Source organism: Netta rufina (genome assembly GCF_964035555.1).
Source record: "Netta rufina genome assembly, chromosome: 4".
Taxonomy (NCBI): domain Eukaryota; kingdom Metazoa; phylum Chordata; class Aves; order Anseriformes; family Anatidae; genus Netta; species Netta rufina.
In genome coordinates this window covers 6,086,742-6,375,099 of record NC_140127.1, presented here as the reverse complement: position 1 = coordinate 6,375,099, position 288,358 = coordinate 6,086,742, and the positions used below count along the sequence as shown (strand labels likewise).

At 40.8% G+C, this 288,358-nt stretch overlaps 5 protein-coding genes and 1 long non-coding RNA gene across 6 annotated transcripts; 3 read left to right on the top strand and 3 right to left on the bottom strand.

The window, feature by feature from the left end:
• Positions 1-22,391: 22,391 nt before the first annotated feature.
• Positions 22,392-57,341, bottom strand: PPA2 (inorganic pyrophosphatase 2). Its single transcript, XM_084285562.1, has 12 exons — positions 57,062-57,341; positions 55,277-55,341; positions 53,552-53,596; positions 45,716-45,769; positions 43,344-43,463; positions 40,897-40,983; positions 39,512-39,638; positions 31,890-32,017; positions 29,997-30,082; positions 28,551-28,620; positions 23,608-23,647; positions 22,392-22,562 (listed from the first exon to the last, which is right to left on the bottom strand). The coding sequence occupies exons 1-12, from the start codon at positions 57,204-57,206 to the stop codon at positions 22,534-22,536; spliced, it is 996 nt and encodes a 331-aa protein (XP_084141688.1). The 5' UTR covers positions 57,207-57,341; the 3' UTR covers positions 22,392-22,533.
• An 8,701-nt stretch (positions 57,342-66,042) lies between these two features.
• ARHGEF38 (Rho guanine nucleotide exchange factor 38) lies at positions 66,043-99,591 on the top strand (the record flags this gene model as incomplete). Its single annotated transcript, XM_084286247.1, has 14 exons — positions 66,043-66,220; positions 74,708-74,895; positions 77,507-77,630; positions 81,355-81,502; positions 84,536-84,553; positions 88,310-88,509; positions 89,019-89,152; positions 90,788-90,892; positions 92,096-92,218; positions 94,667-94,987; positions 96,635-96,775; positions 97,912-98,110; positions 98,288-98,544; positions 99,406-99,591. 14 exons carry the CDS (start codon positions 66,043-66,045, stop codon positions 99,589-99,591), a joined length of 2,322 nt encoding a protein of 773 aa, XP_084142373.1.
• An 8,586-nt stretch (positions 99,592-108,177) lies between these two features.
• On the bottom strand, positions 108,178-123,678 carry INTS12 (integrator complex subunit 12). The gene is made up of 7 exons (XM_084285746.1): positions 123,536-123,678; positions 117,316-117,479; positions 115,158-115,310; positions 114,497-114,684; positions 110,881-111,040; positions 110,060-110,212; positions 108,178-109,137 (listed from the first exon to the last, which is right to left on the bottom strand). Exons 2-7 carry the CDS (start codon positions 117,469-117,471, stop codon positions 108,556-108,558), a joined length of 1,392 nt encoding a protein of 463 aa, XP_084141872.1. The 5' UTR covers positions 117,472-117,479; positions 123,536-123,678; the 3' UTR covers positions 108,178-108,555.
• A 100-nt stretch (positions 123,679-123,778) lies between these two features.
• Positions 123,779-193,220, top strand: GSTCD (glutathione S-transferase C-terminal domain containing). The gene is made up of 13 exons (XM_084285716.1): positions 123,779-123,824; positions 124,399-124,533; positions 130,891-131,322; positions 133,639-134,097; positions 138,256-138,510; positions 139,193-139,286; positions 177,659-177,774; positions 178,410-178,454; positions 180,140-180,268; positions 183,712-183,845; positions 185,673-185,703; positions 189,803-189,872; positions 192,130-193,220. The coding sequence occupies exons 3-13, from the start codon at positions 130,912-130,914 to the stop codon at positions 192,264-192,266; spliced, it is 1,881 nt and encodes a 626-aa protein (XP_084141842.1). The 5' UTR covers positions 123,779-123,824; positions 124,399-124,533; positions 130,891-130,911; the 3' UTR covers positions 192,267-193,220.
• Positions 193,221-211,996: 18,776 nt separating this feature from the next.
• Positions 211,997-259,309, top strand: NPNT (nephronectin; the record flags this gene model as incomplete). The annotated part of the gene is made up of 13 exons (XM_084286867.1): positions 211,997-212,067; positions 213,029-213,129; positions 220,729-220,779; positions 228,049-228,141; positions 235,178-235,297; positions 235,959-236,078; positions 240,826-240,960; positions 241,973-242,095; positions 243,953-244,351; positions 252,125-252,220; positions 252,617-252,715; positions 255,776-256,032; positions 259,147-259,309. 13 exons carry the CDS (start codon positions 211,997-211,999, stop codon positions 259,240-259,242), a joined length of 1,761 nt encoding a protein of 586 aa, XP_084142993.1. The 3' UTR covers positions 259,243-259,309.
• On the bottom strand, positions 258,640-260,212 carry LOC311209492. Its single transcript, XR_014618421.1, has 3 exons — positions 259,898-260,212; positions 259,088-259,315; positions 258,640-258,941 (listed from the first exon to the last, which is right to left on the bottom strand). It is a non-coding gene; the product is annotated as an uncharacterized lncRNA (long non-coding RNA).
• Positions 260,213-288,358: the final 28,146 nt, after the last annotated feature.

Here is a 288,358-nt window from a genome sequence, read left to right as displayed (position 1 = left end):
GCTGTACTTAGACCCCCTCCCAAAATAAAGAAGAAAATCTTACAGAACCTTGCTGGAGAACTGTGTTAGAAAGGTCTAAAGGAGACCTGAGAAGTTTGCATGCCCAACAAATATTTCTATGTGCTCTCTATCCGTGCATTTATAGTACGATGCTGTAGAACTACTTAAATAGATAACTAAGTACCCACATAGCCAGGTACAGCCGGTCTTAGTAGCTGGGGACATCGGAGCTGTTTTCTTCCAGAGAGGAGTTCACTGCCAGGTGATAGTCCCCAACGGCGCGTTGCTGTTAGATTTCCCTGGAGGTAGACCTTTGCAGCATAATTTTGGAAAAAATTCACACTATCACACGATTATGCTATTATGCAGCACAATATCAGGCTAGGAAAGCCACCGCCCTCTTTTAGAAGGGCTTAAGCATTACATCTCGTGCCGATAAAAACAAACCAAAGAGCTTTGCTGCCTTTTGCTGCCTGCCTCCTTGCTGCTGGAGCACGGGCTAAGCAGTGCCCAGACACTGTCTGATGCGTGGAGGGGCTTCCTGCTCGCGGCTGTTCCCAAAGGGCCCCTGCTGAAGGGCAGACAAAGTCCCTGCTTGTTCAGGTAACTCTGATCAACCAATTGCAGTTAAGAAGAGAGATTTTAAGTTACACGTGACCTCTTGTCACAGAAGCTGGAAAGCCATCTCTTGCCCACCAAACAGGCAGATGTTTTCCAAAAACGCAGCCGGGTTCCTCTTAAGAAGCACAGTCACCACCTTTAAACTACTGCCCTAAGAGATTGAGGCCTTTGGTACAGGGGGTACGGAGGGAGCAAGAGGGTCCAACACGTCCCTGTCCTCGAGGAATGAGTTGCTCCTGACGCTCAGCCTAAATTATAATCGGGTAGTTGCTGGGCCAGAGGGAGAGAACTACGCCTAAGGGGAAGCATGACTTTGTGGTGTGGGAACGGAGAGCTCTGCTGCCTGTTCTCATTTCTGCACGTGGATGTGATCTTCATGCTAACCGGCACACTGAGGGACTCAGCGACAGCGCGTGACCCCAGCTTGACTTCACCAAGAAGCGCCTTCCCCACTAGGCCCCCTCCTTCCTTTTCCAGCTATACTTTAAAATTGGCCAAAACAGAGAAATGATGCTCATCAGAAGCTCAGCTGCCCTGAAAAACCAGCAGGTTTTGGTCAGACCTTGGGCAGAGGAACGCTGTGTTTTGGGGTCAGGGCACGCTTCTATAGGAGCTACGCAGTGGGACTCCAAATCTGAGCAGTCCCGGGTGATACAAAGACAAAATCCAGCTGTCTGCAGATGCAGCACCTCCAGAGGTAGCTGAAGAGGGAACTCACCGACTGCAGGAATGGATTTCAGCACCTCAACTGCGCTCAGAACCACCTTGAGGCACCTGATGTCATTACTGGGTTTCTAGGTCACAGTTTCCTTGCAAGAGATTCTGCTCCAAGCCACGCAGCAACATTACAGCAAGAAACACATCAACAATTCAGGTGTTCAGATGCCACGGTCACAGGGCCTATCCTTCCTTGAGCTGTGAGCGCCCAGCTGCTGTTTTCTGCTTCTGTTAACATTCTTCTTTCCTGCTTTAAGCTTCCACCCTCTAAGAGATGAGCCCTGTTAAAACACTTGGCTTTTCCACTTCTTTCCCTTAAAAACTACCTCCTTTAGAGACTTGCTCCATTGTCAATCTGCAGCTTATAAAAAAAAATAAAAATAAAAAAAGGGGGGGGGGAGGTCGCAGGAGCAGAAGCGAAAGAAAGAAGAGAGCTTTCTATAAAATCTTCCAGTTCATCTAGCCCATCTCAAAGCAGGTACAGACAAGAATAGCTGCTCAGCGTGCGTGGAAAATTGTTTTACTAAATGTGGAAGGAAAAGCATTGATTCAATCTCATGGACACGAGAAGTCAAAATGCACCGAGTTGCCATTAGTGCTCTTGCCGCTGTGAAATCTGAAAGGAGTGGAACGGCCACTCATCCACAGGCCAACATAAAGGCAATGAAGGAAGCCAAAATTACTCTTCTGAATTTCCTCTCGCTGCTGCTATAATTGGGCACCCCAAGGTATTCTCTTCTCAGCCACAATGGTGAGCAGTCAAACCTGTCACTGTGGATATCGTAGGCAGCACAGAACTGACAGCCAGGGCAACTTTTCCCATTGATTTTTCATAATATGATCGATAAAATATTTCATTACGACCCATAAAATCCTATTTGCATCATCAAGAGACGGGAAAGATGCTGTCATGTCTGGAAAAAAATTTCTAAAAAATAAAATCCCCCGAGATGCAGATCTGCTGACTACTTTATTTTACCGGTAGAAATCCATACAAAATGATTTCTTTCCTGATTCTAATCATACCGCATCAAGAACTGGCTAGGTGAGAAAAGAGGAAAAAAAAAAAAAAAAGAAAAACAGAGGGCAGAATCAACTCTCAGCTACAGATGTGATGCATGGCTCAACAAGGATGCTTCTGGATGCCTCCGAGTGATGTAAAAGGACCACGGGCACATTTTATTGCCGTGGTCAGAAATAACCACACAGTGCTGAACAAAACAGCTCGCTGGACAAACCCTGTCCGAGCCTTCTTCAGCAAACTGCCCGACTGTAAAGCTTCAGGCACATCTGCGTGCTGTGTTACAGAAGGGCAGCCCCCTGCCTAACCAGCGCTGAGCTCTGCAGGGCTGCTGGGAACCGCAAATGGCACTAGGGCAAGGAGAATTTGCTACTCCAATGCACTCTCTAGGGGTGAAGTAATTTGAAACAAAGACACTCAATTTCCCTTCCTTTGGTTTAACTCTATATACGTGGAAAGCAAACACACACACACTTATCACTTTCCCTTATCACCAGGGTCTGAGGGAAGGAACGAAGCAACATCTTGAAGCCTATAGAAAGGACGTGGCCAAATATGCTACAAGCTCTTGGAGCCTTCTGAGTTTTTCAGAGTGCACAGCTTGAAACCTTTTAAAGCCACCTGATGATGAGAATATAGGCAGGCACTTCAGCTTCTTTTTAATGTCTCACATTACCCATCCAACGCTCAGCTAGCCACTTTGAAAAGCACGAGTGCAGACCAACTGTAGATCACCCTACATAAACACCTATTTCAATACTTATTAAAATACCTTTCTTTTTTTTTTTTTTTCCCTCCTGTAATTACAGATTTACAGAAGGCAGATCTTGTTTACACAGTTTTTGAATGCTCCTGAAATAGTCTCTGCTACGTGGCACAACCTGGGATATGAGCAGTAGAGATGCAGGCAGACAGTTTAGGAAACGCATGGTTTCCCCTATAAACAGGGCCTTGCTTACAGGGCTGAGCTCAGCCTACAACAGCTACTGAGAACAGTGCTGTGCCGAGCCTCTCACCCTTTGGAGATGCCAGAAACCCTCACAGCAGCTTGCTTCTTCAAAGGTCCTTCCCAAAAGGCACTGTGTAAAGTTTCAGAGCACTAATTACAATGGATACAGGACGTTGGCTTGTGGGAAAGCTCGAGACCACACGGGTGTTCTGCAGAGCACAGAACAGCTGTGAAGGTACAAGAAATGACCCCAAACTGACTGAACTGCTTTCACTCTCACCTATTTGTTAGGAGCAATGCAGCCATCAAGCAGTTTTTGCTGACTTCCCACCAGGCCAAACACACTTTTTACTCCAAGATGCACACAAGTGACATCGAACAGGAGGCACCAGCTTGTAGCTGCTACCAGTTAAAGGCAGACATGGACTGGGAAGTTCTGGACGTGTCACATGTAATGGAGAACTGGCTTGAGAGTGAGAGAGGAGCAAGCTTTGTCTCGTTCAGCTTCCTCCTTAAAAGAAAAAAAAAAAAAAAAACAGAAATAGTGAAAATCAGCACAATCCTGGCATGATAGAGAAGGGGGAAAGAGGGGAAGGACAGTGAGGAGAGAGATTGCAACACTTCCTTGCTGTGGATGCGATTTTACAGCCGCCTGTTGCAATGCTGCAGGAAGCCAGGCCAAGCCAGAGGGGATCGTTTATGAAGTGAAGGTAAGGTGCTAAGTGCCAGGCTTCTCGATTGTACCAGAGGCCTCCATCTGCAAGGCTCCACAAGCAGGCACCTGGATTTAAATGCTACGACAGAACATGCCCAGGAACAGTGCACAAGGAGCTGGGGGCAAAGTGAACCCCCAGGAACAGCAGAGAAATCAAGCTGGGGCAGCCCAAATGCAGCTTTCAGAGCTGGCACCACAAAGAGACCACAATGACAACCATGAGGGGCCTCTTTGGAGCCACGCCAGTTGCTGCAGTTTCCAAATTCCTGCAGGGATCTGGAGATTTGCATCTCCACGTCCATTTTCAGGTGCGGAAGGGATGTAACAACGTGTCAGAAACAGAATCGCCCTAACAGAGAAGGTAACTGGGGTCTTCAGCGAGCACCACCACCCAGGTTGTTACCTGTTGGGGATGCCCAGACTCTTCTTTCTGCTGTGAAATCATCCCTCAGCAATCCGAGCGCTTTAAACCTCACCACGTGCTGACTGCAGCTTTCCAGTAGCCACCGTGCCCCCTTCGAGCTCTCCACTCTCCTAACAGGCTCGCCACCCCAACTGACTCAAAGCCATCAGCTGGCAAAGGAATCTTTGGGGAAAAAGGGAAAGGTATCGCCAGAATTTTTAGGAGACCTCTGCTTATCACTGCTATTTCTGTTCAAAGAAAATGTCATTCAGTTATTTTAAAATTATTTCTAACTCGTAAAGGCACTATTAGAAAGGATTTTGCACAAAGCGGCTGGGAATTGGAACGCCCCTTTTGCCTGCTTGATTTTAAAAGAAGCCTCAAAAAAGGAACATCAAGGACCTTCGCTTTTGGTACTTGCAAAGGAAAGTTGGTGAGCAACAATCAGCCCCACCACCTGCAAGTACTCACCCAGGGGAGCCACACCCCAGCCGCAGGGCTTCACATCTGATTTTAAGGCACCTTGGAAATGAGAAAGGAAGAAAGGAGCTGGGGATGACTAATTCCCTGGGGCTGGAGGGTGGCGCGATGACTGGATCACTAAGAAAAACAAATTACAGTCAGAAAGTCTAGGAAAAAAAACAAAAACCTACACTTGAAGGAGAGGAAGGTGGGCAGTCCCGAGCCTCCACCCAGCCCAGCTCACCTTGGGAGCCCTGATTTACTCGGGATGGCTACCCCCTGACACAGCTCGCTCCTTATCAGCTGCAGGGAGAGGTTTCACGTGGCAAAGTAAGGCTGGCAAGCTCCACAGGAGGAAAACGAGAGCTGTGATTTCTTGCTTTAATGCACAGAAAGCATTAGCAACATAAATAAACAGAGAGAAAGGTCACCAACAGCCAGCTAATGAACCAATTCACACTTCCTAGCTGGAGCTCGGTCTCTTAAAATTCGTAAAACCTAGCTGAAGCCTGAAGTGTTTCCAGATGCAGGCAGTTTCTCCTCTGCTTAAAATCTCAAATTTCTCTTTGGTAACCCAGGATCGGGCAGGATCATTCCACTTGACGAGAAATTTTACCCATTTCCTCGGGCCTCGAGCCACTATCCTAGTTTAGCCATACAAGCTCTTGTGCTTAATTACCTCCAAAACGTGTTAATTACTATGCTAACACTACAGTCCCATCAATGGCATATTAAAAACTCAATCACTAGCTGCGAGAACATTTACTCATAGCCCAAAAAGCAGGCAGAGCAGGAATGGACTCCTCCAAGCATCGGGGCACTTCTCTTGTGGTTCCCCTGACACCACAGAAGCCTTTTTCTTTCTCCCAGCACGTCCCAAGAGCCCTGCTCGCAGCCTTACGCTCATTCCCCCGCCACATAAAAGCACTGCACGCCCCACATCACATCTCACCTCATCTCGTCTCTGGTTCTGCTTGAGGAGCACCTTCAGGCTGGGAGGCAGGGATGTAGGGTTACAGGCACCCTGGGTATTTTCCCACTCATGGGGCACAGAAAATGGGTATTCACACCGTGGGATGCAGCAGCACCACCCCGAGTGCTTTTTCCATTTTTAACTGGGTTATTTTTTCATTTCAGGATTTATTTTGAAGTCACACAGTGCAAACAAATGAGACAACCAGGTACCTCAAGGAGAGGTGCAGGGACACGAGACACAGCCCAGGCCTCCTGGCAGATAGCTCCTACAGCTTGCCCCAGGCCTTCAGGAGCTTATTAAGCCCTGGTTAATGAAGCACATCCTCAGGCTAAGAACAAGCACCCCCAGTCCTACTCTCAGAGCAGGAGTCGCTTCCTTCAGCCCACAAATAGGGAGGCATTTAGCTGAAAGGTGGTAGATTAGGCCTGAAATCTCCTTCCTTTCTGGAGTCAATCCAAAATGTACCATTCTTAGTTCCCAAGAAAGCATCCTCAGGCTTGAGCTAACAGCACCCCCGAGCCTGGGCTTTCTCCTCTTCCAAGGGCTGCTCATGTGTTTATCACGAGGTGGGCAAGAACACGAAACCCTAAAGCTTTGCTTTCTGCTTCAGATACTGGGACTACAACTCCAACTCTCCCAGGCTGTAAGATTAAGCCAGTGGGATGGATTGAAACTGCTTCCACCTCCCTGGGAGAGTCCTTTGCAAGGCGTGAGGTGGGGAATCCAAGCCCCCAGCACAAGGAAGAGCTTGGAGTTGCTGCACCCTCACCCTTACCTTGTACCACAATCCCCTTTCTCCTATTAAATTTTGCATGTTGGTCCTGCTGGGAACTGCCTAGGTACAGCTGGCCTTTCAGGAGAGGAATCACACTGCCAGAGCACCACAGCACCCATCTGTGAGCAGGCCAGGAGGAACTACAGCCCTGCTAAATCCCACGTGCCCAGTTGCACTACAAGCCGATGCAGCACCCACTCTGAGTTGCAAACACGTGGGAAGGGCAGGAGGCAACACAGACAGCTGTTAGCCTCCCCAAATGCACACTTCAACTCCTGCACGTTGGGATTTCTGGCCAGTTAAGCCTCTTAACGCTTTCCAGGCACACTCATAGTTCAGCCTCCCCCTTTTTAAAGCAAGCTTTAAGCTTGCCTCAGCTGAGATCTGTAGGAACCCGGTGTTACATTCAAACACGCTGAAGCTTCATCAAAGCCCGATGCAAAACCCAACTCACCTCATTAACTGGTTCCTCCCTACAGGCTGCTAAGATCTACCTTCAAAAGCGTCCTCTCCCCTCTTTGTCTCTGTTTTGGAACCTGCCATCAGAGGCAGCTGGCCTCTGCTGCAGCACCCTGGGAAGGGAATGCCCCACAGCTGTGGAGAGCAGGGAAGCAACCAGCCCCCGAAGCCAGCCCCGCTGCCAGAGCCGCCCACTGGGCTCAGCTGGGAGCTCCCAGCCAGCACAGGGAGCAGAGAGCAGGCCCTGGTGTGAGCACATTGCTGCAGAGCTGCACCGCCCTGCCAGACCCTCAGCAGCTTCACCGGGGTGCTCTCCTCCCCGGCACTGCCTGGGTTTTCCACCTCCGAACTCGAAATCCTGCTCCCTGAAAAAAAGTTCTGTCTCGTAGGCACGCCAATTTGTCTTAAAAAAGTGGAAATGCCAGAAGCTGCTTTTGTGTTCCTCCTGGTTAATTGGATTTAGCTGGGCGGGGAGGAAGGGAGCTCTCACCGCTGGTTTGGCTGCCTGCTTTGCGAGGCTGTAATTCCCATTTTCTCTGGCACTACCCAACCCGGCCACCCCCTGCCCAGCAGCCATCTCCCGTTCCTGCAGTCCAGACTGCTGCTGTGGCTCCACGGCAGGCTGGCTGAGCTTTCTGTCTGGGACACAGAAGCATAATTATACTAATTATGAGAGAGAAAAGATAATAGATACAGAAGTTCTTTTCCCTAATCAGCTCTAGGTCAAAGCTCTACCTGCAGCTAACGAGGAAATAATCTATTAATGAGCCCACATCAGGAACCAGCACAGCCACAGCAGCGCAAACATGGAAAGCCATAATTTGTGGTAAATGGGTTAGAGATACATTGAAAAAATGGTAGGGTCTTGGGTTTATTTAACTAAAGGCATTATTATCTTGAAACTGAATCGCCTCAGTGCTTGGTCTTAGCTTAGAAAGAAAGTAGGCACCCATCCAGAGCAGGGAATGTGAAATATACCCAGAAACTTCCCAGTTTGGGGCTGCCAGCTGTTGAGCAGGTGCTGCAGGCCCAGAGCTACCTAAGAAAATGCCAAGGTGTTATCCCAGCCACTGGGAGAGCTGCTCTCTCCTTACTTCTCTTGCTCAGCATGCTGCTTGCTCGAGAGAAAGGTGCCATCGGTTCTGGAAGGACAGCAAGGTGTAGGGCACCAGGACTGCAGGTGTCAGACCACCCCCGGCACCTCAGAGCACTCCAGATGAACTGGCCTGGTTATTCCTGCACCAATATTTCTTTGAATTGCTTTACCTGCGAGTGGACACTGAGAAATCAAATGTTAGGCCCAAGGAAACATCAGTGTGGGCTTTGTACATGCTGGATTTTTACCTAAAGCCACCCTTTATGAAAGATTTCATTTCCAAAGCTAATGGGGAGCAGCTATCCCAAAGCAAGACAAGGCAGCAGCCCTTGTCTTCTATGAAGGAAAGCCTGACAACCTCACGGCAAAGACAGAGGTCATGGCTGTTTTGTTCACCACCACAGTTAAGAGCTGGGAGACAAAGAAGGAAAGCATTCACCCTAATGAAATCGGTAGGTTGAGTTGCGGGAAGAGGGAGAAGCAGCTTACACCCCAAACAGGATAAACCAGCTCGTGCTGGCTTACATGAAACACCCGCAACAACAATGCCAACACTGTGTGTCAGAGCACTGAGCCAGCAGAGCGTGAGATCAAATTGCTGGTGGGTAATCGAGCAGCCCTCCGGGACAGACCGTGCTTGTCTTCAGGGAGCTGGGAGTCGCCGACTGATTCTTCAAGTTGTCTCACCCCTACAGCACAGTTTTCTTTATAAAAACTTCCAACGCCAGAAGGAGGGTAAGGGACAAGCATGACAGCGAATCCCATCTCTTTTTAAAAAAATGCATCTTTTTTGGCTATGGCTATCGTACTCCTCTCAATGTGTAGAAGCTGGTGCAAGGCAGCACTCTCCTCCTGAGACCCTTCCTCCTGACCCTGCTGCCTCCACTTCTGTCATCTTCCAGACGCCCATCGCATGCTGAAATGGCCTTGGCTGCTGCACGTGTGAGAGCAGAGACCCCACCCGGGAATGACTTGCTGCTGTTGCACACAGAATTTGAACAGGTTTGCAGTGCACCTGGTCCGGCTAGATCTGGCACTTCCACTTCGCACCGGCCCCGTGCTTGTATTTCTGTAACGCAGCAACAATTCACCCACGGTTCCAATCTCAAACAGGATTCTTGCCTAGACGCAGCAGAAGTCCACTTTTATTTATCTGATCAGTTACAGAGCACAGCTGCCTGCTGCTCAGCTGTTGGGGAGGTTTGAAAGGCACCGAAAACCAAGGTACAGGCAGAGCTAGGGTTTTGATTTGAAAGCAGGAGGAGCAGGGAAAGTGATTGTTAGCCTTAAAAACCTGAACACGAAAGCCGAGTGTTCTCTTTCAAGTAATGTGTGTTATTTCCTGCCTTTTTATTTGTGATTAGAATTATTTTTGTGTTGATAATGTTGGAGTCAGAAGGCTTTCAATGATGCTGACCATGCAAAGCAGATTTTCATCTGAACAAGACGCAGATTCACGCCAGAAAAAGACATATGAGCCTCCAAGTAAAGGAAGCCTACAGGATATTCTCAGAGTCAAATGTTTCAGGATTGGTTCCACTGATCCTGCAAACAGCCCCTTTACTGACCACGGCAAAAAAAAACAAATTAAACCATAGCAATTATAACCAGGGTTTCTGAAGAAGTCCTAACACTTACACAGGCCATGGTTTTTGGCTTCTTAGAGTGACAGTTAAGCAGAGGACACAAAAAAGTATCCGCGCCCACTTCCCCCATTGCATCACTGCATTTCCCCTGCCCTGTTTATTGAAGTTGCAATCTTCTTTGTCCCTGTCTGAGCTTCTTTGACACTCTCTGGCCTCCTGTGAGCAGCTCTGATCCTCTCCGACGTTCTCTGGCACACTCTGAACTTCTCTTCCTTTGTCTTCCCAGACATTTTTTCTAACCTCAGCGAAGGTCAGACAAGAGAAAGCCCGACAAGGTCAGAGAAGAGATGGTCACAGCTGGTCAGAAGAGGGTGTAAGAGAAGGTGAGATTAAAAAAAGAAGCCACCAGAAAAGACAAAAGACATCATCATAGGTCAGAGAAGGTCAGATAACACGGGGAAAAAGGTCACGGGGCAGAGGGGAGAAGGTCAGCGAGTAAGAATTTTATTTGCATACTTCAATAAATATTTTTCAGTGTTATTAGTCACAAAAAAAAAAAAGGAAAACACTACAATTTAAGGCGGTGTTATTAAGCAGTCACTTGCATTGAAATGGGGAAAAAAAGATGTAGCATTTTTGAAAAAGGAAAAATATCTTCTAAATAGGTCACTTCCGAACACCCATTCATTCCCGACAGCAACTTACTGTAGCTCCCATAATCTGTGAATGCCAAGGATGCACTTAGACTTCTGCAATTTCATTATTTCGGTTTTTGATATTCTTAGCTTACAACCCTGACGAGCCACTGTGCAGCTAACAAGTCGAAAAGTTGAGGATTACAGTTGCAGGACAAGCAATGAGCCCAGCTGTTCAACACGTCCAAGAAAGGCTGTGACAGGTCACGACGGAGGATTTTCCTGCTGTTGTCTAATACCTGCAACAGCTGAAAACCCAGCTGCTCAGTATGAACATTTCAAAATTCCCCCATGGAAAAGTTTTTGCTTGTTTTAAGAAGAAAAAGCTGCAAGGCTCACAACCAACTTGTCCAGGATCTCTCCGATGCACATAATCCCACTCCTCTTCTACCAAAACATAGGGTTCTGTGAAAATAGTCGAGTAGGCATGTTGTAACAGCCCCCAGACATAATCAAAGCTGTTTTAAGTCTATTCAACACAAGGTACTGACGCCTTGGAGCATTTCCAGAGCAGCAGAGAAATACCATAGCTGGTAGTGAAGAAGAGCTTCTCCTTCTGCCCTGCCACAGAAGCAGCCAAGGCCACCCTGAAGTGGTGGGGCAGCAGCTCCCTGCCCGACTGCCAGCCCAGCCCTGCCAGCCCTTTAGGATAGCTTTTGCCTGATAAAACACAGACTTGACTGTAGCTGGGGTTTGACTTCCTACACTCGTTTCCTCCTTCTCTGTCATCAAGTGAAACAAGGCTCACGTCCCAACGACTCCAAGGCTTTCAGATTCACACTTTCTCCAGGAGTTGCTTCACCACATCCAGCCACAAGCACCTCTCCCGTCCTTCTCTGATGTGTTCAGAGGAGCCAAAACAGCAGCAGAACTCCATCAGTCACCCCCCTGCCTGCTTCTCCCTCCTCTGCCTGTTTTTTTCCATTGTGTTGGATTAAGTTTTGAGAAAGCAAAATACTGGGTCTGCTTCAGAAGTGCTGCTGGTTATCAGATAAGTACCACCACCACCAATTTGCTGCACGCTCCCAGCAATGGCTCCTTTTAGAAGCAGCATCCACTTTGGGCACAGTAGTTTCGATCAGGCTTGAGAGCAGTCCCTACATCTAGGTCAGGACTTCCCAAACTGTGGTGTGCACGCCTTACGTGAGGTGCAAAGCGAGTTCAAAGCGATAGGTGATAAAACCAGGCCCGCCTACAGTCGTTTCTCCGGAGGAAATGGAGACAAGTAAATACTGCCCATGCAGCTGAACGTCTCTTCCTGTGACTGCCAGCAGCCCTACACCTGCCACCACGTCCTTTCGTGTAAGAAAGAGAATGCTGAAGGTGGAAACTAGCAACCCTTGAGCCCTTGCTCGTTTGCACAAGGCTTCTTCGTGCTTTGCCCTGCAAGCCTGGGTTTTCAGGGAGGGTGCTTTGTGGCACATGAAGGGATTTCACTGTTTCCAGTGTCTTCTGAATGTCACAACATTCAACCAAGCGTCCTGCAGCAGGGCAAGAAAGGCAATGCCGCAACTGCCACGTGCACGCACACATCCCTAGGAAGCAGCACGCTTCCAGGAAGGCAGCCCTCTGAGCTGCCGCGCTGCCCCACTTCCCCTTTCCCGTCCCTGTCTCCGTGCACGCAGGGAGAAGCTCTGTGGTTGCTCTTCTGCAAGGCAAGAAGCGAGGAAAGGGAAGGAGGAGGACTGCCAGAGAAGGCAGCTGCTGAGCTGCCCCTGCTGATGGCAGACAACAGCGTGGGGCGGCCGTCTCGGCCCCTCTGCGTGGGTCTCGGCCCCGCCGAAGCGCGGCGCCGGGAAGCCGTGGCAGTTTCTCACTGCAGATCGAGCTTCTGATGTAGGTGTTCAGCCCAGAGTCACCCAAAGGTCACCAAATGACTCAGTCTGCAATAAAAGTTGAAAGTCCTCATGCTGTAAATCTGTCACTTGCCATAACCCCTGAATCACGTATAGAAATCAACATCCGTAATAAGTCTCAGGAATCGGGTTTCATAAAGCAGGGCCGCACTTCCAGCTTGGAACCTGCAATGCAAGAGACAAGTTTCCAACTACTTCAAGAGGAAAAAAAATCAACTTAGACTTAAGCCCACTGTTTGCTTTGGATAACACTTTCATTTCAACTTAATCTTTATGTTTTGGGGGAGGGGGGAGACATATTTCAAGGTTTAAACTTATTTCCACGTGCCTGCATCACTGAGCCATGCTTTCCAGAAGACTTTCAGATGTAATCACCTTAATGAAGAAAACATTGTCTGTTCTCACTCATTACAAGAAATTGGACCAAGTCACTAACTACAGGCCAAAAGGAGAAAAGAAAAATCGGAAAACCGTGGTAACTGCATTACCAAACGTTACAACTCCTGCAAATGTGGAAGTCCTCCTTCCGCCCCTCCTGACGCTTCCAACTACCGCTTTCCTCCTTGGGTCAGCGCCTGCATCAGACAGGATCTTCTCCTGAGAAGACGCTAACGAGGAAAATAAGACAAGATGACTTGAGGGCTTGATGGCCTGAGAAGTAAATCAATCAACTCCTCCCCCTCACCTTGTCCTCTTTTCAGGAGCGGCTGGTGCCTACAGGATCTGCCGAGGAACTGCAGCATGTTCCACCTCCCCTCGCTCTGTGTGCCCAGACAAGCCCAGCCCCAACGCCCCCTCCAACAAATCTGTGTGCTCCAGAAATGAGCGTGCGAGTCCTCACGTTGTCTGAATGGTCACTGTCCCCAGCCTCAAAGACAAAGCCGTCTGCAGTCTCTATTTCTGCCTCATGCCACGTGGCAGATTCATCTTCCCTCTCTGCAAGTTCCTCAGCTTTTCACTCCTCATTACGTGCCCCATCCATCGCCTTCTTGTCTCAACAGAGGCAGAACTCCCCCGAGGGCAGGCCATATTGAGTAAACATGCATATGGGATGCAGAAGCTCCATCTTCTGTAGAAATCACTTGTGTTTGGATCATAGCACGACGTTAACTCTCTGTCATTCCTTTCCAAGATCATCTAGAGTGGGCCTAACTAGAAATAACAAGTTTGGAAGGGAGACAGGGCGGGGAGGAAGAAAAATGGCCAAGTGGTTGCCAGCAAACCATAAAAGAGTTGGTTGAACTTCTCCTTTCTGTGCTCCTCAGATGGTTCTCTTTTTCAGATGGAAAGGGGAACTATAAAAAGACAGACTCTTCTCATCCTCTTTCCAAACTGGCATCAAAGACTTTTTAGATGGAGATCCAGGGTTTGAGATTGCTGTGAGGGCATTTCTGTTTTTGAAGGCTGAACGCTTACGCAAAGTCTGAGCTTCGTGGCCAGAGCCTGGCAGCAGTTAGCTGTGACTCACTGGAGAGGCAACCACCTGCTCGCTGGTGTTTAACACAAAGCAGAGAGATTTTAGCCCCGCTTTACAGCCCCGGTTCTGGCGCTGCCTACAAACAGGCCATTTCCCCCGGCTGCAGCACTGCAGAGGAGATGTCCACCCCTACCCGCTCGCACCCCGCCTCGCTGTGACCACTTCCTCAAACTTACTGACCCGAAACGCCTGCTTATCTGTCCAGCAGCCATTTCCATCCGAACGTCCTCGGCCCACTTACGCAATCAAAATATCAAATCTTCACAAGCCTGATCTGAGAGGCAGAAACCTCACGAGGCGTTGGCTATAGGCAGGCACGGCACCCATAGCCCTTTTGGGGATAGTCCACTCAAGCGCTTCAGCCTCACCTGTAAAACCTCTCTTCCAGGACTGCTGCTTAATGTAACACAGCTAAATAGTGCCCTGTTGAAAGAAAGCATGGAACATTTCCTCACTCCCCTGACACAAGGCAGGGAGTATGGAATGAAACCCTGGATATGCTTATCTTCCTGTCCCTCCCTTTCCAGAGTTTCGGGTCCAGCTGGAACGCCTCTTGGAACCCCCTACCCTGCTGCACGAGGACCTAAGACAGGAATTAGAGCACAACTTCCAACAAGGGCAGACCGGCCTGAGTTTGTTTGGAAAAAAAAGAGGAAAAAAAAAAAAAGCAAGAGATCATTCAATTGATTATCGCAGCTGCTTTTTGCTGATAATACTATAATCCAGTTAATAAAGCTGCAATCAAGTCTAACTTGGCTCCACATCTTTCAGTGTAAATATTCTGCTGCTGCCGGCATTAAATGTGTTAACATTCCGGCATATGGTCCAAACGCCACACTTTTACTGAAACATCGTCAGCTTCAACGAAGAGCCAAACGCAGAGACAGCAGCATACATACCAGAATCCCTAATAAATGGGAAGCTGCTAAGAAACGTGGCTGGTTGTTGTGACCGTATGAGGAGCTCGACTAAAATGGCTATGGTCTTTCACCTCCTACTCACGGCACCAGGTGTAAGGTGACAGCTCTCTGCCAACAGTGTGAAAGTGTGAAAGTGTTTTACAGCAACGCGGGGTCGGTCAGTCATCTCCAAATGCCAGCTCAAACTATTTGCAAAAACAACCAAGGGATAGTAGCTGAACTCACAGAGGGCAGTAACTCTTCCCAGCTTGGCTGCACATCAGAGAAATGTATCTTGGCTGCTCTCATTCATGGGAGCTCTAGGATTCAGCTGGCAGAAGGACACAATGGGTAATTTTCAGCCCGGGGAAAAGTCCTTCCCCAAGGTGAGTCACACTCCGGGTACTTTTATCTCCCTTGTGAATACAAGGCTTCGCTTTCTGGGCCTCAGCAACATGTGGTGTGCACACAAGTGAGAGGTTAACAAACAGCAGCGTGGATGTAAAGTCCCAATATCCTACATCTGTACTATTTAAGGCATGCTAAATTCATCAACTTTAGTCCTTCTTAACTAACTGTCTCGTGTTGCAGACAGCCACCAGTGCTCCACACAAGTCTGTCAAACAGTAATACCACGCTATTACGCAGCACAGGTTGAGGAGTCAGGGTGTCCCAGTAAGCTTCACCGCCCTCGCTGTCCCGGGGTAACGCACACAAGTTCCCTCAAGAGCAGAGCAGGAACAGCATTTAGCTCTTCTCCTACCTTTCATCTGTAGCCTCCACTCAGAGCATTTGCTCTTTGAGGGGCTATGTATATATGAAGTACCTACTCCAATGGTCTCTGGTCGTGATGACAAGTCCCAATAGATACAGAAGATGCAGCTGCAAAATTATTTTTTTTGTTGTTGTTATTCGTATTCTGAAAAATGGTGTCTTTAAAAATCAGGAAAAATAGCTTCCTCCTTGTTATAGGGAATTTTTCTGGGTATTCTCTCTCTTTTGGTGGATGAGAAGACTGCAGTGCAACGTTGACTCAGAATGAAAATTTTTAAAATGTGAATTTTTAAATAGGAAAAGTTACAATTTGAAAATTACATGGAAAATTCAGAGAGCAATAACCAATTCTATTGAAGACAACTGAAAATGAGTCAGCTACTTCTATTCACTTCACAACTAACCATCAGAAACAATTTTGCTGAACTTGTTTTTAATAAATCTATATTTAGAAAGGAATTAAGCTTTTAAGTTAAAAGAAAAAAACACGTAAGCTTTAAGCACCGGTATGCACATATCCATTAACTGCTGCGTTTAGCTTGGTTCCTTCCTGGTAAAGAGCACTTCCCCCCTTCCCCTCCCCTTCACTTTTCTCCCTTCTCTCAAAACCCCACTTCAGTTTTTACATGAGATCACAAGATCGTTTGGTGACAAACACCCCATGCGATGCGACTTGCAGGCATTACACTTTCAGGCAGCCCATGCGCATATTGGTATGATTCAGATTAGCTACACGACACCCAGAATGAGGAGCTCGCATGTCACAGAAACATCATTATGGTATTTTCAAGAATTGTGTCACCTCTTCCAAGAAGTGCGAATCGAAGAGAGACATCTAAGGCTCATTTGCATTTCAGTTAGAGGTCCCACAAACTATTCCAGCTCGAGATAGAGAGCTGAGTGAATCAGAACGCTACTTTTAGAAAGCAGAGTATCAAAACTGAGGAGAAACAACTGTAGGTAACCAAAACAATTTGTAGGTAACCGACCAGGACGTTCAGATGACACTTGGGTTCCACAGAAACACGAAGCCCCGAGCTTTTCTAGTATTATGACAGGAGGTGACATTTCCTTCCCCCCATTTGGGTCCCCTCACGCTGTCCTTGCTCTCCCAGCTTCCCTACCAGCTACTGCTTTCTTTTCACGTGCACTTGACAAGGAACCTTGCTCAGCTGCCCTGCTCTTACCCTGACTCCTTTTCTCCTGCAGGACTTCCCTTCCACACACACTCAGCTACAGAAACTTGCTTTGACGCGATTCCAAGACTCCTCATCTGCAAGCTTAGAGGCTTTACGCCGCCAACCTATGGGGTCAGAGAGACATCTGTTAGTAATAAGCCTTCCTTGATGTTTGAAGTTTTCACGCAATTAATGCCCACAACATTACTGTAACATAAATGGACACTGTCCCATTTGTAAACACAGGAGAGAGAGAGGTTTCTGTGATTTGTCTGAGCCACAAAACTGTCCAAGAGCTAACAATTCCTAAATTCTTGGTTCCCAAATTATCACATACAAGGAACAAATCCAGTTAAAGGACAGCAGTAACGAGAGGCAAGAAGTTAAGTTTCATTGGACAGCTCTGCCAGGGGAACTCTGTCCTAACCTGGCCATGCCTTCCCTCTCACCTCAGCTCTCCAGGGACTGCAGGCTGCCAAATGCCACTCTGCTGGACGTGACTTACACACAGCGCACACCAGCAGGATATTTTCACTTTGACTCCTAAACCAGCTTTGCTCCCAGGCCTCCTACGATTTAGAGTTAAAATGCCCAGAACTCCCAGGTGGTCATGCGTTACACTTCCAAATTGGTTTTCCTGCACTCCAGACACACGGCGCGCAGGCCATTAGGGGACTTAAAGACCAGCTTAAGAATTGCATCTCGTCTCCTACAGAATTTGCAGGACCAAGATGCCAATTTACACCTTGAACTTTCACCACCATCGATGCTCCCCTCGCACTTAAGATAATTACGCCATCAGCCAGCCCTCGGGCAGATCAGCCTGACTAGCAAAAAACACATCTTCAGCCAGGTCCTTCGGAAAGCATGTCAGCTTAGCTAATCTTTCTGCAGTAAACAAAGCTGAACGTGCCCTACAGTTTCCTAGACACTGATAAGAATTCTTCTCAATATTGGAGACGTGTCAGGTCTGTGTTTGGTAAAAAAAAAAAAAAAAAAAAAAAAAAAAAAAAACAAGACCAGAAACTTTTCTGTTTCATGGACAGCATAAAGATTATGCGGTCTGCCTGAACCCACAAGACACACGGAAGAAAAGCAGAACTTGTGTGCAAGCCCACAAGAGACACTGAAGAAAAGCAGTATGCCAACCCAGGCTTCTGACAACAGATAGATGTTTACTCTCCAGCATATTTAAAATGTGAAATAAAAAATGCTTTGAAAAGAACACACACACAAACTGCAGACAGCAGCAGCAGGTAGCAGTCAGATGCACAGAGCAGACAAATCAGTTTCTTAATGTTTCAGCATCCCTGGTTCTAATATATGCACCAAAAATGAGCATAAAGCTGGTAAGTTACAGAACGCAGCCATTGCAATGACTGTACTTACTCTCTTCACCCTGAAACAGAAGCTGGAGAGAGCACCCAGTAATCTATCAGCACTGAACATTGCACGCTAACCTAAGGTTCTCAGGTGTGAACATATTTTCATCTCTGGACAGAAAAAAAAGAATTATTTCCAGGCAAACATACTAAAAATACAGGAGCAAACGACCAGAAGGAATGCAACTGAACATGCAAATTTGTGTATGTGCTGCAATAGCTGGGTAGTGCACAAGTACATATTCTTCCAAAGACAATAAACAAAAAAGTTACTATTAAACTCGGTGACATCTGTAAAGAATCTACAAGTCTTTTGAGGATGTTCTGGGGGAAAAAGCTAAGAGGCTTTATTCAGGCTGTATTCTGGCACACAAGGCATATTCTTCATGCACAAAGTAGCACAATCCTTTTTGGCTTCTACATCTTCCCCTTACAAAAAGAACCCCCCTTTTGACCCATGAAATAGCCAAAATTACCAAAAATCTTTCTTCTGACTTGGCATAATGAATTGCTGCTAAGATTGATCCAGTTATAACACATCATATCAAGAATGAGGGAAAACATGCAGCACCATCTCAGTTCAGCCTCCAGCTCTACAACACCTAAAAGCTTTTGCCACAAGAATTACCTGCGGATTACTAAAGCAGAAAAGAAAACAGGCGATGATGAAGTGGCAATCCACTGCAGTGAAGGTGGCTTTTCATGGTCTACCCTCTAGATGCCACCTGCAGATTCAGGAAGAGCACTGCATACACCCAGCACCCTGCTGCACAGAAACGTCAGCTGTGAGGAACTGGAGACTGTGTGTGCATTAGTCAGTCAACCTTTACTAAGCACCCAGGTCATCTCTGCATGACCCAAGAGAAAGTCACTTCAACAATAATTGCAATTGTTGCCTTCTATTGTTTTTCCCCACCCAGGGAACCAAAGATTAAATTCTGACTTCCAGGCGCTTCAGGGAAGCAATTCCAACTTCTGTGCTGGAGGTCGATGTCCGTCTTCCTTGGCATACACATCCTACCGACCCCTCCAGCCACATGAAATCAGCCCTGTTACGTACTGCTGCAGTATTTAGGCATAATTGTTTTAGAGCATTTCATTTCAGTCACTCATCTTCAGTGCTTTAGTCACTACTTGCATTTGTCTGAGCTTTCCAGGTCCGGCTTTCACTTCTGTTCTCCTCCAGCTAATTTTTCCCCTTTGTTCTCTATATCTCTGACCTCTTATCCTCAGGGGGTAGGACCCAAGTTATCAAATCCGGTAAGAAATCACCTTAAACTTTACGGCAAAGGCAGAAAAAAAAAATCTAGCTTCTACTGACTCGATATTGCTTTTGCCTTGGAACTCAACTAAAATTGGAAATACAACCCGCTAAAAAGATTCATTCTCAGCAAAAGGAAAGGGAAGCATGAAATAGTGCTTTGATTAGTTTAGGAAAGCTTCATGCCTAACTCTCAGGCGTTAATACAAATAGCAACCACAGACACGTTACGGTAAGGCACTGCCCTCACACAGCCTCTATGAGCAGGTCTCCTAAACGCACCTCGCAATTACTTTCTGCTCTTTTGTGGATTTTCAGAAGCTGGCTGTTGTTCCTAACAGCATGAAAATAACAGCAGCAGTGACAACAGCATCCCGTTTTCACAATCCTATTATTTTCCCACTTTAAAGAGTAATGTCCACTACCTTCCACACAGGTAAAACTCAAGCCCCACTCTTGACTGGGGGCTCCATGTCAGTAAAAGACACTACTTCGAGCGGCAGCTAATGATTTACCTATGTAAGAAGAACCTTCATGGCAGTGAGAAAAAAAGAGGAAAAAAAAAAAAAGTGACCTTTTATTTCTCTCCAAATCTGAAAGAAGAGGAAATTGAGATGCACAGTTGTCCTTGAAATGGTTATATACACGTGTATTACACATTCAGAACAGAAAATCCAGGCAGGCAATATTTATTTCCTGGGGAAAAGGTTTCTCTTCAAGGCATCTTTCCAGGAGATGCTAGTATCAGATATGAACAAGTTCTTTTCATAAAACTAGTGAGAAGTGGACACTGCTATGCTAAGCTTCCCACTACAATGCAACTACTTTTAAATACAATATATTGGCATATAAATATGAACAAACAGAAGACCTAGCCTGTTAAAAAGCCAGTACAAGAGTTATTGCACAGTCTTTTTTCCTAAAGAGATCTGAAAAATATACTTGTGTTTCTCTGTCCCAGCCCAAAATCATCTTATTAGCAGACATTTTCTCTACTTAATTACGCTTCATTTCTGAAACCCAAGTCAGTAACATTCAGTACATTTTAGCAGCAAGGTTACACGTAAGCGTACAACTTTTATTCCACTTGGGAAAAATCTTTAGAAAATGTACATAAGCAGATGTTGAAAGCAGTGTGAAGACAAGATGGTCATCTGTTTATATACTCTGTGAAAAGAAATATTTTTGAAGTTTTCCAATTTATCGTAGTACTGAACATTTCAGTTAACTTTCCGAAGTGCTCTGTATTGCTATTTTCTTGCACAAAGTCTAATCTGATCTGGACACTTATTTCTGCTTAATTCCTAACCACATGCCATCAGTACAATTAGACATTAAAAACACTGCTAAGATTATTTGAATTAAAACGTGAAGTAACTTCTGATCTACTTTTATAGTTCAGCATGGGTGTGTTTGTAATCAATACCCATTTTTCACACGTACAGCTTTTCATTCTACATCTCAAAAATCAAAAATCAACAAGTAGTACAGCAGAGACCAATGTATAGGGAATTTAATTTGATTTAACACAGTGCCCTTCGTTGCCCAGCTGTCCCTAAGCACTTCACAGAACAACAAGCCTTCTAGATGTACCACCATAGACAAACACCGCAGCTGCTCTGCATTCTGAGAAGAGCTTACCTGTAACCAGATTCATTTCACACTGAGAGGCTGCACATGAACCCAAGACAGGGAAATGTTTACTTTATTAAAAAAAAAAAAAAAAAAAAAAGGACACTGTATCTGTAGGTATAATGTAGCACGGTACCTTAGAATTCTAAAGTACACAAATAGTACTGTAAATGTAACTGTAAAAAAGGAAAAATTCTAAGTATCTAAGGTTTATGCTGCATTTCTTGATACCACAGCTTGTACCTAAGCCATGTGTATAAAACAGTGCCAACCTCTATGCAGATGGGAGAAATCCACCTATGCACAAATGCTGAGGCACAAACTGAGATTCTGAGATTTCCCAAGTGAATGGTGTTTACACACTGGACAACATTCTACAGCAAGTTCTCTAATCCAAGAAAATGATCTCCTAAAAATCAAAGAGATATTCCCAAAAGTGAAGGTTTCCTTACTAGTAACTTATTCTTTGTAAATAAAAAAGTTAGCCCTCTATGGTAAGCCACAGACTATGTTTTTCAGCTCTCTATCTTGCAGTTTCATCACGTCAGCAACATTAACGTTTTGTTTCAGTCATTGTTCAAGTCAGACAATGCTCACCTTTGGTCTCAGTAACAAGCTGGATAAAGCTGTCTGTCTATATTATCATTTCCTTTCTTTCTACTTAACAGTTGGCTTTTTGTTTTTGTGGTTGTTGTTGTATTTTTTAAAGAACACCGTGGATACAGACTGGTCAGATTTAACCCTGCAGTAAAAAACATGGCAGATATTTTTAACATGAAAACACAAAGCTCAGTTCTATACAATTTATTAATCTTGTCCCACTGAATGAGGAATTATCAAAAGCCTTCAGGCATACACAATTCTAAAAATGGCAGTTTTCCATAAGGAAAGTCCTTCCTGTGTGATGAAACACACAACTTATCAAAACAGGATGCGGTACACAGAGCACATGTGCATCCTTACTTCAATTGTTACAGCATTAGCCCTGCCTAGTTGAATTACTCTTTGGAGTGCAGTTGTATTTGTTTTGGTGTTTTTTTCTCAAAGCAAACACGCTTTGTCCATAACTGTGTGAAGCAAGCAGAGACAACTGGTCACAGAAACGAATACAACTCAGGAAATCGTGCACGGTTGCATGTTAAAGAACACGGTAAACCGCTAAGCCTATTACATAAAGATTATTGTCTACTTGAAAAGGATTACAGTCAGGGTGGCCAGACAAGCCCTGAGATACCATTTAACACAGTCTTTTATGCACCTGATGACTGGATTATCCCAAAACCTGGAGAGCAAGGTTGAAGACACCTTATCTCCCATCTCCTTCGATACTACGCTCCGTGAGTGGCTCAGAGCAATCCTGGAGGTCTGAGATTCAGAAACAAACAAGCAAGCAAACCCTCCGCTTCCCCTTGCTCCACCCTACACAAAGACAGACATAGAAAGAAAGGAAACATTAATTTATAATGCCAATGTTTATTTACATGAGAAAAGGTTTACACAATTCGAAAAGTTGTCTCAGCCAACAATTAGTGCATTTGCCTGTCTTCAAAAACAGGATGACTTAAGATTTGGAGACGTGGCTTCAGAACGCTTCAATGATCACTTGGGGAAAAAGTACCAGGAATCAACTAAAACAAAAAAATACACATTGAGATGACATTAATTCTGTACAACCAGCCAGTCACAAACTCTTCAACAAGCAACATGCTGCCCTTTCAACCATCTCCCCTCCTAACAATACTTCTGAGTGAGCTCTCTCCCCAGCCTATAGAAAGCATGTCCTCACAGTAACTTTAAGAGTCTGCTGAAACAACTTTGCAACAAGTTTCAACGCTGACTGAACCATCCCTGGAAAAAAATCAAAGACTTGTTCAGTTGTTTGTCAAAGGTCTGAGATGCAATACTTCAGTAAATAAATGCTATTTATTGACAAGCCATATAAGGGCAAATGGAATGCAACTTGCTTTCCCATGACATGGACTACACAGATGTTACTTTGCAAACAATTTGGAACTCGACTCACAACTAAGTTTCTCTTAGTGTTTCCAAAACTCCTTCCATCTCAAAAAGTGCATATGTCTTCTCTATAGTTCCTGCCAGTGGAGAAATCTCTTTTCTTTCTTTCTTCTTTTTTTTTTTAAAAAGTAGTTAACAAAAATGAAATTCTAGGATGCATTCTTATTTCTTGAGTGAAAACACATGTTCTATTAAAATGAAAACTGGTCATAAAAGTAAAAAGAATCTTGTATTTAAAAATCACATTTGAGAGCTGTGGTTATGTCACTTGTAGGAAAAGGGGCTGCTTACCTGATTAGCTGGCTAGTGTGAAGAGCAACAAAAGTAAGACAAAGCAACCTTTCTCCTTTAGAGAGAATAAATGTCACACATCTACCTTCCATGATCAAAGTGATGAAAGAAATATTTAGTCTTCTCATCTCTTTATGTGAACTACACTTTCACTTATCCTTAAAATCAACCTCCTCCCACAAGGTTGTTTGTGGGAGGAACTTCTGTCCATGTAATATTTAACAGAGGACAGGCATCACAGTGACAAACCACTATCACCATGCTTACGTGCATAAAAACACCCTTTTCAACAGTACGGTTTCTATGTTAATTTCTATAACAAATGATTAGAGGAGTCAAATGGCATTTGGGGAAAAAAGAATATACCTTCTGGGGAAACAGGATCTCCATTCACAGGCACTGGTGCCTACAAAACAAACAAGAAACATCATCAGTGTTTTGTTTCACTGGTAGCACCCAAACCCAAAGGTATTTTACTGCTGAAGCTAAGAGGTACCAATAAAAACAGATCTTTCTGTTGCCCTCACAGGAGAACTTTCTACTTTACAAACTTCTTTTTTTTTTTATAGGTACTGTACAAATGTATTTGTTGCTCATAACTGACAGAATAATAGTGAGTGGCAGATTAACACCTTATGTAACATAAAGGGGGCATTCCTACCGCATTGTTTTTGAGGATAATAGGATTTTCTGTTTACATATTGAAGAGTAAAGAAAATGCCTTTCCAATTATGTTACCCTATGTTTCATTATAAGGTACACATAAGAGAATACACACACAATTTACATTACATGCACACAAGCATTTTAAATCAATAGTTATACTCTTTTACAACTACATTTCAGCAGAGGAAGAGTCAGTTCCGTGGAGAGCAACAAACTGCTTTAAAATGTAAGTCTGTCACTCTCACTCCAGGTGCATTTTAAAGCAGGACACACCACTACTCAGTAACAGTACTACACAGCACAGCCTGTCCTACTACCTATAGGACAAGATTAAAGGCAGCTTTAACACCAGCTGGAGGCATGTTCCACACAACAAGGCTGTAGCTGCTCTTACAGTAACCATCCTCCACTACCCATCCCTCAGCTCCTCACAAACAGGCAAATTCTCCAACTAACTGATGGAGAAGAAAGAGCATCTGGGCACCAGGAACACCACAACACTCACCCACACAAATGAAATGAAAAACCAGGAGGATGTTGGCTTTTTCCATGACAGAAACCCACCCAAATTCAGCTCACCCAAGCACACAACCCCTGGACTAGTCACTCGGACGAGCCACGCAACACGGAGTGCCACAGCAGTGTGTGCAAAGCTTCAGGAGAACAAAGCTGCAAAGCCAACACACCTTCTCTGCTGAAAAGCAGAAATTCCTGCCTTGACTAAGAGCACAAGAAAGAGTTGGGGAGCACTTTGCAGGATTTTAGAGGACCCACAAGCTGGGCACAGTTTCGCACTCACACCACGCTGAGGCGAAGTCTTGCAGGCCTGGCTGCCCCCAAGCAGGCGCAGGGCCCGCTCTGCCGAGCAGCAAGTCAAACCCTCTGAGGAGAAAAGGGAACCTACAGCGTTCTTTTTCTGCCTTTACCCAGGGCAATTGTGTGCACAGACAGGTTACAGGGCCTGGTGTGACAGGATGTGTCCATATGACAAATTAACCCAGGATTTCCAGCAGACCACCCCACCTCTTCCCAGCAAAAACCAAAGCTTTATCTCAGGAGAACCAGCAGGAGCTTGCCACTTCTGGGAGAACTGCTCAGAAAGCTTGAGATAAGGACTCAGCACCTTCCCACCAAGAACAGCTCAAAGCTTCACCCGACTGAACCAGGAGCCTCTTCATGACAGAACGCTTCCATCTGGGACACTGCTGGAGGATCCCACCCCCCCCGTTCATCTGTTTCACAACTTGGCACCGAACAGAAAATTCTGCTTCTACTAAATCCCAAATGGAAAAGCCCTCAAAGGACAAAAAAAAAAAAAAAACGTAGGGAGAAAGGCAGTTAACAGACTTCCCTGCTTAGATCTGAATTATTCTAAACACACTAGTAAACACACATGTTCAAATTCTGCTGGAGATTTTTTAAATTACCAGGAAAAGCCAAATATTTTCCCTTGCAAGACATTTTTCTGCATTTCATCAAGAGAGATCTCATCGAGCAAAGCTTTCCTAGTTCCTTTTCTTTCCAGTATTATAAGGGAAGAATTATGTGATAAGTCTGAGAACCAGCGCGCTACTAGCTATATATAGATTGTCTTGGAGATTTTCCAATTTAAAGAGTCCTCAGCGGCTTCTTCACAGAGCAAGGGAGCAAGCGGTTCTCGGGATTAATGTTAAACAAAGGTTTGGCTGTCCTGGTCAGTTTTACAGATGGCAACACTTAAAAGTCTGAAATAAACAGTCCATCTTAGCACTAACACATGCAGCTACAAAGCTCTGTTCCTCCTGGGTTTAGTTTTCAACACGTACTAACAGCAAAGCTGAGAAAAGATGAAACAATTTTCAGATGCAAGGGAACACCAGAAATTTTCATCACCTAAAGTGTTACTACTCGATGGGTTTGTAGTTACAGGGGGCTGGTATAATTCTGGCTGGCTCAAATGTTCTTAATGTGTTTCCACATGCACGGATCATCTTCTGATCTCTCTGGGATTGACTAGACACAGCAACTTCAGCAGCCGCAGAATTATTCCTAGTTTGCCACCAATGCAGATGACAGCACACATGCCCCCTGTCTGCAAACTGAGTCGGTGGAGTGGAAATTCCCCAAAGCCAAACCATTCTAGTCCCACACCTGTAAAAATAATGAAAGGTCAAATAACAGCAAAATAAACCCTATTGGTTTGAACAGGGCTACCTCGGAAACTGCCCCATCAAAAATATCTGATATTCTGAATAGAGCACTGATCCTTCCCACGGTAAGCACTTGGTACGGATTTGTTTTCTATTTGGTTCTGAGTTCGAGTTCCCTTGCTCACCATAAAAAGTGGTTTACAACAATACTTTCTGCTTTTTGTTGTTGTTTTAAAATTCAATATACCTGATTTGGGGCAATTATCACCCACACAAAAAATGTCGTAATAGCGTGACCCAGGAAACAGAAGTGTAGGGAACCAGCCCTCGCTGCACAAGTAACTCAGAAATTTTGCAGTAGGCAAAGTATCTTTCTCACTGTAATTGCATACAAAATCTCTACCTCTGCTTTCATCTAGAAGTTAATAAATGGACTCAAATTAGAAGGAAAATGTATCTGCTTTTAGTTTCAAAACAAAACAAACAACAACAAACAAAAAACCCACAACCAAAAAAAACCCAGACACAGGCAGCTTTCATTTAAAATTACCACAGCCATTAAAATTCTGCAGCCAACGCTCACGTACTTTCACTTGTGTTTGAAAGACATGAGTGCCTGACAACCAAAGTGGGCAGGGTAGTGTACCAGACAAAAGGGTATCTGCTTAAAATGTGCAAGTCAACTTCCCCGCTTGTACTTAGAGCTTGACTGTCCACCATTCATGTTTCAAGAGCATTTTACTTTTCTTAGTTACCAGAGATTGGAAGCTGCGTGTAGTAACACCAGTATTTAAACCAGCATTGCAGCTTTTTTTTCCCTGTCTGAGAAGTACCAAGAGACAGTAGCCTAAAAAGAAAAAAAAAAAAAAGAAAAAAAAAACAACTTAGAAGAAACTGAAATGGAATGATGGAAAGGAGTATGTGGTGACTTCAAAAACCAGTATCACTTCAAGAAAAACAATGCTGAGGCACAAAAAGGCAGGAAGTGATAACATTTGATAAAAAGCCAAGCATTCAAAATAAATAAGACATTAAAGTTTGATGTAGAGTACTTATTTTATAAACTGGTTTTACTATCCCCATCCTCCCAAAAAGGAAAAATATTTATTTTTAATTAAGAGACAGAATAATGGATACTGCTAATTTGAACAGATAATTATTTACCTACATGCCTCAAAAGTACAAACAGCACAGAAATCAAACAAAAATATTCCTTTGAAAGGTTGTCACCATCCAAACTAAAAGTACATTTGCACTTGAAATTTCAGCTGCATTTCAAACACGCATGAAACATTGTGGTAAATTTTGATATAAGAGGCAAGTATTTGCTTACAGCTGTGACAGACATGTCTAAAAACAGGTTTCAATTCCAAAATCAATTTTTCTTTCATTGAAAGCTTACAGTCCCATTATTCAACATGGGTCCAAACACATTTACAAGTACAAGTGCATAAATGTACTTTTAAAGAAATGCTGAAAGCAAGTGAGCTGAGCAGAAGTTAGGTCTGACACTTCTTTATGACTCAAACTGACTTTTCTGCAGCTGATTTTTTTTTTTTTTGCAGTCTTATTTGTGGCAGAATCCCACTTGAGACAACATCCTTACTAGAAGTTTTTTTGTTGGAACTTTACCTGCACAGAAAGATGCCGTCTCTAATATCTGAACTTCCCCTATCAGTGTGATTACCAAGGCAAAATACTGACCGTGTACAGCCCTCATCAGTTAGCTACCCAGGCAGATAAGCACATGTGCACAGTATTTGCCATGCTGACGGGGTCATGAGCACAGACAGAATCACAGTATATGTTAAAAAAGAAAAGAAAAATAAAAGAAAAGTAGTACTTGGGGGTACTTCTCTCCATGTAATTTCTGGTAACTCTGTTTAAATTCCATCATCCAAAACAGTAAATTTTAAAGTGGAAGAAATTCTTCCCCACAACATTTGCACATGAAAGCATCAGATCTGCAGGACATTTTTCTCGCCTGAACAGAAAACCTGCATGTTTTAATTTTATGTTAATTTGCAAAATATGACAGGCATTCTTTAAGAAGCATTCAAAAAAAGCACCCCCCCTCTTTTACAGCAATGCATTTAATTATGCAAGTAGACAAACAAAGGATCCCTTTAGTGATTAGGGACTACAGTCAGCTAGTCAATGAGTTCTAACACTGGGTGGTAACTCATGGCAACAGGGGAGACAGAGAAGACAGCAGGCTAGATACAAATAGCAGTCCATCTTGCTATTCAGGATCAGAAGAAACAGTGCTGCAGAGAAAAAAAAAAAACACACCAGAACGGTAATGAACCTGCCAGAAAATACAATTGGACCACTGCAATAGAAGGTTTATATTATAATGCTTACACTTCCCTCACAACCTTTGTGCTTTTCCTTTTACTTTATAGCTTACATTTTTACTTAATTAAAGAGCATTTCAGTTGTGGAGCTCTGAGTCTTCTTTCCTTTTTATCACTTTTGAAAAAGGGTGGAAAAAAACGTAAGTATTATCCTTACCGACTGCACGATTGATCGGGCATCCTCCTCACTGCAACAAAACGGGCTGCCACTCACCAGAACATTCGTGCTGAAAAATAAAATTAAAAAACATTTTATCCATCAGTGGAAAGCAGCAGCACACAATTAGTACCTATGGAAAAAAAAAACACCTTCACATACAGAGCTCAGATATGGATCTCTGTCATGAAACAAGTAAAAGACGCAAAGTAACAAGTAATGCTGGAAGGGAATGAGTGTTTGGAGTGCTGTTCTTTGTTTCTTTGGGTTTGGGGTGGATTTTAGGCTATAAATTCTGTGCTAATGTAAGCAGTACTCACAGTTACTTCTGGCAGCTCACTTGGGTACAGTTCAGAGGACCACAGTTAATAAACTAAATCCCCTCAAAAAGTCAACAGCAAAATTAACATTTGTAGGAGTTGAACACCACCTAGATGGCTAGCAGGAATGGCATGAATATCCCCTTGTCTCTTGTGCTTTAAAGGATGGCTAGATTCTACAGCAAGCCCGTAACTTGTGTTACAGTAACCCGCCTGCAGCATTTAGCGAGAAAAATAAACAAACAAGCTAAAAAAAACACAGAGGGAACTCCAGGACTAAACACTTCACAGGTAAGTTTCCCTACAGACTATGGGTATGCATCCTTTCACACCAAAAGTGAGTTTGGTCATGAGCTTTTAGGGTTCTACACAATAAATGGCATGAAGTTCAGTTTCTCAAAGCAAGTTTTTAATTATTTTTAAATTGCATCAACATAAAGCTCCAAGTACCCCTGAAACAATCAGGACCCAAGTTTGAGTACTATCCTGCAGTATTCCTGCAGTGCTGCAGCAGAACTACCAACCTCTGCAACTGTTCAGGTGTTCCAACACTTGCAAGTCACATTTTTCCAGCACAGTAGAAGAGGAAAGTGACTATCTGAACACAGCCTTCCCCACAGCCTTTGCCCTCTGGCTTAGCCAATGGCAATCCACACCCCTTGGAAAGCACCACGCAGACACCTGCCCACTCTTCAGGGCCTCTGGTGCCAGAAATGCTGATGCAAGCCCCTCCAGAGAGCTTCATGAAGCCCACTTTCATGTAGATGAGGCCAAAAGCTGGTAACGAGCACCGATGTGGCATTCCCGAAAACAATCAAATCACAGTGACAAGGTTTGCACTGGATTCTGAGATACCCCCCAAATAGTACCAAACAAACTGGGAAGTTTAAGTAATCTGTGTCACTTTTATATAACCAATATATTTTCTGAACTGCTTACCAGTATATCATCATCATACAAGGTATAATTACTCAGTGACACTCAATTATTAATAAATTATCAATTAAACACATGAGTATTCCTGTTACCTCAAAGTAAAACCAAAGCAGCTCATGCACAGCTGCCACGTGTTGAATACCAACAGTCTAGCACAACACAAAGAGGAAAGATGTGCCTGGACACTTACCATTTAATGGTGCCTCCATCAGCTTTTTTATGAAGCAAAGCTTTCCAGTATTCATGAGTGGATTTAATAATTTCAACAGCAAAATCCTAGTTTACATCAAGGAAAAAAAATATGATTTAAAAGGTTATTAAACAGAAAAAAGAGACAGACCTAGTTTATTAACACATGCTGTTTCATGTGTTACTTTAAGGTGCCTCCTTCGAGGCCTCATTAAATTTCTGGAAAATCTAACACCTTTTTTTTTTTTTTATGAAAAGAAACGAACTTCACTATCTGTCAAATACACTGGCAACACATTCAGGACTTTTCCTCAGTGTGCAGCCAGAAAACAGGAAGCCTGCATGAAAAAATGAAGCCAGCACTCGACGCTAAACAGACACCTACAGCTGTAGAAAACTGTACCACGTCTGAAATGGGACAAAGTGTGAGCTGTGCTCTTCTGTTACATGTGCACATCAGGGTCAGAGTTAAGGTTTCCCCTCTAGTGGCAAGATCTGCATTTACTTCATTAATTGCCCAATCATATACTTAAGCATTTGCAACAACATAACATGTCAGCTGCTTAATAGCTTTTGCTTCCTTAAAAACAAAAGTAATGGGGGGACAACAACAGAAAAGCTTTAAAAAATAAAAATAAAAAAGAGCCCTCAGTGTCCAGATGATGGTATCTAGACTGGCTTGCAAAAAGCTGCCAGCAGAACACTCACATTTCCTAACAAGGAGTGACTTGGCAAAGCGCCCCTGGAACATTGTGAACTTCACCAGAGCTGCTGGAGCACAGCCACAGCCTCCTCACCACATCCTGGGTCTCCAGAAACACTTGGGAATTATTCAAGTGCTCCCAACCAGCTATGTCGGGGCATTTAGTGCCTCCAGCCTGAATGGGATATACCCTGTTAAAGCTGTCACTACAGCAGAATTACAGAGCAGGAAAATTTGAAAGAGTAGTTCCTGGGAGAACAAGGGAGAGATCAGGTTAGCCATCCTTAGAGCTTTGTGTTTGATTGATTTAATAGACAGCTTTAGTGCAGAGGGGAGTCGGGGCATCTCTTTAACCAGACAAAACATGCAAAGTTGTCTGTGCTGGTTAGAAGGCATTTTACAACTTTGATAGCACGCCGCAAGCTGAACTAGCTGACACATGAACATCAGTCATTAGGAACCTGTGATTCTTCGCCAAAAAAAAAAAAAAAAAAAGCCTACAGTGTACAATACATGATTTGCAAAGCATTTTGACACAGATCACACACAATTTCCTCTGAAAAAATCCTGACATTTTCCTCAGCAAGGTCTATCCCCAGGCCCACTTTCAAACACTGGCCATTTTTCCTGTAGGATGTTTAAAAAGCCATTCATTTTTTCTAAAAAAAAAGGTTAAAATATGTTTTAGCCTTCAAGCCAAAAGCAGCTCAAGTGGTCTTAAACAGAATTACCAGGAAAAACTATACCTTGAACAAATACCAAATATGAAAAGATCTGCAGCCTATTGTCTATCTTGAACTGCATAGCCTTGAAAAACGTCCAGAGAATTTATCAATCAAGACTCAAAAAAAGTATCTGAAAAGACTATCTGTTCATTCCTCTGACAGGAAGAATGAAAATGCTGTGACAAGCACTACAAACCTACAGATGCACATGGAAGTCTTGTCAGGACTGGGGCTGCATGTTTGTCTGTTTTTTTACTGACTTGGCTTGACCATATGTATTTTCCCTGATAAAGTGAAAGATAGCACACATTATTTATTCCTATCCGAACACGTTGTATTAAAAGATGCTTCATTTAAAAATTCTTTTTGTTCAAGGTTCTCCTCCTTTCCAGATCCAAGAACCCTACAATGTATCAAAGAGGCCATAGGACAGAAAGACGCGTCTTTAATTTTGAATTATCTTCACCTTGCCTTTAAATTCTCCATTGAAAGCAAACCCATTTTCTGGTTTACCATCAGGAACTTTATATAACCGGAACCACTCGATCGTAGCCTCAAGGTAACCCGGCTTGTGCTTCCTGACATCATCAATATCTGCAGGTTTGAAAAAACAAAACAACAACAAAAAGGTCATTTTTACTCTCAGTTTCTGTGACATTAATTTTTCAAAGTCTCATAAAGGATTTGCAAGCAATTTGGTTTCACTGAGTACTTTCAAAGTCATTGGGGAACTCCACTTTATTACATTAGCTGCCCATAGCTGATATTTTATGATTTTACCACCACACTAACCAGGTAAACCAGTTGCCTCCTGCTCTTCATTAATTAAAACCCAAAGGGACAATGAATAAAAGGGCCATAGTTACGGCAGGAAAAGGAAGAAAGTTCCATATTTATAGACTTTCATCTCAATAGCTACCTCTTGCAATACTTAAGATTATTTCATAAGATTTTTTTTTCCCCAGCTACTGTAGGGTCTACAGGCATTTTTTGATAATGGAAGAACAGCAGAGAAAAACAATTTCAACACACGGATTTTAAACCAGTATCTCAAAACTAAATACAGGCTCGACTTCTCAAAGTTGTATTAAAGGCATACCTCTGCTCTTTAATTCCAAATTCAGCCCATTAGATACACGGAAGTTAAGTGCCAAGAGCGTTAAGCACTAAGTTTGCTGATAACCCTGTGGTATCTGCATCCGTGCACAGTGATAAGCGAGCTCTGCCTTTGCCTCCACAGTTCTCCTGTGCAAAGATGGAAGAGGAGACCAAGAGGAACTCAGGCCATGTCGGGGGCACCCCTGGGGGTGCAAGATTAAAAGCTCAGGGTAACACCACTCAAGGGCTGTATTTTTTTGAGGCAAACGTGCACTCTGTGATCTCAAACATTTCCTTCTGCTGCACATATCCCATGTTACTTGGTCGTCCTGTGAGGAGCCTACCACCACTCCTGGCACCTGCAGTAAGGTGGTCCTCGACTGTCTGAGTATCAGCCCCCTGGCAAATGAATCCTCTGGCACTGGGCTTTTCCATGTAACCATGAGTGCAATCTTACCTGATTCTGCTACAATAAAGCATTTTGCCCTATCTAGAAGCCAAGTACTTTCTGCAGCTGGTGTAACCCTTCTCTCTGCACTTATTTCCCTCTAACAGTCATTTCTGACAGAAATGGGAGCTTTTTATTGCTGTGCTTTGTATGCGGTCCTCCGTTTATTTTATAACCTCACTCTGCTCAGGCCACCTTCTATAGTGCTCTTCTCCTTCTCCTTCTCTAGTGTTCTGCAAGTTACTTGCTCATTTCTCCCTTCCTGTTTTCCTAGCATCTCACCCTCTCTTGGCACACTGCTCGCCTGTTTCATGCTATTCTCCAGTAGACAAGCCTTGCTCACTGACAGCTCCTGGTTGCCAGCGTGACTGCCGATAGATGGTCTTCTGTCTACCCAGCTCCCTTCACTGCTAGAGATTTTCCAAAGGTGCTCAATCCGTGGGATTAACACCCACCTGTGCCCTTTCCATCTTCAGGTGCCTAAATGCCTCCTTAAAATCTAGTCTGAGCCCAAACAAGGATATTCAAGTATTTCTAGAGACCAGCACAAGACTTTTTACCTTCCCTTACTACACACCGCTCAACTCTGTAGAGGCTGCTGAGGGAGATGACTTGTGGACTTAACTGTGAGACCAAACATCCACAAGAAGACAGGCTGAGCACACTCACACATCTTGTAGATGCCACTCCCGAATTCCACTGGATCATACATTACCCACAGAATAAAGCAGAAAACCTTGAAGAACCCTACGTAAATTTTTGCTTCTGCACACACTTAATAGAGCTACGTGTTTATGGACTCGGAGTAAAACACAGTTTGAACTTGGCTGCTGGCCATCTGCCTGTAGAAGATTAGGGAGTTGCACTGGCAGAATCCCAGAAAAAAAAAAAAAAGCAAGGGCACATAAGGCTGTGCTGGAGGCAGGTCTTTTAGCTGGAATGCAGATTTAAGAGTACAAGAAGCCTTTCACAGAGGTCGGTAGAGGAGACCAACAAAGAAGGAATGACTTCGAAAAGGGTGGTCTTGGTCGGAGCCAGGATGCTTCTTTTGGACCCTAATAAAACTACAGCTCCAATTCCCATCAGTTGCAGGGCTCCAGTGCATCATCCAGTTCTCTCCAAGCAAGGGAACTGCCCTCCTCCCATCGAGCCCTCGTGATCTCCTTCTCTTGTGAGGTTTGAACTCACGATTTCAAGTACTTGCTGAAGAGACAGTATCTCCTCAAGTCTGCAAAGCAAAGCAGGCTGCCGCAGCAATTTCCTTGACTCCCAGTGGTGGATGAACTCCAGGTTTCTGTCTCCGGTCACTGCTTAAATTCAAGCATACTTTCTCAGACTGCTGCTCTTTTTTTCTGGTTCCTGTTCCAATAAACCTCTCACCTAACTCTGCTTCTCCATTCCTTTGGCTTGGCTATTTGCCTCCCATTCCCATAAAAAATTGTTCATCAAAAGTGCTTGACTGTCTTCTAAGTGACATTTGAGCCCCTCCCCATCTGGCATTCCTTATTTACAGGCTTTGTTTATCATTGTTAAAAGGACCCAACTAACAGAATAAGGCTTCAGGACAGGCTTTCATTACCTCCTTCAGACAGGGACAATCACCTCCAGGGTCAGAATGATCTCTGAATTTCACGTTCTCACTACTGAAAATATAGGTCTGATTCAGTTTACCTAAGTCAGGCATAGTGCTGTAGCATTATATGGCCCCTGAACTACTGACTGCTGTATATTCTGAGGGCCTAAGAAGGACAGTGGTTGCTTATGTTTCCCTGGTTCCTTGCAAGCTGTTCTCCTTCACCCGCCATGCTTCACTTCGCTTTTCCTTATTATGATGGCCAGCTACAGGACACCAAATGAAGCTTAAGCTGCTGACAAAACAAAAAAAAAAGAAACTGCATTATAATGGGAGCTGGTGAGCAAGCAGCAGGAAAAAGCACAACCAAAAAAAAAAAAAAAATCAATCCTGTTGCTGTGGAGTCAGCACACAGCACAAAATACACGGAAAACAGCAGCTCTGCCATCACTCAACAGCTAGCTCTTCAGTTTATTAAAAGGCACCATAGAAAAGCTTAGAAGACAGCTTGAAAGACACTTTCTTTGAAAGCCAAAAAGCATCTTAGGGGCATCAAGTGGAAGAAGAGAAAAATATCTGAAGATAACAGAACAAGCAAAGAAAGGTAGAAGAAAATATAATGATAAGCAGTATAGTAATATACCGCACTGCTACCTATAGAAGCAGTTGTGCATTATGAGGAGGAAGAAACAAGTCGGAGTTAGATGTCCTCTCCACAGCACACACTGACCCTGACTGCTCGCCCTTCCTCAGAGCTTGTGCTCCCACTGATGCAAAGGAGGCTAAGCGTGCATGGAAGCAGCAAGCACGTAGCTAGTGTAGTACGGTTTCATCTCTGCAGGCAAGCCCTCAGAGTGGCAGAGACCAGCAAGGTCAGGCTCCTGCAGGTCCATTTTCAACGTGTATCCGCCAGCTCTGTGTGGCGATTCCTTTCAATTGCCTACATACAACCACAGATCCCATTTTTCCGGGCACCAAAGTTAAGCAACAAGGGTTAAAAAGAATTGGCTAGTCACTTGAAGGGTTGCAGTTGAGGCTCAATAAGGAAAATCTCAAGAGGCTGGCACGAACAACTGCTGCTAGCTCTCTGTCAAGGGAGCGAGCCAATGCAAACGCGGCTCCCAGTTCTATCAGGCTTTACAAAAGGGAGCGACAAAAGCATTTGTACAAAACTACCATTTTTAGTACAACAGATGCTGCTTCTTGCAAGCAAAGCTAAAACAACATGCTTGCAGCAAGCTTTCTAAACAAGGTCTGTGGGAAGGGAGGACATATGTTTTTAATAACATCTTATAAACATTTACAGGAAGCAGCAGCTACATTCCATATAAAGGCATTTGGTGTATTTTGTGCAGCGTGGTGTGAGGGAGTAGGAGGGGAGCCCCAGCACAGATAATTAATTCCTTTATATTTAATGCTTACACAAATCCACAACAAAGGTTTTCAGGGCCTCTGCTGCTGCTCTGCATATAAATACACTAATATGCAAGGCTATATAACAATATACGGGACAAAGCGTGCAAGAGACTTCTTCCCCCATTGAGGGTTTGATCACGTAAACTCAAAAAGCCAATCTGGAGTTGGACACTGGCAAAGAAGCACAGTAACAGAGCACAGTTAACTATAGCAGAGCTGGCAGAAATCACCAACTGCTGCTGAACATATTCGGGGTTCTTCCCAGTGAGCAGTGGTGGAAAATGGTTGCTCAAATCCCAGGCAGGTAAATCACCTCAGAAATGCCATCCAGCATTCGGGATTTGTCTGATTCACCTCAGGCAGGTAAAACGACCTTTTGAGAGTCAGACCTTCCAGTCTTCAGTCTTTCTGCTTCAACTGCGGGTCACCTGCAAAACCTCTTGTCCGACACGAAGATGCTGCACTCATTTAGACCAAATTACAGCACCAAAATATTGCTCGCCCTTCCTGAGCCCAATCTTGCGAAGCGCATCAGACATGTATGCGAATTTCAATGCCTTAAATTCAATCCAAATTATGAGATAAGCAGACAGGCAGCCTTTCCAGTCCAAGAATCTGTTTTTTCTCTTGGCCAGTATGCTACATTAAAAAAAAAAAAAAAAGCCAGGTCTATTACACTGCCAAGATTTAGTGTTTCAGTGTGCTGGGAGCTTTTAGGCCCTCTCCCAGACCCTGGTCTGAAGTTACTTTGCTGGCCATCTGACTAGCAACTGCCTGAGCAGAAAGACAGCGCAGTGGTTTTCAGGCAGATACAAAGGCAGATCTTATTGAAACAGATAAATCTGAACATGTCCAGGTATCGGTCTAAAAGGAGGTTTCTCATCCAGACACCTGCACCTCATGCACAGCTTGTATCTGGAGATTGTCCCTGCACCCAGCCACATTAAGTGCTCTAACAAAAAGCAGGTTACCTTCCAAAAGTCAGCCCAAAGACACCAAGTCTCTGCTATTCCCACCGACGACACCGTTCCCACTCGAGGAGGTGCTGAGCACTGCCTATCATTCCTCCGGGTTGTCACTATAAACCAGAGTTTTTCATTGCTCTGCGTGAAAGAGGGAGTTCTAGGCAGGGTTTCCAATTTAAAACAGTATTTATCAATAAATGCCTGCAGGACACAGTGCAGCGGAGTGCGATGAATAAACAATGAGGGCTGCTCAGAAGTTGGGACTGCTCAGTTTTTAGTTCTGTGAAGTCTCAGAAAAATCAATTGCACTTACGAGAACGATCACAATCCCAGAAGGAGAATATACAGAGTACCTGGGGTGTGCTTAAAGCAGCAAGAGGAGTTAACACACTGCGCGGGCTCAGGATGGGGTTTGCAAGTAATCACCACTCTGCTGCCTCGGAATTATCTTTTCCAAATGTTCACTGGGGGCTGTGCACATACTGAGCTGAAAGCAAATGTGAGGATTCTCAGTCTGATTCAAAATGTTTAGCAAATGATATAAAAACGAGTGGACAGACAGTAGGCGACACTTAGCCTCATCTTTCCCTAGGAGGCCACTACCGTAACATAGCAGCACATCAATTACTGACGGAGATAGCGGTTTCATCCGTCGCTGCTGTCTGTCCCTTCTTGCTGAAATAATTAACATCTTTGGGAAGGGGGGAAAAACAAGTATAAAGGGACATATTGTACTGCCTACTTCAACAGATTTGTTTGTTTAACTGCTGTTAAACACTAAGCTAGTCATGTTTTGGGAGAGCAGATGAGGGGGGCTTTTTTTTTTTTTTTTAAAAAAACAACTCCAACCCTTCAGGGAAATCGTTTTAAACTGGATAAATATTTCTCCCATGTTCTGAAGCTCGTGAGGGCAGCTCTTTTCTTCAGGTTTTGCGTCTATTCTTTGATAAGAAAGGATGCATACAACAACCACAGGAAAGGGTTTCATTAAAAAAAAATAATAATAATAATAATAACAAGACTGTTACTCCCTTCCCAAACAAACCAAAGCTGTATCATAGCTAACACATCAGTCGTTACCTTAAGAAAAAAAAAAAAAAAAAAAAGAAAAAGCATACACAAACCAGGGCTTTCAAATGAAGTTACTTAACCCAGCGATAGAAACTGTCTCAGTTTTACCTCTACTTACTTGACTCCTTTTCCTTTTAAATTCTCTAATCCAGTTTTCTGATAAAACTCTCACAAATTATTAAGGAAAAATAGGTTAAGAGTAAGCAGAACACCACGCAGAAATAGGATGCTAACTGCTTATCTTTAAACCACTAATGCTTATACCACATTATAGAGATTTAAATTGAAACTAACATTAGCAGCAAACTATTACTATTTCCTTAAGCTGAACTTATTAATTTCTGCCAAATTAAAGAATCATAAACATTATATTTTAATCAGCATCAACCCAAGAGTTTCTTTTTCCTCACTGCTTTTTCTCCCCTTCCCTCCCCACAACTCAAGTATTCCTCGTGTCAAAGCCACCTGCAAGAAAACTGCATGAAGGGCCACCAGCCCAGTGATATGCTTTATGTTCAGAAACCAGGAAAAAGTTCCACTGGCTGAGAAACATAATTCCTCAAAAAACTACAGGATACCCCTCCTGCTAAGGAAAGGCCGTTCTGTGCCTTGGAGACACCTGCCAACAAAGAACAGGCTCTGACCATACACACCTAATGCTATATATGAGATTTTTGGTCTCATAACAATCATTAACTCTCAGACAAAGCTCACTTCATTATCGTGATTCCCAGTATGACTGTATTTGAGAAAGTGAACCTCTGTTTATCCAGAAAAGAGTTGCGTTTTACCTGTGCTGTAAAAACCTAACTCCCTCCAGGTTTACCATAATTGTATCTTTTTCTTAAAAAATATATATACCTCCCACTCTATTCACACTACTGCACATAAGCATTCTACTTCTTGAATTCCATTTGGATATCAGAAGCAAGGTCACAGGGAGGACTGCACACGGTATTTCACCCTGCAAAGCTGGTCATCATCAGGGCCGATACTAGGGTGATCTGCTTCAGCAGCTTACGCTGCAAATTTCCAAGCTAAAAGGTGAAACCTAATCGCTCTTATTAGGCAACAATCCCTGGAAGTAACCCAGTTACAAATGACAAAATGTTGAAAATGTACAGCCCTTCTCAGAATGCAATACAACGCCCACAAATACAAAAGGAAAAAAACACTTTCAGCAAGGAAAACAGTGTAGTACGTCATCTGAGTGAGTAAATATGTACTACTACAAAGGAAGTAAGGCTAATTTTAAGAGGTCACTTTCTAAGGGAATTGTGTTTATGAAGTCAAAAGACTTTCTGCCTGACACGCCCTCTTGAAAATCCCAGTGAACCGTTAGAATGAAAACACACATGCCCTTTGCGAAGGAAATACCTGAATTTAAACAATGAAAAAAAATAAAAGTTTTTGCTTCTTGCCTATCTACCTTTTCTTTTCCTCCGTGGCCCAAATTCAGGTACAATTGTTGCAGTTGCTGACACAACTTGCTCTAAGATAGGTGGAACTACACTTACCGTGGATATTCTGGGCTTCCGGGTCATCCACACCGATGGCAATTATCTTCCAATCTGTCTCTCCTTCATCAACCATACCTAAAACACCCAACACCTTCACTTTAACAATCTCACCAGAAGAACGAACCTGCAAAAAGAACATAATTTCAAAAAGGTTTGGAAAATGCTACACGGAATTCGTCTTTTATGTTGCAGACAACATGGCTTGCTACCTGTTCAGCCAGCAGCTACCAGAATTACAAGATCAATCTGTAAACATGATACACATCACCTTCATGTTAGCAGCCTTTCTCCTACCTTTTCTATTCTTAAACCTTCTCTTCTCCCATCAGCATTTAGTTAAGGAGACAACGCAAGCTACAATATTTTTCCTTCTCTTCTACCCTACGTCCCCACACACTTTCTTGATCATCGCCCCACTCTGCAAGTCAGAAACACCTCTTATTCGTTTTCTAGCTCTTTCATGCCTGTTGATTCTCTGCTTTCTCAACTCTTGGTCATCATCTGTCTCTTGGACACACACACACACAGGCACCCACCCACCCCCAAAACATGAGCACAACTCTTTTTTGCATTCTCCTGGGGACCTTTTTCACACCAGGTACTACTTCCTTTCAACTCTTTCTGGCTCCTCTCAAATTCAGCTTTAGGTTCCTTCACTCAAGTGAAGCCACCTTTGCTAAGGTCACCAGTTAAATTTCTTTTTCCCTTACATAGTTCAAGAGATCCCTCATCCAAACTCATTCATTTCATTTACCCTATCTTTGGTACCGCAGAGGATTCTTTGCTGCCTCCAGATACATGCAAGTTTCTTTCAGTGAGCTAAACCTTTCCTTTACACCTATTATTGGTGTTTGCTGTGCCTCTTTTTCATCCACCCACTCCTTATCTCTTAACTGCAACAGGTTCCTCTTCTCCTCTAAAGAGGGATCTGTTTCTTTTTGCACCCATGGGAGAACTCAAACCTACCCCCTATGCAGATTTGACCTTACAATCTTACGTGCATGACACTGACTATTTCTTCATCTTTCAGAATGCCAGTCTTATCTCTAGTACTGCTAGTAGGGGAAAAAGAAGTCTTTTTTTTTCCTTCCTCCAAATCTTAACCCTCTCGTCCTCCATCCAAAACACACTGTCCAGCTATACAACTTCAGAGTGTCCATCTCCAGATTTCTCTTTTATCCAGCACCCAGACTTTACAAGATCCTTTTTTTTTTTTTTTTACTGTTGTTTTTAAATCACCATTTTCTTATCTATTCTTAGACCCTCTGCTCATATTGTAGTCACCCCAAGACTGACTACTGCCACCTTTTCTTGTTTCCCACCTGCCGTTCTCTTTCAAAAGCTATTACCAAATCATTAAATTAATCTTGATAAAAACCAACCTTTGAACCGATCTCACAAACATCAATAGGATCATTATCCCCACAACATCCTGTAATGTCATCTTTATGGTTTGGATCTTCCCAGGTCTGTCAAAGGAAAGAGAACTACGAGTTACCAACTGCTCTGCAGTTACAATTCACCTAACCACTAAATTACTGAGATTAATAAAAACACCAACAAAAATGTCAACTTGCTGAGAATGGACTTGCTCAACAAAAAAAAAACAAAAAAAAAAAGAAAAAGAAAAAGAAACAGACTCCAAACAAACCATGGACTGTAACAAATGGATCAACTGCATCAAAGACACAGAAGACACTTTATGATATTGCAGTGATCAAGTCAGAGGAGTCAGAACATGTATTTTTCTAATTACCAACACTTGTGGGATTAAATTAGGATATTCTACAACGACATTTTTACTATACTCTTTAGATATACCCACACTAACTTAAGTTGCTTTCGAAATCATCTAGACTTTGAGCTTACCAAGCTCCTGGGTATGGAATTGTCAGTATCCAACTGACTTTATGAAGTTCTGAATTTAGGTCTGAAACTTTTCCGAGTGTTTTTGCATACAAAGATGCACACAAGCCCAAGAACTGCCAGCAGCTTGAGACCAAACAAGGTTCCCTGAGATATAAGTTCAAATCCCTGCTCTAAGCTCCATATGAGCAAGGAATCACAGCCAGCTTAGTATAACTTTATAAAAAGGCCAGTACATGTTTTGTCTCTTACTTGCTTGGAACGAAAGACATCATTCTACAGTTGAGAAGTTTTTCTGGTAAGAATTTTAAGACCATTGAGGTTTTGTGGAAAAGATGTTAGAAAACCATCTACAAGGAGCTATACTGCTAGCTCCAGCTGTCCACGGTCAAGCCTCCAACTCATACTCTTGTTCTTGAGAACTTGACTGATGCTACAACTGTGAAAAGCAAATGGTCAGGTATTTAGATAGCAGCATCATTACCAGAAAAAAATGACAGAAGTGGAGTCAAGAGAGAATTTCAGCCTAAAACTTATTTTTCCAATATTCTTCCAAAGCACTCATTTAAGGCTTCATTCTATCAGTGCCATTCTCTAGCCCAGCTGCACCTCTCCACCTGTAGTTTCTGTAAGAATGGAAGGGAAGCTAGCTAGCAATGGTAGTGTTATCTAGACAGCACAGCAATTCCTGCAACAATTACACTCCTAGAGTAATTTTTCTTCTCTGTTCCAGAACATAGAACAGCCGCCACAAATATGTATCAGCCCTAGCATATAGCTAAAAGAATTTCTGGCAACTGCTGACCCTGATGAAAAGTCCTCTTGAGATAGTGGAGACCCAGAACTGGATCAGGCCCAGGGTTTGTGATAGTAGCTAGTAAGAATCTGGAGTATTGTTTAGACTTGGACAAGTATAATGATCCAAGTGACCTTTTAAAGTCATTACAGGAAAAAAAAAAAAAGGAAAGACAATTATCTCCAGCTGCATGACTGACAAGGTAGTAAAGGGAGCTGAATGTATCTCTTGGGGAATGTGTCATCAGTCCAAAATAACGCCCTTTGTGCAGGAAGATATTTAAGTGTTCAATTTTGGCTTTGTACGAAGGCACAAACAAATTTCAAAATATTAAATGGAACTCTTGGTTCCCAACAATGCCTACTTGGAAACTCAGACTACTCAGACTGCTGACTGGATCAAGACTTCACTGTCCTCCTCCACCACCTACCTGGTATCTCCTCTTCAGGGAGGAAATATGGAAGCAGATTTTCAGGAGTAAACTTTCAGTGCTCATGCATTTAAGTGTAAAGAAATATTTTTTTTAGTTTCATCTTGATCATAAATACTACTTTCAATCCAATGTGTTATTCAGAGTAATGAAAAAAAAGTTTTAAAACTTTAATTATGTTAAAAATTTCAGACATTAATTGTTTTTTTCTCCAAGACTCAAAGTTTTGAAAGTGCCGTGATCAGTAAAGTCTCCAAATTCAGAGCAAAGTTAACTAAGGCAGTTGAGGTTTAATCTAAAGAAAAAGTCCTTGTGTTCCTCTTTCTTAAAGATATTAAGAAATAGTATCAATTAACATTCGTGCTGCAATACACGAAGATCCTAACTGAGTTTAAAAATGTCTTCCTTAAACAGGAAGGGGCTACTTGAACAAATATTCTGAATGCCAGACCACAACAGTTTATTTTTTACTATGGTATATGGATGCAGGCTAAAGACTCAAGATTTCTTGATCATTTAACTCCTTCCTGAAACTGAGCTTGTATTTATACCCACACCCAAATTCTGATCCAAATTTACAGACGAAATAAAGCTTTAGATAAAAAAAATCCTAATTTACAAATTATCAAAGAGAACCATCTCTCTTGCAACTGATTTGCATTCCGGCAGTACTCAAGATTTACAAGGCAATTTCCACAGAAGACAGAAAACTTTCACCATTATAACAAAAATGTTACCTGAGGGAGGGCACCGTAATTCCATATATAACCCTTGTGAGGAAAGATATTTGCCACGTATCGGAGCTTGCCTTTCTTTGTATCTTGCTTAATGGGATTCAACGGCTCCTCGGTGGCAATCTAAACAGATCGTGAAAGACAGAGAGAAAGGAAGAAGTGTCAGATGGAAAGCAATTCATTCCGTACCCAACCAGTTAGCTCCATCTGGGAGCACGTGCTTGTTGTTCGAGGAGCATTAAAAGCATGATGGCCTCGCTCTAAGTCACGAGAGCCATGTTCAAAAAGCTGCTTATTAAGGTTTTAAATAATGCTGTGAAATATGCAAGAAAAATGGATCCAGAAGGGAAAGTCATAAATTTCTGAGGAGACTGTCCCAGTCAAACAGAAATGCTGAAAGAAACCTAAGTCAGAGGCTCCTGCGCCTGAACTTTGGTACAAATTCAACAAAGATACAAATGGTGAAAGTTCTTCAGACAACAGGGGCTTTGACAGCAGCAGGGGAATTGTTTCAGCGTCATCTCACCCACCCCCCATTCATTGCTCTCCTACTGCATACACCCCTTCTCTCCATCACCTCTCAGCAAACAAACACTTTTTTAGTGGGGACAAAAAAAGCTTGCTGGCTTGGACCAAGTTCAATTAGCATTAGAAGGTGTTTTTACTCCTGCAGTAGTGCTTCCAGAAGGACTGAGCTAATTATTGCAAAGCAGCTTATTACTGTCATCATCCCCACAAAACTTCAAATACCAACCCGCTGCCATGAGTTACCTACCACACATTACCTACTTCACCTGAACTGTGCTTTTGCCACTCCTCACCACAACAAAACCCCTGTTAGCTTGACTCATCTGAACAGCTCACATTTGTTACAGATTTTGAGCACACCCTGGCTCAAGCCATACCAGCTTGTGCTCGCATCCATTTTAAAACACCCTTGTCATTTAGCTAGAAGAATAGCAGCAAAGTCAACCCAAATGAATTCTTTTTCAGACCACACTGTCCTGTCAACAGCAGGCAGTTACTCTGTAAGTAACCCCCCCGCATTTCTGTTTTCACACCTGATTCTGCATGCTTCCTACGTTAATGGTAAAGACTCTGAATATGCCACCTGGGGTTTTGGCAGAAGTGGAGCTCAGCACGGTTTTCTCTTGACAAGAACTGGTGCAAAGATTAACTGACAACGGTGGGGGGCAGGGACCAATACAATTTCAAAAAGAGCACCTTGAATAAAATTTATGGAAGGACAAGAGAAATGCAACACATTCAAGGTTTCATTTCCTACAGTCTCCACTCCAAGCAAGGGAATCTCAGCACACAGACACAGACAAGAGCTGGTGCTGGCACCATGAGTCTGCACTGAAGGACTGTCAGGCCATGATGACAAGGCAAGACAACTCTCTGCCTTACTTAACACAGGAACCTTATGTATTGCACCTGGGCTCATACCAAGCCAGAAAATGTCCAAGCCCTCTGATTTCTGAACCTCACAGGACAGCAAACCTTCCTACCCTCAATGAAACATGCCAAGAAAAGAAGGAGAGCAACATGTGCTTTAAGCAATGGCTTCAATGGCAAAGGGAAACTCTGAAAAATAGAGCTCAGCTTCTGCAATAAACCATCCTAAAATACAAGCTGATTACCCAAAGTAGCCCTACTTCTGGAATTAAAACTCAGGCAATAAACGCAGTTCAAATGCTACTCCAGCATCAGGGAAAGGAGAAAAAGTTCTGAACCAAGAGGCCAGGAGGCTCCTTGGTATTATTTTTAGTAGTCGAAGTAGCTTAACAGCTCAACCACAAAATTCCTTGAAAGCATCTGGAAAGCATTCCTAAAACTATTACAAATGTTCAGGAAGATAAGAAACATCCTGGTGAGGTCTGTTGTTTCACCAACTCTACAAATGAAGCATTACTCAGCTTCTACATTACAAGAGCAGAGGAACAACCACCGGGCTCTCCTTTCAAAACATCTTCCAGCAGGAGTAGATACTTCAAACGAGCAAGGCCCTGACGTAGTTTTTGTCACAAGGAAACGTTTTTTCATTTGCCACTCCATTTGTCAGGACGTAGCCTATCACAATACCATTTATATGCTGGAAGTGAGGATTTAGAGCCTCTGAACCGAATGTTTTACAAGCGAGCAGCAGGATGACTAAGCAGCAGAGCCCTAGAGTGCTGGGCTGCAGGTGTGCTGCACTCTGCTGTCTGGGGCTGGCAGGAAGCAGTGCTCACCTGCAAAGGGGAAACAATTACAACCTCAGCACCTTATGTGTAAAGAGCAATCCACACCGATTAAACTCTGAATACTGAACCCCACCGCGCTGCTGTAACTTCCGTCAGTGCCCATATCTTCAAGGTATTTTTCTTATTTACCTCCATTTTTGCATTTGTCCAGCGAGGCACTTCCACGACCATATTAAACAGGACCTAAAACAGAAACAGGGAAAGAACTGAAAATAAAACCCACATGGTAACTAGCATTTTGCAGTAAGAAATTCTCTCTCCTGCATTCAGCTGCAGCAAATCTCACCTATTCCAGCTGCTTTTACATGAAGTACACTTCACTGAGTTCCTCACAGTACCATTCAACCTCCCCAGTTCATCCTCCACCCCCGTTCACCTCTGAGAATGCAAACAAGGAGTAATGGAGACACACGTAATGCTTTTTATTCCAGTATCAGTATTACCCTTCACACAGTGTTCAATAAGCCTGTGGAATGGTTTGGTTCATGACGAGGCAGTGCTCAGAGCACGAGGCAAAAAGGATTGGACATTTCTATAGGAAAGAGTCAGCTCCCCTCAGGCACTGGTAAGGGCAGTGTCTGCCCCCACCACGGGGATTTATTTCTTCAGGTCTTCCTTTTGTCACCATACAAAAAACATAACCACTGACAACTCTCAGTCCAATCTGCTTGACGTGAGGCCAAATGAATCCAGAAGTGATGGCAGAGAAAGGACATGGACACAGGCACTTCGTGTTTGCATAAGCCTTCTTCCCAGCAGAAACAGAATGAAAATTGTTTAAGAATTTTTAAAAAGACACGAGAAAAGCAACGTGTAACTGCTGCAAGCTCTCTTCTGAAGCTGTCAGGGCCAAGCACTACTAAGGAGGACAGAGTATTAATCAAAATGGGTAACTAGGCCAAACCACCCAGCAATGCCTACGACCTATTTTCTTCACAATTATTGAAATAACCCCAAATATCCCACTGCCTGGGACATCTCTCCATACAGAAAGAAAACTTGTGTTGGTATTAAAGATGGCACAAAATATGTTTTTGAAGACATAAGTAGGAAAAATAAAATCAAACCAACTGAAGAACGGCACTGACTCTTGAACTACACTGCAATGAAGGCTGTAGCAGACACTTAAATACTTGGATTTTCCTCTTTGTATCCTACAGCTGCAACCAACACACACAATTAGGAGGGTCAATGCCACAGTCAATTGATTAATGTCAATCCGATGGTTCTGTGATCTCCTCTCCCAACAGGAATGGGGCAAGCGAGAAAGCAGAGGAAAAATCCCAGCTGTCCCTCACGGTTCTCCCCATGAGATCCCACGCTACGCACAATCCTGATGGCAAACTCCAGGAAGTTTGAATGCAACCTGCCATCCCTAAGTACTGCGCCCATATTGCAATTTGTGGTGTCTAAGCACATAAGATGGAATCACTTTTCCCTATTTGGTCATAACCAACTGCATTAAACAAGAGGAAAGAACAAAAAGGAGAAAGGTGCTTCGGATCGCTTGCACGAGGCACACCTTGTGTACATAAGCACAGCTGAAGCAGACAAATGCTCAAAAAGAGAGCTCAAAGACGTCAACACTAAGGCAGCAGACCCAGAACAAAGTACCGTACGTGCAGCAGCAGGTAAGGGCAAGGCTGGAAAAGAGCCAAATAAAGTTTGCACATCCATCTCAGAAGCATTTGGAAAAAGAAATGCACGGCACAGAAGCCAGTGCTGACAAGAAGCTCTCAGAGAACTGCCAGCGGGCCAAAGAATTGTTCTGACTGGCAGCTACAGGCAGAAACTTACAGACTGCTTTGGGAATTAAACACAACAGCTCCCTCCTTCACTGACTGAGGTTTTTGCTGGGAAGATGTGACTGCACATTTTCCTCACCGCGTCAAACACAACGACCTATAAATGTTGTTTTGAACTTTAATTGGCCAAGAGCTACGCCAAGTCCTCACCAGAGCAATACCATGGGACTGGACAACGGCTGGACTGAAGTGCACACAACGCTCTTCCAAAACGAATCTCTTGGATTTAACCCAGCTTTAAGACCAGGCCTCCATAATTTGTGTTATCAGTCAAATGGGAATTGTCAAGAGTCTTAAATGTGACAGCCTGACAGATTAATTCGTATGCAAAAAAAAAAAAAAAAAAAAAAGGAAGTACTCTTTCTAATGCTAAGCTGCCACAGGCATTTACAAGAGATTAAGTAACTTCATGCAGTGCTTACATTAAAAAATAAGAAGTTTTATTTATAGGGTAATCACATTTTCACGGTGATGAGGCAGGATTCATTGGGGTGGAAAGGAGAGCACGTATTAGACAGTTTTGACAGATGGAAAGAGAGGAGTGTATTTCTCCAGGTTTTCTTTCCTCTGCTTTCCTATCTTGTTTCCCTCCTTGCCTAAATGTCATCCAGCATTTCCTTCCAGCACGCTGACTTCCCCAGGCCAGGCACCTCTTCCTGCTGCCCACTCGCACAGTTTCCCTCAAGTCCTTGCTGCAAAACTCCTCGCCCCCGCTGCAAACAGAAAGGTGTCGCCCATCACATCTCCACACATCAACTGCTTACACAATCCAGCGGTGAGTTTTGGCTGGTCAGTGCACCTGGAAATTGATCTTATCTTCAATCAGCAAAAGAAAAAAAACTTCACCTCACCAAAAACCCAAGTGAGTGCTTCTACTCCCTCAAGCCATGGTGAAACTGTTCCAACAACCCACTTGACACACCTTCCAGTGACAGAAAGAGAAGTCCCCAAAGTTAATTTTTCATTAAGAAGACTGTTACTTTAGGAAATTTACCATTTAACTGCTTGCCAAAGTCCAAAGTTCATCTAGATTCAGAAGAAGGGACAGAACTTGGGAGCTAGGAAAAGTGCCCTGAGAGAGCCTGGAGGGATGCCTCACCCAGGGTATTACATAGCTGGTTTGGTTTGGGGTTAATGCGAGCAGAAGACAGAGATTTGTACTTTTGCCCTATTATAGCTGGAGAAGGTGGGGGGGGGGAAAAATCCATTTGGTCAACACAGAGAGGTCAAAAGTATACTTCCCAATTCCTAAAACTGAACATGAACAGGGAACGACATCAGAAAAGAGAAGCTCTCTCCAAATGGTATCCTTTATCTCCTAGGAAAGACAGCCTAACTGCACCACATGGCAAATCACGCAGAACATAAATAAAATGTTTGCTTTAGCGATATTTTTTTTTAAACAAGTTTTGGCAACTTACTGCATTCCATTTGAATTAAACAATTTTTAACATAATTATTTTGGCTGATATTTCACACAGACAACAGGAACAAGGTTGTTTTTTTTGTTTTGTTTTGTTTTTTTTCCTTTTTTTAAAAGAAAACCACAGGAAGATAAAAAAGATCTAGAAATACACTTCAGCATGCTCATGCAGCAAGTGTTGAGAAAACCAAGGAAAATACAGCCTGTTGTACCCAGGTAAACTGTGAGTCACACTTCTCTCCGCTGTGACCAGTGGCCAAAAATAACTGCTGGCTCTGGCTGTACAGATTCTTATAGAAGACAGCTCATTTTGATGGCAGCTGCTTATTACCAACTTGAACATCACGTGTCACTAAAAAAGCGATGAAGCACATTTCTGACACTGAATTTTTGCCCTTCTGGATTCCCATGCATCCATCTCAGGAACAGTTCTTTCTTACCTGACTTACGCTTTTCTTATTCAACTATTTCCTTCCTGAATCCTCCCAAGTTCCCCAGGTGGTATATTTGAGGGGAGGGATTTAAACAGGACTGCAATAGGTAAAGCTCTACTCTGAACTTTCAGCTAATTTTAAGCAGAAGTGGAGCAAGGTATGGAGAGTGAGGAGAGTGACAAAACAAGAAGAGAGGAACAGAAAGTCAGCATAATCTCATTGTTAAAAGTCACGTTTTAAGGCCCAATTGCCATTCACCATCAGCCTTGCACGACAGGGAGAAGCAGTAAGCTGAAGCTCACATTTCCTTCAGCCATTTTTATAGCAGAGTGCTTTAAAAAAAATCTGGAAGTATTAAAGCTGCATTTGGGGGCTGTTGACCCTCCTCTTGGAGAAACTGAACTCACAAGACAGAGAAAAGAAACAAAAAAATATATATTTTTTATTTTTTGCCTGCTCATTTGCAATGTTAGAGGGAGTCTCACCAGCCATTCACTACATAGGGCCCCGGAGGACTAACGAGAACTGAAAGGACAAGCTGCAGTCCAGCAGCAGTCTGAACAAAGGGCAATGTTTTCATTAACAGAAGTTTAAAAGAAGGGAAAAAAAAGGGGGGAAAAAAAAAGGAGAAAAAGAAGGACTGAGATACGAGAAATACATCTTGAGGGGCTTGCTTATAAAATGAGTGCCTGTCTCATAAGCATTCCTGGTATAAGGCTTGATGTCAGGCACACGCTGATAAACTGATCAGTGGACACATCTACCTGCACAGCTACTCAGGGGAGAGCCTTGGCAAGGACGAAAACTAAACACAGACTTTCTCAAGTTTTAAGGAACCATTTCTTTCATGTTCATCTCGATCAAATCACTGATGCAGCCTTCACAGTAAACCAACACTACTCCGGTAGATTTTAAGTGGAGAGCTGAGTGAAGATTAACAAACACTGAGAAGTAATCTACAAGAACACAAAGCAAAATTTGCAGCTACTGGACAGATCCACAGAAAAAGGCTGGGTGGCTTCATGCATCAGGATGAAACCTTCACTGATCTGCAGTACTGAACACGCACAACAGACACGCTACAGCCCAGCTTACACGTACCCAGAAAGTGTCTAATGACTGAAGGCTACAGAAGCTGTAGTTCGGAGAGGATACAGAGTTTGCACCTGCACCATGTGGGAACGATGCCAGCTCTTCCCTCCTTACGGAACAAGCTGACTTTATCATAAGACCACTCTGCCACCACAGCTCTGAACTGCGTTCCCAGCATGCGGCCCTTCACCTGATCACTTCTTCAGCGTGCATGACCACTGCGATGACCACTTGTACCTCACCTGACTGCCTAATTTATCAAAAGCTCCTGCCTAACAGGAAAAGTTCAAGTCCCCAGGGGCATTCCAGCACTGTGCAATCCACAGGACACAACAACCAACGCTGTCTTACTTCCTCCTATTCTTTATCGACTGCTCTGGTGGGTGTCTGCAAGTTAGGAGTATAATCTCTACAAGCTTGGACAGATTTCTTTTTCTAAGGCCAAAGTATTAAGAACACCTGAGCCCGCTGAATGAGATAACGTGAATACTTTACCCAAATACATGACAAGTGGATTAGAACCTCTTTCATTACAGCAGGGAAGCAACACTTCACATTTGTCTTGAAAAGAAAACCATGACCTCTTCAGACCTTCTTGCTGCCAGACATGGAAGACCACGGTCAACAATCTGCCTCTGACAGGTCTGAGTGTAACCACAGCAGAAACATCCAGCCCCTCAGACACAGAGGGGAAACTTTTGATGCCTTTCAGAGAGATTTGCTTGGACAGAGCGGATCCCAAGTGCTTGCTGTGCTGAAGACAAAGCAGAGATTCAGACTGCAAGCTGACAGCAAGTTTGAGACTGACCTTGAACAATTTTGAAGCTGAATATGATTTCTTCCAACTACAGTTTCTCCCCAAAAGTAACTTCTCTCGAGTCTTAACCCAAAAAAATCCATGAAACACAGAAGTTCAGTTGTCAACAGTGGCTGCAAAGCTAAATTTATTTGAGTTTGGAAGGTCACAAGTCTTAAAGACGCCACTTGGTTTCTAGGGCAAGAGGAACCATCACCTTTGAATTCTGGCCAAACTCAGCAAGGATCAACTGAACGTCCAGGAGCAGCAGTAGCTTTTGCATCCCTAGACCAGGGTACTGATTACAGTGCTTCAAAGATCTTTAGCCATCAGTACATGGCACTAAATTCCTCGTTTCCCTTTATGCCCTGACTAAGCCATGTTTTCCCTGAATAAAAGCACGCATTGATACATTTCTCACCAGGCCAAGGTGACCCAAGCTGCTCAAGAACCCAGCGTAAGACACAACACCTCCCTGAACACAAATACCCCTCTCTTTTCTCCCCACCTCCCGACGATAATGATGAAATGGGGTTTTCTAAATGTTCTGCATTCCTTTATTTTACCATCTGAGACCAAGTGTGTTTGGAAAGCCTATAAACTGCACATTCGCTTGCATACTCACATGAGATGCCTGAAGACCAAAACCGAAGTATTAATACAATACCATGACTCTTTCTAACAAAATAAAGTATTAACTTTCATCCATTTAAGTGTAGGACCACAGTCAAATCATACTAAATAACGCTGAGTGTGTTAAATTTTTTGCCGATGTATTTAAGTAGAAGTAAACCCAATTAGTTAATGAGGGAAAGGCTGTGGATATGGTCTACCTAAATGTTGGTAAGGCTTCTGATGCTGTTCCTTACAGCATTCTTCTGGAGAAACGGCCTCAACTTGTGCCAGGGGAGGTTTAGGTTGGATATTAGAAAAAATTCTTCACTGAAAGGGTTGCAAAGCTTTGGAACGGGCTACCCTAGGGATGTTGCTGAGTCACCATCCCTGCAGGTAATTCAAAAGATGCAAATGTGGTGCTTAGGGACATGGCTGAGTGGTAGACTTGGTGATGCTAGGTTAATGGTTGGACTCGATGATTTTAAAAGGTCTTTTCCAACCCAAGTGATGCTATGATTCTATGATTTGCCTTTGCTCCTTTTCCACAGTTCTGTTAAACCACAGCCCAGAGTTCTCTCCTATCAGGAGTTATGTGAAGCAACTATGGTGTGATACACTAGCCCGGGAAAGAAGAGCTGCTTAGCTTCACAGGCTTTTGTTGTTGTTGTTGTTTATAGACTGATCGAGAGATCTGAAAAAGGGAACTAGAAACAGTTTTACACAGGCCATCATACTTCCCACCACACAGAGAGAAGCAGTTTGAGATGCTGCAGAGAACAGGCTCTGCATCTTTGCAACCAGCTGATACTGACACAGCATTTAAGGCCAGTAGTTGGGAATTCACGATGCCAGGCTGTTAAGAAAGGCTCTTGGGACATACTCTTTCTCCTCAACAACTCATCTATCAGGCATGATCCTACATCTCACGCAGCACTTAAATGGGCACCAAACAGCAGGAAAACTGAAGTGTTATGGAAGCACCACAGATTGAAAGAATCCTGAGGCAGAGGAAATGCACAGAGCAAGATTGTGTTGGGGACTGGCGTACGGTACGAGAAGCAGTGTGCCACACAGTAGTTGCAAAACTGTGGGAATGCAGACAGTTGGGACACTTCTTTCACATTAGAGGGGCAGTTACAGTTTTGCAACATGACTGGCAAACAGATACTGAGAAGTTGGGGGTGGGCAAGGCAAACACTGCAAAAAAAAATTGCTACATTTTGGAAAGGGCGTTTGCATAAACAATTCTTGTTTCACAGAGAAAGCTCGAACAGACCTGCCATGTTCTCTAGGCTTCTAGGCTCAGCTTTAGCACTGGGTTAATGCTGAACCATCAGCAGATGTGATTTTCTCTCTTTGGGCTTTCCAAACGAGCACAGAAAGTGACACACCCCCAGGTGTAAAAAGCCGATACTCATTCTCATTTCTGCCATCTCTGAAGTTTTGTATACATACCAAAATTAAACCGCAGCCAGAGCATAATGAATATTTCATTAATGGACGTTTTTCATTGCAAATGTTTTTGCAAAAAAAAAAAAAAGATTACATATCTATGCTGCAATAGTCATAATGAACCTTTCAGAGAGTGGTATAAAAGTGTTTGTCTTTGAGAACATCTTGATGAATAAAAGAATTCTGACATTTGAGGCCCATTCAAAGGGAGAATATTAAATCCCTTTAAGCCTAAAAGACTTGCATTTGAAGATATGTCAACTATATTCAGTGAAAGATCACTTTGCAGAACAGCAAAATGACGTGGAGGAGAGAAAAGAGGGAGAGAAAAGGAGAACTTAGCTGTACCTCGCTCGCTGTAGTCTTTGACCTCTTTGCAGGAATCTCTTTATCCTGTAGGGAAAGTACGAATAAGGAGCATTAGAGAACAATATTGTATTCACGTAAATACAGACATTACTAGTTTTAAATGCAAATTGAACATCCTCTTTCAAGTATAAAGGCCTGAACTATAACTTTTAAAAACAGGTAGTTGGTCCTGTTTGACTGTGAATTATAACCTTCCCAATGTTGGCAGAGGAAGATAAAAATGCACATGGACACATCCACTTTCTCCCAGCTACTTAATTTCAAGCAGCAGTTTAGGCATCAGCTGGTTAAAAACACATCAGTCACCCTTTTGTTCACTTGAAAAAGATCAAAAACGGAACAGAGAATGGAAAATGGGCTTGGAGTTACCCACCATAAAATTAAAGTCCACAATGCTTAGATCAGAGGAGGGAAAGAATGTAACACACAAGGCCTTACCTCCTCCTCCTGCAAAGAAAGCAAAATTTATACACACCTTCATGATGACTCGCATTCATGCTCCCCCCCTTACGTCCCACAGAAAGCTCTTTCCTTGCTCACACAGCCAAAATCAAAGGCTCTATGCCTTCATCAGACATCGCTGTGCTGTAATTTAATCCACAGAGAAGCCACAGACCATAATCCATCCCTCCAAACCTTAAACTCTGGGCGTGGGGTCAGCCACCACGTAACACATGGGTGAAGACGCCCATTGCTCTTCCATCAACAGCACCAACTGATCAGAGCATCTCAGTAATGACTCTGAACGAGGCTCACATCTTCCACCGACTACCATGCTTAGATCGGCTGCTCAAAAACGTTTCATCCATACTTTTAAGCTCTCAGTTTAAACAACTGAAGAGATTGGTTCATTACTTCAGAACACTAAATCTAACCGCAGTACAGCTGCTGACCTTTCACACCAGTCATGTCACCCATAGCGTCCCAGCAACAAGTGAAGGAAAGGGCCCAAACCCTCCCAACCTGTTTGTGTAACGAGCAAACCATAATAAGCAAACCCAAGGCTAACCCAAAGACTGGCAGTTCCCACTGGTGACATATAAAGCAGGCGTTTCATTATTGCTATAATGAAACTCCAGGGAGTGTGGCTAACAAGACGTGAAAGTGCTCAGCTGCACCTCACGCCTTGTAATTCTCCAAAGGTGCGATTACCACTTCTCTCTTGGGCATTGTTGTTGGCTTCCAATTACGCTCCCCCTTTTGGGAATTAAAAAAAAAAAATACACCACAAGCCACAAAAATATGTGCTGTAGATGTCCTACAGCGGGGAAACGCATACATTTAATTGCAGCTGTAGGAAAATGCCGTTTTTAAAAAGTAACAATAAAAAGTGAGTTCTAGAGCACAAACACAAACCTTAAACATAGAGAAGAATTATCACAAAATACCATGAGGGTTTACCCCACCCTCAATAACCTGGAGTCTTAAGAAGACACCTAGGGTCATTCACACCCTTATTATTATTACTACATTTTACTACAAGTTACTGAACTCAGCTGAGAAAGTTGGCTGGAGTTATATTGCTTGTGTTACACAGGAAATCAGCCTGGATTAAAATGGCCCCTTCTGATGCTACAGATTTTGTATCTCAAATGCTCTAAATATTCTTTTTTAAAAGTGCGTTTTTACCTAGCGAGTACCAACAAAGCAGTTATCATTTCAGAAATGACTTTTGTCGCAAGGCAAATATACAAATATACATACCTCTTTAGCTCCAGCAAAAAGTGGAATGTCATGAAATGGGGAAATATATTTACCATCTCCATTCTCTGAAAAACACAACGAAAAAGTAGCATTACAAATCTAAATGTATGCCGTAAGACACCTGCATTGCTAAGAACTGTTATGCATTATACAAGGATAAGCAGTGACACAATACATCAATTAAACTTCTTTTTTTTCTGAATTGTAGTTCTAAAGACCAAAAAATAAGCTCCGTGCAGGACAATGTATTTGACTGCTTGACAATGATTCATTGGAATGAGAATTATTGCTTCGGTATACAATGCCATACTTTTCTGTCCTTCCTACCTGGCAATACAAGCTATGTAAAAGTTGAGAAGATCCTTTCATTCTCTTTTCTCCTCCTCCCTGGCAATACAGAACCATTAACAGGTGGAGACAAAAAAAAGGTAAAAAAAAAAAAAAAAAAAAAAAAAGGTGTGGAGTTCCATAAGCAATCAGTGAATTTACCTGGGCTTCCTGGCAGTGCAGCCCCAGTAACTTCACTGCGTTTCTATTAAGCTGAATTTCACAAAGAGACAATTGTCCAACATATTAGGCCCAAGTTTGACCAAGAGAATACGTGACAGATAGGATAATTGCACAGGCCCTAGAAATGAAACGATACCTTAAAAAAATGAAAGAGCTGACAATAACTTAGTGCTTAATGGGGATCTGGTCTGCACCTTAGCCTTGTTTTCACTGTAGGGAGGAACAAAACGCACGCTTAAACATTTCAAATTACTCAGAAACTTTTCAATGTACCAAACACTGAAGTACTGCAACAAATCAATGCATAAACAGAAGCAGCAGCAGCAACACAAAGTACTAACACTCATCTCAAGGAGTTCCCCCTTGTTAGCACCCCTTGTCCCAGTAAATGGAAAAACAAAGGACTTCTTTTAGCCTTGGACCACCTCAACACGGAGGAACACGCGAGGGTGCTTCTCACAGCCCTTGGCAGCCTCCCAGACGTTCCTCCTAAATAAAACAAAGTTTAGTGGTGGGCTGCTTGCTTTTACTGAGGAACGTGACTTTCTGCAGCACACGAAAGCTCCGCGCCTCGCACGCCAGCGGGGCAGCGCAGGCAGGGTGCGTGACGCCAGCGGACGTCAGATGTAACTCTCAAGAAGCTAATGGCCCAAAGATGTACCGAGAGGGTGCTTGCGAAACCAGGGGCATTCCAACAGCCAGCTTTATGACCCAAATGCGTAACGCCGAGGTCGCACGCCACCAGATTTCCCTGGGCTTTGAGCAGCCCCCAGGGGGCTGCTCTCCCAGAGCCCCTTGGTGGTGCTGCTGGCCTAGGAGGTCCCTCAGGGCTCGAGCCCTGAGAGATTTTTTGTTTTTGTTTTTTGTTTTTTTGACATTTCTGAGAGAGGACTGGCTTCGTCACAGGGTGCAGGGAATGCTACCACGCTGCTTGCTGAGCTGAGGCTGCCATGGCCCCCGCCAGCCAGGCTGCCACAGGCACCCCCAGCACCTCTCCACCTTCTGCGGGGCTTCAGGGGCCCGGCCACGCAGCACACAGCGGCCCTCAAGGCCCAGCAGCCCCTCCAGAAGGAAACCATGACGGGAAAAGCCCTTCTTTTCCACACAAAATCTCCCCCCTCACGCACGGGGCGATGCCTCCTCCAGCCTGAGGGGTCTCTGCGGGGAACCGCCGCCGCCTCTCCCCCACCGCGCCCCCCTCCCGAGGCGGGCTAGGATGGAAGGAAGGAAGGAAGGAGAGGGGGTTTTACGGAGCCCCGGGGCGCTGCTACTTACTAAAGTAGAGGCGGTAATCGGGCGAGTTGGGCCGCCCCCGCTGCTCCGTGCCGTAGCGGGCCATGGCGCTGAGGCAGCGGCGCGGCGGCCGCCCCCACCCCCGCGCCGCCCGCAGCAGCCGCCCCAGCCCCGGCAGCGCACGCATGATGGCGGCGGCCGCCTCCCTCCCCTTCCTGCGGCCGCCGGGGCTGCGCCTGCCCCCTCGCCCCGCCTGGAAGCCCTGGCACGGCGGGGCAGGGAGCCTCCGGGGCCGGGAGCGGTGCCCTCCTGCCCCGCCGGCGAGCGGGGAGAGCCGCGGGCGAGCGCGGGGAGCCGCCCCCAGCCGCGCCGCCGCCTGAGGGGAGCCATGGCCCCGAGCCCCAAAATGGCGGCGCGGCCCCGCACCAGCCCTGTGGTGAAGGCGGGCGGAGGCGGCTTGTCCCCAAGGGGGGTTGCCGAGTCCAGACGCTTCCCTCCACCCCCGTTTACTTTGGGATTTACCTTGGGAATTTGTCACGTTTCGCTGTGGGGCTGCTCGTCCTCAGCCTCAGGGAAGCGGGGGACACGGGGGAAGGCAGGGACACGAACTGAGGGGTGACCCTGGCAGGGGTGCCACCCTCACCTGAGGTGTGAGGACCACCCCCTGCCCGCTCCTTTGGGGAGGAAGCGTTCATTCCACAGAATCACAGAATTATCTAGGGTGGAAGAGACCTCAAGATCATCGAGTCCAACCTCTGACCTAACGCTAACAAGTCCTCCACTAAACCATATCGCTAAATTCAACATCTAAACGTCTTTTGAAGACCTCCGGGGATGGTGACTCCACCCCTTCCCTGGGCAGCCCGTTCCAATGCCTCACAATCCTCTCAGTAAAGAAGCTCTTCCTAATATCCAACCTAAAATCCAACCTTTCTTCTCAGCACAAACAACTCTCACCAGGCCGTCCACAGATGAGCTCCGACAGGTAGATAATATTTTTATATTGAACCTCACAATCACACAAAATAGATTCTCGTCTGTATTCAGGTTGTAGTGGTTCTGAAGCTTGCCCCATTATGTGCAGTCCGATTCCTGCAATACTGGTGGCTTTGGACACCGGTCTCTTTCTGTTGATCCTTAAGGAGGGTTTCATATGAGTTTTGCCTACCAATATGGGTTCTTGGAGCGTTGCTTCTCTTCATGGATTTTTCAAAAATTCCTGAAAAGGGGCAGAAATCACTGCATTCGTTTTATTGATGGAGAAACTGAGGCAGGCCAATTTTTGTTACTGTTGTCGCTCATACATCCCAAGCCAATGTCTTTGGTGATTGATACTAATTTTGAATTTCAACTCCGGTTTGAATTATTGTGGAATATTTGTGTGGAAGATTTATTTTATATGGTATTTAAAACTTTATTGGGAATTTTTCATTTGCAGCATTAAGGCTCAGACAATCTCTTCCATCCAATTTAAAAGGTATATAACTTCTTTTGGTCTTTCTTTGTCCCCTTTACTGTTGGGTAGGTAAGGTTTTACAAGCATCAGGATTGTTCTGCGTGCGTCCTAAGGATCCAGCTTTATTTTACAATGGAGTGGGAGACTTCCCCGACAGCTTCCATCACTGCTCCTGCCTGTACTCCTTAAACCTGTTAGTAGCTACTCCAGACCTCAGAGTTGTTTGCTAGTGGGTGGGTTTTTCCCTACTGTAAGGGCTCTGGATAAAAAGTTATGGTCTCCTTCCTTCTCTTTTTCTGAGCCATTGTTTGCTAAATTTGTCACAACAGGCTTATCTCCAGGAGAACAGAATGGCAGGCCAATTATCCACCTCTACAGAAGCTGCTAAATAGTTGTTGGTGTTTTGCCAGAGGTGTTGGCATCTTTCATCCCTGAGTTCACCGAATGCAAGGTTTTCCTGAATGGGACACTTGGGGGTTGAAATTCTTCATGTGTCCGTTTGAAGTTCTTAATGTTTTGGGTTTGTAAGAGGGCAAATCATCAGTTTTTCACGTGGGAAAAAAAAAAAAAAAAAAAGAGAGAGAAACTTTCTCTATTTTAAAAACCCTATTCAGCATTTTCTTTGAGTTGGCCTGCTGCTGAAACATGCAAGGATAAAAACAAATGTGTCATGGGCCTAGCCTTCCACCTCTGCTTGGGTCTGAGGAATGCGGGTTTCATTTATGGAAGTTCAGAGCTTTTGAAAATCATTTACTGAGTGCACATGCAGTATTCACAGTATTTTTATTCTTGCAAAGTTGGCAGTTGGTTGTAGTGTTATTCTAGGAGAAACCCAACATATATTTATTTACTCGTACAAGTTAGGAAGTGAAATATGCAGCTGTGGTCAAGAGTCACTGTAAGATGCCCAAAGTCTGAGTGCAGAGCTCTCCTTTGCCTAGTGTGGTCTTATCTAAAGCTTTCTCATCTGTAATGGGAAATCATCTGTGAAACACTTGGAATTTATGAAATATAAATGAGCTCCAGTGCAAGCGCTTTCTAGGTGCATAAACAGATGCCATCCTGTTACCTAGCAAGGGTGGATGATATGGTGGAAAAACATGTACAAACCCTGTTAACGTTGTGAAAGCAGAGAACTTGATGTTTTAGTACTCTAAAATTCTCTTAATTAAATTTCCCTACAGAAATAATAACAATAAAGCCCTGAACAGATTTAACTGTGTTTCTCAGTATTATGCATGATGGTACACAGAACATGGCAGAAGTACACGCAGTACTCCTGAAGTCAGATTTAGGTGATATTGCAGCTTCCTTGTTAAAACAAATTCACTTCATATTCTTAAATCTATTGAACAAATACATGTTTTGGTTCTGGTATCTACATGACTCAAATCCTCTTAAATCACTATGGTTTTTACTACCAAGGTCGTTTTTCACTTCTTTGTATTCCCAAACATTTTATGTCCAAATACTTCAAGTATCGTTCCAATTGGGCCAGCAAAAGGTGTATATAGGGCCGATCCCGTTTATTGACCTTGAAACAGCTTCCACTGAAAGATGATGAAAATATTGCTATTTATTTCAATGGAATTAGAATCAGGTCCATCAGACTTAAGTAGGGCTTACATGGTACTTAGGTTTTATGCTTGCCCTCTGCACAGGGGTGAATCTCATTCCACCAGAATACCAGTGGAGTATAGCAAAGACTCAGCAGCAGTATAATCACCTAAGCCTGAAGGACACCCTTACTTTAAGTTTGTACTCTGCAGTGCACATTTACGTTTCTTTCTTTCGTGTATGTATTATGAAACTGTGCGTATGTTTTGCCAGTGAAAATGCCGTGCAAATTAAATGCAGAAAACAGTTTATTATGTTATAAATAATCATAAAAAGAACAATTTCCCTTCCTCCTGAATGAAAATCATTTTCATCCTTTCAGCTAATAAGGCTTTGAAGAATGTCGTTAGTACCACTATGTGCTATTTCAGTGTGTTTGCTCTTGACTGGAGATTACATCACTCTCATTAACTTTGCTGCAATGTAACTTCTATCTCCATTGCTTATAAAACCATTAATCTGAAGGAATTGATTCCTGCCAGCCTTCTGCTTTACTGCTACCTACGTGCAAAAGGCCTGCGCTCGTGGACCGCTGTCCTCGTGCTCCAGCCACCCTGGTGCAGCAGGTAACTTGTACGTGCTGACAAATACCTGATGGCAGCAAAAGACTACATTGTGTAAATAAGAGGAAGAAATTGTGTATTTCAGTAAATAGAGTGAGCCTTATCAGGTTACATCACTTTCCATCTCGCTGTGAAGAAAGACCCAAAAAAACTGGGACAGATTGTGAACTCACCTCAGCTACCCTATTGCTGATCCTCAACATTTATGCAAAGTTATTTTTTAGTCATAATATTCACTATGAGGTATAGGAAGATGACAAGTTTTCAGCCTATTTTTTTCTGAATAAATTGTTTCTCCAAGCTGCTAGTTCTTTTTTGTTTGTTTGTTTGTTTGTTTAACCATGCTTTTAATTAGGCTGCTTATAACGGAGCGTAGGATTCCCGTGGCAGATTACAGTCGGTGTGAGTGGGCAGGGTTGCCAGCCAGGCAGCGCTCATCTGGCCAGCAGTGTCTAATTGCAGCGGGTGCTGATGGCCAAGGCCAGCTGGGCAGGCATGCCACCGCTCTGCCTGGACTTGTGCCTAGAAAGCCAAGTCCTCGAGAGACGAGGACACGGTGCCCGTGTCAAGGTTTGCTGGATGCGCCCGTTTCTCCCTTCCTAGACATCTGTACTGTGTTCGTGTTACGCCCTGTGAAGCAGGGATTTTCAGCTACTGTAACTTCCACCCAAACGTGTTTGCAAGTATTGACTGAAACTTGATTTAAGATTTTAAAAATTTATCTTTGTTTACTGCAGATCAACTTGCCTGTTGCAAACGAGAAATCACCAAATGGTCTTCGTTCCTTTTAATTCGTTCTTCCACATAGGTGCACGTACACAAAAAGGGAGAAACAGACAGAGAAAAAAAAGGTTCTAATTAAGCTCAAAAAGCATTGCCAGGAAACGTGAAGTTCCAGTGCAAGGCTGCAAGTCTATCAGCGTTCAAAATAGGGACGTACAATGAAAATTATGTCTTCTTAAGGCTCCTTTCCCCTCTCAATTTTTGAATTGTCAGACGTAAGGTTCTCAAAGGATTCCTCAGAAACTATTTCATCTTTGGTAATTTCTACACCCCCTATTTTACATTAAAACATAATAATGAAGATTCCTCCTCCTGTACTTTTATCCTCCTTGCTCGTTTTCTCGCCTTTCCTCATTAGCTTTGATATCACAGTGCCATCTACTTGATCAACGGAGTCAGGTTATTTCCCTTCGAAAACCACCGCGTGGCTGTAAGGATCCGTTGGCACGCCGAGAGCAATTCAAGCCCTGCTGACCCGTGGAGACGTACGCTTTATTAATTTCTCCTCCAAATATTTAGACAAAAAACACTAGAGGCAGGGCTAAAAGAAACGGTGGCTGCGCACCTGCTTCCAAAGACCTGTTTCTCTACTGGAATCACCAGTCTGGCAGGATCAGCAGGCGGAGGGAAGGTGACACTGCCACACAAAATAACTTTCCACCTACAAGACAGGCTTTCTTCTCGCTCTATACTGTGGAAAGGTGTTTGAAGTTTTTTTTCCCTATGTATATTTCAAAGTAATTTTGAATCATTCATTGTGAAAAATCAATGTGTAGGCTCCAGTTTTACCTAGCCTGAAGTCTTCCATTTTTATTGCTTTCATCCTCATCTGTCATTCTGCTCTTATCTTACAATTATAGCCACAGACAGATAGGGTGAACGTACTCGCAACTTCCCAGTGCTCAAAGTCCTCGGTGGGCCTTTCACGTGATTGCTCTTATCACTATCTAAGCCTCCGCGTTTTGTCTCTCAAAAGATATCTTTGCTATGGCTCAACGCGTGCAGGCAGAGCGACAAGAGGCGCGGGCTGGCTTTTGTATGCACCTAGGTGTGCTTGTGGGGAGAGCCTAATGGAGACATCCGCGCCTGTCACTGTCACCTTCCTCCCGTGGAGGGGGTGTGACGGCTTTCTGCAGCAGTACCCTTGCACCCTGCTGATCCTCTGCTGGCTGTAATTGCTTCTGGGAAGAGGAGAGCGGATTCCAAGGATGCAGGGAATCAGGGACGAGGAGCACCTGTGGACTCGTGTCATTAAACACAGTGATTAATCTACCGTTAATGACAGCGATGGTTCTTCAGCAGCAGACGGGCCCAGAAGGGAACGGGGCCACACCATGCTCCATCCTGGAAGGTTTCTGGTATTGGCCGTGCGCTAATAACACATCCTCTGCTTCTCCCTCGGCAGCAGTTCTGTCTTACCAGCCCCGAAAGGGGCGCAGTGAAACTTTTCCTCTGCCCTTTTCCCTGACTTTCCCCCTGCCGTGGAAAGTGTGTGCTCTGCTGGGCGGTTTGGCCACCGGTGCTCCTGCAGCACACGCAGGCTTTGGACCCGGGCAGTTCTCAGGAAATCCTTGCTGGCTGGTGCCATCCCGGTGCAGCCCCATAAGGAGGCTCTGTACACAGAGCCTTTTGCTGGGAGCAAACCTGAAGGGGCACCGGGGGTCACTGCAGCAGCAGGGGTGAGCACGGCAGTCAGCCCGCGCCAGCACCGTGCCCGTGGGCTCTGGGATACCCGGCTACAAAGAAATGTTTTCTAACAGCTGTGAGGAGCTGCAGCAAAACAAACAGCTGTTTGCCTGCCTAATGGCCATCGGTCTCGATGGCGTTCCTGGTTCGTTTATAGCTCAGGATGGAGATAAAGGTTAGCACTGAGCACTTAACAATAACCTCCTCTGTGTGTCTACCGCAGTTGCTTGGGAACGCAACGCCGATGTTTTCCATGTTGACACCAGCACCTGTGCTGCCCCTCGAGTGGAGTGGCTTCCATGTAAATACCTCGTACGTGAGTGCTAACATCCACCGCCTTCCGATTTGCTTAGGAGACCCAACTCAGCCCAGCGCACAGGGGTCAAAGGGGTGTTTGCGGTAGTTGTAAAAGAGCATTTGGCCCGCGCAGATGCCAGGTATTCCCTCTTGTTTTACAGATTAGTAACGCCGATAGAGCTCGGCCCTAAGCTGTCACCATGGCTGGAAGGGAACGGGAGCCGCCTGCGGATCGCGAGGTGGTTGCCAGCCCCAGATGAGACTCCGCTGGCACAGTCCACTTGTCTAAGCTCTCCCTGGCGTTAATGTGAGAACAGATAAACCAAGATGCGCGTTAAGACTCACCTGGAATATGACTTCAGGCGTGCTGTTTTCAGCCTTCTCCACGCTGAGGGGCACAGAGGAGATATTTTGAGGTTCCAGGAGGGACTCCACATTTCCAGTCTGCGTTGCGCGCTAGCTCTGGGCTCCTGGCTGCCCCCGAAACACTGCTGCCGCCTGAGGGTGGGCAAACCATTGCAGGCACGAAGAGAACAGCAAACCACATCCCTGCTGAGTGAACACAAACCGTGTCAGCCCCTGTAGTGTGTGGTGGAGCTAGAGGAAGGCAGCTTTCTGCACGTGGGCAGGTTGCTGTTGTAATAAACACCTGAGCAAACTATCCTATCCTAACTTGGCTGCAACTCTGCATACGTGGCACGGAGCCTGCAAAGCCCAGAATTTCACAGAATTTCTTCTTCCACCTTCACCCAGCCAAAGCATGTTCCCCACTTTTCCCCAAAAGCAGTCTTAATTTAAATAAACATAATAAAGCCTCATAGAAATGATGGGATCTGTGTCTGCGGAGAAGCACAACACGGGCTTCTCCAAATGATGTGGCCATGCCGTGCCAAAGACACAAGATCCTAGCAGGGGGAAAGGGTTTTTCGGGCACGCTGCTCACATGTACCCCTGCCACAGCTGCTGGCATTGCTGCGTGAGGAACTAAAGCAGGAGAGCGGATCCAGATGGAAAATAGCCCAGGGGGAAGGGAGGGGGCTTTCAGCCCAACCAGCTCCTCCATCCAGCTTCAGATGCTCCCTGCCATGAATAATGGGAACAAGATTCCCCCGGGGAGGGGGGCAGGCAGGGTGGTGACTGTTTAAACCAGTTTTACCACCCCCATGGCTTGGGGAAGGAAAAACAAACCAGCTCAGGAAGTCCCCCTGTAAGGAAACGGGGCAGCTGATTCCCCTCAGCTCCCACCTTCATCTGTTTACTCGCTGCCGGGACGTGACGCTTGTCACGGGGTGCTCCCCGGGCGCTCCTCTCCCCACCACTGCTGTGCCTCTCGGGGAGCTTTTGTGCTGCGTCTTGCAAAACCGAAGGGTTTCTCGGGGAGTAGCAAAGAGGAGAGGGGACGCAACGTGGGGACCGCCTACGCAGCTCGTGACTTTTCTGCACGAGCTCTTCCCGGTATCCCCGTCGCTGCTTTAGTCCTCTGCCAGGTTGTGTTCGGAGCGGACACTTTGTGCAGCACTGGCACGGCGCTGCAGCTGGACACAGTGAATTGCACAACAGCTTCCTCATCTCATAGAAACAAAGGGCTTTGATCAGGAGGCGGCATCACAGCGAGCCCCTTCCCCAAAAAACACACCCTGGAGATGAGTTCACGGCGCCGCATTGCATCCTTGCTCCACTTTCTCCCACGTGGCCCTCGTGGGGACGCCGTGTGGCAGTGACACGCTCGGCCAGGGCTGCCAGGTGTCCGTGAGCATCATCGCGTGGCGGCGAGCGCGTGGCAGCCCCGCAGCAGGGCAGCTGTGCCGTGGGGAGCCTGCTGCCGAGAGCAGAGGGGGCTGCGGGGCCTGGCATCACCGCGATGGCTGCTGACGGCTGCTGGGGCTCTTGCCAGGATAAAGGCAGCCCGAGCTGAGATGCCAGCAGCTCCTGCTGTTTTGACACGAGCTTGATTAGACCGGCACGACGCGGCATCCCCAGGCAGCGCCTGAGTGCCAGGGGCCACTGCTAGCAAATAGGATAATAAGGGCTCTCCCGGGGGCTGAGCCAGGGGGAGTGAGTGCGAGCAGCTGTTTCGCTGCCATCAGAGCGCAGCAATTTGCCACAACAGCCCCTGCGGGGCTTGCACGTGCTTCGGTGTCCCCCGGGTGTGTGCAGGAACGTCCCCGCTCTGCCCCAGGGCCCGAAGCAGCATCCCTGCTGCGCCCACACTGCAGAGAGCCACGAGCACCGCAGCTTGGCTTGGGGCAGAGGTGGCCTCAGGGGTTGTGACCTCTCTGTGGCCAGATGTGGCCATGCCGTGCCAAAGGCACAGCTCTGTGTTGGGATGCCGGTACCCGAGGAGTGTCCCCTGGAGCAGGGGAAAGGGGCCTGGCAGTGCCTGTGGCATGGGGCTGGCTCTCAAACCGGCCCCGCAAGGCTCGCACATACACCCGCTGAATGCAAACACCGCCCGGGGCGTCAGCTTCCCGGAGGTGGAGCCGCACCGGCACAGGTGGCAGGGCCGAGCCCGGGTCCCACAGCGCTTGGGGAGCCCTGCTCAGGACCCCACAGCACCTGCCTTGCCCTGGGCAGGCAGCCCGCCTCCCCCAAATCCCCCCCTCGCCCTCCTGCCCCAAGCCATGGCGAGCACAGAGGGCGCAGGGGGCCGGAGGAGGAATCTGGCCCTGCTGCGGCACAAGCTGTACATGGGGGAGAGGAGGAGGACGGAGCCCGTGGTGGAGAGCAGCGCGGCCGGGGAGCACGGCGCCCTGCGAAGGAGTCAGTCCGACCGGAGCGAGTACAGCCAGAAACTGCAAGGTACCCCCGGGGAGCCGAGCTGGGTGCTGCTGGCCGTGCTCCAGGCTGGCTCCAGCCTGGCCCTGGGCAAGGGCACAGCCCTCTGTGCCCGCAGCAGGACCCAGCACTCGTCCCCTTTCCCCTCCAAATTTTTTAAAGCCCACCGTGCGTGCGGCACAGCAGATGAAACGCGGTAGAGGCCATGAGCGGGGTTTGGGCGTGCTCTGCAAAATGGGATCCTTCTGCTGCTCTCCAGCAAAACGCGTCTGCAGGTGGTGGTGTGAAAAGATGATGCCTCTCTGCCTTTTCCTTTTGCACGAAGCGGGGCACGCACTAAGTAATTCCAAGCACCAAGGGCAGTTGTTTCTTCCAGTTGAGATTATCAGGGTCTCTAATGTGCTTGTCTGCTGCTTGGAGTGCGCGAGCCTGAACCGAAATACGTCCAAATAGGTGCTTGGATGGGTATGCTGATTCAAATCATACCATTATGAGGAGCGTTTCTTTTCAAAGAGCCGAATTGTGCCTGGGCCAGAAATTGGCGAATTATGTCAGTGTTGGGCCTGTCAATCAAAAATTAAATGCACCGCCACAAATGGAGGAAAAGCATGGAAAATGCACATAGCTATTTCTGGGAGAGCTCTGGAGCACAAACGGATGCATTTCTGTGGGTTTTCAGGGTCTCAAACAACAGGATCCCATCACAAATGCGGGGTTTGAGTCTTATTCCAATATAAACATTTATTACTAATACTGATATAACTGCCTGTGGCAATCACTCTTGTGGCAGTAATCCTTTATGGGGAAATAAAATAGGAAAATACTTTAGGTTACTGTATTATGGTTTTGATGCATTTAATTAGGAAGCAGTATTCCTTCAGAGAGACAATAAAAGCAGAAAATAAAATAATAAACCAGAAAATAATAGGATTTATATGGGGGCTGCATACGCTGACAACAACAAAGAGGCCCATTGATTACACTCTTCCCTCCCAGTGATAGCTAATCGATGGGAAGATGAAAAATGTTCGGTTAAGCCAGGCACGGCTCCGCCAGGGGTGTTTCGGGGCACGAGCAGGGATCGATGCGGCCGGGCCGGTGAGCCCCAGGCACGTGTGCACGCGTGCTGCCAGGCCAGGTCGGGTTGTGACAGCAATACCCAGCAATGTACTGGGTAAGATACTCGTGTTCGCTGGAGAAAAATGTGGCTGGGTTAACGAGGGACCTGCAGGCTTCGTGCTGGGTAGAAGGCGCCTGTCCTCAGAGTAAAAATAGAGAGCGGGTGGAAATTCCTATGAAGTGCGTTTCCAATATTGATAGAGATGCAGCTGCACACCAACACCTGATCTGGATGGAATTTTGGTGATCTAGATGTGCCCAGATCTGATAGATCACGGGTCCCAGACCTAACTGGTTACCAACACCAAGGTGCTATGATTGTACTCCTTTATATTCTTCATTGATCTTACCAGTGCTGGGACACGAAGCAGCTTGCTCCAAGGTGAGGGAGGGGCTGTTGTTGGCACAAAACTTTCCAGTTCTCCTTTCTCGGTGAAAACACAAACAGCTCTGTTGGTGATGCAAACAGTCTGCTGTGTATCGCCAGGTCTGGCGCCTCCGATCGCCCTGAAATGGTAAATGTTTTGCAAAAAGATTCAAATGGTAATAACTTGTGCTTGCTTCCCCCGTGAGCTGGAGGCACACAGCACACCCCGCTGCTGACAGGCAACCCGGGCCGAGCACGGGAGCCAGGTGTGTGACACACGATGCGTGTGTCAGTGCTGCAGCACATCTGTGCAAGGAGAAGCACACGATCGTCTCCTGAGGCCCCTTTCAGCCCTCTCTGTGGTTTGTGGGGATCCCTGAGCAGAAGGCGGGCAGTTGCCCCCACCCCAGCCATTTCCAGCAGCTAGAAAAATGGGTCCCCAAAGAAAAGCCTATGGAGCCCCCCAAAAAACACAAACAAGCAAAGAAACAACAAGTGAACAAGCTGTCTGACGTAAACATCCTGAGAATTCACTTCCCACCTTTGGATTTCCCTTAAATTTTGCCCTTTTGTACAGAATCCCAACTGTTTTCTAAAAAGGGTGAGAAAGGGAGCCCACCACCCAGTTCTCCAAGGCAATGAAGGTGGCTTGCCCTGTAGGTCTGCAAGCCTGACAACAGCAATAGCATTGTCAAAGGCACAAACCTTTTGCAAGGCTTTGTCACTTTACAATTAAGGATTCATTAAGAGCACAAGCAAGCATTTTCGTGGTTGATTATTACCCAGAGACGCATCCATTCAACGCCTTATCTGGTGTGAAGGCACACGCAACACCTCCCGGCCTTCCTTCTTTTGAAAAGCAAGCGAGGTGCAAAGTAACCATTTTATTCTCCAAGAGCTTGGCAAACCTGCGTGTGCCTACTTCAGCTCATCCCGTGAGACAGCCAAGTGCCACCAGCCCCATTTTAGGCTCAGACCCAGCTCCCGTGGTATTTCTGTGCCATTTTCAATAGTGCAGGATTTTCTCCTGCAAATATGTTCTTTCAGGCAGACTCAGGAACTCACTACTATCCGTAAGTGGCACAAAATGCTATTTAGCAGCTCTGTTTTCAAAAGTATTATCATAGCTTTTTAGCTGGTAGGTGCTGGTCTCTCCTACAGCTGAAAATCCATCAGTAGCAGCTGGAAAAGTAATGATATCAATATCTGTGTATGGCATTAGTGTCGGGATCAATCTGTGAATTAACCTGGAGCTGCCATCCTGACAGCACCGATCTCAGCAGAGGAGGTTGCTTGATGTAGTTATTGGCACATAAATGTTTGCAAGATCAGGGCAGGCTGAGAGGTGGTGAATCGGGAGGATAGACCCTATCAACCAAAAAGGGATTTAAAACGGATTTAAATCTCTGTCAGGTTTTGGACAGACTTGGATTTTTTTTTTTTCTTTGGTGGATGCCAAACTTGTGCTTGGTGTGAAAAATGAGCTATGGAAAACGGTGGCTTTCCAGAAAGAGCCAGAGATCAACGTCTGCAGTGTTCAGTGAGGTAGTCTGTGCTTTGGTAATGCTCCTTGTGTTACAGATCTATTACACATTAACTTCCTCCTAACTCTGGATGGGAACGGCTCAACCCTGCTATCAAATGATTTGCACATGCTTTAATTTCAGGTATATCCGTGCCATACCTGTACTAGCCACCCTGATGCAAATCACTCAGCTATCCCCAGCGTGTTGCCTCAGACCTCCTGTCTGAACCCCAGATCTTGCATTTTGCCTGTGTCTGCTGTAGCTCTGAGAAATAACCACCACCACAAATGACGCAGAAACCCGCAAAACTGCACACAAGCCTGGAAAGCTGCTCCCCCTTGGTACCCTGAAGCCCAGCAGGAGGAAACTCATCCCCTCCCTGCTCCATCATGAGCAGGGTGGACTCCATCACAACCTTCCTCTGCCCCATCCACCTCCCCTCCCTGCTTGGCTTGCAGCTTCTTCCCGCCCAGGCTACACATTTGCCCGGCCTCTGCATCTCCTGGCCGTGGTAAAGATCCTCCCCAGTTCCTTATTTGCTTTGCCCTGTACTTACTGATTAACTTTCCGCGTGCTACAATGCAGATGATATCCTATTTCGTTGCAAAATGTATTGATCTTTGGAGCAGCTGGGCGGCTGAAGTACAGCACAGAGTAGAAGTCTGGATTATTTCCTGATGTGCAGGAGGTGGCTTGATGGAAATGTACCCCTGGTGCCACGAGATGGAAAAATCACAATCTAACAAATACGTTATTTTCTCATGTGCAAATTTGAGCTCGGAGGATCTAATTCTGTTAACTTGCACCGTAATAAATCTGGAGTTATTTCTTGACCTCACTGCAGTGACAGCCAGGCTGGGAAGTGATCTCATCTTCTCAGAGCAGAATCCATTTTGTGCTGCTATGTTTGCACAGCACTTAGCACGATGAAGTCCTGCTGCATGGCTCAGGACTCCGAGGTGCTGCTACAGCCTAACTAGGAACTGGGATAAGGGAGGGAAGACAAGAGGAGTCTCATGGATCCCTTTCTGAGTGTATTGTCTGACATTTATTAATAGGAATACCTTGTGTTGTGGGTTACAGGGCTCTCGATTTGTACAGCTAATCCACGACCCATCTCGAGGTGCACGTGCCCTGGGGGAAGCAGTTCAGGTGCAGCCCTTCCTCACTTCTCATGTTATTAACATACGAGCTCGATGCCAGGGGAGCGGTGTATTTCTATCGGCGTATGACACACTGGAAAGGTTTATTTGTAAGTATTGGTGCTAACAATAAGGGCATTCTTCTGTCACCTGATGATAAGCTTTCTTCCCTTCCACCGCGGTCACATGGGATCCCTCTGTAGTCCTGTCAGCACACATATAATTAAAGCAGTCTGCTGTCAAGGAATGGAAGAAAGAACTTGCATATGGAATGTAAATATTTTCTATACCTTACGGAACATGAAGTGATCAAAGGCGGAATGACCTAATTGCACCTAAGTCTCTGATGCTGGTTTAGGAGCAAACCTGTTGCCCAGGAAGCCAGCTGTGGGGTCACTGTGGTCCTGCAGCGTTCTCCCCCCGTCTTCAGTCACCTTGGGGGCTTCTTGCCTGTGTGCAACAGACCTGCTCCAGAGCAATGCTGCTGTGTGTGTGCATGAGGCAAACAGAAAGGCATTCTCCATAACCCTCTCCCAATCCTTCTGTGTTTCTGTGCCTAAACCGCCTCGCAAATCCAGCTGACAGAAGCTGGCGCAGATTCCTGTGTGCAATCTCTGGGTTATCTGAGGGCACAAGCTATCGGAGGGCTCGCTTTCACAGAAGAATAATTTTATCTAAGGTGGTGTGAGGTTCAGGTTTCACACGTGAAAGTACAGTGATGCTGTAATTTGTTTGCTGTACTGTGATAACTTATGCCTTCACTGCTCCATTGTGCCAGGCAAAATTCCCCCTTCTGCACAGTGTGGGAGCAGAACATACTTTGGAGTCCTCCAAAAGCTGCTTCAGCGATGGAAGGGCCTCTTTCCCACTCCATGCATTGACATTTGTGTACCTCTTGGTATTTTCTGTGCCTCACTTCTACCTTCACTTCACATTAGATGTGGAGAAACCTGGGTCCTGGCCCCAGGGGGAAACGTAATATCCGACCTGAGCATCTCACTTGGGGGGAACGAGATGGAGCAGACCTCTGGGAGCTGCTCACTCTACAGAGGGAAAAAGCCCAGGAAATTTGCGTGCATGCAGCTTGTCAGCCTGCCTTGCCTGCTCCTCCAGTCACCTTCCATGGGCCTCGAAGAGAGCTGCTGCACTTGCCCATTGCAGGCTCTCGCAGCGTTGCTGGATGTCTCCATCTGGGGGATATTTTTAGACTTCACACTTGCAGGAAACTGCTTCTGGTACACACGGAGCTGCTTTGTCCACGGCATCACACAATGAGCTTCTCCTCTGGTATGACTAGAGCTGTGCACTTCAGTCACTCAGCTGAAAAACCAAAGTCATCACCTTCCTCACCACAGCAAAATCCTCCAGGAAGGCAACTCCTGCAGATATCTGGCATTGCAAAGCAACAGTTGCAAATGCTACATTCCGCTTTACATTTTTATGTCTACTAAAAGTACCAATTACATTGTTGTAAACTGATCTTAAACTGGTCTTAAAACATAACCTGTCTCATAAACCCTTTGAGAGGCATTTTTTCCTTTTCTTTCTTCCTCTTTTTTTTTTTTTTTTTCCCTACACCTGGCATCTCCAAAGACAAATGAGCCAAATTCTTACTGTAATTATTAATCCTCAGCAATGTCTCTTCTTGCTAATCCTCTCTCTCAAACTGTTCCAGGGCTGGTACACATTACCAGGTAGAAACAAGTCTGCTTATATTTTAAATGTGCACTTTCTGTTTCTGCATTCATTAAACTTTTGCTTACTCCACAAGGATTCCAGCAGGCTTCTAATGTTCTCAAACTGGTCAAAAGCAATCAGCTGAACATAAATTCACAGGTTTGGGCTGTAATCATCTCTTCAGTACCTTGCTCTTGCATTCTACAGAGACAGACATGTCTAAAATGAAAAAGTGAACATATTGAGTGAAAATGGAAAATTATATTACTTTTAACAAAAGGATACATTTATTAAAAAACATGTTTTCTATAAGGAAACAGCATCTACCTGATATTTCTCGTGGTTATTTCTTCCTGTTGAGAATAGTTTTTATTTCCTGGCATTATTATCTATCATGCAATAAGGATAATAGATGAGCCCTGACATAATTCAAGAATCAAATTTGATCAGGGCAATCTAATGACATAAACTGAAAGAACAGCCTCTCTAGGGATCGTGACTTTAAGCCTGAGGTGGGATACAGTGGCTTTATTTTGTTCATATAATGCCTTCCCCTGCCACCAGTATAAAAGATTAGGAAGTTCTTCTGCAGAGCATCTCGTGTTTACCTTCAAATTCCATCTGATACTGTAATAGTGCTGTGTCTGAGACAAAACGACATCTCTAAGTGAGCTCTTCCAGGAAGCCTGCTCCTGAACTCTCCCGTACAGTCACACACACACAAACTATTTTGCCCAGTTTTGAGAGGAATGTTGGCTTGGTGCAGAACTGGAACTGAAATGGATTTTCGTGTGGCTCCTTGCGAATGTGTATGTGTGGTCACATACCTGAATGAGGAAAAGGTACCTGCCATTTTAGGCACATACATAAGCAGAAGCCACAGAGGTCTTATTCCACAAACATAGCAGAAAATTGCTCAGAGGGAGCCATGAAGAGGTACTAGGACCTCTTCCACTCTCCTCCTCGCTGAAGTGAGGTGAACTGCTGTGCATGGGTTTGCTGGGGCAGAATTCAGCTTAAAATTCTTCCGATAGCCTCAGCCTTAGAGAGGGGAGACATCCTGCTCTTGTTTCCATTTCATTATCTGTGTACAAACATGAGGACAAAATGTTTATGCCTGTGTTATACAGAGACTTAAATGTAAAAACTCAAAGGTAAATGGAGGAGTTGCTTTAGAGAAAGGAAGTACATTTAGATAGGAAAAAAAAATATCTGGAGAAACAGCCCACCCCAGCTTTGTTCTGGTTCTTTGTCTTCCTTTTGCAGGACTATCAGTATGGAGGCAGAGGTGCAGTCCCAAAAGCAGCTTTTTGAAGCAATAACTGTGGTCACATCAGTCTGACTAGAAGGTCTGACAGGAGAAGGATTAATAATAAAACTGTTCTTCCCTAATATCAGCGGTCAGTGTGGCTGTAGAAGGGCTTGAGGATGTCGACGCATTGCATTTGTAGGATTTTATATCTCCCAGTGGAAGTCAGCTCAAAGTCCTCTCCCCCGAAAGCTGCTTGGTTTCCTCACCAGTCCGGCTCCAGGTTATCTTCTACAGCCTTGAGCTGTGTTGTACAGGTGAGCTGGACCCTGGTGCTCACTCGAGCGCTCATGACCTCGCCCTTGACAATCAGTTCAAACAACTGCAATATATTCAGTGCTGGTTATCAGCCAGCAAAGCATCAGATGCAGCTCACTGTTGCCTCGTTAGACAGTACGCTTCCTACGAGGAGCTGACATCAAGGCGTAACAGCCTGATCCTCAGCAGAGATCCCTGTCCTCTGCTGCTGAGTGAGAAAATCCCATGCTGTCAAGCCACGACCTGGGTAATGCAGAGATGAGTGCAGTAATGACACGTCTGCCTTTGCTGGTACTCTGCACCATCTTGTGGCTAGCAGAAAAACATCAGAATACCCTCTGAAATCCTCCACTTGTGTTTTTCCTAATGCAAAATACAGACCCAGCTAAAATTCCGTGTCCTTTGTACAGCTGCCACCAATGTCTGCGGGTTGCCTTATGAACCAGCAGAAGGAAGACCATTGCTACATATGAGCAGGTTGTGTGCACGTCCTGTAGCATACATAACTAAACCTGGCTGTAGAAGATTCCCTTGGATTTCCGTGTATTTAGATATAATTGGATGGTCTGGTCTTAAATTTGGAAAAATAGGAAAGAATCTCCTGATCCCAGTGATTTCTGCTGGCCCAAGAAATGTCTGTTATTGATCATTAAAGGTTTTCCCATATTCCCCTGTATAATTCCTTTGCCTCCTTCAAAGAACTTTTTAAAAACAGAATTCTGTGTTTCATCATCATCCTTAGGAACATTGTCTTCATTTGAAAGTCCATCTTCCAGCTCCTACAGCCCTCAGCCTCCCATGAGCAGAGCACAGCTTTAGATCGTACAGAACAAAGGCTGTTCCAGTGAAATGTATGGTAAAACCAGAGCCTTTTCCTTCCCCAAATCTTATTAGACTTCAGGCTGAGACCATGTTTTCAGAGGAGTAGAAGGGCATCATTGGATTTTGGCGTGCCCAGGATGACACGGGACTGTGGTCAGTGGGGAAGCAGAGCAGTGGGAGAAGCACATGGGGTATTTGGGGCCTTGGTGTGCCAGCCAGCGGAGGAAGCATGACAAGGGCAATGAAAAGACCATGCTGCTCACCAATCTCCCCCTGTGCTCTTTGAAACAGAAAAGATGGCCCCACAGTCAGGGTCCTCATCCCCGGCCGCTTTGCCCCAGGAGGATGAGGAAGCTACCAGACGTATGATGGCCAAGAGAGTAAAAATCATCGCCGAGCTCATGCAGACAGAGAGGGACTATATCAGCGACCTGGATCTCTGCATCAAGGAAGTGATTCAGCCTCTGAGAAACAAGCAGGTAAGCACCGGGGGCGGAGGATTGGGGGGGGGGGTGACGTCAAGGTCCAAATTCACCCACGGTCTGTTTGCAGATCATCTCAAGGCAAGCACAAATGTCAGCCTGAAGAGAGGCACGGTGCCAGGAGCAGCTCCAGAGCTGGCTTTCTGGAAAGGGGACGTGCCAGGACTCCAGTGAGCAGAGTGGGAAGTCAGATACACTTTTGGCACTTGGCACTGCATGTGCATAAAGCCTGAATCAGGGTGCTTGCCCAGAGGGCAGCTTAGATGCTATATCCCTGCTCCCAGGCTTGGGCTGGGATGGCAGCTTCCACCTCTCCGTACTGCTGTGCACATAACCCCTGGTACATGCCCTGGCAGACCTTTACTGGCACCTCTAAAAGCAGTAAAAGACAACAAGTATTTTCCACGGTAACAGCCTGGAATGGCTTGAACCTTCCCATCAAGGTTAAATTCTGTCTTAAAAATGACTTCAGCCAGCCTTTCTGACAGCTGTGGTGGAGAAACACCATGCATGACAGCCCAGCAAGCACTTTAGAAATTTGCATTCTACGCAGAAAAGCTAAATTTAAGCAGGAAGGCTCATAAACTATCTTTCAGGCAAAAAGATCTTATTAGGCCACTAGTACCCATTTTCCTTTTCAGCTGAGACTTCAAAGAGCACCTTTTCTTCAACAATATTTCAATTTTTAGAAAAATTGTGCTGTCTCAAGCTGGGAATAGAAGAGCTTGTCCAGAGAAAGATTTAAATTCGTGGGGCCTGCAACATAGCATTCACAGAGGCTGCACAAATGATATGCACTGCTAATATATCATAGAAGTAGTTTTAAACAGACCTTAACCCTGTGTTTTGTATGTATGGGTCCTTACAAAATTGGTCACATAATACAGGTGCAGGGGCCAAAGTGTCTTTAAATAGCGCTGACGCTGCTTCTTTGGGAAACTGTGTGGCCAACTGAAACTTGTGCTGCTTAAGCTCCTGCAGGACCATCTCTTTGTTTCCTAAAACTGTCAGAGTTTGTTCCAACCCATCTTTGGAAGAGCTGCCATCAGCTGGTGTAACTCCTTGGAGTTCTTGACTTCCTCCTCCCAATCATTCATCTGCTTACAAGTGGTCTCCACTCGGCTCCCTCCTCGGCCTGGCCAACACCCAGCAAGAGCACTCTCTGCTCAAACTCACCGAGATTTTTAACAAGCATGCTGTATTCCTCTTGCTAGCCAACTGGAAACATACATTTCGATTCTGTCCCTTGTCAGCGTGTTACCACGTGTCCAGGCACAGCATAGTTCCAAAGGCAATGCAGGCATTGCGCTGCAGCAGAGGTCAGAAGTCCTGTGATAGATGTATACAGGAAAAGTAATTTAGAAATTATAACTGTTTTAATTTAATAACCTCTGCATTTTTGAAAGGCTTTCAAGAATGTTATATGGTTTTAAGGCTACTTCTCGGATAAACTACCATATTTGAAAGTTTGTAATGCATTTAGAGAAGGATAACATTTAGAAAATTGACCTAGCAATGAATCTGTTTCATATTTCCAAATGGATAAAAAATGCTTTATCCCCTAACAATTATAAAAAAAAAATTAACTATGTTAGTACTGAGAGTATATTGCTGATTCTGTTACAATAGCACTCAATTTGATCCTCCCAGCATCTGGTGAGCTGCTGTGGAAGTAAGCAATTCCATTTCTAATGGAGAGACATTCAGAGAGCGTCAATGTGGATGTCAAAGTCAGTCTTGCCTTTGTTCTCAGTGTTAGCATATTACCACTCTCTGTCTCTAATTGTTCCTGAATATTAACTCTTGCCCTGGTGTGTGAGGGCGTAAATAACTGCTATATGAAAGTATGTGCCCTGAAAATTCTTTATGTTTCATTGAAAAAAATATATATATATCTAAAATTCTGTAGTTATTCTAAAAGGAATAGGAACATGGAGCCAAATATTTTGCTGATGTAATCTGAACCAGTTCACTGAAGTCAGTGGTGTGCTCCCAGATGCTGTAGAAAGTATTTTTGGTTATCTGAATAATTTTTGATTATTTGAATACCCAAAACTGTAAATGTGTTTGTTCTAGTGCAAATGATACGATCTTGATTTCACTCTTCAGATATATAGGACCACTAAATGAAAATGGTGCCACCACTTGGAAGTCTTTGTACCTGACAGCTAGCACCAAAGCATCAAGGTCCCAGTTTATGTAGCAGCCTCTGCGAGCAACTAGAAATCAGGGAATCAAAACCACTATTCTTCTTCTCAATGGGAAAATAAACAAACATTTTAAAGGCTGCTAAAGATCTTTCCTCTATTCAGATGATAATGTTTATTTCCTTCCTAGGTAAACACTTTCAGATTAGGAACGAATAGTTCAAAATAAGGTTAAAAACACTTGATAAAATGCCCTTTGTTAACTGCGTCAACCCAATTATACTAATCCGAAAACTGTATATGTATCCTTGAAGTCACAAGGAGGATGTTTATATGAGGTTTTACAGAAGCGATGCTTCCTGGAGTGTTGAACACACAGGGCTTAGCAAGAGAAGGTCTGTAAAATACAATGTCCTTCTTTATCCTTCCTTAGTAGCTGCTTAATATTTGTATTCCATTAGATTGTTCACTTTGACGTGGATGGCTTGTTTAGCAACATTGAATCAGTCCATCAAATATCAGCCAAACTGCTGTCACTGTTGGAAGAAGCCACGGCAGATGTGGAACCACCCATGCAAGTAATCGGTATGTTTACTGTCCTCTTGAGTTCTACAAAGCCACGTGAAAGAATAAACATAACACTCTCCTGTCCTCTACCCTCATCAGACCTAACTAGTACTGCTCCCAGAGGCTAACTTGCTACAAGTTGTCCACGGTAATGCAGGCAAAAGGAAATGTGAAGCCTGTCCAGTGGCTCTGCTGGGCTCGTAACAGGCCTGGTCATGGTGCCCTCATTCCATCCTTCCAGATGTTGACGGGAAGAAAGGCTGGAGAGAGTGAGTTTAGCAGGAGTAAATACAACACTGAGTTATGCTATATATTGATAACCTAATTTTCATCTAGCTTAGTGTTACCTACCTAACTGCTCATGCTCAGACCGACTCTTATATTGCATGCTCATACTGGTACCACTTGAGAAAAGCATTAAAATTGATTGGAATAATAAAAACATAAAAAACCCCACACATTGTAAGCATATTTACTGGCAATATAATTCACGTAAGAGGTGATTAAGTGCAATTAACAGGGACATGGTCAGTGAAAGAAAGAAAGCTGTAATTGATACAGAGCTTGTGGGAATCTGTGTAGGAATGCTTGTAGGGATCACAGGTATTTTTAGCAAATGGATTGTCCTTGGATATATCACAGCAATCATGTGTCCTGCAGCTCAGGTCACGACTGTTATTGCTGTGATCTATTCGCTTGACCTTCTGGCACAGCTGGAAAAAAATAAGAAGTTTCCATTCATCAGCTCTTCTGTAACTGCTTATTCAGTGCAGAGGCAGTAGGTGATCCAGCTTACGGGATCAGGTGAGAGATCTTAATTAGTTTCAGTGCAAAGTCAGCCAGTTTAGCTTAAAAAACTTTCAGCTATGATTCAGAGGTTCTCTTTTCCCTAAACTGACCACACACCACAGGTAACGTGTTACAGAAAGAACCCGTCTTCTCACAACTAATGGGGTAAAAACTTATTGCTTGACATTTGACTGGGAAACGTGGTATTAAAGCATACGAGGCTTGGGAAAAGTATTAATCCTAGTATGTCTCAATCTGGTTTGCCAAGGCAACAGCTTAACGTAGTTTGATGAGACTGTGTTGTTTGGCAGGATTTCAATAAAAGTGCATCATGATGAGTCATAGCCTTAATAAGCAATGTTCTATTCTAGCAGGAAGTGGCTTTCTCACAGCAAGGAGAATCATCCTTTTAGTTCTCTGCCATATCCAGAAGTAAAGACAAACAATTTCATCTATCTCTTAGGGTGTACTTCTCCAGAATCAGACAAAGAAACGTGAAAATATATGGGATTTTGGATCAGAGGACTGACTTAATTATGGCAGGGAAAAAGATGGAATGTAAGGTGAAAGCACTTCTTCCAAAGGCTGAGAGAAAAGCAGGGAGGATAATTGCATCACTATAAGCAATAAGTCAGTAAGTTTGCCATCCTTTAGAAGCAGAACAGATGATAATTGTGTCTTGAGGATCCTCATAATCAGTGTAAAAGTTGTTAAAGCCAGTCTGTGGAAAAAACAGGATGAGAATCTCTTTAGCACACCCATTATGTTCTATCGTATTTATGGTATTTAAAGATCCTCCATCAAAACATCCTCCTTTGGAAGGCAACCCAGTCACAGTGAGGTTGAAGAGAACTGCTGTTTCACTGGTTTGAAACTAAAACAATGCAGTTGCTTATATTTATGTCTTTTGATGACAGATTTGGATCTGTCAGAATGCACAAAAGACTCAGTATTTTCAAACCTGTGCCCAAATATGTGTTTCTGGCCCCTAAATCAAGCTTCCACAGTGATACGCTCAAAGATCAACTGATTCAATCCATACAACTCAAAACCAAGAAGAGCTTTAAGCTTAGGAACCTTAGCTGCTTTTAAAAGATCCCATCCATGAAATCAGTACATCATTTTTTTCTCATCATTTAGCATCAACGAAAATACCTGTCATTATGGCGCAGTACGTCAATGAACAGATCTTGGTCATGTCTGTTTTGGAAGACAGAATGATCATTTCCAGGCTCTAATATATGCTGAAGGGAACTGTAAGTCTCTAGTTTGCATTTTTGCTACAGAAAACATGACCTCTCTTGAGAGCTTAGCATTACTACAGGCTGTGCTAAGCACTTGGGGCTCTGCTTAAAGTTAGTGAAAAGTGTGAGAGCTCAGCATCTCTGTAAAGCAGGCACCGAGGGTGCAGAATCAGGAGAGAGCTTGTTAAGGTTTCCCCTCACACTGCCGGCTAGTAAAGGCCGCTATAGAGAGTTCACGGGAATGTCAGGAGGCAACGTGTCTTGCCAGCCATCAGCATCAGCATTTAACACGAGACAGAGAAAATAGGGATGACAGCACCTGAAGAAGATCCAAGTAGAGGATGCTGCTGCTTTTCTGACGGTGGCCTTACAGTAACTAAAATGAACTTCTGTGGTCTTAACTCAGTCATTGTTGTTCCCTTGTTCGCACCTTGAAACCAACATGCATTAGACAGCCCAGTTAACCTTCACTGCTAGGGGAAAAAACCCAGAGCTGTGTTACTGTGGTAACTGAATCATTTTTCACTTTACGACAGAGCAGTTCAATGCAATGTATTATGAAACAGCCCACTCCGGTCAGGATGAAACATGCAGGATGCCTGACAGCTTTGTGCTCGCTGTGAATGAACGGAGAGCTCCCAATTAACACGGTGTTCGGCTTTTAACTTTAATAATCATCGCTATAACTCAACAGGAATGTTTATAAAACATCGGACTGGTTGCCATGTAGATGCTATTTCTCCATAAATGCCCCAGACAGTAGTGTTCACCATCACTGTTGTTTACAATGTGTATTGCCAAGGATGCTGATCAGGGTGCTGCTACAGAAGTGTAGGAGCCAAATGAATATCTCAGCAGAAAAGATGAAGCGTGCCTTCTCCATTCGGATAATATTTCTTAGGTACACGGAAACGGGCAGGGGGGCTTTAGGCTGAGAGAATTACGCACCAGAATTAAATGGGAAACGAGTGCAGGACTACTTCAGTGCCTCTAAAATTCCCAACTGTTTGGGGGGCAAAATGGTGTCGTAGAGGACTGGAAATGTAAATGTTTTCCCCTTTCAGTTGTATATAAACCTAAGGGCTATATAGAAATGGCTGCAATCCACAGTGGTTTTATTTCATTAGGGGAGCGGTGGAGGTTGTTCCTGTGTCATGTAAAGAAAAATCTCTACTCTAGGCCATAACAACTGCCATTTCAGGATGCTGCAAAACAGATAAACGTGAAATGGCTAATGGGAGATGGAGTCATTATTCCTGTTATAACCCATTTAAGTTCATATTCAGTTGAAAAAAAAAAGTCAAAGGGAAAATTAACATGGTTACATGCACTCCTCCTGCTGGCCCACACCACCACAGTGCTCTCCCCTGAACAGCGAAGCTCTCCTGTTTGGTTTTCACTGAAGGGGTGTTGAGGTGGGGCAGTGAATCAGGGGGTTGTGTATGAAAGGGTGCAGGTGTAGAGGTTTCATCCCTTTTCCAGGGGGAATTTTTGTGCATTAACACTGATATAATGGTGCCCAGCTCTGACAAAGATGAGCAGCTGAGAAATACATGTAATAAATAATGCACATAAACACGCAAGATCGTTTCTAAGGGAAGTAAAGTGGAAGCCAGCCTTTTTAGCTCACGGCTAATGTGGTGGAATAATAAAACTCCTTCTGAGATGCCGTTGTCTGGCTTGACACGCTTTGTTTTTCTCTTTAACAGGGGAAGTGTTCTTGCAGATTAAAGGCCCACTAGAAGACACATATAAAATCTACTGCTATCGCCACGATGATGCACACACCATGCTGGAATCCTATGAAAAGGATGAAGAACTAAAGCAGCATTTAAGACACTGTGTACAGTCCTTAAAGTAAGATCTTTTCAAATGATGATTTCCGTCCATAGTCAGTTGCCTGGCAGGGAACATTTTAAATGGATGTAGATGAAAGGTCCCCTGTAAATCCAGAGTTTTATGAGGCTTGCTGGGAGCTCTGGCTTATGCTGCTTTCATGAAAAGATGACAAGCCAGGGGCCATGATTAGATTTCTTTCTCTCTAGGATGGCCAAAAATAGCACAAGAAAGGTTTCTCTTCCCTTAGCTTCAGTGCCCCATACTGGCAGAAGAAATGCTGCATCATATAATGGGCTGCTGGGAACACCTTGCCCTGCTCCTAGGAAACATACTGCCCCCATTTTCAGCACTTCTATTGCTCGAGTTAAAGCAGCGTGTGCTTTCACACACTCACAGCAGTTCACACACTCAGGTGTTTCTGGGCCCCTGCTGTAAGGCCCCAGGGATCTGGAGCCTCGTGATGGAGAAATTTGATAGTGGTCAGTGCTGAAGTAAGCTGTCAGGTCATCCCACCAGTGGAATTTGCTTCATGCAACACCAGCCCCTCAGGGAAATGTTCTGAGACCTCGGGGTGAAGCACAATAAATGCCTCTCTCTTTCCTTCCATGTGGCTTCCTCCTGCACCCTGTCACGAGAAGCAGCTCACTTTCTCCATGGGGAGCGCTTCTTTTCCCACCCGCAAGCTCCCTTGCTCCCTCATTTTCCCAAAAATCTTGCAGAGAGCTGTCACGAGGGAGCATACCATGGTCCTTCAGATCATAGGTCTCTCAGGTCTCTCTCCAGCTCCAGAAAAGGCCCGTGCTGCATGCTTCCAGGAGAGATGTAAAGCTATCACAAATAATTAATGGCGTGTACATCAGCAACAGATATTTCAGCTATACCCCAGCTAATGATCAGTCGGCAGAGATGCCTTAAGACTTAGGAGATGGGAAGTATCCTGGAGAGAAATCTGGAAATAGTGGCAGAAGAAACCATTATCAAAATTAAAAGAGAAATGTTTCCTTTGAAGACAGTTTATACTGAAAATAAGGCTTACTTTGTGCAACATGTCCTGTTATTAAATAGATAGCAAAGTGTATGTGCAGGGCACTGAGGCTTTAACCACCCTGGAAGCTGAAAGAAATAGATTTTCATATAAACTCAGGCTTTCAGGCTAACGGACGGCCAGGTAACATCCCCTAAGGGGGTGTTTTAGTTGCTGACTCCTACAATATTCTTTTCCGGCTAATCAAGAGAAGTTGTTACTGTCATTCACTCATCCCTACTGCTGAGGCAAGAGGATATGGAGGGAAATAAAGATAAAAGATAGTGTCCATGTAGATGCTGGGGTGGAAGTTGCCACTTGAATTCCAGAGGCAGTAAGAGAAGCTCCTGTTCCATCATCACAGCTGGGATTTGTGAAGAGAAAGGATATTTTATGCTGAACCACTGTAGCCTTTGGTAGCAGGAAGTGACAACACCTTCCTCACAATGAAGCCTTGTTTTGTCTTGTTCTTTCCTGAGTAGCCTTTAAACAGGAACCAATGAAAAAAACACAACTGCAAGTATACTACGTTGTGCTTTTCTCCCAGTGGCTAGGGACTGCTGCCAATTCAAACACGAGGACCTGAAAGCGCACGCTCGGACGTGGAGCTGTGGTCACCTAAACCTTCTTACTTCTTATTAGAGAGCACTTGTCCTAGGAAGAAAACTATGCAGCATTTTTACCAAATAAGTTGCAGACTGTTTTCTGGTGTGAGACATAAGATACATGGGGGGTGGTGACTGCTATTTTTGAAAAATGTTTACTTCTTAAATATTTTTTTTCCTTGGGAAGAATGTTGTTACATTTAAAAAGTTAAACTAGAGGCTTCTGTGCCTCAGCTGAGTAATATCTGCCATGCAAAAAACGACTTCTATATCAGGAGTAATTTGAAAGTGGCTCTCTGCACATCTGTACAGACAAATCAGATTAAATTAGCCATGCTTAGATTCCTACTCCTCCTGTTGACTGCAGAGGAGAAATTCCATCCCAAAATGTAGGTGTCTGCCTTGGAGACATGTGCAAATCCAAATTCTGTAGAATTCCGTGTTTAAGCAGCGATTATGCAAAACGGGGATGTTGTTTGCTAGCTTAGCCAAAGAAATGCATGCAGCTGGTAAAAATGAAAGGATGCTGGCAACTACCTGCTCTGCTTTCAGTCTGAAGTAGTTTGGTCAACTATTACAGGGGCAGAGGGACGTCACGAGCACTCAAAGAGCTGATGGTGCAGAAGCGATGAAAGCGGCAGCTTCCAGATGCTCGGTTAGCCACCGGTGGGCGAGGAGATAGGAGTGCAGGCAGGCAGAAAGCAGTGGCTGATGATGTGATGGCAGCGCTCAATAGCAGAAAAGCTTAATGCAGAGATGAAGCGACATTTTGGTTCCCTTGCATTGGGGTGAACTTTTTGAAGTTCAGTCGTACCAGAAGGAAAGTATTCTATGTGCATATTCGCATATTTCCAAATTACAGTCGTATATCCCTGCTGCTTTCAGTATATATATTGACATTTTTCTACTCTCAAGAGGTTTCGATTGATATGTAGCCTCCCAGAAAATAGAATAATGTCATTGATTCTCTATCCTAAAAGGCTGAAATGTATTCTTTTGCATTTAGAAATATGTTTTTACTTAAAGAAAGTAGACAGGGATGTATTTAAAGTGTAAGAATAACATGCTTAATTTTGCTTTTTGTCTTAAGGACTTGATGATAGTTACTGTTACTAGCACAGTGACCCAAACTTCCTTCTCCAACAGTTTTAGAAGATGACTGGGCTTTACAGCTAAAGCCAGGTTTCTGACAATCCTTTTTCATTTGGGGCTGTCCTTTCAAAAAGATATAGGGCGAGATTCATTGGTACCCTCTGGCTGTTTTGTGCAGTTCTGCTGACACACAGCAGCCATAAACCTAAGTTAACTGGCCAGTTACAGCTGCTCTGTGTCACTGAAGTGTATCTGAGAATCTGGCCCGTGATCTGTATAAATCCTTTTAAGAGGAAGCTAATATATGTTTTGGTTTCTTTTCTTTTGCAGAAAGATGTACGAGGAAGAGTAAGTACTGTATCTTTTTTTTTTATGTAAAATAATCTTGAAAATACCTTTTATTTATCTTATGCTTAAAACTGTACATGTAGAAATTTTAAGAAAACAAACCTGTTTCCGTATAATGTATAGATTTCTACAGGACATGTGTGATAAAGACTCTCAGTTTTAATTTCTCTAAGCCTGTCTGGTTTTCTAATTACTACTGCACCAGCTTTGTACTATTTTTCAAAACTTGTGGTTGATGAAGCTACTTAATTTGGTTGCCAACTCATTCAGAGCTCTTTATTACCACCTTGTTGTCTAATAAATGTCTTAGAGAGCTCCGAGGTCCTCAAGAGTGCTTGTCAACAACTTAATGTCAAACATGAAAATCCAGACACCCTTAAATCATTCTGCATTAGGCCCCTGTGGACCTGCTTAACACACACTAGGCTCACAGGTAAAGCTATTCCTGAGGTGACGGCACCTTTGGTAGCCCTAAATATGTAAGAAATCTGTCTTTCTCCAGAGCTTCCCTCTGGCAGTGGCTGGAGGGTCATCAAAACAGAACAAGCCGATGGCAACACTTTGCCAGAACACTCACCCAGCCTCTGAAACCTCGTGGTTAAGGGACTTCTATGCTTAACGTGACATCTTTGAAAAGCTTAAGGTAGAATTTATCACTTCTGCAGTTTTGGACATCCAGCAGGCCAGGATCATTGAAATGCAACAACTCCTGAAGTTACCTGCAGGGAGAGGTCAGAGGAAGGGTTAGCCAAACTAAAGAAAATGACTGCAACCTAGACCAAAATGTTAAGGGAGAAAAGAGGAGTGGGCATGCTTTATACAGGTAGGAGAGGAACACCTGTAACATCAGAGAATTTGACAGTCAGTCAGACATCACAAGTAAAGTCAGTGTAAAATAGACTTTGAAGGATTTGCGTATTGAAATCCTAAACTGGAGTTTTCAAGATTTATTCTATGATTTGAAATAGTTTTGCTCCATTTGGTTTCGATGAAGGATGTTCTGTAATCCTTTCTCAAAAGGAGCGGGGTTCTTAAGAGGAACACAACATACCCACAGAGTAACAATAAGCTCATGTGAGAGAGCAACGCATGTCGAAATAACACAAGACTGGTTGCTCTAATAACTTTATCAGAAATTAACGTCCAGTTTTCTACTTTGAACAGTTTCTAGTGGACCATAGCTTACAACCCACTGGCTGAGTTGAAACTGGCTCTTATAAAGCCTCACAAGGAGCGATGCTGGCTACCTCGCATGGCGTGGTGGCATTTCTGTTTGCCTCTGAAGGGCAGGGCACTCAGAAATGCCACTTCCTGCGATTCAGCGTAGAAGTTGTGGAGTCACAGCAGCCCTGGGGCAGGACTGCACCTGAAAATCTGCTTAATGGTGAACTGGAAAGCACGGTGTAACTCACCCCAAACCATCTCCCAGATTGCTTTTCATTCAAGCATGGTCAAGAAAACAATTGCATACATAACAGACAATGCTGCCCTTTGCTATCAACTAGATGGGCTGAATTCTGCTTGGATTAACAACTGTGCAGCCTCAGTGAATTCCCTGGGTTTGCGTGAAAGCCCTACAGCAGAGAGCATTATTTGCCCTGCACGTTTTGTGCTAAGCTCTCACACAGTAAATCATAAAGCCCAAGTCTTTAAGACACGCTGCGGCCTGTGATGCACGCACACAAATTCAGAACTGCCAAGCCAAACACGACACTGTCCTCAGCCCTGTGACCATACTGGTTATCACGTTCACCACTGGACCTACCTGCGAGACACTGAGAGCATGTGAAACGAAATCCTGAATCACCTCTCTTTGTGTAGCTCGCCACCATGTATTTTTTAAAGTGGTGGCAGTCTTTCTGTGTTTGTGCTTGCTTTGTTGTGAGGAGGGAGGCAGGGCACGCTGCGAAGCTCGCCGCAGTGAAGCCAGCTGCATTTACTGCAGAGCTATGGTGATAATTTGCGATGAGATTAGAGCAGCTACTTACAACCCAGAATTCTTGCTAAATTCACGATAAGATGGGGGAGAGGCTGAAGCAGCATTGTAAATGAATTACCAACTTAATTTTCTGCACAATGGATGTCACAAGCCTGTTTCAGCCGTGTGGCAAGGCCACGTCCTGCCTGGCTGCTGGGTGCATACTAACAGGGACACTGGAAACGGGGCTCATCCAGGGAGAGAGGTGATCATCAGATAATCTTGCTGGGGAGAATTAGACGAGTCGAACTTTGTGGCACTTCGTGCCCCAGGGAGTCATTATCTTATAACAAACCTACTATCTCTCAAACCATATTGCTAGACTGTGTCATGCAGATACGCAAACAGAGGGCTGTTTATCACTTGGGCAGCTGTCCAAAGTGCAACTGTATAAAAAGAAGACACTTGAAGATTTTTCCATTCATGAGGCAGCTTTTATAGATTTGCATTCATGGGGCTTTTCAGAGAAAACAATAACAATTTAAGATTTTTTTCTCCTTATTGCTGCCAGAAGCTGAAAGAAGGCAAAATAGCTCTATATATTTAATGTAGGATAGAGGGGAAATGAGGGGGATTGAAATGATGAGAAGGTTTGGGGACATCAAGAAGCTCTAAAAGGCATCTACTGTTAATTTTTTTCATGCAGAACTTTTCACAGATAATGCCTGTGCAAGAGAGATGGTTTAAATATGCAGATGTCTCTTCTCAAAGGCATTCAAATTGTTCGTTAATTAGTCAGCAGTAAGGACTGGCTGTTTTACTTTTTATACATATAAAAGTGGGAAAGAAAGCTTTTTTTTCTCTTTTACTCTTTCTGCTGAACAAAACAATAGACGTCAGCCTGCAAAACCAAGTGGATGTTCCCTGTTTTTTATACTTCTATGCTGTAATATTCCCTCTTCCCATATTCGGAAATCCTTCTTCCCCTGGCATTACCTCTTGCACAGTTAGTGTCAGACAACCTTTTTCCTTCCAAGACAGCCTTTTTGGGGCATGCAGATGGAAAGCCTGCTCTGCTTTACTGTCCTTCACGCTGTCACCAACTGCTCACTCACAGTTTCAAGGTGGGGGTCTGTGAGGCAGGGGCATTTCATGGCAGCACTGGTAGTGCCCTGTGCCAGCCCCGTGCAGGCTCAGGCATCATGCGATGTCACCTACTGGAAGCCAGCTCAGAAAAATAGCAGGTAAAGGATGGCAGAGCTTGCACTGGCAGGTTGAGAGGTGTTGTGAGAAGGGATGCAGCAGTGAAAGGGCATCCCGTTTACTCACAACATGGAGATGTTGCAATTTGAAGGCTGAAGGCCCAGAGCAGGATGTAATGGCTTCAGTCACATGCATTTCTCAAACTTCCTGTTATTTGCTCTTCCACCTACGTCTCCCTTCTTGGGTGTTGTGGTGTGCAACTTGTACCATACACGCCCCTCAGACTGAGTGGGCCAGTTTCAGAGGTCATGTCTAAGCAATAGTCTGGCAAGTTGCTGAAAATACAGAAAACTCAGACCTGGTGTGTATTTCTCACTGAGGGGGCGAGAGGATGGTTTCGTTTACAACGGCCCATGTTCCCTGACAGATGTATCTTATTTTTTGACTTAAGTGGTGATTGCACTTCTATGACTCAGTGCAAAGCATTGCTCTGGTTTTGATATTTTCTGTAGTTGAAAGCTCAACTGAAGGATATAAAAGGCAGCAGCTTCAATGACTAGACAGAAATAATAAGATTTTTTTTTTGTCTTCAAGGAGTTTCTCCTTATGTGACTTTTTCTTGGTATAAATTATAGAGGGAAGCCAAATCTAATGGATATGGGATCCCTGATGATCAAACCAGTACAACGGGTGATGAAGTATCCCTTGTTACTCTGTGAACTCTTGAATTCAACTCCTGCTTCTCACCCTGACCACAAGGCTCTACAAGAGGCCCTTTTTGCTATGAAAAGCATTAATGTGAACATCAATGAACTTAAAAGGAGGAAAGATTTAGGTAAGAAAAAGGCACAGTAAATTCTTCTGTCTGTAGGTTTGGGCTGGCAGTTACAAGAGAGGTTTCAGCTCCAGTTACATTGCCACAACAGTTTTGGAAGCTTGTATTAACTTGTATAGTACACTGGGCTTCAAGAAAGTAACAGATGCCTTAATGTCACTTGTCCTCAGCAGCTATGCTATCTGACAAAGGATGCAGACTCCAGAAACATGAAAATGATGAAAGAATTCATGTCATATCCATGTTCATCGTCAGTTATGCAGTTGCAAACACTGATAATAATTAAGACGCTGTGATAGCACTATTTCTTATAGACTTGCCATGCTGAAGCCTTAACTTCACTCTTCTCAAGGCTAGCATTGATAACAGGGTTTTCATCGTTTTCACACAAGATTACAGCAAGTGACATCAAAGTGTCTGGTCTCAAATGGTTTCATATTTGTATCCCTATCCCTGTGAAAAGCCCTGTGAATACAGACTATTAGTGTCATGAAATTCTCTCTCTGCAGTGCTGAAGTATAAGAGGAATGATGATGATGAAACCCTTAAAGAAAAGTTTTCCCGACTGAATATTCACTCCATTAGCAAGAAATCCAAGAGGGTCACCAGCCATCTGAAAATACTGACGGGGGGAGAACCTCAGGTACTTACTCATCCAACTGCAGATTTGCATTGACAGCTTCAGTTCTGCTTTTGCACTGGGCATTTTTAAAGACATTTTGGAAATACAGTTTGTGGTGTTGCTTTTTTCCTGCATCATTTATAAAGTCCTTTTCTGAGTGTCACGTAAGACAGGAAAGCTCTTTGTGATTGAAACAGAAAATAGCATAATGTATTCTCTACCTTTTCCTCTTTTATCTAAGTTTCTCAAACTTCTGATCTTTAGCAGAGAGGAAGCGACCGGTAGTTTTGTGAAAATCAGCCTCTGATCAGCTCTTTGTGGATAAACTGGCAATCCTTATTGTTGGTTTTGTGAACAAGTTCTGGCCGTTTTACTCTGCACCTAACATTCAGGTCCTGAGCCCTGCAAGGAAGATGAGCAATACTCCTGATTAGTAAAGGCCACGGCTTTTGCCTCCACATGCATAAGGATCTGTAACCATCAAAATTACCAGAGGCAAAGAACCCTGGGATAAATCCAATGGGGGTTGGGTGGCCAAAACCAAAATGCTCTTTCATAATTTCAAGGTTGTGATTCAAAACCTACCAGGATAAACACATTCAGAAGAGCTCCAGTCTGAATCTCAAAGAAAATCAATTATAACTGACCTTGAAAATGGTATCTGGTGCACCTCCCTACAGGAGATAGCTGATCGTGGCAAGGTCACTTGCCTTTCTAGATGTGACTTTACAAGATTTGTGCCGTTTTTTTCCTGTTTTGTTTTTTATCAGTGGTTTCCCCCTTTCTCTGACGCAAATTACCCACATTTATTTTTTCTGCTTTTTTATTTGCACAATGGAAATTTTTGTATTTTAACTGGTTTTCCCACCAAATCCCATGGCAGAGTAGAACACTGACAAGGCTGTATAATCAAAGAAAACTATGGAATTAAACTTGATTAAGAGAAGGTGTGATTTTTTTAGATGCCTTTTTTTTTTTTTTTAATTAACCTTAAAATATTGGAGAATTTAGAATAAGGAGATATGTGTTAAAGATTCAGCCCTCTCTTCTGCTTAAGTAAAGAAAGTCTTCAATTCACATCTCTGAAAAATGCTGTGACCCTTACAGCAACCCTCCTGAAAAACAGACCGGAGATTTCTCAATTTCCTTAACTAAAAGGTAGGCAGAAATAAATGTATTTTCAGGCTGCACAAGAAAAGTAGAGAAGCTCGTTTCCAGCTGCAGAGGTTACAAGCTGAAGAGCTGCCGTGGCTCTAGAGCTAACAGCTCCACCTACAGCCTGCCTGGGAGAAATCTCTCCATTACCCACCCGAATGAGCATGCAGGGAAATAATGCTATGACATAAAACTATATTATATTATCACCACTGTTCCCCCAAATGGAGCAACAATATACAAAGAATTGAGAGTTTTACTGATGCATGTAGATGTGCAACTGTTTGCTTCCATTCGGTTTGGCCAAAATTAAAATCTGTCATATTGCCCAGTGTCTTTCACTTTTCTTGGATTAAAATTGGAGTTTGGGAGAATTAGGGACCAATCTGTTCTGCTTTCAAAGGGAGGAGTTCAGGGAAGGTTTGGGATTTTTCCAGCGGAGCCCTAGGCACTTCTTTAATTAGACAGACTCCAAAATAACAGTGGAAACATCTATTTTAGGTGAAAGATCAAACCTTTAATAGGGAAGAAAAGCTGTTTCGAAGCTTAGAGAAGACTGTGAAATTGTGTGTGAAGAACATTTCATCCTCCTCGCAACATCTACAGGTGGGTACATGCCTTTATGAAATCCGTGGCCACAAACCACGTCCATAACCAGTTTAGCAGACATTTCTGCCCCTGGTTAGGCAACACCAAATTATTTATAAGCAGGCTTTTCTACATTACACTATTAAATAAATCAGCTCTGATTCTGCTGCATTACTGGGCAAAGAAGTTATGAAGCCCATTCTTCTGCTTTTTTTTCCTCACATAATTAGGAACCAGGCTCTGTGGAGACCCATGGGTACAGTGCAGTAAAGAAAGTGCTGTCTGGTAGCACAGTTACTACTTTCAATCACTGTGCAAAGTTGTCATATATACCACATACAAACCCTGCAGTAGAGCACCAACTAGTTGTCATAAACAGTGGCAGAAATGAGTTGCAGCCACATGAATTAAAATGTCCTAAAATATGTGTTTTGGACATAAGGACTCCTTCCTTAATTCTCTTGCTAGGTGGTGTTGAGGGCTAGCATTAGATGGACAGAGTTCTCAAGTGCTGTAAATGTTTTTGCTTTAATCTACCCCTCAGAAGATGTGGGTTTGCTGGTAACTTACCAGCTTTTTCCCTCTCGTGGGCAACTTGTCAACTTTGTAGAAGCCACAAGGTGTACGTGTGCCCAAGCTGGACCTGGAGTTTATTTGAGAGGTAGGCAAGATCAATAGCCAGCTGGCCAGAGCTTATCGCAAACACACCTTGTTTGGCTCAGCAAACAGGGGAAGGGCTGTGAGCTCAGCCGACAAAAGTTGTTGCCTGTAATGGTGTTGACAGTTCCTTATCCAAACGGATGCACACTTCATTAAGATTAAAATTCACTGTAAGTGAAACACACTGTAGTCCTACTTGGTCCTCCAAAATAGGCCTTTCAGGGTGCACGGTGCTTGAGCTGGTGTCTTGCCGAGAAGTAGTTAACTTCCAGTGGGACTTACATTAGATTGGAGCACAGTTTTTTTCCAGTTGAATATTAACAACTTTATTCTTCAATAGTTTGCATTGAAAATAGGCAAAACACAGAAACGTATTTTTACAGTAAGCAATCCCACAATGGCTGGAAACTGCACAGAAAAAAAGCAAATATGGAAAAAAAAAAAAAAAGCAAGATGGAAAATATTTCTGATTCCATCAATAATATTGCAGTGAATGAGTGAATGCAGCACGTTAAAACAAATTGTAATGTTTTTTCATCTTCCTACCATCTTCTCATTTAGGATTCCATACACCTGGCTGCACAGAACATAACTGGGCTTCAGGAAGTCTTGCAAGACAAAGAAGATGAAGTCAAGAACCACTCGAAAAAAATAAACAATACTGCAAATCTCTGTGAAGACCTTGTAAGTTTGTGCAACACCCAATGTCACACAGATAACTGCCTGTGAGAGAACAAATGTATGCAAGACAGACAAGACAGAAAAGAGCAAAAAAAAACCTTCAGGAATATGTTAGGAAAGATAGATGAGTGTTTGTTTGTTTGTTTGTTTGTTTGTTTGTTTGAGTTTCTGTAGGAAATCAGATAAAATTCAGTTCAAGTACATTGTGTTTCCCTGAAAGAGCTAAAGAAAACTTCTTAAGCTAAATTCCTGTGTTGAAGCTAAAGTCTTTGTGCTAAATTTGCATCTTTCTTCTGAGCTTCAGACAAGAGCAGCAGATCTCTGCTTTTACCAGTTTTGTTACCAATATTCAGAGTTTCACAGTGACTTTTGCAATCTTTGTTAGAGTCATGAATTATTATTAGCTCCTAGAATCACAGAGCCGTGAAAATCTCAGTTTTATTACTTTTTCAAGTAAGTTACCATGCTTCATATAGAGAAAAGTTGAACAATCTGGATATAGACCATAAACATTAAAAAAGAAAACAAATCACCCAATAAACTGTAAGATTTTTCACATATTCTCTGGCTTTCAGGGTCCAAAGGAACTCTAATGCCTGTCTGTACTAAGATCCACTAAAATGTCTCTTCAAACAGCTCAGGCTGGAAAAATTCAGAGGTGGAGGTTTTCTTATGCCTTCCTAGGTCTGTGCTGACTAAAATGCAGCTATTCAATCCTTTCCAAAAAAATGAAAACAGCATCTGCCAAAAACCAAAAGGATTTTTGACAGACCACATCCTCCCAGATAATGACAGGGAAGTGAGATGGTGTATTTCCATTCCTTTGAAGTTCCAGAATTTAAAAAGAAACTCAAAAATTAGTTGCGATAATTAGATTTTTTTTTCAATATCTTTAAAATGGATGAGTGCATGAAGTAAAGAAGAGGAACACCTCTATCATTGCAAAGATGAGTGTGTCCAGAACGGAAAATGTTCCTTCCCCCTCTCTGCCCCACCCCTCCCTTTACAGAACCATCAAAGAAAAGCAGAAGAAATTCCACAAGAGGTAGAACAGAAAACTTTTCTCAAAACTAAACTTCGTAACTCCTATTGACTCATAACCCAACTGCCCTGAAGGTCTTTGTACTTTACAAAAAGAAACCAACATTTTAATAGTATTTAACTGTGGACATTGTTTTAAACCATGTTTATTTCTATTTATTTTCTATTTGTTTGTCTGTCTTGGATTTAAAACAGACATACTTTATCTTCTATATAGTTAAAACAAACTAACAAACAAAAAGCTGTTGTACTGATGTTGAAAAATGAATAGCTATTTGCATGTTTTCCTGAATCAGCACTGGGCTCAGAGTATGACATTTCTACCCTTTTGTGCATTTGTCAATAATGAGTATCTTCCTCTCATGTTTTAGGGAAAACTTTAGGGCAGAAATCCACAATAGCCTCTGCATTTCCAGAAATCAGGACCAGCAGTTTGGAAAAATTGTTTTCTTAACACATCAAAAATTGCTTCACTATACACAGCCTAGTTTTTCAAGTGGAAATGAAATGGAAACTACCTAGCCACTGCACATCAACTTGGCCTTGGGAGAGCATTTCTGGTGCTAAAATGGATGTGCCCTCAACCGTGGGGTGCTACAGAGGGGAAGAGGGATGGTTGCTCTTTTATTCTCACAATCAACCCGACAAATTATTTCACAAAAAATATCCAAGGGTTTTAACATGATGATGAGGTTTACTCAAGAAAAGCCTGTTCTATATTTGAACACATGGCTATCAAAAATAAATGTTATTTAGTGCGATATTAATCCTTTGAGACAATTAGAGGCTAATGGAAAGATCTAAGAAGGATTTTTTAACCAGTTATCTAGTTTTGCTGATTACTAGAGATAAAACCAACAAGCATAGCACAACTTAATCAAGTGATTGTGTTTGCTTAAAAAGGAATAGAGTTATGGCTATTTCTAGGAAAAGAAAAAAAAATAAACCTTTGATATCATTCAAAACAAAGACTGCCATTTAACGAGATGTCAATGTCTCTAGACTACATGGGCTGGAAATCTCAGTTTTATTGGAGTGTAACACTACTAGGCACTAAAAAGCACACTCACCTGTTCTCCAACTTCAGTATTCATGGTTATCCTACACTGACCCTTGCCTCATTTTTTCCTCCATGGTAACACAAAGGGCAGTATCACCAGCTGCATGCCCCAAGGGACCATTTCCATTATCAGAGACTTTAAGAGGCAAACCTGTTGCCCCTCCTTTGCAATGTTATGAAAGAACCTCTAACTCATTCTAGACCCTGCGTGAAGCTGGCCCTGACAGCAACACTTTGTGAAGAGCCAGTAACAGATTGCTTGTTAGGCTGCAGTCAGGCTTAACCTGTTACTGGGTCTGAAGAACTGTTTGAATGAAACAATCTGTAGTTCTGTTTTATTACCTTTCCAGATGGCTCAACTGGACAAGCTTGTTTTGATTCCTCTCTCAGCACTACAAGCCTTGTTTGCAGGCCCACAGAAGCTCATCCAGAAGCGCTACGACAAGTTGTTGGACTACAACAGCTACCTTCAGAGGTCAACAGGAGAAGAGCTGGACCTGGCAAAGAAAGACTATGAGGCTTTAAATGCACAGCTAGTGGAGGAACTTCAGGTATTCAACCAAGCAGCCAAAAAGATTGTGTTGAACTGCCTGTATTGCTTCATCACCCTCCTCAGGAATATTATGGCTGCAGCACTTCAATCAAATTCTTCTGTGGTGGTGCCTGTTCCAGTAAGTACGTTAGAAATAGGCATAGCTCTGCGGATATGCCTCTTTCTGCGTGATTTGGGTAGAGATATGTAGGACACGTACCTACATGCTACACCAATTTTACTTGGTCTGCTAAGCAGTCACGCGTTGGGATTTTTTTTTTTTTTTTTTTTTTGCAAGTCCAGCAAAGTTTTAAGTTTGCAGCTTAAGTATTGTCAGCCTGGACTGTTTGCTGAGAATGATCCTAATGCAGCTGCTCCAGCTATTGCAGCAAAGGTAATGGCGAGAACATGACAGTAAGGCAAAATGGAGGCGGTCTCTAGCATTTAACCTTGCTTTTTTTAGGGGGCTCTGCCCTGAACAGCCCAGAAAACAGGGCAAGAGAAATTCTAAGGAAGTTCATGAACACTTCTGGTAGTATTGGATCTGCAAACTCACACTGGTGACTGCAGAGAAGTGGCTTAGGAGATCTGATGAAATCATTTCTATGAAAACCAAGTTGCTTTTAAATCCAAATATGCTGCAGAAGCTCCTGCACAGTAGGAATAGGCAGAAAGGAATAGCTTCGTCTATGCTGACATTTTTAGAAAGTTACAATCATTTCACTCATGGAGTCAAAGCCACAGCAAGGCAAGGATGCCTATCTGAGCTACACAGAAGTGCGTTAGTTCCTCCAGCCCACGTGACTCTTTCTGTGCAGTGTGAGCATTACCTTAAGATTGTGAAATTATTCTCAATTTGTGTGAAAATTACACAATGTTTGTTTTGTTGTATTTTTCCCTGGAAGACTTGAGCCCTCTTATAAACACACCTGTGACAATGCCTCCCCACCTCCAAACCCACTCACCTGAACTGCAGCCTAGTAACTGTATCTGGATAAGCCTCTACATGTGAAACACGTTGTCCTGAGGCCCTTCTGGAGTATCCCTTTCCACCCAGGGATGAACAAAGCACTTTATAGTCAGGGGCAGCTGAAAAATTGAGAAAGCGAGGTCAGGATCAAAAGATAGAGCTGCACTGTTTGATTGGAAAATGAAGGCTTTTCCTGCATGAAAAAATTGGATTCCTGTAATTTGGCCATTTCATGCTTTGGAATACACACTATTGCATCAAGCGTTGCTTTCTATGGTGCTTTTCCTACAAAATTACCTTTTTTTCTTTTCTGTTTACATCAGCAAATACATTTGGGGTTAGGCATAGACCAAAAGCACTTACCCAGTGCCACAGAGCTTCAGTTTACCCCTCTATCTTTAATCTGGTAGCAGCACACAGTTGCACAAATGCACAGCTGTGGGGTAAGCTACTCCAAGCCTTACAGCACATTGGCCACTCTGTGATAACTGCTGAGATGAGCATTTGCATCTGAAAGCAGGTGGCTCAGTACTGTAAATGCAAGGCTGTTCATTTACATTTTTGTTGCTGTTTAGAATATTTTTTAATGGTTAACTTAAATCTCTATGTCCTGTAACTCTAATAGTAATCATTTGAAACTTTTTTAAGCACAGATCTTTCTTTTCTTTCTGCCTAGTACACTATAGGATCTGCAGGAAATTGCAGTAACTTGTCAGGTTTTGTGATTCCTAGTGTTCAGCCCATTAAACCAAATCTGCTGTCTCAAATCTCCTTACCATTTTGTTCATGAGATCTAACCCACCTTTGTGTTTGCAGCTGTCTTCCTCAAGCATCTGTGAAGTGCAGAATCAGTTGATGGAGGAGGTTCACAAGCTGAATTTTGTAAAAGAAAACAGCAGCGCAACCTTTATTGAAAGAAAACTGAGCTTTGAAAAAAAGAAACCTGTCCCTTCTCCAGTGAGTATCATACATCTGAATCGTATATGAATCATCCGCTTTTGATCACTTTAGAGACAAATCCATATTTATGCCACTTAGAGGGCTTGCTCCCTTCATTGGGAATCTGAATTGGGTTATTGGAACGAAGCTGTTCTATTGACCAGTAGCTTCACAAGATTTTTGATGCTGTCTTCATGTTATTTTGAAAATCTGCTTGAAATCACCTCTGATTATCCTCAGGTCTTTAAGCACACGGTAAGTCCAAGGCTGCATATGCAAAACTGGATCATTTCTCTTGTTAAACACTCTTGCAGTGAATCTTATTCTTTGAATTCAGAACTTTTCCTGATTCTTAGCTGCAGTTCTGTTTATATTTGTGTTTACACATGTATGCCCACACATACATCCCCACAGCAGAAGACACATAAAGTCCAGCAGGAAATCTGCATGCCTGTGGTTCTCAACCTTCTCAGGTATTTACAGAGCTTTCAGGCATCTCAGCTGCAGATTTACAGGAGAAGCCAAGGAAGTGGGAGAATTCATTTTAGCATCAGTAAGGCACACATATTCTTGTGATTGTGGTATGCTGGAGTCACATTGATGTGCAGCATCTCCATCTCTGCCCTCTAACCAAACTGACCGAATATGCTTCCAGCAGTTAATAGCACCTTGCCCTTATATAGCAAAATAATTTTGTACCATTCGGGTTCTACGGAGTTTTTGCCTAGTGCCTTGTCGTGCAAGTTGTTAAATGACCCTAGCATACCTCTGCTAATTTTATTATGCTTTTTGTAATTTTACATAGGAAATCAAAGATCATCGTTAGTAAAAACAATTAAAGCTGTTACAGTTCACATGCAGAACACAGGCTCTTGTGGAGTACTGGCTAAGAGATAATTCATTATATTCCTGTATTTCTTTCTTTGAAATCTGCCCTTTATTGGTCAGCTATTAATACAACAGTTGGGCAGGCCCTGGCTGCATATGCAAAGGAGATTTGGTTACCTATAGCTGTGTAACTAACTCCTTGATCTGTGTGTAAGAAAGTAGTCAGCTGCCACATGCAGTGTACACTAGTTCCCTTTATGCATCTGTGCTGTTCTAGAAATGGCTTCAGCATTATTCCTAGTGAATAATTTTTTTTTTCTTTTCAGCTCGAATCCCCACGCCAAACAGAAGCCGACAGGTCCAAGCTGCTGTCTACGTACAGCACGGAACTGCTGTATCAAGCTAAGCGCAAGTGCAATGCCACGCAGGAATTCGATATTGATTTGCATGAAGGAGAATTGGTGGCTGTCGTGGAGCAAAAGGACCCCTTCGGAAGTACGAGCAGATGGCTTGTTGACACAGGAAGTAAGTTCTTTGCACAAACATCCCAATAACAGCTTCCCTTTGGGCTATTGATTTCTTTTCATTTTCGGCCCCATCTGTTTGCCTCTGTCATACTGACAGCTGCATAAAACAGTTGGTTTTGAAATCATTTAACTGTATTTTGCTGCTTATTTTTTCTCTTTCTATTCTGATATGTAGACCTTAAGGGGTATGTGTATTCCTCCTTTCTGAGGCCTTACAATCCAGCCAAAGTGCAGAAGGATGTAACAGAGAACAACTTCTGGGATGATGATTTTGATAATATCAGCCTCTTTGTCTCTTCACGGCCCTCCTCTGACAGCAGCACAAGTCCAGGACACAAGAAAAGTGACAGCAGCTCATCTCTTCACTTCTGTGAAAATCCAACAACTAATGGCACAGGGACTGGTGCTTTTCCAGATATGGATGATCAGCAAGTAAGTATAATACCTGTTGTGCCTGTCTTCTTGTTTTTCTTATTTCAAATACAGAATTATACTGATTATAATTTAAATAATTATTTAAACAATTTAAATAATTTCCTGGAAAAGCCTTGCACTAGTCTCTCAGTATGATGTAGGAATTTGATATCCTGTCTTCTCTGGCTTTCTTCAATAGCTACAAGGTAGGAAAAGATACACAGATAAACTGTGAATCACAGTCCTGTCTCACAAAAGACACACCTTTGCATCACTTCACCACACGTACAATGTCCCAGAGTTCTCCCTTTGCAATCAGTTTGGGGATTTTCCCACTTAACTTTGACAAGACAGCTGGGGCAAAGCTGATCAGCAAGGCACAGAAGTACCCCGTTTTTACCCTCTCCAGATCAGATCGCTGCAGATAGGATCTCTGGCAGCTGAGAAGATGGCTTGAGGGATCCGTTCTAGCAGCTGCCACATTTAAGTGTGGGAGTTTTAGGAGAGGAGATTCTCTACATGGAAACCTTGCTGGAAATTCTTGGGCTTGTCCAAGGCTGCTTGGTGTGACAGCAACAAACACTTGGTATGAGCTGAAAACCTTACTGACATAGCGCTCTCTTTTGTTGATACCTCAGAGCTTGTTCTGTTCCTTCCCATGCAGAATTCCTCAGATCCTTCAGTTTTACTTTTTGTTTTGGCCCTGTTCTTTGTACTCTGCACAGCAATTACAGACCATGCAGTTACATAGTGGCTCAGATACGTTCTCACACATTTATATATCCAGATTTCACGCTAACACACAATGACAGGATAAAATGTGGCTACATTTCTGAATTCAAGTTTTGTTTTCTTTTTTTTGTGGCTTTCCTTTTTCAGACCTTCTACGCTGTTTATGCATTTCAAGCAAGAAATGATCAGGAACTCAGTCTTGAGGAGTACCAGAAGGTTAGGATACTTCGTTTTTCTGACCTGAGTGGCAATAAAGAATGGTGGCTAGCAGAAGCCAAAGGTCAGAAAGGATATGTACCATCTAATTATCTCGGGAAGATGACATACGCTTAGGAACAGAAAGGTCCATTCAGCGCGTTTCTCTGAAGTAGACAATAATAATCTATTACAGTTTGCAGAAAGCAAGGCAAACTCACAATTGACTGACAGAAGCCATGGCATCTGGTACAGTGCACACATGATATTGAGAACCTCCATTCTCCAAAAGCCATCACCTTGTCAAGACCTGAGGGAGAAAACATTTAATAGGAAGACTGATTCTGATTAACATCTCGAAGAGCTGGCTTTTCTATTACCCCATAATTTTCTCTTCTGTCAGTGTCCTACGTCAAAAGTCAACCTACAAGTACACATTGCAGCTAACGTTATGTTTTTCTTTCATGATATTCAGCAAATAATATTCAAGATGAAGACAAATAGCCTTGAAAAAGGACAAATCTAGTCTTCAGGGATTGTAGTTCAAAATGAATTATTCCTAAGCCCCTACCTTGATGAACATAGACAAATCTCAATACTCAGGGCTTTTCCATTGTCTTTTTTTTATCCTCAGCCACTTTTGTAATGAACCTTTTTCTCAGTGACAAATATTGAAGTGGGAAGAGAAAAAGGGTTTCATTTTCATAGGAAACATTTCAATTTAAAACATACTGAGTATGTTGGTGCTAGTGGCTGGTCTCAGGGAAGAAGGTATATTTAGTTAAATATGGAAATGCGTGGAGAGGAATAGCAGGCACAAGAAACACGTAACGTGAAATAGGGAAGTTATAATTCTCAGAAAAAAAAATCACAACTACTTCATATGATTGGCAATAATTTGTAGCAATATGAATGTGCCTCTAGGTTTGAAATTACATGCCTCTAGACTAACTGTGTTATAGTGCAGGACGTGTGTAGTGAAACAAAACTTGTGTTATTAGGCTTGGGAATTTATTAAGCTTTGGGGAAAAAAAAGTGAAGCAATGCCTTACCATGAATATTTACTGTCTATCTGACTCCCTAGGTCAGATACAGAGATCTTACTGTCTAGTGAATAAGCTAGGATTTAAGATGTGTCAAAATTTCTCTTCCAAAAAAAAAACACATTCTCATTTTGAAAGTGTCTAACATTAGAGTGAACAGTGAGTGAAGAACATATTAATGAGCCGATTTACAATTTGCAAAACTCAGGGCCAGAACCCCTGTATTTTGCTAAGGAATCTTAAAAACTGTCAAGGTTATTTTAATAAGTTAAAATGGTTCACATCATATCCTCAGTGAGCATGGGAAAACAAACAAACAAAAAAACAACCAAGGAATGACATGATTTTCAAGTCGTGCTTCTTGAGGTTCACTGCCTGCAGCAATCCTTAGGTCAGGCTGGTGCCCTACACTTGAGCTGGACCGAATGGTGATCTAACGATACGTCATTACTATTACCATTGATAACTGAGTGTTCATCACAATCTATTTCGATACAGAAATGCCTAGCCCCTCTAGTGATGAATGAAGACCTTATTGTGCTAAGCACTGCATAAAAGGGGGGAAGAAGCAAGAGACTAGGCCTAAAGCAGTTAGTGTAAGAGAAAGATAAAACTCCTGTCAGGTATTTTCTGTATTGCTTCATAATTGCTTATTACTGACTGACCATTAAAGTGACAACATTATTAAATTTGATGAGGGGATGTTGCTGATCAAGGGTGTGTGGATGAAGAAATTGTTCTAAAGCTATTGTGCAAGTTTCTACTTCCTGTAGCTGAAGTGCGGGGTATGAAGATAAAATGAACCCAAACCCTTCCTGAGATATAATAGGAAATAACCTGTCAGCAAAGAAAGAATGAGAGAAATTATGGTAGCTGATGCAAAAAATAGCTTTTGCTGCACAAATGAATCTAGTTGCATTTTCTTTAGAGTCCTGTATTTTTCTTTCATTTTGCTGAAAAGGTAAAGTTCTCAGTTTTGCTCAGATGAATGTAGATCACAGAGATAAGATCCTGAAATCTATGCTGGATTAAATCCTATGACAGAAACTTTTTGAGTTCTCTGAGATGGACATCCAGAAATCACTATGTGAAACACTGTGAACAATCCAATGACCAGTAATAATAGATATCATGTGGTTTTGCCTAACTTGTACATAACCTTATGCATTTCAGTCTTGCCGTTTGCAAGCAAAAAAGGTTCCTATCCCTTTTATTAATGGATGAAGCTGTTTTTACAGAAAACTTGTTATTATTTAAATGGAAAAAATAAAGCTGGGGTGCAGGAGGGCAAGCATCAGCTTGGATGAATGAATTGAAACTACAATTGATTCTGCCCTACTGTGTTTTCCCTGCTTCAGTGCTTATATTTTAAGATTGTGGGGAAGATGTATACAAGAAGCTTTTCAGCATGCCTTACGTTTCAGAATATTTTATTTGGAGATGACCCATTTGCAATAGCTGAAACAGTTTTAGAAATGACTGAATTGTGTTTAATAGGTTCAGTGCAGTCATGTAAGCACAATGAAGAAGTTTAGCATTTCAGACAAGAAAATTAAGGGACAGAGTCAGAAAAAAAAAGTCTGAAGTGTTAGTTCTGAGAAGTCAGCTTGAGTCATACGGAGGGCTCTGATTTTGAGTGTTATGTATATTCACGATGAAAAATCAGGCTCTGTGAAGGTGTTTCAAAGTCTATTCAAATGCTGCTTTCCAAAATGTTTACTAAGGATCCTGAAGTAAAAAGAAATGAAGGATGAAATATAATGGAGCTGCCCACCTCTATTTCACTAAATTTTTACAGGATTTGGGAACTCCTAATAGGCTATGAAATCCTAGTCTATGGTTAGTACCCTTAATTTTATATTGTGGGCTAATTTATATGACTTCATTATATTCTTTTTATCTTTACAGTATCTTGGAATTTGCTAATTTCACTAATAATCACTTTATTAAGTATTCACATAGATTGGCTTATTTAATCATCTCAGGAAGTCAAAGTTTTGTGTGTTATGATTTGATATTACAGGTATATGGCAAGCTTTTATTTTTCTTTTAAACGAATTAATGCAAACTGCAATCACTGCAAAACATGAAGAGATGCTCTTTGAATCTAAAGCCTTCCTACATTAAGGAGATTTACAACAATTCAAATGAGACTTGCTTAGACACATTTTTGTTAAGGTCACGCTTTAAATACTAGGAACTGAGATATGTTAGTTCTCCAGAAATTCCTAAGAACTGTGTAATGTTTTTGCAGCAGTTTCTTTCATGTGAAGAAGGTTACAGTATTCTAAGAGCTTTCTTGTTCTCATTAATGACAAAACTAATCTATTTTGATTGAAGCAGGAACAGGCTAGAGTTTTATTAGACTGATCTTGCATATATTCAAATATGCATTTTACTTACTTGAGCAGTTGTGACAGCAAGCATGTGCAAAAATTTCCAAGATTGGGTCCACACAAGCTAAAGTGTTTGTCAAATCAAGGGCAATTCACTTTATTTTAGGTGTTGACATTGACAGCCTGGAACCCAGCAAACGTACAAGCCAATGAACACAGCTCAGAGTCTTTGGCAACTGTGTGCTTCATTGCCTTCCCTCTGCTTGGAGGGTGCTTGTGCACTTTAACTAAGGAGTCACCTTTTCAGCACAAACACAGATAGAAGAATTATTCCTTCTGACTTTGTGATTGAGTAATTAGCACCTTCGAATAGTAAAATACACTTCTGCTGTCATTTTAAAAGAGATTGTAAAAATACAGATATGTGAAATGAACTAGACCTGTGAAAGAAAACACAGCCGTAACAATGCTTGTGCTTACAGATCTATTATTGATGATTCCTCTTACAGTACTGTTCATAAATGGTGAAAAATCTTCTTTTAAATTATTGTAATAATAAAAATTTATTTTTGTAAAGATACGTTGTCTTTTTGTTTTGTTGAAACAAACAACGAAAACAACATCAACGAGACTTTTTCCAGGAGCAAAGAGCTTTATATGCTACCCAAAGTCTGCTTCTTCTGTTGTGAACTATAAGAAGTGTCACTGCAAAACTAGCACAGCAGAGAAAACAGACAGTTGCCTCAAACAATATTCTGCATGTTTGGTATACATCTTAGCTTATCTATTAATATGTTAGAACTTGCTCAGTACTTTTACAGCAGTGAGATCCAAAATACCCTTCAAGCTTGCAAATATCACATTACTTCTGTTCTTTTGTCGCTACTTCTGTGGTTGTGCCCGTTATTCTCTGTCACATCAAGCCAGAGCTCCATCATAAGCTGTAATAGAAAAGAGGTGTATTACTAACGTAACAGAGAGCTGTGTGTTCGATGCCAGCATCTTTCCTCTTAGACCTGGATACCACCAGCAGTCCCTAGTCTAGCCAGAAGTGCTCATAGAAACACAAAATGGTTTGGGTTGGAAGGGACCTTTAAAGACCATCCATTTCCACCCCCCTGCCATGGGCAGGGACACCTCCCACCAGACCAGGTTGCCCAAAGCCCCATCCAACCTGGCATGTTCGTGCAACCAGAGCAAGTTCATTCACATTACTAAGGATGTCAAAATCTGGGCATCTATGAATAACATTCTATTTAAGTGGAAGTACAATATTGCCATACCAATTTATAAAATTGGTAAGAAAAGTCAGTTAGCCATTCTTACAGTAAATCACAGAGCAATCTGGTTTAGGGACAGAAAACCACAGGACTGTTTTCCAATTATTTTTTCTAAATGAATATGAGATACACTTCTCAAAATCCAAAGGACCTTCCTTCTTGCTGCCCTACACTAGATTCATCAATCTGAAGTGCGAATTCAGTTAACAGTCCTGTAGAACAGATCCCTCTCCTGAAAATACAGTTGTTAATTCCATCCTAACTATAACTTCAAGGCAGAAAGCAACCGTTCCCTTCAATCTACTCTGTTTTTCAACAGCGTCTATCTTACATATTCAAGCTAAACATTTGACTTAAAAGACGAGGTCTATGCTACAAATCCCTCCTGATCTAATACTTCAAAGAATCACAATCCTAATTGACATTTTTATACCAACAGAAGGAGACTTTATATTTCATTTAGGAATCAGGAAAAGTTACAATGGAAAAAAAGTCCTTTGCTGATACATGTTGCAGTTCTACTGCAGATTTTGCTAATAGAGCAGCATCAACAAGTCCAGCTAGACTTGGCTTTATTAGAAGAAAACGATGGGGATTCACAAAAGGTATAGCATATGTCATTGTATTCTAAATGAATAGATGACCTACAGCCAACTCATACCTGGGTTTTAGAAGTAAAATCATCAGGATGCACTCAAATCAGGTCTCAGAGGTATTTTAAATGGCACGAGCTACCACAGTTTGAAAACAAAGATCTTTTTTTTTCCACTTTTGTTCACCCCATACAGTGTACCTAAAGAGAAACACAGAGTTCAGATGTAAGCTCCTGAACTCTCAAAAGCAAAACTGTATGTATATTCAGAGGCAAGATGGGAGCAGCTTACGTCTTGAACCTTCCTGTGGGAGCAAATTATACCACTAGAGTGAATCCTTTACATAGTAGCACTCCAGCCATTAAAAGAATCGATCTTCATACTCTGCTTCATAGCACATGCAACATTCTTCAGACTAACATTTCACAAGAAAATTATGCCTCCTGTTTGCAAACGAAAACTGGTTCAACGTCTTTTCCTACTACAACACCATTAAAAACCTCCTGTGATAGGGAGCAGGAAAGATGGGCTGATCAAAAAGCACCAGAATCCAGAGCTTCTTTCTCTTCCTAATGCTGTTATTTTTAAATTGTCCTGGAAGCTGCAGGCACTACAAAGACAAAACCTTCCTTTTTTACCCCACAGGAAATTATAGTTAAAAAAGAACAAAAGCTGTCAATGTAACCAAGGCTATCCTGAGTAAGTGAAGCTATTCCTTTGGATATTTAAGGAATCTTAGCCTAAAATCTTAGTTGCGGAGAGGGGAAAGGAGGTGAAGGAAGTAGCTGCATACTACAGCTATTTACACACACTTGAAACATAGAACTGGTAAGAAAAGCTGTAGTTTTCACCTACCTCTTAAACTCTGAGGTGCTTTCATAATTAGAGATGCTCCTCTCAACAGAGGGAACTGAGAGGGGATTGCTGCAGGCTGGTCACAGTCAGCAAGACTGAAGATCCTTTTCCAGTTCTTGAGAGCTGAACAAAACGTGGATCATCTGGGACAAACAGAGGGAGCACAGCTGTGAACAGTTCAGGGGTGTGAGTGGAGAGCTGGAAGATACAACACTTTCTCAAGTACCTGTGTCTTAATAGCAGCATATAAAGCATTATGTGTTGGCTGCATGTGGCTGGAACGGGTTCAAAGACGTGTAACAAAATCCATTAGGATAAATGAAAAGAGCTGAAGGGAAGCTTGTGGGTGAGAGATCTAGGGTCTAGTCAGGAAAATGACACAAATGTCTCAGCAAGAAGCTCCTGAGAAACAGTCACAGCGTGTACAAACCTTCACTGTAACAGCAGCCGGGCTAAGTGCAAGGCTATATTGGGGGCTTACACTCTGCAAAGGGAAGAGAGACCAAGCTGATCCCACCTAAGGCTCTGGACATGGGAATTTACCATACTAAACTTAAAGAATACCCCAACAGAGACAAATACTCTCTTTCCCCCCCCCCCCCCCCCCCTTTTCAAGCTCTCAGCATTATTAACAGGTAGGCAGAGGCCCCAAGATGCTTGCAGGATACAAGTCACCTCTAACACTGCCAGTGCCTGGATGCATCCCAGCTCCTCTCTTGCAACAGTCCTGCAGCGTCTGCTTCCTCTGCTCCTGGAACCGAGACACTAAGTAACAATGCAAGGTAAACACAGATATGACAGTTAACATGGAAGGTGTGTGGAATACGTCACTGGTTATAAAAAGGAAACTTTTCCTATGCAGTTTTTTTTCATTATTCTTTATGAAAAAGTGTGAACATTCACTTCCATGATGGACTAAAGGAATACATTCAGATTTCTGAAAAACCCTTTTCTATTTGAAAATCTATGCTATTAGGAATATTTTGGACCTATTTTAACATCTAAAATACCATATATCACTTCTAAATACACAAGTGAATTGGAGTGGGAGGAAAAAAAAAGCAAGTTTGTGAGTTGGGAAGAAAGGAAAAAGGTTTCTGAATATTCCTACCCAAATCAAACAAACAGAAAACCCTTTGTCTCATGAATGCTATGAGATGGACAGTGGGGTGGCATATTAGGATCTCTGTTCTGGATTACATGGGTCCTAATACTTGGCCTCCTGAGTTCCAGATCCTGGCCCTAGCACCTTCAGGCAGTGTTGGCAGGCTAGCCAACCTGACATGCAAGCAGCGAGGTTGCCATGGGTCTTGACATTAATACACATCTGACACTGTAAAATACCAAAACTGGAGGTTGTTTTGTAGTTTTTCCTCCAGTTATAACTTAAGAGATAAAACAGGTGCCCTAGGCTAGCTGGGTAAGACCTGTGTCCTTTCATTTCTTTGTGAATGCACTTCTACAGCCAGGAGATTGCAATCAAGTTCATACAAGCTTAAGATTCTTCTCCATCTCCAATATGCCCTGGCACCTCTCTCCAAACTGCACCTCCAAATCCAATACATCTTCCAATACATCTCCCTCGATATAAACCCATCTACCCATAAGCCTTGAAAGATGCAACATAGATATCCTATCAGGAAAAAAAAACGCAATATTTGCTAGCAAATTCAAACACAAAGTTTTCCAGCAGAAAGCACATCTGAGTAGCATTCATTTTAAAAACAAAATCACCGAGTGGAACAGGGAAAAGGAACCAAACTTCCATAACATGTGATCCATTTGCTACTTTGAGTAGCATGTAGAAAGACATGCACTTGCATGCATTTTTTCCTATTTCTACCTCCCCCAAAAGTTACTAGAAAAGATTTTCCTACTCATGCCATAACTGTAACAAACAGAGAGAGTGGTTTTATCCATACAACGTATTGAACAGTGACCAATGCTGTCGCTAACTATTATTTCTACCTTTGCTCACTCCTTGTATCAGAAGGCAGTGATCTCACAGTAATCACACGGGCTATGCTAGAACAGTTAAGAACGTAAGCTTCATTTTCCAAGATAGGTTAGCAGGCACTACTACTTTGGTACACACAACATGATCAAAGGTGCACCAGAAAGGGAGCTAACGCACTGACATAAACAGTGATTCCCTTCATGTTTTTCTGTTTTCCCTTTTCTCTCATATCAAAACAATGTGGTTCAATGGGATCAGGGATTTAATTATAAGATACGCTGCCCAACACATATTTTCCATTCACATTATAACAGGAAAACCAAGGGTTTTTACAGGTTGAAAATACTGTTTTGGCGCTCTTCCACTCTTCTGACAACTTCGGGACTCATTTATCATCTTCTACCCTTTCCTCGTCCCTCAGAGAACAGCAACAAGATGACAGATGAGGTTTCTCAGTGCACAAAAGCAAAATATGCCACTTAAAATTCTCATGATATAAAACAGAGTTAATTTTTTTGAAGTCAGTAAAAAGAAAAATCTATTTTTTCTTTAATGAAGTGTACAATTTGGGATAAACTTCATTAACTGCACAACACAGAACTCTGAAGAGAAGAAGCATTTTAAATATCAGAAAACAGGCTGAAAGAGAAGTGGTAGTGATTTCCCAGATTAATAATGCTTTTTATTAATAGTACTGCTTAAGATGACAGGTTCATTAAATCCAATTTATTAAGTGTCCACATAAATCTTTTTTTTTTTTAATACTCCAGAAGACCCGATGTTTACAACTTCACATTTCATTGCTTTGAGCTATAAAACAGGAGCATGTAATAGCAAATATCCCTCTAGCATATTCAATTCCTAATTTGTGAAGTCAGAAGGAATACTAGGATTACCTAAGCTTGGCCTCCTGTACATCGGTTTTGGGCTTCCCTGATTTAATTACTGGTTCAGTCCAGTAACCGTGATATTTTCTTTAAGAGAAACATAAACGCTGCTGCTTCACAGAACACAACCAACAGTCAGCCAGCAGCGGCACTACTTCTTGAGTTTCTTTTGAGCAGCCTTCTTCTTGACCATCTGTAGCCTCTTCATGGCATTGAGCTGCGATTCCTGAGAAGTCGGGCCTTTCAGGGAGGCTGACTGATTGCCGGTATCTGCTGTGGTTTTGCTTGCACTGCCCCCACTGTTACCCGCAGTCCCGCTGTTGCCATTCCCACCGCTCACCTGGATGCTGGTGCTCGGTGTGGTACTGCTGGGACTAGGGAGCCCTACTTTGCTGACGTTGTCGCTGCTTACCGAACGGCTAAGAGTGGTTTTCCCGAGCGTCAAAGGCGGAGGAGGTTTCAGCTGTACAGGGCTTGTGCTGTTGTTACCTGAAGCTATTTTTGACCCGAGTCCCGTTTTGGAAGTTGCCAACCCTGACAAACCCACAGGTTTCTGGTTATTTGAAGAAGCTGCAGGTTTCCCGCTGGCACTCTGTGCTGTTGATCCCAGTTTGGTAGTTGATGGATTGGCAGAGGAGGTTTTGGCTGCAAAGGCAGCCCATCCTGTAAGGCCACTGGTTGCTGAAGAGGAAACACTTGTACTGGCTGTGTTCCCCGAAACTGCTGCTGAGGTCTAAAATAAAGAAATCATTCTTATTATAGTAGCATTTATTTGTCTAACACATCACAGCTGGAATAGATTGAGCCCGTTTCAGTTCTTTTCCCAGGAACACCCAGTGGACAATATTTTGTCACTGGTCACTACAGTTAAAAAGCATTAACAGGAAAAGGAAAGGATGCAGATGAAGATAACTTTAAATTTCCCAGCCAAATAAAACCAGTAATACCTTCCTCCAGCCCCCTTTTTCTTTTTTAAATAAAGCTAGCAGCTTATCATATGGCATTGGGATCCCCCAACTTTTTTCACAGCTGTTCCCATCCAGGCAGCACAACAGCAAATACAACTTCAAACACAGATTAATTGCTTTGATTCCGAGTTACAGATGTGTTTTCCTAGGTAAGGGTCATCATTTGTTAGATTTGTTATTTATTATGCTGCTTCTGGTTTACCACCCTTAACCAACTTGCAACAACATCTATTAAATAACTTGGGGAATTAGAAGCATGAGACAACATATATTAGCCTCCTAAATTAGATCTCACAACATCAGCTGGGTTTCCCTGTTCCCATAACAAGAAGCCTTCTAACTAATAAAAAATACAAATGGTACTTGACCACAAAGAGCAAATCATCTTTTATAGAATTATGAGGATTCCTTCTTGTATAAAATATCATTAAAAAATTCCTGGAATAAATTCTGTTCACTCTTTTAACACAAAAGTACAGTCAACAGCTGGATGTTTTAGGGAGTTGATTTTTTTTTTTCCAGCTCTTTTAGGGCTAATGCAAAATCACTGTCCTATGGTACCACCTGCAGTATAGCAGACTTTCATTCATGGTTCCTGTGAGAAAAGATGGGTCTAACTTCAAAAAAATATATGTAATTATGCAGTGGAATGTAAATTCTCCCTCTGAAAAATTTAAACTGCATTACCTTGACTTCTGTTCTCTTGAATGCCAGAAAAGTTGATGGGGTCTCAAGTTTCAACTTAATTTCTGGCTTCTTGACCAATGGATCTTTCACAGCTGGTGCAACTGAAACCACTGCTGGAGCGGGTTTTTGAGGTGGTTTTTGTGTCTTCTGAGCCTGTGTAGAAAAAAAACAGCAACAACAGCTAGTTATAGGCTCCATAATGTAGACTGTTTTAAGAAAAAACACTAGCATTCTCATATTGCAGTCTAGCCTTTACAATTTCAAGCCGAAAAGTGTCTCAGAAGTAAGGTAACAGACTAGAATTGTGGAGAACATAGTGAATACGGTACTGGGGACAGAATTCAGTCAAAAAGCCCTACTGAACAGGATTTTCTATTTCACTGTGGGGAGAGAGGCAGTGTTGATGCTTAGGGAACAGGAAAGCGCTGCGCCATCACAGAAAGAAGGCAAAGACAGGGTGAACTTGAGGAAGACATGGACATGATTCAGCAGTATCGGGATGCAGGCTGTAGAAATTCTAAGAATTTGCAAGTAAAATGGTAGATTTCTTTAATATTATTATTATTATTATTATTTTTTTATTAAAAAAAAAGGATATGGGCATATGGAAGGAAAAATTTAAGTCACTGCAAAGGCTATCCTGTGCGATAATTGACCTCAAGCAAATACTCTGCTCAGTTCAGAGCCTGATGATAGTAGCATACTTTAGGTTCTCCAACATGCTTCCAAAGACATCTGCAGACTATAAGATATCCTCACGTATAAGAAATAACCTGCTCTGTTCAAATAGTGCTCATATTAGACAAAGAAATGACTCCTACCATTCTCTTCATCTGTCTGGTACAGCGGGCACAGTACCACACAAGTCGAGGATCATTCACTTCCTTGTCTGTCACCTGAGGTTTATGGCAATCCTGGTGGTACAGATTATGGCACTCCTGACACTCCACTAGCTGATTCCCAGAAATAACTGTCATTTGCCTGCAGAGAAAATAGTTAAGAACAGATTATTGGAGAAAACACTTAAAGGATTATCCAATTGTTGCAAATGTTGCAAGGCTTAAGACGAAAACTAGAAGTATTTTTACTTTCACAAATATTTTGTGCCTGTGGCAAGTGAGCTACATCACCTTTTTTTCCCCTGTATGACTAATAAATATTTTAGAAATTTGGAGTTTTTAGATTTTCACACCAGAATTTACATTAAAAAGTCCAATATTACTAAACATGCATACATGACACTTCTTGTTTTCCTTTTTGATTTTTATATTAGAAATTAAAGTCTCACCTGGTTTTCTTCACCTAGGGATTTTAAAGATACCTCACGGTTTACCAATTATGTGACTTCTTTATTATAGTAGCATCCAAAGGCCTAGCCTACATTTGGATAATTTTGTTGTAAACTGTAGAGCAATACAGATAAAGAACAAATAATTTTGCACTGACAAGCATGTAAGAATGCTTTCTGCTAAAGGATTTTAAAGCATCACCATCCAAAATACACTACTTTGCAGGTGTTTTATTAGCCATCCTTTTGGTCCCTACAGACAGACACTTGGGATTTGAGATAATACCAGAATCATGGAAAGATGAAACAGAGAGGATTAACTGTGCAGCACTGCCTTGGAGCAAACACGTAAGCTGGTGATGAGGACTTAATTTTGCGTGGGTCTCTGGTGAAAGTAATCACGCTATATAAATGACAAATTAGTGATGTACACATGACTAGAAGTATGTCTGTGAGTTAGCCAAATACCAGTTTCCTAATGATTTCTTCTTTCAGATGACAAATCAGGCTATTTAATTGCTAAGCTGCTTTTGCTCATATCCCTGAGGAGCAGGTACCCAGGTAACCATGGAAACTCTATTTGTAGATGGGTACAGAAAGGTAATTCCTTATTTCTTTATATAACAGGAAAATGAAGTCTGAAGGTATTGTCCATATGGACACTAGAATGTTTTCTAAACATTTTTTCTCTTTTAAATGGGCTATTTAAAAAAACAAAGAAAGAAACATTTCTGAAATTCCAGGGCCTATCATTTTAGATGCAGGATATTTCAAAAGCCATTTTGTTTGTTTATTATTCCTAAATAAATGGGGTCAGAACAAAGCTGTGATGTTTTAACCCCATGTCTCAAGGGATGAGACTTACCTTATTTGAAACTTACAAAGATAATCCCAGACTAAATAAAAAAACCTGAACTGTTCATGCCTGGAATCAAGTTAAACCAGCCTTGTTTTTAAATGATAGCTGTGAAACAAGCCTATCGACTTTTTACCTTCAGAAAACAAACAAGTATTCATAAAAATAAGGTTGTTCTTTCAATAACATTTAAAAATAAATATATATATATATATATATAAAAAGAAGTTCAGTATTATCTGCAAATTGTTGTAATATTACTTCATATAACTGAGAATCCTTGTAGCTGTTGAGCCCTGTTTTCCTATGATCTGCAAGCATTGAAGGGTGAAGTTATTTAAATATTCTCTCCTTCTTTGTGCCTACCTTGGTATAACAGAACAAGAAAAAATCACCATGGGCAAAGTTCAATACACCTGATAATTGTGCAAATACTTTTTACATTAGCAAATCCCAGAGAAACATTTAATGTCTTTACTTTGGTTTCTACATCTATTAAAAAAAGGAATAGTTAAAATTCAAATGCACTCTTTTGCATTTGTGAACTCACAGCTGGGGTCTTGTTGTCAACTTGTTTTCTTAAGCAATATAAGACATTTGGCTAAGAATAAAAAGAGAACCCCATGTACTCTACCACTGGACATGGTGTTTTCATTCACAACTGTTCACACACAAATATTAAAAGCTGTCAGTTTCCAAACGCTATTCATACCAGAGTTATTTTACAGAAGTATCTAGTGCTTTGTATATTTCCTATGTACAGGGATGTCAGTATTTAGACTCGAGATGCACAGCCTCAGTAAGGGCCCCCATATTGACAGCTGAGAAGTAAGTAGTGGAATACAGTGGTAACAAATGTTGGATTTAGGAAGTATGAAGTGTGAGTGCTCTGAAAACAATCCTACCCAGCTTGAGCTGGAAATCAAGAACCAGAAGACATCAGTTCCAGCAGGTTTCACATAAAATGAAAACAAATCCTGAGTCTTGGATGACTGCTGCCATCCTTTTTCTATGAGTTGTTTTGTTCCTGCTGTGCTTCTCCCTTCTTCTGGCATCACCTTAATAGGAGCTATTTTATTAGTGCTATTGCAAGAAGATAAAATTGAAAGATTTATTTCAGACTTCAAATGTTTGAACTGTTCTTCCTTTTTCAATGTCTATAATAAAAAGATTAAAAAATTGAACCAACACATGGGAATAAAGTGAAATCTCATCACTGCATAACTGGTTAACAGTATAATTAGCTGCAACAATGGAAATTTATCCTGTATGGACTGGATGCACCTCCTCATCTGCACAATTGGAATGATCATGGAGATGACTGAAGAACAAAGTTAAACAGAACATGGCTTCCCAACCGGCTTAAGCTGAGCTAGAAAATAGTAATTAGAAATGCTACCAGGAATCTGGCCAGTCCCACCTTCTTCCTTGCCCTGGCCCCATGTTTTTGTATCCACGTGTGTCAGCATAAGTACGCTCACTAAGCTGACTGAAATGTAAACCTACTGAAGAACCTGAGCGGAGAGCTGATCCAGAAGCTGATTCGGTTGATAACATACTGTGTTGGTGATACACCCCTAACTGGGACAAGGAAGGACGTACAACTGGAAGAGCCAAACAGTTCCTTTTGGCAGCAGTGGGGATTTACGGGGATATTAATCATCCATGAAACCAAATCCTGATTCAAGTTATTTGATCCCAGGGTGAATATTTGAAAGTGTATTTTTTAATATTTGTTAACATGAGATGTCTTGTTAAGAGAATGTTGCTATTATCCATTTTATAAGCCCTTGATGAAAAGTGAAAAAGAACCCATCTTGATTGCAAGATTGAAGATATATTTACAGGGTTAACTGAAAAACATGGTTGTGTGTAAAGTAATGCCAAATTATTATGAAGATGGGAGCAACACATACAGAACTCATAACACCACCAAAAATACACTCAGAAGAGAACAGATTTTCTAGAATGTTGCTTGGTATTAGCTATTAATATTTGAACTTGTTTTCCAATACTTAAAAAATCAGTATTTGTTATACAAGGTTGGTATCTTGTTTAGTTTTTTTATTTCTCATGTCCTCTTTCCCAAACAAGAAAAGTAGCTTCTCGTTACAGGCTCAATTTTCAAGCAACCATTCTTGTTCATAAAGGGTGCTTAAATGTACTAATTTTGCATATGTGCTTAAGCGATTTCCAGAACAAAACCTACAGGTAGCATTAACTAAATAGTACACAGGCAAAACTAACCAAACAGAAGCACAGACACAATTGCAATGAAGCAGTGTTGACTTACCTGCAAACAACACAGGCCAAACCCATTTCCATAGCAAAATCATCAGCACTGGTTTCCTCAAAGCTAGATAAGTCAGGCATGGATAAATCTTTACTCGTCTGAACCGTAATAGGAGAGGAACGAGCCTCTTGCTTCTCAAGCCTGGGCTTCTTTGGCATATCAGCTCCTTCCACAGTATCTGCTTTTACCTATCACAGACACAGAATGTGAAAACGCAGAAACCTAATGGATCTTATTAAAATGAGAAAATGATTGGAACAATTAGCTTAGCAGTATAAGACAGGGTACTTTATACAGCACACCCAGAGCATGTTTTCTTTAGATACATTTTCTCCAAAATATTTATGACCTAGGAGCTCAAGTCCACTTTTTGTACTTCACCTCAAAATCCTCATGAAATCCTTAGGAAACCCCCATTTCGGGTTGACACATTTTATTAACCTGTTATTATTGCTACATTTAAAACATTCACTTGTCCCAAGACCTATACTGAATTGCCTAAGTGACAACATGATTGGATAAGGCAGCTCCTAGGCTCATAGCTATGCACAATTACTGAGAGCTGAGTTACACAGATTACACAGAAAAAGGGAGTTTACATGTAAAACACTTCAAATTTGTTAGCGGAGTTATGTCAACAGGAAACAAAAATAAAACTCACTTTATCAGAAGATTTCTTTTCTGTTTCTTTCTTCACCTTTTCTGATGCAGTGGGCTTGCCATTGTTGTTGCCAGAAGGCAAACTAGAAGCAGCTTTAGGCTCTTGCTTACTGGAAATAGGTTTGGTAACAGATACTTTTGGTTGTTCTACTTCCTAAAAACAGAAACAAAAGTTGAAGGCAAGTTACTTGCAAGTTTGCAGTTAGTTACATCACAGTATCACACAATGCTGTTTACTCATACATTATTTTTTTTTGTATAGCCAAAATTTTTTGGATATATCTTAAATCTTTTTATATCACAGCCACAAATTAATGTTTCAGCTGCAGTTAGTTACTAAACCACTCACCTTCCAGAGGAAAAGATGCTTCTTATCTAAAGACAGATCCTCTTTGGAACATTAAATTTTTTTCTGTTTTTAAAATTCAAAGGGAGAACGAACACAAAGTTTTAGATAGTTCTGAAGACTGAATATATGCTGAAAACGTAAGTTGACATCTGATGTCACCAGATATCAATACTTCATTCCCTGATGAAGGAAAATCTTAATCTCAGTTCATATTCACCTACCAGGCTAATAATTTAGATCTCAACAGAAATCAATAGATCTTCTTCGTGATGCCTTCGTGTGAGCAATGGATAATAAGTGAGCCTGTAAATGAGTGATTAATCACAGCAATGTGTATGAGAAAAGTATCCCTCCAGCTTGGTAAGAAGTGAATAATTCTCTGCTGTACGCTGGGATGAGCCCTGAGCTTAAGCCCCACAAGGCATACTGACTTTCTGTTGCATGCAATCAGAAACAGATTTCTTTCTCTGGCTGTCATAACCCCATGCTCCTTGCTCCGTTTTTGGACACCACTGTCAACCAGAAACTAATCCTACAGCCTGAGAATGCAGGGGAAGGAATTAATTCTTGTACTTTTTTTTTCCTCCATTTCTGAGCTTTGCAGTCCAGCTGATACTGGAGACACAAGGAAAAGAGGAGAACAAAAGATTTCTTTCTCTGGGCTGAGCCCCAGTCTCACCTGATGTTGGGTGACTGCCTGTTGAACTGTTATTAGAACTGGCTTTCCAACCCCATCTACAGTATTGGGGCAGGCTGCACAGGGGAGAGGTGGAGTCCCCATCCCTGGGCATACTTAAGAGATGGGTGGATGTGCCATTAACGGGTACGGTTTAGGAACGGTACCCAGTACATCAGGTTGGTGGTTGGGTTCCATCCTGAAGGTCTTTTCCAGCCCAGGTGATTCTGTGATTACGCTCCCACTTTAAACTACAAACCAACGTATGCTGTAGCAGTAATAGTGCCTTTTAGATGTTTTGGAACCATGTACATGCAGAAACACAATATTCCTAGTGTACCAGCATACGGACCATCATTACAACACCCCAGGTTGACTTGTTGGCATCTTAAGGGTGAACACGCCCTCATTATCCATATGGCAGTACACGGCAACAGTAGGATGTCCCTGCTTGATTATTCTCATATGCTAATCTCAGATTCAAATATTCTCTCTAGCAGGTGTTTAGTGATTTTCAGGAGATGAAAAATCATGCTTTTATATAGGATGGTGATGCTTTTGGCCAACAAATCATTTACACTTCAGACCATTTGGGATTTTTTTCACTCTCATATGACTTCATCAATAATATTGAGAAAAGAGATCCAGTTTTATCAGTAAACAGCTTTTTGTTTAATATTTATCTGTTTACAAAAATGCCTGCATTTTAAGGAGCTTTTAACTTTGATCATAACTGGAAAAATATAATTTTGATTCACCTTTGATAGCTTGTACAATAGCTTATCATGAAAAATGCCAAAGCCAACATAGAAGTAAACACAAGAAGTACCATTACAAAGTCATGACACTCGCGCTGTAGTACGGAATAGCCCTTTTACAGATCTGGATATACCAAGAAGGTAAAGAGATCTTTTTTCATTAACTGCAATTAATTAAATGAATTATGTTGTATAAAACGGGAACAATGAATTTAAACATTATATAATTTAAACATTTAAACATTATATAATTACTCTTAATTTTTCCTTAGTTGCTGATTCTCTTTTCAACTCTTCAGCTGTAAAAGGTGAACTAGGAATAGGTGAAGCTTTTACAAGGCATATAAAAATGACGCATGCTGTCTAATATTAATACCTTCTGAGATGGACGATAGCTTGAGTCTGTTCCTCTGGCCAAAGACTCATCAAGAAGCGCTTTCAGCTTTTCAGCAGAATCCTTACTCTTCGAATGCAAGAAGCCCAGTGCTTTCAGAAAAATAGGATCGAGCTCCAAGTTCACTGTAGCAGCCATAGTGTTGTCTTTGTAGGAAGGAAAAATAAAATAAAATAAAAAAAAGAACTTAATTCATACAGAGCATAAGTCAAACAGCATGTGGCTAACTATGTTGTGTAAGACTTTTTTTTTGTCCAAAATAAAATTATATTAAAACACAGCAAGGGGAATATGTGAATTAATTATCATTAGAAGATGACTGATTGTGAACTTAGGAGTTGCAGAACTTGACTTTGGCTTTATGTCTGAAGTGATGTCAGATTTCGTTCTTTGCAATGCCTGAGTTACAAAACCTAAACTCACCATCCTTACACAAATAGAGCAAGTATTCCTTATTCTTCATATTCCATACATGCAGAATATTGAAATGAATGCAAAATAAGCAAAAATTTCAAGAAAAGCAGTTACTACACTTCTTGTTTGAAGATGCATATACAGGGAGTTTTATCTAATTGTTCACTTAAGAACAAAGAAAAATCTGACAGAATAATTCACTTCTGAAACTTCTGAGAACAGCTCACTATAACATACAACATAGAAATATAAAATAGCTTGCATGCAATGTTATTTATTTACTAAAATCTGAAAAATATACTGTTGATTTTTAAATTTAGTTGGAACAGATCAAAAATACAAACTTAAGTTGTGACTTAGCCAAGTTCCCTTGTGACAGCCTAGGTTTTCATATCAAGAAACTAGCCAGAGCTCTAAGATACCACACTGCCTATGTCTACATCAATGCCTATGCCAATGGAATAAAGTGAGGAAGTGAGGAAAAGGGTAGAATGAATTAAAAAAAAAAAAAAAACGTTGCTTCATAGCAATAGCATCTTGCACTCTGGAGCTTTCTCTGTCAATTTCTCTAACAAAAGGTCTAAGGGGACTGCACTTGCATCAGAAATTCTCCCTACAAAGAAAGATGCTCGCTAACTTAATTGGTAATTAACAATCATAAACTTGAGGAGAAAAACACTGAAAGAGAAGTTTCCTGCTGTTTTCCAAAACAGATACGCACAATTCTTATTAATCCCTTCAAATCTCACTTTGTCAGGGTATTTCATTTCTTATACAATAATCTAGAAGATGTTCTTGAAAGAACTTTCATCAGTTCTGCTCAAAAGCAGTGCCTGGACATTTTTTTCAGCTGGAGCCTCCAAGGTTTTGACTGAAGAATTCCTTTTGATATTCCAGGCAGTGAACTTTTACCTCTCTGGCCAATGCACCAGCAGCAGCAGTCAGCTCCCTCAGCACTTGCCTAGAAGTCTCCAGGAACCTTTATCTCATGCTGGGCTTTCACGAGACACCAGAGAATCACTCTACTGAGATCATCAAGGAGTTCAACATACAGTAGACTTCATAGGGATTTTATCAATGGACCCAGCAGAGAGTTAAGAATCCTCTTCAAGAACCTGTTCTCTATTCCTTAATCTACTTGTCAAATCATTTTCCAGTGGCCGCAGAACTTCTACTAGAAAGTACTATACACCACTAACTGTTTTTCCACTGATCAAGCAGAGACTACAGTACATGCCTCATCGATACAACTCAGTCTCTCTCTGATGTTTACAAAAAGCAAAATCAGTGTGTGTGGAAAGCACACTTTTTTTTTTTTAACGCACATACCTCTATTAAAATTTCTGGCTGTTCCTGAGCTCTGTGGTTAAGCTACCTGTTCCATTTCTCTGCTCTGCGAATACGGCTTCCAGATTTCAGTACCACAGTCTTAAATTAGGACTGCTACACCCTCTATTGTACATAAACTGTAGAATTAAGACACCAACTACAGATAATTAGAAAAATTCCCTGATTAAAAACAACAAAAAAAACACACAACCTTCAGCTACTTTCCTGAGGTTTCTTCTGGGAATATATACATGTACATAAGGAAGATGTAGCCTCAACAGTCATTAGCAGCCAATTCAGTACGCTTGTAGAATTTAGAGAACAAGAGTAAGCAAGACAATTCCATTATTATCTTTTGGAAGGTAATGCTTCCCAAATTTATTTTGAGCACTAGCTTTTTAAAGACTTCTATTGTTAAGAAATGGTTGAAAACCAGATTTAAAAGTGTTCCTTGTACTTATTTTTTCATCGGTGTATGAAATTGCAACAATTCTTTCTCTGTTCTCAAGGGTAAATTATAATAACATCATAGGCCACTGCAATTATAACCAAAACATCAGTAGAAATTTCTCATGAGAAGAGAGGGAACTGGGCTTATTAAACAGTTTAAATATGCCTTAATTTGAAATTTGGTATTCAGTTTAGGCAGATTTTTAAATTTGAAAATGTATATTTATAAATTACAAATGGTAAGTGTATCTAATGGAAAGATGAACACACCAATAGCTGTCTTTAAAATGGAATAATTTGAAAAAAATGAATGGATAACAACTATCAAGGACTAACACTAGTGATTTCAAAAAATCTGCTTTGAAAGCAGCCTTTTCCAGTTTACAGACAAGATCAGTAGTTTGATATTTATAAAGCTCAGATCCAATTACACTCATTCATGCTTTCTTTCACAAACTGCTGGTGAAGTCAGTATATAGCAACGTAATAGTTTTGGAGCAAGTGAAATGCAGCGTTTTATTAATGATGCCATAGGTGATCCTGGGCAAGAGCACTCTGACTTCCTTGCTGAAGTGGAATCTTTGTACAGAAAATAATTAAAATGCTGTTTCGGAGAAAGCAATAGGAAAGAAGTGAATATGACACTTTGCATAGCAGTTTAATTATGCTGCTGCAACATCAGAGGGCTTTGTTAAAATCCTTGGACCCAGGGCAGACATGGTTTTGCACATGCAGCAGGAACCGAACAGAACATGTAGGCGACCTGCAGAGCAGGGTCAAGAGCTCGAATGCACCCTCTAGCAAGCAAGCATTACACCATTAGTCTAGCCCTTAAACCACCCTTCTCAACTTATGTCTCACTATCCTGTAAGAGGTGTTTGATGACAGATGGAAAAGACCAAATGTACAGTAACAACATCCTCCTGAGATATAAGAAACCCTTCTAGGATGGATAATCACTGAAAACCTTCCAGTGTGGACTACGCTAAATAGTTCTACGGGAAAAGCTCTATGGGAAAAATAGCAATTGAGTAGGTTGTTATTCTCAGTGTCTAGGAATATTTTAATCTCTCATTTCTAGACTGAGCTACTGTCTTATGCCAAAAATCACAGAAAATTAATTGAGCACTGTACAGAATACATGGTCTTCCAATTTAACAGTGAACCTTTCCGGGGTATTACAGCCCTTTCCTTTGTCACCTACTATTTTGCGTGCCTATACACGTATTATTCATCGTCACTTTCAGTTAAATGGATCCGACTACATGACATTTTGAGGTATGGTCATATTGCCTTATTTTCGTAAGTCTGTTCTGAACTCCTATTTCTATTATTTTCTAAGACAATTGAGCACACTTTTCCAAAAACATACACACCTTCAATTCATTTTGCAGCGGTATTTTCAAACCCACTCTTTGTAAACTCAGCTATATTTACGTTTTCCACTGACACTGATTGCTAAAAGGAGGACTTTCACTCACATCCTTTTCAGCTACCTTCAACACCTGCAGTAGTTAACTTAAAACCCAATAATACGGAGCAGCAGCACAAAATCCCTTTCAGTGTGCTACTCTGTGTTTATCAATAATTAATTTTACACGCCACCAAAACATCAATTCATCCTTCCTTCCCGCCCTTGGATTTTTCTGTTCCTCAGGAATTTCTTTCTTCCTGCAGAAATCTAACAACTGTGACAGTGGCAGGTTTTGCATATTCACCAGCAATATTTTTTCAGATCACTCTCACATTTAATGCAGCTCTTGATGAAGTAGATCAAGGAAAGCAGGAAAAACTGAACTTCTATCTTCGGTTTTTGTTTCAGTATCTTAATCAGGATTTGATTCATGACAACATAATTTCACAGTCATCTCCCACGAGGGAGATTTCAAAACTCACACACTTTAGCAGTCCAGACAACTGTATTAATCAGAACACTTGGGTTAATCAGTTCTTATTTGTGTGACATCTTATCCAAAGAATTTTAGAAGGCTGGAATAAAATCTTCCATTATGGAGTTAGTAGCACTGTGATCTTTCATTTTATATTCTATTCTACAGTGTGTTTTATATTGTACTTTTTAAATTAATATTTCAATTTATCACAGTAACCTGCTTGTCTGACATTTCTATGATTGCACCATTGCCTTATATTTACTGCTTCCTACTTCTCATAAATGATACTTCAGTTAAGAAACAGAGAATGACATGGGTTTGGCTGGGTTAGAGTTAATTTTTTTTGGTAGAGGCTCTTGTGATGCCGTGTTTTGGATTTTTGATTAAAATAGCGGTGATAACACACCGATGTTTTTAGTTGTTGCACAGCACTGCTCACCCAGAGCCAAGAGCTGTTCAGCTCCTTGCGCTGCCCTGCCAGCGAGGGGCTGGGGTGCAGCAGGAGCAGCTGGCCAAGGCTGATCAAAGGGATGTCCCTTGCCACGTGGTGCCACGCTCAGCAGTAACAGTTGGCATAAAGAAGCAAGAAGGAGGGGATGTTCAGAGTGACCATGTTTGTCTTCCCAAGAAGCCGTTTCCCTTGATGAGCTCTGCTTTCCTGCAAGTGGCTGAGCACCTGCCAGCTGATGGGGAGTAGCAAATGAGTTCCTTGTTTTGCTTTGCTTGCATGCTCGGCTTTTGCTTTATCTAGTGAACTATCCATAACTCAACCCGTGACTTCGTGCACTCCCACCTCTCTGATTCTCTCCCTGATCCCACCTGGGGAGAGCAAGCGAGCAGCTGGGTGGTGCTCAACTGCCTGCTGGGCTAAAGCACAAAATGGAATCAATCCTTCTGCTTGGAAGGGGACCGATGGGGCCACCCTGTGCAGCCCCCTGCTCTAAGCACTTCCAATAATGAATTCAGAGCAGCTCACCCAAGACATTGGCTTCCTTCATGGTCCTTCCATGGGTGGAAGGAGTGAGGCTGGCCAGCCTGTAGTCCTCTGAATTGTCCTACTTGCCTTGCTCCAGTCTTACAGAACCTTCCCCAGTCTCATGACCTTTCCAAGACAACAGTGAGTGGCTTCATTATGCTACCACCCGCTCTCAGCACCCCTCAATGCAGTCCATCCAGGTGTATGAGCATATCAGGCAATCAGCCCACACTTCAATCCTCTCGTAGTTCCTCTTTTCCTCAAACCCTGCCTTGCTACAGAAAGGCCTGGGAGGCCTCGCTGTAGTCTGGGGCACAGCTGACATTGATGCCTCTGCCTCACCTATGTCTGCTGTCAGTGAGTCACCTGCCCCGTTCAGCAGCTGCACCGTATTTAACTTGTGCATTCTTTTCCTGACAATCACGCAAAACCATCTTGTTGCCATTAATATTTCTTCCTAGTTTTGAATCTAGTTGAGCTTTGGCCTTCCTAGCACCATCCTCACACACCTCAGCAGTATTTCTGTATTCCTCCTTTGTAGCCTGTCTCCACACTCACCTCCTGTAAATTTCCCTTTTTGCACTTGATCTTTGTCATTAGTTCCCTGTTCAATAAAGTTCTTCTGTTGTATCTTCCCTTTCTACAAACTGCTTTTGCTCTCCAGGATAGTTCTGCTGCCACAAGAACCAATTTTATCAGAGCATTTATTCAAGTAGATGAGACACCCATACCTGTGGGACTGAAATACGCTCATCCCTGCTACCATGAGGCTTCAATACAGAAACAGCCTTGAGGATGCTGCTTAAACGGATGCCACTGCTCACTGATTCCAATTGCTGGCATAATGGTTATATCTCTATTATCGTCTTTGCCTTTTTCTGTATCTCTGCTCACCGAGCCTCAGCAGGTGCACAGACACCCGTGATCCCGGTGGCAGAGCCCAACTTTGGCTACAGCCCAACCTCTGTACAGCTTCCACCAAAGCCCCAGCACCATAAGCTTCTCCCTCACATTCCCTTGATGAAAGAAAGGGATCTCCCCAATCCCCAGCGCCTCAAACCGCACCGTTTAACAGAATAAACCCTCCCCCCACACACACAGCTGAGGCGCCTACCCCACAGCGCCCGCACCCCCATCCTACCTGCCGGGCCCCGCGGCCGGTCCAGCAGCAATTAGAGACACCCCCCTTCTTCTCCTCCTTCTCCAGAGTCCTTGTGACACCCCCCAAAAAACGGGAGGACCCCCCAAAAAAAGAGAATGAGGGAGGCCGGGGCGGAGTGCGTGTGCGGGCGCCCCCTCAGCACCTCCCCTCCCCCCGCCCTCCCGTCAGAGCGCAGGGCCCGCTGCGCGCGCAGCGCGGGGAGGCGGGAAGGGGCGGGAACGCGCCTGAGGAGGAGGAGAGGGCGGGCACCTAATGGCGGCCGCCTGAGGTGGGCTGAGGGGGGCGGCTTATACGGGTTAAATACACACGTTAAATACAATGGTGGCCTTAAATACACAGCAAAGCCAAAGTTAGCTCTGCTTCCTTAACCTTCTCCCTTAAGTGCGTTGCGTTAAGCTGAACCCTTGCTGGAGAAAAACGTGTTTTTTAAGTTACTCGTGGTGCTGAATGTTCCTCAGACGTTCGCGTGTTTATTAAAAACGTTTTACCATGTGGTAATAATTAAATAAACGAGATTTTTTTTCAGTAATGAAACGTTTGTGGGTTTGTTTACTCTTCGTTTTCCTGGGGAACATAATTTGAAGCCAGCACTTTATTGTATTGCTAACATGGAAGCAGAGTGAAACTAATTTAACTGCTATTTAACACACGTTAAAAGAGAGAAGAGAATAATAACAGTATAATTAGCGACAAGTATGCTTGCTTAATACTTACTATTTTTAAATGCTAAAGGTGATTCTTATGCAAAGGTAGACTATTATTTCTCTTATCTATAAGTGATGTTGCAAAACCCATGATATTCATTGTTGCGTTCAGCTGATTTCTCCCTTCTCTTTTAACAGTGGCTGCTGTAAATAAGGCCAGTATAGAACAGAAATCCATCTTTTCTCACACAATTTACAGTCCAATCAGAGAAGGAAAAGTGGCAGGAGAAACTATTATCCAGTCAGTGACCAGCGTGATGTCTTGTAGGTTTTGTAAGTACCACATTTTGTTTTATTGTAAGTGTCTGTGGATGCTTCTGTCTTAATAAGCTGCTAGTGGATTCATAAATGTAATGTACAGGCGGTTGGTGTGTGAAAGTAAGTGGGAACAGGCAGCCAGGTGGGTTAGCAAGTCCTTCAGAGGTAAAGTTGTACCTAAACTGACAAGGAAGATACTCTACAGAGCTAAAATAGTGCAGATAAACATCTCAGAAACGAAATAACATAGGAAACAAGGCTTTTATAAATGTCTGTGCTTAGCGACAAGATGTTAGGAGGAATTCTCTAAAAGAAAAGATGTGAGGGGGTGGGATATGGCAGCGTAGGAGTCTACGGTTCTCTGAAGTGACTGTGCAGAAGGCCTTGCATACATTCTCACAAGAAACAATTTAAGGAAACAAAGGTAAAGTCACAGGTAAATCCAGACAGATTTATTTGGGTTTACGTCTTGTGGGAGACTCATCTGGAATAAAATTTAGCCTGATTTTATTCATAAGACTGGACTTCATAACAAAAATCTTTTAAGAAAAATGTTTTCTTAGGGTTGCTTTAGTACAGATTTCCTGTATGATGTTGAGCTACAAGCTGGTTATCCTCCAGGTTTTTTTGCTTGTACAATGGAAATACGTGAAAATCCCACCTTACAAGGCTATTGGGAAGAAAGTCTGAGACATTCAGTTACTGTTGTGATGATGGGACATAGAAGTTTTTACAGTAACAAGCTATATAAATAAATTGGAACTTATAGGTGTTTATGGTAAGCATCTGCTAGTGTCATATAGAGCCGAATGTGAGAATGGACTAGGGCAGGCTTTGATGGTTAGATTCTTGAGTGCTTCATGCAGTTCAGCTGCCTGTGTGGCAAAGCTTGTTTCCAGGACAGAATTGTGGTTCCTGGTGCTGGCTGATGTGAATGCTGACAGTTTTGATGATTGCCTAAGCATCTCTGTTCTAATATTTTAAAAATGCTGCTTTCATCTTGGTAATTCTAGAAAATATTTAATGGAGACAGGAAATTTTCCATTTGAACCCCATAATAGAATATATAGGCCCTTTAACAAGCAGGTGGCTTGTCTTTGGTCACTGTGTATGAGGCTGAAAAGGAAAATTAACTAGATAAATGTTTGAGGTAGTCAGTGAGTGATCTTTTTTGTGTAGAAAATGAAGAGCAAGAGAAACTTCTGCATTAGGCTAAATCTTTTAACTTTGAAAATGAATTAAAAATAGAAATTTCTAAGTTGCCAAGCTAGGTGTGTTATTTGGCAGTTGCAGAGAGCTTGTGACAGTCCAGAAATTACGCTGTCCATCTTCAGCTAAGCGTTTTGTGGAAAATAAGGGAACTTTTAGCACTGCTTTCTGAAGCTGGTGGAAAGAGACAACTGTGTATAGAAGTCGGAAAATGGCAAAAGATGATTTACAAAAGATTTCCTCACCAATTAGGCCATTTTATTCTTCATGGTGAAGTAAGAAGTTCCAAAAAGGTTAGCATTTCTTCTGTGTTTACCCTGTGCACGATGAGCTCTGTGGTTGCAAAGAAACTGAATCTAATAGAGGCTTAATTTATTCAGAATGCCATTTGGCTGTTCACATAGCTATGAGCAAAATTAACTCAATTGTTATTTTTTGGCCACCTGAAATATCTTATGTGCAATAGGCTGAACCTTTGGCTTAAAAAAAACACAAAACAAAATCTCCATAAGCTTTTGATTGTTTTTAAAGGAAGACTACAAGAAATCCCTTGCTCACTGGGATCTTGTAGGTGTTAAGAATTAACTTAGAAACAACTTCTAACTAATATAGTTGCAAAAAAATAACTTATAAGTAGTTCCTTTTTTTCTGCTCCACCATACTTGTACCTGTTGCAGTAAGAGTGTTTTCATGATGTATCCAATTCTGGCTCACTACGGTCTTTCTCAATGCGTGTTTCCTTTGTAGGGCAATACTTGGAGAATTTGAGATGTAGTGCAGTTGGAGAAAAAGCAGGAAGCTAAACAGGAGTTTAAGGGACAGAAGGGGAGGACATCTATTGCCTTTTATTCTTGATGCAGCTCTAGGAAAGTGGACTGAAAAAGACCAGGCTGATGAAATGATTATGAGGCCAGCTGTTCAAGAGAGAGTAGAATAAGTGACAAATGCCCATGGTATGCTCAGTACTACACAGGAGAGGGGAAGAAAAGAAAAAGCTTAGCATTTCTTTGTGGAGACAGCTGATCTTTTAAAATTGAAACAAATGCAGTAGTTTGATAAAATAATTTGAGTAACTCTCCGTGTTTAATAGTACAAATGAAATGTATGCAACTCTTGTCAATGATGAAGCTGGTGAATAGACAGGACCTGACTGGTGATAATAGTGTAAGAATGAAGTATTCATTACATCAGTGATGATAACTTTCCATGCACTTTCCAACTATTTCAGGAAACCTAGTGGTGAAATGGAACAGAAAGGAGAAAAGTTGCCAAAGGCAGTGCTTTTTGTTTTTCTCACTGTAGTGACTTTCCTCAGACCTTTTCCAGGTGCAGGCACGGAGAGTTTGAGTCAGACCAACCTCTGTTTCAATCATTGCATCCCTATCTTGTTTTGCAGATGCAAACAGGAGCTCTAAGTCCAATACTTCTTTTGTTTGTCCTGCTGTGTAGAGCTCATCATTTCATCCCTTGAAGGTTAGCTTCAGAAACAGGAAAGTATTATTGTCCTAAGTGGACCATAATTAGAAACACAATCTGTTCCACTCCATGGAATAGGTCTAATAACTTGGATGTAAACTGACCATCTCAGCAGCATTACAGAGAGTGTGCTTCTGGGAAACCAATGTCTGTGCTTTAATACTTCCAGTTTGAGAAGAAAAAGGGACTTCGGTATGAAAAGTTGTAGGAGTGTGGAATGTGAGAAGTTGGGACTATATCTGAAAAAACCAGGACTGTATATTGTAAAGACTCCTTAGGGCAGGTACTGTGAGTACTTGCAGCATCAGGGCCTTTAGCTGAATTACCAACTTGAATGATTAATTGTTGCTGTATTGTTACTGTCATTTCAAGTATTTATTTTATAGGTAAAATTTCAAAGCAGTGAATGTACTGTTTTGTCTGAGAGGGAATTCTTGACCCTTCATTTCTGCCCTCCACAAAATGATTTCTTCTCCATCAATTCAGCAAACTGTTCTGTTTTTTACAGTTTGAGTACAGTGCTGCTAAGTTGATCACGAGCATCATAGTTTCTGTGATCTGTGTTCTTTTTGTTGTCATAAAAGTTCATTTAGGTTCAGAAAAGAGTAGTTCAGTCTCTGATATAGTTCACCGTGTTGTCACTGAGGAGTAAATTACTGGGGATGTTCATAAAAAAGTTGCTTCTGCTGAGTTTTGGAGAAGTTAATAACCACCCTCAAGCTGTCCTGTCCAGAGATACCCTCTTCAAGGTATTCAGAAAAACACACCTTTCCTGAGCATACCTTTGCTTCAGCACAAAATTCAGAGTTTTACCTCAAATGGTTAGGGAAGATGACTTAATTCAAATCCTGTGGATTAAGGTAAATTGGCTGCGTGCATATTCACCTTCTCTGACAGTGTCCCAAGGATGTCAAGAGAACGGAATGGGTACCTCTGGAGGGTGTCTGTTTATCCTGCTTCAGCAAGATTCACCAGAGTTGGCCTGTCTGGTTTGTGTGGCTTCTCCACCGAATAGTTCTGTACCTGAGGGTAAGAATAGTTGAATTTGACGGGTCAAATTTCAAGTTAAATTTCAAACTTCAAGGAGACAGATGGATTAATAGGATGGTGTCAGCTGTGGCATTTACAGGGTTGAATACGGAGCAGCCCAATACCCAACAAGTCATTATTTCCAATCAGTCGCTGTCTCTCGGACAGACTGACAGCTGCTATCTGTTACTGCTGCTGGGTAGAAGTAATTTTGTTCAAGGGATTGCAGGAGAATTCACTCTGACAGTGTTAACCCTTTCGTCCACCAATTTTCAAAGCAGGACATCTTTGTCATTTTAATCAGCAGCCTGATTTAGTAGTACCTCTAGTTTTGCATCTTTCAGGTATTTATTTTTAGTCTAATATTATCCTTTTTAAAGAAAGATGTGGGAAGACTTTTTATGAGGACACATAGGGATAGTAGAAGGGATAATGCTTTAAAAGTGAAAGGGTAGATTTAGATTAGATATTAGGAGGGAATTCTTCACTCTGAGGGTGGTGAGGCACTGGCACAGGTTGCCCAGAGAAGCTGTGGCTGCCCCATCCCTGGAGGTGCTCAAGGCCAGGCTGGATGGGGCTTTGGGCAACGTGGTCTCGTGGGAGGTGTCCCTGCCCATGGCAGGGGGGTTGGAATGGGAGGGTTTTTAAGGTCCTTTCCAACCCAAACCTTTCTATCATTTTGCGCTTCAGAGCTGCTGCTCTGGAGGTAAATGAGCAAGGGCCTCAGTTTACAAGGTTTACTTATGAAGTTCTTAGTGCTGGATTTGAAATACCAGTTCTATAAGAACAGAAGGAAATAACAGAATAATGCTTTGGAACTGGAAACCTCATCAGAATTTACCAAAATATTCAGCAATTCTATACAGCAAAAAAAAAAATATGTAAGAGTTTATAGAAGGATCCTGTGCAGTAAGGTGAACCAGAAATAATAAAATAAAATAGGAGAGGTGATTCGTAAGGTGAATGTGTATGTTTGAGTGGCTAGAGTGGCCAGGAAAAAAAGGGGTTTGTGTACTTTGTGAGTTCCTATGGAAAATAAAAATAACCCAAATGCATATCAAGGGTACCATTTAATAATGAAAGAAGTTTTTATAGTCAGGGATATGAGTTTAAATGCTTGTAACTATGGATTTAGCAAATAAGACTAGCTCTTCTCTAATCTCCTCAACAGTTATTTCACTATACCGTGTTCTCCACAGAGTTGGTTACAATATTGAATCCATCTCGATTTATATGCTGGCAAGGTTTAACCAAGTAAACTAGCCTTTAGGGAAGTAGATATTTAATTATTGTATTATTGTATTCTTCTTGTGGCAGGTGTGTTAATTAAAGACAAGCAACAGGATTTGTATGTTGAGCCACTGTTGTTTTGAGACAAAGTTATGTGATGGAGCAGATGAAAAATCCTTCTGTGTAACTGTCATTATTACGATTTCCATTTAGAGTCAGGTGGACTTGATTTTATTCTTCAACTGCCTGTCTTTGAACAATTGGTTTGTCCCAGTGACAGTTGATATGATATAATACATTTGATGCACATCTACAGGAAAAAAAAATTGATATTCTGAATATTTAAAACAAAAAAACTTTTTGCTACATAAATAATGACATCATATTCATGTAACTACACAGAGACCTTATAAATCTATACAGTTATTTGAAAGATTGATTCTGTTCTGATGTCACTTGTGCTTTTTATATATGTATTTATATGTTCATAATTATATATATATATATAATATACTGGCATTTCTTAGCAACATTCAGATTTCTTGCTCTTATTAAAAATATAAAAATGAAGCTTTATTCTATATGATTGCTTTAAGAGTGCCACCTAGTGCCTAAAACTTTTCAATATGATTTGTGGTGTATAAGCCAATGAAGAATTTCATTAGGTGGTGGTGCAGAAAAATGATTGCATCATTGCTTTATGTTAAACTGGTATGGGATGGTTTAGTAAGAAAAATGTAACTTTAAACAAAGTACAAGAAAACTGAGTTTAAGGTTTTTAATGTAATGACAAGACATTAATTTCAGCTATGTTACTATTGTATTTGACTTTTAAAGTAGTCTTGTATTTGAGGTGCTCAGATAGCATTCCTGATTTTTTTTTCCTTCCTGCATGTCCTCTTGACCTTCACTTAATATCTCACTAGGCTAGGTTGATTTTTTGATATAGAAAGCAATGTTATTTCCCATGGCCTAGATGGCCTGTGTGTGCACATGCTCTAACAGTTACAGAAAGATGTCTGTGTCTTATAAAACTGACTGGTTTAGGGAGGTGCTCAGGAATATGTTTTTTCAATAATGGATGGTTAATGTTATGGGAGACTGCTCAAAAAAAAAAAAAAGTTTGTTATAAAATGTTTATACACTTAAAAAGCTTAAAAGGAGATCTTTTTTTTTTCTTTTTGTATGTTTTGCTTGGTATCAGAAATCATTTCCCTGTTAGTGATTTGTACGTGAAGTGACAGCTTGTGTGTGAAACCTTTTCCTCTCGAGAAGGTCCTGCAGTCCATTTATTCAGGCAGGATGTCTTTAATGGTATTTTATGTTAAAGTCAGTTTTAGCAGATAGTGGAATGACCACTGTTTCAAACCCTCTTTTTTATTCTCAATTGTGTATTCTTCTATGACTGTGTTCTGATTTCTGTTTCAGAAACTATAGCTCAGGAGGAAGATGAAAGATAGCGTCCCCGAAGAACATTTATATTTGGGTTTGTCTCATGAGTACAAAGATAGCATCTTTCCTCTTCATACATCTATTTCACTGTTTTTGCTGTCCTACTGTGACTGCAAATTATTCAAAATTTTCTTAGTGCCGACTGGTGAAGATGTGGACAATCAGTTTGTGACAAAAAACCTCCTTGGCGATCTCGAAGTCCATTTAATCTCCAGATGCCAGCTTCCTATGGTCGTGCAGAGCTGCTGTTTACCTGCCGTTGTCGCAAAAGATGGCAAGTTCTGTCGAGCTGGGCTTGCTGTTGTCTTAAGGCATATAATACAGAAAACATACGAGGCTGATCCATCTAAAAAGTATGTTTTGGAACTCCTGGGCTTTAAGAAGACCTGCTTAAAAGCCTGTGCTGAGGTGAGTGCGTCTCATTCTCTTAGTTATATTATTGGGGTTTTGAAAAAGAACGGAATACTCTGATGTAGACTTTTAGTGTTGATGTAAATGAGATTTGCTCACAGGAGACGTGTCTGTATTTTGGCATAAGGGTGAAGACTGATTCTTTTTAAAGATGTAGCTATTTAGCAGCACAAAAAGAACCTTAAGATTTAAATGGGGGCAGACCTTTGCTTGAATATGAATATTCTAGTCTGTGAATATTCTATGAATTCCTTCTTTTTGTCAGTGTAGTTTCAATGAGTTACACAGTATGGCTGTTCCAGTTTGAAGTAAATTTTAAAAATACCTAATGTAGTGTTAATTTGCCACAGAATGCCACATTCTTTATCTACTCAGGTCAGATTTCTAAATGTGAGGTGTTCTGTGGAGTCATAGGTGTGGCTATTCTTGCAGCAACTACAAGTTCTTGAAGCATGTCATAAGGACCTGATCCTGTGTACTTTGCACATCATTAATTCTGTTTGAAGAATGTGGAATTTGAGAATTAAGTAAGTGGCAGTTCTGGCTTTATGGAGAGTGCAGGAATCAAATTGTAACTTTGCAAAGTTCGAGACTGTTTTCAGGTGTACTTATGTCTATTTATTAACATTAATGTAGGCAATTAAGAGCTTAAACTAGTAAAACACTTTTGAAAATTTTGCCCTGGATGCCAGCTTTGTCACAGCCCTACAAATACAAATTTATTGACAGTAGTCACTGCTGTATTTATCGCCTTCCTATGCTTGTTTTACATCTTATGAATAATCATCTTTTGACTTCAAGAATCTTGCCAATGTTTAGTGTTTCCTTGAAGAGTAAAGGGAAATTGGATTTAACTGAACTATGCTTGTTTGGGGAAAAATAGGAAAAGCAAAATAAAGATTCTGACTACAAATATTATGTGTTTTTTAGTTTAATTTATAATACTAATGTACTGTACTGACTGTGTCTGTGAGTTCAGTAGCGTTCTTGTATGAAACATGTGATGTAAGATTGTGCAGCTGATTCCATGTGACTGGCTCAAATTACCATGAATGAAGATGATAAACTAGTACTTGTGAATTATCCAGTCTGGAAGGGGCCTACACCTCAAACCAGGATCAATGCCAGATTCAGAGCAGGTTGCTCAGGGCTTTGTCCAGTCAGTCTCAAAAACCTCCAAGGATGGAGGCTGCACAGCCTTTCCTAGCAGCCAGGTCTAACACTCAGGATGGTGAAAAATACTTTCCTTGTGCCAATCTGGAACCTTCTCTGCTTCAGTCTGTGACATTTGTCTCTCATTCTCCTGCGGTGCAGTGCACAGAGAGCCTGTTTCTGTCTTCTCAGTAGAAGCCTGGTAGTGGGTGCCTAGCCTCAGCATAGGCCCCTAAAGAGCTCAGCCTGTCCTTGACCTTCAGGTAGAGTGTGAACCCTTGGCTGCTACTCCTTGAGTTGACATTTCAGCCTATTTATCGCCTTGCAGTCTGCTCATCTCTCTAGACTTGCCTTGCTCACTCCCCTCGGGGGGCTGAGCCCCACTATTTCACAGTCACTGAGGTCCATGATTGCATCTGATCACTGCGCCTCCAACCCAGTTCATCCCTCTTGGTGAGGAGCAGATCTGGAGGAGTGTATCCCTGTGTTAGCCCATGGGGTACTGGCATTTAGAAGTTGTCCTTGGCATCTTCCAGAAACCTCTGGTTCTGATCTCTTCCTGGGACTGCTAGAAAACTTGGGTTCCGTGTTTCAAGTTGCTGCTAAGTGGGTAAATTGAATAAGACAAAAATTTTATGGTTCTAAAACCCTTAAGTACAGATACTAAGACATAAAACAGGACAATGATAATGTGGAAAAAAAAGGGGTATTGTTTGGTTAGACTAAAGTTTCTTGATGTTGCATGCTTAAAAAAAAAAAGGGTGCTAATAAAGAATTTCTGTAAAATAGAGGTGTTCAAAATCTGTTTTGTGTCATCTTCTGGTTCTATCACCAGCAGCTGGAGATGACCTCTATAAATTGCTCAGATCTTTCCTTCTCATGAGTTACGCAGCCACCCTAATCTTATGCCAATAATAAGGAATAAAAATCTGCTATACTGGATAACTGTTCATCCAGTTTATATATAAAAATTAGCTTCCTAACTTGCTATTGCAAGAGTAACACAGAGTATCCTAGCTTCTAAGATGATCAAAGGATTTATTTAAAGCTGGAGTTACCACATTTGGCTGGAGTTTTTTCTGTTTCAAATGGGCAAAAATGTACCTTGGATTTTGTTTTCTCCACTTGTAGAGACAATAATTACGTAAATTTATCTGACAGGTTAGCCAGTGGACCAGACTTTGTGAGATCAGCATACCTCTGGCTGTTGAAGGATTTTTGACGGCAGCTCCCGAGCACTGTCAGGCTGTCCCTGCTGACATTTTACAGCTTGAAAGAAAACTTGGAGAACCTGTCCGAGTGCACAACGATGACAAAATTCGAAGGCAAAAACTTCAACAACAGAAGGCAGGTGCCAAGGCTGCGGTGCCTGGACTCAGTAAAGAAGCAACGGAGGAAGGAAAAACAGTGGAGGCAGATGATCATCCGCTTCCAAGTCTGGAACTGAGCGTAGCTTTCTCCAAGCTGCATGTCCAGGAAGCATCAAATGCGCTCCGAGAGGCCCCTGTCATCAGGAGAACAAAAACCTCTGACCTTCCGCCTTTGGACCACATTTTTGCAGAGGGGCTTTATTTTACCTTGGCAGATATAGTGCTTCTGCCGTGCATCCATCAGTTCTTGGTAAGACACCTGTTTCTGCAAACATGAAGTAGTGTATATGTATTTTTGTAAGAATTGTAAGGGAGGCAGTGAATAGGAGGAGATTCAGAGCCCATGGTGGCTTTTTGGAGTTGTAAATCCTTGACTTCCTTACGTATATAGGAGCTGAGGAGACACTCAGGTATTGCCCACGGTAGACTTCCAAAAACTCATTTGTTTATGTGATTGGTGTATAATTTCTTGAGGCTCTCTTGAGAGGGTTTTTGTCTGCCCGTATTTCCTTTTAAAATATGGGATGCAATGATTTCTGATTTACTAATTTTCTACATATTATGCTGACATTCTTAATCTCTGGTGTTGTTTTCTTCTAGTTCCTAAAAATTACTCTTTCATTTGGGACGAAACATTCCTATGGAGACAGCACTGCTTTAGTCTGTCTCAAATGAATCCCTTTTTTATCAGGCCCTCCCATAAAACAAGCCAGCTTCTTTGCACATCTGTAGATAAAGATGAGTGTGTAGGACGGTATAGTACCTTCATATCAGAAAACCTTTTATTCTTCTGTGCAGTTCCGTGTTTTTTTTTTTTATTTATTTTTATTTTTATAAAGCTTGGTCTGTGTTCTTCTCCAAGTAACGTCTGCTCACTGTGACCCTGCTCAGAAGGGACATGTTGTGTCTAGGGATGCAGCTTCTTTGAGATGTGCCTCAGCACCTCAAACCTCAGTAATTTTTGTCATTTGTTTACTTTTGTCATTTGTCATTCATGGTATTGTTACTGCTAAATTGGTCTCTGCAGTTTGTGGAAGGTCCTTTGTTTACTGCAGTGAAAGGAGAAATTCCTTGGAAAACATATCGTATAGCCCAGTAAAGCAGAGAGATTTGATTATCTTCCCCCCACCTCCTTCTGCCCCAGCTTTTTCTCACCTCTGGAAAGAAGCTTAGTGCTGCAAGTGACTTGAGCTCAGCTTCGGAGTCAATTTTACAGTGCTGCAAGACTGTGTAAGGGTCTTGCTCAGCACAATCTGTGCACTTGGGTTTATGAGGATGTAAACACAGAAAAGAATTAAGGAAATAACAACTATATTTCATATGACAATAAAAGGATGCGATGAAGTTGCCTACGACCACTATTCCTGCAGGTACTGTACAAGACTGATAGCAAAACACGGTGTCTGTTGCCAAGAAGAGCTCTGAATGAATTTAGTATTTGCATTTTGATACAATTTGTTTTGCCAAATTTGCCTTACGGTGTTAAAAAACAAATGGAATTCCTGGAGAAGATGCTATGCTGTCGGTCTCTCTGAGGTAAAAAAAAAAAAAAAAAAAAAAAAGTCTCTATAATCAAGACAATCACTAACAAACATTATTATGTGTTAAATGTCCCCTGTAACATCTTTCACCAAGGTCATTATCCTCAGTGGATTTCTGTATGATGGTCCTAATGTGGGAGTCCAGAAGTAGATCAACGTGTCCACCTGTGGATTAAGATGTTTAATTATTTAACAGAAATGATTATTAATTCATCTCTGCTTTGTGTATGTGTTTTGCAAATCACATAATTGAGGATTAACAGCAACTTCTGTATGGATGGTATTAAACAAAACCATTAAGACAAAATGTTCTCCTACCTATTTTAAATGCTGTAAAGTATTTCAGATGTTTTTGTTTTTTTGCAAGGCCTTTTCTAACTAAGAAGAGTTGAATTTTTTTATAGTAATGTTTGATTTACTGGTGCAGTGTATGAGAAGAATCCTGGATTGGGTGCTTGTTTGCAGCATCCAGCTGAACTCTTTCTGCAGATACACGAGCAGCTGAGAACGCCAGGTTTTTGTTGCTGTTCTGTTATCCTTGAGCCTGGGTAGTCTGCAGCTTGTGAGCTGTATGAAACTTGCTGCAACAAGCGAGCCTGGGAAATTTCTAAAGCTCATTGAAGATGTTTTCATGTCACAAATACTGAGTGAGCCAGCGCTGAGAGGTGCCCTTCTGGGTCTGCTGTTTGGGAGTAGAGGGAGCCTTGTGGGTGAGGTGACAGGAGGTGGCTGTTTTGGCCACAGAGATCGTGAAACAGTTGAATTCCAAGTTTTTGGAGTGATGCAAAATGAAGTCAGCAGGGTTGCTGCCATGGGTTTTAAGAGAGCAAACTCTTAAGCTTCTTAAGGATGACAAAAAGGTGGAGGCATTAAATGCCTTTTTTTGTCCCAGTTTTTATTATTAATGATAGAACTTGCGCTTCCTGGCTCTCTGTCAGCTTCCCAGTGAGGTGGTTGATTCCCCAAGCCTGTCAGTGCTCAAGAGGCATTTGGGCGATGCCCTCATTAATATGCTTTGGATTTTTGCTTAGCCCCGAAGTGGTCAGGGAGCTGGACCAATGATCTTTGAAGGTCCCTTCCACTGAACTGCTCTGTTCCTGGGTTGTCTTTAAAAAATCGTTATAGTTGCACTTCCACTTTGCTGTAAGGGTTTAAATAATGAAGACTTCAATGGGTGTATGTCTGGAAAGTATCATGCAATAAATGTGAGGAAACCCATAGCTGATTGTAATTAGAATTACCAAAAGTAAGATAATGAAGCTGAAGAGTTGTTTTTCATTACCTCATTTCGTTTCTGTTATCTTCCTGAGGTTAGCCTTGTTATGCTTCCTATTAGTTGTAAGTGTTTAAAATTAATAGGAGAATAACAAAAGCTCGGCTCTCCATCTGGGAGAAACCACCATTCACTTTTTAAAATACAATGTAGAACACTTGTTATCGAGTGTAACAGTGCCTCTTGGAATTGCTTTCCGAAAGACTTCTTCCTTAACTGAATTAATATATTTCTGCCTCTGTTACCACTGCGATACTGCATTAGATATTAAAATTACAGTTCATCCTCCTTTTGTTCTTTTAGCTATTACTAATTACTGATGATTACCCTAAGAACATTATAAACACAGCATGCAAGAAAGCTGCTTAAATTTTTGTGTCATGTCAAGTGTTCTTTACCAATTCCTATTTCCACGCTGTGCAGATAGATGTGTGGAAGAATACCGTTTTTGCTTGGCCTTTTCGGACTTTTCATGTGAGCACGGTTTGCAGTTTTCTTTTTGAAGCATGCACAACATTACAGGATAGTTGAGGTCAGAAGGGACTTCTGAAGGTCATCTTGTCCAGCCCCCTGCGCAGAGCAGGGCCACCTAGAGTTGCCCAGGACCACGTTTAGTCAGGTTATGAGTACCTCCAAGGACGGAGATAACCTGAAAAAAGCTTACCTACATTTCAGCTTTCATTTCCACACAGTCATTTCATACTCCTAAAGTTTTACAGAATGAATTTCACTGAACAAGGTAACTTTTTCCTTATTTTTGAAATAAAGGAGTGTTGTTTTGATATGTTGATTAAGATACTCTTAATGTCCAGCAGTAACTTCAGTTTTAGTCAATCCATGTGTGGGTTGTGGGTTCTCTGATCCAGCAAAGGTCTAAACAAATAACATTTCTCAATTGTTTTTTCTCAGTTTAGTCATGTATACAGGTAGGTGTGTGGAATTTTTTATTACAGCTGAGGGAAGGTGGGGACCATAGGAATCCCAAACATTCATCTCTTTGGCCCTTTCATTTCAAAGCTACTGTTATCTTTTCAAAGTTTCTTTCCTCTTCCTTCTTTTTAAGATTAGATGGTCATCATTTAAAATTGTGATATGAGTATCTTTTTTTTTTTTTTTTTTTTTCTAATATGTGTATCACATTCAGACTTAAGATTTTACACTTTAGGATACACTTAAGATTTCAATTTCTGTTGAAGGCCACTTTGCTTTAAGTTCAGCATTCATTGCAATCATTTTGTTGGTGATTACCAACAAAAATGAATCAGTCCCTTGTTAGGAAATATCAGATAATCAATAATATTATTATAAATGCTGTTTTCCTGTTACTGACTTCAATTGTGATTAAAATCGGCCACGTAAGCACTTTCCCTCTACAAAGCACATGAGAATTATAGACATTTAAATGGCCAACTGGCATCTCCAGTCACAGGCCAGAGTTCTTAACTAGCTAAGCTTTTTCATTAGCAGCACGCTATGAGTAACCATGTTGAGTTTTAGCATGGAACTAAGCTCACTTCCATAGTTCATGCCTCCTGTTTGTGGCTTATAGGAAAAGTTGTACAATAGTAAGTTACCTTTCCATTTATTTTTCTAGGTTCACAGCAAAAAACAAGGAAAAAATCTGGGAAACTTGCCTCTGATATCCAGTTGGTATCGAAGAGTTCAAGAAGTACCTGGAATAAAGAAAGCTGCTGAGAAATGCAGTATGCAGCTTCTCCAGCTTCCAGAGTTGATGCCTGCTCCAGAGGAACAGCTACAAGACTTCTCTTCAGTTCCTGATGAATTAGAAGAGGAACATGAAGACAGTCATTTTATAGGTGGTCCAAGGCCAACTATGACTAAGTTAATGGTAATTTAAGACTTTTTAATTAGTTAATTTCATGGTAATATTCAGCTTCATTCAAAGTAGATGGTTGTAGAGTCTGTCCTTGACAACCTTGAACAGTTTAATGAATTTTGTCTGATATGCGTTGGCTTGGAAGGGATTTTACTTTTTTTTGTTCAGTTAACAATATTTGATTGTTCAGGAGTCAAGCAAATATAGGATGCTGGAAAGCTCTGTTAGTAATTCTCAGGAATCAAAGTAAGCTTTTGTTTAAATTGTGATATTATCTTCCTCTTTTAAAGGTATGTATAAAAAAAGATGACAAAAGATGTTGCTTTTATGTTTGGTTTAAGTATTCTATCATTTCTGCCTTTTTTTTTTCTTTGCTATTTCCTTTGAGCTTTGAACATCTGAGATCCATAATGAGTTTTGTTAAAGAAAAATCTCCATCATGTTCCATAACTCTCCATATTTCTTTGCACAGAGGCTGTCAGCCTCTTCTAAATAAAATGAACAGGGCTTTCCTGTGAAAATGAGAGAAATACATAATTTGAATCCCAAATAATGTAGTCATCTGCCTATTAAGTTTCACCTAGGGTGAAAGTGATACAGTTTGATCTGATGTCTTTAAGCTTGGTGGGAATTTTGCTACCAACTTCAGTAGATGAAGGATCAGAGCCTTATTTTTTTGTCCTCTTTCACATAGGAAAGCGGTATTGAGGCAAAATTTTCTCCTCATCCGTGCCCTAACTGGACTATAGACTGGAGCAATCTCCCATCAGCAGTCAGTCCTGGAGAAGGTAAGGGTTTTTAGGCGTGCATGTGTTTAACAGTGCCTTTTTCTGGTGTAGCTACTTAACTGTTTCAGAGGAATGTATGTCACTTCTCATCAGTGTATTTCAAAGCTATGTAAAACAGGTAAGCAGTTTCAAATCTGTTTTAAAATGCAAGCTGTTTATAACACATGGTAAGAGGACTTAGGTCATCAACAGATGACGACCAAACTGGGAATAAAAGCTTGACCTTGAATCCTCGGCTTTTTCCTCACTGCTTCACCCCTTTCCTGAACTTTTCTTTATATCCAGGGCAGTAAATTTTGGCTACACGATGTTAATATAATCAGCATGAATGTTATACATGGACTACATCTCCCAAAGCAGTAGCAGCTGATTTCACTATGATGAAAATAATCTTAATTAGAAAAATTTGGAAGATACATATCAGTCTTCCCTTTTGTGGCAGTGTTCCTTGCCCTGTAGGGGTTGTTTTCTTTGCTGAATTGCAGAGCAGTCTGCTGCCCAGTGGCTGTAGTTCTACAGAGAACAAAGAGATTTACCACAGCATTTGTTGTTTTCATTGGTGTTGTGAATATTGAATACCTCTTCTACCACACAGTGGAGTTGGCTCTGAAAGGTCTTGTAGATACTGCCAGACCACAAGAACTTAGCGGACAGGAACTCCTTTCTACGAGGAACAAAAGGGTTTGTGTTCTTTAGCCGTAGAGACTTACACAAAATACTATTTATTTATTTTATTTTACCACTGTGTGAGAACAAGTGAGTATTCCTATCGATGATACAGGGTTTATAAACGTAAAATCAAATGTGAAGTTGGTTTCTTCTGTTTTGTATCTGTGTGTTGTTCACAAAACCATGACAACCCTCACTTGTACCATGAGTAGGTTCACAGTCTTACACAGAACTTCTCATGTTCTTCTAAAATGATTCTTCTGCTAGTAAAACCTAATTATTATTGCATGAATCAAATTCTCAGTGTTTTATTACTAAATCCTGCCCAATATGCTAAGAAAATAGTCACTGAACCTGACAGGGTTTTAAACTGGATTTGAGTAATGCAGTTCAAGTTTTTCAAGCAGATTACCCCTATGATTGGGAAATAAATTACCTTTTATTGATGTTCATAGAAGTTGAGACAAAATAATGAATATTTCAGTTAAAACTCGCATTGTTTTTTTATCTACTGTAAGGTTGATTAGCTGGCAAATGATAATTTAGTACCATACATGACACTATTTCTTTGTTCTATCTCAGATTAAATAGTCATAATTTGTGTTATATGTATGTGAAAGTTCTTGGATTGAATAGTTCAGCCTGTCTGTAAGACTAATTAGACCACCTTGCTGTCACACCTGTTCACTACAGAAAAGAATTACTGATGATTGTCATTCTACTGTAGTTACGTAAATAAATTTTTTTCATTCAGTATTTTTGGTAGGGATCATTTATTGTGGCAAAACAACAGATTATGGCATCGTGATTTGCATTTCATTTACTTAGCAAAATAGAACTAAACCACTAGAACTAAGTGGTTTACCTGCTCCAGTTTTTAATAGTATTTGATTGATGACAATGCACTTGTGTTTACATTCTTTATATCCTCTAGCTTTCTAAATCGCTGCTATTATCTCAATTGCTTCTAAAATATTTGGCTTCAAAAATTGTGTGCATCAACCTTGAAACGTGTGAATCCGTAGGCTTTTGTGAACACCTCGTTCTGTATTTATAATTTTGCAAATGCCCCAAAATGCAGTATCTTGGTGTCCTCTGTAGCTGTTGATATCCAAGGATACTGTACTTGTTACAAACTTTTGTTTTTCTGGATGGAATTTAACATAAAACATTTATTTTAAAATGTATTGTAAACACTGGTTCTGTTCTAGTTAACTGTATAAAAGCTTGCTACTTTTATTTGTATTTTTTCTAAGGTCATTTTCCAAATCTGTGATTAGATCAGAAATATGTTGATATTATCTACAGACAATATTACATACAGAAGCAAAAACCTCTCATCACTTTGTTGTTTCTTCCATATAGTGTATAAAGATATTTCTTCAAGATCCCAAACCAAGTCTGTCTGCCTAATTGCATGTCTTGATACTGAAAAAATTTCTGCAAAATCTTGAAAGAAAATGCAGTATTTCTAAGGTAGATAGAGGAATAGAGGAATAGTGGATGCTTGCGTGCCATTAAAATACATTGTGAAATAATTTGCAGTGTTTGCAATAATGGCTTCATTTGACAGGAGACATGAGTTAGGGGTCCAAACCAAGCTTGTGTTGAGCTTTACAGAGAGGTAAAGATTGTTATGGTTGGAAATGTGAACAAATAGAAGAGGGTGGCAGGTCTGAGTGTAAAAGTACAATGGCAGAGTGAAGGAAAATGACATATTTGCATCAGTAGTAATGAGGAATAATAATATGACGTGTGTCAGCGTAGCAAATGTTTTCTTTCTTTTCTTCCCTAACAAAGTGGTGGCTGAAATCCAGGGAGGAGGGGGCTATTGAAATGAGAATGCTGATTAGAAGTAATGTGCTACTGTTGATTAAGTGTGAGGTCTGGGAAAAAGGAGGTAGATTGTATGTGATGAGGTTTGTGACCAAGAAAGAAATAGAGCATCTTTCTGTGGTTTCATAGTTCTTACTAGGCAGCAGCAGCAACAATTTTCTCTCGTTTTTGGAACTTCAGTCAACACTGGAGTCTTTGTGTTGTTAGTTTGTGTTGCTGGTGCTGTCTATGTGTGGAACAGTTCCTTGTCTTCAGTTTAAGTTCTTATTATCTGCAGAGGCTTGGTGGATATCAAGATCAGTTTGCCTGGTTATGATTAGAGAAGATTCCTTTAGGTTCACCCGAAGCACATTAAGGGAGAGGGGAGAGTGTATGTGTGTGGGGGAGTGATGACCCTTATCACTGCTTTATTATTCTGCTGATTTATGAGGATGTAAGTCTTTGGTCCTGTCATTTTTTTTTTTCCACCAAGTAATGAGTTCACTGTCAAAGAGGAGAAAAATTATTTTTTATAACAGAATCCTTTTTGAATCTTTTTTTTTTTTTTCTTTAAACCATCTTTTTATTTATTTTGCTTTTTTACCCAACTGTGAAATTCAAAGTGAGGAATAACTGACCCACAGTCACAAACCCTTACTTCTTCTCTCATGAGTTCAAATACTTGTAGAGCAGGAAGTATTTAAAAAAGAAAAATGCCTTATTTGTGAGATCTCATTGTGAAATTACCAGCTAGACTGAAAGTGTGCATGTACTAGGATTTACTTACAAAGGTGGTAGTTAGCTGGGAGAAAATTCAGACCGTTCTTTCCTAAGTGTCAAAGCAATCACAGTATGAACATAGCATGTATTAAACTGTATTTGGTAGGATTGTCAGTAATGCTGTCTTTCTGATGAGCTTTTTCTTCAATGAAGGAATTTTAGGAGGTCAGAAAAGAGCTCCTTAGCTGAAATACGACTTGGTATATTAGGTGGATGTGAAGGGACACCTGATATCACTTTTAGTATACTAAAAACTTGGAGTGCATGCACAGCAGAAGATGGAAGGGGCAGTTACAGAATCTGGAGTGAGTTTGAGGCGAAGAATGTTAATTTTAAAAGTGTAGGCAAATTAATAAAGCTAAATCAAAATAAACATAATGCATTTTACAAGTGAAGCTTGCTCTTTCCAATTAATGGAAGACATATAGCCCTTTAACTGTCTAGTTGGTCCTACTCACAGGGCCAATTTTTCTGAAACAAGTGCATTTTAATGGATTGTCTATAAACATGACACCCAGAGAAACATGTTAATTATTGTATGTACTTCCTTGTTGCTTGCTAGGAGTTGATTGATTCCTAGTGTTGAATTGATTTGAATAAGTGTTTGACTTACAGAGTTGAAGTTCGCTGTGTATGAATTTAAAAAAGCCAATGCAGAAAAAGAAAAGGCCTTTCACATTTGCTGTGTCCAGCTCACAGCTGTAGGAGAGGCCATCAATCCATCGCAAGGCAATGCCTGCTGGCCTGGCTGAAGTGCAGTGACTCTCATCAAGTCTGTTGGTCTTATGCTTGATTTGTGATCAGTGACAAGCTGATGGCCTAATGGGAAGGGCTACATAAAACTTACTCACTTGATACTTGCCCCTCCATTTGCATTCAAATCTTCAGACATATGAGGAAGTCACTAGAGTTTTAGAAAACCTACTGAGTTTGTAAAGAACAAATTTGGAAAGCACAACATACAATATTCACGCTCTCCCTGACATGGTTACTGAGAAAAGAGATATGTTACCTTGATATATAAGCCACAGAATAATTCATACTGTGCTGTAAATGTTTCTCTTGGGGAGGGGGAAAACCCAAACAAACCACAAAACAGAATTCAGGAAATACATGTATATAATATCTAAAAGGTTGCCTTTGTTGTCTTCTTTACCTTAATAATTTATGTCAGCCCAGAATCTGATCTTTAGTGTTTTTACTTTGAGGGGTCTGCTCTTATTAATAGTCATATTTTAATATTTGCATGAATATAAATCTTACTAAAAGTGCCAAATTCAGTTATTTATGTACATACAGAGTACAGAATGTTCACATTAGAAATAGAGTGCCTGTCTGAATTAGAAGAAAAAATAGTGACATGAGAAAGAAGCTGCTCTTACTGTGCCACCCTTCTTTGTTTGGTAGTGTAGTAACGATCATTTTTTCCCAGGAGGAAATGCTGCTCCATTTTTTTTTCCTTTTTTCTTTTTGAGGTATCATGTTTTCTATTTTTATGAAGCAAAAACGTAAATGAAACACTTCGAATATAATTTCTGATGACTGATTATCTCAAATCATTTGAGTATGATAAGAAATTATGAGTTTACCTCACATTGATTTGAGAATTGACATCACGATAGTTATGATCAGATGAAGAATATAACACTTCCTTAAAATTCTTTTTAAACAAACTCCTTACGAATTAAGAACATGGAAAGAGAGAAATGTCTGTTTTCTTTATATGTCTCTCTGAAAAAAATATTTTATGCTTGAGTGTATTTCTGCAGAGGAATTGTTTGTCAAAGTCTTAACCCTCTTTAAAAATGTATCATTAAAAACCCAAGGTAGTGAAAGTTGCTTCCCTTTAGGAGAATCTTTGTGTTCCACAATTATTCCATAGAGCTGTTGCTCACATTTATGTCATTAATTAATTGCACACCAGGTTTTGTTTTTAACATACTGCCCAATATAACTTAATGGTTAACGCAATACAAATTTTTTTTTTTTTTTACCGGAAGAAAGGAAAATGAATTGCAGATATTTGGCTGACACTTTGTTGCACTGACATTGTTAAAATATATCTTGCAAAGGCAAGAGTGAATTTCCTTCATTGGCAAAAATCTGCTAAATAAAAATTCATTGGAATGTGGATCTCGATGTTTTTTTATAGCTGGACAGCCACTGATCTTGGAGATCCCACTTATGTGTGTTATTTCAAAGCAGTTTGGTTTGTTCTCTGAGGTCAGCTCTCAAGGACTGTGTTTACTGATCAATGTAAGTGCTTGGCAAATACTGAGTACTGTATCAGTAATTTGCTACTCTGCATATTCTCTCCCCTTATCTATTCTCTTCTGCTTTTCTAAAACACTGGTTTAAACACTAGTTTTATAGGACATTTTATAAGAAACTTACATTAGGCTTTTCGAAAGTATCAGAAAGCAAAGTATGCAGAAGAATTTATTTCAATAGTTTACTTCACCTGCTTTCCGTGAGACACAAATCAGAATTTTTTATTCATTTACAGATCAATAATACAAGGCTTAGGAGCTGCAGTCTTTGTCTATTAATAAATTAATGTAATCACAACAGTTTTCTCCATGAGGCTGTTTTTTCAGGTTTGATCTATGACACTGTTCAGTGCAATCTGTAGTCTAGGTTTCCAGTGTGCGTAACTCATGAGTTAAGGCATCGGATATTTTGGTGTCTACACTTGAGATAAACCCTCTGGTCTTTGAAGACTAAATATATGCACATAGATGTGATCCTGTTTGTAAAATTCGTTTACCTATTTGCTAAGAAGTTGCTTTGTAAAATGATTTCCCAGGTTTCAAAACTCCTCCCAGCTACCCCCATCCCCTACACCACTCAGTAACAATTCTTTCTTCATTTAGGTAGGATCTGAAATACTAATGGAGTAAGAAATGGCTTTGTGCTCTGTTTCCTCAGTTCAGTAAGACTCCTGAAATCCATCAATTCGTAAATTTTAAGGCTAGAAAGACAGTATGATCATCTATACCTGTCTGCTGCCTGCTGCTGGCTATAAGCGAGATCTGTAATTGCTTGGACCATGCTGAATAGTTCACTGAATAATAATAATTTTAGAAAGACACCCAGCTGAAGGCAGAGCTGTGTTCACAGTACAATTTTATTTCTCTGAAGTGGAGATTAAACTATAAACTAGGTATTCAAGAGTGAAAGAGTATGTTGTGAAGGAGAGCAGCTTTAAAAAAGAACTTTGATTAAACTCACTGGGTGGGCTGACAAGAACAAAACATTGTTTACAATTTTAATTGAGAAACTTCTTCAAAAGTTAAGTACTTTCAAACAACACGGTCTAGACCAATAACAGTGTCACAGTTCTGTGGAATTAACTGGTGTCTTGATTAGGCAGTCCTAGTGGTATACCAGGCGACAATCCTGAAGGATCATTGTTACCTTCCACTTCTAGAACTGATGTTAAGTAAAAGATACTTACCTAATGTCAGACACTGTGTTAAAGATAGCTAACTAAGGGTGATGCTGGTGGTTTACTTTTCAGCCAAAGAAAACTTCAAAAAATGTTCAGGCTTCATTTACAAAATTAGTGTTAATGAAAAGGGAGAAGCATCAATGAACTAAGATGAGATTCTTCATTTTGATCCATCAACCACCGAAAAGCTTAGCTTCCCACTGAGTTCCCTGTATTTTGGACAAAATGATGCTTTTTTCAGTTTTATGCTTATACCAAATGTGAATCATCCTCTAATTGGATTTTGAGTAGACATTACTAAAAGGTTTTAGCAGCAGCCTTTTTTTAATTTTTTTTACTTTATTTTTTAAAATTTTAACTATGTTGAAGGGAAACAGCATGAAGTGATCTCATTATCTTTTAGCCATTTTATGTTTTTCACTTCAATCCATATTAAAAGTGTAATTGTTAGCAAAACTTGCTAACATTAACTTGTAGAATAAATGCTTTATAAGATGCAGAGCTGTTTGTTTTGAAATTGTTAGCAAGATTCATTCAATATATCCAAGTTGCTTCTAGGATTATTTTGTGAAGGTAGGTCACAGCTATTTTGTTTTGTTCTTTCTTTTATATTGGCATTACCCTTGGACTATTTTAGTCTCGAGAGATGCTTCTGAGATGTGAATACGTGATGCTTAAAAATCAAAGCTGTTTTGGAGAATCTGATATTTTATTAAAATTCTTACTAATCAAGAGATGCAAATTCTGTGTTTTACTTTAAATGTTAAAAGCAACAGCATTTCTAAAATGAGATCCAGGCAGTCGTTTATTCCATAAAACAAAAAGTTGAAAGAAACACTTTAAAGTTCTCTATTTCCCTTCCAAGCCTGTCAGAACTTTTTGAAAGACTTTGAAGATTTTTTTTAAAATAGTTTTGTAGCCTATTTCAGTATCTCAAGCATCCTGAAGCAGGAACTCATCCTTCTTCTTCAACTGATTTTTCCATATCAGACAGCTCTTTGCCTGCAAGCCACATGGGTAACAATCCAAGTGAAGCTCAGCTGAAGCTGCTTCTCATTAACCTCTCCTTACAGCTATAGTTTAGCTGCACTCATTTAAAAGTTTAAACCACGTTTATGATGGCCTCGTACTTTGCAATTCAGGATCTGGAAAACCTGGGATGGTGATGGAGCTGTGTTGTCTCTTATTCTTAATAAATACTTGAGAAGTGGATGATTTTGAGAAACAAAGAGATGTAGGCTAGAATTTAGGTAATGTTGATATTGGAGGTGATAAGTGTATGAAAAACAAGCTTTTTACTGCAATTTCACTATTTTGTGTGGCTTATCATCATAAGATTGTTCTCGCAAAACCTTAGACATCATGTGTGACTTTTTTGGATGTTTTGATTGCTCTGGGGTATAGCATTCCACTATTTTTATATGAGTTTGAGTTCAATAACTGATTTGTAGACCAAAAAAAAAAATCTTTATGTAGCTGGCAATTATAAATTGCCCGTGCCAATAAACCAGATGATTTGTCTGTGGCAATATGTACTCTTCCTACTATTACTGTGCTCTTCCTCCATTTTTCTTTTCTTTTCATCTTGGTTGCCAAACTCCATAAGGGAAAGGAATGAATTATTTTATATTTTTAAGAAGCATACCTGGAGACAAGAGGCAACGCTATTATATGGCTAAGTTAAATTAATATGCAGTTATGAGCTTTTAAGTACAATGTTTCACTGAAATTGGTACTTTTTGAAAAATTTTGGCTTGTTTGTTTGCTCAAAGTCTGTTGTATTCTTAGTGCTGTTTTGAACTAAATGATATTATTCTTAACATCCTCTGAAATATTCAAAACCTGCAAAGAAAAAAAAAACCAGCAGTTGCTAATGCACCTTATTGAAAATCATACCAGAAAGAAAAATACCAACACAGCTGTCTTTTGATCCTGTTATGGGTAAGAAGTTGTTATGGTGCAGGTGATTGACAGGCTTTCCACAAGGCTAATAATTGCAGTGTGAGGTGCTGCAAAGTGTCACCTTTGCTTTAGTGGCATGCTTTGTGGACTAAGTGTAAACCCTGGAGAATTCCTGAGGCCTTAGCCCTTCCTATAGAATATCCCCTGGAACACGAGTTCAATTTTGATCAAGTTTAATCCCTAGAGGTATAGTTTTACAATTCACAAGTCCTTCTTAAATGCGATTTAATTAGGCTTCTGAGAGATTTGTTTTATAGAGAGCAGTATATAAAGTTTAGTAGAGGCTTTTTTTCAGCCCCTTTGCGGTTTGTGCTTATTTACTGAATGTATCTGGAGAAATAGAATTAAATGTTGCAATTTGCCAGTTGAAATGTTCTTGGGATTTACGACGTGGGAACCGAAGGCAATTTTTAATGACTTGTTTTTGTAAATTCACAGTAGCCTCAGTTCTGACAGTTAAATTAAAACATGGTCTTGACTAAACAAGAGTAAACTTCTGCGAGATGTCTGCACTTGACAGTCACTGGGTATGTGTAAGTAGAATTTGGGTGTGATCTGCCCTAGAAAGAACATGTGGCTTCTTTCATTAGAGACTGTGATTTTTTTGTGTGTATTTTTAATCTCATCTAAAGTTCTCTGACACATGGAAGGACATAAAAAGCAAAAACATTAATACATAGGTAACTATCAGATATTTTATTAACATAACAGTTAAATTAACTGTCCATGTCTTCCTCAGCAATCTGTCATGAAACTTAAGTGGCCTGCTAAGAAGCTCTGGCCTTTGTTTTGTTTAAACTGCTTGGTCATATGCTTTTCTTGGTAGCATATTAGTAGAGTGTACTTGTTTCTTTGTCCAGATTATGTTTCTAGGTTCCATGTTCCTGGGATAGAAAAGCCCCTGAATTATTTATCTCTTAAGCCAGAGGTCTAAAGGAGAAGGGTCTGCTATGTAGTCGATAGCATGGAATTGCAGGTCATTCTTTACAGAGTATTATTACAGAGGAAAGGATTGATGATACATTCTAGAAATTTTGCCTGGGACAAAGGTCAGCATAAATCCAGGGCAGATGATTAATGTGATAAATAAAGATTGTGGCTCAAAATCATAAGCAGGGGTATTTTGGGGGAAGACAGAATATATAGAAATTTATCACCTTTGATAGTAAAGGTGTATTTAAGAGTGGTGCTGTGGTACACAGTGACACTTTGCAGAGAAGACTGTGGTGACACCTTGTTTCCTCCTCTTTGTCTGGAAAATACATGCACTAACATTTTTTTTTAAGAGTCCCGTTCCTAGTATTTCCATTTCATACTGACTGATGCCGTGTAAGCCATCCAGTCTAAATGGCACTGAGAATTACCCAGATGCAGACCATTCATGCTCTGCTGATCCTCACGAGGTTCTCATAGCAGCTGGATAAATAGTTACCAAAAATACTTGCCTCTTTCAGAACTTCAGCAAAAATGTAAGCAGATAATTAGATAAGAAAATGCTATTTTTTGTTGTTATTGTTGTACGTGTTCCATTTCTTTTTTCTTGCTTGGTTCTGAATAGTTCAAAATAGATTTTGTCTGCTGCTGAATAATAATTAATTGCCTATTTCATGAATCTTGCTCAATGTACTTAGTACATGTCAACTTTTCTACAGAGCACATATAGTGTCCAAACTTAGAGCAAATTTGTTTTGATATCTTCTCCAATTCTAAATCTGTACATTCCTGATTTTCAGCATTTTGCAATAATTCTTTAGTTAATACCATACACAGTTTTTGGAATGTGAATTCCTTAAAAAAAAAAAAAAAAAAGCCACAACCAAACAAACAACACAGCAAACTTTAGATATCTAAAAGTCTGTCCTACTTCTGCATAAGTGGAAAGATTTACTTCTTTGGGGGCAATGTTTTCCTTTTTGAAAGCTGTCTATCTAACTATCTAAATGTTTAATCAGATGTTGTGGTGATGAAATCTGTACGCATTAGTATATTTATATTAACAAGAAAGATATAGGGAGAGGGGGAATTGGTCCCTTTTTCTGTCTCCAAATACTCTGAATATGCTGCTGAAAAAAAGGCAACTTACAGATGAAATTAGTCTTATTTTTTTCTTGAATATAGTAATATCTTAGTATTCCAGTTGCTGTGCATTTTAAATTGGTCTTTTGTAGTACCAGCATTGTCTTTAAATGAGACATTTCAACTGCTTTGGGGTCCATACTGTAAAATGTCTTCGCTGCTTCATTGAAGATTGTTCTGTAAGATTTCTTATTAGACTTAAATCCCTGCTACATTTGTAATAGGGTGTAACCACTGTACAGCTTGTGTCCTTTAGCCATTTCATGTGCCATCCACTTGCCACACATGAGAATAGGGAGGTTCATGATTTATAGATTAGCGTAGCTATGCACTGTAATCAATGCAAGGATTTAAAGTTATTTTTCCCTTTCTTTGCAGTATTTTTATAGCTCATTTACATTGTTTTCTCAGCATTGTAGCTGAGGGACATCTGGGTTTTAAATTTATCAGTCTAGCTGTGAAGTGAGCATGACTGATCCCTGTATTTCTGCTACAAAGCCTGGAGCAGTTCTTTCAAGCAGAGGTGTCAGGAGGCCTTCCTTACCTCTGCAACAGCATTTTGGCTCTCTTACTTCATTTAAAGTGTAGTGTTGGGCTCTGCAAATCTGTCTTTCAAGAGAGAAGTGTACTGGTAGAGCTGAACCAGAGTTTTTCGTAACTGTTTCTCCAGCCTGCTGGTGTGTGTCAGAGACTTCTGGAGCAGCAAATCTTCACTGGCCACAGGAGGGCAGCAAAAACTGTTTGGATAACAAACTGTACCTGTGCCCTGGGACTAAGGAGTCACCCAAGCGAAAGAGACCATTTTTATGTGGCAGTTCTCAGCCCTGGAACCCCTGATTCCACAGGTGGGGATGACCGGCTGGAAAACGCATTTTAAAACACTTTTACCTTCACATTAGATTTGACACTTTAACTGTTGAAACATTCATTGTGTTGCAGTCAGACTGAAAAGCTGTAAGTGCAGAGTAGTGTCTGTTTTACTAGGTGCTGTGTAAACACACAGCCCAGTAGTGCCTTTTGTCTTGAGTGTTTTCAAGGCTAAGAAAGAAAAGAGAACAGTTGAGCAGGGGGTGACAGGGGGCTAAAGTTGATCAGCTCAACCTCTTCTGCTGGAGTTTTGTATTTTTTTTTTTTTTGTGAGACAGGAGACTGCTGGATTATACTTTCAAAACAAAGAGTAGCTCAATAGAAATTTCTGGGAGTTTTTGCCTCAGTGTATGTTTAACATGAGAAGAATTGTGCAAGTTTTTTTTATTATTATTTTTTATTGATTAATAAATGCTGCCATAGTTCAAAAGCCAGCATCTTGGTAATTGAAAAAGATGATATCATGGAAAGACAGCTATGGTCAGAATTCAGAGGAAAGGGAAATAGCTTGTTTGATAAGGTAGAAGAAAAAAGCAGACAAATAAAAAGGATGCAAAGAGGTGAATTTTTAAACAGCTTGATGCCTGTCTTTTTTTTTTTTTTTTTTTTTTTGGTAGCAGTACTTTTCATTAGGAAGGGAGAGCAACAGTCAAAATGTGAAAGCGCTGCCTAGCCTATGCAAGTGTTTGAAAACGTTCCCCAGAATCAAGTCAAAAAAGTTTTTCTTTCCTCTCAATTGGACCTCTCACAACTTCTTTTCCTAGCACAATCCTGCTTCCAAAAAAGGAAACATAGGCGCTGAGAAGTTGAGATCAGGAGATTAACTAGACGTGAAAAGTAAGGTATAGTTTCTGTGCTTGGGTACAAAAAAGACTGCAGCCCAAAGAACAATTGAAACCGAGGAGGAATTTGTCTTTCTTCTCTTCCTCTGTCACTAAACACTGCAAACAGACCAAAAGAATTCTTATGTTGTTCTCACTTAAATTTATTGACATTCATTCATATTTCGTTCTGGGGATAGATTCATTCAATAACAAAACATTATTTGTTATTGTTTTGGGAGGGAAAAAGCAGGGGAGTTGCTGCAAGTTGGAATGTTCCAGAGATGATTTACATTATCTTTTTCATAATGTTCTTCAGAGATCCTATTAAATTATTTGTAGATGCAGAGAAAAAGAACCCAGCCCCTTTTCTTAGTTTGCAGCTTAGTCTTCTGACTTTGAGGTCAGCAATGGGGAATGAGAACAGGTGCTGTCATTTATAGTATTAGGCGTTTGTGGTTACCTTATTGTGAGGCTTTAAAAGCAACGTTAAAAAATTCTTATCCAAATGAGCAATTCCAGCACAGCTGTCAGTGTTTTAATTAGCAATCAATACTTCTAGCTGTTTGGTTTTCTTCTTTTAAGATCTTACTGAAGCATGGATGTGGGAGAGTAATTTGAAAGTTGGAAGGAAGCTCCATTGCAGTCTACAAAGAGAAATGGTAAATGTCAGTGCCTCTTCTGAAATTTACTGTGGTTTTACATTGCCTGAACTAGTGACTGTTCTAAGAGACACTTGCTGTGTTTCCATTAATTATATGAGCTAAATGACATAATTAAATTAAGTATCAAGCTCCACAGCAGAGCAGGATCTAAAGAACTGTAGACTTAACTTTGCGAGTAAGAGACCATTGTGTAAAAAGTTGTGAGGCTTGAATGAGGCTTTATAACCTTTCACCCACCGTTTTAGAAGGTTGTCCATCATCTGTTTAACAAGATTAACACATCAGGTTGTTAGATAACTGCGGTTAGGTGTCTATTCTTGCCTTGGAACTTTCCTTTTCATCCCTTTCTGTTAAGATACATCAGTGAAGTATTCAAAGCCATGAGGAAAATGCAGTGCTGATGCCACTTAGTTGTTCTTTATGCAGCAGACTGTATCATTTGAACTTAAAATAGCTGATAGACTTCTGGTGGCTTTTTTAGATTTCCTACATCAAAGAACGTAAACTTCAGAAAGCAGTTTAAAAAGTTGTCAGACCATCACAGTTTTCTAAATCTGTAGTCTTTGATTTTGCTGGGCTCTGCATTAGATTCATGAAACTCTATGTAAGAGAATTAAATATCCTTAATGATAAATATCCTTATTGCTAAGGCTATTGGTTGCTTCCAGAGTTTGTGACTTGCCTAGATTTTAGGTCAATTCATAATGATCACACTAAATAACATGGATGTTTATTTTATGGTTATTAAACTAGACAATTTCCTTCAGAAATGTGGGCAGACATATTTTGAACAACCTTCTTTTGCAGTGTAAGAGTTTTGTGTGGTGGGATGGGGGTGGAGGACCAACTCATTTTAATAGAAAAAGCTTATTGCTATTGAGGTACTGTCAAGTTTTGTGCATTTAGTGGATTTCTGTGAGTTCTGTATTGACATTTTATGGTGAGTTTATGGATCACGACATATTTCATCATGGCAGTGCAATAGGTTTGTGTATGTAAAACATACTTTGAAACTAATATTTCTGTTGGAAACACAGTAGTGTGTACACTCTTAAAGGTAAGCGTTGTACAAGTGGCTGGATGTGCCTTCTTCATCCATTCCTCAGTCTTTATCTTTTGTAGAATTTAGGTACAGGTTTTGTATCCAATCCATAAATCATTTGTGACAAAACATGAGGCAAGAAGGATTATTTTCTGTCTGTTGAGGTTGCTTATTGTTTCCATCTGCACTTGCAGTGGTTTTTAGATTTCCATGTAAGAAGCATGAACGTATTGCTTGATTTGGATACAGACCCACAATAGATAATGACAGGAGTTTCATTTTAGCTTTCCTGAAAGTGAGTTCTTAGGCTACAGTTGTGCACTTGAAGTTTTAATCAGCAATTTTGAGGAAGACAGCACTGCTATAAATTCAGGAAAAAAATAACTAAACCTAATTGATTGGAGGAAAAAAAAATATTTTTATGAGCAATTCATAATCTGTTCTTATGAATGGTCTTATACTTTCTAAGTTTTTAATTATATGGAGGAAAGACCAGGCTACTGTATGTTTAGTATTTTAGTGAAGGTGGTATTAATTATTTTGTACTTGAAATGAATTTTCTCCAGATGGTCTGGAATAGCTTCTGAAAAGTTAATTTTTGGTGCATGTCTCTTGTCAAATTTCTGGCATCTTTTCATAGCAATATCAAAAGGAATTCACATCCTTTAAAAACTTAAAATACTGAAAAGCAAAAGCAAGTAGGAAATTCAGCTGTTTGTAGAATTGTCTTGTAAGCGTAGAAAAATTGGAGAATAATCCCAATGTTAAAATCAGTCAAATTAAATCTTAAAAAGTAAAACCTGTTCCCTGTTGTGGAATGTTGATGAGAGAGAGGGAATGCGTGTGGGTGTTGTGCTGGCAGGTTCCTTCAAAAACTGTTGCAGATCTCTCACTGAGCTGTTGGTCATCGTGTTGATGCTTTTACTTGCTGCTCTAAGCATTGGGAGTAGACCAGGTAAGAAAGTATTCACTTAACAGTTCTGTGAACTCACCCTACCTGGAATCTTCTGATGCGTCTGATTGTTGAAGTGCTCTTAAATCTGCTTCAAGTTTTTTGGATACCCCACTTGCAGATCTTTGCTGTATTCTTGCATTTTTAGTGATAAGAAACAAAACAATGTTCCCCTCCCAAAGAGTGGAGTACCTTTTAGCAGTACAAACGTAGAACTGTTCCAAGCACTTCCAGAAAGGAATGGTAAAGTGGACAAAGGTGTGTGTTTGTTTGTTCATTTTTAACCTCAGCTTTTAGTTTTTCAGTTGCATTGCATGTTTTCTGCAATCTTCCTTTTGTTAGGAAGAGTAGACTAGAAAACATAGAAATGAACTCTTGAACTTCTCAGTGTTGCACAAACACTGCTTGCTGTCCTAGACTTTGGACCTGATATTTTGGAAGGCTCACTTAAAGTAAGCTGAATTCGTAAGTGGTTCTAGGCTGTATATGTGACATCAAAGGCTACATATGAAAGTTGGATGCTTCTTGGAAAAAGTGGAAAAACTGGAAAAAAGTGCTGTTACTTGACTGTGACAGGTGTATTTTAGGCAAGAAAGAAGGAAATCTGTAGATATAACACTTTGAATCGTGCCCCATATTTCATTCCCACTCTATAGTCATTTTGCTTAAAATTGTATCTGTTTATATCATTCTTATGTTTCTATATCATCAACAGAATTTACTTGTATGTGTGTTATCTGCTATCAAAGTGCATGTTTCAATGATGTTAATACGGATTTAGTATTTATAGTTCATTTTCCCTCATACAGGGAAAACAGTCTGTTTTCCCAGTTTATAAGTCTTTTTTCAGAAGTAGTATCTACGAGAATGAACCAGGTTATTGCATATACATAAGAAAATCTGAGAAACCAGGCTTAGTACAAAAGCTAAATTGTGTGGATTTTAATGAAAAAATTGACATTAATACGGATAAAATTGCAATACCTGAAAATGGTTGTTCACAAATGATGTTGTTGAATGGAATTGAATTCTGAAAGTGGTACTTTTTCTCCTTACTGAGGGAAAGAGTGTAGTTCGTTCTGCATTGAGAAGTTAAATGAACTTTTTTGTTCTTAGTAGTCTATTATGAAGAGAATCCTACCAATCCTGAAAGGTTCCTTCTGTGTTCAGCAAAAAGGAAACAGGGATGAAGCAACAATGCTTACACCAAAGATGTTTGGTTAGTCGTGTTAATTTAATTTTATATTTCACGGAACTGTGATTTTGCTGCATGTGAAATGTCTAAGTTTTCTTGTTCACAGTGAGCTCTCTGTTTGTTGTTGTTTTATGCATCTTCTTGAATGCATTGCTTTGAAGTATCCTCTGTTGAAAAGAGCACTGCAATGTACTTCTACAGTATATGCTGCAGGACAGTCCAGGTCAATAAGTGTAAGAGAGACTGCCTTAGCCACGTCACCATGACATTAGGTGTGGGTGGTTTTGGTGTGACTTCCTTCACTGCCAGCTGGTGAGTATTGGCTTATTTTGAGCTTTCTATTTGTAGTGGACATCCATTGGTCTGCGAAGGCCAGGGACTTCTCTGTTGTTCGTATTCCCCTTGTACTCGGCTCTGGTGAGGCCGCACCTCGAGTACTGTGTTCAGTTTTGGGCCCCTCGCTACAAGAAGGACATCGAGGTGCTGGAGCGGGTGCAGAGAAGGGCGACGAAGCTGGTGAGGGGCCTGGAGAACAAGTCCTACGAGGAGCGGCTGAGGGAGCTGGGCTTGTTCAGCCTGGAGAAGAGGAGGCTCAGGGGCGACCTTATTGCTCTTTTTAGGTACCTCAAGGGAGGCTGTAGCGAGGTGGGGGTTGGCCTGTTCTCCCACGTGCCTGGTGACAGGACGAGGGGGAATGGGCTAAAGTTGAGCCAGGGGAGTTTTAGGTTAGATGTTAGGAAGAACTTCTTCACTGAAAGGGTTGTGAGGCATTGGAACAGGCTGCCCAGGGAAGTGGTGGAGTCACCATCCCTGGAAGTCTTCAAAAGACATTTAGATGTAGAGCTCAGTGATATGGTTTAGTGGAGGACTGTTAGTGTTAGATCAGAGGTTGGTCTAGATGATCTTGGAGGTCTCTTCCAAGCTAGATGACTCTGTGATTCTGTAGTACTTAAATTTCTCAACAGAAGGAACGGTTTCGTTGACAGATTGCTTTGCAGTACAAGTCTAATCTGAATTGGCCATTGGCATGCTACTGTATCTGTGACAAATTAGCACACAAGTTGGATTTTTTGCCTAAATTCTGCTATGCTTGCAGTGATATGCTAACCTGAAACCTGACTTGGCTTGAAAGCTCAGTGCTATGGATAGAAAGTGTGTTACCTAGATTAAAACTTTCCAGTACAAGTTAAACATCATAAATAAAAACTAAAAAGAAAAAGGAAAAAAAGTGCTGTTTGAAGCCCTCAGGGTAATATTAGGTCAGTGTGAGGAAGCTGCACTTTGGTCTGGTACTAGAAGTGCTCAAGCATGATTTAATAACTTGTTTAGCCTTGCCCTGATCTGGAATCCTTGGTTGTGCTTCATACTGCATGTACCCCTAGTCGGTGTCCTTGTCCCAGAAGAGCTTGTTGTCTGGAGTCTGCCTGCCTTTCGTCCTCACAGGGTCTGAGTCTGCCACTTCCTCCATGTGTTGAGTTGCACTTAGATTTCACTTAGCTCATTTCCAGAGTAATTTCCTAAAGAAGAAAATAGAAGGTTGTGGAACTTGGCAGAGTTAGGGGTATCTTACTGCTAATATCAAGTCCTTCTTCACAGCGACTATTGACCATCTGAAGAGATGTATGGCTAGTCTTTGTTCATTTCCCCTTCTTACTACTATCAGATTTTTTTTCCTTGGCAAACTATGAAAACCTTTTGAGCCCAACTCTGGACTGACATAGAATTGAGGAGGTGTCTAACTGCTTTTGATGTAAATTCAGTGGTATGACTGTCTTTGGAATAATATGGTTGAGATGGCTGTATCTCTGCTCACTGTAAATTACCAAGTCCGAGTTCATACAAAGGATGTGCATTGATTTTTATTCATTTATTTAATAAAGTGTATGTATTAAGGCAACAGGTCTTCATTCTGTCTTTATTCAGGTAGTTGCAATTATTTGCAAGACAGTTACAGAGATATGTCTGTACATATTGATTTAATATAACTGTGGGGATGTACATTTTTGCCATCGTGCATTGTTGCCTTTTTGTTTTTCCTGAAAGTCTTGATTAGATTTGGCCTTGCAGTAGTTTGTGATGTTTGTGGCAGGAGGAGGAGATAGATTCATCTATGTATATATTTTTTACAATGAAATAAAAAAATAAAAGCAGCACAAGAAACATTTGTAACGTTCATCTTAATTTCTCTTCCTGTTTGCTTTGTGGAGTGAAATTGTTGTGTTCTTCCTCTAGTTTTGCAGCATCTGAAATGCTTTACACTGTTGGTACCTTAAAATCTATTTGGATGAATGGGTTGTTGCAGCATGATTGTTCCTTGGCATTTTTTTTTGTTTGTTTCTTTCATCATAGCTCTTTCACAAATCTCTTCCAGAAAAGGGAGTATCCTTAATTGTATCCCTTTATCTCAGATGTTTATGTTGCTGCTGTTACTGTGGTTATCTAGTTTACAGTTTCTCAGCTGTTCCAAGTCAGAGCAGACTTTTGACATGGCACAGCAGGAATACCCATATAACAGCTGAGGCACTGGGCTTAGCTGACTTGCCTAAGTAGGTCCACAGCAGAAAAGTGCAATAGCCTGAATCTCAACTCTGTTTCCATGCTAGTGTCCTAGCCAGTGGCCCATCTTTTTATGCTTCAAATGAAGTTGAAACTTTAGATGTGATTTGTAGTAATGCAAGCATGAATACATTTTAATCAAGCAGGACTCTGAATATGGTGGCTGGGCTGGATTTTGGGTTTTAACTGTTTCTGAAATAGTATTTCTTGTCCCTTCTCCCCATTTTCTCACCTTTAAAGCTTAAGGGAAGGAGGAAGAAATGATAACATATAGTCAGCCCTGCTTTACCTGTAGTCCAGAAAGTTGTTACTAACCAACGTGGTATTGTATTGAGAAAGCATGAAGAACTTTTAATACCAAAGTGTATCTCAAGATGTTAATGACATGCTTTAAAATACTTATGTTTGTTGTTCAGTACATATGGATGTTTCTTATTTATCATGGAAATAAAAAACTAGGCAAGTACTGTCAAAGGTCTTGTAGCCAGAGGGATTCTAGAGTTATTTTTTCCTGTGCAACCTTTAGAATCAAGACAAAAGGTTAAGAAAGACTGTTTACCCTTGAGCAACTTCTGAGTTTATACTTGCAGCTGATTTGGTCGTGTACTTGAACCATGAAGTAGCTGCACAGCTTTTCTGTGTGTACCAATCCTGAAGTTATTTGCATTCTTTCGCAGTTTCTCTAGTGGGCTGGAAGTAAGCAAAAATAAATATCACTGTGCTTTGAGTGTAGGAAATGTTGAAGCAAATGCCAAGTTTTAAACCCAGGTCCTGTTACTTCAGGCTGGTAGTTTCAAATAAATAAATTTGTTAATCAATAACCAAAAACATATTTCAAATTTGTGTGTTTATGTGAAGTAACCATAGCCTCTGCTAGGCATGCATTGGTTTTGAGGAATTTTGACAATGAAAATAAATGTTTGTTCATACGGTTCCTTTTAGTTTGTCTGATCTATAATGTGAAAGCCAATATAAATTGCTACTCAAAATTTGTCATTGTCCATATATTCTCTAATTTATTTTCAGAGCACAACCTATTGCTGTGCAATTTTTGTGAAACAAGTTGATTGTGAAGCATGCCATAATTTCTTCACTCCAATTTCAGTCTTTTTTGAAAGACTGGAAATGAGTTATTAATTAAAATAATCTGTTACTCTTAAAAAGAAGAAAAAAATAGTAAACCCAATATGAGCTGACAGAACAATTCTTAATCCTGTGTTCTATGCTTTTCAAAAAACATCTGCCAAATGTTTTACTTTCCATCGTATCTGCAGCACGTATTTGACATTCCTCCTCTTCTGCTTGTTACCGGATGCTTTGGCCCAGTCATGATCCTACTTGATGGATATTAGAATTATGAGTTCTCTGTAAGTTATTTTAGATGAAGTTAAAAATAAATCATATCTTCAAGGATTTTTTTTTTTTTTTTAACATTGTAAATCCTGGTTGCTTTGTAAACAAAGGTTAGATGATATTCTTCCTATATTTGCATCCCCCAAGCTTTTCTTGTTTTATGGTTCAAGCATCCTTTTTACATCTCTCTCTATATTTTTAACTGTGGCATCAGATTATAGCTGCAGACAAATCCTGCCTGTCAGGAGCAAGTAGAGCACATGGCAGACATTAATGAATGCTGAACTCCTACTAGAGCCTTAATGTCAGAAATTTTGTTTAAAAATTGGTTTGTAGCCATTGTAATGCCAGACAGTGGGGCTGAAAATCACCGGAGTAACTTTCCTCAAAACACATTGGTTGTTTGTGGATTCAGCATCACCTGGCTCGTTGCTGAATTTGGAACATACAGGTCAACACAAATGTGTGTTCGTGTTTGCATTGTCAGAGATATGAGCAGGTTTTACACTGTATTTTATCCTGAAGATCTGGAAGGATAAGTTAATCTCTAATAATTAGCTGATATCTCAAATCTAGTTCAAGGCATTTAATGATCAGGGCTTTTTTCTTTTTGCATATGTTGTTCATCCTTTTGATAATACCATAAGGAAATACTTCCTTATTTTCTTAAGTCATTTCTTAACCTATTAAAAAAAGATATAAGGACACTTCCTATTGGCTTTGTTTGTTTTTAGTAAATTTTATACTAACGGTGACTTGCAGAGCTTATTTTTCCCTACTGTGACCATGTGTCTAGCTTATTTAAATGTATGAGTAGTCCTTTTGAGGTCATGTGTAAAAACAGAGCAATAAGAACTTTTAGTAGAATCACTGCTTCAGTTTTATGATGTTCATTAACGTGTTTCAGTTAGTTGCTACTGCTCAAGTTGCTGTTGTGTAACGTAAACAAGGCCACTGAAATAAATTTTAAGATTCTTCATCATATTCTTTCAGTTTTGTATCACAAATGTGCTGGATAGTAGAGTGTTCTGTAGACAGTATAAATTTCTACTTTGATTTAACTTCTCCATGTGTCAGAGAGGGAAAGAACATAGTGCTCAATTCATTTTTTTTTCAATTACTTTTTTGAAGGATTTTCAGCAATAATTAATAAAACAAACAAAAAAAACACAATAACAACTAACGAAACACAACAACAACCCTGTAATCTCTTAGTCATGGACTCAGAACAGTTTTATGGGGAAGTCAAATCTGTAGGAATAAGTTCTGTAGCCCATTCATAAGACGTCTATCTGTTGCTGCTTGAATAAAATTGGAATCATATTTCATGATTATATTTTTAACAAATGGCTCATGGTAATAAAATGCACGTTTATCTCCTTTTACTCCTCTTGGAGTAAAAGGGAATGGTGATGTACATTGGCATAACAGACTTTAATTATGTGAAGTATTTCAAACTTTTCTCCACAACATAAAGATAAGAAGAAATGAAATCAAAGTACTACAAGTAGTAAGCCTTCCTGGTTTTAGAAATATATTTTATTTTGCTTGGCTTTTCTAAGATTGTAGTTGTTCTGAGTTCTTTTAAAAAGGAACTTGTTCTTTCCTGCATGTAGATTTCAATTATATTTGGAACATTATACTAATGTAGTTTTCAGAGTGATTGTGCAAAGTATTTTTAATGTTTTTCTTATGTTGGATAGGAAATATTTTAATTGGATCAACAGAGCGATAATCACTTAAAATTCTTTTTTTTAAATGTAGATTTTCCCAGAGATGGATGTTCTTGGAGATGGGATTAACTGGTTCAGAAAAAACAATCAGGAGATTAAATAGGTCCCAATTACAGTGGCACAAACAAGCCAATTAAGTGAGACTAAAAAGCATTTTTAGGGTTTCCCCTGGCAATTGCATCTAGTAATCAATGGCCTTCATCTTCTAACTTGCTGTACTCTCCCGAAGTTCTGTTGTCTTTGGTGTATCTCATTTGGAAATACTTTCCTTTGTTCTACATTCAGGCTAGGACCCACAGTAGCTGGAGTAGAAAGCCATGCTCTGCTTTGTATGAATACCTACATTCTTACATTCTGATACCCCAAGGTTTTGCCATCCAGTAGATCAGGTTGCCCAGGGCCCCATCCAAGCTGGCCCTGAATAATGTAATCGTGCCCTGGAAATCAGTATTGTTTGGTGCATGGGTCAACCTTCAGCAAAGGTGGCTGTACAAAAACATGTAAAACAGCTGCCGGGAGCAGAGATTTCTTAATATAGAATTCCTGTTTTAAACAGAAAAACTATACAGTATACCAAATGGGAAAAAAATTAGGTGTTATTGTGACGATCCTTGAAGCTTCCTGTGAACACTAAGGGGTCAGTCTATTTGTACTCCTAGCAGATATATATTTTCATGAAGCCGGAAATAAAGCTGATATTATAAAAGAAACTTTGTGGGTCCCAGTATTTTTATGGGATGTATTTTTATTGCCATTAATTTAATTGTTAAAAAACTTTAAAAAGACTCTTTTAATACCAGTTTCAGAGAAAAAGGTAAAAAGTTATCAGTCTTCCCTAGGTTAATAACCCTTTTATCATCGTTGGTGGATCTGAGGAAATATTTCAGTCTTCAACTGTTTTCATGTTAAGGTACTACAGATAACCAGCACTCAAGAATCTAAAGAGCTAAATTTATTCTAAACACAGACAAGATGCTGATGATTCAAAATAACAGAGGAAAGGGATTGAAAATAATGAAAGAAGGTGATTGCTTTCCCTGTTTAAACAGATCAGAGAGCATGATAATGTTAAAAAATTAAGAAAGTAGGAGTGAGTAGAGGCTGTTGATGAAATAACTCCCCTAAAATTCTTTAAAACAGGAACAAAAAAGTCAGAACACGATTAGCTTTCAAAAGAGTTTGGGTGTCTAACGTTAAGTGCACATATTGTAAGGAGTGAATAATCTGTAGCCAGATTCTCAACATAGTTTAAAATAAAGTGTTAAGATTATTTGGATGTCTAAATGAGGGGAAAACTCTTTTGAAGGTTATGGTATTCAGAAGTGCTGTCACTTCTGAATAATCACAAAGAATAAATCAATACAGAAAATGTGAGGTGGCTTTTTGGCATTGTTCAGTCAGCAGAACTTCCCATTAACCAAATGTCACCTGAATAAATGTTTGTCCTAAAAAACAGACTCAGATTTGATTGCAAAGAGACTGACTGATCTAAATGGGAACTAAAATTACTGTATGGCAAACTGTGAAACAATAAAGCTTGGTTCAAGGTTGCTCTAAGCATGTATGTCTGTGCAGCAGAGCTTTGAAAGCCCAATTTGTAATTGCGTTTCCTAGGCCATATCTCTAGATTAAGCCCTTGAATTGCTTTTATAGGTTGTTTTAGGCATTTCTTTATAAATACAGTTCAAGCCAACTATGTATTTCTGCTTTGTTTTTTTCATCTGTTTTTACTGTTTTGACGGTTTGCCTGGCAGTCTTTACAGCTTTAAATGCTGTTTCAAAAGATGTTTATTGGTTAAGCTTATTTAAGTTGTGTCATGGGTTATTAGAAATAATTTATAGAAAAAGTGAATAAATTTGGAAAATCATTGTATATATTTATTAGAAACCATTATACAAATCTAAACTTGGAAATGTTTTCTCTGGATAGGTAGCAGAAATATGTGGGAATAAATGTTTGCTACTGAAGTTATACTTCAAAATATTTATGTTCACGGAATCATAGACTATCCCAAGTTGGAAGGGACCCACAAAGATCAGAGTCCAACTTGTGAATAATTTCTTCTTTAGAAATATGAGGTGTGTAAGAATTAAAAGTGCTTCACTGAATTGCTTCAGATAAAGCTGAGCCCTGTATAGTTGAGCCTTGAATGCAAGGTCTAATGGTTATATGAGAGCAAGGGAACATTACTTATCTTAGTCACTTCAGTTTAATGTGTTAAATTACTAAGTAAAAAAAATAAAAAATATTAAGGTCCTGGTCTCACAGACATTCCCCTGTGAAAAATCTTTTCACATTTCTTTATATTAATCAGTACATAATAGTTTGTAAACAGGTGCTTTGATAAACTCTTTATCTCTACATAGATGCTTCTACATACAGATATTTTTGTCATACTATAAGAAAAAAACAAAACATTTTTCTTACAGTTGCAATGTAATTCACTATAGAGCTGGTTGTTCTGGCCTTGTGCCTCTTCAGTTTGGTTTACTCAAGAAGTTGCTAAATCTAAATAAAATAATCCCGGTAAAATAATATCAAAATAATCCAACTCTTGTAACAGAAGTGCCCATTTAAAGGATTATATCTGTGTAACAGTATTGATCTGATCAATGACACTGTAGGTTGGGCTTTGTGCCATGCTGTGTCTGTAGTAGTTACTGTCAGACAGTTTTATGTCCTTGGCCTTGAGGGGACTGCTCACGATGTCTATTCACATCATTCTCCTTTCAGTGCTTGCTTTGTATTTTGTATACAAGGGCAGAGGCATTTGGAGAATTAGTCTCAGAAATATCATGGGAGCATGTGATATTAAATGTGATATACCTTAAAGGAGGCTATAGTGAGGTGGGCATTGGACTCTTCTCCCAAGCACCAAGTGATGGGACAAGAGGAAATGGCCTTAATTTGCTCTGGGGGAAGTTTAGGTTGGATTTAGGAACCCTTTCTTCACCAAAAGGGTTGTGAAGCATTGGAACAGACTGCCCAGGGAAGTGGTTCAGTCACCATCCCTGGAGGTATTCAGAAGATGTATAGATGTAGAGCTTAGTGACATGGTTTTAATGGTAGACTTGGCAGTGCTAGGTTAAAGGTTGGGCTAGATGATCTTAGAGGTCTTTTCCAAACGAAATGCTCCCGTAGATGTCCATGCAGAAGTAAAGCGTCCCTATGCTACGGCAGCTTTTTTAAGCCTTACGTTGCCATCACTCTGGATTTTTTTCTTGATCTTAGCTGTGATAATGGGGGCATGGTTGAGGCTGAATATTCTGAATAGTTTGTATTCTTGTCTTTCTGACAAAAATGTGACTTGGTTTCCTTGATTCAAATAGTTATATGTAGCTGGATATTATGTTATTAACTGTATTAGATCAATATTTGATGGCTGCTTCCCTGAGAAAATAAAAACTTAATAATTTAATGTTGTATATAAAGGAAGAAATTCTAAGGAGGAAGTGGTGCCCAAATGGCTTTACTTTTGTATAAGTTATCAGTATGTCTTTAAAAGTTAAATACCTTCAAATAGTATCTTTTATTTTCCACTTATATATAGTGACTTTTGAGGGTCTTCATGTGTAAATGATGCAAAGCATTGCCACAGAAATGTGTATATACACACATTATATATATATATATATATAAGATTTAATGTCAAAGAGGCACTGCTGAGCCATTCTTTTAAGACCTGGCTTGGCTTGACCAGCTGTTGATGATAGCTCTAATTTGAGCAGGAGGTTGTACCAGAAGATCTCCAGAGGTCTCTTCCAAAAAGTTTTTGCTGTGATAATTTGTTGTGCTCTTTTCTTGGTGCATTTTTACAGCCTTTGACTCTTTTGACACTCTACCAACTTATAAAGTTTGTATGAGCGTACCATTTTCTATACAACTCCCTGCAAAGATTTGCCAGTTTTTCAAATGTTCTAGGTTTTTATCCTATGCTGCTCTTGAACTATCTCACATTTTTGTTATTTTCATCATACGTGTTTTGTTCAGTAAGGCAGATGTTTTGGTGAACCTGCCTTCTGGCAATTAGTTGGAGATATGTTTTCTTTTAAAGTTTTTGAAGGCAGATGTTACCTTAGCTTGGGTCTTTGTTTAGTTGACTGAAGTCTGAGTTGATGAGTTTCTGCTGGAAAGGAGTTTATAATTTTTTTTAGTTTCTGTTGGCTTCAGATCAAGTCCTAACGTATTTATAGAAATTCAGCAAGCTGTTTGAGTGCCTACAGTCCATGCTATCCACATTTTCTGTCTCTTCCATCACCTTAAAACCCTTTGTCTCATTTTGTTCAAGTCTAATAAAGTAATTAAAATGCATTGGGATAGAGGAAAGGAACGCACTGATGTTTTCACTTCTGCAAAGAATGCGGTGTTGACAGGAAGAGCAGGAAGATGCTATCATACGTTTCCTCCTCTAAATTAATTAATACAGAGTTTCCATGCTGAAGATAAGTTTATGGATGACCTTAGTGTTTAGTTTGATGGCCTTAAGTTTGGTGATAGTTTGTACAGTAAACAGACATGACGTCTGAAGTCAAGCTGAAAGTCCTACTGTTTGTCCAACAGCCAGCTGGTCAGAGTTGCTTGCTACACAAGGGCCAAATGAATCATGTCTTTGTTTCCTGATGTTCTTTAAAAGTAAGGCCTAGGGGATTGTAGTAGACTACTGGGCTGGTGCCCACAGTTTCATTAACTTCTTTTTCCATTTAAATTGCGGTCTCCGTTTCAAAGGTGGTTGAAGGGATTTATGGATTTTCCTGGCTATTTGCTTTCATAAACTATGAAAGAATAATACAGAAGGCCACCCTGCAAAAAGCTGCTTAACACACAAATAAATGGAGTTGTTTTTTGTCATTAGAATCATTGGTTGGGCAGGAAGTGCCTGTTGCAAACATTCATTGCCTTGGAAGCTTATTTTGCTGTTGCTTTGGATTTTAGGAAAATGAGTTAACTGTGACAGCCTTTGCAAACTGGAGTTGCATTTGTCCCATTTAAAATCTGTAGGGAAGGACTCTTTTTGTTCATTTGTCAATGAGGAAAATCTCAAACCTCAATTTTGGCATTTATGCTTGTATCGGAGAACTTAGTTCTTCAGCAGTGTTTCTGAAGTGATCTTACACTGGATTAACTGGAGTTAAAGTATTTTCTATCGTTGGCCAGCTTTCTGAATTGATATACCCAAATTGTCTGAGTTTAACTGGTATTTTACATTTGCTCTGAAAATCTTCTAAGGATGCGTCTATTTGTGAATAAATGCTATGTAGCATAGCCCACTACTTCTATGTTAATAGAGAGGCATTTTGCCTTATGTGTAGTACTTCCAAAATGCATTAAAATGGACTAAAGGTTCAGGCTAAAGGACTGGCATCTCCACCTGCTTTTGGTGTGCCTACTTTGAGCTCTTTATGTGAGAAAAGAGTGGAGGGAAAAGGCTATGGAAAGAGAAGTGCTCATTGAAAAACACTTCTTATTTGTTTTTTTTCCCCACAGTCTGTCAGATGTATTTCTTACAACAGTTTATTTCTTATAGAGTGCAGTTCTGGAGGTTATACAAATCTGAATGCTGACGGTCAGTATTTACAGGCTGGCAACCTGGCTAAAGCGAATAGTAACATTAGACACCAGAAATTCCAAGAACACTTATCCAAATCTGATGATCCACTTTAAAGCTGTATAGAAAACATTCTAATTAGGTAGTTAGTCAACGAATTTAATTGTGCTTACTGTCTGACCTGAAGATCGTTTTGATTTTTTCCCCAAACTGGGCTAAGACAAATGAAGTTTTTAAAAAAAAAAAAATAAAAAAAATGAAAGAACAGTTAAGTGGTCAAACAGTTACAATTACTGAATTAAAACCTTATGATGGAGTAGTGTAATTCCTGTATTTCCTATGAACTCTTGAATGTTTTTTTTTCGGCCCTTTTAACTAACATAAACCACATGAACACCCAGAGGCATTCATTTTATGCGGTAAAATGGATTGAATTTACTAAAATTTTCATAAATTCCAGATTTATATAGGATCAAGCTATAAGAGCCATGATAATTTGCAGTGTAGATAAGACAAGGTAGAAATATAAATTTGACCTTTCCACGTGCAACTAGAATGGCTTATTTAGGATTCAGATCCAGTTGTTTTGAAATGTAGTTGCTTGTTTATTAAAATGTCAATGAGTTATGAATTGGCCATCAAACCCTTTGCAGTACGGGAAATTCCTTATCAGGATAAGTGTTTTGGAGGGATTCCTAGAGACGTTAACCTCTGTACAGTAAACAGGCATGATGTGTAAAGTTGAGCTAAAAGTAATGCTGTTTGCCCAGCAGCCAGCTGTTCGGAATTGCTTGCTGCAAAGAGGCCAAATGAATCACGTCTGTCTCTTAAACCAACTTTTCCTGTTGCTGAATTATTACTTCAGGCTTTCTCCTCTTAGAGATAGGCAAATCAACGACAAGCATCCAACTAATATTTATTTGCTTATTTAGAAGCTGTGGTGGTAATTAATGAGACAGTAGATACCAGAAGGTGTCTTTCAGCCTATGCTTCACGTACCTGTCTGTGTTTCACTGCTCCCTAAGTGGCACAGAGCCCCTTAGCTCTTACCTTTTCCAATATTCAGCATAAGGAGCTCAGGGAGGGCGATCCGCTGTGTTCCTGCATGCACCGTGACTAGGCTGCTACTTAACATCCAAGAGTTGGCTCCCTGGAGGCAAGATCCTGCAGAACAGCTGTGAGGCTGAACGGCAGGGGCTTCTGGCCTTTGTTCTGCCCTCAGCAGGGGCCCTTCTCTGCTTCCTGCTGGGGAAGCAGCTCTCCAGTTTCTGCTAGAGACAGCCTCTCTTAGCCCCTGCTGAGCACTGAATTCAGCAGGAATTAGCAGCTCCCCCTTCTCAGCAAGACAGCAGCTGTCAATCAGGATATTAAGCTTGCGATAGATAAAGATACCACTTGATTCTTGTTTTATTGTCAGGCAGTGATGACTTAATCTGGAGACATTTTGCAGAAAGCAAGCAGCCCCTATCTCGTAAGCCTAGATGTTGCTGAGATTTGGTATTATATTGTGTGTAGGCAAACCAACATTCCTTTTGAGGTTAGAGACCTATTTACACTATTAAGCAGAGTTTGCTTTTCCCATTGCTCTATTCTCCCCTGAAAGTTTTATCATCTTTGAGTTCAAGGTTTGTACCGCTGTGCTTTTCTTCCTTGGCACGTCTCTTACACAAGGTCTCTGCTGTAAGTGATAGGTGGGTTTAGACAGGCGAGGAGTGGAAGGTAAAGGCAAAAGGGCTGACAGCTTAGGAGTAGTAAGAGAATGGAAAAAGAAAGCAGCAACGGTGAGGACAGGAGAAATGTGATAAAATGAGATGCTGCATGATGTGAGCAGGTGAGTTGAAGACACTAGAGAAGGTAAAGGGGTAAGGAAAAAAAAATCTGAGGAAAGGTGGGTAAAGGGGAGACCATTTGGTGGAAGTGACATTCAGTAACGTGCAGAGGAAGGAGGGAAAGGCAGTGGAAGTTAAAATATGAAATGAGTGAGTAGAGTAAACACAGGAGATGTAGTTAGTGCAAATAACCTGCATGTCACATGCTGTATATAAACACACAAACAATTGTTTCAGTGTGTTTGCCCCTGCTAATGTTAGTTTGGTTTGGTTTTTCAACAATTTTGATTTTTAGCTTCAGATTGTGCTGTTGTCATGCACAACCTTGGACAGTTTTGTAACCTTTACAGCATAAAAATTAGGATGTTCTTTAAAAAAAAAAAATAATAATAATAAAAAGTGTTTTTTCTTCTATTGCTTTTACTCCTAGGGGCAGTGGTTGGTTTTGCTTGTTTCCTAATGTTGCTGCTATTGCTGTTACTAGCGAAACACCTCTGGCCTTCCATATAAGCAGCAGTCAAGTTGTGGGTTATACAAATTTATATAGGATAGTACTTACGTGGTTAATGCTGTTTGTGCCTCAAATACAAACCATCTTGCTCTTTCTATCACTGAAGGCAGTAAGCTGCTGTTAACTTATTAGTGAAGCTAATAAGGTCATCCAATAATTTCAAAGAATAATATTTTCTTAATACATCCAATCAAGGTAATACCAACTTATTGAACTGTTTTTGTTGTTCCTTCAGTGAAAAATTACACAGCAGCGTTCCTGGTCTTGTCAGATATTAGTCTATACTTAAGAACAGGGAAAAAAAAGTTGAATATATTTGATATTAAGTTAGCTAAACCTGGTGTGGATTCAGCAGAGCTTGGTAGGGAAGCATGAGGTTTATACACTGCTAAGTAGGGCATGATTACTGCGTAGGTTTTGTATGCATACAGATGCATTTCACAGTAAGTATGAGAGTATTAAAAGCATATTTTCTTGCAACTGCTTTTTTTTGGTGCAGATCAGCAACACCATTTGATGCAGAATGTTCTGCCGGTGGTTGAAGTTGGAAAAGAAAAGAACAGTCGAGTGTATTGCTCTTAAGACTGCCAGTTTGTTTACAGCAGAGGTAGCTTACACCACGGACTTGGAATTTTCTCCTTAAAAAGAAGAATTAAATTAAAAGGTTTAAGAAATAGTAATAATTGAAGAGCTAGGTATCTTTCAGTTTTATTTTTATTTGATTATCACAGAGCTGTTACGCTTACTTGTAAGGGCATTTGAATGTGAACATTTTGTAGCTGTTTAGCATAACATTTGGTATATTTCCATTCTTATTTTTTAAACCAAAAATCAACTAATAAGTCTTATATATGTGTAGTTTTTCAGTATTAGTTACTTCTGCTTGCCTGCTTGCTTGAACATGTTATTGCAGGTCCCAGTAGTTTATGGGTCTCTCTTTTAAAAAGTTTGCTTTCTTTCCTAGATCATAAGCTGATTAAAAACTAATACCCTTCTCAGTATTTAAAAGAAATGTGCCATGGAGGGATTACTTATGACTTTGGAACTACTGTGACATGCGTGTTCAATTTTGAGTAACCCCTGCACACACAAGTTCATGAATTACTTGGTTTGTTAACTTTTACAGTCTTGGTTGTAAGATCCTATGAAATTTAGGCAAACAAGAAGAGAGATGGACACGGTCTTGATATGAAAGTTGCATACCCAAGTGACTTAATTTCCTTCTGATCATATTTGCACAGATCTAAATTTAAAGTAAGGCTGTTACAAATCTGCCTGCCATACTGTGTTTGCTCTGACGCCCACTTTTTGAGCAAGACATTTAGCGTTGCTACTGCCACAGGTTGGAAAGGACTCAGGAGGTTATATGGTCCCACAGGGGAAGCTTACAAGGTCTTGGAACTGCTGATGAATTCAGAAAACACTGAGTTCTCTTTATAGCATTTTGATGCTAAAGAAGTGGACGTAGTGCAGAAAGATCAAGGAGAAAACATGGGAGTGAAGGAAAAGCGAGATACGGGGAAAGGAGAGAAAAGGAAGTGGAGGAAGGGTAAATGCCGTGCATCTTCTCACAGTTGTGTCATGACACAGTGCTTGGCATCTTCCTTAAAATCCCATGGTTGTATAAAATTGCCTGCTTTCATTTTAAAACAAAGCAATTTCCTAACCTCTGGGATTCTGGAAAATTAGCTTGGAAAATACGAATCTCAAGGCTTCAGAATGAGTAAACAGATGAACAGAGCGCACAGTCAGCTAGCTTAAATGTGTAGTAGCTCACCATTTTAGAACTGCCCTAGTGTTTTGGGAGAGGCAGTGATACTTGGTGTTTCTAAAGCATGCTGTTGGCAATGTTATAGTATGAAAAACTTAGCGGTAAGCATGGTTCTAACAAGTACATACTAGTGTGGATAACATTCATTAATTTGAGTATATCTAGAGCCTTCATAATCCCATATAAAATAGTTTTTGAATAGCGTAAATCCTAGATAAGATGTATAAAATGTTAGCTGTCTGTGTCTGGATTCCTTTTAGTTGAATGCTCAGGGCATTTTAAATAGGCATTTAATAGGGCATTTAGTTTTAAATATACCAACTCACACACAAAAAACCACAACACCAACAAAAACACACATGCACACACACAACTTTTATAAATAGAACTGCTCTGCATTAGTTTTCATTTCATTTTACTGACATCTGTTGACCTATATATATCTAAAAACTCCATATAAATATTACTTCTTTATGCCTGAAAGGATAAAACTGTTTTACAAAGCTTGCCTTAATAAAGAGCAGATAGTTTAGTACGATCAGGAGGAAGGTACTCTTATCTAAAAACCAATAAAATGTTCTTGTGGAGTTCAGCTGCCTTTCCTGTCCTTCTTGTTACTGCCCTCTATCTAAATATTTTAAACTATGCTTTGTTGCCTTCTCTTCTCTTACTCTCTTGACTGTAGCTAAAACATCACCACGCTTGATCATAAAAGCCTTTCTGTAGTGGAAAAATGATGTATGCTCTGAGGTTATCTTTTCTGGCCTCATCTGTTGACTGAAAGTGCAAGCTATGCATTATCCAGGAGGATAGTTTGTAGACATTATTTGTGACATTTGGGTTTGATGTTGTTTTTTCTTTTTTGGTTTGGTTGGTTTGTTTTCCAGTGAATGCTGAGGGCCCTATTGTACACACGTGTGCATTAGTTACCTTTGTGAATGCTGTTAGTTCTCATGGACCTGCCAGGGACATTTGAGCCTGCAAAGTCTGGGCTTCGCAGAATGAAGAGTGACACTTTGTAAGCTGCACAGCACAGACCAGCTATCTATTCATGACAGTAGCTAGACTCTGGGCAACGAGTACTGATTTTTGTCAGCCTATTAGTCTCATCCTTCTCGGAAGTTTAAAAAACAAACACACACAAAAAACCCCACAGCTTTCCTGAAAAGCTGATTACTGTTGTGATGAACTGGAAAAGCAGAGACACAGAGTAACAATGAAAATATCCAAGATCTGATAGGAAAAGTTAAATAAACAGCATGCCAAGACTACCTAATTGCAATTCTCTTCCTTTTAACATGGATTGCTGCCTTTAGGAATGCGTGAAGGTGCTGAAGCAGCATATATACCTGTTACATCTTTTTAAAAGAAAGCACTGACATGCCCTGTTACCAGCAAGTAAAGGCATGCAAGTCTTACGGGGTGTTTCCAAACTTCATAGATCCAGAGTATGTTTTGATAAACATTCACTTGGGACAAAAATAAAAGGGGCAAAAAAAACCCCTTCATCGGCACTGGCTGCTGATTACTTCTGTTGATTAAAACAAAAACAAAAAACACTCTGGGCAGTGGGATGACTTTGTGTGCTCGAAACAGGCATATTGAAGAACAAGTTAATTTATAAAATGTTAATAGTAAAAGTAGAGGAAAATGAGTTTTTCTTCCATTGCAAGCTGATCTGCAGTACAGTGCTCCCCCTGAATCCTTTAGTTTGTAGCTTATTTTTCCAAGTGGGAATGGAGAGGGAGTTCAGAAATGAAGGTAAGGTGTGTAAAACAGCAATAAAAACTCAGTTTTTCAATGGATATTACTAGTTCTTATTATTCACTCACTCTCTCTTGTGCTTGTCTGTGGTAAAGAAGTTCCTTGGACATTTCCTGGTAGGATTAATGCATTAAAATTCTGATGCAGAATTAAGGGCAGCGTGCAGTTAGAGTCAGATTTTATTTTTATGTTTAAATATTATAACTTGACCCAACTCAGTTAACTTTTGAAATTAAATCAATGGGAAAACTATTTGAAGAGGAAATCAAGTTATGCCTATGCAGGAAATCCAAGCCGAAAAGGCATGAGACAGTGGAGTATTTCTAGTGTACCTCTGTTAACCAGTGTTGAATGTCTACATTATTTTTGCTTAAAGTATAATATATATATAAATATCACACACATACGTGTATCCAGCGTGTGGTAAGAAAAAAACAGAATAACAATTTCCATATGTTTATGTTGGGAAGAGCAAATGAGTCAATATTAACCCCAAGCTATCTGATCTTATATCTGATTAAACACAAGGTTTAACCTCTGAACAAGCAAGATAAATGAAATATAATAGAATGGACTTGTATTTTTCTGAGAATTAAAAAAGCAACAGATTATGCTCCATCCTTACATAGAGAAGTGCTATAAACCTTATGCTTTACTCACATTTTGTATCAAAAGCTGTTCAGTGCAAAAGTTTTCAGCTCAGCTGCAATCTCCGTTTTGGCTGAACCTTACAATTCTCTTATGTTATCTCCAGAATTAGAGAAAAGGATTCCCAGTGTTATGCCTTGGTGATAAAAGTAGTAAAGTCTATCTTTTTCCTAGTCTGATTTTTATGGAAGAATTTCTACCTGGTTAATTAGAGGAAGTGATTTACACTTTGAGGACTTCGGTCATAGCCATATGGCAAACTGCCACAATGGTTACAAGCAGCAGTCTTTGTAAGTATGAGACAATTTTGTTCTGGGCTAAAATGCTCGTTATTTCTCTAGGTAGCAGGGAAATAACGAGCTAAAATGCTTTCTGGGCACTCTCACAGTGCCTAGAGAAAGTCAAGGAGGAATCGAGGCAGTCCTGTACTGGGTAAACATGGGATGCACCACTAGAGTATGCATGAATAAGCAGTAAAGGAGACCCCACTGCTTAATGCGGTGCAGTGTAGCACCTGACAAAGAAACTAGCTGAGGATCCCCAAAGCAGTATTAGAGACAAAGAAGCCTGGGTTTGGTGCTGTGCTATGGGGCTGTTAGCACTTCAAGAGCCAGTTCAGGTGCCATCGCCTTGTATAACCGCATCTTTTTGCTGCAGCTTATGGATGTGCCTCCTGAAACTGTGTGTTTAGTTCTAGTCTGTGGAGATCTCGGGCCCATCTGTCTTCATATCTAATTATAGCTTGATGAGATGTTCTGCAGAACCAAAAAGCGTGTCCCCGCCTGCATGCTGCTTTGGAAAGGCAGCAAGATCAGAAAAACAAAATGGAAAAAAATACTAAGGTTTGCTGTAGTTTTGCCTTCAATAAAACACCATTTCCAGCTTTGGATGCAGACCTATTTCATGCTTTGTGAGGCTTCAAAAACAGAAACTGATATTTTTCTATGTCACCATCAGGCACAGTTATTGTCTTTACGGATAGCATTTATTGCAGGATTTGGCTAGTTCTTTTAAGTAAGGTTAATACTATTGTGTACTACAACACTATTCTATACTATTCTATTACTGTTTCTGGCTAGTAAGAACATTTCTTCATAAATAAATATTAGCTAAGCTGGCATCCTTCATCTGTTTGAATTCTGCTTTTTCTAGGAGTTGCATGGAAACCACTATACAGTATATTAATCTTACAAGTATTATACTTAAAAAAAAAAAAAAAAAAAAAAAAAAGGGAGGGAAAAAACCCACAAATATAATGCAAAAGCACAACAAGCATCCCCAAAACAAACAAGCAAACAGCCCCACCTTGTCCCCCAACAGGAACCAAAAATAGTATAGCAGGAGATGATAGCATCACCAAGGTGAAGGACGTAGGAGCTGAGTATTAAGAAACAATTAGAATATGCTGAATTATCATAAGTAACTGCCAGAAGAAAAACAACAACATTGGTTTCAGAAAAACTCGTTTTGATTAGTTACTGAGCCTTTTTGGCTGTACTACGATGAAGTCTAGTTAAGCAATATAGCAATAAATATGCTCTATGCACTGTGTTTCAGTGAAAAGTAGGTTTTCGTATTATCATTTGAATTGGTTAGCTGAGGTTTGTGGAAAACCTCATTAAAATAACGTGCTAAAATGAGAACTATGTAACGTTCTGCTACATGTGATGGAATGTATGCATGATGTGTTTATATCCGTGTTTTGGTAGCTGTATGTTATGTCGTGCTGTGTTACAACTTCAAAGCTGAATCAGGATAAGGCCTTAGAGATGATATTGGGATTTTGCTTGTTTGAGGAAACTTGAGTGGCTTTTCAAATTTAACTTGAGAAATAAGGAAGTATTATTTGAAGGCTGAAGGATTATATGAACTTGAACGCTGACAAAAGGTAATGTAAAAATAGAGGAGTGTTTGTCTGCTGAAAAATTACATTTCTGTGTGCCAAAATGAAAGACCTGTACGTGCCATAGACACTTTAACGCTCTGCTTGACAAGGGCTGAATTAAGGGTAATGCTGGATTTGTGAATTCAAATAAAGTATTTTTGTTTTGACAATTAATCACAAATGAGAATAAATCTTTCTGGGACTGTGTGGCAGTATGTCAGTTGAGTTCTTGCAAAGGGAACAAAACACTTTACAGTGGCCTTTGTTGTAGGAAAAGGTCACGTTGCTCAAGGTTTCGCCTTGTCAGGCTAAACTGTCAAGATACCTTCTTTCTTATTATTCTTGAAGGCAGCGATTAGCATTATTTACCATTGCAGGGCTTGAGAAATACACACGGAGTTGTAGTATTTTTAGACATAGAAGTTTTAGTTGGATTTATTGCATGTTTGCCAAAATGAAGGACTGGTGTGCCCATGCTAACCTTCTCGACAGGCCACGTCACAGCTGGCTGGCTGGCTGGAATTCTAGCTACCACGTTCGAAATACAGAGGTAGACAAAAGGCCTATTGATTGCAGCTTGGTTTTCTGTCTTTCAAGGGAATGTATTCTACTTTGTAAGAATTTGTAGAGGAAGGATGAAGCCTTGTTTGTTGGTAACCATGAAGAGTTAATTTTCAGGGAGTTTTTAAAGGCTATGGACTGCTATTCTTTAACCTATTTCATATTAACTTACTGCTTAGGAGGTCATCTAACTGAAGAGTAAGCAATGGATCTGTTGCTGCTGGAACCTGTTAGCATTTCAGGTTTTGACTTCAGTGACACCAGGACCTAATTGCTGACTTTGCACGGCATGAAAATTTGGTGGTGTTTTTCAGGAGGTACACTTGATACCGATGAATCCAGGCCTCTCAGGAAAACCTTGGGGTCAGGGAATAAGAACAGAGCAGCTGGATAAGGCAATTAAGAGCTTTTGTGTGCCTGGATTTTTGTGCTGTTTGTTGCTTGGCAGGTGTGGTCTGTCCTTCAGTCTCAGCAGCAAAATGGTTCAGAACATTTCTGCTAATGTGTGTTGAGACGCAGGAACTGGAAACAAAATTGTCTCCCTGGTCTCTCTGGCAATTAAGAAGATTTAAAGTTGCAAGCAGCTATAAGACAGTGTTATACAAAAGTTACCAAGGGAAAAAAGCATTTACAATGAACCCCATTACTTTAATTGCAGAGTTAACTTGAGCTCAGGGTGAGTTGAATTCTGAAAGCTTCCCACCAAGGGGACTTGCATCTTTGTATCAGGAATGAGCTTAAGTACTTTCATTGCTTATTTTCACCGAATAGAAAGAAGGAAAGAAAAACTGAATGTCAAAGTTAGTTGCGGTGGGTTTTTATTTATTTATTTTTATTATTTATGTATTTATTTATTTTTAAGATGATGCTTGTAAGAACCAACCGTTGTTAAAACAAGCCTAATGTAAATGAAGCCACCTAGGCTTGTAAGGCAAACTTTGCTGTCTTCAAAGCCCTTTGGGAGGACAAGAGCTGACCTTTTTATCTTTGTGGTGTATTTCGAAGGAAGGGACTGTGCTTCGAGGTTCAAAGGAAAAGCCCATGCTGAAGTCTGTCAAACAGAATACTCTGATACTTTTACCATGCTTTTGGAAAACCTACTTTTCTCTTCTTAGCTGAACTTGAAATTGGATTCAGTATTGATCGGGAGCTATGTCCCTGCTAGCATTCTTCACCTTGGAAGGCTGGCCTGCCCTAAATGAAGAGCTGTCATGCCAACACTGGTTTGTGTCCTCACTGAGCTGTTTGGGCAGCTCACTTTTACCAGCATGAGGTGCAGTCCCACCTCTTGCTGCTGACTAGACAGTTTCATTACAACTAAGGAACTGCATTTTGGACTTTAGCAAGCATATTTGAAAGAAATTAATATTTTTTCCACTTCTGGTTGTGTTACAGATACTATGAAAAGCTGTGCGGGTGTGGTCATTTTAAGAAGTACCTTGTTGGATAGTTGTTTAAATAAACTGGGTTGCTTAATATGAAACTTAACAGGAGAAAGAGTGAGACTTCTTGAAACAAGATGCTTAAGGATAGCATAGGGATTTATTTTGGCAACAACTACTGTGAATGGGTTTGAGCTCTCTTTCTGGGCATGATTGACAGGTTGGGAATATCACCATGCTGGAGCTTAGGCTCATTTGATTATTTTGTATTTACACTTCTTCCAGTTTACACAGGTCTGTTCCTAAGGATACATTAACAGCAAGAGCTGGAAGGTTTTAACTGTGCTCAGCATGTTAAGAAAGTTCTATCTAATATTTTTAAATTTAGCTCAAAATGCATTTTTTTGGAAGCCCGAGTATTTGTTTTTTAGTGTCCGTCATACATTTCAGATTTCCAATGTTTAGCTGTTACCTATTTAAAATTATCAATGTTGAGAACTGTTTATCACTGTTTAAGTATTTGCTCTGTCATCCCCAGGAAAGATGTCTAGCGACCGGGCTCTGAGGAAACAGCAGCAATTGAATAATTTGGTAGCAGCAGTGACAAAGCTCGCTAAGCCTGGAGATGTGATTGTGGATTTTTGCAGTGGAGGGGTAAGGTGTATTTTCTTTACATAAGGCAATTTCATTTGGCTTTCATCTTCGGATTTGTAGATAGATGCTGCCATGTCTCCTGTGAAGAAAGGCTGAGAGAGCTGGGGCTGTTCAGCCTAAAGAAGAGAAAACGTTGGAGTGACCTCACTGCAACTTTTCAATACCTAAAAGGGGCTTATAAAAAAAAATTGGAGAGCGACTTTTTGCTCAGTCAGATAATGACAGGAGAAGAGGGAATAGCTTTAAACTAAAAGAGGGGAGATTTAGATTAGATGTTAGGAAGAAATTCTTCACTCAGAGGGTGGTGAGGCACTGGAACAGGTCTCCCAGAGAGGCTGTGGATGTCCCATCCCTGGAAGTGTTCAAGACCAGGTTTGACAAGACCCTGGGCAACCTGGCCTGGTGCGTGGCATCCCTGCCCATGGCAGGGGGGTTGGAACTGGATGGTCTTTGAGGTCCCTTCCAACCTGACCCATTCTATGGTATGATTCTGTGATAAAGCAAAGCAAAAATACGTATGCTGAAATTCTAACCGCTTTCAAAGGTTCTGTCAATGGTTAGGGAATAATCAATGTGAAATGAGTCAACAACAGGGGACACTGACAAGATTTTGTTGTTTGCTTTGGTTTTCACAGGGGCATGTCGGAATTGTTCTTGCTTACATGCTGCCATCATGTCAGGTAAGCTCTAAATGAAGAGTATAAATGGTATGAGCATTTTGTCTCTGATAATTACCTTAAAAAGATGTGCATCTGGGGAAGATAAACATGAAGACAAGACTGTTACTTTTGGGGAGAACTTATGCTCTAGAGAGAGATGTTTCATTAGTACCTGTAAAGGTATTTATCACGTTATTATTAGTGGGGGAAAAAGGGTAGAAGTCATCCCTGGAAAGGAAAGTTTAGAAAAAGTTCCTCCTATGATAAATGAAAGGGGGAAAAAAAAAAAAGTAACTTTAGAGTACAAACATTGACCTGTGTATGCTTTGATTCAGCAAAGTAAGCAATTACAGTGCTAAAGTGCATAGATGATCTTACTGCTTTCTAACAAAACATTTAAGCTTATGTTGTAAAGTGTGTATAGACATGAAGCCCTTGTTATGTGAAGAAGGTCTGCCAGTACCTCTGCTGTATTTTACCCCAAGTGAGGAAACATACAGGCATAATGAGACAGCATTTTTTGCTGTTTAGAAATCTTAGAGGTTATTGCTACACTTGTACACATACACTTTGCTCTGTCTGCAGCCAGTTGTGCCCAATTAAGGAATTAATTGGCAGAGGTAAACTTTTTTAGAAGAAAGCTTTCATATGTGAATACCAATTACAACATTTTCCTATTTCCAACATTGAACAGTATGAGTATCTTTTTCTTTTTTTTTTTTTCACTCTGTTCCTAATTATGTTCTTAATTATATCACGTTGCTTTGGGAAATGACTGGGTGAGATGGAGCCAATGAAAGGAGTGAGAGACTGGCTCCTTCCATAGGTGTGCTGCTGGGTATGCTTCTGGGCTTGGCTTGGGCAGGACATCCATTTACAGACTAAGGCCATGAACCAGCAGAAAGAATAAGGGAGTAACCTCCTCTAACAGGAGGAGAGCAAGATCTCTGGAAACAGGGGGTCTCACTCAGTGTTACTGAGTTGGCTGGCAGCAAGCATCCTCATGAAAAGACACAGGACAGGGAGAGTTACTTATGTCTCATTATTCTCTTCTCTGTCTCATCTAGTTACTTTAACTTGTCTTTGTTTAAAAATTTAATTTTCTAGGTTATTTTAACCCTTAAAATGCAACTTTTTGAGTCAAAAGATTTGGATTATTGTCGGAGTGCAGTGAAAAATTGTTTGGAAACATTTGCCTCAGAGGTCATGATCTGTCATGATGCGTGTCTACCATCCTTGTAAACTCTACCTTAATTCTTGTCACTGATTAGGAGAAAAATGGTTCTTCGTTTTCATAACAAACTGGATGCAGAAGTCAAGAAACTGAGCTATCCGGTCTCACTGATGTGACCCAGACTTCCATCAAATATAGTTGTGCAAAAAATATATATATTTTACAGCAGAGATTTGAAATGTGCAAATTTTTAGTGTAATCACAGATGTGTGAGGTGCTTGCCTGAGAAAAGGGAAGTTCTAGACCTAAGACAACAAATGAATAAATAAATAAATTTGCCAGCTGATTGGTACTGGCAAGTCTTTAATGCCTTTCATTGTTGTTTTGTCATCTGCTAATCATTCTGTAGGTCTTATAAGTAACTTGTAGTTTAGTTGAGAAAACTTCTCTATAGTTTTGTGCATGCTGGTAACATTTGACTTTTATTTTTCAGTATTATTTTGCTTTACTCTGTCTTGTGTATGAAATCTAGGTGGTGCTCATAGAAAATAAGGAGTTATCTCTGATCCGTGCTAAAGACAGAAGCGATGAACTAGGTTTAAACAACATCTCATTCATTCAAGCAAATCTGGACTATTTTAATGGGACTTTTAACATTGGGGTAAGTGTTTGTAATTTTTCAAGTTCAGAATTTTAATTTCAATGTCTGGTTAACTATTTTCTACAACTACTTAACTAAAATATCTGAGAAAAGGAAATTTTATGCTTATACAGACAGTTATTTCTGATGCTACATGAAGCACCCTTGTTATACTAACCAATATTAGGTTGGTTTTGTGTTTATTTTTTATTTATATGAGTCAATAAGGAAGCAGTATCTATTCTAATCAAATATGACAATATGGGTGCTGCTTGGCCGTTCTGAAGACAAATAGTGTGGTAGATTCTTGATTTAATGATATTATTTTAAGATTAGTTATTCACTGATGGAGGTATGCTGGGGAAGGTTTTGAAGACAGGAAGAAAAAGGCAGCTTGTGCTCAAAGTAAGCCTGGGTACAGGAAAGTGAGATCAGAGGTGTAGGTAGGTGACAGTAAAGGCGTTTGCAGATAAAGCAAGCAACTCAAGACTTCACAACGCAAAACTGAGAAGGAACTTTAATGACAGGGAGAACGTTACACTAATGATCTGCGTGTGTATTCTTTGTGAAGGGTGTACTCGAGCTGTATTTTTAAAGGCAGAGTGAGATCTCAGTTTTGTAGGACTCGTACTGAGCACTCCTGTTGCAGTCAGTGGGTGCTGGTCTGACTTTTGGTGACTGTAAATGAGCAGACCAAAGCAGGAATCACTTTTATAGGAACAAAGTAAATGATTTGAATACTGATTGAAAGTATCCTGAACTCTGCAGCCCTAGTGAAGAGTGAGGTACAAATAGTCTCTTTTAATGCTGTAAAGATTGCTCTCTTCTGGTTTGATTTTATGTTAAAAGCATCTGAACTTTTACAGCAAGTTCCTAACTTTCAATGCAAGTCTGACTATTCCCTAAAGCATCCATCCAAGTGCCCGTTTGTCTGTAGCTTAGGGTGCTTAATGCTGAAGCTTTATGGCACATATTCTCCAGTTCTGTTTAACTATTTGGCTTGTTTAATAAGGGAATTGAAGCATAGAGCAGGAGAAAGAGGAGAGAATAAATTGTTTTATTTATTATTATCCTTCTAACGGTAAATTTCTGGTTCTCTAGCTTTATTTTCTGTGTTTTTTAAATCTCATTGGATGAACCAGAGATTATTGCAAAAAATCAGAATCTCCAGAATAATTTAGTGAATACTGCGTGTGAGATGTGTCCTAGTTTGTTAGTGAAGTTAGTCTCCAGTGTTGTGGTCATGGGAGTTTTTCTTAATTTTTTTGGTCTGTTTTTAAGGTTAACACTAAGTTAAATATTTCATTGGAGTTTTTGTTTAATAAAAAAGTGTTATATTCTCCCTTAAGTCTCATGACAAGTAAAATGCTAAAGTACATGTCTGGAAAAAATCACTTGCAAACTCTTCATTTCCAGGTCTGTGATTTCAGTTTGTTCGACTTGATTCTGTACACTATTCCAGAGACAAACCTGGAGCTTTCCTTTTTTGGGAGACCTATATCAATATCATCTCAGAATTAGTTTGTCCCATATAACAATTCCCTCTCCAGGATGAACTCCTGTTTCCTCTGCAGCCACACGTAGGCCAGGAGCTAGCTGTTTAACTTAACAGTAGTGCAAGTGCTTGATGGTACATTGGAAGGTAAATAATGTAAAGTTTAGCTACCTTTGTATCGTTAGGTCATAAACGCTGGTCTGATACAAAAATGGCAATATGATGATGCACAGATGTGTACAGAGTTTGGTGATGCATCGTTTCTAAACCCATCTTCTGTGGCTCGTAAAGCTATTCACTCATTGCAAGACTGTGCCATTCTCAATGAAATAGTACAGCGTAAATGTGAGGGGGAACATGACAAATTCACTGGCTATGGTACGTGAAATTCAAAGAGATCTAGAAAAATGAACCTGACAAGTCTTCATCTCTCTAGTTTTGGTATTAATTTAAAACAAGTTTATATGCATTTTTAGTTACTATGAAATAAAAAACTGCACTACTTGGCTGTTTTCTTAAGTGCTATCTGAGAGGAGTTCAAAAGCAGGTTAAGTAGAATGTGTCAACCAGTTCCTTTTTTATTCCGCCAAAAGGCCAGAGGACTAATACAGGTCAATGGTCTCGTACTCAATTAGCTTTGTGGCTTTCCTCAGGGGACACTTTGTTTTCCTTCGTCTACAGATGTGTGAATTTGTGAATGAAATGCATTAACTGCGTTTGTTTAACTGCTTTTTATTTCATTTCAGATAGTGAGCTTGACATATAGGATATCCTGAGAAAACCTTGCCTTCAATTTTATTTGTTGATTTTTCTCTTAACTAAATTGACTTTGAGGAACACAAAGAATAAATCAAATGGCTTACAGTTCATACAGGCTCAACAAAGCTACTGTTTTTTTTTGTTTGTTTATTTACTTGTGTTTTATCCAGTACTTTAAGGTTTAATGTATCTTTTCCAAACATGCAAGCAAAGCAGTTGTTAGTTTCTGCTTGGATAAAAAGGGAAGTAACTATAATTATATTCCACGATAATCTCATATTTTTCTGGTCTTAAACTAGTTTTATTTTTGTTGTTAAATTCGTAAGGACAGAAAAATTGCATTGTGAAATTACTACATATATTAGTTTTTAATGTTCTGCTTGAGACAGGAGTATTTGTTACCATCTGTATGCAGTTATAGTTCAGCTGCTGATTAATGGTCTGCTCAGCTGAGCTTACATCAAGCAGTCTGCAAACAAAAAAGTCTTTGTTTTAATCCACATCTGAGAGCAAAGTTTTTATCTCCCAATTGCTGTACCTTGAAAAACAGCTTTGAACCTTGAAATGTGAACTTTGCAGCTTTAAACCTTTTTCGTAAATTTACACTGAACCAAAAGCATAGAAAACAATGCAGTTTTACAAATCTGAACTGCTGCATAAAGCAGCAGGCACAATATTCAATTAGGGGTAAGGCAGACTGTGTTTCTCCTCCAGGGCTGAGAGGCTGTAGAAGCACGTTGAGGGAGGCGCGTTCTTGATTTTTGTTTGATGTTTGGGATTGTCTGCTATCTAATAAGGTACAAATGGGAACGAGAGGGGGTTTTTGTATTTCTAAATCCTTTTGGCTTGAACAAAAACTTTTGACTAATCACCATGGTAGCTTGTCTTTTAAAATTTTTCTGTAGCTTCATTTACAGTTGAGTTGATAGGACAATGCAGTGCACCTATGCACCTATCTTTTGAGTACTTTTGGTGAGTGACCTTTGTTCAGTGCTGATGACTCCCTTCTTAAGTGGAGTTAGGTCATAAAGTTTCCGCAGCATAGACATGAAAGAGAAAAATGCAAAGCCAAGGATTTAAGGACCAGGCCCTTGGCATAACAGCTTCATTGTTAAACTCTCTGCAAGGATTTAATTCAATCCATCAAAATACTACAATATTGCTATAAAGAATGTGCTTGTTTCTTTGTTTTCTGTTTTTAACATTGTAGGTGGCTCTGCATGCATGTGGAGTGGCAACAGACATGGTGATTGAACATTGCATCAAGGCGCGGGCAGCCTTTGTCATCTCCCCGTGCTGTTATGGCTTCATTCAGAACACTGTGAGGTTTAAATATCCAAGAAGGTAAACTAAGACTAACAAGATAAACTTTAAAATAGCAATTCAAGTGAAAAAATAAAGTGATAGAAGAGTACATAATTAATCAACTTAAGGTCAAGATTGTTGCACGTGTCCAGGTTCAGTTGATTCATACTTACAGTGCAACCATCTCCTTTTTCTCTTTGCAAATCCGTCTTGAAAGGGAGACAGATGGGTTATTCCTGGGTTATTTTTTCTGGATTTATCCAGGAAAAAAAATCACAGCAGTTCAAAAAAGACTCTATACCTTCAACACAGTAGATACAGTATGTGGTAATCTATGTAATATGCAGACCTCTTACCTTGAAATCACAAAGTTAATAGAAAACTCATGAAAAGTAATGTAAGAAGGGGAATTGACATTTTAATGTTGGAGAAAGATGTAAGCAATCGGTTTAAAGAAATGGGTCTGCTTTTATGCCACAGTTTACTGCTTGTGAAGCTGTTTTGATTTATTCCCAAGTAGACGAGCTCTCCTGTTTTTTGGATCCTAGTTTTAATACTTTTTCAGTGGACTGTGTAGGTATTTTGTTTCTCCAAATCTGCCATGTTGGAAATGCTTCTTTGTCTTAGGCTTAAGAATTTTTTAATGCCTTTGATACAAATAAAATGTGAAAGTTTGGTAAAAAGTAGCAGAAGATATGAGGCTAGCAGCTTTCTAAGGTAGAACTAGGTGGGGGAGAGGTTTTATTTTGTTTCATTTTATTTTCATAAAGCTGAACTTTGCCTTTTGGATGTCCAAGATGAATCAGATTTAATTATACTAGAAATTAAAGCATTGACTCAGCTATATATTTGCTAGAGTAGGAAGCTGAAACGTGCTGTCGTAAAAAGAATCAACAGATCTTAAAAACAAATAAATAAATAAATATGTTTCCATGGTAAATATTTTCCCTATCTTTCTCTGTTATTGAGGTGTGCTGTCACAGAAGTGCTTGGAGAGTAAATACTTAAAACTTAGTTTGCTAAACTTTGCATTTAACAGTCCTTTCTTAGTCAGTTTGATTCTTCCATCTCTTTAGAAGTGTCCCTTTTGTTTTCTCCTCTGACAGAGTAAAACATAGAAGTATTTTTAAGGAAGAGGCAATAAAATTTTAGGCTTTCTAAGGTTAACAGACATATAACTTTTCTCTGTTGTTTTGTTGTAGGATCGACTAGATGCTGTTAACTTTTGCCAAGTTATATTTTAAATCATGAAGTCCAGAAATTCACACTACGTTAGGAATCTTTTGTTGCTGTAGATGCTGAAGAAATGTAAATTGTTGAGGTTTTGTGTTTGCTAAAATTATAAATCTGAGAGTGTAAGCCAATGTAGGAGTTGATGTGGTTCATAACATTGACCTTGGCTCAAGCTATATTTTAGGGTTTACTTCTTTTCCCTTAATTTTTAAGATTATGAAACGTGATAGACCTCCCATATCCCTATACTGCCCGTATTCCCTATTCAGTTCCATCCTAGAAACACCTTACTCTTGTGATGCACAGAAAATGTGTGCCTCTAGAGGTTGTGTACCTGTAATACAAAGTATGTGAAAATGTGGAAAACCCAGAAAATCTGCATTAGCATTTTTGATAATTTAAAGAGTGGATCTGTATGAATAATTCAATAGAAGAATAAAAGACATCAAACGTGCTTTTCCTTTATTAGTGAACAAACTGTCATGGTTTCTGTTTTTTTGAGTGCCTTTCTGTATTCTATGGATACTGCTGTTTTGCATAAAATGGGGTCAGGTATGTAAGAATTGCTTCTATTTTCCATCTTGGCTTTTTTAGATGTTAATTGAATTGGTCTTTTTTTTTTTTTCTTTTCAGTAATCAGTTCAAAGAAATTTTATCCTACAAGGTATGTAAGATAAACAGCTGTGGATAGTGGATGGAGGGGGTTTGGGGCTGTTCCATGCATTTCACTGAGTCTTATCAAATGAAATATAAGTGCTTATCTTTTAATTGTGAGGGGGTGCATGTGTTATGTGATCTGTTCATTAGTAATACAGACACAGTTGTGTTGTGTTCTCTCCACCAACCATTTTTTAAGGCTTTTTTTTTTTCCTTCCATAAAGTTTCATGGTATCTCCCCCCAGTTAATTCTTTTTCATCATAAGGTATAAAAGAGCCATTCCTAAGATATACCTGTTTCAACACTTAACAATTACAGGATACCAATTTATGTCTTAAATACTAATGCTCATACTGTAGAAATTTACTATCATTTTTTTAGGCAAAATGCTTACTTTTATAGATGGTATTTTATGACAAACTCAGATTTCCCCCTCTAATTTATGTCTAGAAGATTGGACATAATGAGTAGGAAGAACAAATACTCTTCATCAAGAATTCTGTACAGTATTGTTTTAAAAACTTTTATTCAAAATTGTTTTAGAAGTATTCAAATGTGTTTCGATCTGGAGTCTGTGTGGAGATTGCTTGAGGGAAAAGTGGGAGAATGAAGCAATGAGGTGTGCAGATCTGACAGAATGAAGGTAACTGGTGAGTGGAAAAGGACAAGAGCAGAGAAGTGGTCAGGTGACAACTGGTACCAATTCATTAAGCTTTGTCTGGTGTGTTTAAACTTGTTAGTGATGAGCAGCCAGAAGTTTGATGGTTAGGTGCGCTCAGTGTGGCACAGAAAGAAAATATCTGCAATTAAGAGAATAAAGGATATATAGAAACTTTGCTAAGGTTACATGTCAAATCCTAGATAATTGTCTCAGTGTTTTTAATCCAGAAAAGCCTATGAATTCTGGAGATGCAGAATAATCCTCTATTCCTGAAATATGCTAGAAGGATGTTATTTCTAATTGCCAAATGTAATGGTGACAGTGTGCCTACTGATGATGCTGTGTTTAGCAGGAAAATGGAGGTTGTCTTTTTAAATCCTCTAATTGGAGGTCATTTAAAAACATTAGAAAACTTCTCACTAGGGAGTTTCAGTTATTATAATCTTATCTTCATGACAGCTTGGTTTATGTACACTTCACTAATTTACATGGAAATAAATTTGTGTAGATTGAGATGATAAAAGTGGCATAGTGGATTTGGACCTGGAATGAGATTTTCCACTGATCAACATTCCTTCCATGTACTTACATGTTCCTAACACATAATCACCAAGCACTCAGGTTTGAGTTTAGAAAAAGTTCATTTGCCAATGTGTTATTAAAAGTAGACCTGTGGACGTTACAGAGGGACAAGGTGACATAAAAAAAAAAAAAAAATCAAGGAAGCCTTGGTTAGGATGGTGTGTGTAATCTTATTGCAGCTCTAACTTTTCTTTTTTTTCTTTTAATCCATGGACATGTAGGTCCCAGGGTTTATCACCACTTTAGAAGTTCCAGTGTCTTACTGTTCGTGTAGCAGAAGCACACAGGGGCCAATGGCAATACTTAATAACATAGTAGTCTATACAAATGATCTAGGCTCGATGGTGCCTCAAGTAATCCTAGATATAAATAACTTTTTGTTATACAGCTAGCTATATGCATTTTTTATATTTCATATTAATAAACTGTTAAAGGTTACTGGCTAGTCGCCAAAGCTGCCATGTGTTAGCCAGACATCGTCTGTGTCACCCCCATCCAGTTCCCATTTTAAATTCATTTCTCTTATCTTCCATTTTAGTGAGATCTAAAAAGACATCCAGAAGTCTGGCAATTCCAAAACTTTTTGTGATGAGAACATCGTGCTGTAATTCATTAGTTTATAGCTATAAAGAATAAGGTGACGGTAGCTGTAGATGCCTACCGTGATACGTTTTGAGACTCTGTTTTTCAAGACATTGTCCATGTAGGACATTTGGAAAGGAAGAAGGAATTACTTTGGACATCCAGCTCTGAAAACTTACCGGGCATTTCTGTGGGTGTTCTAAAGGCAAAATAACTGCTTGTACATGCCCAACATTTATGCAGTTTATAATTATTGTCCTTGATACTTTAAAACTACTTTTATCTTCATTTCGGCCAACAGGGAGTGTGACAATTTACTGGTTATATCATGGGAAAAAGAGATGGTTATGTCTTAGGATGTAGTTTAGTTTGAAGGTTCATCTCTTGTAGGAAGCCAAGGCACTAGGGCCAGTCCAGATTTCCAGGTTGTGCGGGAAGTCCTACCTGGGCTCTGGTCTAGCTGAACGAGCTGAGATCCTGTTGTTGCAAAGAGCCAGGCTGTGCCGAGTGCCTAAAGACTGGTGAAGGGTTCTGGGCTATCTCTGACCTTCTTCCTCTCCTGTGAAACCCTTCTTCTTCTTCTCAAGCTGCCTACCCCTAAGAACAGCCACGTTGCCTGTGGCATTACTACTCAGTTCCCCAGTGGTTATATCTGGGTTAAAGGTTTTCAGCTCTTTTGTACTACCGAAATAGCCGTATTTAAACTGCACTGACTGATACAACATGTTGAGTCCTAAATATGTTATAGCATGTTCTCATTTTGCTTGCAAATTTGTTATGGAGCTGTGAGCTGAAAACCCTCATGTGAGTTATCTGTAGTAGGAAACAAACATCTCTGCCTCAGGATATTGTGTGTTTATTTAAATAACTAAAATTTGAGTTTAAAGTAGCAATAATGTCTTATGTATTTTATTTGAAAATCTGCGAGTAAACTGTTTTGTGGTCAGGTGTCTGCAATTACATGAATTGGATGGAGTGCACTGTGGAGAGAGTTACCATCTTGATTTAATATGAAGATGGGATTTCATTCAGGTTTTTTTGTGTGTGTGAAATGAAGACTTTTGGATGTTTATGTTCCCCTTACTAAAAAGCTGAAGTATCCTTACTTCAGGATACTGAAGGAAGCTGAAGTATCCTTAGGTGAAGTCTCTCTTTCCATCTGTTACAGCAACCACGCCCTTAAAATCATCTTTCTGTATAAGTCAGGAATCAAAAAAACATTTTCCTTTTGATGCAAGACACATGTTCATTTTCAGAAATGTAGCTGTGGAAGCTTTGTGTAGCAAAAAAAAAAAAAAAAAAAAAGCTTCTGTTGTTGTCTGTTTCTGTTTTCTCCCCATCCCAGCATAGGAGACATGATAGGAACATGATAGGAGACTTGGGAGTGTTGTGCAGTTCTAAACTGGTTCTGATTTACTCTGTCCTATACTTAATACTGCAGCTGTCCCAAATAGCACAGCTGTCAGCAGAGCATTAATTTCAGTGCTATACCTTCAAGGCTTTTTCTGTCACCATCTGGTTAGCTCACCTTCCTTAGCTAGGTTGATCTCTGAGAAACCGTTCTGCTAGCACAGCTGGCATTTCTTTGAAGGCTGTTGAGGATAGGGTTCTGGCCCCATCCAAGCAGACAGCAAGGTGGTGGGTTAACCCTCTACCACACCATACCCATGAGTGTCAAGACAGGAAAAACTCAGTGGCAGCTATCGTGGAAGCCTCTGCAGAAACTTTTAAGTTCCTTCAAGACCTTTTAGGTTGATCCTGGATGGGTTTGGCAGAGCAAAGGAAGTTTGTCGCCACAAAGCGGTGATTCTTTGATTCAGAATTGCTGCTTAGGAGAAACAATCCAGTATTTCAAGTCACCTATGTAAGAATTTTGTCTTGACCCTTCGCTGATGCAGTCATGTTGCCCAGTGATGACTGTGCTAAAAGAAGGCTGTTTTTGATCTACAGTAGCTGAGGGCAAAATAGTCTGACATATGCCTTTGAAAAATGCAATCGTGTATACGTTACATCCAGTTCCGCTGCTGCAGACGTTTGGAGGAATTTTAGCAAGAAACAAACCCTTCTGAGTAGAGATCTGCTTATGGTTACAAACACTTGATTTACAAATTTTTTTTACAAGCCAAAGCAATATCAAAATTAGGATTTACAGGCATTATTTTTCTGGAAACAGTCTTCTACGTGACAAACGTTCTTAGTACTTAGAAATGTTTAATTAGATTTTTCTTACTTGAAAGTGAGAAATGCTACTGGACCAAAGTTCTTTTCTTTTTCTTCTAGGAGCACATGATCCTTTGCAGGTTTGCAGATCAGACAGCTGTTCAGCTTCCACCCGAACGCAGGCTAGTAGGTATGAATTTCTGCAGCTGTTATGTAGACTGTTGCAGTGTTGTTATTTATGTTGCTTTATGAAGAAATAGTTTAATGTTTTATGAAATCGGGGTTTCTTCACATTTCTCTCTATGCTGTTCTGAACTATGATACTGAAAATATTTTCTTCATTCCGAATTATCAATATGAGCTAGAGGGTTTGCATTTTACTGAGTTTCATTGCCTTTCCACTTTCTCCTCCACTCCCAAATCATTCTATAAAAAGGGTGAGGTTTTTGTAAACTTTACTGAAGTCTTTCTGTTGCCAGTCCATCTTGCATTAAAAGCACTTCTGTAGGTAGTGATTTGCAGTCTGAACCCTTTGTCCTGCTTGTGATGACTTGTTTAGAAGGGCAAACATCCATGCCAACTGGAAACAACAAAGCTACACTGCAGAACGTGGGCTACTTTTGGTACAGACAGGCTTCAGAGCATACAAACCTATTTGTCCCACCTCATTACATTTGTAGAAATGTTAGGAAAAAAAACTATAAAAAAATCTTCTGGGTCAGAAAAGACAGAAGAGGCTGGAAACTCTAAGGGTTTAACTCTCCATCCCTGGCTCACAAGAAACACTTCCTAAGTATATTAAAGCAGGAGGAGCAAATAATCACTGTGCTTTTTTTTTTTTTTTTAAAAACTTCTTTTGAAGAATTTGAATTATCTCCTATATTCACTGCACAAAAAGAAAATAGTACAGATACTAAGATAACAATATCTATTTTATAACAAACTTGTCAGCTCTTTTGCTATCATCACAATATTTGTGAACAAGAAATAAAAAGTCAGTCTTTAGTTACCAGCGTAGCACCCCATGTTTTTTCCTGATGCTTACCAGGTGTACTGAAAATTGGAAGAGGACTCAAACATTTTTGAAAGGCTGTAACTTTTGCCTACTCTCTCTTTGAAACTGCAGTTTTTCATCACAAATGCAACTTTGATGTGCTTTTCACTGACAAAAAAACAACAACAACAAAAAAAGAACAACCGTAAATCCTATTCTTCCTTTCCGTACAGGAAATGTCATTGCTTTTTCTGTTCTAAAGAATGTAATATTGTTTTTAGTTCTACATAACACTACATTTCATTGAAGACCATTGAAGACCACTTTTCTGTTTCAGATTTGAAACTGCTGTTTCAAAACCTAAACCTTAAACTCCTACAGACACTTCCCAGGTGCATATCAGAGCTATTAATGATACATGCAACCATGTTCTGTATAAATTCAAGGGAGAGAAATACACAATTACACAGGGTAGCTTAGGGTAGGGACAGGGTATGAGTACTCTTGGCTATTATCTTCATCTCAGGCCAAAAATTATATTTAATTGTGCAGTTCTTTCAAGAAAAAGACAGAAACCTTGGCTTTGAGTCTGAAGCAGGACTGTGTCTTGTTCATGACTCAAGAGTGTATGACTATCAGCAATTAAAATGTTTCAGGGAGGTGCTAAATTTTTTTTGCAAGAGTTGCAGACTGCTGAAAACGTGATGTGACAAATTCTGTATTTCAAAACATAGAAATCAATTAAAATGAGTCAACTGGTAAAAACCAAATGGCCCTGTCAATTTATCATGGCTGTATCATAAATTTTTTTAAGAGAAAAAAAAAACCAAAACAAAAACCCTTGAATTTTTCCTTCCCCTTTTTTTGCAGATAAATCTGAGATAAGGTTAATTTCCATTAGTAATTCAGTATTTTTGTTTATAAACAGTTACCTTTGTGTGGTTTCAGATCAACTGGATCACTGTTCTGTATTTTATTCTTTCATTTGATAATCAGTATCCAAAGATTTTGAGATTTTAGATGAAACTACAGTAGGAAAACAGTTACAGTTATAAAGGAAGTAAATGCTTAGCAATTTTGAGAGCTAAGGGAAAAACTAGCCATTTTTTTCTTGTCACTTTTATGTTAATGCACACATTTTTCTGTAAGTTTTGAAAATACTTCAGAATAGTTGTGCTTATTGTGTTTCTCCGTGTGTATGTAAAGAGTTAATATTTTTTTCTCAGGGTCGTTGCTAAATGAGGGTTACAAGACAGATGTGACTTAGCACTATTAATGACTGCCTATTTGAAGTAAAACAGATTAGCATACATTTTAATATATTTTTTTAAGTAGATTCGGAACTTGTTCTGTAGATAACGTAGTGATGCATTTTCCTGACATTGAAGTGCATGTTTCTGGTAATGTTTCTATATTTTTAGATTTTCCATGCTCTCCTTTGCTCTCATTTTAGGCAAGCAGTGTATGGGGCTTGTGGATCTCGATCGGGCCTGGGCTGCAGAAGAAAGTAACTACTCTGTCCAAGTTATATCTATGGAGCCAGAGAGCTGTTCTCCAAAGAACAATATGTTTGTGGGCACCCCGACTTAGAGTGTGAAGCTCATACTTGATTTGAAGTCGAACATAAATCCTCAGTGCGTAACAACATCCAGCAGATCCAAGCATAGCTGGGAAGCAGACGTCATGCATCTTGAACCCATTGTGTTTGGAAAAGGAAGCAGCATGAAAAGTTTTAGAAAATGAACTGCATGCAGAGAATTATAGCTTGTAATGTGTCATTAGGCAACTTTTGGTGGTTCTTGCTGAGAAGTCTCTACAACTGTTGATAGTATCCCATCTGTCTGCAGAGGTTTAGAAAAAAGGTGGTCTTAGAGAAGGGAAGGTGATTCTCTTCGCAGTAGAGCTGTCTTGGCTGCTTCAAAATTGTATTCATGTTCAAACCTTCATTTGTGCTCATGGGCAGAGCAGTTATAGTATAGTGATGCAGATCACTAGAGGAACAGACGGGATTTATGGTGTTAGTGAGGAAGGTTGTGCAACAGGTGGTGGCTTGATTTCGCTAAAGAATTCCATCCTACTTCAGCAAGATTATTTTTAGTAAAAGTTTTTGAGAATACTTTGATCATCGTTCTGTATATAGAAAAAATGTACTCTAACCTAATAATCCTTTTAAAAATGATTTAAAATTTTATCTTTGAATTTTACACAGTAATTCTGTAACCAGACAATTGAAAGTGAGTATTTAAAGAAAGAAAACCCTTATTTCTCCATCGACAAGATAACAGGGGCTAGTGATGATATCAGCAAAAAGCTACTTCACTGCCACCTCTACTAGTTGAAGTGGATTGCTTTCCATTCTTAAGAGACTTGCTGTCAGACGCAATTTTTAAGACCAGCTTGTGTCTGTACACACATTCTTCATTTATTTTTATATTCAATTTAAATTTGAACGAAGTTGCAGTTGTGGAACCATTTGAAAAGGTCAACAACAGACTTGTTACTGTAAAATGAAAATAAATGTTCTTCTGTGCTTTTACTAGTAAACAGTTTCCTACCGTAGTTTAAAATTGTCTGTTAACACTAGTACAATGGATAAGAGCTTATAACAGTATTTTTCCTGTATGATTGTGGGTTTCATACATTTGCAAATTTTGCCATGGAGTAATTTAAATGTATCTGAAGTTTGGTCAGCGTGTGTGACAAAAAAAAAACAGCCACGGGTATTGGAGGGAGAAAAAATAGGATCCCGAAATGCTTTATTCTTCATGAAAGTTCTCTCTCTAAAAGATCTATTTTTTTGTTGTTGTTGTTTTAATGTGAAGACTGAAGGAAGCTGCACACTTATTTGGAAGCACAAAGGTAAGCAAGTTTGTATTAAATGGTACCTTTAACCTGAATCCTTGAGAACGATGCAGTACTTTTCCTGTAACTTTTTTAGTTAGCAGGAGGAGCTGGGAGCTGGAAGATTGCATAGCAACATAGCAAGTATAAAATACGTGGCAATACCAGGTGTTCCTGGAGGTTTCACCCGGAGATACGCTTGCTCAATGAGAACTCAGGTTTTTAAGCCAGAAGTAAGTCAAATCTGAACATTATCCAGGTAGTATGTTTGTGAAGAAGGACGAACTTATCAAGGTCAGATAGGTGATTGAATCTTTACTGTTGATGGTAAGGATTTTCACAAAGCTTTACTCTGCTCTGGGCAATGGATACTAATGTGTGTCTTTTAGGTATGGTGGTGATGTGTATTTGACGTGTTCTATTATTATACAGTAATAATTAGCTTTCAGTAGAGCAAAAAACTGTGCTGTTACATGATTTGAAATTTCTACAATGTCCACCTCAATCATCTGTAATATTTTTTTGATCTACTAGAAATCAGAAAAGGAATGCACTTGGGATGTGCCATAGGAAATGTGTGCCACTGAATACAAGATGGGGGGAAAAAAAAATGATTTTTTTAAACAGGCAAAACTCTTTCTTGGAAGCAGAGGTGGTGCAGGAGCTTTATTTGGGCAGGTGTCCAGCAGGTTATTAGATGCTTGGGTCAGTTAGGAAAAATAGCTAAAGCTAAACAAGAATCCCAGTACCGATCTCGGTTATTTTTGTTTACTTTTTTTTTTTTTTTTTTTAAATACCTATTTTCATGTTAGTGAGCTAATTTCCCATAGGTGTGCATACTTGTAACCTAAGTGAATTATTTTACATTGTGACAGCAGACTGGAAAAATCCCACTGATGCCATGAAAATCTGCCACCCCGCATAGAATTGAGCTTCAGAGGGGAAAAAATAAAAAGGTTTATAGAAGAAAAAGTAGAAAGAACCGCAAAAGTAGCATTGTGTTTTTATATAATGTGACGTTCTTGTGTGACCTTACCACTACGGGCATCAGTGGGCTCTTGTTTCCTTTTTTCTCAGGAGGACTGAATCTTCCTCTTTTCTAAGAATGGAGTTACCTTACTACGACTAGTAAAGTCTGATCTATGCTTGTGGTGCACTGATGCTTTGTTTATTGAAAACTGAAGAGAAGCAGATGACAAAAGTATAGAAAGGAGAGAGCATTTTTAACAGGTGTTAACAGGTATTTTGCCACAGATTAAATTACCACTCGGTGCCATCTTTTTGCTCTAGAAACATGAACTCATATTAGTTTTTAAGGTACATTGATTTGTTACATTTCCATATACATAAAAGGTATGACATGAACAGAGGCCAAGAATTTCCTAAGCAGCATGACTGGACATCACAGTGCTGGGAAGTGAACAATCATTGTTCTTCCCACAACTTGTTGCACACACAGCTAGCTTAATGTCCAAGATGCAGGCCTGAATACTGTTTGGTCCCACTGGGATGAGCTGTAGGGTGAACAAAGTATTGTCCTAACATAGTCATAATTTTCTGTTGTCTTGCCTGTATTGTTTTATGTTACCCTTGGAGCCAGTAATGCTGGAAAAAGCAAGTTTGTAACATGAAGCTGATGACCAGATTGCACTGATCTCATCTGTATGTTAAAGTTAGTCATCTGTGTGTACATGCATCTTTATTTTTGTTCTTTCCTTTCTGTCTTTATCATATTATCTGCTTCCTTGGTCTTCTTCCAAGAGGTGTTAGAATTGCAGTCTTTGGCAGAGGTGGCAGTATACAAGGGGCACTCCTGGTAGGTACATTGTGCGCCCTAATTTCCTTGGCTTTATCTTAATTAGAAAAGAAAAAAAGATATGGTGTTGTTATTACTATGCTAAACCAGTCTTTTTTATTTAAATTAAAGTTACACGTTGTCAGTATTACCCATCTATTGGTCTTGCCAAGATGCACGTAAAATGCTTAATTCAGAAGGTCAACATAAATCTTAGGTGGTTGTTTTCTGTTTCTGTCGTTTGATTTTCAGCTGCCTGGTGGATCTATAGTTTGGAAAGGCAATGCTAATCAGATTTTTTTTTTTATTGGTGCATTCCTAGGTGACATTCTATGTTGATGTTTTCATTGAATATTTAGAAAGAACTGTGTGATTGTGTATATGCCTATATAAGTTTGTGGGATCTAAGTAATCTGCAGCAAAATGCCATGCAGTTGATTTTGAGTTTACATGGATAATCGTTTGGCTAGACACCATCAAGAAAAAAAAAAAGCTAGAGGAGCATTACTTAACAAAAGATAACAGAACGTCTGAAGTGTTGGTTTAGGCACTCAGACTAAATAGTGTATTTGTCTGCAGAAAGCACAATTCAGATTTTCCTTTAAGCCTTCTCAGGTACTGCTTTCAGTGTTTTTGCCTAGGAGCATTTGACTGTCATACCAGACTCCTCATGTACAGTCTCAATCGAAGCTCCTGTCACTTTTATTACTTTTTTTTTTTTTTTTTTTTTTTTTTTTTGTAAAAAAAAGGTGTATTGGTGGGACAAGATATCAAGCATGTACCTGCAAACGTATCTGGCGTCAAAAATGTTACTGATGCCTGGTGTCAAAAAATGTTATATGCCTCTTCAATAAAAGGAAGCCGATCTCAGAACTTTCTGTGCTCAAACTTGCATTTAAACTACCTCTCATGCTTTCAGTTCAGTGGCTGTTTCTTAGCAAACTTCAGTTTCCTACAACTATCATTAAAATACATTGCATTTCCTAAATGAATAATATACTGTGATTATATGCAAATGGTAAAACTGAAACTAAGTTCATTTTCTTTGATTCTAGCTTTTATTCACACATAAATTAAATGAATAATGAAGTGTCTTGTTGTGCACTCTTCTACTAAAAGTGAATTTGTGAAACACCTAGACGTTCAAAATTCCTCTGATAAGCCTTGTGTGTAAGGAGAAGTATTTAGGCTAGTTGTATAACGAATCACTCAGGACATTTCTGAGTGAAAACAGAACAATTTTTATACTTTATATGTGTCAAGTGATGTTTCCTAAGTTGTGACTCAAAATTATTTTACTTGACTGTTTGAATTTCTCGCTTTTTTTTTCAGCGGTGCTTATGGAACTCTTCAGTTTTTGCAAAGTGAGTGATAGTATTGGAGGTTTCCTTGTTAACTGATTAAATAATCAGTGATTTTTGGAGAAGAAATTATTGCTAATGCTGCGCTCTTTCCCCTTCAGACTATTTCACCTGACAGTTGCTGGTCTTTCATAAGTTCGTACAGCATCAGCTGTGATGAAGCCATTGAAACAGGTCTGCTAAATGATACAGTTACACTAATAAAGAATATAAATATTAATTTTAGCGTTATTTTTTTTAAGGAAAAAGCTTTTCAGTGTCATGTAGAAACACGAACCTGATATGTCAAATGAAATTTACTTTGAATTAGTCTTGTTTCTTGGTGACAGCCCAAGAGTAACTGTATCTCCAGTGCTCGTACGTTAAATCTTATTTCCAGGAAGTGACACTGCCTCTGTCTTTGCCTGGTAGATTGCTCCAGCAGTTTTACTATCACATTGATTGTGATAAATTGGTCATTCTTCCTTGAGTGAAAGAGTTCCCTTGAATTTTAAGCAATAGGATGACACTTACTCAAGATACATGAGGGCTGAAGGCACGGCTGTGCTGAAGATGGTAACTCTCCATGATGCATCTCCAAGATAATAGATTTTCATCCACTGACTTTAACGTGCATGACACCTGACTTATTATTTTTATGTGCTGAGACCTTTCTATATTTAGACCTCACTATTGTGGGTATTTGAAAAGCTTTAAGAGGCTGCTATTTTAAGAACATTTGAGCTAGTTTCATATGTTAACAGTAATCTTTTTTTTTGGGGGGGGTTAAAATGACGTTCTGAGGTTTCCTGAGATTCGGCTAATAGAATCTGTATACTATACTGGAGTTGTGACATCCCAATGAAAAACTCTTCATCTATTTTATGTTTATTGGATTTGAAAAACAGCAGAAATCTTTTGCAATTCTCTAAGCTGCTGAAGTAGACATTCACACAGCAGAACAGAAAATGGGCCCAGAATGCAGAACTTGAAGAAAATTATTCAGTGTGAGCTCTTTGTTCTTTCACAGACCGATAGAGCTGGTAGTTGCAGAGCAGAGAAGACATGCAAGTGGCATGGGTCATAGTTTATGTAAGTACCAATGCATAATAAAGCAATGATGTCCTGAAGAGGTGTACCAAGTGTCCCCAGTCCAATAGGAAGCATGTTTGCAATGGATACATGATTCTTTTAGCACTAAGGAAGCATTTCATGGGCATGAGATGCTGCACGTATATATGGGCCAAAACCATGTAAGATGTATTGCAACCCAGTTTTATCAGATCTACCACAAAAATGTTAAAAAATAAAAATAAAAATTGAGCCACATCCTAATCAAAATACGTGGATAAGCCACTTGCTGAGACCAACCTTTACTGTTTTTCACTTAACAAATCTTAATGTTGGATGCTGCTGCTGATGTGGTGATAGCACATCAGCACGATGTCATTTGTTCACCTTTTCAAATCTGCTGTACCCACACAATTCTCTGCCACCTATGGTTTGTTTAATTCACAGCAAGTACACGGGAGCACAGAAAAAACTTTTGCCAATTTGTGTCACGGCTGATACTGCCTTTTTTTTTTTTTTTAATTATCCCTTCTTTGCCATGGGCATCTCTGAGTTTGAAATCCATTTGTTAACATTGGTGCCCAATATGGTATTAGTAAATTGCTGAAGATTAAGTTACATTTATTGAAACTTAGAAAAAAATCTCTGTTCTGCATGTCTTCAGAATCAGAGTGCAACTAAATGAGTTTGAAGTCAGGAGAATCTTACGTATGTGAGAACTAAAATAATTTCAATAATTATGTTGTTATATGTGTGGTTGCAAAATTTGGGTAAACCACTGCAGGCTAGTTGTAAAAGGATTAGAAATAGATTCAGCATACAGACAAAAAGGCATTTTCACTTCTTAGCTGTGTTTCTTTCATATGCTGAAGCCAAGGTCTAATTTTAGAAAGTGTTATTAATATTTCTGTGAACTCTAATTCATCAAAAACATTAGTTCACATTAAAATGCTTATACTTCTTTCAGTCCTAAGTAATTATCACTTTATCTTTCTCTTAATGTGCTATTATAGCATTCATTTTTATTTCTCCCCCCCTCTTTTAGTGCTAGCTTTCTAACCCAGATTGTTACTCTGGGTGTGTTGGAGCAGCATTCCGTGCATATTTTTAATTGTTAACTGCTTTTTCTGAGCATTAAAGTGTCAATTTAAAATAACATGCTGGTGTACTTAGTGCCCTTTTTTCTAGTATGTCATTGTTGTAATTTTTAACATTTTTATGAGAATTTGGTTGCTTTTGCTGCATTTGTAACCATAAATGTAATTTAGCATAACTAAAAATGGAGGGTTTTGAAAGAAATTTATTTCCAGATGTATGAAGATAAAGTGAGTTACTATGAACTGTTATGGGTATCACCCTGTATTTAGAGTTCAAACGCTTTCAAATATTGCAACATAATTCTCTTCTACATTAAAGAGATGCAGCCGCCCAGTAATGGACAGAAGAGGCGAAGTCAGCTTCATAATGTGAAAGCAACAAAGAGGAAAAGGCAGATCTAGATAAAACAATGTGAGAGTAAGTTCATCTTTGCAATAGAACAGAAAACTTAAGTTAGCTTTCCTTTATCCCCAGCATTGTCTTGATGCCCAGATTTTGATGCGTTTCCCAGTTTGTGTTTTTTTTTTTTTTTCCTTAGGATTTCAGTAATTTTCTTGACCCCAACACAGTAGCATATCAGAGACCTTGGCATGACTCCAGTTCGAGGTGTACCGGGCAGATATTTTGGAATGGTTAAGGATTGATATGCCAGAACAGTTGTTCCTAAAGTAATGCTGCAGGTAAGGAAAGGGAGAGAGAATTTTGGTGCTTTTAGAACTTGTGCTGAAAGACGATACCTGTTGTTTAAGAAGGCTACAAAGTTAAATGGAAATGATTGACTTGACAGGTTTGAAGGCTTCCAAGAGGCCTTGCTCCATAATTTTCCCAGGGATGGAAGTGAGGGTGACCTGCCTGGAGCTGCTTGTGTTGTCCTTCTTGCTGTAAGAACTGTCTTTCTGAAGTCATTGGGGAAGCCAGCCCCCTGCTGGCTTCACAACCTGTCAAAAAGAAGCCTTGTGAAGATTTCAGCCAGCCTCTCAATACTCTCAGATGCATCCCATCTAGTCCTATAGACTTGCACGGGTTACAGAACAACTTCAAAGAAGGGGAGACAGGTTGTGGCTACGGTATGATGGGAAATGTTAAACCTGGAGGAAATTAAATTTTCTGGTGTATGAAATAAACATGAACAAGTCTAGAATTCACTTTTAATTTACTCATTAAAACAAAAACACTACCACCAACAAAAAAAAACAACACCGCAGAGTAGCTATGCCACTGAAGAACATCTGATTTTTATCAGATGTTTTAGCCTAATATTTTCAAGACAGCCAGGGTACGTTTGGTGCAAGCATGTGGAGAGGAGCAGTGGGGTGTAAAAGTGGAAAGGGAAGGCTGAGCTGAATGGAGGATGGTTATTTGAGATACTCCAGCTGTGGAACTCACTCCCTCTAGCAATTTTGTTTCACTCCCTCTCCTCCCCTCCGCCTGTTTCTAGAGAGGTTTTTCATCTGGTATTTCCTGGACTGTGGACCATTTCTGGGTTACCTATGGCTTTTTGAACTGCTAGATGTAAGAGCTGCCTGTGTTTTTTTTTTGTTTGTTTGTTTGTTTGCCTTTGTGTGTGTTGTGTGGTTTTGTTTTTTTTTTGATGACAAGCTGACCTACTACTTGGTTGCATTAAGTTTATATAAAAATACATACTAAACACATGCAGGAGGTCAAGAAAATCATGTAGGTGATTTTAACAGTTTACATACAAAGAATTGTATTGTTTTGCAAAGAAAATACAAAAGTGGTGGTCTAGGGTAATGTAACCAATTCAGGGCTTAGTGTAGAGCTGTGAGAGTACCAGTAAGTTTGCAAGCTTTGAGGTAAGAGTTTTTATAATGTGTGTGTTTCTTTGTGGCATCTCTGCTTAGCCAGTGGAATTCCCCATCACAGACTCACCGAGCCAAGATTTAAATCAGGCCTTTAAATAGCTTTTTTTTTTTTTTTTTATTCTTTTTTATAATGAAGTTATCCATAGTTAAAATAGACAATAGTGAAGGATCATGGGGGATGGAAACCTCATGTTTTAGAACTTAGGCCAGCAACTTTGAGACAACTGCTGCTTGTTTAACAACACTGTCGCTCCTTTCTCTGAGGCCTCCAGTCTGGACCAGTATTGGCAACCAGAAGAATCAAAGATCTGAATCCCTGATGCAAATTCCGGGTGCCTTCCTTTCACCTGAGGTCTCCAGTGATTCCTTAAAATCAACTTTTATTCTTTCAGCTTTATTTCTTTCGTGAACAGATACTTGATTTCATGCTCATGCTGTGTTACGTTTCCTGAGGTATAACGCGTATGTATTGCTTGGCTGATGCGAGCTGGTAACTCCTGGTCTATCTGACTGACATTGCTTTCTTAAACAAAATCACGTAAGTTGCCTCTGACGCCAGGAGTTGTAGTAGGTGTATGTATTTTTGCACATTGGTTTTGCATGCTTTTAGCTAATTTTGTAGAAATAGCTAATGCTTGGCACCATGAAGGTTGTTTTTATTAATCTGGCGTGTTCCTATTCAAATACCCGTTTAATGTGGTCACCGACTATAGAAATAGTTAAACAATACTGTAAATGGCCATGTTGTCTTTGTTAGGATGATTGCTGACACACTGAATTCTTTTCATTAAGTAATTCGACCGCAACCATCTCTTTACTTTGGAAAAAGCAGAGGAAAAAAGCTCTAGCAAATATATTTTTCTCCCAGTTTTCATATTTGCAGTGCTTGTATTGGGAGATATAATTAGAATTTCAGGATAAATTACCCAAGGTACTGGATGAAAATCAAGACTAAAATAAACATTTAATTCCTCTTTTTTGCCTTTGACCATTACACGCAAACATTTGGTTATAAATTGATGTCTCATCCATGTTGGAGTAACATTTCATGTTCAAAGTAGGAATCTGGAAGAGAAACTTTTTAAAAGTGATTTAAAGCAATTATGCAATTTGAAACCTTCAGTTAGTTTCTGAATCTTTATTACAGTTGGATTACTTTTATATGCTCTGTAATAAATACCAAAAGGCCCTCAAAAATAAAACATGCTCCAGCTGAATAATCCTTACGGGGAGAATTTCCAATTTCAGCTCCTGATAATCTTACATTAGCAGGATATCTGTACACAATTAGTAAATATAACAGCCCCTGTTACAAGAATAAATACTATTGACGTATATACTGTCAATCTGGAGGATGTCACTCCTGCAATTCATTCAATGTTAGCACTTACCTTGCTTGAAAGAAGAGGGAATGTTTAAGCTGTGAGGTTAACACAGCTCCACTCTGCATCCTAATTCAGAACTTGCTGCTGTATCACCAGAAAATTTAGTTTAAATTTTTTTTCAGGATAGTCAGTCTCGTGCATCTGATCTTGAAAAATGCTTTTGTCTTTTTCAAGATCATCTGTTAACCATGAAAATATAGGCATACATGTGCACAAAATTGTTGTGATTTAATACCTGCCTCCATCTACAGAGAGGAGTCAATGCAGTGCAGAAAGCAGTAAGAGGAAGCTGTTAGCTATTGCTCTCAGGCTCTGGTAGAACAGTAGCACTTCTGTGCCTAGATGATCAAATCTACTAGACTCGTGCCTTACCTGAAGCATAGCAGGGTTTCTGTAAGTACTGTCTGTCTCCCCTATGTGCATTTTCCACATATTTAGGAAGGTTAAAAAAATGCCTTTCTTTGTTTAGTAATTTTCTGTTTTGAACCAAGCAATCTGAAGCTGCAGTTGACACCCTTGAAACTGAATAGAAAGAAATAATCCAGACCAGAAGATGCTAATTTAATTCCAAGCTGAACTTCAGAGCCCGTTGTGCTGTCAGAGTGAGAAAATCAGTCAGGCTCCTATACGCAGGAGGACTCTGTAGTATCTCCATGACCTGTCTGCTTAATGAAACATCTTTGTAGCGCACCGATGCAGTGTTCTTTGGGATTGCATATGATGTGTAGAATGGCCCTACAAATGTGCGCACACCTTACTTTTTATTCAAGTCAGCGATGCTGTTGATGTTGGAGAAACGATCCATAAAGTAAATGAACTAAAGTTTGATACAGCTAGGTTTGGGCTCAAATATTTCTTGGTTTGAGCCCTAAAATGGTGACCTTCTGGGAGCCAAGAACCAGAGATTAGCATTTTTAATGTCATATACAGTACTAACACATCTGATGTTTTAAGTGGACTTAATTTGATTGCTTCCTGATTTAAGATGCTTTAAATGTGTTCCTTTTTTCTTTATATGGTCACTGCTTTTAGTTTCATTAAAAGCATAAACTGAGACATATGCAAGCTTGCCAGTCTAATTTCCTGGTGGGCAGCTGACATTCTTTATCTGCACTCACAGGAAAAATGACAGCTCATTTATCTCTGTAGCTTCCCTCTGCCATGGAGAGCTGGCAGTTTGTGAGTTTGAAGGTTAACAATTACACTATTCAGATCATTGCAAAATATTTCAGAGTATTTTAGGCTATAGTTCTTGAAAGAAGGTAGAGCTTTTTATAGGCACTTTCTTCTCTGTCTTCCAGCTGTAATATTTCCCCTACTTGAGCAAGCACGGTTACCAGTCAGTTTTTTATGAATTAGAAGTAAAGAGACAAGAACAAAATACTTTTTTGTTCAAGAGACAAGGAAGAAAACACTTTCTTAAATGTGGCAGAATTCAACTCTTACCCCTTTGTGCTAGCTCCATCTTCTGCCTGTTCATTAATTATGTCGTTAATTCTGTTACCTGTGGATTCTGCTATTTAAAGCTTTACAGGGCCCTCTAAATTTGGACTTTTTTTCGCTTGTCCTAGAACATTTTGATGTGGTCTGCAAGCCAGATCTAAAAACTGTCAGCAGATTTGCTCCAGCCTCTTTCTTAGGTTTTCCCTCTCCTTTCACACAAGCAGTCACATTTTGTTTTCTGTTCCTGAAATTTTCTCACTTCTTCTACTGCAGGATATCTTTATTCCTGACGAAAAAAAACTTTGTCTGCAGTTCCCAGTCCATCTCAGCCAGAACTACGGTACTTCTCTAGCTTATGGAGATCTCAGTTAAGGAGAATGCTGGCTCATTTAGACAGTTGAGGCACGTGTCCAATTGTATGTTAAAACTGAGCCCCAAATTTATTGTCTCCTCTCAAAAAGTATCGATAAAAACCTGTAGAAATGTTCAGAAGTGTTGTTTAGAGATACTGTTTTTGAATATACAGCTTCAAAAACATACTACAAAGTAGATTTGAATGTTACTGCAGTGTTTTAGCAGAGTCAGTAACTGTTTACCAGACCTGTAGATAACCCAGAAACTGCTTCATTTCCTTTCATACTGAGCACTTAAACCCATCGTAAATCTTTTGCATCCTCTTGTCTCTCATAGTGTATTCTGAAGACAGGAATTCCATGGACATTTTGAAGTCTCTCACGTCCTACCTAATGAAAACCACAAATAAACCCTGTAATGCTGAAAAGCATTAAAAGGCTTGCAGCAGCTATACAATAATCACCATACCAGCCACGTGCTGTATGCAACTGTTGCTAGATTGTACTTCTATTGGATCTTGTTTTGGTTTTGACTTAAAACATATGAAAACTTTAATAATAAAAATGGTTAATTCCACTGAGGTTAGTAGAGCTATTTATTTTACAGAATCTGGGGACCTGACCCAGGATTGTCCCAGTCCATTACCATTTAAAAACCTTTGCTGACATAATATTGAACCATTTATCTTATGTGAGGGATAGACTCTGCCTATCTCCATTGCAGTTGGGGCCTGGGGCTCTTGAAGCTCTTTTATATTGGAGAGGATCCTGTCTACCTCTTTCATTGCCTCTGATATTGCACAAATTGCTGACTTTGTGGTAACTCTTCCACTTGGTGGTGCAGCTCTTCAGCATCCACACGCCTCCTGCAGGAAAGAAAACCTCTCCCAGCCTTGGGGCATTCCCTGCAGCATGGGACTTCCAGAGCTGCATCCACTGTCCTAGGCTCTTGTTGGGTTGAAGTCTCTATGCTGGCAGGGGCAGCTGCTCCAACAGCTGCTGGGGTTTTTCTGCTTGTATTTGATGGGTTTTGAAAGGCGTCTCCATGGTATGTAAGTAGTTACAGCTGAATGAAAAATGACAGCCCAAATGAGAGCAGGGAGGATGCAGGGAGGACAGAGCCAGGCTCTGTTCAGTGGTGCCCAGTGACAGGACAAGGAGAAATGGGCTCAAACTGAAATGCAGGTGGTACTGTGTGACTGTCAGGAAACTATATTTTTATTATTATTATTATTATTTTTTAAAATCTATGAAGGTGGTGACTGAGCAGTGGCACAGGTTGAACGGAGAGGTAGTGAAGTCTCCTTTCTTGGAGATGCTCGAAAGTCCTCCAAACATGGACCCAGGCAAGCAGACCTATGCAGCAATGCTGGAGCAAGGGGGTTGGACCAGGTGACCTCCAGAAGTCCCTTTCATCCTCAACCATTCTGTGAAACAGCAGTAGAAATTATCGACTGCCCATCTTAATTGAACTGTTAAAAGTTCTTTTGGAGACTGCAGTTGCATACAGTTGAACAGAGGAGATTGGTCAATCGTTATTGTAATTACCTGAAAGCTTTCCCTTTGACTAGCTGTAATATGTTTCCTGCCTACTACCCCCACTTGCCCCACATCTCAGATGTACTAGGAATTATCTGCATGGCAAAACAAGATGGAAATTAAAGAAGCAATTCAATGAATTAGACAAGCCCATTTTTTTTCTGGAGAACAGCAATGTAAACGCCTTCAGGTCGGTAGGTCTAAGTCGATTTATCAGCAACCAGTATGAGAAAATGCATCTCGCTACATAGCTACAGCTCAGGCAACTGAAGTTGCAACGCCTGAAACCAACTGAAACAGAAGGAATGCCAGGACCCAGAGTGATATATATATATTTTAACCTAATTTATTCCATCTTTACCGGAGTTTACACAGCAATTCAGGTTCAGTATGAAAAAAGAAAAACAATCCAAAGAATCAGATGCAAACAGTGCTTGATCACTTTTTCCCTGGAAAGGTGTTGTCAGACAGCGTACCTGTATTAGTGTATGGGTCTGCAACTTTTTTTTTTTCCCTTCCTGATATTGGCAATGAGTCTAAGACATGGAGAAAAACAAAGTTATAAAAACAGCGTGGTAGTCAAGGCTGTTTTCTTAGGCTACTGTAAATCATTTCCTTCTGGTTCTGCATCTACCACTGTATTTCTTGCTGTTAGGAGTGTATTTCATGGGCAGAATCAATTGAATCCATGCTGTGCCAGATTGATCTCATTTTCTTCTTTTGTCCAAAAGATGATTCTGATAACTTTTCAGGCTGATGTATGGCTGTTCTTTTATGTTAAAATTCTTAAGCAGTCGAAGAAGCCATAGCTTGCAGTCTGGACACATGAAGGTTGAGCAGAAAGAGAAAACTCAAGTCTGTGATTATTTCAGGTAACCTACAAAACAGCCTGCTTGCTTTAAATTAGCTTACATTAGAACTGTGGTTGAGAACATGTCTTCATGGAGATCCCATCAGTTAACGTTGCCTTTTTCTTTTGTTAAAGTTACAGCAGAAAGTGTGAGGTTAAGTTTGGTTTCAGCTCACGTCCTTGTGGTTTTGGGATTCTTAACAGCTTTTTTATTGTTATCTTCTGTAGGACATCTGTGGCTCTTCCCCCGTTGTGTTATTCTTTATATTTTTACTTTGTTATAGATAGTAATTTGATGACTTGATTTTTGCTTTTTCTTTAAGAATCTGTCAGCAACCTTTAATATTGTTAAACAGAAAGTTTTTATCCACTTCATGCCCATGAAAAAGGCAGTAAACTGTTGATTAGGGGTGTTCCAGACTTTGTGTTTTTTACCGTGTAAGTAATATTTTTTAATTGCTTATCATCCTAAACAGCTCACTTGTGCCTCAGTTTTCTTCTCTCATTTTGACCACCAGGTATGCATACATACAGCTCACAGAGGTGATAATGAAATGATTTAGGTGATGATGCGTTAGTGATGCATGGAACAGTTTTCTTGCATTGAAGTGTTTGGTTTCCAGAGGAAAGGAAACGGTGTCAGGCATTGGCTGCAGAGTTTAAAACTGGACATGGGTATCAGGGAAAGGTTCTTCACCAAGAGGGTGGTCACGCACTGGAACAGGCTCCCCAGGGACGTAGTCACAGCACCAAGCCTGTCGGGGTTTAAGAAGCATTCAGACTGTGCTCTTAGTCATATGGTCTGAATTTTTGGGTAGACCTGTGTGGTGCCAGGAGCTGGACTTGATGACCTTTATGGGTCCCTTCCAACTCGGGTTATTTTATGATTCTATGGGGAGCTGTAGTACAATTTGCGTAACAAGCTGTAAAGCTATAGGAGTTGTGTTGAATTCATCGTGTTAAGGGAACAGTAGGGCCTTACAAAGATTGTTTGGAAAACCCCTTTACAGAAGTATGACAAAGCTATGCTCCCTAGGAAACAGCCCTGCATCCTTATCACTGAGCCCAGCTGGTTTGTTGTGATGGCTTTCCCAAAGGCTGACTGAACTACAGCAGTGAATGAGAGCTGACCCACCTGGAGCAGGCAGTAACAATGCTAATGTACTGTTGGAGGCATTTTATTCAGTGCTGACGGAACAAAATAGCGTGTCAATCATTTATTCAACAGATTCCTAACGCTTTCTTCTCTTCCTCTGTTTTTCAGACAGCATCAGAGGTCATATGCACGTTTTTCTGCTCAGTCTGTGAAGGCATTCACAATTGTTTCTCTTGGATGCAGAACTCATCCCAGTTCTGCCTTTGTGACAGCCTGCGAGTCTGGATCAATGGAAGGTAGTCCGTAGTTTTGTTCACAAAAAAACCCCACAAAACTCAAACCCGTGTTCTCCAACAGTGGCATCCCATTCATTGCTAGCATTACTGAGAGCAGCAGGGTGCACAAGGCTGCTCTCAGTGCAGGCAGTTTGCCATAATTTTGTAAAGCTGGCTGTGCTGTCCCTCACTGTACTGATGAAGATGTCTCTTACAGAAAAATCTGCACTTGATGTATTCAATCATGGTGTGCTTCAAGCGAGGCTAAGTAGAACAAATTCCTAATAAATAGGATAACGTTAAGTTTGGGGGATTATAATTCTTGTCCTCAATGAAAAACACCTTTGATACAAGAATTGATCAAGTAGCTGTATGTTCAAAAGATATATACAAAAGGGAATAAGGAATTTTACTGGGCTTTGAACAGAAAATTGTTTATTTATAGGGGAGAAGAAGTACAGCTCACGCTGTAATGAAATGCAGGAAACATCAACACAAATACCACTCACAGTTTTAAAGAAGGATTTTGTACAAACATGAGAAGGATGTGTTGAAAAAGCCTGTTTCAAAAAGCAAATAATTAGTAAGACAAGATGCAAGATCTGTACAGAAGGCGATTGATACTACAACATTTGATAGTTTTGATGACTTTACCCTTTTAGGTAAATTTACTGAGAAAGAGGTAGAGTACCAAGATTTAGCTGCAGTTACTGGATCTTCTTGATGCCTCACAGTTTTCTTATTAGGGTGGCACTGACAGAGGTTGTCACCTAGTGTATGCTTGAGATAATACTACTTTTAAGTATATTAAGTATTTATCATACTTAACAATGTTAAATTTGGTTGAAAAGCAGAATTTCATCACCCAGAAGAAAAGTAGTGACATAGAAAGTTTCATAGATAATTTGGACTTTTTTTTCCCTTTTTTTTCTTTTTTTTTTTTTCCCCCAAAAGTAGGCATGTTTTAGCATCACAAGTGGAGAATACGATAATGTATGCCATCAACTACAGACTAAGTACACCATATTTTACACATGTGCCATAGTGTGATTTAGTGACTTGGGATAGCGTGGTATTTGTGGTTAACTTAGCCTCAGTGAGGCTGGAATACTTAGACAGAATGATGGATTTGTGGTTTAAATATGAAATTGGAAAACAGGAGGTCTGTTTCTGCTTTGATGACAGATGACTTGATTTGTGGGAAACATCACTTTCTGTTCCTTAATGTCTGCTTATGTAAACTGAGAGTCACAGAAAGTATGGCTTGATTCAGCTGAATAGAGGACTTTATTAATATTTGTAATGCATTTTAAGACACCAAAGAGGAAATTAATGTTTAAAAGGGCATTTTGCTAGAGGTAACTAATGCCTCCCTCAAAGAAAAGTTACTTGACCGTAGATTGGCCAAAGGTGGTGTCTGCTACTATTGCATTTATGTCTAATTTACAGCTGCCTGTAACAAGATGAAATTTGAAGTTGCTTCTGTATGACTTGTCCTATCAACCATATTCTACCATTCATCATCTCTACCAATATTTGTCATTCTAAAATACCCACCACTGGTATCTCGTCAGCTCTCTTTTCTTAATATTGCTTGTCTAGTCAATACCAGAGAGTATTCCAGAAGTTCCCCCCAAGAAAAACCATCCACAAGGAATATCTTAGAAACCTCTATTTAGCCGAAGTTTTTAACCCTGAGACAGCCTGGACATTCAGCCTACTCCTACTGAATTAAAAGAAAGTGGTGTGCATGCGGAACAATTCCCTGGCATAGAAGGAAGTTCTCTCTAATGAAATGAACCTGTGTGAGCATCGTTTAATTATAACTGGGTTTCTTGTTGCTTACATTCTTTCTTAGTTGATGGTACTTATAGTAGCAGTTAAATAATGCTGTAAGTAACTTATGTAATGAAGTTTAACACTGGTGTACTTTGGGGGGAGAAATACCAGCTACTCTACTAAGTGGTATATTGAACATACTCCTGCATGCTTTGCATGACTGTACAGTAATGCTCACCATTCCAGAAGCAGCGGTTGTCACCACCACCTTTACCATCCCTACAGCAGGGCTAGCAAGCCCCACTCTTCAGAGCATTTCTCTACTCTCTGCTCTTATCACTGAGTGCATCAGACTCTTCCTCTGCTCTTAGTGTAGTGTATCTTACCTTGTTAAGAAAACTTCCCTGACATTGATAAAGCATTGCCAAAATAAATGAATTCATAAATGGTTGGATATTAGTCCCATCGATGGGTATGGAAGTGTAACATGTGGTCTTCCAGCATCTGGTAATTTATTTTATTTTATTTTCAGGCTGATATTCCAAAACAAATTGTAAAGACAGCAGAAGTTAATCAACAGCAGACACGCCTAATTGAAGTAGGCACCACGTCCGACCAGCACACTAGTATTAACATACAAGAGTGCCAAACACTGCAGAGGAAATCTGAAATACTGAGTGCAGGCTGGAGAGATTAAACAATCTTATTACCATTTGTGAGTATATGCGCTTTAAAGGAGCAGCATGTGCTTAAAAGTTGCTTAGTACTTAAGTACCACTACAAAATGCAGAGTAGTGTGAATGGATTTGACTTTGACATGTCCTTTTGGACATTTGAGGGAAAGTGTCAGGTTGCCCTAGACCTTTATTCACAATGAAGTTGAAATGTTGTTTTAGGCACCTGTCCTGAATTTGGTTGCAGTGTAATTTGTGGGCATTTTCCTCCTGTGTGTTGGAGAGATGCAACCAGATGCTGGTACCAGAGAGAAATCCCTGTTGCTATCACATGTAGGATTTATTCCTTTTGCCCATAAAATCTTGACAATAAATTTATTCTGCAAGGGCTGTGGGATGATCCCACATCACGTATGTGAGTGGGGGAAAAATGTAATCAATCAGTCAAGAGCTGGAAATCAACTCTATGTTTCAGCAAGGATCTAATCTCAGCCAGATGCTCTCCTGTCTTTACCAAATGCTACTGCGTTATTGCCTTCAGTCTTTGGTTATCAGCTTCTCCTGATGTGGATGAAGGGAACAAAGTTTGGTCTCTGCTGTAGTTTTTGTCTCTAGCTAAGTCGTCCACAGGGGTTTGCTATCCAGGCACAGGTAACAAGCATCTTGCAGAATCATCAGCTCTTGACAGTTTTTTTGTTTTGCTTTGTTTTTGTTTTTTTTTTCCTGTGTCTGAACAGTGTTGGGTTGAGACTGTGGACAGAAAGCTTAGCACAGGGACAGTACGGTCCTGAAAAGATGACAAAGATTAAGTGAAGGAGGGGAGGGCGTTCTGCTGCAAACCAGTGATAAGCGGTAAAACTGCTCTGAGAGAAGGTATAATTTTACAAAGCTCACCAGCACAATTCATACTTTGTGCAAAAGGTCTGTACTGTTTCCGTGTTGCTTGAATATCTGTGTTTTGAAGGTGCAAAATGCTCTGAGCAGAACTCCCAGCTGGACCCTGAAGCCTGCAATCTTCTTTCAGGAAGCGGGCATCTCAGTGCTCTGTAAAGTGTTTGGCTTTGTGGTACAGCGCAAAGTGGAAGATCTTTCTTTTCGGGGTCTGAGCTGTAGCCTGACCCTTTGTGAGAACAGCTGATGAGCCTTATTAGCCCTGACTCGGGCACAAATCAAAACCACTGCTGCAATGTGGTCCAAGCTGTTGGCCTGTCTGTCTGTAATCAGAGAAACCTCAGAGCAGCCTTGACCCTAAGTTGGTGACAAGTTTTCTTTAAAAGTGTCCCTCAGTAAGTCTCAAAAGTTCAGAGAAATGGACTGGCCCTGGCTGCCGTATTTTAGGGTTTTTGTGTAGCACACAGCTGGAGTAACCACTGGTGGTGGCGGTGTGTGGGTCATGTGGAAACTTGTTGCTTGTCGGGACAGGGGCTGGGACTCTGTCACATGCCAACATCGGAGAGCTACAAAAAGTATTTAAGCCATAACAAAACACCACAAACCTTGCAATTCTCTTGGAAAGCATTTTACTGGGAGAACTCGGGCAGGCAAAAGAAAGCCACATCATTACCCTTTAACCTTCCCACACGGACTCCGCTCCCGGGGGGGGGGGGCTGCCTGCCTCACCTCAGGACCCCAAAATCACCAACCTCTCCCCAACCCACCCCCCTTTCTCCCCGTCCCCCCTCAGCCCCCTGGCTGCGGGTGTCCCCGGGGCCGGGCTGTGGAGGCGGGCGGCCCGGAGGCGGGCGGCCCGAAACCGGGCGCCCCCACCGGCTGCGGGCGGCGCCGCCGCCCCTCAGCAGCGCCTCCTCCGCACCCAGGGGCTCGCTGCCGCCGCTCCTCAGCTTTCCGCAGCCCGGCCGGGGTCGGCGGCAGCCGGAGCCCCCTCACGGTGCCGCTCCCGCTCCCCGTCCCCTCAGCGGCGCCGTCCCGGGGCGGCGCGGTGGGGAGCCCCGCCGGCCATGGAGCTCTCCCTGCGGCTGCTGCTGGCCTCCTGCCTCTCCCTGGGGGCTGCCGGGGAGTTTGACAGAAGGTAGGAGCCCCGAGGGCACGGGGCGGCGAGCGGGGGGCGCCTCGGGCACGGCCGAGCCGGAGCCGGAGCCCTGAGGGGAACCGGGCGGCGGGGTGCGAAATGGCGGCGGGGGGCTCCCTCCGTCCAACCCGTCCCATAATCGGGATTAAAACCGAAGCGCCTGGCGTGCAGGGGAGATCAGATCGCTTTATTGACGCCTCGAGGCACTGGAAACGAGAGGCGGAGGAGGCTCGCAGCTCAAGTTTTAACGTGAAGCGAGGTGAAAGGGGAGGCTTGGCGAGGCTGCGCCCGGTGCCGAGCCGCGTCAGGTGTAGCGGGGGCGCCGCGCGGGATGCTCCGAGCAGGGCTGGGACCCTCCGCAAACCTTGCTCCCTCGGCTCTGCTCCGCTGCACTGCTGCTTCGCTCCGTGTGTCCTTAAAAAGCATTAACAACTCCCGACAATACTTCGGAAGTGCCTAGGACCGCGCTCTCTCTTTCCCTGTTGCATTTATTCACTCTTTCACTACCTCTCCTTTTGTATTTATACGCTTTAACAGCACAAGAAGCTTTAGTTTTGATTTATTTTTTTTCCTTCGGTGAGAAAATGTGGCAATATGCCGCGAAGAAAATCAATGCTGAAACTCTGTGATGGTGTTTTATTTCCCATCATAGATCCAAACTTCTGGGATTGCTTAGCCCTGTGAGCGGCAGCAGTGAGCATATTGCCAAGCACGTCAATTGGTTCAGGCTTTACAAACTTACCCGAATTATCTCTTCCTTGCCTATAGCTGTTTACAATTTCCGACCTACACGCTATTTTAATGACAGGAATATCACAGACTCAACTCAGAGCAGTTCTTGTTTACCACAAAAACCTCTGTGCAGGAAAGATTATTATTATTATTTTTTCTCATTTGTTTTTCTTCATATGGAACGGTTTCAAAACATTTCACCAGCCTTTTTTTGAAATGTCTCGTTCAGGTGGCCCAGACAAATAGTCTCTTCCGCAGGACTGTGCCGCTTTGGAAGTAGAATTGACTGCTGCTGGGGCTGGGCCCGTTTGGCTTGGGGACATTGCCAACGTGAGTACCATCGCTGCTGGGGCTTCTAGTCACTCCTAGGAAAGGCTTGTACACACCTAGTCCTATCTTTCACATGTTCACACACAGTTTTATACTGCAGGGCACAGGCTTTTGCATGTGTGAGTCTGATCTACTTGAAAGGATGTTGTCAGGCTAAAATTCAGTCTATTATTAACAGTTCTAAAACTGATTGCAATCAAGGAAGGTAAACTTTGCTTAAGGCAAGGAGAATTTGTGAATTTTTATTTTGTTTCTGTTTCATTTTGTCCTCTGGCCTAATAGCATGACGTAACACCACAGTGTCATGTTACAAGCAATGCAGGCAGGAATATTTATATCCAAGAAGGAAATCTTGAATAATTGGCATTTCATTTAAAAAGTTAATGGAAATATTCAAATTGATGCTAAGTTCAAATGTTATTTCAGTAATTCCTAACTAAGGCTATATAAATCAGCCTGACAGCATCTTTTTATTGGGTCACATGTGAAGAGAACATCTCTGAGATTTTCACATCTATTTAGAATCCTCAATATAATTGCAGGGTAGTGAAATAGATAAGCCCTCATCATTAACAGCATCTTCAAAAAGTATTCTACGGTGGCAGCTAGAACTGTGTAGAAGCGAAAAGTGTTAGGACTGTCACAGAGACCTCAGCTTGTTAAAATTATAAGCTTTGATTCTGGGAACACTGGCTCATGTGCCTAACAGTACATACGTGAGTGATTTCCCCAAAGCTTTTGCAGGAGTAAACCTATAAATACTGGTTCTTGCTTTTCTGATTAAGATGCAACTGTCTGCTAACTAGATGATTTTCTGCCAAGCCATTTTTAAAGGAAAACAGGTATTGAATTATTAGCTGCATAGTCTGCAGGACAGTGATTATAGGCAGGCGGCTGATAGAAAGACAAAAGACAGAAGTAGCATTGGCAATGCAAATAGACTCTCAGCAAAGGTTTTGTTCAAATCTGTAAATAGCAATACTGTCTCTTTCCTTCCCAAGTGTGTTAGAAGCCCACAGTGTTTAATAGGTGTATAAGTTGACTGGTTAAAAAAAAAATTAAAAGCTAGGCAAAGTACTTTTGGAATATAACATACCTGCTACTGTTTTCAGACGTGAAGTTCTCAGATCAGTATCTCAGCCTGTGTCATGAGTCATTTTGATTTTTAGAGCTGGGGTTGGTAGCAGAAATAGTCCTTTCACTGGCATGAACATTTATAGAGAAGGAAGGAGACTGTGAAGTAGGTTGATTGAAGCTGGTCCAGAGATAATAGAATTTATGTCTGTCTATTATAACACACATTTGAAAATTGTTAAGCATTTAAAGATTTGAGGCTACGAGGACTTATCTGACAAGTATCAATAATTTGCACTGAAAAAATGTTACAAAGGCTGTTACAAAGTCTGATTTGGAGTTGCAGTTTTTGTAGTCTTGGGAGATGGGAATAGCATAAAGTGATACTAGCAAAAAAAAATCACAACTAAAAATCAAAACTGAGACATAACATCCAGAGAGTCTTTTTTTTATTTTTTAGTTTTTAGTCTTTGAATTTTCTCAGTAAGGTCACTTGTAGTGATTTCCAACTTTTTCAGGTACCATAAATGTTCCTTTTTTAAGGCTAAAGCTAAGTGAATTCTCATCTCCTTCTATGGTGCCTAAGTTCATTACTTACAGATTTGTCCTCCATGCACTTTTCCAAGGAGTGCAAAGATGGATTTTATGTGGTCATCTCCAGTAGCCGGGACCAGACTTTGACAGGAATACAGTTGTCATTTAGGTGTACAAATATTTTTTTCCATTTTTTTTTTCACCCAGGTGCTGAGATTTTTTTTTTTTTTTTTATCGGAACTTGCTGTTTTAGAGGAGTCCTAGACATCTGGGTGAAGACCTTACTCAAAACTTAGCTGCTCATTCTAGTTCTGAAACAGGAGCCAAGCTCCTAGAAAAATAAAGCAAGGAAGCCTGCCCCAGTTGTGGGTGGTGAAAATTCCAGTCATATCACAGAGGGGGAGATTACGCTAAATGAAAGTGAATCTTCCTAGTGCTGGCAGCCAAATAGAAAATCTGTAGTCAGCTCTCCACCTTGGGAATGTGGCAGTCAGTGTGAAGGATTAACCTCACACGCAAGGCGGCATTCGGCATTCCTGGCCTCAAAGGCAGCCTTGAGTGCTTTACTGTACAAAGGGATATCACTGAAAATTTTCCAGAAAGCCAAGTACACAATTGTTTCTCCTGCTCTATGGGAAAAGGCAAGCCTCTTAGTCCTGGCCCAAAAATAAATGGCGTAAATTTTAGACTTTCTGTACTAAGTATATGTTTCCTTTGCCATTTCTAGAATAAATAGTATTTATGCAATGAAAATAAGTATAGGGTCAGATTAAAAATGATTACTGAGACCCAGTTTAAAAATGAGTCCAAAAATGAAGCAGTAAATATTTAGGCAACAATGCTGAGCTTTTTATTAGTGGGATTGAACTGCTATAATCAAACTAAGTGGTTTGAATCATCCTTGTTATACCTGCAAGTGTTGCAGCACATTTGCACTCTCACCTGTTTAGTCATTCATCATCTGCTGCGGATGCTCCAATCGCTTTTGAGTTTATCCTACCAAGAGCAAATGTAAGGTGAAAGCAGTGCTGGAGACAGCGAGTAGCAAGATTAGAGGCCCGATACATGGCGGAGTTGTCCCAGATTAGAGTTACCACACGGCCTCTGAGCCGTGATGAGCCACAGGTGAGCAGTTGCAAACACACTTGGACACATTTCCTGCTGCCCAGCTGAGCCGTGCTGGCTGCTCCACCAGGCACGCGTGGGCCTGCCGCATGCCCACGGCTATCGAGGAGAAAATTGTTAGCTTAGAGCATGGTGTAAGGTGATGGTTTAACTGTGAAGGAGGGTTAAGTCTGTGTACATCAGCTCTAACAGGATAGGAGTGTGGCTCAGCTGACGAGTGGTAACTCATTAATTAAGCCATGGTAATGCCACGCTTGTGATCTGTAGCCCATCTGTAAAATTGCAAATTGAAGCCGAATCGTGCTAGGTAAACCTGCTTTGGTGAAGCCTGGCGTATTTCCTTTTATGTCCCTCTGACATATGGGTGTACATGCAGCGTAACTGTGCTTAGTGCTGCTTAGTAACATAAGTCAGCATAACCCAGCTGTCTTTTTCACTCTTACAAACATGCAGGAAGAAGTCAAAATCAGGCCCCTCCTTCCATTTATACTCCACCTTTAAAACATCCTCTCTCCTGTTAATAAATTATAGCAGTCAAGACTTGTAGGTGTAAGGAAGTGCATGTAGATCTGATCTCTCTAACTCACTACCAAAGCCTGTCAGTATCAGCTGTAACAGCTCATAGAGATACTGCCTCTATGGTGACATAAAATTGCCTTCCCAAATGCTCTTGGCAGCTTCAGCAAATGCACTTAGAAGGTGTCCCTCCAACTGAAATAATCACAAATTTTGAAACATGTTGGATTTTTTCTTCCTTGTGGGTTATGAACACCAAGTGAGATCTGTGTTTAGGCAGCTAGAGCCATTTTTAGATTGATATCAATATAACCATATTTTCAAAGGTGCTGAACAATCGTATCTCAAATAACTTCACTGGGTTTTCTAAGTCCTTGTAAATCGAAAAACGATCTACACTTACTTAGTGGCCTAAGCTAGAATTAGAATGGTGGATATATCCTATGACTTAATTGAGTAGCCTTTCTGAGATTTTGAATGGGTTTATTGATTAAACCTGGTGCGTAAAAAGGCTAATTTGGAAGCAGCAGCAATTTGTTTGAGCAACATCTCTGAGTTCATGTGAAGAAACCTCATCACTGGTAGAGCTGATTCTGTGCACCATTGGACTTATGTCATCAGTGCTTTAAAGTCAGGTGTCAAATTTCCCCATTGAAATTAGTTAAAAAATCTCATATTGTTGCCCAGCTGGTGGGATTTACTTGGGTAAGGGAAAACCAAGCTTTCTTCCCCCACAGCAGCAGAAAAAAAATGCCTTGGGAAGTTAATTCAACTTTTTTTTTTTTTTTTAATGTGTTAGTCAGCAGTAATTTTCATGGTTTGAAACACCCAGGTGAAGAGAATTTCCAGCAGTGGTAGGGCTGAAGCTCAGGTTCTTTGAGACAGATGAGAAATGTCAACTTCAGAAGGAAAACCAGTCCTTGGTAATTTCAGTAGTCTAGCCGCTGTAGTCTAGGAGCTCTGCTGAAGCCCATCATCTCGTCCCCCTAATCAACGTCCGTGACAGTTTTCTGTAAGGATGGCTCTCTCCCTTGGTGTTTCTCAAGGGCAGGATAATCCGGGCCTTTGTTGTCCAAGTGTCTGCCAGGTCAGAGGTGGGCCAAATAGCAGGAAAATCCTTGGACTACTGCTCGACTAACCCTGGCTGCCAGCCCACTGTAGGGAAATGACCTGTGAATTCACACACACACACACACACACACCCCACACACATATACTGGACTCTGGAACCTGGTTAGCTTATCAGGAAACTAAAATACGGGATAATAGAGACACTGATTTCATGCAGAGGTGTATGTGAGAAGGAATGTGATACTTTTTGTTCTTTAGTATAAGTTCTTCCCTTTAGTTCCCAAGAAGCTGTGCTAGGGGCTATTGGAAACATGTTAGTTCCTTGTGGATGTTTTTGCCACTGATCTGGCTGGGCTCCTTGAAAGTCATTCCTAGAACTAGTGGGCTACCTGCCTTGCTTTTAGTTGGCTTACAAGAAGTGCTGTAGCTCTTTCAGAAGCTATAAAAATGGTTTCCACATGTGTGTGCCTTTCGTGGACAAAATACACCTGCTTTGTACTTGGCTGCATGTCTGTTTGTAAGTCATTTGTGTGCTAGTTATATGTAGTCAAGCTGAACTAAGGATGTAAGCTGCCTTTTGCTTCACAATTTCACCTGCAGTTTAAGAGCCAAGAACTAAACTCATTTTATTAAATAAGACCTGGCAGAAAGAGATACTATTTCTTTAACATAGCTTTTAAAAGTTGAGTAAGATTTTTAAGAAAAACAATGGAAAACTACTCGAGTTCTTGTTCTAGCTTACAGTTTGGACAACTCCTTTGCTGGAGGCAATGGCGAATGTGGTTTCTTTTCCTGCATTCACACGTGTACAAAATAGAAGCTTGGATCTACAGCTTCCATAAACTGATGCTGACTTACTGTCAGATCCTCTGCTGGCAAGAGTCTGCATGAGTGCTGAGGTCGACAGGGGTACTCTGAGAGTTTGTCCAGTGGACAGAAAGTTTGACCAGCAATAGATGTTTAACGGGAATAAAATCCCACTGAACATGGATGTAACAAATAGTGCTGTTATTTGATGACATTGTTGAATTCTCCTTAAACATTAACAAAGTCAATAAAGCCCATCCTTAAAGGGGATCAAGAAGATGAGCGTGCTCTTTTAGAGAGTCCATCTGTTGTAACTCAGTCTGGTTATCTGTCTATGCTGAGGTTTGAGTCTTCTCCCCCTAGAACAGAGCCAGGATAGGTCAGCAAAGCAGTTTCCCACCACCTTACTATAAAACCACAATGAATTTTAAGAGCTCAGGGACAGAGCAGTCAAGAAGCTATGCAATCCAATAGCCCATTAGTAAAAATAGAAGTCAAGCCATCAGTTTACACCTTGTTTAAGCATTGTGCTGTTAAGAAATGTTGACTGGAAGATGTCAGAGTAGCATTTAGATTTCGTCCAGCCCAGTGAAATGCATGTTGCTGCAGGAAGTTCTTGCGAGAAAGAGGGGGGAGCTTGTACAAGCTGAAATAGCAGGCATAACCAGATGCTTTGCTGGAAATTGTGCATGCTGCTGCCTTCTTGCAACTGTTGTGGAGAAATCTGTACTGTATTTGCTTCTGCTTCTGTCTTAATGAGCTTCCAGACTGTCTATCCGTGCTGTGCCATCTATTTACAGAGATGCAAGGCGCTGGGAGGGGCAGGGGGAAGAGGTGGTTTTCCTCTCATTGATGCCTAGAAGGAGATTGTGTATAACCAACAGTAGTGTTGGTGGGAGTTTACTCATCTAAATCATCTCGTACATCAATGGGAGAAGAGGCCATGAGTTGCTTAGGACTTGTGTTTCTTGTATGTAATGATGCTTTAAGTGGAAATGGCAATTCTGTATGGTCCAAGCTGCACAAATCTTTAGCAAAAGAAAGCCATGATTTTGTCAATAATGGCTTCCAGGGGTTTGGCCCACTGGCTTAAGCCTCCTTAAATCCAGCAAGAGTTTTGTTACTAAATTTGTGGTTGTGAGAACATTAACACATCGTGTTGGCAATGTTTAATGAATATTGCTATGCACAGATCTTACCGTATGACCGGTAACTTTGGGCATCTTTAGGTGTTTGTCAAAGAAAGACATTTGTACAGAATTGCACTACCACTTTAATACTGTCATGCAAGAAAATAAAATGAGGTTTTGCTATTTTTATTCAGTGTTTGTGTTCACTTTAGAAGCTTTATGGTCCTAAACAGTGATGACTTTGCGATGTTAAAGATACAGTATCCTTTTCCACTCCCCCATTGCATCCCTCCTGCATAGAATCATAGTTTTATGGTCCAGTTTGCCCCAGGGAAATATCACCAGTAACATGATTTGATCGTATTTGTATGTGGGGCTTCTCTCAAAGCCCATCAGCAACCTGGGGAAGCTCCCTCCACTATAATAAACACTAAGGGATTTTCTGTTGAAAACTGTTTTAAATTGATAAAAGTTGCAGTCACAGCAAACCTTTAAGTGTTGGACACACATTGCGTAAAATACAAAGAGCTACTGTTGCTTAAGCCCCCGTCTTTTATAATGAGGTTATGTAGCCTAACAAGCTGTGCTGCTACCTTTCATTTTATTGGCAAGTAAATTGATTGAGTATGAGCCCGAAACATAAATCTCTGTTTCCATCTTATTTAACTTTTGTAGTGTATTTAGTTTCATATGGTAGTATGAGCTGGAAAGGTCTCCAAGCATTAATTTTAATTTAGCTGACATTGAAAATTTAAACATTATAAAAATGACCAGTAAATCTATACGACAGCGTATTTATTGGTTGCAGATGTTCAGATACTTTAAAATGGGTGTAATTTTAATTATTCTCAAATTAGCATCCAGATGCAACCCTTTACGTTTGTTTTGTGGAGGTGCAGCATTGAGAATGTCCACGTGTATTTAAACGAAAGGATACTGTCTCTTTAAGAACAACATTTATGCTCTGGTGGAAACATGGAACATAAATTGTGAAACACGAGAATTTTTACAACTGTGTACCCTACGAAACATGACAAAATGTAGCTCCTTAGTTGACTGAATAAGAATAGCATCACGTCATTATATTGAATTACTCTCATATATCAGAATGTGTTTGCTAAATCTCGTAATGAAAGACTGATGTAAGGTATTTCCATTTTTAAATGTGTACCAGAATTTTTTTTTTTATTTCAGAAAAGCTCTGAATGTTGAATGTGTGTAAGTCTCCAGGAATGTAACAAGTTGATAAAAGCCCCAGCCAAGTCCATCCTCCTTACAGGAAAAAATAATAATAATAAAAAAAAAGCTGGAATTTCTTTTTTTTTGGATATTTGTTTTGCAGCTTTCTACGTCTTAAGGCAGAGAATAGCCAGCCTAAGGTGCCAGCCCAAAGGTTAGCTGAACATATTTCTTGAAATAATTTTGGCAAGATTATGACTTGGAGTTATGGCCTCTAAGTCATAAGTTTATGAAAACTATAATACATGACAAGAAGATGTAGATTTTTCTTTTTTTTCTTCTCTCTCTCTCTTTCTTTCTTTCTCTCTTTCTCTTTTAAAGCACTGATTTGGGGAAGATGAGGGTGGAAGGAAATGAAAACGGTTTTTTTTTGTTTTTATTAATCCCAGTCACCTATCTAATGAGAATCTTATTTTCTAACCTATTTTACACTTCCCTTTTTCTCTTTCTCTTTTCCATTTCTTTATTTTATTCTCAAACTCCAAGCAATGTTTTTTCTCTCCTGAAAGTTATTTATACTCCCAGCATCACCTTTACAAGCTGCCAGATTTCTGAGGCCTGATTTTGCTTTCCCAGCGTTGAATTGTGCAGTGGGAGGTTAGTTTGGGATGGCTGAAGCACTTACTGTTGTCTGCTTTGCACCTCCACGACAGGCTGGCATTCCCACTACAAGGAAATGTCACAGCCCCTGGTCTACAGCAATGTATGGCCTGGCATATTAGAGCAAAATGAAATCAGTTTAGATTCTGCTGCTTAAGAATTGTTTGCTTATTTTTTATTTTTTTATTTTTAATTTTTTATCTGTTTACTTATCCCTGTGGTGGGAGCACCAGGCTTTAGAAGAGGAGCAAAGCAATCGGCTGTTCATCTGGGCATAAAAGTCAGCTGTGTTACCGTGATATAGAGGTATCACTGAAGCCCCTGAGCGTTATATTGCTATAACCAAAATAGCACTAGGGCACCATTTCTACTCTGCCACCACACATAGTGACACCCGTGGTAGCCTGCTTCTGCCAGCTAGAGTTCAGTACACACACAGAAAGGTTCAGGTATCAAACATGCATTTGACATGATAAAGTGCAGGTCTTTAAGGAGGTGTCATGAGCCAGTGGAAACGCAAACATGAAAAGCATGACAAAACATGAAATATTTCTGGCTTTTCTAACTTGCATTGTGTTAGATAGATTTTCACTGACGTTTAAAAAGTGTTTTAAGTGCATAAGCATCAGATTAACTTTCACTGACTTCATTAAATCCCTTTGATTTCAGTGTTACCCAAGCTAAAATTGTGTGTACTTTTAAGCGCTCTTCTTAATAGCAAGGCACTCGTGAACCAGGGTCTGGATTTGCATATGCAGTTGAGAAACACATTTGGCAGCAAGCAAAGAATTCACTGCATGAATAGCCAGCCCCCTCTTCTCTGTTTGCAGTTTGTCATGTTAATGTGCCATTACCACAATCATATGTGCAAATTGAGTAACTGATTTATGCAGGCAAAGGTAGTAGCTCTGCATGTAAAATTAGGAGCCGCTTACTTAATAGCACTACGTGTTTCAGGTAGAAGCTCCCGCGTGCTATTTAACGTGTTATCATGAATGCTACAAATAAATGCAAATCACTTTTGGAAAAATACTCAGGCATTATTTACTGCCATTTTATCTGGCGATATCGTCAGTCTCTGGTTACTGAAGTTGGTCAAGGACTTTTTTTGTCTTTCAAAAACTAGATTAAGGAACGTTTTGCATGTGAAATTATCTGAGAGTTAAACCCCAGTTACCTTAATCAAGCCTACAAAACTCTACAGAGATGCGTGTTGGGACTGCTAGCACGCTTATCTGGGAAGCAAGGTTTTTTCAGAAGTAATTCTGTAATGTGAGGTATGGTAATCACACGTCTGTAGCCCCTACTGATAGCTGTGTGGTACGTTCAGCTTTCTGCATTCTTCTGCATTTGCGTGTGGTAGAGCAAAAAAGAAACATGTAACTTTGAAAGAGCTCCAGTGATTTATTGTGCGAGTTAGCTCATACCTTGGAGGAATCTCTAGATCAAAACAACTGTGAATGAGGTAGGTTTATTTTTCTGTGTGTTTATGACATTGCTACCTATGCCTGTGGGAGAAGCAGGTGGAGATACAAAGGCTAAACAGAAGTAGGCAGACACAAGCTGAAATTGGCTTTGAGGCAGATAAGTAGAGAACTTCAGGTCTGCTAACGCCACAGGAAAAAGGGAGACAGTTTCACGTGCAGGAGGAAGCAGAGAAGAAAGCTTGTTTCACCAACACGCAAGTCTAGTTTTTAAGTTGGCTCTGTGAGAAGATAAATAGTGATCGTAAGACTGGAAGCCTGTTCTGCATTCGTCAGCATAAGAGAATCCAGCAGAGTTTTGTGAAGGTCAATAGTGTGTAATAATCTCTGGGCTGATACATTAATTACTTGCTGTGTTTGGGCAAACTGAATTTTAAGGAACTGGGATTTAGGGTCAGAATAAATCAGGGTCTATATGTTCCTTGGGAAGAGAGGACAGAAGTAAGACAGATGATCAATACAGTTTCAGATGCAGGTATTCTGAAGCAGTCTTAGACTTCAGAGCTGAAAATAGGTTCAAGGACAGATTGAACATTGGCATTTTGAGGCAGATTTGAGTGGAGGGATGCAGAAAGAGCAACTAAAGACTCTGAGGGCAACTTCTGTCAATGAAACCCTCCTGTGGGCATCACTCAAGAAGGAAGGCGTGCGAAATCAGAAATAACTATTATGGAACAAATTTAGAGGCAAAGCAGAGAAAAAAAATAGTATTTGGGAATGTCTCAGAGAATTCTGCTTAAGGCTGTTTTGATGGAAGACGTAGCTAGAAGTGTTGGAAAACCAGATGGAGTTATATTGGTAAAGATAACTCCACTAAGGAAGCTCAGGAATTTCCACTGTTGACCACAAATGAAGAGTTAGGTAGGAACCAGGCAGTACAAGTGTCTGGTTAGGACTCCACCAGGCAGTGCTTGGTGATGGAGTAGTAAATCGTTAACATCACAGTTGTAGATGGGAGGGAATAGAGGTGACAGCAGACGCCACTGCCCTCCAAAGGTGGCTGGTTTAGTGACAAAACCTGAGGGGAGCTTCCCGGGAGTGTCTGAGGGAACTGTCTGCAGGGAGAATACACAGATGGAACAAACAAACAAACAAAACCACCCAACAAGCACACAACAACAAAAAAACCCAACCCCTGAACATTGCTGTTCCATAGCAAATTAATTGAATGTGTTTTTCACTTAGTGTACTTGCACAGCAATTAAAAAATAATAATTCAGAGTGATTTAGTCATGCTTAGACGCCACCAGCTGTTAGAAGTGGCTGGGAAGATGGGTGGCTTCTCGCTTTTACACAAGCGTAACATGTGCTGACAACGTGTGCATTTCGCCAGAAATTCTTTTTCTCACACACTTGAGGAAAAAAACTCTGACCCTAAACCCAAATGGTTCACTCATGTTTCGATTCTCTCCATTATTTTTACAGGAAGTTTAGTTTGTCCTGGAGTTTATGTGAAACTTAAAATGCACAGTATTTATCTTATTTTGAAGGGAAAAATAGTTCTTGCCAACCTTCAAAATAGGTACTTGGCTAGATTTATGGCCAAGTAAAAGTCTTTAGGATACGTACATCCTTGACTCCCATTAAAGTCAGGGGGAACTGAGGCAGAGCAAATCTTCATATTTGGCCCAAAAAATGATATAAAGTGTTCAGACTGAAATGAGCGATCATGAGAGCAGTGTTCATTTTTTGATATCTCCTGAATGAACCCAGCAACAAAGTGAACTGCAAAGTTTAGTTGTAGTTTATTCACTGGCCTAGATAAATCAGCAACAGTTGGCTAATTATGAAGATAGCTGTGCGTAGGATTTCTTTCCATCTTGATCCACGTTACTATCATATAGGAATGCCCATTTAAATGCTTTCAGAGAGGACTTCTTGGAGAAATCTTCCACCTTTCTTGATGCTGATTCAACAGTAAATTAGCAATCTTGTTTTCAGTGGCAAGCTCGTCTATACAACAAGCATATACCTATGTCCTCTTAATTTTTGTTTAAAACATTTGCTATTATAAAGACTTGTTTGCTTCTCTTTGGTAACCTCTCCAGATCCTTGTCTTTCGGATATTATTGTTGTAAGCCTGTAAGAGTGTGACTTTGTCAGCCTGGTGTAGCTCTTCAACATCTACATTTCCTCCTTGGCCAGTAAGGAAATGAGGTCAAGCAGCAGTCTGAAGTCCATGGACATGGCTTATTTCAGTCTTTTTACAACAGTCACTACAAGTTTGAGTTGATCTAATGTTCTGTTTGTTTTATTTTGGTTGATTGTGGGGGTCTCTGCATCTTTTACACATCAAGATGCAGAGAATATTAGTTTGGGAGATGCTATTTTTCACTCTTTATGAGTCTAATTGTATTAAAAAAATTGATGCACTCAGTCTATTCATGTGTGAGCAGAGTACCTGGAATTATGCAAGAAAATAAATAGATTGGAAAATTAAAAACAAACAAAAAACCAAGTGACAAACAAAAATTAAAAACAAACAAAAAACCATCAACATATGTCATGTACATCTAGAAATCTACCTGAGACCTGAAATAATTGCCTGCTATTAAATGAAATGCTGAAAGTCAGGCTCAGGTCCGTTTTTATACCTGGATTTCGTTATTGACTTTGTGCAAATGGAACCCTAGGATGGGGCTAAGTTGTTTGAGGTGTATCGAACTAATGACTCCTTGAGGATGACATTGATCCCATTGTTTGTTATATACAAGCTATACAACTATGAGATCCCTCATGGTTGTTCTATATCATTTGCTTTAGATATTTAATTAATGCTAAGAGCTAATTATTCATAATTATAATTATTTATTAATGCTGCTACGTAATTTTTGGTGTAGTACATATACCAGACCTTCCGAGTTAGAAAAATTTCCGTTTCTAAATTGTGTAAGGCTTTTTGTCTTCAGGTGTAAGATCTTTTTTCTCAGTCTGAGCTGCTACTAATGTCTGCTTTATACATTTAAGGGGGGGGACTAAGACTTTTTAATGTCAGCTAAACTAAACTGTGTCCCACTTCACAATATGGATTTTTTTAAAGGATGGTTGAAATTTCATGGAAACATATTGGTAGTCATTTTTGTTTCTACACTAGTGTAATCACATCTGTTTGTTTTTTCCCTGGGGACTTCAAAGTCATGGACTTGGTCTTCATAGTCTTCATTTTGTCATCATTACCTCTAGTTAGACCAGGGCCAATGGTATCAGGAAGGTGAGAGTCACTGGATCTAAATGAGTTCTTGATGCAGTGCACGTATTTTTTTTTTCCTGTTTGTGATTAATGATTAAAAAAGCAGTAATTGTTTCCAACTACAGGGCTATAGAAGTTTTTCATGATATATCAGTTGTTCTTCAGTTGTCTGCCCATCACCCGAGGGCACGCTTTTTGAAACAGAGCGTTGAGCAGTCTACTAAACTACTACAGCCACTTTCTCTAATTGGGTGATGTTTCTGTTTCTTTGTTTCTGACCAGTGTTTATAGGAAGAAAGCTTTTGCATTAACTAAAAACATCCCACTCTGTTGTCTTTTAAGATGTTCCTAAAAACAGATTTACAGAAGAAACTGCAGAAGTGTTAGGAAGATCCACAAAGAGCAGTGCTGAAGATTGAAAACAAAGCCTTGTGTTCTTGGGGATATGACTGATCATATTGGTCCAATATTTAAACAAAAAAAATGCCCTGATGATAGTAGAGGGCAAATGCAGTCCTGAAACTGGAGCAAGCTCTTTCTGTGCTAACAGTTGCTTCTGTGGATGCAGTTGTGGGAACTGCTGATTCTGGATGCTTTCCATCTTGTGGAAAAGATTTTAGAACATCAGAGATGTATTTGCATAGTTCTTTCATAACCATAACTAATCTCTTCTTTCTGTTTTAATTATGTTTAATTCAACCCTGTTGAACAGCCTGGCTATAATGCAAGCTGCATTTGTGAGTGCATTCTGACAGATTTCTATTAAATTAGATCCTTAATACATTCAATTTTATGATATAGGCTGTTGTCAGATTAATGAGTATTACAGCTGGGTTTAGTTAGTTACTTTGCAAATTCCAAATGATACTGTTAGCTTAGAAAATGAATGTAAAGCTAGGGTAAATAATAACTCCTAATTACAGAGTACTTGAGTTATGCCACCCTCTGATTTCTTTCTCATCTGTGTCTGTCTTGCTTAAGCAGTAAGCTCACTAGAATTGTACATCTGCATCCTGTCGTAGAATGATAAACATAATTTTAGAGCTTATTAAATATTTCGGTTTTCCACTAGCTTGAAACAATAAGTTTAGTAAAAAAGGCTTGGAAATATTTAAAATTTTCAGCAATGAAATGGTTTCCAGAGTTATGCAGGATTCCTAGCACTCCGTAAATATTCCTTTTAGCATCTAAGAAATAATCCTAGCTCAGCAGAAATAAATTTGTGGATGAATTCTTACGTTTCTTCAAAAGCAGTGCTTATGTTATTTTAAAAGTTTAGGCATTTTATTTGTGTTATGTTGAGGGAGGTACCAAAGATGGTTTCCTAACTATTGCTTCTTGGAGTTCTGTATTTGTGCTCCATCTGGGGAATTAGAAATTACCTGGCAAACTTGACTTTGGAAGCAAATAGAACATAAATTCACATCCTGTGAGTGTATTTGTACAGCAGGATTGGTAATAAATGCATGAAATGTTCAGAGTGGAAGTGACTTGGATGCATGCAGTGATAAAGCAGCATATTATAGGTTTTTTTACCCAGTCCATTTTTTTCTCCAAAAGAAGAAAAATAAAAGTAATTCCCATGCCAGAATCCAAACACCTGAGAGGGACATATTCAGGCAAAACATTTGTTAATAAGTGGACAAAGGATGTTGCTTAGAAGTCTCAGAAGAATCTTACCTGTGAATGCTAGGACCTGTGCTGTTGCTACTGGTGACTGAACCATGGCTCGGTTTGCATGTCAGCTATGACATTGATGCACATGTTCCTGTATAGCCAGGGCATATTTCAGGCTTACCAAATGTAGCGACGTGAATCACAGCACACAAACACGCAGCACAAGTGAAGGCACGCTGTCTGCGAGCTGATGAGGTACTAAAAGAGTTTAATATCCCAGAAAGAGCACAACCTCCTGCTGTACAAAAATTGAATACTAATGAGGATCTCGTTCTTCCCACGTGTATTGGGGTGGCAATTTTTTTTGAAAGTGCATCTGTTGTTTGAACAGTGGTATTTGAGGCACATAATGATGCTCAAGGGAGGAACGTAAATGGTACAATTTTTGTTAGGTCGTTGCCATTTGTTTTAAAGTAATGCACTGTCAGTCGGGACTGGAGTGGAAGAGTAATGAGTGTTCTTCTGTTTGCAGCTATATGCCAGCCAGGGTGCAAACATGGTGAATGCGTTGGGCCAAACAAGTGCAAGTGCCACCCGGGATACACTGGAAAAACCTGCAATCAAGGTAAGAAAGTGAAGTCCAAGAAAGAGAATTTCTTTGTGAAATCACAAAGGTATTGTTGACTCCCACCCCCACGAATGCTGTGTGTGTTGCCTGCAGGCAGAGGGTAACAAACTCATACACCAGCTCTGTTATTGCTGTATAGTTTTCTGATACAGGGCTTGTGTTTGTGGAGAAAATGACATCTTCAGTGGAATAATCCAAGGAAGGCAGTTGCTTTTGTTCACGTTAAATTAATGTGATTAACACCAAGTATGTATTTACCTGCTGCCATGAATCTGAATCAGGTAATTTGGTAATCTTGTGTTCAGAACTGTTATTTCATGAGGTCACAATGCTCAGGTTTGGATAGTGAAATAACATTTCTTTAATTAAAAACTATTTCCTGGATTCATTCTCATTTTTTGTGTTTGTTTGTAATCCTGAATGAGGTAGCTAGCAATAAATTGCATTGTGTAAATAAAAGTTGGAAGGGTGAAGTGTTATCTTATTGAATTATCACCTTAGTTTCATTGTGTTTTTTTCTTCTTTTTTTTTTTCCAAAAATTGATTGTTAAAACATGTAGCAGTATAAAGATCATATAGCATAAAGCAAAACTGTAGTACAGAATTGGATTTTGTTGCCTAAGACTTGCTCACATACACGGTTATCTCATTAAGACGCTTCTCTTTTTCGTTTGTCCCAGTCTACAGAAAATGTCCATATGTTTTCTGACAGTGCTGAGGAAGTGTGGTAGAAAAATCTTACCTGAAGAACTAAAACGTTTTTTGTTTAAAAATGTACCCTGGTGTTGCTAACCTTCTTTTGATGTGTTGATTTTATATTGTTTTCTTTAAAAATAGTTATATGTTTGTTTTCAGATTTACTAATCCTTCAAAAAAAGATTATTTGAAGATTCGTTTATTTTGTCATCTATCAAGTTATTTTATCTCCCTTTACTCTGGACTGATTGTAAAGGATAGGATTATGTGATTTTATTCTATGCCGGTTTCAGTCAGTCTGGAACTTTTTCAGAAAACAGTGCGGTTGTTACATGTATGTGTAACCATTTTTATAAGTATTGATTGCTTTAACAATATCAGAAGAACGCTGTGCAAATTGGTTGACTGTGTAGGCTTGATCTATTCACTTTCCATTGAATGCCAAAGACAGAAAAGTGTGATAAATGATTAAAGTAAGTCTTTTAGCCAGTATTGATCGAATATTCTTGCATGCTACTGGGGACAAAGTTGCCATGACATACGTCCACGAGGTTTCTGAGATGCCTGATGGTGTTGTCCCAAAGGTACATCAGTTCAGGTCACTACAGCCTACGTCTGTGCTACATTATATGGCTGTTCCTGGGGTCAGGGTATGCATTCTTGCCACAGACTTGAGCATGGCACCACCACCCCCCAGTCCGGATGGCTGGGTGGATTAGAAGTGTGAGCACCTCCTGAAGCCCTCTTACATACAGAGTAAGCATGACCTGTGTTATTATACCTTCATATAGCAGCTCTCCTGTTCAGTCTAGGGGATATCTTTCTCATTTTTGTTCTAGAATAATAATTAGTAATAACAGAAAGTAATCGTGTTGGCAGAAGCCATGTTGGAGTTCTGCAGAGACGGAAGTCTTTCTAGGATATGCGAATGGCATTGGGCTTTAAAGTGTGCTCAGATTCTTGGTGAGAGACATTCTTTGAGTATGAGTGCTGATGAACAGGCACAGGCCTCGAAGATAAAGCCATATTCCATGGATCAACCCAAAAGAACTACACAGCCTCACAGCAGGACTCTTGAACTTGGACAGTGTGATGGTGCCTGAAGGCTTGTCCCTGTCCAGTGACAATCTAGACCTCGCTTTAGGTCACTCAGGAATTAGGATCATCTTTCTTATTACATTGCCATTATCAGCAGTTTATTGCAGTGACTTTGTACAATAGATAACCATGCTCTCACCCCAGTGCTTTCAAATCTAAGTGACTTCAGGGTTTCCCTTCTGGCTTTTTAATCCCAGGTTAACAGCTCTAACCAAATAAGAAAAAAGCTGAGCCTTCTGAAAGAAAATACCCTCTGCCAGCTCTCTAGTTTATAGTAATAACAGGGGGACCAGTACTTCTTCCAGAACGTGTTCACCAGAAAATTAATACCAACTCCTCAATAAGATCTATATTCACAGACAAATATGAGCAGTTTAAAACTTGCAATTTTTACCAGTATTTGGAAGCATGTGTAGGTTACTTCCTGTGGTAGGGAAAGGTTGTCTTTATATAAAGAATATAAAGTATCTTTTCTGCAACTTACTATCTTCTTGTTCTGTTTGTTCCAGGAACACAGTGCAAAAGTTTACTTTTTTGTGATTTTTTTTTTTGTAAAGCAATTCTTGTCGTTGCCTTTTTTTTTCCTTTTTTTTCTTTTTTTTTTTTTTTCCTTAATGACAGAGTAATGCATATGACAAAGATTTGGTCACTTCATTTTTATTATGCCTTCCTCCCACCCTGTGAAGGTGAGCAACCACACACAAGTCCACCTGCTCAGAGCAGTGAAGCGCGTCTGTTCCGCCCCCTGGATCAGCATGCAAGAAATACACCTTCAAGGGGTGAGATGGTCCCGGAGCTCAGGCGGCCTGCTCCTTCTCCCTGCACGGCTTGAAACAATAACAGAATTTCTTGCAAAGGGGTTGGAGGCTGACAGACCGATGGCTGTGATGTGAAGGCTGAACCTGCCGTGTCATTAGCATGCAGAGCAAATAACTGATTGTATTTCCTTGGTACTGCGTGCCTGCAGTCTGAAAAGGCTTGACTCTCCACTCTGCTCGCTGTTGTATCCTGCTTTTGTTTCTTTCCCCTGCTCTTCTTTCAGGGCCTGCACTTTTTAATTTATTTCTAAGTTCCTTCATAGACTGAGAACAATGGAAAATGTTTATCGGGTCGGATAAAGACAAAACTGTGATTTATATAAGGCTAGAAGTTGAAGAAAATGGCAATCATTAACTTCTGCATTTGGCAGCTGTTGATTAATCCGTCTAAGAGATGAGAGGAAAACTCTTCAGTGTCATAAAGACATTTAATGTGGTAGTGCATTGATACTTGCTGGGAATGAAAGCTGACCTACTTTTTTGTAGTACGGGTGACAGATTATTTTTTTTGACTTTGTTTCTGGCCGGTGGCTTTCTTCTGTCTCAGCCTGAGTAAACTTGGTATTGAATACTTGACTTCTGTGTTTACTGATTCGAGGTAGCTAATATGGATAAAAATGCAGAGAGAAGGTTTGAGTGTTGGAGTCTACTGCGGAAACTAATTAAAGATAATAGTAGAGCATGCTGTGTCTTCCTAGAAAGATGTGCTTAAGCACTCCAGTGTTGGGTGTGCACCAAAGCTGGTCGTTGTCCAAGATCATGTGCGACACAGTGGTCAGAGAAGTCCCATCTGGATGTTCCAGCACAGAAATGTTGTCATTTCCTTGCATTCGTATTTTTCTTTCTCTTCTTTAAAAATGAAATACTTGTGCTCAGCTCCCCATGCTTCTGTTACGGACCTGCCTTCCATAGTGCCAACAGGGTGGTGAATTCCTGCAAAGGAATTAAAGGAATTTGTTAAACGCTTTAATAGTGTTGGTCTTTATGTTCTAAATTCCAGGGTGAAAATTGATCTGTACATTTGAGTTTATACATTTTAGTTTCCAAATTGTTTTTCTTTAGAGGAAACTTCTAGTGTTTTCTCTTTTCCTCTCTTGATACATAGCCATTTATACTGAGATATCTTTATATATAATGTTGTTTGAAGTATGCAATCGATGTCTTTGGGTAAGTAACCCGACCTTTTTAAAACCAGCATGTGTTCAAGAGGTATGCTGCTATAGCTGGCTTCCTGACTGCTAACATTAGCCTGAACCTGTTCTTGAAAAAAGCAGACCTTCCTTAAGGAACGAGAAACGCATCTGAAGCAGATAGAGTATATTAATAGCAGGAATGTTTCAGTGCTCCCCCATCCACGTGCAGTATATCCGGCCTGTTCTGCGGGAAGCACGCTGTCACGGATTATGGGAGCACGGGGGTAGATGGAGGGAGCTGTCAGCATGTTCACACGGGCCTTTAGAGAGAACCAGGAAAACCTACCAGTAATTATATAGCGTGCCTGCTGGAGACTGAGCGGTGCTCACTGTGTGCTCTCAGAGTACGTGCCTGTCTTTGCTGCTGAAAAGGAGAAAAAGACAAGTTGCACGTCGGGGAAGATAAAGTGGGCTGAGCAGTGTGCTCTAACACAGCCAGTTTGGAGGCTGGCTTTGCTTTTCAGCAGCCAGGGCGCTGCCAGTGCGTGTTTTCCTGAACAGCAGCATTTCTTCTGACTCCATAAGGTTAAAAACATCATCCTCCCAATAGCTAATGTCAAAGGCAGAAGTGAAAACCCATGACACATGAGTTTTAGATTTAGTGTGGAGCTGTGCTAACAGCTTATTTCTGATGCCTTGTGACCTTAGCCTTCTGTGATGGCAGCCAAGGTTAAAAAATCTGACTGTTCAAAGGTGCAGGCGTTTTATTCACAGCCATGTATTTTAAGTTCTGAATCAAAGGAGTAAAAAGCTGATGAGACAGCATTTATTTACAGGCAGAAATAGAATGTGAAGAGAACAAATAATTTAGTTAAAATTTCACAAACAAAATGCATGCGATGTGATATCCTAATGCAGTTGATGCATCTACCTTTCCAGATCAGGTTGTTCTCAGAGTATGTTACTAATCGTCATCTATTTGTCAACACCTCAGCTTTCATTTCTGCACTAAGAATATTTTGTACCAAATTACGTAGTATTCGGAGTACTGTGGGACTCCAGTTATTTAGGGGTTATAATGTAATCTATGCTTTATGGAAGATGGCAGATTTAAAACTGAGAACAGCCATTAATACTTACGTCTTGCAACTTTGAATCTGTGGTAATAGCTCTAAGTGAGAGACAGCTCTTAAGGGTAGCGTCTTTGGGAGTTTCTCAACTTAGAGCTGAAGTGCAGTGGGATGTAAGCACTTGCAGATCATACAGGTACCATTAAAATCCTGCCCTGCAGCTTCATTTCAGCATTACTTTCCTCATCCTGTCCCAACTTCTAGTAAAGTATTTCGTACTTATCTCTGTTACGTATTCATTTTGTGAAGTAATGGGTTTTGTACAAAGCAGTTAAAATATATGTATTAAAGACTTAAGAAGTTCTCTTGTTCTTAATTCAGAATTATTCTTGAGCTTGAACCTCAATCAATGGTGTAGGCTCAGTGCAGATACTTCCATGAATTGCAAGCCAAACTCTAGCAGTATTATTCCATTTAATAATAACTTTTTAACAGAAGTTTTGGATGTGTAGGAAATATGTTAGTGCAATTGAAATATTTATCAGGAACAGTAATTTTTACTTAATTAAAAAAAAAAAAAAAGCCTTTTGTGCTGCCTAGAGAAGTTTGCCTCCCAAAATGCAAACTTCCTCCAGTTTATTATAAGCGTTTTATATATCTTTTTTCTATAAAGATTTTCACAATAATAACTTGTCCTCCCCCTCCATCATCATCTGCTTTCCAGTTTGGCCTGTGCACACACTTTACTGACGGTCAGCACTCTTAGCTGAAGGTCCTGGTTTCACAGTAGAAAACGTCCGTCTCTTCCACAGCTGTTTCTCTCTAACACTGCAGGTGCATTTTATGACTCTGGTATCGGTGCCTGCTGAGAGAAGTATGTTCTGGAGATGCTTGGAGAAATGTTTTTAACCTCCTGAAGAGTGAGAGAGTTTGAAAGGGATGCTTTTTGTGCAACGTGTGCTCTGCAGAAAGACTGCAGAGAAGGTCATCACTCCTCATTTCCAGGGCACAGGTCCAGCCCTCATTTTGACAGCTTTTCCTCTCTGAAGTCCTGCCTATGTTCACCTGGTCTTCCTCGCAGCTGCAGGAGCGAACATTCTCCTTTGATAAAAACAAAGTAACTCCAAAGATGATAGATTTTGATTTTCTAACACTTTTGGAGCTCTCGGGACCAACTGTGACATCACAGAGTGCTCATTTACAGGTACCAGCAAAATCCTTGAGGATGCTTTTGGGTCACAGTGGTGACACTTCATGAGAACATGTTTAAAAGTGGCTCTTTGAAAAGTTCCTGGAAATACCACTCTCTGTTACTGTAACAGCACTCCAGGCAGCATTATGCAATGCTGGAGTTGAGGGCCAGTAATTCAGTTAAGTACTTGCTGGCTGGATTTGTGAATGCATTCATCATATTCACCTATATTTTCATCTTTACTTGTCAATATACAAATAACTAAGTTCTGTGGAGAATTATTTTGTTTTACCCAATTAAATTAACATATTCTTGGAAGAGAATTCTGAAGGGTTTCCTGACAATCTTGTTAGAAGCCCTGTCAACTGATACAAAAATCATGGGCTGAATATTTACAAGTTAAGTCATGAATTCTGTATTAAACTGTAAATCTGAAATACTAGCCCTTAGGCATAGTCCTTGACAAATATCCCTGGTGTCAGGTAGTTTTATCAGTCTTTTGTAGATGGTAAGGAAAGCATTTTCTCCATGAGATTGTTTTAAGTAGCTTCAAATCGGTTTTCCTGCCTTCCTCTGCAACTAATTCTGAAGCATGGTAGTAAATCACTGAATCACTATCAGACTCGCTGATAGCGATTGCAGCAGTGACGTTTGCTTTCTCCTCCTCTGGAGTTCTGGCTGGTCTGGGTCATCAGATCAACATGGATAGTGGCAAGATCTGGGCAGCCTGAGCTTGTACACTTGCTAATGAAACTTCTGTCAGTGCTTAATTTAATGCTAGTACTGCTATTTTTAATTTTTTTTTTTTTTTTTTTCTGAAAAGGTGAAACAGAAAAACATATTCCACTTGGCAGGAGGACTGAACAGCGCTTCGTGCAGTTTGTTCTGAACACTTGCTATCAGCTGGACTGCATCTAAAAAGCTAATTGCTGCATTTTTCCTTCTTCCTCCAGGAATTTGATCTCGTATTTCTTTTCACACATCCTTACTATGCTTTTGTTTCTCGTCCCCTTCCCTTTGTTGCAGATCTAAACGAGTGTGGACTGAAGCCCCGGCCATGCAAACACCGGTGCATGAACACCTATGGCAGCTACAAGTGCTACTGCCTGAATGGCTACATGCTGATGCCAGACGGAACGTGCTCCAGTACGGCAAGGCTTCTTGCTTTCTTTTTGTAGTCTCCTCAAGATCCCTGCTTGGGCTTCCCTGGGAAACTTTTATGAAATTCAGATGAGTCCTGCAGTAAAAGATTAATCTTGCTGGAAATCAGGCAATTGCATAAAATGAGCTGTTTTTTTTTTTTTTTTTTTTCCTAATGAAATTAGGCTGAACAAAACACGAGCAAATAGTTTGATTTTATTAGTTTTATTACAAGTTTTCCCAGAAGCATTCTTCAATGCTGTAAATCACTGGTAATTGTCCTTCAGAGGCAAGTGCTTGCTGTTTTCATTGCAGCAAGACACCTGCAGTTCTGTTGTATTATGTCCTTATAAATGTAAAATCATTAAAGCTGCAGCTGTTGGTTGTCTGACTGGTATAAAATTGTACTGTCATCTCTCTGGAGATGAGGTTCCTACTTTTCATGCTCTACTTTCCATGACACAACTTACTACAACTGTGGTGTTTTGGTTTTTGTCTTTCTTTTTTGCAGTTGCGCTTTTAAGGCAAGAATGACTACCTGTCAAATTCTACAGGTGTTTCTCCATTTCTATTATACCTGTACTGTGTCTTACTTCTCCAAAGATTGCAGTGACTTTCTGGTTCTGGTCAGATTCCTTATCTATCAGGTTCAATTGTTTTCCCCTAGATGCCCTTTCTTGCTCAATGGCAAACTGTCAGTATGGCTGTGATGTGCTGAAAGGAGAAGTGCGCTGCCGCTGTCCTTCTCCAGGACTGCAGCTGGGGCCTGATGGTAGAACCTGCATAGGTAGGTGATCAGATGCACATTTCTTTTTTTTTTTTTTTTCCCCAAGAGAGTTTTCAGCCTTACCCTAAATGCATTTCAAGAGTTTATCAGGTGTATTTTTGAAAGCATTATCCATGCAGTTTAAAGACATTGCTGATAAGGATTGGGATAACCAAGGTAAAGGACTCTGCACACTCTCAGTATAGAGAGTTCAATTTAGGCTCCTGTCTCCTGTCTTTCTTGCATAACTGTGAAAACTCCAAGTTAAACTCAGGAATTCATACAGTGTGGAAGTGAAATACATTTCCCACATTTTTGAACATGGAAGAGGTGCTCGTGGTTAATCAGACTGCATTGTGCCACATGTTACTATGGTCTGAAGAACAGCGTGACGTGATTTCTTTAGTCATTAACTACACATCCTGAGTAGGCATGATGCTCCAGTCATTGTGCTATTTATATCCTACGCAGTGCTACTGTTCCATAACCTCTAGCAACCATGCAGAATTGTACTGAAAGAACGTAAGAGAGTATGGATGCCCTCGTTATTCACTCAGGTGCCATGGCTATCCACAGGGGAGGTGAAAGTCACTTCTTCTGAAAGTGACTTACCCATGCCGACTGAGAACTTGGTGGCAGAGCAAGGGACAGAATCTAGATCTTCTGATGTGAGGAGCAGGCTGAGCTGTAAGAGTGTAATTGGCATGTCTACGCATGCAAAAGAATGGGTATAGCAATCAGAAAAAAAAAAAAATAAAGACCATTGTCACATGCTAAAGAGATTGTACTGTGATTAGTCTCTCTGTAGACATGGCAGATAGAGATCTTTCAAAAAACTTGTACCATGTCGTAGTAAGCTGAGTGATTTTAAGTAGGAATTCAAACAAATTGTACCAGATGTAGGAACTTGCTAGAAAAAATACTTAAGGTTCTCCTAGTGGGTGCATTTCTCTGAGAATTTAAAACAAACTTCATACTTACTTTGAAATAAAATACACTTGTAATCCAGAAGTCTAATACTCTGACCAGCACCATGACACTAGTTGTTTAGTGTAGATTTAAAAAAAAAAAAAAAAAAGACATTTTTTTTTCTATTAAGGTGAAGAACTGTGTACCCACATTGCAATTTGTATGCATCATTCAGATTGATCTTGTATCCTGTTTTTAAAATCCACAAAAATTTCACAGCAGGCTTACACAATGCAGAGAAGGTAGTCATAGCAAGAAACTACCAATGTCCTTCATGGGTCACACACACGATGCTGAGCTCTTTTTTGGTAAGAAATGACCGTGACGTGCATTTGAGTGCAATTGCTCTGTCAAGTTCGAGTTGCACTAAACCAGTAAATACCACCAAGAATCAAAGTTATTTGGGGCTAGAACTTCATTTTTTCCTCATATGTGTCCAACCCCACCATTGCTGGGGAGCACATCAGTTCCAAGGAGTGTACAGATACTACCAGTGTAGAAGCAGTAAGGAAATAACAATGTAGATGATGGTAAGAAAATTGAAGTGTCTATCGGCTGCAGCTTGTGAAATCCTAGTTTGAATGGAATTTGAAAGACAGCTGGGAATTTAATGCTTATTTTTAGCACAGGTGGAAATTCCTCTAGGCATTATTCTATTCTTAGTTTAACCCATGATGATCATTCTCTTGTTAAAATGATCCTTCCAGACAGTAAAGAGCAACCGAACAATTTGCCCATGAAGGTAAATCACTGAAAGTAACAACAAATTGAAAAAGAATTCAGCAAAATGTTCAGTGAAGCTAGGGATTAATTGACTAATTAAGGATTCTTCAATCAATAAATGAGCCATCAAATTATGTTGTCAGCTCTTTTGACTGGGTTTTTCATTTTATGAAATTAGCAATATATACATTGCAGCTTTAGAAGGTCTGTAGTTATTTGAGGGCTGAAAATAATAACTTTCACTGCAATATAAAGTCTTTCTAGTTGCTTTGTTTGTGAATAGGATCTTGAAAATATACTCTTATAAACTTAAAAACCAAATTATTTTAAAATCAGCCTCATAGTTTTTTGGGGGTTGGTAATATGGCCTTATTCACAGCGGGATTGAAACAAGTCTGCTTGTAATTCTGCTTCTCTATCGAGCTCTGACTATGACAGTTGTGAGGTTCTGTCTGCACCACTTGCCTTTGGAGCAGCTCCCTGATGCTAGGTCTGGGCACACGCCTCCATTGCAAACCAGGCTGATCAGAATACAAATCACCCCCTCGTGCCCTGGTTTTCATAGGAAGCACAGGAGCCACAGGGCGTTGCAGCAGGTAAAGGGAAACAGCCCTTGCACCATTTGGCCCAGGTGTGAATTGGCACAGCTCTGTCGGTTTGAGGGAAGCGACAGTCTGTGCTGTTTGAGAGCTGGAGGAGACTAACCGTAAGCACTTACGTGCCATCTTCTAGCTAATGGTCAAAACATGTTTTTGCCACCAGTAAAGAGCAAATGACTACAATACGACTACAGCACTCTCAGCACGCTTCTTACCATATGTGAATTTGCAAAAAAAATGGGTTTGTACAGAAAGAGAGGCAGGACATGCTCCGTTAGGTTTTAAAGAACATAATCCATGCTATCATGAAATACCCTCAGTGACTAATATTTTTTCCTACTGAATTGTTTTTTGAAGCTGTGGTTTAAAAATAAATAGTAATTAAAAAACACCATAGTAATCAAGAGTCTGAAATACGCAGCATTGAAATAATATTTGAATAAAGGGTAGAAAATTGTGGCTCGTAAATTAAATGGTGGTAAGGAACATGGTAGCATTTGTAAAAATGTTAACAATACCCTCAGAGCCTAGAATGTTAATCATACATTTAAACCAAGAGGCAGATCCATAGGGAGGTTCAGGCGTGTGCCCTGTGTTGGCTTCATTTTCTTTCCCGTTCGGCCCTTTCCTGAAGCATTGCAGGCGTGCTGCAGTCTGAGAGTAGTGCAGAGCTGTGTCAGAGCAGCCTGTGGGCCAGGAGGGTGGGAGCTGAGGGGCTGCGTCCTTCTGTCCTCACTAATTCCTTATGCAAGGTGGGAGGTGCCAGCAGTTGCTGCTGGGAGAGCCCATCCAGGCAGTAATTCATGGCTCGAGGTTACTTTTTGGTTGTGGGAAACAGCTCGGAGAACCTGGAGCTACATCTCACCTGTCCCAGGTAGCTGCCCTAATTAACCAGCAGATTTATTTCTCTTAGTTCCCTGTTTGAGCCATTCTTTATTAATCACGAATCCTTGAGTGTGTCAGAGCAACCGTTTATCAGTGGTAACATTTCTTCCGTGCTGTGTAAGAGATTCAGGCTTCTCTCTGCCTTGCTCAGGCCTCTTTCACAAGCAGCAAGGCATCAATCACTCAGCTTTGTTTTGCACTCTTGACACCTGCTGCTGAAGTGCTCCTTTTTGGAAAAAGAATTGCGTGGAGAGCAAAAGCTTGCTTTCCCATAGATGAAGAGCCTGATAGAGCTGCAGAGCAGAGGCTTGAACTGTGCCCTGCAGATAACCAGCGAACGTCAGAAGTGGTGTGCGTCAGAGGCAGCTGTGCATGGCAGGTCCCTACCTCGGTGCAGAATTAAGCTTCAAGTACTTAGCAGGCTGCGGCTCGGTTTCCAAGGGCTACAGAGTGAGTGGCTGTGCGTGGCTTTTGTGTCTCAGCCTGGTCTCCTGCTGAGAGCTCTGCAGACAGCGAGAGCAGACCTGGGTGAGTGCTGGCTGTTCCCTGGGCCTCAGCCCGGCGTACGAAGCCTGAAGAACAGCAGCTTCAGGGAGCTGGGAGGCATCCAACGTTGGCTGAGCATCATACGGCTTCCCAGTCCTCTCTCCTTGCCTGGATGTTGCTTCATCTCCCTGGCAGGGCAAACGGAGCCACGTACCTCAGCACTTCTGAGACCTGAGGGTCACTTCACATAGCCAGCATCCCCATGACAGAGGGGTCAGCTACGGTGCAGGTACTGCAGGGAAAGGCATTCGGCCTGTGGTGACTACATGTAGGTGACCTAGAAATACTGCATCCCGGGCATTAGCCTGCCCTCTTTGCTTAGAGCAACTCCTGAACAGATTTCTGAATCTGAAGATTTCTGATAGGCTCAGCATTGCAGGTCATGGATGAGGGATGCCTGAGATTTTTATAAAAGCAAATTACTTTCTACTGCATGGTAATGTATTTCGAGTGGGTACACATCACCTGTGCTACAGGAGCAATGTTTCAGGCATGTTTCAGGCAAAGAATAACTGGGGTATTTTTTATTATTCCTCTCCTGTAAATCCAGATTCTATCTTTATAACTTTGCAGGGCTTAGTGAGATAAAAGAAATTTATACAGGTAGCATGAAATAGCTTTTATTCAGAAAAATGTCAGCACAGTTCTAAGGACGCATGCTTTGAGGCCTCAGAGAAGGCATTCTGTGGGGAGTTAGAGAACATCTTTCCAAGGGGAAGGGCACCAGGATGCAAGACTACAGAGCAAGTGCTGAGACTTTGGTAGTGGTGCCCATGGTGCCTCTGTTGTCATTCACAGCATTTGTAAAGGCTTCTGGCATGGGAAGCATAAAAATGTGGGCATGTGACCAGGAGCTGAGCTGAGGTGACACAGCCAGAAGTGCTCAGGTGTTACTGCTGGCTGTAGCCAGCACGACCTTTTCAGAAGGAAGTTCTTTGGCTATTCTTCTTCATTTTTTGTTTGTTATGTGAGACCAGTTTAATATAGATACTATAGATTGTATTTTAACTGTTATGAAAAATAATGCAGTTCCTTTGTTTCCACAGATATTGATGAATGTGCTACTGGAAGAGTCATCTGCCCACGATTTAGGCACTGTGTCAATACTTTCGGAAGCTACATTTGCAGGTGTCATAAAGGCTTTGATCTAATGTACATCGGAGGCAAATACCAATGCCATGGTAATAACGTATTTCTTATGTGCGTGTAACAGAGACACATATTCTAAACTGAAATTAATGGTTTAAAGAGAAACATATGCTTATTATGGCAGAAGTGTTGAAGCAGGTTGTTTTAGGTTGCTCTGCACCTGCATTTTAGGAAAGAATGGGTCATAGAAATAGATTGAATGTGAAACTGAAAGCATATTTGGCCCCAATTCTTATAACTGGTTCTCTTGTGAAATCTGGTGGGAGAGCAGACCTTGTGTTCCACTAATTCGTTTCCAAAACCTTTGTGTCCACAGGCTTCACAGGGCACAGGCAGTTGTAGGTTCGGAGCGCTGTGTTAGCTTATGCTATGTCTGAGCTCTAACACAGGTGTGCTCTACTGCTTGCCCCAAGATCCAAGATAAGAAAATGTGGCAAGGGTACAACCCAACTCCTTCCAACCCAGGCTGCACAACCTTCCTTCCCTGAGGACGGGGGGAAAAGGCAAGGGTTGGGAAATAACCTGTCTTTGTCTGGACATGAGACTGGAATGCAGCTGGTGTATGCCCTTCAACAGAGATGTTCCCAGATCCCACTGTCTTAGTTTCCCATGGCCTCAATGGTTATGATCCTTTCACTGAAAAAAGGATCATGTGGAGATAATGAGGTATTGGTTCAAGTATGCTTTTTTGAGAGAAATCTCTGTGCAGAGCACTAGAATTTGGAGATTTTACTCATACTACTAGCAACATGGAAATGTTGTATAAGCAGTTTCTACCTAGATCTATAATAAAGAAGAAGCATTTTATGAAAAAAAATAAAACATTTTAATACCTGGGTGATTGGGAATGTGCATATTCCTAAACTCACCACATTAATTTGCAGCTGGTTTCCTTTTTCTACTGCCAATTCAGTTTTATTGAATTTTCTGAAATTTGTATTTTTCCTAATGATCATACTACTGTTCATGTTTTTGCAGGGTTAAGCAGAAAGTCAGATTTCTTTAATGCAAATGATTATTTTTTTTTGTAACTTTCTGTTGCAGATATAGATGAATGTTCCCTTGGCCAGCATCAGTGTGGTAGTTTTTCACGGTGTTACAATATACCAGGATCGTACAAATGCAAATGTAAAGAAGGGTACAGAGACAACGGAACAAACTGCATACGTACGTAACACTGCTTTTAAAAAAGCAATTCTAAAAGCAAATGTGTCCGTGAATCCTGTGCTGGAAATTTTGAGATATACCACTATCAGGCTCAGTCTCTTCCAACTATTTTTAATACTTTAAGAAAGGCCAGGGAATGTAGTCTGAGTTTTCTGAGTCTTTGCATGCTTTGATAAAAATACCTCTCTGTGAGACATTTTCATAATTAGAAAGAAATTCACCTCACCCTATTCACAGCTTCATTCTAGAGATTGCTTCAGAATGAGGACAAGTGAGTAAGCAGGGTAGGTCTGGTCAAACAGAGCATATTAATCATACGCTGCTATTCGTTCTGCAACATGCCCGTTTCAGCAGCTTACCACATCCACTCCCCGCTGCTCCCCAGATCTGAGCACAGCCGAGAGAGAGGATTTCTTTAGATGAGTGCCCTGCAAGAGAATTCCCATCCTCATGTCCCTGCTGGGAGCAGCAGTCATCCCCTTTGGTACTGAACAGGCTGCTGGAGCTCTCCCGAGTCCTCCCTCAGGACTGTGCAGCTTTATGACAGATCTGCAGAACCTTTTTGAGGACTCTGTGTTTGTATGTGAGTTCTGGTCGTTGGTGACTCACCCATCTCTTTATGGAGCAGTACCACTGCAGCTGCGACGGTTTTAGCCATCATGGTTTTGTGGTCTTGCCAAGGTGGTCTGTCACAACCTGAATGGTTACAACTGTATGTGGACACGCTTAGTCCTAACGTGTATTTGATATTTTAATGCACCATAATGTAAAATCTTTTGCCTGGTATCATCAAACAGTTCATTGTTTAACAAAGAGTCGTTCTTCATTTTAACTCTGTTATACTTGAAACACTTGTACACATAATATGTGACTGGAATTCTTACTGGGCCTTTTAAGAACTCCAGTGAGATATAAAGGTTTACTAACAAAGCGTAAATTATAAATAACAAAACAGATGTCATTGCATTTCATGTCTATAGAAACTCCCTTTGTGAAACAAAATTAAAATCTGTTGTCCTTTCTTTATGAAATATTAGGGAGGTGGTATTAATAGCAGGCAATGCCACTGTGTCGTAGGTGGTGCTCGGTTTACCTCTTCTTTTTTGTGGAGGCTGAAAAAAAAAACATTTACTTACTTTCCTGGTGTTCAGCAAAGAGAAGGATTTAAATGAAAGCTAGTTGGTTTAGGTTCAATGTCTGTAATGTGATTAATGCTTGTTGACAAGGAGAAGTGCTGTGAGGAAGCGGAGAGGCCTGGAAGATACTTTCTTAAGCCAAAGGTATGTGCCTGTTCATGACCAAAATGGTGGTAACATTGGAGTGTTACTAAGTTTTGCTCTGCTCCTGAGTAAAAACTTGTCCAGTTTTACAGCATGGCTTAAGATCTACCCTTCCTGTCCATGCTTTTTCACTTCCAGCTCTTTTGGGTACATTTTGCCAATTCTGAAAGCATTGATGCTTGGGAGGAGGTGGGGATGGAAGTCCCTGTGTGCCTTCAGTCATTCCAAATCATCTCTAAAATACTGTAATGAGAAGTACAGAAAATTCGGTAGTGTTGATGCTAAAGTATGTGTCTAATTAGTGGAAACATTCAGAAGAAGAGAAATTATTTCAGCAAAGTCTCCTCATGTCAATAAACTATATTCTTAAGTTTCGGGAGCGAGAGACTCAGACGTGCATTTTGGTCCTTTTTTGATTCTCTCTGCGGTTATTCCTAGTACTATGATTGAGCCACCTGGTCCGTAGCGTACATTGAAGAGCAACAGCACGCTTCCTAAGGGAGGCCCTGGTGTAGCCAATAGCATTCCTGATGTTGGAGGCACAAACCAACCCCTCAAACCATTTGTATCATTACAGAAAGGCCGGTGACCAGACCAACAACTCGACCAACAGCTGGGCCAACAACTCGATCCACACCAAGGCCAACAACTCAACCCACAGCAAGGCCAACAACTCGACCAACAGCCGGGCCAACAACTCGACCTACACCAAGGCCAACAACTCGACCCACACCAAGGCCAACCACGAGGTACGTGCCTGTGACGACACGGCCAGTAACAAAGCCAGTGACAAGGCCTCCACCTCCAACACCACCTCAGCCTACAACGTTAAGACCCACGCTACCACCACAAAGACCTCCTGTGATAACAACCCAATATCCTTCACATATTCCCATTGAAACAACATCTTCCCAAGGAGTTACAGATGACAACAGAATCCAGATAGATCCTCAGAAACCCCGAGGAGATGTGTTCAGTAAGTAAATTTACATAGCCTTTCATTTATTGGAACTGTAGATGTGGGAAAGTGAAAGCATTCACTGTACTATTTTGTGGGTTGTTTTTTGTTGTTTTTTTTTTTGAATATTTTATGAATGAGAACAAAGACATGGAATTGAAACTGATCGTGTGGTAAAGCTGCACAAATAATTGTTTCTATGACAACAAAAATGTGGGAAAAAATTCTCGGTGAATTCAACCAAAAATTTCAGTTTTCCTTCCTGAATTATTTGTGAGTATACTGTCCTTTGTAAGTGCTTAACCTATTTACATTTTCAGATGAAAGTTTTGGAGGGAGAAAGGAAAGGCATTTTATTGAAAAATAATTGAAATGCAACATAACTTACACTCAGAAGATTCAAAAATCGGGGATTTGAGAGTCGCTCTCTGACAGCATATTTCCTTAGCTTTAAGAATGGTAATGGTAAAATGGGACCATTCCCCAAAGGCTCTGTTATGTTGCCTGTATTACATGAATCCAAATAGTCTTGGATGATTATGACTAAGCAAATGTAGAATTGCATGAAAATATCGTGGAGGCTAATTTTATGGACTGCATCTCTGAAAGTGGATATGTAAAAGGTGAGGATACTAAAGATTCCCCTAGCACGAGGACATGTCATTTTAAGAACTGCTCTGAAAGACACAGCACTGTTTCTACGCCAGCTTTAGTGCGTGCCTCAGATGGCTCTGCTGGCACATGCAGAGTTGCATACAGCTGCCAAGAAACATTCAACACCCAATTTTATCTTTAGTTCTGCTGCAAATTTTAGAGATGGGGAGGGTGTGTTGGATCAGCCCTTTTCCCTCAGCGTGACGTACAATGAAGCTGCAGGAGTGATGGAGGAGGAGGAAGAAATTTGCTGTCTCAGAGAAGGTGTACAAGCAATGTGGGAGTTTTTTTCTGGTTGCTTTGGCATCTATGAAATAACTTGTTGGGCTGTGTTCCCTTAGACCATGACGTAGTGAAATAATTTCTTCCTCATAAAAAATGTTTTGTTTTCTCTGTTGGTATTTTGTCTGCTGTAGACAATTTGATAAATTCAAAGTAGAGACAAAAACTGACTAACAGTCTGGGAAGATAAATCCTGTTCTGGCTTTTTCCAGACTGTTTTTAAACAATTCAAATAATATATTCAGTTAAATAATATTTTAATATAAAATTAAAAACAAACAAACAAACAAACAGTAAAGGCTCCTGAACATTAATATAATGGGAACCAATAGTTAAAAATGCTGGGTTCTGTGGAAATTAGTCTAGGCTGTGGCGCTGCGCTTCCCAGGCTGTCTTGTGCTGTGAGTATTCTCTGGAATTCCCAAGCAGGGGGATAACTTTCAGCTATTTTCATGAGGCAAAACCAATCACTTGCATAAAGCTTATTTTTAATTAGTGTTTGCTCTAATCTCTCCAAAGGGCTAGATTTCGAAGCTAGTGCTTTCCATATGAATGTTTGGGATATAGGAGTTAGGAAAGTAGGCAAGTAAAAATGTTCAAGTTTGTTTCCTAACTGTAAGCTTACGCTATTTTCCATATAACAGACATGGGAGAGGGAAAAGTTAATCTTTGAAAAGTATTTATTATTTTTTTATATAGGTTAGCTGCTACCCTTTAAGGTCTGTGGTGTCCATACATCGCTTCAAAGGCTTCAGTGCACAGTAAGCAGGATTCCCAGAAGCATAAAGCACAGTAATTGTTACTGGCTTCAGCAGGCAGTATAGGGACAGATCAAGTCAATGTCTTTAAGCTCATGTTATTTCTGGCTCTATCCCCTGCTAAAGAAATCCTTGATACTCGTAGGTGTGTGACATAACTGAGTGACTGGAATACTCCAGATGTGCTGTAGGGTGTAGGAATTTGTGTGGCACTAGAGGCATGATCCTTAACAAAGCTGGTACCTTTCTTTCCCCCAATTATGCTACTTTGCAGCAGTCATCTAGGTGGGAGACGCTGATGTCCCCTCCCACCTTCTGTCCAAAGAGATTTAATCAGTGAGTGCACAAAAGCGTGTCTAGGATTGGAAACCTACAGTCGAGTGCAAAGCGGTTCTAGTGCTGCCTCATAAAGGAAAGTGTTTCTTGCAGAATAAGGTGTGGCTTGCCTCCCGAGTCCCATTACTGTAGGATTTTGGGAGAAGGGGAGAAGTTATGGGGCTGTGCTGCCGGCCAGCCCCGTGGGAGAGCAGCACCCAGCTGCAAGGGTGCAGCACAGGGATCATCCTGATGTGAACCGCTCTGCGTGAGGCACCACGAGCTCGGGACAGCAGTGCTCCCACTTCACACAAGCCAGGGCCTCTCCAAAAGTATTCCTCTTGGCCAAACACAACACGAATGGCTGGAATGTTACCACAGTACAGAACTTTAAACTGAACTAATTAGTAACATTTAGCTGACCTCTGATGTGCTTCTTATCTGCCATGTGGATGTGCCAGATGCTCCCCACCTCCAAAAATGTTTGTGCATCTCTCTTTCTTTTCACTATCCCTTGTATTTCCTCAGGGAAAGGGCTTTTACAACTGCTTCCTTCACCTTCTTTAAACTTTACTAACCTCATCTGTATCAGACATCTTTGCAATGTTCTTGGATCGGGGATTTGAGCTAATTTAATTTGGCTTGTACTGAGGCTCCTGAGGTTCATTTCCCCTACATCTTCTACTTCTGCAGTCGAGGCAGCTAAGAAACCAGTTCTCAAAAAGGAGTTTGTGCTCTGGTCCATGCGCCAGCCTGAAAAGAGGAGAGAGAGCCTCGCTCTTGCCTTCTTTATTTCCCAGGGGGGAATGCAGGCAGCCGTTCAGTCATTTCCTAACACTTGTTGGCTTGGGCAATGGAGGAGGAAATTCATGCTAGATCCACTCAGAGCAAGAGGTAGGACTTAACCTTGGTTTCAATGGCTGCTTCCTTGCTTGTCACTGCAGGCTGTTGTATCCTGATGAGTCACAAAAGGTGGTGCTTTATCACGTGGAGGGGCAAAACCCAGCATGAAGAGCAGTGCAGCCAACAACCACTGTTGATGCAGAGCTTCCAGCCCTTACCATATGAGCTCCATCTTTAAAGTTGTGCTTTTAAACGAGGTTACCTTGTGATAGATGAACTTCTATTTTTTTTTTGTCAGGCTCTGAAGCCTTAGCCAGACTTTGGCAAAGCAGCATGACAGTAACCGCTGCCTTGGTTGGCCGTCTGACTACGTGGTACTTCTGTTAGGCAGTCTGTGGCAGAAGGGGTGGCTGCTGTGCTGTACGCTGGGAGATGGCCTCGTGCACTGCACCAAATCCTGCAAACACTCTGGTGGGCTAGTCCAGGAGAGGAAATGTGCCTGGGCAAGTGTACTTGCTTTCCATAAGCATCTTTCAAATCGTAATTTTTCATTACCTTACATTTTCCAGAGCTTGCTCTTGGTGACTCGCTCTCAGTTTTCTCCCTGTGTTGTTACGGGACCTGTCATCTCACGCCGGGCAAACCTCTCCTAAGCTTTCACTTCTCAACACTCTCGAATGTGCTGCTCAGCTTGAAATCAGCTGGGGACCAGGGAGATTGGTGTGTTCGGTGGTAACAAAGAGCACAAAGCACTCTGCTGATAATGCTATTTAAATACCTTTGCAGTTTTTGACAGGTACTGGGTTGCTGCATTTCCTTAGACGCTTTACCCCTTTTCTAAAAGTGCCTGTAATGAGTGTGCCGAGCTGCTTTTGCAGAGAACAAAAAATGAGTAGTTTTTAAAATGGAATTCCTACACTTGGCCTTTGAACCACTCTGTGAGATGCAGACAGTGGAATCTGGCACCAAGGATAATCTTCTGCTGATATGGATACGGGGGGAATGGCAATGAGGGAGGAATGCAGCGATGGCTTAATATTTAACTATTTCAGGGCTCATACAAACTGCCGTGAAATACAGAGGAATCTCCTCTGTTTACTGAGATGGCTGAAGTCTAAGAAAGAGAACATAATTCTCAGTAAGGCCAGGAATTTCTGCTACCCTTGGGATCTGGGTGACAAGTGTTAAAAGCATAAGCTTAAAGACAAAGCATAACACTGGGTATCAGCAGAGCAAGAACAAAACCCCTTATCTGCATTAAAGATAGTTCAGCAATTTTCCTTCTTAGCCCTTAGTGGAGCTGAAAGGATTGGAATTGGGAGTCTTTTCTCATAACAGCTATTAAAAAGATCTCAAGATAGGAGTAAAACGATTCTTTTTGCTGCCCCTTTCAATGGCTGAGAAGTCCTTAGTGCAGTAAATGCAGCTACATGATCCTCGAAACCATTGAAATAAGGGAAGTGCTAAAAGCAAGAACGTGGCTCTTGTTACTCCCTGCTATCACTGGAGCAGCATCATTTTGCAATAGCAGCTAATTTGTCCTCACTGTTCTGGCACCCGTTAAAATGTATTCATCTTCGTATTTAAGCAATTAAGAGGGGCCCTTTGTTCCTGTTTGTACTCTGGAGCTCAACCCTAAGATTTGGGAGTCTCGCAAATCACACCCTCCATCCCTGTTCCACCTAGCTACATCCCCAGATCTGATGTGCGAGCTGCTGTAGGCTAGTTATTTTAGCTGTGTTTCCCACAAACTGAGTTGTCACTCATAGAAAAGCAGGTTACTATTCACAGGACCTTACGGAAACATACAAAAAGATGTTTGAGTTAGGCCAGAGTTAACGAGCCTTCTCACTGCCTCAGCAATGCGGGACTGGACTTGGGAGCGGGCACACAGCAGCACCGTCTCTCACCATTATGCAAGTGGTCTTGGAGAAGTGGGACAGCCACCACAGCCATTCCTCAGGTCATTCTCACTGCACAGCTGGAATCTGCAGAGCTTTAGGCAGCACAGTCAGGACACTGAGGGTATCCGAATAAAAAGGGTGAAGTGCATCTCCCTGCTGCCCCTTCTCTTTAGCCCAGCATGAATCTAAGTGTTCCCTGGGGGAAACGAGGCTGTGCTCTGTGCTGAACGGCTGAGGAGCCTGGCTGACCTTTGGGCTACCCTTTCTCTTAGCTGCTCTCTGCTAGTTCTGCATGAGAGCTCCTCACTTGTGGGGACTTTCAGAAGTGGAATTTAACAACTCTTAATCGTAGCAACTACTCAGTCAAAAAAAAAAATATCTTTTTGCTCATTTTGCTTTGACCAGAAGTGGGAAGCTTGGTCATGCTCGTTGTGTGGAATGGGATTGTGTAAGAGCACAACGTTTGCTGTAAGGCAGAGCACAGCACTACTGACAGTCATAAAAATTATTAGTAATGTGGAGCTGCACTCCATGGTTTGTTTTGGTTTTGTAACACCAAAACAGTGATTATTCTATAATTATAAACAGCCTGGCGTGCACACACCATCTCTTACACTCCCAAACTCAGCAATTAACAAGTAATGAAAAAAAAAAGTCCTACTGTTTCCCCAGGGATTAAAAAGCTGAAAAGAAATCAGGCTGAAGCAGTTATTAAATGTTGCCCCCCACATATGTGCATCCATGAAGAGCTCACACTAATTAACTTTGAGAATATGGTGGTGGTGATGTATTGGCTCGCTCACAGCGAACAGCGTTCTCCAAGAAAAAGAAGCCAAGTTTATATTTAACAACCTTTATCAAACCATTGGAGCAAAGTGAAAAGCACACTGATATGCTATATAAAGTACACAGAAAGGGCTTGGAAAGCTTGCAGAGAATAACTGTGCCAAATACTTTCTCCCAGGATGGCCACTCAGCATACGAGTTGTCGTAGCAAGAAGAAGTGTACACACAGATCGTGTTTGGAGCCCTGCATCTCCTGGGGTAACTCGTTTCATACCGTGTGCACGTTCCTCTCATGGGGGCTGAGCACAGAAAGGGCTGTTTTAAAGCCCCGCAACCTGTTTTTCTAGAAACCCGTGACAACAGCGTTTGGAGAGGACTTTAGAGGAAAGTTTTGAAAAAATATTCTTTGTAGAGCTTTAATTATTGGTCAGTGGCACCAGCTTCAATTTGGAGAATGCCTGTACGTGCACACAGGTGTAACTCTGATTTTTATAGACTAACAGTGCGCTAGGAATGGTATTTTACTGAACTAGAGAGGTGGAGGTGGGCTGGGGCTGCTGGCAGCTGCAGGGGACATGGGGCTGAGGATGTGCCTCCTGTGTGGTGACTGCCGCGTGCCTGGGGATGAGCGGGATGCAGCACGACTGTAACGCCAAGTGGGTCCTCACTGCGGGGGCCTATCGAAATAGCCAAAATATTAGTACAAACTGTGTAAAAATTAACAGGCCTGCACTCCCCAAACCAACCTGAAGCCCTTGAGGCTGTTTGTGTGTTAATATCCTAGACTGCCAATAGATGTATTCTAAAATGTAATTTTTTATTTTTTTTTAAGTAGGAATAATTCCAAAAATGACTGCAATATTGAGGAATTAATACAGACTTCAAGCTTCTTCATTTTGCTATACAGAATTTGTAGCATGTAATACTACTTTAAAAATACATTTGCATTTGGTCAACCTGTTACCAGGCTGCTTATTTTGTCCCAGTTGTAAAAAGCAGGCAGCTACCTCATTCTTATTTTTTGTTTTGCTCTGTCTTCTGGATTTAGAGGGGTTGTTGCAAGATCCTATGTACATATTGTCCTAGTGTAAAAGTTCCTTCTTACCTTTGATTTCCTGAAAACATGGTTGTTTATTTTATTATAAATCACCTCAATTCTTGTTCTCCCTTGCCTAAAAAGCATATGCAGACATTTAGATACTTCTTTGAGCGCTGAGTATGGAAAATGTGTCAAGTTTTTAAAAGATAAAGCTCTCACAAATACTGTAGGTGTCAGAGGTGTCTGCAACATCTCAGGACGCGCCTGAAACCCACTGCTACTGTTATTAATTACGCGGGAGACCTGCCTCTCAGAGAGGAACTTTCCCAGACAGCTCCAGCCAGCGCAATCTCTTTATCTCTAGTTTCAGCTGTCTCTCAGGTTTGACACCCGAGTGTTATTTCGGGAGACGTACACAGCCTGGCACTCTTCAGAAGTAAGTGGAAGTCTTTGTAGCCCCCTGAATATTCTGCAGCCGCGGCTCTCCCGAAGACTTCTTAAATTTCAGGCTGTTGTGGCTGCAGCTCAGTGTCTAATAACCTGTAAACGACCAAGAGCATTCCTTCCCCTTGCAGCTGAGAACAACTGAAGGACAGACTTTATCGGAAAGTAAAAAATTGAATTACACTTGAATAGAAAACTCCTCCTTTTCAACTTGAGTCTAATCCTGATAATTGTTCAGGGAACTCTAATCCTTTGCAGGGACATGGTAATACCCTCAGCTGTGTTTCTGAGTTTGGCTGCATAGGGTATCTCATGTGGGGCCTCTTCCAAGTACCAGTGCTTTGTGTTGAAATTCTCTTATAAAACAGCTGTGGAAGGTGAGTGCATCGGAAAATTTGAGAAAGGGCTTTCAGGTGGCTTCATTTTATTGAGAAACCACTAGCTTAAAAAGTGCCTTTGGAGTTTTTCTCTAAACGTGAGCTTCAAGGTTAAAGATTTTTTTTTTTCTTGTTGAAAAAGCAGCTTTTGTTAGAAGAGCCTTTAGCAGATTTGCAGTCACCTTTTATGGAGTTCAGATAAATGTTACAGCGTAAATCACCTAGGCGTAAAGTTTATGAATCTTCATGTCAACTATAATTAAGTATATTGAATTTTCCAAGAAAAGCACAATGCCCAGAGCTGCTCTGCCGTTTTTTATTAAAGATAAGGAAGTAGGTCACTAACTAGCTTTATCTCATTCATTTCTGAAAAACCACTTTTCTCACAGTTCCACGCCAGCCTGGAGTGAGCAATAATCTGTTTGAAATACTTGAAATTGAAAGAGGGATTACCGCTGATGAATTCGAAGCCAACGATGACCCAGGTAAGATCACATCTCCTGTTTGGGGCCTGGGGTTTAGGATTTATTTTGATTTTTTTTTTGTGGTGCATTTATACATTTTACAGGACTCCTGCACCTTATGCTCCTTGTTTAGGCTATGCTTTGTAAAAAGAAAACAAAAAAACACAGAAGTAAACCTTTGTAGTTTCTTTTCCTAACAGACTAAGCACAAAAATAGCATGAATTGTTAGTAGGAATAAGAGCAGCCCTTTTATTGTTTGTTTTAGTACTTTTACATATTCTTTTTCTAGTGCTCTTTCTGCTGCATTTTATTTTCATGTTTATGTGCCAGTGTCAGCCACAAGGGCAATTGCTATAGTTCCTCAGCCAGTGGAATTAAAACCTCTTTCTTTTGCCTTCCTGCTCTGTTCTGCCTAGGTGAGCTGGTACACAGCTGTAATTTTGATAGTGGCCTGTGCGGATGGATCAAGGACAAAGATGATGACTTGCATTGGGAACCCATTAGAGATGCATCAGGTAAGACACACGTGTACGAGCAGATCCTGTAGTTGAAGAGCTACCCAGGCTTGAGGTTGGTGACCGTTCTCTCATTTGCACAGATTCTGTATCCCTGTAGTTATAGGATATGTTTCACAACCACACCTCTTCTGTGTACAAAAAATGAAAAAAAAAAATCATTGAAAGGTGTTTTGTGTTGGACTTTTAGCTGATATCTTTACAGTACAAATGTATCTAAAAGACTAATAAGTGTATTTAGTAAAAGCTGTCTTAAAAGAATCAGAAAGAACAAAAATGTGGAGTAGAGAACAACTTTTATTTATGGAGAAACAAAGCTTATTTTTCAAACCACCACGCGAACATAATTATTTCCATATTAGTAGTCAAATTAAAGAAAGTGCTGGGACTAGTCTTTGTTCTGCTGCCAAATATAATGTTCTTGGGTTAGTTTAATCTCTCAGCTTCATTTTATTAAATTCAACGCTAAATTACAGAAACCAATGTATAGGAAAATTGTTAAGTAGCTGGAAGGAAGGAAGACTGGGCTGGCAATGAGCAGCAATTTCTGAGTATGTCTAAGTGTGTGCTTGGGGTGGACAAAAGTGACCTTGAAATGAGTTTTTAGAAGGGAGCATGCACCAGCCACCTGCAGGCCCTACAGGGGAGTGGCAGCGTTAGGTGAGACCCTTTCAGTCGCACACCTCCGGGTGTGCTCCCAGCAGACGGGACACTCCGCAAAGCCACCGGGGAGCTGGGAGAGGCCCCTGGAGGTGTTACCTGTGGGCACCCTGCCCCTGGCTTACATTGCCATGATGAGACAGTCGTTTGCCACCAGGGCAGGTGTGCCCAGCAGCTTTTTTTCAGGCTGTTTGGATGGCTAAGTGGAAGTGCCTCCTGCCCACAGGCATGCTCTTGTGTTCTGTAGCTTGTTATGACGCTTCAAGAGTCTCATGGATGACTCAAAGGGCAAAGCTCCCTCCTCCTGCAGAACAGAAAACGGAGCCGTGGTCTGCATGCAGGCTGGCATGTTTGAAAAGACCACCCATAACTTCCCCATTGTTTTAAACAATGGACTCAAACCCACTCTATTTCTGAGGCAGTATATAAAGCATATCAATTATCTGTATTCAAAAATTGTTAATACGTACTAAGTTCCAGAGCCATGATTTTTAACTGGCTTTTTCTTAGACCTTTTTTTCCCTGGTGTTGCTTCCCAGTCAGGGACACTCAGCTTTTTGTTTCCTGTGCCTGTTCTGTTGCTGTTGACACAACCTGTTAAAACTAGTCCCTTGAAGTCACCCACCCCACTCCCTCCTGTCTGGAATACCTTGTTTCAGAGATTTATTTTCACAGCTTGCGCCTGAGTGTTTGCTTTCACCTTTCAAAGTTTGGCATTTATTGGTTTATCAGAATCTGTATTTTGAAAGGTGCCATGCTGAAGCCTTATAAGCTTATCTTGCGTGCAGAAAATGCTGCTTTGAGGGGACCTTTTCCTGTAGGGGCATGCCTACAGCTAAGTTGGCTTTGTGCTTACTAAATCTGTTTCCTATTGATTGGGTTCAGTCACTGTAACTATCTGAAACACATGCAGGTAACAAGTCAGGTCACTATTTTCAGAGTGAAATAATTGTATCTACAACAAACAGGTGCAGCTATTTGAATTCTCTTCTTTTAGCAGTTAGTGACTTTGATGCAAAAACAATGCATTAAAAAAAAAAGAAAGAAAGCTTTAACAGATACTTGGACAAATGGATCCCAGTTCACGCCCAAATGCAGACGTGTGACCTTAGCAGAAAAATACTTGGTTTAGTTAAATCTCACTGAGGCCAAAGGGACTTTAAAACTGGCGTAGAAGTAGTGAATTGGAGACATCATTTGCTTTACTTTTAAGTGTTTGATAAGTCCTGGTAGTAGCATGGCAACTACTTCACTGTTAAGAATATAGTCTTATTAATATGCAATATTTAGAAAAAAAATCAAAACCTACAGCATTGGTTTCAATTAAGAAGGCTGTCTGGACCCTTTACCTTAACTTAGATCCTTTGATACTCTGCTCTCATATATTAAAAATAGATTCTTAGGTTAAGAGTAAAATAAGAATTTTTCTTTCTTCCCTTTTTCTCTTTTAAGAGTGCTCCCTCCCTCCCCCCTTGGTCAGTTTAAATTTGAAAGTTATCCTTGAAAATGTTTTAATGAAAAGTTCAAAGATAAAAGACAGGTGTGAGTTTTCTGCAGGATTTGAAGTTCAATTTATTGTAGTTCTAAGTACCTACATGAAAAGGTGTATGGGATTTATGGATGTAAAATTTTTTCTTTTTTTCTAAAAAAAAAAAAACATTTAATGGCTGTTGCTGTATCCATGAGATTCTCTACTTCTTCATGTACTGGGTGTTTTTATGAAGGAACTTCAAACATGATCACAGATAATAATGGTGTTTTGAATTAAGTGCTTGTGTTCAGTAGCAGCTTACTAGTGTTAGAGAAGACCAGCCCTTTGGAAATCGTAACTAACTGTTTCTAACTTTCTGTATCTCAGCTAGATTAAGAGTTTAAATTATGGTTAAATGAAAAGGCTGGGCTTATTTGCAAGTGGATACACCTTGAGACTTAACCTGTTAACAGTTCCCAAGCAAAAAGCAAGGTACAGAGCTGTAGCTCGATTACAGTGTAACATCTATGCTGGCCTTCTACAAGCAAACATGCACAGCTTACAAGATACATAAATTTACACGGTAGCTTTGGTGTCACTGTGGTTTTAAAATAAGTCACCAAGGGGATGTCCGGAATGAAGAAACAGATGAACTTCATTTTCAACAGCTGTAGTATTTGCTGTGTAAAAAAGAGATTAGATAAGAAAGCCCTAACCTGGCATGCTGTAAATAGAAGCCCAGCACTGTAAACCTTACCTTGCAGGGGAGATGTGTCAGTTCTGGTTCTCAGTCTAGCACCAATATGCTTTATTTACCACTCACTGGACCTGATGGAGTTCTTTTTAATTTATTTGATAATGCTTCTGCATTTGGTCCTGAAATTTTAGACAGCAGAATTTTACCAAAGTAACTGCTTTCTCTTTTGCAGGGGGACAGTACCTGACCATCTCTGAAGCCGAAGGCAAAGAGGGAAAAGCAGCGCATCTTATCCTGCTGCTGGGACACATGGCTCAGGCTGGGGACTTATGCCTGTCGTTTCGGCACAAGGTGCCCGGCCTGCACTCTGGTGCCCTCCAAGTCTTTGTGAGGAGAAACGGTGCTCACGGCCCAGCTGTCTGGGGGAGGAACGGTGGCCATGGCTGGAGGCAGACACACATAACTCTGCGAGGACCAGGCACCAAGAGTGTGAGTACAATTGCATTTACTGCCTTTTTTTTCTTTGCATGAGACTCTGAAGACATTTAGGTGGTGTAGCACTTAATCATTTGCCTTCCGGGTCCAATGTCTGCCTGTTTTTTAATTCTCCGTTTATCCTTGCCAATGGAATCACATTTCTAATTAGTTCTCTGTAGAACAAACTACAACACCCATAGTAATAAACAGATGGAAAACTAGAAAATAGCTTGTACTGAGCTACTATCAGGGACTCACTTATCATGTAGGAAAGAGCAACCTAAAGGACAAGAGCATACTGTACTTGTTTTGTAAAAAAAGCAAGTACAAATTTTCCAAATAGCCCGTATCGAGATTAGTTGTGAAGTATGCTTTAAAAAACAGTGTCATGCAAAAGGAAGGATCATCCCCCGTGGATTAAGAAGTGGTTAAACAGATATTGATTATGTCTGTTTATATTACATACTATAGCGTATATATAACATATTATATATTTTATATATACTATATACACATATAGTATATAGTGTATATACACACTATATATGTATATATATAGTATATATAGTATATAGTGTATATACACACAATAATATATGCTATAATAGTGTACTATTATACTATGTATACTATTATAGTATACTATAGTATACTATAGTATACTATATAGTATACTATTATAGTATATATACTATATAGTGTGTATGTTTATAGTATCTGTTTATATTATACACTATAGTATATAATATATACTATATATATATACTATAATAGTATACATAGTATAATAGTACACTATTATAGCATATATTATTGTGTGTATATACACTATATACTATATATACTATAATATACTATACTAATATAATAGATCTATATAATATATAGTATAAATATACTAAAAAATATATAGTATGTATATAGTATATATTATCTGTTTACATTATATACTAGAGTATATAATATATACTATATAATCTATATAGTATCTATTTATATTATATACTGTAGTATATAATATATAATATTAAAATATATAATATAGTATATAATATATACTATAAATATACTATAATAGTATATATAGTAGTGTGTATATAGCGTATAGTATATACAGCATATATATTATGTACTATTATATATATAATATCCCATATATATTAATATATGGGATATTGAGAACAGTCATTTCTGACACTGCAGGGAGGTTACCTGTGCTATTGCACATGTTTTTACATTCTTCAGCATACCTGCAGCTGACCTGGATGAGGAGGTAACTGATAATCTAGGTATGCCAGTAAAACAAAATTGTTTAACATAACCAGAAGCAGCTCTATGAAGTCCCATGGAGAGTATTTTTAATACCTGTAAATCTTAGAAGCATTGGGTGATTAAAATGATGCATCAAAAGCTCAGCATTTTTCTTCAGTCTCTGCTTTCAGCAGAGAAATAATAAAAAAGATGCCTGATGTTCTGTTAGCTGTAAACAAATGTCAGACTGAGAATGTGGACATTTATAGCAGGTGAGCAATATATTCATCCCATTCTTACAATTTTTGCTAGGTTTAACACTGATCCTCAGAGGTAGGGTGCTGTGTTAAACAAGGTCTCTATAAGAACACTTTTACAGTAAGTATGTATTACTGATGTATTTACTGGCAGACAAGTAAATGAGTTTTAGGGACCCCCAAACCTTTTAAACAAGAATAACAGCCCCCCTTTGCACTGTTCCCTTTCTCAGCAGTAGCTGTCAGCGTAGCTTGCAAACCGTAACTGATCACTGCCTCGCAGGACCCTGCAGAATTGTCAAGTTTGGGAACTTTTCCAGCCAGGCTGGGTAGCCTAAAGCATTTGTGACATTTATTCCAAGGATCAGGGAATGAGAGAAAACTCTAGATGAGCAGGGAAGACCCTAGCACAGAAAAATCTGTAGGAAAAATGGACACTTAATTTTCTAGCTAATTAAAAAGCAAAAGCAATTAAATACTAGCGCTTTGGGGGGGGTTGCTTCTGAAAACCTGAGAATATGAATACAGACCAGAATCCTTTATCAGACTTTCTAATGACTTTGCTTTGTGTAAACTATTTCTACAGCATATCCAATATCATTTATTTCTAAACAAGTATTTCAGCATATTCAACATAGCTTCTCTGACTTCCCTTGTTCCTATGCTTTATTTAAAATGTTTGTTTTCAGCAAGCATCCAAACTATTTTTTAACTACACAGGTGAATTTCTGAGCTGTAAGGCTGTATTAACTCTTTCCAGCTGAGTGATAACAACAGACGGTTACAAAGTTTTGCTGTAGACTTTGGATCGTTTTTAAAACCTGGTCAAAAATACCATATTAAAGCCATTCAGGTTTCTGCTTCCAAGGCAGTAATACTGGTGAGCGATACTGATTTATGGCAAGTCAGCTGGCCATTCTGTAAATCGTCCCTGCCCTGATTTATGCTACAGGTCTTCTAATCGAGCTTTATGTTTGATGAGTTTCTTCTATGCAGGCTAAATCTGGACTGCTAATGGTCTCCGTAAATCCATGCCCAAACTTCCACTGCCATTTTGCAAGCGGTCAGTGCTTCTCTAGATTACCACGGCTCTGCAGGAGCCAGGATTTGTTAAATAGAAGTTGGGGGTTTCCAGTTCCAACTGTGTTTGGCATTTGGACCAAGTCAGCTGTGAGGTGTTTTAGGGAGGGAAAGCTCCTCCATTAGACAGGATTTTGTTAGACTAGGCAGGGTGTTGTGTGTTTGCTGTGAGGGACAATGAGAACAGTGCAGCAGTGAGCTATAGAAAGCACAACAGATTCTCCTGTGTGGAAATTCTTACCTCAGATCTGGCAGCTGGAGCAGGGCTTTAATCACCTCCTTGATTTGTGCCATAGCTCCATCCTGAACTGCTGGCTCTTCACAAAGATCCTGCTAAAGTGAAAAAAGAAGGAGACGATCAGGAAAAGAAAAACAATACGTAATTCTCAGCAGCAGAATTATATAGGCATTTTTGAGTCAGTTAAGACTGGTTGTGCTTTCTTATGCTTTTGCTTTCTTATCATTACCCAGTTACTCACACAAGCAAAGATTCTTTCATTTCATTCTTGCACTCCAATTGTTCTTTTTCTTTTCCCAGGTTATTTTCAGAGGGGAGAAGGGGAAAGGAAGAACTGGGGACATTGGACTTGATGATGTGATCTTGAGGCGAGGACGCTGCTCTGAAGAACATTAGCAAAGACGGGGGACTAGCACAGTCATCTCCTCTAGCCCTTCTCCTACTATTCCTACCGAGCTTTGAAACAGAGCTGCAAGAAAAAGAAGAACCAGTTGGAGAGTGACAACTGCTTAGTGGTCTGCTAAGTGCAATCTCACTGAAACTTCCCTTAAAAACATGAAGAGCACCTCCCCGGGTTCAGGAGCTCCAAACTCAGTGCTGGTTGCTTCTATTAAGCCTTACCCCTAAATCATATTTTGTATGTAATAACTTTATCCTCTCTTAAGCCTAATGAGTGCTCACACAAAGAGCACTTGTGAAAAAGGGAGAAATAATTACAAATGGCGTGAAAAGAAATCTCCGGCTCAGAAAGTTAACAGATACTCGTTATGTTGCCATAGTGCTACTCTTCTATTAATTAGAGTTGACAGACGGTGGGATTGAGCTAGCTGCAGAGCCAGCTCAGCCTGGCTGAAGCCTGGACCTGACCTTTGGCATGCTGCCATTGACCTTCGAGGAGGGGTTGTTTCATATTAGACAGCATTTACGTGGGTGTTGCATCTGTATTAAAGAGCAGTTACGTAGAGTAGGCTCTGCATCCTGTAATATTGCTACTGCTGCGGTTTGTGTATATGTGTATGGTTATGAACATATTTATGTTTTGAATACTTACAGACTCCAGTTGTGAGGTAGTTGGCAGCTGTGCTTTCCTGTTACACGAGGCAGGAGTTCAGCACATGGCGTGATCCTACTGGGCCTGCCAACGGATACGTTACCAAAGTCAGTTAATGGTGCTCATTGAGAAATGCTGGTACAGTTCTTTGCGTTGTAATACGGTGAAGGCAAAAGACCAAATCCTAACCTGACGTAAACTGGCATCTGATCATGCTGTCCAGGTTTGCTTTTAGCTCAGGAGCCAGCCCTAACGGGCTCTCAGTCCTGCAAGAAACTCCTGGTTGAGCTGAAGATCGCGCAGCCGGGAGAAGGTCACTTGCACCTTGTGTGACTGAGCCCTCTGCAATGCTGAGGGCCTTCCCCTTCCCAGGCCTGGCACGAGCCCATGCCTAAACAAAAAAGGGCAGCTGCCTTATGGCCGTGCAAGCAATTCAGACCGTGAAATGCCTTGAGCCACCCTTGTCAAATGTCCATATTCCATCCAACTGTTCTGTATATAATAAGCATTTTACTGTTTAGAACTAGACCAAATATTAGCTCTAGCTGGCACTAAATGTTTATCAGAACTTTGGACTCATTTTTTACTTACGTATCATGCATGTGGTCTGCAGTTTCCCAGGGAATTGTTCGAATTGGTTTGGGATTTTTGGACAAGGAACGTCGTCATCATTGCCGTTAGTAAGTCAAAATTTGACAAAGTATTAGTAACATTTCAGAAAATGACAAAAGACAGATAAAGTGTTATTAGTGGCACAGTCTTAAAGCTTCAAAAATGTATACATAAAAGAAATAGGTATTGGCTCTTTTAAATACATAAAATGTAAAACAAACGTCAGCTCCATGTCATTTTATAAAAATACCATTAAAAAGAAAAAAAATCAAACCTTGCAGACAGTCCACAGAGATGAGAGGCCATGTTCTGAGTGCCTGGTTCTGACACAATACCTTCCTGAGGATACTTTTCCAATTTGCCCCCTAGCACTGTATGTAGAAGAGAAGTTTATTTCACCAAACAGATACTCTCCTGCAAAAGTGTGTCAGCAAAAATCTTGAAATGGAAGAACAATGACTTTGTAAAAATTCTTTAACCTATTTTGCTTTGGATATGATCATGATCTTTTTTCTCTTATGTTATTTTGCAATCTGTCAGAAATATTTGTGAATAGTTGAAATGCCTTGTCTTTATTTTAAAGTAATCAGTAAAGAAGGCTGTTACTTACTACTAATTGGAATATTTTGTTTTCATTTCTGGATCAGAAGTCTCATTATTAGTGCAATGAAATGAACCAAAACATGACAATTCAACAACAATGAGGTAGCTAATTACTTAACTATTACCAAATTTAAAAGTGCATTTCACTATAATATGGTAAGAGCTGTATATATATATATATTATTCAAAAAGAAGTATATATATATTATTTGAAGCAAAGTGTGACAATTTTCAAAATGGCTTTTAGAACAGTTTCATGGGTAAATTAAGAGTTTGAGATATAAAATGTCCTTTTTAGAAGAAAACCCAGCAACCACAGCACACTACTGAGCCTGCACAAATTGTATTCTGTGACGTTTACCATAATTAACACATTTTGATCTGCTTCATATGCAGTGGAAGAAGAAAGGTCTTATATTACCATGGCTCTCTTAGAGTGAGACTCCTTGGTTAAAACGAAAACCTTCTAAGTACAACAAAGTGGGTTTTTGCCCCTTTACAAACAGGCCGTAGAAGCCAGAATCTCACTGAATACAGATGGTGAGCAGAAATAAATACTCAGATGGCAACAGGAGGATTTGGTGTTTCTGACTGCCCTTCATCTGCACAATCAGACAGGTGACAAACCCCGTAAAGCCCTGTAACCACCGATGGTGGGCACTGGGATGGCCTCTGGGAGTCTGGCTCTGTGCTAGCTGTCACGGCTGTCGGTCACTCACCTCTGGAGCTGGTTGTGCAGTGACACTGCGTCTGCGTGCGTCCCCTCCTCTCTTCCATGTTCACGTGGTGTTTCCAAGGAGGTGAGGCTGGTTGGTGGGGCTGGTGCGATGCTCCTCTGCTAGCTCCTGCTGGACATCTCAGCCAGGATGGAGCAGATGCTGCCATTCTCACGCGAGCCTCAAGAAAGATCAAAACGTGGCCTGAGGGCTTCCTATGCGGTGATTTATAATTCTGGTTAGAGCATAGTAAATAGATTACTAACTGTGCCAAAAAAATGCCTGCTTAAACACTTAGGCAAGTGGAGAAATTGCACTAAACGCACATGAAACCAGTTATCAAATGTATTGTACAGCTTTTTACCAACTTACAATTTTATGTGTTAAAAAGACATGCTAATCTCCCCCCACTATTAAAAATAAAGATTATTCTTAAATTACAGATACCAGTGACAGTGTGCATTTTCTGATACTAAAGTAAGTACAATGGACAGGACAGATCCCAAATTTTGGTTCCTGCTTCTATGCTGTACTGTCACCTCATGTCTCATAAAAGCCATGTCATTAACTCACTACTGCGTGCTTTCAATAAACCCCATTCCTTCCGGTGTTAGGCCTCCCTAGGTTTCCCTCGTAAATCATCCTAGAGGTGGAGGTTGAAGCATTGTTTTTCTCATAGTTTGAAAATGCAACAATCACCTTAATAAGATTTCACCCGACTCAGCTTAGCCATGAGAAGCCGACCCTGAGCAGAAGACTGCTTGTGCCAGCAATCTCCATCCTCCTCCTCTGTCCTCGAAGAGGAAAATACATTTTTAGAATTGAATTTTAGAACGCTGGAGTCATTAATTGTCAGTTGATGTTAACTTCTATGCAATTTTAACTTCTATGCAAATTAACTTCTAAGTTAACTTCTATGCAATTTTTTCTACTTTCATTTATATACACGTGTAAAATTAACTATACATAAACTAACAACTAGTAAATCTATATAATGGCATATATGTGTATAGTAGCATGTAAAAAGTAGTAAATATATATATATGCATCTATCTGAAACACAAAATGATTGAAGTTTTCCTGGCAGTTAAAACCCACTTGCTTACCTGCTGCTTTATCCTGACATCCTGTAGTTGCGCAGGGTTTGAGGACTTCCACACCAATTAAAGAGGACTGAGCTGAGCACCATGCACAGGAGTGAACCTGGGAAGAAGCACTAATTTTAGTGGCAGGCTCTGGTGGTGATTTAGAAGAGCACCAGACTGTTTCCCTTAGGTTCCCATTCTTCTCCCAAGAAATTTCCAATTTAGCTCTGGAGAGTCAGATGGGATATCACACTTACACATGCTTGATAGACATGGATCGTGTAGCTCTAGCCCTCATTTTCTTAAAACACACATCAAGCAATGAAGCAAAGCGGGCCTGAATTTTCTGGCGAGAAATAATTCCCTGTTCCATACGCAAGGCACTCTCCCCATCGTTACTTCTCCTCATGTTGCTTCCCTGTGTGTGTTAAGAATCAATCAGTTCTTTCTTTACTCTTAGCAATATTTAACCTCCTGTAGTACACGGGCAGGTTTTTGTCCCTTTCCTGTTTTAATCCAGCCACTACCAATTCCCCAAGACCCAGGAACAGTCAAAATTGCTATCAAACCGCTCTTCCACAGGTCCCTTCTGCAGACACCACGGTTGGAGAGCAGAAGGGCCATTGCTAAGGCATCCCACGCAGGCTGTACCAGGAGCATTCTGTGTAAAGGCACACACTGCGTGCCTGTTGCACCCCACAGGCTGAGGCTGAGAAAGCACGTCAGGTATTTGCCCAGCACCCAGAGTAAGGATGCCCCTTTCTGTGTGATACAGCCAAATCCTGCCTTTCTCTGGCACTTCCCCAGGGACTTCTGTTACCCTGCTGTCTGCTGACTTTATACCTTCTGCTCAAGCCAGGAAGCCGTCACCTTCTTCTCCTGAGGCTTTCCTCACGGCGCATTTCAGCAGCCCGGTGCCTCATTTCAGACTTCCATCCAGGATCCTTTCGATTCAGTGCACGTTTGGCAAACACCTGGCACAGCACGGTGCAGCGTGTGCTCTGAGAGACGGATTTTACTGCGTTTCCTTGCAGCACCGGTACCAGAGTTTGGGGTTGCCACTTCCAGGGGATCTGAGGGAGACCAAGGTTGCTCTGACACCACTGGTGCCCCAGCAGAAGGGGGGACCATGTCACCTCTCCCCTTGCCTTTTGCCCCTGCCCTCCTTTAGGTCAAAAAGCCAAAGAAATGGATCCACCAGATTTCCCCCCCATCTTGGGATGGTCCAAGGCAGAATCTCCCCATGTATGATGCAGCATTACTGTGGCAAGCATCAACTCTGGTACAGTACCATGGTTTCTTACTGCAAACAATATTAAAAAAAAGAAGCGCACCTTTTAAAGAAAACCAATTTTGAAACAGCTTGCTGTGGTTTAACCTGGCAGGCAGCAAAAGGAGCTGAGCAGCCCTTGGCTCTAGGTGAGTGCTGCTCTGCAACAACCGACACCTCAGTGTGTTGTCAGCATTGTTCTCATCCCCAATTCAAAGCACGGACACGTACCAGCTACTAGGAAGAAAATTAAATCTATCCCAGCCAAAACCAGGACACGGAAAAAGGACTGGATGTGTACCTTAAGCAGCGTCCATCTGTCTTCTCTACACATGTGGTAGTGTTGAGCTTTCACAGACACTGTAGAGCCTCTAGTGGCACAGCCACAAAACATTCCTCTTGGTTTAAGAAAGATTCTTTCAAAGTGGCTCAGTTTGTACTAGTATCACTGAGCATAAATCAAGTCTTCACAAATCCTCCAAAGGCCACCACTTTCTCAGCCCATTCACATGCCTGGCTACAGCCCTCGGGTCTCACCTGGTGACACCACCGGGCAGAGCTGCACCATCCACCCCTGAAAGGCTTTCTCCTCATGTGCTTTGTCTGGGGCTGTCGTGCTGCAGCTCCGCAGAGGCTCCACCAAGCACAGAAAGGCTGCTGGCTTCACGTGTGGTTTTATGACTCTGCTCCCTGATGAGCACAGTCATACACACGCAGCACAAGTGCTCAGAGAAGAAGATCAGCAGACAAAAGAACACCCTGAAACATGATCAGTCACAGAGCAAAGGCAACATCCAAACTTTAAATTAAGAAAAAGTTGGCCAACTTAACAAGTCTCTTGACTATTACTTCGCTCCAGCAAATGTTGGAACTTACTCACTGGATGTTAATCTCAGCGACTGAGGATGCCAAGCACAAGTAAACTTTTCTCCTTTTCCCAGGCTCTTCCATCCAGATAACAACACGAGGGGTGGCACCGTGACACACCGGGCTTGGCAACGCTTCCATGCCCAGCTGGGATGCTCTCCCTGCAATACCAAACACGCATGATCCACGTTCCCATCGAGGGATCCTTCCAGTCATTGCACTTTGGAGTGTATAAACAGTGCTCTACGGCACAAAAACCGCTCGCTGGTATTAAAACCAACGATTCTATGGCGTGCAACAATTTACATAGAAACCAGACACCTTTACGGCACAGTTAGAGGTGTCATTAAACTGTGAGCAATTCGGTCACCCTCCTGTCATATGCCACCAGTTTTATCCCGGTTATAAAAAAAGCTATTTTAATTGGCTGAACTCCATTACCGAAGGCTGATTACTAAAGCTGAGTGACGTTTAATTACCCACAAGGTACATTAGGCAGTTTTGTGGGGTGTTACACGACCTCAGCATTCTGGCAGCTCAGCTGTGTATTAGCAAGCAGCCCTGGCACACGCACGGGCTCACTGTGAAGCTTGCTGTGAGCTACTCTGCCAGCTTTTATGGGAGTAATTTGTTTCCCAAATGAAGATGTGCGAGTGGGGCTCGAAAAAAACCATTTCATTAATACAAAAAGCAGGCAGAGAAAGTACATGGTACATCAAGGGATGCCTTCAGCATCACATGGCCTTTGATCACCTAAATAGGCGGTTAGAGGGCTAGGCAAAAATTTGTAAGGGTTAAATACAGCACAGCCCCTGTCGAACTGGCCTCATGTCTCAGTGACGGGGCGGCAGTTCCCGTAGGGGATGCACGTGGAGGGCACAAACTGGCTGTTGGAAGGAGTCTGTGCACCTCTCCACACCCTTATTTATTATTGCTGAAAATCAGGAAAGTAAACTCACCCACGTGGGAGAGGAGAGAAGCAAGGAAATGCTTACACCGTGCACCCAGAAGGAGCTGAGCCCCATTTACTTGGCCAGGACCCTGCTGCCAATGGCAGAGCAGGATCAGGTCCTTCCTTCACACCATGCAGAACACCTTGCTCGTGGTTACAGTGAGTCCTCTCAGCTGTTCAGAGAAACTCATCTGCCCTCCTGTCCTGGTGGAACGGCTGAGCAGGGCGTCTAGAAGGCTGCGGGGCAGAAAGCAGAGAAAACCTAAAACATTCAAAAGAACTTGGGTAGCTCTGAGACAAACACGTAGATCAGATACTGATGAAATCACCACGCTGCCGGAGCTGTTTATATGCGGTTTATCTCAGTTGCTAGTTAATTTTTAACAGACGTTGCTCCTCTCCCGTGCCAAGCAGTTCGGAAACTCACTGCAGAAGATCTACACGTGCTCTGGTAACAAATATCCGAGAGCGTTTCAAAGCAGATGTAGTAAATGGAGCTCTTACTCAGTGTAGGAACTGTTGTTTGTCCTATTTCTCCTGCACCTGAAAATGAACAAACTGCTTTTTGCTCACATAAAAGAAATTAAATGCAACAGGCAATGTCCCTCCCTCCTCCACTGTGTCCTGCTTTGTGCTACTGATTTTCTATTTTTTTTTTTTTCACCTTGGTAAGACATGGCATTACCAACTACTCAGAGCTCTCTGCAAGGCTCCAAAGCGGTTTCTTCACTGAGACAACCTTTACCAACGCTCAAAGTCTTTCACAATGTGCACTTGCACCAACCCTACACCATGGCGACATCGGGACGAGACCAGGAGAGTGCCCCTGGAGCATTTCAGCAGCTTTGCTACAGAGCCTCCAGCCCAGCCCACACTGATACCAATTTAGGCAAAGCTCCTGGACAGACCTACCAGTAACTGTACCAGCCTCACTGTAGGTACCTGAAACACCTTTTTTGATGAAAAACAGGCTATCAAAACCTTTACCCTCAGCTGCATACTTTAAAGTTTAGGCCCCCGTCTACCAGGAAGATTCAAGTTAGGTATAAAGCACTGCACCTGGCAGTGTTTGCCAGATCCTGCCCAAACAATAATAAAGTTTCTTTGCCTCAGGACCTGCTGAACCCAAAGACTGTTTTCTCTGGCACGAGAGGCCAATTTACTCCTCGAGATAAATATTAAGCAAAGAGGAATTTTTTGACTTTAGGAACTACGAAGTTGAACTTTTTCCTGCAGCCACAGTCACGCCCCTCGTGCCTCCAACGCTGAGCTATTTTAAATAAAAAATAATTCCTGTGGTATTTTCCTAATAGCCATAAAGCAGCAGGGCATTCTGTCAGACACACGTCGCTATTATTACTCCTCCTGACTACTTCCAAATTCAGAAAGATTAGCCAGCTGTCAAAAGAAGATTAAAAAAAAGCAGGAGTGCTTCCCTCTGTAAGCCTTACTTCATCACTTGTTTTCCCTGGGCAGCAGCTCCGGCCTGGCAGGGAACCACCCTTCAGTTCTTGCCTTGAGGCTCCGTCACATCTTGGAAATGTCCAAGCCCTGTGTGTTCGTGTGTCGCAACTCGGGCCTTCTGCATGCTAAAAAAAGAAAAGACAAGCAAACACAGCGAGACAAAGCACAAGTGAAGTACTGCTGCCCACCCGTGTAGTGATGACATTTTTTGTACCTGAAAAGACAACGTTAGTTACTTAGAATGAGCAAGGGGCACCAACATCAGCCACCCCAACAATCTTGCTGTTCCCTTCACCTGAGGAGATGGCAGACACCCTGGGCGTGGGACTTTGCTCCTAATTCTGAGGAAAGCCCCACGTCCTTCTCAGCCTGGGGGCCTCCTGCTGCAGCGCGGTGTCCAGAGGCACAGACCAGCTCCCTGTTCCCTCTCCTCTGCCCTTGGTCCCTGGTTTAGAGTCCAGAGCAACAATTTTTCTAAGAATATGTAAAGATAAAGAACGATGAAAATTAGGGCAAATACCTCCTTCCACTGACTTCGCCCCCTGAACCCTCATCAACTCCTCAGCAAGCAAGGTCAGACCCCATCTATTTTCTATTCATGAGCACAATTTATTTCTGCTTGCCCACGGTTTCTGCCTGGGGAGGGCACTCCCAAGCAATCAACCTTTCACACCCAGCTCCTGACCCCATTCCTTTTTTCCCCTCCTCTTATGCCTCCCAGCCTCCTGCCCATTTCCAGCTTTTTGCTGCCTGAGCCACGAGAAGAGGCAGTGGCATCGTGCCATTATGCAGAAGAAATTGCCTCCTGCCCTGGCTGCTACCTGCCAGAGCACGTCTGCAGCTGTCTGCCCTCCTGGAGCAAGGCCACGGGATGCACGAGCTTCGGAGCAGCCCCTCCTGGCTTTTGTTTGTATCTTGCCATGCTCCTCCTGTTACTGCAGGGGAGCCAAAAAGCCTCTTTTAACTCAAAACCTAACTTACCGACACAAAAACGAGCACAGCAACTGGAAATAGTGCAGTGCTCATCTGTATTTTGGAAAGTTAAGAGACCTCCTGCACGTTACTGCTCTTTTCCCTTCACGTGATGAGTCCATCTTCAAACTCTGACCTAAGAGATACAGTGAGAGCCATGGAAATCAGAACTTCACCCTCCCTCCTGGAGCTCAGCTACTGGCTTCAGAGACGGCAGGACTGAGCCTGGTGTTACTGCTGTGCTAGAAAACACATTTAGCTATTAGCAGAGTAAAGGTTTTAGTTCAAACGTCTCTCTGCTGGATTTTCACCAGTTGATGCATTCCAGCTTCATTCCTTTACTCAGAAGTAACATTTAGTCCTTACCTGTATTAGAATTACAAATTTTACTGTTTCTTCCACACCAGACTTAAGGTGAAGACAGGGTTGTAGAGCTCTCTAAAGCTCAACATTAGTAATTGCTGCAGGAGGAAACAACAAACTAACAAAATTGTCCACAGCTTCAGGGTTCAGAGGGCATGAGGGAAGGACTACATTCAACAAAAAAGCCCAAAATTCCTAGAGAGAGAAGTAAACATTTTTTTTTCCTTGAGTCAATATTGCTTACAATATTTCCTGTGATTTGTCTACCTTTCTAGACCCTTTATTTGTTCTCCTGGACATTGGGAACAAAACCCCAAATCATCTCTTGCTCCTCTGAGCAAGCTACAGTGAGGTACAGCAGGCGGCAAGCTGAATGTGCCTCTCTCTTGCACCTCTGTTTGTATGGAAGGAACTGCATAAAAATGACATAGATATATTCATGTATGCGAGGGCGAGGAGGGCAGGCTTGCCCTGGCAGCTAGCAGACACAGCAGGATGTGCAATTTCTTCTTCAGAACGGCACGGTGCAGCCTTACCCATGCTCAAGGACTGCTGGAGGAGCGCTGCCCTAAGGAGCAACCTCCTCCTGCAGCACTTTCCCCCGTGCTGCAAATGCAGTCCCTGCTGCTCACACAGGAGTATTTATCCTGATATTTGGCCAGGAATTTGGCTTCAGCTAATTTGAAGCCCGTTCTCCTGGGAGAACACAACTTTGTACGGTTCAGGTCCCATCGTAATAGCCTGGCCAAATATAATTCCTGCGGCTCTTTCCATCTCCCCCGGTTAATCAAACATCTCGGTTCCCACGCTGTTTCAATGCCTCTCACACCCAGCAACCTCCAAATGTGAAATTTCCCAATTTCCCCTATTATTATACAGTTGCACAGTGACATTTGGTATTAAAAAAAGTAACGTAAATCGTATCACGGCTGGTACTGTATAATTTAACAGAACGTCTCAGACTGCACGACGACTAGCCAGGCAATGACTCCTTGCGTGACACTTCAGCAGTGTTTTGACAATGTGCCAAAGCCTGACGGTAGCCCTGGATTACTGCCTTTGAGTGCTGCCTCTAGGCTGCTCTTCTTGCACACTATTCATGGCTGTCCTATTGTTAGCACCAGCACGCTCTGAATGCCACACGCTGAGCTTTGGATCAGGGGGTGTTTCACAGTACCTTTGCAAGTGATGGCACACAGCAGAGGGAGAGGCGTCATCTGCCTAAAAAACTCACCTAAAAACAACGATGGAGGAAATCCCGTGCCACTATCATACACCAATTGCTTTTGAAAAGTTGATAGTGTCCAAACAGATGATGCTATAATAAACTCTTGTACCGTGCCTTATTGATCCATGAGCTACCTTATACCAGCTGCTGTACAGACAGAGATTTCTATTCAGAGGGATCCCACTTGCTATGTCAGTTGCTTAAACAGACAAAAAACCCCACACTGTGTTTTCATCTCTTCTCAGGCTGTTTCACCTGAACAGGCTCCTCCTCCAACAGCTGTGTTAGAAGCTACTTGAACCTTGCAACAACCTCCTAACAGTGGCAAAATACCCACACGAAATAAGAGCAAAATCTCCACACGAAACTTCTCTCTCTGACAAATTTACCATAGACTGCTGACAACACTTGTGGTAATGCTCTCTTCATTCATCATTATAAAATTGTTTGTCTCCAGAGTGGAAGTTTTATTTCAGGTCCTGCCAAGGCTAATAGGCAGGATAAATACTCTCCTCGCTCATGGCCTAGTGGGAACTCTCTTAAGCACCTCGTGTTTGCTATGTGGTACCTAGGAAAATGTGACAACCGACATACCATATGCTAAATGTCAGTCTTCAGAACGAAAGCAGGATTTGACTTCAGCTGCTCACTGTTCTTACCCTCCTCTGATCCTGGAGAGGAGTGATCCTCTGTAAACCTGAGACGCTTTGACTTGAGATACTAGAAAAAAGAAATCAGTATTAGAGGAGTTGTTGTCAGCAGAGCTTTAGATGTACACGTAATGTCACACCAACCTCCTCCAAGAAGGGTTAAGTGCCAGGAAATGAAAAGGAAGGGAGAGAGACAGAGAGAGAAGGAGAGAAAGATGAAGAGAAAGCTGAAAAAAACCCAAACCCTCCACTCCCAGAAAAACTTAACCACTATTTTTTTAAGATCAATTTTCATAATGTTATCCTTCAGAATACATTCCCTAAGAATTATTTTTCACTTAAAAATGGATATATATTTAATAACAACAACAACAGTGTTTATCTTTGTTATCACTTTGCCAGGGAAACTCTGGGCCACTCCAAACGGATCTGTAAGTTTTCATTGTGGTTGGCCTGAAATGAGTATCTGCCCTGATAAAGTGCAACAGCGTATTTTGTGGAAATTTAACACATTTTACTTGGCAAAAAGGTGGAATCTCCTAGCAGAAACTGCTTGTAATTCAGTAATCTCCATACTCCTGAAAAAGCCTTTGTTACTCAGGTAAGTTCATAATGAAAGAGAGCCCATAGAAATAATCTGTTAGAGAAGAAAATTAGTCTCTGAAGACACACATCAATGCAGGCATGAAAAGACGCTGTGAGTTTACCTCGGATGGACTGTATCTGTCGAGGTTTCTGTCAGTCTCTAGAGTTTCACCATCACTACATCTGGTCCAGCTACTGCTGCCTGCACTGCAGAGCTAGAACAGACTAATTATGCCTAGTAAACTCCGAATCCTGTCCTCAATGTGTCCAACAAACCTCTAGTTAGGGAAGAACTTGCCCGTTTTCATTTTCAGCTACAGTTCGTGTTATTGAAACTTGACAGAGATGCTGACATCTAAATATGCTTCATATGCCTCTGAGCTCTGCCTGCTTTGCTGTGTTTCCTGAATACATTATGCCTGCAGTTTTCTCCCTGTGAATCGCACACATCATTCATGTCAAAATAAATTTAGCACCTATTAATTTCCATTCTTCTGCTCATGAAGTTATCCCACACCTCTAACAGACAAGGGCAATGCGCTGGCAGGGCATCAGGTTGCTAATCCAGTATCACAAAGGTGGTTACAGCATTTCCCCTTTGTGCTGTGTGCAGTCAGCACTCTTCTGACTGCAGGTTTCTGTTGAAATATAAAGCAGGTATATTCTCCTCGTCTTGAAAGAGCTCTTGCCCGAGTTCATGGACTTATGAACTCATTTCTTCCAATTTCAAGAGAGCTGCAGTTTTCCTTGTTCTGCTGTAATTGATGAAGTGTTTTTACCCCCAAGAACATTTCACAGGGAAGTGAAACCCTGCATAGAAAACATTTCATAGATGTTGAAAAGCTGTCGCCTTTGATAATTCCCTTTTCAAGAGAAAACTGCAAAACAAGCATACTTTAAAGGTGCAAAAGACAATTCTCAGGGAAACTAAATCCAAGGATCTGACACAGCAGCGGTACAGCTGGCTAGAGCTCCACTTTTTGACTATCCACTTAAAAATATAAAATAAAAGAAAAAAAACACAAGATGTTTTCTAGTGCGAAGTAACTCAGTCTCACAGGAAGGCTTTCCACTTGTACAAAACCATTGCATCCTGTCTCTCAGCCAAATTAAACTCAGCTTCACTTTAACTGTAACTGTGATTTACGATGCCTCCTTATTACAATCAGAGTGGGTGTATTTTTTGACGAGGAAGTACTGGCACAGCCACAGAGAAAATGCACTTATCATCACACTTCCACCCTGACACCTGATTAAAGCAAAAGCTGGATCAATTAGTCGTCATCTTGTTTGGGAAACCAGGTGGTCAGCACCAGCTCTCGAGCATCCAGGCATCATTTGACACCGCCACTGCTTGCTGTGAGAGGCTCTCTCTGCAGGGAGAGGCTCCTGATCTTGCCCAGTGCGTGAATGATACTTAACTTCTTCGGCAAGAGAGGCTCTTAATTTAATTAAAGTATCTTAAAACAGACACAAGGCAAGAATAAAGCCTGTCTGTCATTGTATACAGATTCCCACTCAGCCTTCCTCGAAGGAAAGTGCTCCAGGAGACCCTCTGATGTAGGCGATTCCCAGTCAGCAGCTCTGTGAGCATTACAGGGGTAGGTACTGGGTTTATATTGTCAGATATTTTAACACACAGGTAGATGCATAGTTCTGGATCCCCACAGAAACCACAGGATAATTTAATAATTAGCAGTACTCCAGTTCTCTGCCTACAAACCATGATACTTGCAGAGTACTAAGCAATGAGTAGACAGTGCTTATATTCTCCATTTCCTGAAGATAGCAGGTTACAGGTTTATCCCAGAAAAAAATAATGCCTTGCATTTAGCAGAACAGGATTCTCACAGCTCACACAAACATCAGTTCGTAGCACATGAGGAAACTTCAACATTGCTCTTTAATACCCAATCCTTTATATTTCATGCTCAGATAGCTCTGTCAAAATCCTGGTATCAAGTGGAAAGCTATTACACCTTCCCACTGACTCGCACCGTAATACACTCCCTGAAATGTATTCAAGAAACGTCATACATGTGTGTACCCAAAAGCTACAAAAATAATAACCCCAGGAAACAAAACAAAGAGATAACAATAGCAGAATTCACTGCAGGAGCAGCAGCTTATCAGAGCAATGACAGAAAATCAAGTCCCAACAAAGTACAGAAGTCATGCAGAACAAACACGACTGCTATCATTGTATTAAAAAAGCAGGAAAGAGACAAATCAAACACTGGAGCATGCAGTCAAGTTTCCTCCTACAGTTCAGTCCTGAAGTTCCTGGTGAAACCCAGTTATTTTCCTCCTGCTTCAGAGTCTCATCTCCTAGTGTTCATACAGGGGCAGATCAGATTCAGACAGTTTTCTGTCTGACAATGTTTTAGTTACCATTAATGCTAATAAGAAACACAGGGAATGAGACACGTCCAGAAAAATCCCAGTCAGGAATGCTTCATTTCCCTTTTCTCCTAGGTCCAAATCTACGCTACTGTGCTTGGCATAAGCCTTTACCAACAGGAGACAGTGACCAATTTGGTTCTCAGCTAAAAACATGTACTTATCTTCATTGAGGAAGACCATCAGATTCTCTCCAATGTTTCAGTAGCAGAATGAACGAACTCTTTTGGAAATACTGTAAACATTTTTGCAGCTATTCACTATCAAGCTTGCTGCACTAAAGACAGAAGATTTCCTGCACTCAGTTTTAACTGTAAATAAACTATCAAGCCTGATTGTAGGCCGAGAACCACATTTATATCCTCAGAGGTGGCAAAAGAAGAGAAGAGAGGAAATAACACGCATATTTGGAAAGAGAATCTGAGGCTCAGGTGAAAACTGGAGACCTGCACCTCACACATTCCCAGTTAGCACCTGGCTTTCAGCTCCACTGCTGCCAGAAAATACTGAAGTCTTGCTCAGGAGTTGGATATGAGTCTCAGAGATGGTAAGGGAAACAGGAGGATATGAAAGCTGGATAAAACCAAGAATCCTAGGCCTGACACAAGAATAAAATGCTGCTATCTGTGATACACCTGGTAATAAAAATTCATATGTGTAAAAATAATAACCGAATAATAAAAAATAGTTTTATTATGGAGGCAAATGGAGGCAAAGAAACTGGAAGAGGGACTATGCTACATCACATCAAATACATTGCCTATTCCTCAGGACATCCGTATGTAATGAGCGCGCTACGGTACACTCGTCACGTTAAACCACTGTCCACACAGGCATAAGTACGTACCTGATAATCTTTTCTTATGCACGAAATGTTCTGCACGGGGTTTGCTGAATGGTTTCTGAGAATCCAAGCGGTTGGCTCACCAGCTGTGCCCGAGGTTTCACAGAGAGGCCATACCTACCTGCGGGTCTCTGCAAAGCAAACATCAGCTTCAGCGAAGGCAGTAAACACAGGAATACCTCTTAAACAAATAATGACACTGGCGCAATACCGGGAGAACGGATGCATTCCAGACTTGCACTCAGTTGAGAGTTTCTGGATAACAAATTTGTTCAGCAACACTTGACATTAATCCCTTTGTTCTTGGTACATATTAAGTTGCTCCCATTTGTTTTCCACAGTTAACAGTTAGACTGTGGGGACCTGTCTATTATTACACTTATTTTTTTTAATGTTAGAGAACCTTCCATACTGACTGTACACTCTGAATGCCTACACAAACATTTTGCTGGACTTTGCAGCTCTCGGGTTTTCCCTTAGGCTTTCTTTCCTTTTGAATGGGTCTGAAGGTCAAACTCTTCCAGGAATACCCAACCATACCTCCCGCCAGCCCTGCCAATATTCTCCAGCCCTACTGATATCTTGAGAGGCCCATGGGGAGCCTGAAAATTCTGCATCTTTAGGATTAAGCTACAATAAACTACCCCTTTTAATTAAGCGTAATTTTGTATAATTAATCCATACAGAAAGCATTAATTTTCCTTGCTATCTCAGATTTCCCCTGAGAAAAGCTTTACAGTTCTGATGATGCCAACGTCTATCGCTATAAATCATCGTGCCTTAATAATGCAGCCTGCGAGTACAAAGAGCTTCCCACACACTCCTTCTAATCAAAACAGAAACGCTGCCATACACAGCATACACACCAATCCCAGCCTTAAGCAAAAACAAATCCTGACACAAGACGCTCTGAACAGCCAATCTGTCAGCATCACTGAGGCTTTCTCCATTCACTGCTTCGGCGTTTCGCGCGTGTCAGCAATCTAGAAATCATCTGTACAAGCCAGCTCAACCGCAACCCCAGTGACTGGGCAGCCTCGTTTCCTAGACTTGCCCTGTTTGGAAAACCATTCCTCATGTTCTTACCTAATAAAATAAAGGCTGTCTTCCCCTTTCATTAAGTCTGTGAAGGATTTTGCCTGGCATGCTTAGAGCCATGCAACAGAGTGCGTGCAGAGATGCTCACCCTGAGCACCAGCTTTCTTAATGTACCTTGAGGGAAGAGGAGAAGTCCTCAACCATAGCAGCAACTTGGGGATTTACTTCATGAAGCAACACCTGCCCTCCCAGTTTTGCTGCTGTGTTGATAACTGTTGCACCAGAGGAGAAAGACAATTGAGAAATAAATCTAAAATAAAGAAAAAGTCATCTCAGGTCTTTAGCCCATGCCACGCACCAAACATTTGTGCATTTTTAGGTTGTCTTTACCCTGCAGTCAAAGCCGGACATGTGCACACAAGGCACAGTCAGAGGCTTACACAGTTCCCATAAGCAATGTTCCCTCAGTAGCTGATCTTCATGAGACAAGAGATGGACAGACACCTCCAGAAAGATGTCTTCTTCAGATAAACAGAAATTAACTTTGGTCTGTGCTGAAACGCTTCTTTGTTCTTGCCTCTTGAGTCATGAGTTCTGGATAACCCTAAACCATTTTCCCACAAAGCAAGTCTGGTTTATTTCACACGGCCTGGCAGCATAACGATGTTACCATTCCCTGTAGCAATGTGTGCTCCAAAAAAGTATAGGAATTACTGCTGATCTGCTCAATATTCGCTCTTACTAGCTGCCATCCATGCAGGTGAGAGAATCTTTGAGCAGGACTGTGTGCACAAGGCTAGTTGTTTTAGAGAAGACTGCCATCCATGGCCGTGCTACTACATTGCAGGAGGAATTGTGCTAGGAAATGTACAGAAAGAGAGAATCTTTCTTACCATTACCTGGTTTGGCGAGGACAGTGGCATTAGCAGAGATCAGCAAGGTTCACATCCTTCAGTTCGGCCCGGAAATGGAGTTCCAGCATTGACGGGACAACCTGAAGAAATGCAGATCTGAAGTTTGGATTCTCCCTCCCTCCTTCTCCTGCATGAGAGTTTCAAACAGTCCTTTGATTTCAAAGAATTTGCCATTTCTGGTTAATTGTTATTATGTCTGGAAGTATGCACTTATAAAAAGCTTTTGGTCCAAATACTCTGTCCAAATACTCTTTTAAATATTTCAACGTATGCTTGGATAACTGTTACTGCAAGCAAGCGCGGCACTATACTGGATGTACCTATGTGCGAGAAATTCCACTGTTGTCCAATCTCCATGGTTAGCATTAAAAAAAAAAAAAAGAAAAAAAGGAGGCCACTAAAAAAAGCGTAAAAAAAAAAAAAAAAGAGAGAAAAAGAGGAGGGAAAAAACATTTCTGAAATGTATTAGGTATGTATGTACTCATGCACAGAATCTAACGAGAAGGATGATCCTTCAGCAACCTGATTTATAGCTTTGGAGAGCTGTATATGGCCAAAGGTTATGAACCTCTCCTGCAGTGAGACTTTACTGTCTCTACTGCGGAGCTCGTGCTGAACTAGACTGGAGATGGGGGAGGATGATAACTTACTGCTTTGCACTCTAGGTGGGGATTGACAGGCAGGCTTTCAGCATCAGCCAAAAAGCAATCAGCGATTACAAATTGTATTGTGTGACAAAGACCATGCTGTGCACATGTGGACTCCTCTGGCTGTACACCACCTCCTCGCCAAGAGCTAATGAGATAATTTTTCTCCTCGGAGGCTACGCCACTGCTAAATCCAAGAGCAAAGGCAGCTTTCACACAAGCAGTACCTCCCACAGAGCAGGCCCCCGAAAGAAAACAGTACCTAGCTGCAGACTGCAGCTCAGCAGCTCCAGCCAAGAAAGGCTCCTCCTCTCTCTGACAGCAACTGCTCACAAGTGGGATGTGTTATCTGAACGTCAGCAGTTCCAGGCTCTGTTTGCATACTCTCACGGCTGTTTACATCCCTTCAACACGTCTTGTCTTCAGTGGGTGGCCTTTCCCCACTTTGCTTTTTTATTGTTTTTACCCCCTCCTCTTTCTGTCGAAGCAGTACCATCACTTTTATTATTCTGACTGCTATCCGTTAGCCTGATTAAAGCTCTCCAGCAACAGGAGGTATTTTTGATTTTGGTTTAATAAAACAAAACGGCAACACAGCAGAAAGCCCTCAGGTCTCTGAGTGGATTCAGGCAAAGGCAAAATGTTTTGATCTTGCCTGATAACTTTTTCTAGCCAGATCAGGATAAAGTATTTAAGGTATTTAGGCCTACACCTAACTTAGAGCTAGGAATCATGACATTATCTTCACCCTGACTGTGCTTCTGATCACCCGCATAAGTATCTTGCTGAATCAGTAAAACAAACTTTATGCCTGCTAATAGTTGAACTTGTTAAACTTTCTTCCTAAAAAGCACTCCCTTGTAAATGAAATCTGAAACAGGGGCAGCAGGGACTTTACAGGGATTTTGTAGTCAGCCTAAGATTTCAAAAGGAAAACAGATGCAGGACAGATTTTTTTTTTTTTTATTAATCAACTAAAATAAATCAGTAAGGACAAATCTCGGTAATGAGTGACCCACTTGGGTTTGCACAGAGTGGGTGGTCTGCAAAACAGGTTAACAATTAATACCAGAGGGATGGTGCTGCCAGCATTTCCCACCAAAACCATTTACAAACAGGCTGTATGTAAATCCTCACTTTATGAGGACAAATTTTCCAAGCTCAAGTCCAAATTTTTTAAGTGTTTAGCACCCAATGCAAAGGCCAGATTTTCAGGAACTTGAGTCTCATTTACCATAAGGTTCAGATTTTTACAAGTCCTTTGTGTAAGTAACTGAAAACTTCTGAAAATTGGCTACATTTCAAGAAGCAGTTGCTGTTGCATGAAGAAACCTTTACTTAACCTAGGTCATACCAAGCAGGGTACACAGAACACACATATTTTTGCACAAAACTGCAGCAGTCCAGTGCTGTAATAATCCATCAAGATGTTATACATCAAACAGGTGAGGCTTTGCAACAGGACAACAAAGCATTATAGCAATTACTAGGTGTACAGCAGAGATTACACTAACCCTTAGTGCAGAACAGTGGGTTAAACCTGCAATGATGTCCACTAACAGGCTGGGGCAAGCATTAAGTCCTTTTCATCTACTCCCTGCATCAGCAAAAACTTGGCCAACTGTATCAAAATTTACAAGGTGCAGCTCTCCGTGCACTTCAAGCAAGAAAAGGCTTACACCTAGCTAAATATATGAGCCTGAGAATCATGACTTTATGATCTTTGGGGCTGTCTGCTTGACACAAGTTTTAGACGTGAATTTGCATAGAGAATAAAATGAACCTCAAAATTCCTCACACCAAGTCAAAACTCCCAATCCCTCCTGCCATTTCCCATGCATATTGGTGAGCCATCCACTGCTGCACTTTCACCTGAGATGCTTGCTATGGATGAGCAACCACCTTCAAAAACTGGAATACAATGCTCAGGGGCTTCTCCTGTATGACATTATCCACACAATACATGTTTGCCTGTGCAATTAGTTAAAAATAAAATCTGAAAACATCAAGCCAAAATCTAAGAAAAATTGTTAGGCATGTTCTTTTGTAATTTGTAACTCAGAACTATGAGATGTTTTTATTGTTGTAACTACAGTAGTGTTGAAAAAGAAATTAGGGTCCCATGTGCCAACAGCAAAGGGTCAGGGATAGGTCTGAAAAGTTCAGAAACTCTTACCTCTTACATGTTTAACAACTGGTTTAAGTTCCAGTTATTGCATTTATTCCGTCTTCGCTTGTCAGTTCCCTGTAAATACCTAAACCAAACAGTTAAAGGACTGCAATCTAAAGGACTAATGCCTGTTCCAATCTTCCTAGACTGACCTCACCTCATTTTTTGGCGATATCCCCCTGCCTATGTACACATATAAATTGTTATTTACAGAAAAAAAGGAGAGATACATGTACTGTACTACATGCACCAGTTAAAGGTTTCTCAGCGCTCTTGGAAAACTTAATCCTGTTGCCCTGGAGGGCAAAAAGTCTGGTTTGGGGTCACTCATCACAGAAACTGGAGAAGAAGGGTTGGAACTATTTATATAAACATATGTATACTTACATTTATTGAAGGGTTGGAACAATTTATATAGACATATTTATATTTGCACAATGCCCAAAGGCAAAAAAAAAAAAAAAAAAAATAGGGCTCCATAACACACAAAATTTCCTTTTGCCAAAATAGTAAAATTTGTTTTTATAAGATGGTATCATGGTGACCTGTCACAACCAGAGTACAATATTTACTCAGCCTTAAGTACTTGAAATTCACAGCAAGTTTGTAGAGCACATGGTCTGTTCTGCTACACCCTTAAAAGGATTTATCCATATGGAGGGGTAGCATGCAGAAGACATTAAACAGAATAAAAGAAAAATGAATCAAGTGAAAGAGGTAGAAGAATGAGGATTTCAGGATTTTTTATTATTATTTTTTGGCATTTACCAAATGAGCACCAGAAACATGGGAAATCTTCAAGTTCAGTATAACATAAGACTATCTTTCACGTTTAAATCACTAGCTACTGTGACCGCTTACTGCATAACTTTTGTGTGTAGCATACACACTAGGACTGCTTTACTATTTTCACTGCCTTTTTTTTTATTTTTATTTTTTTTCTTTCTCATTACTTCACAAAAAAAAAAAAAGGCAGCCACCTTGTCTTTGCCACAGTGGGAGGTGACAGTTCATGCCACTGTCTCAGGGTGTGATAATCCAAGAGCAGCCCCTGGCCATGAGGGACACTGGTGCTCCTGTAACGAGTATGTGCAAGAGGCATAGTTTGAAGCACAGCCTTAGGTGTCTGTTATTCTATCTTGTCAGGCAGGAGTAATTAGAGAATAACTCCCTGTTGCCTTCAACTCTCTCCTGCCAGCCCACTGGTCCCCATCCATCATCATGAAGACTTCTCTCAGTGATTCATTACGAGAGGGCTGCCTTTCCAAGGGAGGCACTGAGAGGAATTTTCTACTTCTCTCTCCCTCCCCTTTCGCATGGCAGCAATCTCATTTCATTACAAGCCCAGGATGCTAATGTCACTGGCTTCAGGCATCTGCTAATAAGGAACAAGCAATTTCCAGGAGCAGGAGACACGGTGAGTGCATTAAAAACACTTCCGAGAAAGAGAACCCCTCACATACTTCCAGTAAGGAAGGTGAGCAATTTAACTTCCAGTTTAAATCCTGGAAGGGTGAATGGGCAGGCCTGGAAAGCACACAGTAAAAACACTCTCAGGCAGGTTGAAGGAGCACAAAGAAGCCTGGACAAATATTGTCTACCTATGGGACTTGAAGAAGAAATGCAGGATAAATATGTATATGCATATACAGTACCAAGAGGCACATGGCATTTCAGAAGCAGTGAGCACAGTCTGAACAACTCATTTACAACGGATGCAGTGTAACTGTGCATTTAGGTGTTTTTTCCTTCAAAAGTAATTGCAATGTTTCATAGTACAATTTTTGTCTGCACAAAATGGTAAGAAGTGTTACCTATTTTTGTAAAACACTCAGATTCATGTATATAATAAATCTTAAATGTTGCATGCACTACTTGTCTATATAAATATTGCACAGAGGTATTGTTATTATTCCAATTCCTCCTAGCTATTCTAGCTGGGTTCAGAGGAGCTTGCAAAAAGAGCCAGAAGTTTTTAACAACATTGTCAGAATACAGAAAGCTGTTGGGTAACTCTATTGTTGTAAATGATGGTAAAGCAAACTCTCCATGCTCATTCTTTAGGTACTTACTGCAAATGGGGCGTCTTTCCAGGTGCAGGGGTGCCTCAGTTCCCGAAGATTTACAGCCACTGAGCTCTGAACCAGTCCTACACTGAGGGCATGAAACACTGAAGATATTCACCAAGTTCCTCTCTAACATCCTGAAACTGATGTCACCTATTTCTTTGAGGCTGGAGAAACGCTGTCTATAAGAACAGCTCTACTTGAAATAAAGAATTAAGATCAGAGATAATGAGCTCATCCAAGTTTCAAGGAGGTTGAGAAAAAATGTATTTAGGGTAGGAAATGAACCAAGGCAAATCAAATTATTTGTCCTAATGGCCAGAAAGTTAGCCCCTTTGAGGAAGCTGAATGTTGTGTGCTCAATAAAAGTATGTTTCTGCATCCTCAGGATTGAACAATTCTTTTGAAGTAGCAATTATAATTGCATAGCAGAAGATACACTGTGCTACTCTTGTGCTCACTGGTGCCAGAACTATGAGCTAACCTCCCAAACAAGATAAAGTCCTCTCTATGGATAAGATTGAAAAGTATGGCTCTGACTTGTTTTGAGTCAGCTTGCTGTGATAATGCCAAGTGAAAAAAGATTAAGGCTAAAACCTGTCTTTCAACAGCTGTTAGAACATGTCAGAAATACCCAGAGGATGAATGTATCCAATTTGTATATGAACACTGACAGCCCAGAACTGTGGAAGACTCAATAACAGTAGGATATCACATGCTAACTTATCTAAGCAAAGGCTAAATATCACATGATTGGCTCCATGACCAAATGTAGTTCCAAAATTCCGGTCTAGATTTATCTCTGTAAACAAAATGGTTTGTTCCTTAGAAATTCCTTTTAATAGAGATCTGAAGTAGATAAATGTGTACAGAACAGGAAAACAGAGATCCAAAAAGAGTATTTCCCCACTGAAAAGCTGTGAGAAAACTGTTAGCAAAAAGAATTTGGCATTTCACTACTGCTGAGGAAGAGGTTTTATACCTTAACAAGCCATAGCAGGACATGGAAGAACTGTGTAAAATGATACTTCCACACATAAATTCCCTGCATGCAACACAAACTCACTTGAAATGCTAAAAGAGAAGAAATAAAATAAAAGAAAAATATTTTTATTACCCTTCTGACCTCCTGATTAACATTAAAGAAAAATCTAAGTATTTTAATCAGGGAAAATAGATCAGATTTTATTATTTCCTAACTGCACAAGAATGTTTAGTATACACTATTAACATGATTGCTGGATATAACTAACCAACATTTATAACAAGCTTTGTAATACAAGGGCTTCTTGATAATGAAACTACAATGCTGATAGATGCTGTGAATAGTTTGTGGGAATGCTGACATCCACGCATTAGTAGTACTTACTAGGGAAAGGACAGTTTACAAATCTGGTCATGCAGAATTCATGTTATCATCTATCTTTGGCCTGCCAGTGAAACTACTTAAAAATAAGTTATTCTAAGTTTCTGCATTGCTCTTGTATTTTAATTGGTCACAATACTCACTATAGCTCTTTTTCCCACATCAAGTAAAATTAGAAAGCACCATTAATCCCAGGTTAGTGAGGGGGTCTGAGTCACCACAACTGTGCAAGACAGACTGAAAGTCTGAAAGCAAGATGGGCAACAATAGCCCAGTAACTCAAGCTACTGCCATGATCATTTGATTTCTTAATAAAATAAAAAAGATTCCATGTACCTGTTCTGTACTCACTGGACTTCTTTGGCCAGCTGAACAGGGAGAGCTGATATCATCAGATGCTATGACTCTTTACAATGATATAATGCCAGATAACCTTAGATTGACAAGAAAGAGATAAATTTAATACTGCTTCATTTAAGAAGTATTAATTACAACAACTTTTCTCTGGGTTATTCACACTGAATACAACGTCAATTGCATTCAGATTGACCTCTGAGTTGCTCTCCTGTATCTGTTCTTTCACACAGATTGCTGTGTCTGGCAACCCGCTTGGTGTCTGCATTATGGGATACAGATCCTAAGGCACTTAGGGCCTATCACTAGAGTAACAGAATAAGAGAATTACAACAGTGCATGTGCTGATGTCACTCTACCATCACATGCAAGACCACTACCAGAGGTTAATTTGAAGATGTATTTACATTATGATTAAACACAATTTGTGAGAAAGCTTTACAAGAAATACTTTTCTGGTAATAACACTTTGCTGATCTTATTTTTTATATTTTATTTTTTTTTAAACTCTGCAATACACGGGTTTAGTAACTGCTGATAAAATGGGACAGCCATGCTGGAATATTGAATTACGTCCAACACGATTATAGTACTATGAGATAAATTTGTCAACCTACATTAACAGCATACAGACTGTTCTCATAGAATGCAGACTGCTGTCCAACAGGTATTTTGGTGGTAAGGCTTAAAAATCACCACCACCAGCAAACTTTAAGCCTCATGGTTACTTCAAAAGCAAATGGAACACTGCTTCCAAAACAGAACACGCTTTTTAGCATCATCTCTCAACTGAGGCTGGAAATTTAAAAGAATGACAATACTGGCTTTACAGCTTGGGACTCAAAGAAAAAGGAAAATCTGCAGTTTATCTAGTCAACTGTACAAATCTAGTGTTTGCTCAGTCAGCACTGATCACGTTTCATTACTCGTCCTGGAAAGAAACACTCTTTTGGGAGGAATAAAAATTCTTTCAGTCAATCTTTGCAAGTTGGACCAGGACAAGAAATCAAAAATAGCAAGATAAGACTGATGACAGTAATTAAGCTTCCAACATAACAGTGAGAGAGGTCAGTCTGACTCATGAGCAGAGAAAAGATAACTGAAAATGGGAGACTAAAAGGCCACACTTATTCCCACACAATTCCCAGACCAAAATAGCAAAATATTAACACTGTGAAAGCTAAAGAATGAAATAGACAGTTTTTATCTTCACTGAAGAAGCCTAATTCACTACCCAAACTGAAAACATAAATTAAATCTCCAGAATGGATATTGTGGACCACACTCATGCCCTGCAAATAGGAACAGCGAGTATGTCTCAGGCCACAAAATTAACAGACTCTCTCACAGTACCTCTCTGAATAATAACCTTATCATTTGAGCTGTGTGCAATGCAGCTCTGAAGTCCAGCTAAGATTGAATCTGATAACCATCCTCCTTTAAAGCAGCATGGGAAGTCTTCCTAACTGACTGTAGTGTACAACTATCTTTTACATACCTGACCACGGGCACTCTCAGAGCAGGTTCTTCTCAGGATGACAGGAAAGGTGTGAGAAGTTGAGTCACATGAGAGGTAATACTCATAGAAAAGGGGACGGCAGATCTAATAACTTGATAAATACTTAATGATATCCAGAAGGTCACTGAAAAAACATTGCGTCATCTTATTATGCCTGCACAAATTCTGTCTACACAAAGACACAAAGGGATCAGTTAGCCTAATGATAGATTAAAGCCTGGAAAAAAGACACAAGGCAAGGATGTTGTTTAAATTTAACCCCTTGCCCATTCCAACAAATTAGTTAGCTCTTCATACTTCTACAGATTATTTAGGAGATAGTCTGCAATGATCAAAGATGGAAGACTAAGAGGGTTTATCTCCTTTGCTCGCTTCTTCCTAGGTGTCCACCTGGGTACTATATGGGGAACCTGGCTGTCCTAGCAGGAAGCTATAGGCACATGTAGTTGGGGCAAATTCAGTAGGTTTTTAAACCTGTAGGAAAAAATCAGACTGGGAAAGGCTGTATTTTCCAGACTAAACAGTGGGAAATATTTAGTTGGAATGTTTTTATTCTAGCAGTAGAAAACATCACCTCTGAAGAACAGTAGTTAGTTTTCTCCTACTAGATCTTCATCATATCCACTTGCAATCTAAAACAGAGAATGACTCTGGCACTACTGGATAAATGACAGAAATATACATGCTAAAAAACCCTTGCCTCCAAAAATCTCTCAGGAACTCTATGAAATCTGACAACTGCTTGCTCCACCAGAGCACTGCCAAAATTGGCAGAACAAAGCAAATACATTTTGTTACTCATCTCTTAAACTGGGCAACCACTATAAAAATGAGATAAATTCTCTAATGAAAAATTACCACAAAATGCAAGATTTTTCCTAGCATAGGGAAGAGGAGATCAAGAGCTAATTTTGTGACCGAGCACTTGTCCTACATGCTTGAATCTAGACAGAGTATGCCAATTTATAGGCACAGTTTCAAAAATGTTGACTGAAGTAGTAAGTACAGGTATACCAGTGAGTCACCCAGCTGTTAGCTACACAGCTTTCCATGTAGTTCTATGTAAATGAGAAAAAATCAGTGTTGTTTAGCAGTTCGTGACATTTCCTGCTTTTACACACATCCTCTCCCATGACTTCCCATGGAAAACACATATAAACATCACTTTACCACGTAAACTCTTACTTAATGACAGCTTTTATGTTTGCTCTAAGAATATATCCATACACAAATACATATGACTGGAATCTTAATATTTAAATTCAAAGGTAAGACTGAACTGCTTTATAGCTGAAATCTACAGATGTGTAATATTTAAATACTAAAAATGGCTGTATTATTCAAAAACGAAGTGTTGAACCTGTTAAATATTAGGTATTTTTAATTTGAAAGATAACCTGGCTTCTCATTCTAAATATTAGCTGCAGCAGATACTGAACACTTCCTACCTTTCCTACCAGAGGAACAAGGAGCGAGGGACACATTCAATCTTATTTTCTTACAGGCATTCTATTCTTTGGGCTTACAGTCCTTTTCTGAGTACCTGCATAAAGGAGAAGGAACCATTAAGCTGGGATTAAATACAGAACATCACCCAACGTGTTGTAGTGGGTATGGCCCAATATCCACTAATGAAAGACAGATGCTTGAAAAAGGAGCACAGGAAATATGGTAAAATACATCTCTGGTGTATTCTCTCAGCCTCTCTTAACCAATAAATTAGGAATTCCACGAGTTCAATACTGTTGATCATACATTGTGGTAACAGTCAGAAACTCAACTCTTCTACAAAGCTTCCATAAAGAAGGATTAGATAAATCCTTCTTTATGACTATTTTTACACTTTTGGCTTCTTCTGGCAACAAATTCCACAACTGAAGGATGCACTTTTGGGAAAATAGGGTATGTTCTGTTTTGGTTGTCTTTTTCCATGCTGAAGTCATGGAAACACAACACATTATTCTGTTTTGTATCCTGTGCATCTTTTTTTTTTGGTACTATAAAGCTCTTGTATTGTATTCCAAATGTACCAAACAGGTTATTTCTGTTATGGTAGAACTTGCTTTGTTCATTTCTTCCCTTACAATCACCAACACCCTGTGGGGCTTATCTGGCTGCTCTTAAGTTTGGGAATGATGTCTTGTCTATCAATGAATTCACCACTGAATATGGTTAAAACTGGTTCTCCAGGGTCCCATACACACCCTTCCATAGTGAATTTCTATGTCTTTGAGTATCGTAAGGTCTTTCTCTTTAGCCAAGCAAACAACCAAAAGATGGACCACAGTGGGTGATTTCATATTATCAGCGTGCTGGTGTTTGCTCACCACGCCTCTGTGTTTCTGCACTACTTTACAAGTCACCTGAATATCATAGGCCTTGCCAGACATTTATGTAGAAATCCTCTGCTAGCAGAGAGACCTGTTTTTCTTTCTGATCCTTTACCCAGTCACTGCATCAAATGTCTTAGATTTTTAGTGTCAAAAACTTCTTGAAAACGTCAGTACAGTATGCTGGCATTAGACCTAAGAAAGCCCACGTATATCAGTAAATTGTAATTCTTTTTTTTTTTTTTTTTTTAAAAAAAGACAAATCACAACTACAATAAAGGGAGCTGAATGGTGCCTTTCCTTCCCCATGTTCTTTTCACTCATCACACTTTCCCATTAATGTTCTCGAAATAACAGTTGCGGTAAGGTAAGACTAAAACTTGCTGGAGATAACATCAGCTCCAGAGATGCTAGCTTCTGAAAATTCAGAATGAAATATTTTGGCCATCACAAAGATGAAGACAAAGACTTCTTCTTTCAGCGCCTTCCACAAGGTCTCATCTTCCGCAGCATCAGTTCAAAAAAACAAACAAACAAACAAACAACAAACCAACAACAGATTAAAAAAAAATAAAAATCATTTCGCCTGTGATCTACAGAGAATATTCATGATCTGGGTTCACAGCCTTCTCAGCAACCTCTTCTCTCCTCTCACAACTGTTTCAGCTTTGGAAATCTCTTGTGACAAAGAAAAATAAAATAAAGTTAGTTGCTGCAATGTTCTTATTTGCTAAACTATAAACTGTTCATGGTAGAAAATCCTCAAGTAAGGCATATGATAATTGTATCTTCCAGAGCAGATCCTTCTTACCCTAACAGCGAGGTCATACTGTGTAAACCACCGTGTCAGGCTATGCTCTAACAAAGAGCAAAAATAGTGTCAAATTTACAATAAAAACTAATGTATGACTGTAACCAGGTGAGCAGGTCTTTGTCATTCTGTTTGTTTTACAAAATATATTTTATACCCCAAGTGTCACAACATTTTCTAAACTTGAAAAATGTAGAAACAGAAGCGTAAAAGCTTCTTCCTCCCTTCTGTCTAGAGTAAATCCTTCCAACTTTCCATTTAATGTCAGAGCCATCCTTGTCAGTCTTAAATTATAAGAACTGCTTTTCCTGGATTAAAGATACTATTTTCAAATAGCATTCTTGAACTCGTTTATTATCTTTTCCTAGAATCCCTCCACACCTCCCCCATATGATTTTTGGAGTAACGGAGCTGACATTCTAGGAAAGTTAACCTGGGGTTTTAGGGGGAGAAATACAGTGTTGGTTTTTGTTTGTTTTAAAACATCTCCTGAAACTTTGTCTGAATCACATTTATTCTTAGCTTACTGGCAACAGAGATGTTAATTCCTGTCCCTACTGGTGCTTTCAAAACTTCTGGCTTCTTATTGCAAAGTAATTTCCACATCCCGTAGTGGACTGTCGCCTTATGCCCTT

Coding starts and splice junctions, on each gene's coding strand:
- INTS12 (XM_084285746.1), bottom strand. CDS start 117,471: ATGGCTGCTACAGTGAACTTGGAGCTCGATCCTATTTTTCTGAAAGCA. Junction 115,311..117,315: donor GCTATCGTCCATCTCAGAAG/GTATTAATATTA, acceptor TTCTGTTTTTAG/GAAGTAGAACAACCAAAAGT. Junction 110,213..110,880: donor CCAGACAGATGAAGAGAATG/GTAGGAGTCATT, acceptor TTTTCTACACAG/GCTCAGAAGACACAAAAACC.
- PPA2 (XM_084285562.1), bottom strand. CDS start 57,206: ATGCGTGCGCTGCCGGGGCTGGGGCGGCTGCTGCGGGCGGCGCGGGGG. Junction 45,770..53,551: donor CAAAGACTACAGCGAGCGAG/GTACAGCTAAGT, acceptor TTTCTGTTTTAG/GTCCTGTTTAATATGGTCGT. Junction 23,648..28,550: donor CCCGATCAATCGTGCAGTCG/GTAAGGATAATA, acceptor TTTGTTTTGTAG/GCACCAGTGCCTGTGAATGG.
- GSTCD (XM_084285716.1), top strand. CDS start 130,912: ATGAAAGATAGCGTCCCCGAAGAACATTTATATTTGGGTTTGTCTCAT. Junction 131,323..133,638: donor GCTTAAAAGCCTGTGCTGAG/GTGAGTGCGTCT, acceptor TTTATCTGACAG/GTTAGCCAGTGGACCAGACT. Junction 177,775..178,409: donor TGGATTTTTGCAGTGGAGGG/GTAAGGTGTATT, acceptor TGGTTTTCACAG/GGGCATGTCGGAATTGTTCT.